General features: G+C 37.4%; 18 protein-coding genes and 1 long non-coding RNA gene across 37 annotated transcripts; 9 read left to right on the forward strand and 10 right to left on the reverse strand.

The window, feature by feature from the left end:
• Positions 1–25,920: 25,920 nt before the first annotated feature.
• Positions 25,921–40,783, reverse strand: keap1a (kelch-like ECH-associated protein 1a). Its single transcript, XM_079875367.1, has 7 exons — positions 40,516–40,783; positions 34,052–34,686; positions 32,174–32,530; positions 30,243–30,919; positions 28,293–28,498; positions 27,189–27,365; positions 25,921–27,068 (listed from the first exon to the last, which is right to left on the reverse strand). The coding sequence occupies exons 2-7, from the start codon at positions 34,259–34,261 to the stop codon at positions 26,893–26,895; spliced, it is 1,803 nt and encodes a 600-aa protein (XP_079731493.1). The 5' UTR covers positions 34,262–34,686; positions 40,516–40,783; the 3' UTR covers positions 25,921–26,892.
• On the forward strand, positions 29,537–32,748 carry LOC307161011. Its single transcript, XR_013821662.1, has 3 exons — positions 29,537–29,645; positions 31,672–31,739; positions 32,213–32,748. It is a non-coding gene; the product is annotated as an uncharacterized lncRNA (long non-coding RNA).
• Positions 40,784–46,040: 5,257 nt separating the features above from the next.
• Positions 46,041–62,684, forward strand: crlf1a (cytokine receptor-like factor 1a). Of its 2 annotated transcripts, none has more exons than XM_079875406.1 (8): positions 46,041–46,470; positions 49,087–49,365; positions 52,205–52,334; positions 52,908–53,077; positions 54,613–54,770; positions 56,113–56,281; positions 59,127–59,308; positions 60,116–62,684. In XM_079875406.1, the coding sequence occupies exons 1-8, from the start codon at positions 46,413–46,415 to the stop codon at positions 60,137–60,139; spliced, it is 1,170 nt and encodes a 389-aa protein (XP_079731532.1). In that variant the 5' UTR covers positions 46,041–46,412; the 3' UTR covers positions 60,140–62,684. The 2 variants fall into 2 exon arrangements, with proteins under 2 accessions (XP_079731532.1, XP_079731533.1); XM_079875407.1 differs by having other exon boundaries at positions 46,042–46,470; positions 59,127–59,312; positions 60,116–61,380.
• Positions 62,685–63,969: 1,285 nt separating this feature from the next.
• On the forward strand, positions 63,970–68,032 carry odf3l2a (outer dense fiber of sperm tails 3-like 2a; the record flags this gene model as incomplete). Its single annotated transcript, XM_079875434.1, has 4 exons — positions 63,970–64,018; positions 65,026–65,136; positions 65,742–65,855; positions 67,545–68,032. 4 exons carry the CDS (start codon positions 63,970–63,972, stop codon positions 68,030–68,032), a joined length of 762 nt encoding a protein of 253 aa, XP_079731560.1.
• A 935-nt stretch (positions 68,033–68,967) lies between these two features.
• Positions 68,968–73,799, reverse strand: ebi3 (Epstein-Barr virus induced 3). Its single transcript, XM_079875429.1, has 6 exons — positions 72,365–73,799; positions 72,054–72,257; positions 71,814–71,931; positions 70,037–70,215; positions 69,611–69,768; positions 68,968–69,463 (listed from the first exon to the last, which is right to left on the reverse strand). Exons 1-6 carry the CDS (start codon positions 72,495–72,497, stop codon positions 69,314–69,316), a joined length of 942 nt encoding a protein of 313 aa, XP_079731555.1. The 5' UTR covers positions 72,498–73,799; the 3' UTR covers positions 68,968–69,313.
• Positions 73,800–74,273: 474 nt separating this feature from the next.
• Positions 74,274–102,722, reverse strand: helz2b (helicase with zinc finger 2b). Of its 2 annotated transcripts, XM_079875290.1 has the most exons (20): positions 102,600–102,722; positions 100,025–100,613; positions 99,048–99,155; positions 98,417–98,940; positions 94,450–95,100; positions 92,523–93,315; positions 91,023–91,098; positions 86,746–90,829; positions 86,425–86,510; positions 85,960–86,097; positions 85,024–85,179; positions 84,795–84,939; positions 84,573–84,695; positions 84,171–84,363; positions 80,907–81,041; positions 80,600–80,827; positions 80,081–80,240; positions 79,089–79,262; positions 78,863–78,966; positions 74,274–75,300 (listed from the first exon to the last, which is right to left on the reverse strand). In XM_079875290.1, the coding sequence occupies exons 2-20, from the start codon at positions 100,544–100,546 to the stop codon at positions 75,268–75,270; spliced, it is 8,433 nt and encodes a 2,810-aa protein (XP_079731416.1). In that variant the 5' UTR covers positions 100,547–100,613; positions 102,600–102,722; the 3' UTR covers positions 74,274–75,267. The 2 variants fall into 2 exon arrangements, with proteins under 2 accessions (XP_079731416.1, XP_079731417.1); XM_079875291.1 differs by lacking the exons at positions 74,274–75,300; positions 78,863–78,966; positions 79,089–79,262; ... (1 more) ...; positions 80,600–80,827; positions 80,907–81,041 and having other exon boundaries at positions 84,205–84,263.
• Positions 102,723–103,743: 1,021 nt separating this feature from the next.
• Positions 103,744–118,599, reverse strand: LOC307160962 (guanylate-binding protein 1-like). 2 transcript variants are annotated; one of them, XM_079875364.1, is made up of 11 exons: positions 118,215–118,599; positions 113,511–113,707; positions 113,237–113,364; positions 113,010–113,119; positions 112,737–112,927; positions 112,204–112,449; positions 111,967–112,115; positions 111,614–111,745; positions 107,326–107,538; positions 105,487–105,589; positions 103,744–105,380 (listed from the first exon to the last, which is right to left on the reverse strand). In XM_079875364.1, the coding sequence occupies exons 2-11, from the start codon at positions 113,701–113,703 to the stop codon at positions 104,971–104,973; spliced, it is 1,875 nt and encodes a 624-aa protein (XP_079731490.1). In that variant the 5' UTR covers positions 113,704–113,707; positions 118,215–118,599; the 3' UTR covers positions 103,744–104,970. The 2 variants fall into 2 exon arrangements, with proteins under 2 accessions (XP_079731490.1, XP_079731491.1); XM_079875365.1 differs by lacking the exon at positions 118,215–118,599 and adding an exon at positions 113,874–113,906.
• Positions 118,600–121,481: 2,882 nt separating this feature from the next.
• On the forward strand, positions 121,482–130,182 carry gbp2 (guanylate binding protein 2). Its single transcript, XM_079875363.1, has 11 exons — positions 121,482–121,705; positions 121,810–122,006; positions 122,982–123,109; positions 123,327–123,436; positions 123,547–123,740; positions 125,187–125,429; positions 125,567–125,844; positions 126,305–126,517; positions 128,307–128,409; positions 128,621–128,814; positions 129,475–130,182. Exons 2-11 carry the CDS (start codon positions 121,814–121,816, stop codon positions 129,697–129,699), a joined length of 1,881 nt encoding a protein of 626 aa, XP_079731489.1. The 5' UTR covers positions 121,482–121,705; positions 121,810–121,813; the 3' UTR covers positions 129,700–130,182.
• Positions 130,183–130,219: 37 nt separating this feature from the next.
• LOC307160963 (guanylate-binding protein 3-like) lies at positions 130,220–136,719 on the reverse strand. The gene is made up of 11 exons (XM_079875366.1): positions 136,402–136,719; positions 135,136–135,353; positions 134,919–135,046; positions 134,729–134,838; positions 134,436–134,635; positions 134,049–134,291; positions 133,785–133,933; positions 132,953–133,084; positions 132,458–132,670; positions 132,282–132,384; positions 130,220–131,783 (listed from the first exon to the last, which is right to left on the reverse strand). Exons 2-11 carry the CDS (start codon positions 135,323–135,325, stop codon positions 131,383–131,385), a joined length of 1,869 nt encoding a protein of 622 aa, XP_079731492.1. The 5' UTR covers positions 135,326–135,353; positions 136,402–136,719; the 3' UTR covers positions 130,220–131,382.
• Positions 136,720–140,304: 3,585 nt separating this feature from the next.
• On the reverse strand, positions 140,305–156,784 carry cspp1b (centrosome and spindle pole associated protein 1b). 7 transcript variants are annotated; one of them, XM_079875333.1, is made up of 29 exons: positions 156,427–156,711; positions 156,255–156,345; positions 155,290–155,388; positions 155,151–155,208; positions 154,968–155,062; positions 154,086–154,145; positions 153,321–153,472; positions 153,135–153,194; positions 152,927–153,015; positions 152,480–152,573; positions 152,202–152,253; positions 151,999–152,123; positions 151,821–151,915; positions 151,417–151,510; positions 148,374–148,479; positions 147,506–147,653; positions 147,357–147,416; positions 147,140–147,252; positions 146,299–146,448; positions 145,335–145,475; positions 144,718–144,786; positions 144,558–144,618; positions 144,086–144,212; positions 143,213–143,325; positions 142,926–142,960; positions 142,703–142,763; positions 142,316–142,410; positions 141,138–141,252; positions 140,305–141,066 (listed from the first exon to the last, which is right to left on the reverse strand). In XM_079875333.1, the coding sequence occupies exons 3-29, from the start codon at positions 155,386–155,388 to the stop codon at positions 140,897–140,899; spliced, it is 2,637 nt and encodes an 878-aa protein (XP_079731459.1). In that variant the 5' UTR covers positions 156,255–156,345; positions 156,427–156,711; the 3' UTR covers positions 140,305–140,896. The 7 variants fall into 7 exon arrangements, with proteins under 7 accessions (XP_079731459.1, XP_079731464.1, XP_079731461.1 ...); XM_079875338.1 differs by having other exon boundaries at positions 151,999–152,120; positions 153,135–153,191; positions 156,427–156,707; XM_079875335.1 differs by having other exon boundaries at positions 153,135–153,191; positions 156,427–156,683.
• A 1,517-nt stretch (positions 156,785–158,301) lies between these two features.
• Positions 158,302–165,930, forward strand: vcpip1 (valosin containing protein (p97)/p47 complex interacting protein 1). Of its 4 annotated transcripts, none has more exons than XM_079875306.1 (4): positions 158,309–161,061; positions 161,355–161,444; positions 162,608–163,280; positions 164,751–165,339. In XM_079875306.1, exons 1-3 carry the CDS (start codon positions 158,466–158,468, stop codon positions 163,255–163,257), a joined length of 3,336 nt encoding a protein of 1,111 aa, XP_079731432.1. In that variant the 5' UTR covers positions 158,309–158,465; the 3' UTR covers positions 163,258–163,280; positions 164,751–165,339. The 4 variants fall into 4 exon arrangements, with proteins under 4 accessions (XP_079731433.1, XP_079731432.1, XP_079731434.1 ...); XM_079875308.1 differs by having other exon boundaries at positions 158,332–161,061; positions 161,355–161,441; positions 164,751–165,930; XM_079875307.1 differs by lacking the exon at positions 164,751–165,339 and having other exon boundaries at positions 158,302–161,061; positions 161,355–161,441; positions 162,608–163,604.
• A 663-nt stretch (positions 165,931–166,593) lies between these two features.
• LOC307161006 (uncharacterized protein) lies at positions 166,594–172,921 on the reverse strand. The gene is made up of 5 exons (XM_079875440.1): positions 172,663–172,921; positions 172,538–172,578; positions 172,275–172,433; positions 168,313–168,398; positions 166,594–168,237 (listed from the first exon to the last, which is right to left on the reverse strand). The coding sequence occupies exons 1-5, from the start codon at positions 172,727–172,729 to the stop codon at positions 168,087–168,089; spliced, it is 504 nt and encodes a 167-aa protein (XP_079731566.1). The 5' UTR covers positions 172,730–172,921; the 3' UTR covers positions 166,594–168,086.
• A 1,204-nt stretch (positions 172,922–174,125) lies between these two features.
• adhfe1 (alcohol dehydrogenase iron containing 1) lies at positions 174,126–180,649 on the reverse strand. 2 transcript variants are annotated; one of them, XM_079875396.1, is made up of 14 exons: positions 180,509–180,649; positions 180,032–180,081; positions 179,908–179,951; positions 179,555–179,608; positions 179,174–179,328; positions 178,853–179,049; positions 178,536–178,613; positions 178,246–178,351; positions 177,531–177,683; positions 177,299–177,397; positions 176,910–176,988; positions 176,204–176,300; positions 175,749–175,906; positions 174,126–174,717 (listed from the first exon to the last, which is right to left on the reverse strand). In XM_079875396.1, exons 1-14 carry the CDS (start codon positions 180,559–180,561, stop codon positions 174,634–174,636), a joined length of 1,407 nt encoding a protein of 468 aa, XP_079731522.1. In that variant the 5' UTR covers positions 180,562–180,649; the 3' UTR covers positions 174,126–174,633. The 2 variants fall into 2 exon arrangements, with proteins under 2 accessions (XP_079731522.1, XP_079731521.1); XM_079875395.1 differs by having other exon boundaries at positions 179,908–179,960.
• A 3,903-nt stretch (positions 180,650–184,552) lies between these two features.
• Positions 184,553–185,718, forward strand: crha (corticotropin releasing hormone a). 2 transcript variants are annotated; one of them, XM_079875444.1, is made up of 2 exons: positions 184,553–184,633; positions 185,246–185,718. In XM_079875444.1, the coding sequence occupies exon 2, from the start codon at positions 185,290–185,292 to the stop codon at positions 185,704–185,706; it is 417 nt and encodes a 138-aa protein (XP_079731570.1). In that variant the 5' UTR covers positions 184,553–184,633; positions 185,246–185,289; the 3' UTR covers positions 185,707–185,718. The 2 variants fall into 2 exon arrangements, with proteins under 2 accessions (XP_079731570.1, XP_079731569.1); XM_079875443.1 differs by having other exon boundaries at positions 184,560–184,633; positions 185,270–185,718.
• Positions 185,719–185,794: 76 nt separating this feature from the next.
• On the reverse strand, positions 185,795–193,786 carry trim55a (tripartite motif containing 55a). Of its 4 annotated transcripts, none has more exons than XM_079875392.1 (11): positions 193,288–193,694; positions 192,407–192,579; positions 191,454–191,634; positions 191,245–191,340; positions 190,976–191,121; positions 190,232–190,319; positions 188,468–188,490; positions 188,241–188,365; positions 187,922–188,154; positions 187,321–187,377; positions 185,908–186,208 (listed from the first exon to the last, which is right to left on the reverse strand). In XM_079875392.1, exons 1-10 carry the CDS (start codon positions 193,615–193,617, stop codon positions 187,369–187,371), a joined length of 1,404 nt encoding a protein of 467 aa, XP_079731518.1. In that variant the 5' UTR covers positions 193,618–193,694; the 3' UTR covers positions 185,908–186,208; positions 187,321–187,368. The 4 variants fall into 4 exon arrangements, with proteins under 4 accessions (XP_079731520.1, XP_079731517.1, XP_079731518.1 ...); XM_079875393.1 differs by having other exon boundaries at positions 185,910–186,208; positions 191,454–191,631; positions 193,288–193,744; XM_079875394.1 differs by lacking the exon at positions 187,321–187,377 and having other exon boundaries at positions 185,795–186,208; positions 193,288–193,786.
• A 2,378-nt stretch (positions 193,787–196,164) lies between these two features.
• Positions 196,165–208,051, forward strand: cyp7b1 (cytochrome P450, family 7, subfamily B, polypeptide 1). Its single transcript, XM_079875384.1, has 6 exons — positions 196,165–196,419; positions 199,742–199,878; positions 201,407–202,009; positions 203,528–203,734; positions 203,965–204,143; positions 205,423–208,051. The coding sequence occupies exons 1-6, from the start codon at positions 196,343–196,345 to the stop codon at positions 205,741–205,743; spliced, it is 1,524 nt and encodes a 507-aa protein (XP_079731510.1). The 5' UTR covers positions 196,165–196,342; the 3' UTR covers positions 205,744–208,051.
• Positions 208,024–218,149, reverse strand: slc39a6 (solute carrier family 39 member 6). Of its 2 annotated transcripts, none has more exons than XM_079875360.1 (11): positions 218,047–218,149; positions 214,800–215,485; positions 214,416–214,560; positions 214,227–214,319; positions 211,314–211,483; positions 210,812–210,988; positions 210,544–210,631; positions 210,114–210,455; positions 209,750–209,830; positions 209,400–209,590; positions 208,024–208,459 (listed from the first exon to the last, which is right to left on the reverse strand). In XM_079875360.1, exons 2-11 carry the CDS (start codon positions 215,475–215,477, stop codon positions 208,307–208,309), a joined length of 2,118 nt encoding a protein of 705 aa, XP_079731486.1. In that variant the 5' UTR covers positions 215,478–215,485; positions 218,047–218,149; the 3' UTR covers positions 208,024–208,306. The 2 variants fall into 2 exon arrangements, with proteins under 2 accessions (XP_079731486.1, XP_079731485.1); XM_079875359.1 differs by lacking the exon at positions 218,047–218,149 and adding an exon at positions 217,811–217,947.
• Positions 218,150–220,157: 2,008 nt separating this feature from the next.
• On the forward strand, positions 220,158–226,285 carry tmeff1a (transmembrane protein with EGF-like and two follistatin-like domains 1a). Its single transcript, XM_079875424.1, has 9 exons — positions 220,158–220,630; positions 222,341–222,450; positions 222,607–222,736; positions 222,926–222,952; positions 223,134–223,227; positions 223,966–224,114; positions 224,219–224,336; positions 224,461–224,619; positions 224,724–226,285. The coding sequence occupies exons 1-9, from the start codon at positions 220,492–220,494 to the stop codon at positions 224,806–224,808; spliced, it is 1,011 nt and encodes a 336-aa protein (XP_079731550.1). The 5' UTR covers positions 220,158–220,491; the 3' UTR covers positions 224,809–226,285.
• Positions 226,286–227,046: 761 nt separating this feature from the next.
• Positions 227,047–231,288, forward strand: cavin4a (caveolae associated protein 4a). The gene is made up of 3 exons (XM_079875425.1): positions 227,047–227,116; positions 227,369–227,891; positions 230,431–231,288. Exons 2-3 carry the CDS (start codon positions 227,511–227,513, stop codon positions 231,037–231,039), a joined length of 990 nt encoding a protein of 329 aa, XP_079731551.1. The 5' UTR covers positions 227,047–227,116; positions 227,369–227,510; the 3' UTR covers positions 231,040–231,288.
• Positions 231,289–233,307: the final 2,019 nt, after the last annotated feature.

Genomic DNA, 233,307 nt, shown 5'->3' on the forward strand with positions numbered 1-233,307 from the left:
GTAGGTAAAAAGTACCCGGATGACCTACTACTTCCGGCAAGATTCTGAAGTGTGAATAGACACTTTACTATCCCATGAGGCCATGGGAGAGGATTTATGAACGGAATTGAAGCTGAGGCTGGTAGGTCACATGATTATGACAACATGGCGAATGTAGTACATCCGGATTACATTCATACTACAATCATACTATAGAACATACTTTTTTAGAAGTCATTAAGTAATTACATATTCAAAATAAATACCTACTCAAGAGAGTACGCGATTTTGGACACAGTGATTTGTTTTCCAGGGTCTTTATTTTTTAATGCTCACTCATGGTAGGCAAGTTTATAATATATTTCTTCTTTATTTTTTATTTTATGTTTTTTTGTTTCACTGAAATTCATTGTGACTTAATTCTAAAGACCCGAAAATATCAAAAATCCCAGGCAACAACATAGTGTCGTCCCAGATCCGGCCCACATCTGAGCCGTGTGGAATCCATGTGTACCAGATGTGGGCCGGATCTGGGACTACACTATGTTGCTGCCTGGGTTAGAGTTTAGCTGTGTAATTGAGTAGCTTTTAGTCCAGAAATACACATTTAAAATAAAATATGAAATAAAATATGTTTGGCAGAAATACACATTTAAAATTGTATTATTTGTTTATTTATTTATTCCAGGAAAAATCAACCAACATTTTCATTATTCATTTTGCACTATAAAGATTTCTGATTTAAAAAATTTACAGAAAGTAGCAAATCATGGTTCATGATGCAACTAAAGCCTATTGGCCCTTAAAAAGGGGGGCACAAGCCCTTTAAAGTCTGCATGGAATGAATATCTAGTTGTGAATGCATTTTATATTATGTAACCCTGGACCAGGGATGGGCAGCTTCGGTCCTGGAGGGCCACTGTCCTACAGAGTTTAGCTTCAACCCTAATCAAACACACCTGAACAAGCTAATCAAGGTCCTCAGGATTACTAGAAAATTGCAGGCAGGTGATTTTTTTCAGGGTTGGAGCTAAACTCTGTAGGACAGTGGCCCTCCAGGACCGAAGTTGCCCATCCCTGCCCTGGACCATAAAACCAGTCACAAGGGTAATTTTTTTTTAATTGAGATTTATACATAATCTGAAAGCGGAATAAATAAGCTTTCAGTTGATGTATGGTTTGTTAGGATAGGACAATATTTGGCCGATATACAACTATTTGAAAATCTGGAATCTGAGGATGCAAAAAAATCGAAACATTGAGAAAATCGCCTCTAAAGTTGTGCATTTATGTTCGCGATTGTGCTGCATTCACTCACAATTTAAAAATATATATATATTTATGGTAGGAAATTTACAAAATATCTTCATGGAACAAGATCTTTATTTAATATCCTAATGATTTTTGGCAGTCCAGGGTCACATATCTTATTGTGAATGATTCATCCATATCATCCATGTTTCTTCTTTTTTATTTGATTTATTTTTTGACCTCGTAATGTTTAATCAAGACGTCATAACTTGATCTTCCGGTGAAAGATGGACATCTGTAATCATTTTGTCCACTTAAAGGAATAGTTCACCTAACATAGGACTTAGCTCCTCTTCTCTTATATTGAAATCCTGTTTCAATAGGAAATACATAAAAAATGCTCTCATCAAGCTAATGGCGAATATTAACCAATCACTCCCCACCTGTGTTGTGTTTAGACATTGTAAGACAGAGTTCATTCTGTGGCTTTCGACCACCATTTAAGGTGTAATTAAGCATTAAACATGTACTTAGTTAATATTCCACTTCATAAATAGCAGCCATTTTTGAGTAATATGCTGAGTGAGTAATATGCTGCAGATTTTGTCAGCATGAACACTAAACAAAAAACTAATTAAATGAATCAATAAAGTAAAAATTAATCAATTAAATTAAGCATTTCCTCCTATCTACACACAAAAGACATGTAGCTCATCCTGTTATTTTAAACTCTGTTTCATTGTGTAATCTTATTTGAACTTCCAAAAAGTGACTTGTATTATGAAAAATGCATTTGTCAGGTTCTTGATTTACAGCATGTACTGTATAGGGCACATATCAATACTAGGTCAACAAGGACACCATAGGCTTGTGTAGGACAACTAACCACATCATCTCCATTACACAAGTGATGTTTATCCGGAATGTTCTTCCACGCTCTCCGGCCTCCTTCTGTGGTTCATGAGGCATGGCTGAGTCATGTTTGTGGCAATAGCTCTGGCAACATCTTTTAAATACCAATACATCTGCTTGGCGACATGTTGGATAATATCTATCTACCTGTTAGAAATGAATCACTTGCTGCATTTAAATATAAGTATTGTCGTGAGTGGCTGTTAAATGTTCCTTTAAGATTTTGAAGAGTGGATTGCCAAAGCTGAGGTGATGTTTTCATGCTGTTTTTTTATTGTGGGAAAGACAGAGCCACTGCACAGCTGACTACATGTTTGTTAGGGTTTGCCTCTTCCAGAGAGTGGAAAAAAATTCATGCTGATGACTATATTCCACAGGCGTCTCCCAATGAGAGCGAGGGTAAGAGAGAGAGAGAGAGAGAGAGAGAGAGAGGGCAAGGGAGAGAGACGGAGGGGGAAAGAAAGAGAAAGGAAACGATATAAAGAGAGAGAGATGGAGGGTAAGGTGGAGATAGAGAGAACGCAAAAGATGGAGGGTGAGGGAGATGGAGAGAGCGACTTGGCGAGACACTCTGAGAATAGCAAATACCTGCATTCTCCACCTCTGCAGCAGTACCACAACAATCTGTACTAACAGACCCAAAGCAGCCAACATTTCAAAACGACAATCTTCATCTATCCTTGGATGTTTTCATTTAAAAAAATGTTTTGAAATTTAAATAAGCGTCTACATGAGGATGGGTAGTGCTGCTTGAAATGGCATGTAAAATTGACTTCTGTTCCTAATCATGCAATGTAATGAAAAGTATAAACAGACACACCCGCTTAAATGGCAACCAGGGGTGCAATTGCATTTTTGATGCAACATTCATTGTTGACCACCGAGAAACTGTAATGAATTGCCTGGGGAGTAAAGGCAGATCGTGCAGAAGAGCCTGTGGAAAAACGCTGCGCTGTGAACAAGTGTGGTGAATGGCATCATTGCATGGAAACGCACCAAACCTCAAAACTCAGTATTTCAGTATGTTAGACCATGGCAAAAGCAATGGGAATGAGAGTTTTAAAAACAGCCTTATAGTAATCCCAACTCCCCATTCTATCACATTCTTTCTCTCTAGCATTCCTTGTAAAGGGTTAAAGTTTGGCTAGTTAGTGTCATGTTCAGTTTAGTTTTGTTCATGGACTTTGAGTGTTTTCTTCTGTCACATGTTTCTTTGTTCACTCATCCGTCTCCTTGGTTACCGTCATTATTAGTTCATGTGCATCAACTGTGTTTAGTAGTTATCCTTGTTATGTTCACTAAGTTGCTCCTTCTCCTGCACTCCTGGTCACCCTACACTATGTTAAAGTGAGTTTCCCTGCCTGTTACCTGATTCTTGAGTGTTACTATTAAAGTGCTGTTTGGATTTCATCTTCTGAGTCTTCAGCCTGTTCCTGAGTACACCACAGCGTTACAGTTAGCATGGGAAAGTTAGCCCTTGCTAGTAGATGCAGAATATAGCCTACTTTTATATACCAGCCAAACAAAATAATAACTCGCCATTTGGATTTGAACAGGCAAATGCTTATCAGTCTATTTGTATAATTATTGCAGTGATTAATGTGTTTCTTGCATGTTAAATGTTTGGCAACAGTTCTTCTAACCCTAATTGATGGAGTGTGTAGCTTTTCCTTTCTTAAACAACCATGTAGGAAGACTTATCATGGCCATATTCCAGGATGACAATGTCAAGATTCATCAGGCTCAAACTGTGAAAGAATGGTTTCACACATGAATTGGCAGCTCTGAATCCAGACCTTAAATTCATGGAAAGCCTTTGGGATTTGCTGGAGTAGACTTTACAGAGTGCTTGACTCTTGCATTGTCAATACAAGATCTTGACCAAAAATTGATGCAGCTCTTGATGGAAATAAATGTTGTGATTTTATTTCCATCAAGAGGTACATACATTTTGGTCAAGATCTATATAATGTAATTAATTCCTGTGATGGAAAAGCTTAATTACTCCAGTTTTCAGTGTCACATGATCATTCAGAAATCATTCTGCTAATTTGAAGAAACACTGAACACAGTTGTGGCACTTAATATTTTGTTGAAATGTAATTTTTATGACTTTCAAAAAGAAAGAGAAAGAAAAGAAAGAAAGCTGTTTTGTCATCACAGTTCATGATAGTTGCTAATGAAATGCTTGGTACTGTGTGCGCTCTTATGGCGCCATCCGCCAATCAATGTCTCCTGAGTAATTAGTCACATGGCATTTATGGCTCAGGTGATTGGCTCAGAACTAAATGCCCATGAGCAAAATGGTCACGCATCAGTGAGCAACTGCCGATGAGATGACTGGGAATGCTTTCTCCAGGTGTTAATAGACATTCATATTTTCATACTCATAAGGAAAGCATAATACTTCATAAACAAGCAGACCTCATATCTGTCATCAATCATCACCCAATTCACACCATTCTCCCTCCAGCACCATTTCTCGATCAAAGTGAAAAAATTATTCGATATGAATATAATGATCTAAGTTTAAAAATTTTTAAAAGTTTTTGAGCATCATTTGCTGATAGTCCCTTCCTCAGATGATGTTACAGTATGAGTCTGTTAACATCCCTCCAGTAAGATCCTGAGATACATGCAGTGAGGTGGGCATGCAGGCACACACACTTCAATGTAAGCAGCAGCTGAACCCTGCAAGTGTTCATTGAGCTAAACACGAAAACTCCAGAGAGAGGCTTACGTAAATATTATTTTGGTCAGTCTAACTGTCTTCCAGCCTGATGTGTAAAGTAACTAATGACTCTGACGTAAATGCCACATTTTCCACTCCAATTATTATTATGAACATTCCCCTAAATCTCCACCATAGTGATTAAACTAGTATTTTTCTAAAGGAAATAGCTAGTGTTGATAGTTTTAAAGTCTGACCATGTAAAGAGACAATAGTATGTGTGGAAAAATGTCTCTGAGGTAATGAGCTGTATGTGTGACAATTAATATTATGTGTATTATTGGACCCAGGTAGCTTAGCAGTGACAAGTTTGCCTCATTATCTGGTACAGCGAATGGTGATATGCAGCAATAAAAGTCAGGGGCAGTGTGAATTGAACGTACTACAAATAGTTAAATATATGCATCATTGCAAGACCAATCAAAAGTTAGTATGCAAATACTAGTACAGCTCTAACCTGCAAAATGCAACTAAGATATACAGATCTCATAATCATTAACATAATGATTTTCTTAGCTGCATTGTGAATTGTGAAAAGTGCTATACAAATAAAAAACTCATTTGAGAAAAAAGACCAATAACAGTGAAGTATGCATGTATTATAAAGTATAATTTTTACATTTCAATTCAGTAATGCAGTAAAATCAGTGTAAGCAAATGTGAGATTACAATTTAAAATCTTACATTTATTTTAAAAGGTTTCCAAAACCCCAAACTTGATAGCAAACTTAAAGCTACACTGTGTAATATTTTAAGTTGATTTTTTTAGCAAAAAACATGTTGTTATTTCAAAATTATACGTTCTCATTAATGTGTAATCACTTCAACCAACTAATTAAGTATTCTCATAAGTGTATAATCTGCCATTTAGAATACATACGAGCGAGTCGCTCGAATGGCAGAAGCCATGTTGTGCATCCATCTTGAAAATACATTAGACAAAGAGGGACGTACAAGCTTCGCCTTTCGCGTTTTTACATGCAGTGGCACCGTGACGAATGCGAGGGGGAGATTACTCGTGACTGCCGGCAGATTTGAAATAATACGGCCACCGTAAGAGTTAAAACGCCTTCGGAATGGGAGGGGCTAGAAAGTAATATTCAGTTGGTAGTCATATACAATTTCACCGCTAGATGGGAGTAAATCCTACACAGTGTAGCTTTAAAGGTGCTCTAAGCGATGTCACGCTTTTTTTAGGCCAAAACATTTTTTGTCACATCCAGCAAACATCTCCTCACTATCCGCTAGCTGCCTATCCCCTGAACACACTGTAAAAAACCGCGGTCTCTGTAGACACCCCAGGCTCCACTAACGGCAACCAAAACAAACTGGCCCAGCCTTGGCCACGAAACATAACAAAAAGTGTTCCAGCCAATAACTGAGAAGAATGATTTGGGGGTGGGGGTTGGGGGGTTAGTGCGCCTACACATGAAGGGGGGTGTGTAGGGAGTGGAGGAGAGAGAAGCATGAAGAGGGAAGTTGGCTAGAGGAGAGATGTCCTAACAACGACTAACGTTAAAATTGTATATTCTTGAGAATTTTGATATGGGCGACACACGACCAAAGAGACGACGTTCCGATGAACAAATAACAAAGAATAGGGAAAAGGAGAAGGAACGCGAAGTCCCGAATTTACATCGGAAAAGCGTTCAAAAGGTGGCGAGAACTCCGCCGGCAGAATGGCTTTCAATCCGACATTCAGGTGGCTCTGTTTTTGCTGGACAGGTGGGTAAATCCAGTTTGTTTTCTAAATGGTTCATGACTGTTTCAGGAAGCACGGAAGGGAGGGGGAGGGGACGGGATGAGAAGGAGGGAGGGTCGAGCTAGCCTCCGTTTTGTTTGACAATACTTCGAACGTCAACAAGAAGTGACATCACCCAACATCGCTTAGAGCACCTTTAAAGGGATAGTTCACCAAAAAAAAAAAAAAGTTGTCATCATTTACTCAACTTCATATTGTTTCAAAACGGTACAGTTTCCAAAAGGGGGTTTTCGCATCTGTGCCATTAGAAAACCTTTCAGTAAACATTCTTTAAAGAAACTTTTTGTGTGTGTGTGAAGAACATTTTAATGATCTATATCCTTTTTCTACTTTAAAGAACCTTTAGTGCAATGGATATTAAAGGTTTTCATGGAACCATAGATGCCAATAAAGAACCTTTATTTTCAAGAGGGTATGATTTTCTTTATTTTATTTTATTTTATGAACTATCCGTTTAAGACTGAAACTATAAGTTTGTAATGTTAAGCAGTTCGGGATGAATTAATCACACAAGTTCACTTAGGGTTAACGATTCAGAATAACCCCCAACAAGAAAGTTTGAGAATTATCAATCCACTGCCTTTGAAGAACTGATGAAGAAAACCAAGCATTAAAACAAAATGTACCCTGAAGTATTAATGCTATAAGCTGCACAAAGTAGTTTCAGTGCTCTGTGAAACGTGCCTTATTTCTGACATCCGCAGTGTGGGCACTGCAGCCAGATTCTTGTCACGACAGTTGTGCATAATGTGTTTGTGGTTTCCATATTGAATTGGATTGGTAGGGGTTGCTTTCAAGAAAAGGATCTCATTATTAGTGCCAGTGAGAAATCTTCCTTGCTCTCGGTTGCGTGTTGTGGGTGGTGGAGGAGTGGGGGTGTGGGGGGGGGGGGTTGTGTGTGAGTGTGTAAGTGGTTGAGAAAGAAAAAGCGGGAGGAAGAGAGTTTAAGTAAGTTGGACAAGTAAGTTAATGTATAAAAATGGAAAGCATACCTTTTCTGACATACCTTAAAATGGCATAAATAATGCTGCGTCGGAAATCGCATACTGTATAGTACATTTGGTTTGAAACTTACTTCGCAAACATTATAAAGTTCTGTACAGTATGAAAGAAATTCTGAAGTACTACATCCGCCATGTTGTCATTATCATGTGACCTACCAGCGTCAGTTGAGTCGCTTCACCATCAGTCACAAATCATCTCCTGTGGCTTCATGGGATGGTAAAGTGTCCAGTGAATGCACACTTCAGAATCTCATCAGAAGTAGTAGGTCATCCGGGTACTCTTCACCTATTGAATTCGGACATATACTACTCATCTCACATACTGTTTTTCGCTTATGGAAGTTGTCATATTCGGACTCAGCGTAGTAGAAGCCTATACTAGTATGCGATTTAGCAAATATTTCTCTCACTTCATTGAAATGCATTATGGGACTGAATTCACCATGTGGATATATGTGGCCAAAATTAGATTTTCATAGTACAGGCTGAAAAACTAAAGGGATAGTACCTAAAAATGCAGACTCTATCATTTAATCACCCTCATGTCATTCCAAAACCCATGAATGTCTTTCTGTGGAACACAAAAAATATTTTTCTTTTATGTTGTTTGTTGTTGTTGTTTTGGACCCCATTGACTTTCACTGTATATGAACAAAAATGGTTGATTCACAAAAGAAAGAAAGTAATAGGCCTACTAGTTTGAAACAACATGAGGGTGAGTAAATGATGACAGAATATACACTTTGGGGTAAACGATCCTTTTAAAATTCTGCTTCAGGCAGAGCACTGCAGGGAGTTTGAGTGAGTGTTATTTTAGTATCATTGAGACACTAAAATAGTTTTTATTTTGAATATAATTTTAAAAATAAAAATTATAATATATTTTGAATTAGTTTTTAGTTTTATATTTTCCATTTTCATTTTAGTTCAAGCTTTAGTCATTTTGCTGGGGGTTTTCTTTTTTGATATATATCGGTTTTATTAATGTCCAATTTGAAAAATTTCAGATTTTGTTTAGTACATTAAAAATGAGAAATGTTGCCTGGGCAAGCTGACATAAAATAAGTTTAAAAAAAATTATATATAATTTAAAGTTTATTTTATTTCACATAAAAAAATGTTTTTAGTTAGTTTCTTAATTTTTGTTAACTCTGATAACACTGAAGTGAGCTAGACAAGAATGCTAGGGTGCCGTATTGCAGCATACTGTATGTGAATATATTATAAGGATTTTGATAAATGATGCCAGAAATAGTTTAAGTGTGTGCATGAATGCATGCAAATGTGAGCTTATTTGCATGTGTATGTACCTGCATTATAACAAACAGCCAACGTCCAATAAGTATCATTTGTGTACGTCTGGTGAGGGCAATCCAGATCATAACAACCCCAACGAGGTTGTGAGAGGTGGGGGGTATAACAGGGAAACGTGACCTACATCCCCCATATGCAAACACACTGACACACACTCCCAGTATCTCATTAACATAACTCACATATGGTTGTACAACAAATAAGCGACACTGACTTGAGACGGGGTGAGGATGGAGAGCTATTTACGTCACTCTCTTTGTTTATTTTAATCTGCTGCACTCATCCCGTACTGCCTATTCAGCGAGTCTGTTTTCATTTGCCTATCAGCAGATGCCCTTTTCTTGATTTATAATGCTCACGGCATCACCTCGCCGACTCAGGAGGGAAATATTTAATTAAACTGGAGATGGGTGGGCCTCTTGTGCCGCTCTCAGGGGCCAAGAGCAGCAGGGCCACTCGCATGGCTTTTCTCACTGATGGTGCTATAAGCAGGTAACAGAGAACCTGAGAAACTAGCTTAATGTGACAGAGACCAATTGATAAGGATCTCTAAGGATATATAATGACGCCTAAACTACATCTCTCTGCTTTTTATTCCGTGGCAGAGTTTTCGCTGTCTGGAAAACCTGATTAAAATATGCAGAATTTCATGGTTCCAATGAATTATTATTGTTCTCAAAGTCTACAAAAAAGTGAGTTCCCAGAATGTGGTCTCAAAGAGTGAATGTGTGTGTATGTGTGTTATGCAGCTGGTGTTTTTTCTCTCCGTCATTTCCCTCTCAGTGCATTTGCGTTAGTAGCAGCCGGGCTCAGGACAGCCATTAATCACAGGATAAAATGATAGATGTTCTTCACAGAATAAGTGGATGCACCGTGCATGCAGAAATAACCTGCTGTGCTGGCTCAAGGAGGACACACAAACACTTTATCTATCTCCAGCTTTCTTGGTGTAGTACACACACAATACAATAATACACTGATTTTGCACAAAACATCTTAAGCACGCACATGTTGGGTTTCCATGTTTAATGGGGACTTTCTATAGACATAATGCTGTACAAACAGTGTCCTCTAACTCTAAACCTACCCATCACAGAAAACTTTTTTTTTTTTGCAAAAATGCAAAAACTGCATTTTTGCATTTTCAAAAAAACATTTAATATTATTTATAAGCTGTTTACCTCATGGGGACCAAAACATTTTGTCTCCACAATGTAGGAAATGACTGAACCACACACACACACACACATAGACAGTTGAGCTCTTTGCAGAGTCTATTTAGCATTGTTTTTAAAGCTATACTGTGTAGGATTTTCTCCCATCTAGCGGTGAAATTGTTTATGACTACCAACTGAATATTACTTTCTAGCCCCTCCCATTCCAAGGGCGTTTTAACTCCTACGGTGGCCGTATTATTTCAAATCTGCCGGCAGTCGCGAGTAATCTCCCCCCATCGCATTCGTCACGGTGCCACTGAGTGTAAAAACGCGAAAGGCGAAGCTTGAATTGCCAGGTATGTCCCTCTTTGGCTAATGTATTTTCAAGATGGAGGCGCAACATGGCTGCCGCCATTCGAGAGACTCGCTCGTATGTATTCTAAATGGCAGATTCTACGCTTACGAGAATACGTGATTAGTTGGTAGAAGTAATTACACATTAATGAGCACATATCATTTTGAAAGAACAAAGTGTTTTTTGCTAAGAATCAACTTAAAAAATTACACAGTGTAGCTTTAAGAAAAGAAAAGTTAGTAAAAAAAAAAAAAATCAGCATTGGCAAAAAAAGAGATATTTAAATACATTCCACAAATGAATGCAAAATAATAAGCAACTGGATCACTGACTTTTTCTGACTGAAATTGATCAGTTTAGAAACTCAAGAAATGTATCAGTTCAGTTTGTGAATTAATCATTTAAACCAGAATTGTAAACTAGATGATCTGATTCGCTAAAAATAATTGACTCAAAATTAAAACAAAAAAACAAAAAAATTCAAATAAAACAATTAAAACAATGATTAATTTACAAATCAATTGTTTAAAAATGTATGCAAATATATAAAATAGCTGCATCAGGACAGCAAATGAACAAGTGTGAACTAAAACCTTTCAAAATCATCATAAAAACTGCATTATTTTTAATTTGGTCTGATCAAGTTGTGTCTATATTTATAATAAATAAACAAATTAATAATAAAAAAGAATGATGTCAAATCGATTAATTGTGATTAATCGCATCTAACATAAAAGTTTGTGTTTATATAATATATGTATGTAAACACAGAGAAATATATGTAATATATATAAATATAATAATATATACACTCAAATATATTATGTAAACACAAACTTTTATTTTAGATGTGATTAATCGATTTGACAGCACTAATAAATAATGAACAACAAACAATATACTAAAAAATGTTCTCATTTCTAAGACCCAAGTGTGCTGTATACTCATAAACTAGGGTCAGTGATGTACTTTACCAGTTTTTCATTAAAAAAAACTAGTGAATTACAATTGAAAATCAGCATTGTATTCTAAAATTGTGTGAATGTCAGAGCTCAGTAATCAGAACGTCATCCAGCCATTATACGTGAATAAACTCTGATTTACTAGGATGTATAACTAGGTGGAATCGATTGCTACACACAATCAGCGATGTTTGTTTTTTTCCATTTCAAAGGACGCATCAAGGAGTCTATCACTTTTAACTTCGGATATTCAGGCCCCAATAACACCCATCACCAGTGCACTAACACTCTGAAACTTCTGTTAATCTAAACTCAACGCAGCAGACGCAAGCTGCAATCACCCCCATCTCCCAAGTTCATTTTAATTGAATGTGGTCCCCGGCACCTAGTAGAATAATGACACCCTTTCCGAGCGAAAGCACTGTTGCGTGCAATTGCTAATGGGGGGCAGGGCTGCGAGAGCTTGGGTGTAACAGCAGTCATGGCAGAGATCAGGGAGGGTTTATGACCCTTACACTTCCTGGGCTACTTATGGCCTGTGAGATAAACAGACAATCATAATGGACATGTATCATCAGGGATGGGAAAATTGAAATCAATGCTCAATGAAAAAAAACAAAAGCAAAAGGAAAGCAACTTTTCAATCCTTAAGTGACAGGTTAATGCAATGCAAAAGTAATGAGGATAGACTGAGTTGTCACAGCATACAATACAGATGATCTTTATAAAGAGTATTATTAAATTATATAATAAAAATATATTAACAATTTATAATAAAGTAATTTAGTAATTAAATTGAAAAAATAATAAAGTATTAAATGAATCTATTATTAATCTGTATCCATCTATCTATAATTCTGAATGATGAGATTCTTTCAGTAGGAGATTTTTGAGTGCTTGGTAGGAGTATCATTAGGAACCGGTTCATTTGCATAGCTAACTGGGGCCTGTATTCTGAAGGAGGAGCCTATGTAATTAAGCATTAAACGGAGGTTGATCTGTTGATCTCTTTAGAGTGATTTATTTAAATGGCAAAAGCTGTAATTGCTCCTGCCCAGATGCCAGAAAAAAAAAGCCTTAAAGCAGCATTAGGGCGAGACCCTCTTCAGCACTTCCTCGTAGGTCATGCTCAATTACAGACCTGCATCTCTCATCAGCCCCAATACTGCACTTTGAAAGGGGTTTTATTCAGATTTCATGCTAATTGAATAGACTTGTTTGCATGTCAATCAGTTTATTTGTGAGTTGTGTGTATTTGCATTAATGAATATCCAGAGGATGCAATCACAGTGGCACAGAGAATCAGTGCATCGCTGCTGACCTTCACAGCAGTTTGAAGAAGAACAGTGCTGTGTCTGAGTGAGGGGGGAAGAGAAAATCACTTATAATAAAATAAATGAATTAAAAAGAAAATAAATCACACTCCATATCATTATAGCTACTTAAATCTGTATTATAGACCTAATAGATAATAAAAAATAAACAAGATGTCATGTGGAGATGTTGTGATGTTGTGTTTTTTGGGTCAAAAGACCACAAATGTGTATTTCCTCTAGTTGATTTCAAGCAGCTAAAAAATTCTGACATCCTATACTAAAATTACGATATTGTGATATTTTTAATAATATCATAAAGATTAAACTGTGATCTCGGGATTCTTTTTTTTACATAGATATCATGTTGAGACAAGTTGTCATATTTTTTGTTTTAGGAATTGCTTTTTACTGCTTAAACTTAGCTGAAAAACATAAAAATGGTAATTTAATGGCATGGCTTACATTGTGACAACTTACCCCATATAATATGACAATATGCACACTAGGTCACTGTGATTTTGTCAAGTTTTGTTGATCATGGAACAAAAATTCCTGTCAGAAAATGTAGTCCGAAACCTATCCCTATACCCCTAAACCTAACCCGTAAGTTATTCCTAAAATCAGAAGGAAATGATACTGAATAACACTGATGTTGAAGCACCAAACCCTGGTTAAAAGCTTAAACCTGACATTAACTGTAAACTTGTCCCTCAAATCTGATTGGTTGTCTGGAATGTTGTTCCAGGATCAGCAAAGATGTTGATCCAGGAACATGTTGTACTTGGTGAAATCACATTCACCATGCGCATAAGCTCTATGTTGTATGTATGTTTACAGATATTTTTCTCCTCTCCTCTACACTACATGAACATGTTTGCACTACCAGTCTTTCATGTTGGCTCATCTTGACTTTCACACTTGCCAAATCTGAGGACCTCATAAAAATTGTAGGCCTGCAACAGACAGAATTTGGATGCTGACATCCATAAAATGGCTCTTGTCAGACTAGACCCATAAAAAGCTAATATAAATTTTTACAGAGGTTATGGGCTGTGCATCAGTGGACAATCCAACTCACAATTTCATGCATCTACTATACTAACTCTCCATGAGATCAGTGAATCTGTATGGTGACTAGCTGGCCAGAAAATGCCTTGCATCTTAGTTATCAGTACCAGGAGTCTTCGAAGGAGGGACCTGATATGGCTGAGGGAAACACGGGCCTGGTTTTGTGCATTTAATATGAAAAACACAATTTTTTGCACATAAATTCATCTAAAACAGCCTTTTAGAGGCGGTGGAGAGAGCCGAGAGGGGGAGATGGTGGAAGAGGAAAAGAGAATTAGAGGGAAAGAGAGAGTTGGGGGTTGGAAGGAGAGATTGAAAGAGAGAGAGAGTACTGAGTAAAGAGGTCAGTGTGAGATTATAAAACAAAGCCTGACCTAACCTGGCCTATTTCTGACTGCAGCTTTCTCTCCACTCAGACCTAGAAATGACAGATTTAAAAGAGTCACTGCTTTTTAAAGGAGATGACAGTCCTAGTCATTATATTTACCTACGTTTCAGCTCTACAAATGCACAAATATCATTTGATTAGCTTTTAATTTGACTATTTCATTTGGTTTTCATGCTGTATTTTGTACCCTGTTGTAATATTATTGATATTTTTTCCTGCATGAAATTGCAATTTACATTTAAAACCGATTAAATCCATTTAAATATCATTTTGTATTTTTTCCTGAATATTTCTTACATTAACATAAAATATATAACACAATAACAAAATATCCTATCATCAAAAACACAATAATAGGCCTATGACAAATTCAAACCAACTTTGATCATATCTTAAGGAAACATTACTTTAGGAAGTCCTTGACCATGACATTTTCACACACTGACAAACATTACGAGCAGATGTTTCTGAAGTGATCTCAATGAAGTTCCCTGCTGTAGGAATGTGTGTTTCGTCTCAATGGGGTGAAATACACATTTGCCCTGAGCCAGTGCTGTAGAGTTTCTTATCCACCCTTTTCAGGGCCTCCGTGATCCCCCGCCCCCATTCCCTTACACACACACAGCATGTGTACAAACTACAGACAGCGAGAGGTACAAAGGGCCAGGTCTCTTCTCTTCAGCCATTAGCAATGGAGTATTCCTTGTGACAGCACTTCACAAAAACCCAACAATATGCTCTTTCCTCGACACGGGAGTCTTTAACGTTCACACATAAAGCCGTATGTTAAAACAAACAGTGGCGTAAGAGAAATAATGAGAGAAATAATGTCTGTGTGCCTGAGTGGTTTAAACTTACAAACACTCTGTACAAATGTGATCTCTTTATTTTCTCAATTGCTTCCCCAAGATAGCAATGAGATTAAAGAGAGATTAAATCTTGATTTTCATATTTTTCGCCTGAGAAAAAGACCCAAGAAGTTTATGAGATGTAAAGCCACAGTTGTGAGATAAAAAGTCGCAAATGTGAGACATAAAATCACAATTGCAAGAAGTCAAGACACCAAAGACTATAATTTATTGTCACAAATTTAAATATGAACTTAAAGGGATAGTTCACCCAAAAATGACAATTGTGCCATCATTTACTCACGCTCAAGTTATATATATATATATATATATATATATATATATATATATATATATTATGGAAGTCAATAGGGCCCGTCGACTGATTGCTTACCAACAAAATATCTTCTTTTGTGTTCAGCAGAAGAAAGAAATATATACAGGCTTGGAACAACGGAAGGGTGAGTAAATGATGACAGAATATTTTTGGGTGAACAATCTCTTTAAAACATTTAGGCTATCTCAATTAATTCATTCAAAACCAAATTGTATGGACTATGCTATTCACATAAATTTTACAGCTGTATACCAAATGTCAAAAAAGTCTAATTGTTGCATTTTTTTTTTCTCTAAAGAATCTTCAAAGTTATATTAAAATGATAAGATACTTAAATAAGAACTATATCATGAACTTTAAAAGAGGAAAATGTTTTAAAATGACAGCTATGGTAAAAGCAAATGGGTTTTCCTTCATTATGGTCCACAAAAACATCTGCACTGTAAAAAAATTATACATATATTTTACATTGCTTTAACTCATCAAAATAAGTTAAGTTTCTACTTTTTATGTTATACAAGATTCAACTCATTTTTAAGTCAGTTTAATGTAATTTAAGTTTAAATGACTTAAACATCCAAGTTGATTGTACAAAAAACATGTTTTACAGTGTGAAAATCTCTAGCAGAACATAAAACTTGCTGACTGTAAGTTCCCTACACCGCTGCTGCACTACACCAGTGAGTTTTGGAACTTCTTTTGTGCTGCAGCTGTGGATCTTGTCCACTCTAGCAGAATGCCAAAACTTAACACAGAACTATGCAAACAAATTCAACATGTGTGCATCCCAAAGGCTCGTTTTACCATGCAGGGGTGGCATTTCATTCACAGATTTCTCTGGAAAACATTCACATATTTAGAGTGTTTCTAGTGTGTGTTCAAGACACACTCGAGGACACATTCTCAATGGAATGTTGAGGGGAGAGGGGTCTGGGAGAAGTAAAGGAAGCACTCTCAGCGGAGTAACCAATCCCTCTCTTCTTTCAACCGACAGGCAGAGTGCTAACCACAGTGGCAAGTAAGGGTGATCTGTTTTGAGACATTCGGATGCATGCGGTGTCAGCCCCAAAGCCGGGCATGAATAATGAGATTTAACGCAATTAGAAATGTCATGAGGTGCCGAGAGAGCAGAGGAGAGATACAGAGAGGGAAAGAGAGAAAGTAATCCACACATGTCCTACTCTTTCGACACTAGATTATAGCCTCAGCCACTGTTTATCCTTTCTGTAAACATTCTGCCCTGGTAGAGACACCCATCATCTCAATGGCATCCATTTGGGAAGATTTGACTTACAACAGGTCTTATTAAAGTCGACGTGAAACGGAAGTTAAGATAGTCTTTTCTTCCCCATTGTGACATATTTCTGAGTAAAATGGCTTCTCAAACGAGAAAAAATGTAGAGCGGGTGTTTTTTTGTCCACAGGGGATTGATTGGATCATTGAATGGTCGTGGTTTGCTATGAAGTGGTGCAGTTGAGTATGACATCAGAACCCGGAAGACTGATTCTCCGTTTTTCGATTTATGTGTAAAATAAAGCCAGTGGAAAACATAACTTGTTCTACAGTGTAAATTACACACACCCATAGTGAAAACACAAATTTTTAAGCAGTTATGTTTAAAAATGTACGTTTTTAATAAGTAACTAGATAAGACAGCATGGGGTGTAAGGCTGTGGTAGTAAGATGCGCTTTGGTCGTTTGGATCACAAGTAGACAGGGGGAGACACATACAAATTTACACCTGGTGTTTTAATCCGTCTCTTTTGTCCACTTTCGACCACTTCTGTCCTGATTTCTTCGAGAGGAGGGTCTATGGGTGGGTAAATGTTAGGGTTTTTTAAGATCTTTCGATCAGATGGACAAAATAAGCTTGTGCAATTTACATATGAACATGGCCGGAGATGATGGAAAAACACGGAGAGCATCAACTTCCGTTTCTGCTCTGATAGCCTCAAGACTACGCCGAACACAGCGAGTACATGTTAGAAATCAGGAATGGTGAGAGAACATCGTGCTTGGTACATTTTTCGTCTTCAAACCAAACTTGGGTCTTTAGTCGACAAAGTTTAAATCCCATCTGGCTAGCGCACTTCCCAAAAGTAGGCGGTCTTTTGTGGCTGTTCGAACACATTTGACCACATGAGCGTCTACACATACATGCTGATTAGCTTCATCATTCTGTCTCCTCTCCACCAATAAGCTGGTGTGTGGTGGGCGTTCTGGCGCAATATGGCTGCCGTCGTATCATCTAGGTGGATGCTGTACATTGGTGGTGGTTGAGGAGATCCCCCCCCCCCCCCCCCGTTCTATGTAAAGCGCTATATAAATTACACTATTATTACACTATGAAAGCAATCTGGTCGAATGCGTTTGCGGCTACCTCTGGAAGTGGTCGAAAGTAGACAAGCTCAATACGTTTTAGACACCTGTATTTAGCGTTGTCCACTTGTGATCCAATAGACCAAAATGCATCTTAATACCAGGTGTAAACAGGGCCTGACTGTGTGCAGTGTAGAACAAATAGTCAAAGTATCATCAAGTTATGTTTACCACAGGCTTTATTTTACTCATAATTTGAAAAAACCCATTATGAAACCCCATAGGAAAATCTCAAAGGAACCAGCATCAAATTAGACTTCCAGGTTCTGATGTAAAACCGCGGACTTGGCAACCCTGCATGTAAAAGACATTCTGGATTCAAATAGTTTGTTTCGCCAAAGGCGATGCATTTGCATATTTATTATTTTAACTACAATATACATGGAACTTAATTATCAAAAGTAAATATTTTGGAAGTTGCATTAAAAATTCACAAAATTCAGGGTGCTTACATGAGGCGATCTGCTTCATGTAAAGTAACAGACCTGGATGTCGTTCATCTTCGGAACACAAATTAAAATATTTTTGATGAAATCCGAGAGCTTTCTGACCAACACATAGACTGCATGTTATTACCACTTTCAAGGCCCAGAAAGGTAGTTAAGACATCGTTAAAATAGTCCATGTGACTACGGGTCAACCTTAATTTTATGAAGTGATGAGAATACTTTGTGTGTGCTTTATACAAAACTTTTTTAATAATAATAATAAATACTCTACAGGCATCTGTCATGTTTAATAGTGTAACCACACAGAAAAGCAACATTATCTGTTAGAATTGGGCTTTTCAGAGCACTGCAAAACACTAAAACAAAGATGTTGGTGAACACGTGTCTGTATGTATTGATTTATACATTCTGAATCTCAACAACAGCCTTTAAAATGTCTATTAAGACACAATATTGGCAATGTGCTTTAACAAGAGCAACCAATCATAAACAAGAAAAGTAAGTTAGTTGAGCAGTTTTAAAACAATATGTGAAGCTGAACCTTGTGTCGCACGCACCTTGAGTGTTTTGTCTCTATGCAAGGGGCCTGGACACATAATGTGGACATTCAAAACCAATTCTGTCTCTTATAGCCTCCTCGTTCGAGCACTCAACATTACCGTATCTCACTGGCCGTTACAGAGAAACCAAAGACTGCGGTTGATTTGGTGAGAAGCAATAATTATATTAGATTAGGACCCTGCAGCAGACAGCTCATCTTCGACCACCTTGGCACCACAGGTTAGACAACAGAGGAGAAAAAAAGATTAAGTGCAAAGAGGAGGTAGAGGTGCAAAGTCATCAAATCAAATCTCAGCCTTTTAGCCGTTTGGCTGGCCGGGATCCGCTGCTGACAGGGTTTTTCTGTGCGGCCAGAGGTCTTGGATTCTGTCTACATGCTGACTCCACATATGATCCCTATTAGGGCCTCACGGGACCCCGCGCCCCATCACTGTCTAACAGAGCAGGTTTGCACAGACTGAGTGCGATGTAAGTGTTAACAGGTACTGTTCTGGAGACAGTGTTTAGGCGCACACATATCTATCTGTGAAATGACCACGGTGGGTATACATTAGTCAAGGCCATTTCTGATGCACTTTAATTCATGTCAAATTTGATCAGTATTGTTGATGATCAGCATCCAGCAGCATCTGCAAAATTGTGTTTAGCAGGGATGACGTATTTTTGTAGGCTAACCCGGAAGTTAGCATCACCCTGGTTCCCCGAACAAAAAACCCAATAGGATTTTTCCTTTGGCTTTTGGATTATTGCAGAAAATAAGGTCTGTGACAAACAAAAGCTTATGATTCTTTCACGTTTTGTTCATCGTGATAAGCTTAAGATAACTTTTATGAATATATGATGCGTAAATACTGTACAAACAGCAGAAGTAAAAGCTAAATTTAGGCTATAAATGAACTACACCACGGTCGCTTCACCTCAATTTCACCATCACTAAGCTTCCGTCAACTCTTTCAGTCTTTGTTTAAAAATATTTTCCCTGAAAGCTCAAGTTATAATGGTTTGCAAGAGCGTGATTATAAACACAATGAGGCTGTGAAAGTGGAATAGTGAGAGTTTACCTGTTCGGATGATGATGTTTAATGTCTCCGACAACCTTTGTAGTCCCATTTAGTCACATTTTAGCATCCACCTTATACAAGACAAGTAAAAGCTTTAGGGTATTAGTGTTGTATTTTATGTTGTAGAATAAAACGTAAAAATATCTTGTGAGCCTGTATTCACCACAGAATGTATTTCAAGCATTTAACCAAAAACCCATTCAAAAAACCCACTGACTTCCGGACGATGGAACCAGAGGTGCTAAAATGCTAACTCATTTCTAGGTTTTGGCCTACAAAAATATGTCATCCCTGCACCAGTCTATTAAAGGTATAGCGGAGGATTTTCTTTTCCGGGTGGATCATCAAAACTATTGGTCCTCCTAAGTGTCAATCATTCTGGTGATATGTTTACGTAAGGCCGTTGTACGTGCTCGTGCACACGATTCACACGATGGCGTGCGCTCAAAACACAGGTTGGGCTTCCCACTGATGCCTCAGTCGCGAAGTTTCTACTTGACAGGTAAAGTTTGGCATGCTATTTGGAGAAATCCATTTAAAATCACTGCTAGTAAAAGTTAATGTAAGCTATGATTAGCTCGTGCACACGTTTAATAGGCGCTCCCTCTCGGGAGCAGGTAGAGTGTTGCGCATGTGCATTTTTTCAAAAAGTGGAGAGGGCGGTTCTTTTCTAAAATTCGGGAAAATCCTCCGCTATACCTTTAAGTCTGTTTTGTAGTTGCTTACTGCTTTTCATTGGGACTTGTTTCTGGTGAAGTGGCTGGTCAAAAACAAAAGACTAAAAGATAAAGAGACAGAGATGAGGATTAATTAAAAGATCTCTAAAAAGAACATTTTATTATTAGCATCTTTTTCTACTTGTAAGCATGTTAGATGTTAGATCAGAGGTGTCCAATCCTGCTCCTGGAGGATTACTATCCTGGGCTGCATTTCCCAAAAGCATCGATTCGTGAGCTAAGTTGATCATAGAGAACATTGCTGGCAATGGTCTCCACGATCAACCTGGGCTTACAATTTTGGGAAACGCAGCCCTGCATAGTTTAGCTCCTACCCCAATTAAACACAACTAGCCAATCAAGGTCTTAGGCATACTATAAACTTCCAAGGCAGGTGTGTTGAAGCAAGTTGGAGCTAAACTCTGCAGGACAGTGGCCCTCCAGGACAGAGTTTGGACACCCAAGTGTTAGATGATGTGGTTAAATGAAAATGCATCTGCTTTCTCTGTTCTGATATTTCTAACTGAATAGATCACTTGTAAACTGCAAACTGAGAGCGCAGGAGAGAAGACATCAACAGGGACAGCAGCAGTTATTATCCAGGTTAAATCTTTATCTAAACTAACTCCAATTGACCAATGTCCTTTTGTCTCTAGAGATTGCATTATAGTTTTTATCCACTTACGCAGAGTGGGCATCTGCAGCTGTTCTCATGCAGAGACAGGGAATGAGAGCGAGCGAGAGGGAATTAGGCAGGACTCCTAATTTATTTAGCATTTGTTTCAATGTGACTCATAATGTTGCTGTATTTTTTAATGTATATAATATAAAAAATAAATGCCTTGGTTTTGCATATGAATTTGTAAAGTTTTTCTCACATTCATATACATCTTTATCCCTCATCATTTTCTAATAATATGCACTATTCATTCATTCTCATAGATGCCAAACTCTCAGTATCAGCGTGCAACAGTGCCTTACAATTCTCACCGCCAAGTACTAACTGCACAGATATATAATATGCATAAAAATATGTCATCATCTTGACTGAAATATGCATATCTTCTGGTTGGTACTCGCTGCAAGTCCCAGCGGCAAAAGAACTGTAATCTTGCAAGCGGAAGTCATTCCCATGAATAATTGATGAGAAATGATTGGCATAAGAGGTGGCATGTGCCCATGGTCATTTCAGCTGAGACATTCAGCAGTGGTCACTGCATCATAAATGACAAAATAGTTTTGGCCATGAAATATAAACAGTGGCCATGCAATAGCCTATAATCAGTCCCCCTTAAGTTGTATGTTTTTCAAATGAATTACAAATTATGGCTTTATAAAATATTTTTGTATTAATGTTAATTTACAAATATTGACCAAACAATGAATTCAGGTTAAAAATTGTCAATATTGTTAATTTGCAATAGTGACAATTAATAAAATATAATTAAACAATCGCTTTATATATGCAAAATAACCCTTATTATAATAATAATTTTTTAGTAGTTGAAGTAAAATCTTCTTCTTCCTATGCTGCATTCCGAAATTTGTATTTACTTTCGCTCCGTAAATTTAAATCTTGGTTATCTAATTTCAAATGTACTAATTTCTTATTCCCGCGGAGGGAGGATGAGACGCTGACTTGAACAGCTGCTTCATGACCCAAAAAACTGTCAGTCTTTCCCTGGAATAAATTGTGGAATGTTCCATTTTTTCAGGCAGGGACGCTTACGGTTCTGTATTCCATAAATAAGAATGTAAAGTTCTGAAATTTTTAAGATTGAAGACTAAACTTAACCAAAATACCTATTTAGTGATCAAACCAAGTATTTATCAATAGATTTTGAATATTTGAAAGTGTCAATAGGAATGATGTCTACATTTTTCCCCGGCTCCGGAAACCCTCTTTCAGGCAGACCCATAGTAGAATCAATTCACACAGTGGGGAGCTTGAAACCGTTCACTCGTGCTTCTCAGCTTAGTTTGGAAAAATAAGTCTTGAACACAGTTTGGATTTTAAAGTTGTACGATGTGGTTTGTGAGAGAAGGTTGCGACGTTCTTGCAGCACTCCAGTCATTCGTTATTTCACACGACATTCACAATATAACCGTTAAGGGATGATATCGTGCATGATGAAACGAGACTTACCTACTAGACCGAGTTGACTTGACGCTGTTCTTGAATCACGTATCGCACGTTGGCAGCAAGATATCCATCTTCCTATATGGGCTTATGCATCAGGTTTAAATTATTGGCATTATGTGACAGGGACAGGCGTTTGTATTACTTGTATTCAAATCCATAACTTAGAGTTAATGATGATGTTAGTAAAATATACAATATTTTCTGGTCTGATATAATAATTGATATGCTAAAGAAAAAAGGTTGACTTCTTACATAAAACCTCATCCAAGAACATCCTTTAAAAAGACCCAGTAGATTTGATCCTCAAGTCAGGGGTCTTCAACCTATTTCAGGCCAAGGGCACACAGACGGAGCTCTTGTTACATCGTATACAATCGAGTGTTGCTTAGATTAAGTGTGCGAGTTATTCAGTGACTTTCAGTGAGCAACTTTTTATAGGAATGTCTTGTCAGTCATTTTCTGAGTGAACCCAACTATCTTAAACATATGTTAAACGATTTTGTGATATATACAAAAAATAAAAGGGTGAAAAATTGCCCTCCGACTCCGAAATGGACTGCGATCGAGCAGTAGTTGCTATGGTTACCTTTGCAGAGCGATTTCTGTTCGATACATTTAACTTGTAAATAACCAATCCCCCCCAACCAACCTTAAAGGCGTAGTTCACCCAAATATTTTGTGATCTTGATGAATTAAAGTTCTGTCATCATTTAGCCTACTCAGTTGTTCCAAACCTGTATGAATTTCTTTCTTCTGCTGAACACAAGAGAATATATTTCGAAGAATTTTGGTTATTAAACAGTTGACGGTAGCCATTGACTTCCTATTTGTTTTCCTACTATGGAAGTCAATGTCTGGTTACCAACATTCTTAAAATATCTTATTTTATGTACAGCAGAAGAAAGAAATTCATACAGGTTTGGAACAACTTGAGGGTTAATCTCTTTAAACCCCCATTATTCTTTGTACTCTGCTTACATTGCAAAACTGTTGCAATAGGACAATATGAATATCAAGAAAAGAGTGAAGAATTACTGAATTACTCAGTGTAAACATCACACCAAGTAACAGATGTCACCTCTGCAATGTGCAGAAATATTATTTTACACTTATGATTGCCATCTGTCAATGTCATTTGGATTTGTAATCAACATCTAAAGATGACTTAAATGTCAAGCCATCAACAAAGTACACATTGATAAGGCTTAAAAAAATAAGTCCAGAACCTAAATGTAATATGCCGTTTTATGACAATCTAAAAAAAGATGTATTGGGCCCCGGCCATTTGAGATTTTGAAACAGGTCTGATGCATGTTTTCTCTAGGAAACTAAGAGTTGACATTAATAGCAGGACACTAAGAAACCAAACCACAATCATTTTGCTTTTGCTGTCAGTTCAAGAAAGCAAATGTGTGGATGTGAATATTAACACATTACTGGACAATATCATTTGCAATACCTTTAGTACAGGTAAACTGATGCATTTTATATGGAGTGTTGTATATTTTGAATTAGATTACTAATATAAAAGTGTCATTTGTTTGGTTAACCATTTTTACGTGACTCTTTCAGATTTGACATCTGACAATAACTTGCTCAACCAGAGGCATTAAATTTGGCATGAAATAGTTGTTTCTTCCCTATTGTGAGGCATGTCCAAGTGGCTTGACTGCAGGCACTATAAGCTTCCTTTGCTTTGACCAGTCAGTATATTCACGTGTTAAGCACTGTGATGCTGTCTCAAGTTAGTACCTTACACACTATGGAAGGCAGCTGTGTGTCAACTCATATCATTCAGGCACTGAGGTTTGCTGAACACATACACTCCTGAGTATGTGTGTGTGTACTGGAGAGTGCGTCATACTTTGCCATGTGAGTCATCAGATATATTGTTAGGTTCGGGGAAGAGACAGCTCCAGCTCACCATCCAATCAGAGTTCAGGATTAGCCAAAACAAGGCCTTGGGTCCTTACACTCTAATGTGTCTCTCAGCATGTGTTTGTGTGTGACAGATCCACTGCCCGCTGATCACACATCTCACATCCTGCCACACGGTGAGGATTTGCCAGCGAGCCGCCCAAGGACTGGAATCTGTTTGCCCAGTATGCCAGTGTTGACATGGCACCTCATGCTTTGATATGGATAAAGCCAGGAACCTGCAGAAAAGAAGTGGAGCCCCTGTGTTTGTGGATTAAACAGTTATCACTGGGTAAACAAACCATCGAGTCTCACCGTGGAAATGTAACGAGCCACTCTGTGTAAACTATAACATGGAGACAGTGAGTATTAAACAAAAAGCTTGCTCTAACACGGCAACAAACCTATATCCTGACCTATCCATAACATTTTAACACATTATGAATATTAAAGTTTCTTGTGACTAATGGGCCTGTTAAACATGCAGCCGCTCTGATTCTGTTGGCTTTCCTGAGACCAATCCAGCAAAAATGCACTGAAACATGTGGAAGAGGCAAAGAAAAAAAGAGGCTCTGCCAGTTTCTATAAACAAGCCTATGACACATGATGGATGATTAATATTGTGACATCACAAAAGCAATTGTGTCTTTATAAGTGAAAAAAATAGCAGACAAACTGCATTGCCAAGCATAAAATAACTATCCAAAATTTAATTTTTGTTCTAAATTCATCTGTGAAAGATTTAATGGCCAGAGTTTAGATAAGGGAAAATTCTGACTATTAACTATGACTTTTGTCTCAATAAACTCTTAATTACTGCTTATGGATGTAGAAAATGGTCATGCAGAATAAGGCATTATTATGTGCCTTATAAGTACTAATAAAAAGCCAATATCCTAGTAATAAGCATGCTAATAAGCAACTAGTTATTGGACCCTAAACTAAAGCCTTACCGATTTAATCAACATACTTTTTTTTTGAATGATTAAATTACTAATAAAAAGTTGATATAGGATGCTTGCAGAAAATTCATGTCAATTTCTTTTGAATCTACATCCTGTCCCGATACTCACACTTGTGGTCTTGACTTGCATGCAAGACACAGGAAGGGAGCAAGACTGTCCCAAGTCTGAATAATGCCAAAGCTCAGTCCACTTATTGCACACCAAATCCACACTAATACTAACACTGCTTCGGAGCTATGTTTGAGGTTAACCGTATCCCAGCATCATTCATCATGTTCAAATCACCAGATTCCTAGGAAAACATTCCAGTGCAAGTTAAATTAATTAGATATTACATATAATTTGGTAGTAAAAATGTAAAGTTGCACATTTTATTGAGTATGTGCATTATGTAAGAAGCACCACAATTACATTTGATTGACACTATGTACAGAAAGTGTCCCATTGGGTGATCTAAAGTTCTTACACACAGTTCACACTCACTTGAACACCTGGGCCAAATACAGGAAATACATCATGGAAGCAGACAAGTGGTCAAGTCCAAAGACTGCAAGAGCCAGGATTGGGACAGGCTCTGAGTTCTCTCTGGAAGTAGAAGTCCTCCACCTAGTGGTAAAAAGCAAACACGGTAACCTTTTTTTATTAAGCCTGTCCCCTACATATAAGATATTTCTAATGCTTAATTGCTATCTATGATATCTTTAAATATCATATTTACCTGTTTGTGGTTAAACCCTATGAAGAATATAAAGCATTATAACATGAAATCATAATTATACTAATTATTTAGGAGAACATTCAACTGATTTAAAGGTGTTTTAGAAGACATTACAAATTATTTTAAGAACTGTAAGAATAGCCTTTTAATGCATTATATATCCTGACTTTCTGCAAACGCTCCCGAAAAAAAGGAAAGCTATCAGAAACATGTTCAAAGCAAAATCAAACCCCAAGCCAAACGTTCATCAGATTTCAGTGTTTTATAAGGTGTGCACATTAAACAGTGCATTTACAGACATGAAAAGCATTTTAGAACAAGCTCACAAAATTACGTGTTCAGCAGTTCGGCAAAAAATTGTGCGTGTCTCAGTCATATTCATTTAGTCCTGATACAGCGATCAGCCCAGTGATTAGCAACGTTTCTCTCTCTAAATCACACACACTTTGTAGTGAATAGAGATTTATCAAATTTAACTTAATTAACCTAAAATGACATAGAAATGTTCTTATTGGCATCACATGCAAAAGGAAATTTGAAGGAAATCCAGCATGTGCTGTCTTCAACATGGCACATGTTCACAGGTCAAATTTCCACATTACATATCTTCCTCATCCTCCTCATCCTCTGCCAGGATTCCAGGACACGGTTCCATGGTCACAGCAACACCCATTCCACTGCGCCCAACAGGCATATCTGTTACAAACGTCCATACATTACTGCCTGGACAGTAGCACTCCACACTGGACAAGAAACCCCCTTGATTGAATCCACCTGTTATGGAATAAAATGAAAGATTATTTACATTTATGCATTAAGCAGATGCTTTTAGCCACTGCATTCAAGGTATACATTTGATCAGTTCATGCATTCCTTTCCACCAATCCAGCTTACCTAACACATAAATCTTGCATTGGTAGACCGTGACTCCATGTGCACTGCGGCAGTGGTTCATAGAGGCCATGGGTTCCCACACATCTCGAGCTATGTTATATCTCTCCATCGTTTTGAGTTGGGTTTGACCATCGTAGCCACCAACTGCATAGAGGTAGTTATCCATACACACCACACCTACAAACAGAACACAAATCAAACAGCTTAGTCTTTTTTTATTCTTGAGAACTGTATTTTCTGGTATGGAGCTTCCAGCCATACAATGAAAGTGAATGGTGACCAAGTCTGTCAAGGTTATTTTCTTTGTATAACTTAAATATATGCACTACTTTTATGATGGTTTTTTGAAGAGTGACTGTTCCTGGTCCCCATCTACATTCATTGAGTGGAAGAAAGCAGTGTGAACATTCTTTAAAATGTCTCCTTTATTTATTACGCAGAAGAAAGAAACATACAAGTTAGGAACAACATAAGGGTGCATAAATGATGAAAGAATTTTCATTCCTAAATGAATTATCCCTTTAAATCGTACATGTCTTTATGTCGACTGCACAGGTAATTAGGTAAAACTCTTCTGAAATTAATTATTGATGACTATGCCATAGATTTAGATTGTTGTGCAAGGCTGCAGGGACAAGCAACTCTGGGAACTAGGAATTCCTAGAAGTCCAGTCACCTTCATGGACATTTTTAAAATAGTTTGATCTTTTTTATTTATTAACTTATGAACGAAAACATAGTGTATTAATTGTTTACTTAGAAAGTTGCATGTTATTTAGCTTATGTTTGATTCAGGTTTATTATTACATTTATTCATTTAGCGGATAGTTTTATCAAAGGCCCCTTACAAAAAGCGATTCATCTTAAGGAGGCAATAACATGACAACTGCTAACAATACAAAGTTTCAAACACTGAATATTATGTTTTATGTTGTTGATTAGATTTGATGTAGTCATTTGTTCTCTTATTTTCCTATTGTTGCCTTTAGTCACTTTTATATAATGGCATGATTCATGCAGTACATCACATGACTGCGGTTAACATGTCAAATAAAAGAAAACAGTTCCAATCCATTAATTTGATAAATGGCGCAGGATATTTACCAAGGCCGCTCCGAACTGTGTTCATAGGTGCCACTTGCTGCCAGGTGTTCGTGTCTGGTTGATAGCGCTCCACCGTGTTCCATCGGTTGTCCCCGTCGAACCCCCCCACCACATACAGACTCCCCCCACACATGGCGACACCGGCCCCCAGTCGTGCTACTGACATAGGGGCCACAAACGTCCAGCGGTTTGTCTCTGGGTCATACCTGTGAAAACAATAAGCAAGAAATCCTTACAAACCAATTTAGATAATGTATGAATATATGATTTCCTAGACATGGCAATGTTGAGGTCAATATAAAAGATCTTCTGTATCTCAGCCTCATCATTCCATTGTTTTTTACAATGATATCCAGAGCCAAATACCAATCATAACTGCAAGCAATTCCCATGAGCTGTTATATCACCAACAGAATGTCACAAATTAAAAATCAGCCTTCAGCAAGAGGAGGTTGTATTTAACCTGCCAACAATGCAAAATCTCCATTTAAAAGCTTGTGAAGACAGCTACTGTTACTGACCCAAGAGTTTCTGTCTCACAGCACAACAGAGGCACATATATTACTGAGTCTTGAATTTCACACATCTTTGAAATTGTAGATGATCTATCGACATTTATTGTTTGAATTTGTGTCTAGCTCTAATTCTTAAATAGAATACACGCACTTTCTATCCCCGCATTCCTGGACAGATTAACTTTCCGCTTTGAGCTGCTCGCTCAGATATAAATTATCCTCAATAGGACTCACATGCCTCTGTTATGAATCTATACTTGAGCTGTTGTCTACAAGAAATAGCAAAAATAAGAAATAAAGACAAAGTTAATGAGGTTTATCCCACTTATTGTACATTCTCTGCTTGTGGCTTAATGTATCTTGTTTAAGGATGTTTATTTACTGTATACACATTACAGTTTGGGGTCAGTATGATTTGTTTTAAAGAAATTGTATTCAGCAAAGATGCATCGAATTGATCAGAAAGTGTATGGTGTAATATTTGTAATATTACCCAAAAAAAAGAAATTAATTTCAAATGTGTGCTCAGTATTAATCAAAGAAGCCTGAAAAAGAAAATGTATAATGGTTTCCACAGGACTATTAAGCAGCACAACCGTTTTTAACACTGATAATAAGAAATGTTTCTTGAGCATCACATCAGCATTTTAGAATGATTTCTAATTATGAATTAACAATTATTTTAAATTGTACAATATTTGCACAATTTCACTTTTGATTACATAAATGTCGCCTTGGTGAGCATAAGAGACTTCTGTCCAATTCCTTATCTCTCTCTCTCTCTCTGTTCTCACAGTACATTGGAGTCCTTCCTTTCAGATTCACTAGTGACATTGAGGTACAGTACTCAACAAACAACATGGCACATACGTTTCAGGTTGCTGATGAATCTCTCTTACCTGATCTGTCACCATTGGCTAATAAATATAAAATATTCATATCATTACACTTATTGAGAAGATGAGTTTCTTCTGAAAGGCCTAACCTGACTCTGTGCCGTGGAATGTACGTTATGAAACAGATTTGCCTGAAGCTTGTTAGTCAAGAGTGACTGCTCTGAAAAGAACAGAGCAAACTGATCTCTACACCCTGATGGAAGGAGATTGTTCTTGAAGTCAAAACACTTTCTGTAGCCGATGAGCGACGCGTCACAAGTGTAGCGTGTATTGTAACCTTTCTGGGAAGATTTCATTTTTATCACGTTCTGTGTGAATGTTCTTCTGTCGGACAGGTGCGCGACTCAGTCTTTGGTGTAATAAGAACTTTGTCAACCAAGTTTAAATCTGTCATTCTGCACTGTGCTAATGTTTTGATTCCGCTAGCGTTGGTATAATAGAAAGGAAATATAATATAAAGGGGAAAAACCCCACTGCGTAAAACAAACCTTGACAACACAAAACCTTTTTGAATTGTTTTCTTCCTGTCCCAGCCTTACCTCTCAACGCTGTTATGATGTGTAGAGGCATGTGAACCCCCTACGGCATAAATGCTTCCGTCAATGACCCCGACGCCCACTCGGTTTCTGGGCGTGTTGAGCGGAGCCAGCTGGGTCCACTGGTTAGTCATGGGGTTGTAGCAGGACAGAAATCCAGACTCCGTGTTGTTCTGCAGAGAGAGATTCCGTCCCCCGACCGTATAAATGAGCCCGAACAACACGCAAGCCCCTAGCCCGCTACAGGGAGATCCCATGTCGGATAGCTTTAGCCAGACATTCTTCCGTGGGTCGAAGGCTTCCAGAGAGTCCAGAGAGTGTTGCCTGTAACCTCCCGCTATGTAGATGAGTTGCGTCCCACGATGAGGAGGGGGCGGCAATGATTTTCGAAGAGCCATGTCCTGGAAGATCTTGGACAGGAAGTCTTTGCAGGAATTGGCCTTGCTGAGGATGGGGCAGGACTGCAGTTGCCTTTTGAGGAATGTGGGCGGCAGGGCATAGATGTGGACAGCGTTGAGGAGGGCATGAAAGTACTGTGCCCGGCCCTCCGCATCCCAGCGGACCCAGTCAATGCAGGCCTTGTAGACCTCGGATTCGCAGAGCACCTTTAGGCTGTCCTGACTGATCAGCTCTAGCAGCTGGCAATGGGACAAACTGAAGAACTCCTCCTCTTTGGTTACCTGTGACATGAGCATGGAGGATAGTTAGATCTGAAAAGTATACTGAACAAGTCCTGACTTATTGAATTTGTATTTATGGACTTTGTAACTATTTTTAAATATCAATAACAAACTTGAAAATATGTAAACATATGAGGAACAAAAAATTAAAAAAGAAGAAATTAAAGGAATGTTCACCTTTTTCCATAAAGGGGCAGTCACATTTATCATTGTTCTGTGAATTTTTGAGGGCTAAATGCAGTCATTTCAATAGGAATCCACATGATTGAGAATTTAACCTGAGTGCCAAAGATTTCCCCACATAGATTTCGCAACGGGTTCAAGTTGGTCACGTAGATTTGCCAAGTTGACCAACAGAAAGCTGTTTGGTTTAGAAGTAACTACTGTAAGAACTGTGCTTCATACATCGCTACACTATTGGCGACAGACAATGGAGCTTTTTTGCCAGCAAAATTTCAAAGAAATTTCGCTAATGTGACTGCACCAAAATGAATATTATTTGATCATTAGGGAGCTCACAAATCTCATTCATGCTTATTTTTAATTAAAAAAAATGGTGACTTTAGACACATTGTGCAAGGTTTGACATCGTTGACACCAAACGTCCTTTTTTATGCCACCAAAAGCCATTTTCATGGCAAGAACAGGACGGTTTAAAAAACAATATATAAACTCTTATCAGTTCTTTGAATAGATGTGAATTGGATAATCAGTAAACAATGACTTTAATTTCATGCTTTTTCTATTTGTAGCTATTGCTTGGCTTCAGAAGATGAGCAGCATGGGTCGTGTGGACAACTTTTATGGTACTTTAGTTATGGTAAATACATTTATGCTTTACGTTCCACTTTCCATTGGAAATCCACATCCACTTTCATTGTATGGAAAAGTGCAGCTTGCACATCTCTTTTCGAGTTGAAGAACAAAGTAATAAAGAAAGAAAAATAATACAGGTTGGAGTGACATGAGCATTTTTGGGTTAATTATAGTTTTTGGGTTAACTATTGCTTTATTGCATGATTCATTTGACAGCTGGATAATTTATACGAATCAATATCCATCTGCAAGGCAGACCTGAGTTCCATTGACAAATCAATTAGCTACACAGCGCTGTTCTCTACAGCCTTCATTCATTCACAGACTAACTGTTACAGGTCAATGGCTCAGTACAGTTACTTAAGAGAGCACAGCAGGTGGAAACTATCGATTGCTGCTAACTGACACTTCGGTGAACGGAGTCTACAGGGCACGCACCTCATTGAAGTGAGTGTTGATATACTCTCTTGTGCGAAGGTGCAGCTCGGTGCAGCCGATCTCCTCTGCAAACCTCGAGATGCCTATGACGTTAGACGGCTCCAGGTTCTTCGTGAGGAAATCGCAACATGCTTTGGCCACTTCTTCCATCTGATAGCGCATTGCTGTCAAGAGGAGGTGAAGAACGCACTTCTCGCCCACTGTGATCCGCGAGGTGTAGGCATAGTCAATGAGCCGGCTGATGACCTGAGGACAAGCGTCTCGCAGGGTGACCTCCGAAGCGTGGCATTCCTTGAAGTTACTGGTGAACATGGCTTTGAAGTAAGGACTGCAGGCAGCCAGCACCAGTTTATGCACCTGGGGAATGTAGACACTTGTTCATGGCTGGCGTAAAAAAAACAAAAAAAAACAGGAAGGACACACCTCAAACTAAATTATAAGAGCTGTACAGTATGTGCCATGTACTTGTAATTACAATTAAATGCCTTAACATGTACTAACATAATTCTTCACTTGTGATGAGAACAATTTATCTTCATGCTCTGTAATTTGCAGTGTCAGAGACATACCCTATTAAAAAGAAACTAAAACAAACCTGTTTCTCTGAGATTTGCTAGTTGGAATATAATTTTGGGGTTCCAAGAAGAGTTATCAATGTAGTTTACTATACAAAGTACTAGAGAACAACTAATATATACAAGGGATGCATTGATATTGAAATTCTGAGCGATGCAATAAGTCAATTTTTTTTTATTATTATTATTTTTTATTATATGTTAAGGCCAATAGTCAATACATGGCTATTGACATTCTATATTATTTGTCTACATAAATTAAAAACAAAACACTAAAAACTAAAACCAATTCTGCAAGTACATTTAGGCATAAAAACATGTTAAGAATGCACAAATATATTTTTGAAGCAAATAATTACATAAATACACAAAGGCCCTTTTATAACAATAATGTAATGTAAATATTTGTTGCAATAGATACTGCTGATGTATACGAGCACTGTATATGGTATGGAAAAAGTCCTGTGATGTTCACTTAAAAACCAGGAAACCAAAATAGCCCAAAATAAAATCCTGAAATACTTAAAACTACTATATGCTAACACTGTCTTCTATCATGCAATTGTTAATTGTGTGAACCTCAACTCCTTTAAAGCAAAAAACAAACAAAAAACCTATGGTTAGAACAGACTGTGCTGCAATGGGAGATCTCATGACACTTTAAGTAGAATAAGGGTGCGCCTCAATCAGCTCCCTTGCTTCCTACGTCGTGAATCAGTATATTGTGTACACAAATTCGGGCGCTGGAAAGGATAGGACCCTGGCCCACTAGACATTGGGACACATGACTCTATTTCCGTCAATATAACATCCTCATAATCCTCACAAGTATTTATGAACAACAGCAGCAGAACTGGTATCTTTCTGGCATTAATGTTATTTAAAGTACATTATGATAAATACTTTGCTTGTTACATATACATGCAACATTTCAGCCGTAAATAAATCATAAATGTTAGCTAGTTTATGTTCATAACCTGTCTAACAATGTAATGCCAAAATATAATTAAATAACGGTTTTAAAAAAACATCTGAGTTGGCTCACATGATTTATGTTTCGCACATCAGAACTTTCGTTAAGGGAACAAAGTAAGCATCGATGCTCCTTGGTTTTCACAGTGCATTGTGAGACTTTTAAGGGAGCAAAAGTTTGAGTGCATTGGTAGGATTTTGGGATTGAGACAGCCCTTAAAATGGCCGACTCCTTGATCAGTGCCCTGACTACTGAACTAGGGAGATGACTGAGACTAAGACACCTTATTCATCTAGTGCACCTTTAAGGACTGACCACTGTAAATCTCACCTTAAAATCCACTATCTTGTCCTTGTACATCACATGTAGAACCAGATCACAGAGCAATTCATGATGCCGGAACTCATCCATGATCTGCATGGCTTTAGAGGGATGACTTTCAACCGTGTAATCCAAGTAACCATGACCCCTCATGGAGGGCACCACGATGGCAGAGAAATCCTCATCTTTAATGGGCCTCTTCTTTCTTGGACAGTTCATTCTCTGAGACCTAGAATGTCACTGATATATATTCAGGAAACGGATGGTGACTGCAGCGACAAAATATCTATATCCATCCACGTGTCATGAAGAAAAATAGGCACAACTGATGATCGCTTAGCGATAGAGATCCATGTTTCTTCTGCCTGGTTAGAAGTCCACCATACAAAGATTCTGTATCAAGCCAAGTTGGCATTTTTGAAATATTCACAGTATATAATAAAAAGATATTATACCATCACCTCCTTTAAATCAGACAAATGCTGCTTTTCGTCTTTATTGACGAGGTAAAAAGTCATTTATAACCTCTAGAGGATATACACGCAAAGTTATCTTAAATTATGTGAAGCATACGCATTAAAAATGCAATATTCTTTTCTTCCAAAAGGTTATTGTCCTCCGTGATGGATTGTGCTCTTTTCACCCTGTAAAAAAAAACACACAAAAAAAACAGATAAAACACTGAGAAATGTTTTGTTAATCCCTCCCCCCACCCCCCAGTGCTTTCATTGTTTATCAAATGCATAATTTAATATAGCCAAAGATGATTAAGGAAGATATCTTGGATATAAAACTAAACAAACACAACATGCAATAGGCAAAGGAATACAATGGCAGCTTTACGCAAATCCTGCAGAGGCCATTTCTATCATAACAATATGTACAAGAAACTGTCTTTAATTACAGTCTATGTTGACAGTTGCATAGACTTGGCTGAATCATGTTTTACTTCCCTATTTCTTGACGGATGTCAAGTAGACTACAAAAAAAAAAAAAAAGTCAACAGCAAAGCCTTGTTCACAGACGAAACATGTGATTTCCTGCATAATACAGACAGTACTTCCAAAACCATGCTTCAATGGTAATAAGTAATAACCATGTATCAACCATGTATCAAAAGACCTTTGTGGACACTAACATGGTTTTCGAGTGAAGGCCAAAGTCAAAGATAAAGTGTTGTTTATCAGTCTTGGTGGTGTTCATCAGAAACAAATTTTTTCATGGGTTATGTAACGTCCAACACTTGCAGGTCATTTCTGTTGCTGTTATTGCACAACTCAGTGTTGAAGACACTTATTTGTCTTAAAGCACAGTTTATCACAAGACAACGCTGCCAGCCACGGCTTCTTTTGGAATTAAGAGAGCTCCTTCAGTCGTGGCCTCCATTGCTCATTGTGTCATGCTCCCACATGCCATACTGGAAAGAAGGACTTTAAAGAGAACTTTAAAATGCTGAGCCATGCACATTAGCTCCATGGCTCTGGTGGGATTAACCATTGACTCGCTGAGTGTCTGGTTATTTGAAAAATAATAGAACAGAAAGTGAAAAGCTCTGGAACTTTCCTGGTAGGTGCTGCCAAGTGAACTCTTGTCCTGGTTAACTACCATGATGTGCTGTGGAAGATGATGCAATGTCATTCAAAACCAATATGCTGTGTCTGTGGAATATTTATGAAGAACCTTTACAAAGCACTTTCCATTCAATGGCTTTGATTATTCGCTATAGATATACCATGGTTTTTTTCCATTGAAGGGGTGGTTGTGATTTCACTTTTCTAACTTTAGTTAGTGTGTAATGTTGCTGTTTGAGCATAAACAACGTCTGCAAAGTTACAACGCTCAAAGTTCAAAGAAAAGGAAGATATTTGCTTTTAAAGAAATTGTTTTTTAAGGACTACAACAAATGGCTGGTAGGGACTACACGACATTCCTCCCGGGTTAGTGACATCACTAACCCTAAAATTTACATAAACCCCGCCCCCGGGAACGAGCAGTCCATGTTGAGAAGAGGAAGAGCTGTTGTAGTAGAGCACATTTGTGAGTCTACTCAAGCTGTCGCATCCGTGTTTTCACATGCACAGTGCGTAACACAAATGCAATAGCATGTCACTGTAGGCATCTTACAACAGTTCCTACATGAGCGATTTTATAGATTATCATGACATAATTAAAGATAATTAACTCCACATCAGCAACATAAATTCATCAACTAACCATTCAGAAACGTCCTGTTGCATTCTACATGTTGTCACTTCTTTTTAAATCTCTCCATCATTGTCCAACTCCAGTTTAAACATAAAAGGCAGAACAGTTTCTGACATTTTTAGTGCTTGTCTAATCGGAGCTGCTAATACACACAAGAGCTCTTGAAGCTCCACCCTCTGTGCCGGGAGCAGCGGCTCATTTGCATTTAAAGGGGTCATATGATGGGATTTCTCATTTTCCTTTTTCTTTAGTGTGTTATGTAGCTGTTAGTGCAAGTATAAGATCTGCAGAGTTACAAAGCAGTAAAAAGTGTCAAACCTAAAGAGATATTCTTTGTAAAAGTTAAGACTCAGCCACACCTTCCTAAAACACAAAAAAAGAAGGCGTAATTTTTATTCTCTCTGTATTATTGTTGCCTCCGGCACCGCCATGTCGTGGAGACGCTGTGTTTTCAATTGCGAAAGCCAAACTACTTTGTCTGATACTTTGTCTGATCTCAAACTACCAATCTGATACGATCTGGTCCAGTTGCGCTGGCAAAGTTGATCGATTAGCTTAGTCATCTGCATTTTCCGGTTTAGATTCGGGCTCGAATTGATAAGGTAGTACCCGACATTATCACCTGTCATTATTGCTTTGGGAGCTGATGTTCCAAATATGGTAAGGGACGTGACATTTCCATCACACGCTTAAGGTTTTTGGGCCAATCACAATGAATGCACTGGATCGCTGGCCAATCAGAGCATTCCGTGCTTTTCAGAACGATGAGCTTTGTAAGAGCAACAATAAGGTACAGTGTGTGTAAAATAATGACTTTTTTAACCTAAAACTGCGTAAACACATTGCATTAAACCAAATCCAAAAAATAATTTTCTTTTTAGAACCATCATATGACCCCTTTAAAGGGACACACACGAAACGACGCGTTTTTACTGACCCTCAAAAAGGGACAATTTTAACATGCTGTAAAAAAAAAATATCTGTGGGGTATTTTAAACTAAAACTTCACATCCACACTCTAGGGACAACAGAGACTTATTTTACATATTGTAAAAAGGGGCATTATTCCACCCCTTTATCCGATGTTATGCGACTAAAATGCATTTTTTCCTCTTGCGATAAGTCACTCCAAAAATCATGGTGACGGATATTGGTATAGGTGTATGTATATCGCAACCACCACACTTGCCATTATTTTTAATCGCAGGAGACGTAGGTGTGTTATCCAAGCATTAATGGCAAGGAAAGCCCCTTATACTTGGGAGTGGCAACATAGACCATATATACACTTACATGGTACAATTAAAACATGCATTTTACTGCAGTTATGGCTCAGATTATATGAATAATCACATTATCATAATTGAACTATCCCTCTAAAGGTCATAAAAGTCATAGAACCCTAAAACTAATTTTTTGAGATATCAACAGATGTACTGGTTACACATCCATAAAAACAACAATAACACTCATTATCTTTATTATTAAGGGGGAAGTGTTTCATTTTCTTAGCTATTTCGTTCTTTCGGTTTAAAAAGAAAAGTTGAACCAACGTCACAAAAAGTAAGGTATAGGCCTATGCGTTAATTCGTAGTGGTGATTGGCCGCCGTGGCTGGAGAGTATGTCAACATCATCATTTTGTGAGCTTTTCTCCGCATTATTCATGACAATAAACACTCTTAATCCAATCACTACTCAGTATTATGAATGAGATTGCGTTACAGTGAAGAATTCAGATGTCACAAAAGACCATTTCAGTGTCGGTGCTGTTCGTTCACCTCTGCCTGTTCAGCTTTGCGTCCGGACACGAGCCGTGATCAGAGCTGGAGTGTGACTACCAACAAATGGAAACACGTGGAGCGCACATAAGAGCGGTTTCTGCACGGAATGCCACAATGAGTTTAACAACAACACAAAGTGCTCATCACTTGGAGAGAGAGAGAGAGAGAGGCAGAGAGGGAGGGAGGGAGGGAGAGAGAGAGAGAGAGAGAGAGAGAGAGAGAGAGAGAGAGAGAGGCAGAGAGGGAGGGAGGGAGGGAGGGAGAGAGAGAGAGAGAGAGAGAGAGAGAGAGAGGGAGAGAGGGAGGGAGAGAGGGAGGGAGGGAGGGAGGGAGGGAGGGAGGGAGAGAGAGAGAGAGAGAGAGGGAGAGCGAAGTTCCACTGTGTCACAGTTATATAGCTGAGGTTATTGAGTGCACAAAACACTTCATTAATAACTGCACCATAACACATCTCCATTGCTCTGTTAAAGAGACAGTCAGTCTATGAGCAGTCTGATACGTGTTCATGACTACGAAGGAAAACTGTGAATCATAAAGACACATGGTGCATAGTAGGGTGTTGATAACTGACATAGAACGATAACTGACCGATGAAGTTTCTAAGTACACTACATACACTGAACTTTTTGCATAATGATTGTGATCTATAAGTTAACTCGGAAAGAGAAGGATATGTTCACACACAAACACACACAGAATGCAGTGCAGTGTGATTCACAGAGATGACTAATGATAATTGAATTAGTTCAGGGCTCAACAATAAGGATCGCCTGATGGTGTTTCGGGATAGTCTTATGAAGTCCTGATCACCCTGTCAGAGGTTTATTTATTTATTTATTTTTTGCAATAATGACCAGCTAACTGTACAGTACTTTACCCCTAACAGAACTTCTAGCTATTATTTGTAAATAAATAATATATAAAAACTAAATTACTACAGAGGCATAAAAATATGATGCTAAAAATAAAATGTATGAGTGCTGTTGTTATTAAATATGTTTTAAACGAATTTGTGAAATGAACAATTTAATGATTCGGTCATAAATACAGGTAGGGCTTCATGTCAACACCTACTAGCATTATGGTGTGTTGATGTTTTCTTTCACAAATGGAAATAGAGTTATAATAATGGTGAAACATTTTTATAAAGGCTTTTCTCTCAACTGTCTCGTAAGAAGGTTTATTAATAGTCAACACCAAGTTGCTTGCCACTGTCACATTTTGGCTTGCTGAGATGGGGCCACTTTATATTTTCCATTATTTTCCTGTTTAACTATATGTATTGTAAAAAAAATCACTAATAAGTTACAACATTAGACTGCATCTCTCTTGTCTCCCCTGAGCCCCTTGAGTTTTAACAGATTCCCAAAGCATGGGGTGAATTTGATGGGGGGGTTAACAGAGAATGAATAGGGGAAAGGCACGTTATAGTATGCAATTCCATCGCGCTATGATTGGATACGATCGGTTATAATTGGATGTGAGTAAATCCCACCTCTTGTTTTGGTGCGCGTTCTCTAATCGGCCTGAATGAAGACAATGATGGCTAATGAGAAGACTAATTAAAAAGTAAGTAAACAACTCAGCCACTAAGATATCACTGCTTTACCTCATGTCAAAATCAAACTGGAAATGGCCTGAAAACATGATGACTGTGGGTGGGGTGGTTTTAGTGAGCAATCTGCTTGCTGAAGTTAAAGGTACATCTTTGTCTGTGACCAGTACAAGAATGATGACTGCTGAAAATAAGTTTTGACTATTAAAAAGAAAAGCTGAAAATTAGTTCACAAATAATATTGTTAATTGTTATTGCCATCATAAATGTAAAAATGCGTAAAAACACTAACTGAAATGAAACTGATACTCCACAACCGCTTGGAATGGGTTTCTCGTGCACGAAGCATGACATTAAATAGAAAACCCGGAATTGCCTCCAAGCCCAATGATTACAAAACGCTTCGAGTGTGGGAGGGGTCGCCCCTCTTTTACTCATAAACGCTGCTCCAGTCCAGGTTTTAGCATGTTCGTTGCTTGTTGAGACCCAAAGCTTGACGCTTTGGCTTATTTCGGAACTATTTTATTTTGGCTGAAAAGAAATGCACGAACTAACTCGCCAAACTTTGCGTGAAACGTAAGTTACTCGATATTTTTAACTACTATATAATACACTATGACTATCAATCATGCAGTAGTAGTAAATATCAGCACCGCAGTCTCGTGCCAACAGCTGGATCAGTACAATGCTACTACAGTAACATGCTCGTGTGATATTGCATTATTAAGAACAAAACTACTGTCAGCACTTTCCTTTGGGGAAAAACATGAAGCAGTAATCCGAGATATTAATAAATGTGACATCAAAATCGTGCTGATACAACGAGAAGCAAAAAAAATGACTTTTAGTTAGTTAGCCCCGTGTCAAGTGCGTGCAGGTCTCCATCGACACCAAACGCAATTATCTATCTACACCCGCTAAAAACACTCACCTTGAATCAGGAACCGGCGACAGTTCTCCACTTACGTACTGTCAGTATAGATGATTTATTTAAAGAATGATGCAGATAAAACACAAATAAAAATTAATAAATGAAGAGTTGAATGCCCTTTGCGCGCATTCACGAACAGAATGTTCCTGTAACTGGGCGCGTAAAACGTCAAAGCAAAGCACACACGAAAAAAACGAAAGTTTGCTGTGCCGCGAAGCTCCACCGCCTTCCAGCTGTCAACTGCCTTGTGTGTGAGAAACGCGCGTACACTGTAACACACGCTCGCGCGGCGCACGCCCGCCAGCAGAGCGAACTGGTGAAGGAGGCCCGTGCACACTCTCTAGCGCGCTCCCGCTCCCGCTGGCAGCGCTCCAAACACACAGAGTGCCTGCCATTGACATCAGCATGACTGTGCAACTCCTCATTCAGCTGAACGAGATCTAATACAGGTTGAATGACAAACCGAAAGCAAATATATCAAGGACTGTCAGTTGATCTCATTTGTCATTTGAATACTCGTCTCAGGTAATCCATCTCTGAGACTGAGTGCTTCACGGTCTGGAAAAATTGACAAGTTCGTTGCCAAGAATTCTTAACGTTGTTATGTAAAAAGCAAACAGACACCCACTGGGAAACCCTCTTCCTAATCCTAGATGAAATTTGTGTTTGCTGTGTATTTGTTTGGGCTTGTTGGGATTTTAATTGTCCCTGTAGCTTTAGTGAGTCAGGCTATATGGTGAGTGGCATTCCACAATAATGAACAAGCTAATCCACATTTTAACCAGGGAACTTAAGCCTCCTCAGAAAGTTGACTGAAAGCTGTGCAGTAAAATGCCAATATTATTGGAAAATGTTTAACAGAAATGACTGTTAACTTAATTAAATCGTTGCTTATAGGCTATGCACGACAAATTTACTTAACTTTACATTAGCTATGGATAATAGTCCTGCGTGTGAGATTCTATGTATAAAGTAATTTTTTTTTTTACATCCTTCATATTAAGAGTGTTGTTTTTATATATAAATGACATAGGCCTATATCAGATTTTATGGATCTCTGGCAGATAGCAGATTGTTTTACAGTATTCCTGAAAGGATTCCCGAAAATCTTATTCCTTGTTGGGTTACACCCAGGCCTTTGACCTTAGCAGAATTTGTGAGGTTTGTTTTGCTGATTCTTGCCTTGTCATAGTATTAAGGAAGTCATTGAAGCAGGAACATGCAAATTCCACCAAGAGCAGGAGGTGCAAGAGCAAATAATATTCCAACAAAGGACAGCAAAGTTTACTGTTAGAAACTCAGGAACATATGCAAAGCATTATATGGCAGCGATAGTATCTAATTCTTTTTTATCAGTTCCTTGAAAGTATTTTTAACATTTAATCAGTGTATTATGATAATTATATGATTGCTATGATAATTATAATAAGTAATCCACTCATCTGCCACCTTTTACTGTTTAGAAACACAATGAAATATCAACATTTGGTATTGAGGAAAGGTGCAATTGTTATTTTTTGTGTTCTTTCATACTGCACAAGATACTAGACTTTGTCTTGCAATAATATGTAAACCACTTGTCATGCGTGCAAGACCTCAGGTGTGCTCTTTTACTGCCAAGAGAATAAAGAAAATGCCGAACAGCACAATGACACAGCAGTTCAGAAGAACATGAGATAGACAGATGACCCTGCATGCACAGCACTTTGTCAGCCCCCATCCCATTATGCAACCCGCTCTACTTGTTTCTCTATTTAATGACATCTATCATATATTAATATAATATAATTATATTTATCACATAAAAAACCCCATTGTGTCTGATTGCTTCAAAGATTCATTGGTAATGTGTATTAAAGCAATTTGTAGATTGATTATTCAACACAAAAAAACAGTAACAATGAACTGAAATGCAATGGCTCATTAAAAAAAAAAATGCAAGTGAAAATTGGTTAAATAACCATTTTTTACATGTTTTATGGGCTTGTTAAGATGATCTGACTGCTTGCATACAACTATGGAGATTTCATTATAAATTTTGTATAATTCTCAATCCTGGAATCAATTGTCAAACTGAGTTAAACACACTGTGTTTGTGCTCCCTCTAATGGTTGCCTCTGAATGACACGCAGCTCAATTGCCTGGAGATTTGCTTTAAGCGACTCGTGTTCTTTGTATGTTGTTAGACAGTACAAAACAAAAGCATCATCATGTATAAATAAAAAATTTGAACAGGATCTTTTGGCAGAACAATTAGAGCATGTAAATGATCACAGAATAGTTTTTATCTATTAATTTGCCTACATATGCATTGACTTTAAAATGTTCAAATAGCTCTATTTTCTTAATCAAATCAAAAGCCCTATGTGTGTTGAGATATTTTAGGGCTTTGAGTCATGTATTTGAATTGAACAACAAAACATTCCCCAAATAGTTTTACTTGAGAGTGCAGAACCCGTTTGAGTTAGAGGTTATAGGGAGTAATGGTTTGTGGGGAATTAATAAAAAATTGGCAAAAAAAGAGAATGAAGGGTGAAATATTGTATTCTTTTTTGATTGTCGATGCATTTCACCCAGCACATTGAATCCAGATGGAATGAGGAGAAGGAGCAAGTTAACAACTCCGTGTTCCATGGGATTTTCGGCTACACGTTTGCTAGGTCTTGCCATCACCGAGTGTATGGTTGATATACATCTGTCATGCATTATTCGGGGGGGGGGGGGACTGCGAAAGGTGCTTCTCTGGCTTTAGAAACTATTTCAGGGGTATCTGTCAGAAATGATGGTCTGATTTGTATTTCTTTGACTGTTCATCCCATGTTAATTCACATTTATCTGTTCTTTAGAAAAATAATAATACATTATAACATGCATTACAATGTAAACAAAGCTTAGCCGAGTCTGGAAAGGCTTTGACCCTACTTCAAACAAACATTTTCTCCCAATCAGTGAGGATTGGACCGCTGGGGTCAGTGACTGTCTCTGTGTATTAAGAGGAAATTGCTTGATTTACAGTGATTTCAGCACATGTTTCGCAGAGCTGGAGCCTCTCCCAGCTTTCCAGACATTTTTAAGAGGGTTTCTGTGTCGGCCAAGTTGATTGGACATAAAATGCTGAGGTGTGTTGGACTAAGGTTTACCCCTCATTGGATAATCATCATTATATTACTGCATGTCCAATTTGGGTTCCTCGGAGGGCTTCAAAACAAAGCAGCCAATACTTTCACACTCGGCTTGAATGCCGCGAGTCAAAGCCTGTGTCCCGAAGAGAATTCCCACTGAAATCTTTATGGTGGGATAATTTGTTCCACATGCCAGAGCTCACCCACTAAATCACAGGGTCCCGGTAATCAATGCTTCCCTGTCTCATTATGGTGTGTTTTGCTGTCTCGGAGCAGGCTTCTGGAGGATAAATGTCCTCTTAGATACAGACAATTCCTTGAAGCGTAAGTCATGTTCTGGTCTGGCATCACCTAGCCGGGTATGTGTCCAATCAGATGCAGTCGGTGAATTGGCCGAGAGATTTCTGTTGGAACTCATTTGCTTGGAGGAAGTTCTTGTTTGCTTTTCTGTTTCTAACTATCTTTGTTGTTCTGTCTCCAAAGCAGAACTCTTTTAACACATCCCTCAATTACTCCTTTTCTTTCTCTCCTGTAGTTGATTTGCATAGCTAATGTTTTGGATTATTTTCCCATCTTTTAGGATTTAGTGAAAAGTATAATCACTCTCGCCCTTCAACTTGATCCAAAGTCGTTTAATGGACTGGATTATATTCCTAAAGACTCAAAGATCTGAGGCAGATGATAGTAAGACAATTTCCTTTGAAATCTGGAGCTTATTTCTGTGTAAAATGACCACATGCAATAGTCACGTATTTCCCAGCAACAGCTACTTCATTCATGGATAATTATATCTTGTTAATCTGTTTGTAAGGTTGTTACATCATCATGCTTTGTAAATGTACATTTCCTTGAGGTGCTCTATTTATATGACATAACATTCTTAAGCATGCATTGACTCTTATGCATTACTCATAGGCATGATGCATGAGTAAACTGTTTGGAAGTTTAGTTTATAGATTTTATTTAACATGGTGTTTAGAAGTGCAGATCTTTTGAATAACTGTTTAGAAGACATAAGCATGAAGTTATAGGATAAGGGCAGAATTAATGAATGTGGTGGGAGCTCTCTCGAGACTCCAGCTCTGTTAGATGAATGGTCTTTGTCCCCATTCATTCATAGACTTTGGATGACATCCCTCTTGTTATAGCATTGTATGGTGATAACTGGAAAGGAAGTCCACTCACTCATTTACGAGACAGAACCAGTGTGGAACTAACGGTAAACCAGGCTTTAACAAGCGTTTTTTCGACAATACAATAAAGCACTTCATTGTGGCTTGCTGACCCACGGGCGAACTTACTGTCATGGTTATTGTTTCAAAATATACATTGTCACCGAATGAGTGACTCAATGACTAGGACCACATCTCCAACTGCTCATAACCACCATTACTCAAACATTAGTCATGACAACGTTGAGGCGTTGGTATTGAATTGACATGCATTTTCCATTGATTTGAACTTTGTACAGACAAAAAAAAAGGGAGAGAAATGCAGTTTTATCACATTTTTTATGTTTTTGGAAACTTATTGTCTGAAATAATTCTATTTAATTCAGTTTATTTCACATTTTCATAGAAGAACGATTGCCCAGATTTTAATGAAATATTCTTTTAATTGCTGTTTCTCTATATAATTATATTTAATTTAGTGCTCTCAAATTGATTAATCGTGATTAATTGTATTTAACATAAACGTGTTTTATATATGTGTGTGTGTGTGTGTGTGTGTGTGTGTGTGTGTGTGTGTGTATGTATATATATATATATATATATATTATGTATGTGTGTGTGTGTGTGTGTGTGTGTGTGTGTATATGTATATTTATACACACACACACACACACATATATATATATATATATATATATATATATATATATATATATGCACATATATAATATAAACAAACTTATGGATGTGATTAATCGATTTGACAGCACTAATTTAATTATAATTTCATTACATTTATACGTGTATTGCATTTTTCCCCATATCAGAACAATTGGCAAAACTATATAAAATGTAGCCTATTCAAAAACAGTTTTTCTTTTTATATTCAGAACATTTGAGCATATGAATGGAATATAGCAACGAATATTATTTTTCTCTCGTTTTAGGGTCATATTATCTACCTTTATTCAGTTCTGTTCAAATTAAAATATAATATTCATATTACAGATAGTATGTCAGTCAAACATGCATGATCTGAGACCAGGTGTAGGGCAAGTTAAACTTTTACTCCTTCCAGTCAATTAACAAAGAATGTAATTACTCGGCTTTAAGTGAATATCCATAAAAGGACTGAACTGGAAAGACTTCCCATTAAGAGATTGTTCTGACCCACAGGTAGGCTGAAGCTTCGGGATTCACGAGGAAAGGGAAACAAGAGGAGGGCACAGACAGAAGGAAGGGAGGAATAAAACGAAAGAGGCAAAAATGACTTGGAACTGTGTGGGAAGACATGGGAGGAGCTTGCAAAGTATAAACTTGGATGTTTCCTAGCAGTGGAGAGCCTCAGCACGGTAAACGATGCCAAAAGTAAATGAAGAGGACGAATGCACCGTCGCATTAACAGAACATTTAGCGGATATTCTTTAAAGTTCACTCTTCTGGAATATCCGCGAGACGCCCGCAGCTCAGGAACTGACGCTGGGATCAACTGTTCGGGTGCACTGGAGCTGGACTCGGTGTGGCATGCGTGGATCAAATATTCCTGCATAGACCAATAAGACTCTCTTGTCCTAAAAGAAAGAAAGCGAACATTTGTCATAAGATGATCTGGCTATTGTTTTTGCTGCTCTGTGCTGCCGGCGTGTTGTCGTCTTCCACCCGTGAGTACATTTATTACAGCTCTCTGTGTGTGTGTTACATGTGTTCTTACGTACCTTTTTCATCGAATGGGATTTTGGGGACTTGGCGCGTTCAGTATTGAATTTATATAAGTAAATATAATAGTTTGAATAGAATAGTAACTTACTTTTAAGTTTTTTAATGTTAAGGTATTTTTAATGTTACGTACAATGATAATAAAAAAAGAAAAGAAAAAGTTGGTATCCAGCATCTGCGAATTAAGCACAGTATATTTTTGTGTATAGATAAAATAACAAATGAAGATGTACCAGGTTCTTGTAATGAACTTTTTAGAACTTTTTATTGTATCGATGCATTTAAAAATAATAATGATAATAATAATTTTTTAACAAAACATTGTTTTATTGTCACATGATCACAACAAAACTGGGTATTTAAATATTGGTTAAAATGTTTTACAATATTTAAAAAAAATTTTTTTTTACAGCCCTTAGTGTAGAAAGTTACACTACCTTAACTACGTTAAGCCCTAGAAAAATGTCAAAATTATCTTAATTAATGAGTTAATTTGTAACCCTTAAACTGGAAACATGTTTAATATGATGTGTATACAGGTCATTTTTTGCATTTTTAACATATTTTAATTAATGTCATAGTTTTAGAGAACAGCATTAAATGTTTTATTTACATTGGAAAGCTGTTGTTTTAAACTGCTTGGTTTACAAATTGGCCAACTGATGGTATCTATATCGGTGCAAAATATTGCACTATATTGAAAAAGTCTACTAGGGATTACAATTTCAAAAGGTCAGAGCATACTTATTTAATTTAACACATGGATGGTTCAGCCTTATGAACCACAATAAAACCCTGACATCATGTTTCTTAAGCTTGTTTTTGTAAAACATATGTGACTGCAAGAAAAGTTTCACCTCAAATCAACACAGAGATGATTAGTTCTGTTCATAGCTATTTTCGTTGTTGGTGAAGTATAGGTGCTTGTGAAAATTTAATTTGCTTTTAATGAATCGCAGAGAACAATGTATCAGGATCAAAGGGCATAATTGCGTTGTAAATAACAAAGGGCTAAATTATTAATAGCTATTGAGAAATACATTTACAATGCAAGCACATTCCCCTTACGTGACATTCGCAGGTGTTGGTGGAGGGGAAGCTTGAGAGTAATTACATCTAATGAAGTATTGCCTCATTCACACCTTCACTGCCAGGCAGGGAATTAAGAAAGTGAAGTGCGTTACAGCCACTGATGATGGTAGACTACACTTCCCTCTCCTCTAGTTATACAGTTTAACATTAAACGCGAAAACGTCAGGCTGACTTTTTCTGGGCCTCAGTGAAATATAAACAGAGTTAAAAGGGAAAAAAAAATGTGTAGACAGAAGTAACCTTTTAAAAGATCATTGCGGTTTGACAACACGGGCAGGAATGTCCAAAGGGTGGTCCCGCTGTTCACCGTCTCAGCGGTAAGATGTGCATCCAAGCTTTACTGAGTTTCCCTCACCATTACATTAGTGATGACAGGACTACAGGCTTACCTCATGAGATCTTCTGATCTGAAACCAAATATCTTACTGCTCATTTCCTATTCAGACACCTGCAATAAATACTTGTAATTGCTACTGTCATTAAACAGTTTGAAGTGGAATGTTTTCGAGTCTGAATTTTGTAATCTACAAAATCCCTTTTGAAGACTATTCAACAGTGATACATTCCCTATAAAGGTCCTTTTTCATTAGTGTTATTAGATAAAATAAATGATTTGCATCTTTCCTCTTTGATACGGAGAGAAGATTTCACTCTGAATGTGTAATCTCTCTTTTAAGGTTAGTCTATCTATCCATCTTGATGTAATTACATGTAATCACACGGCAGTTCACTCATCACATCCATTACCCAATTATGTTGAATTAACACTTTTTTTTTTGAGGGATTCCACTGTCACATTACAAGGGTGATAATGAATTCCAGCAGGGTTTACAAAATTAGAATTGTGTGTGAGTTTTTATTATGCTGATTGTTTGGGATCATTCAGCGCAGTGATAGATGTCTTCTGAAACATGAAAAAAATGCACAAAATGTACAATTATGCAGCTATCGGGAATACATGATTGTTATTGGTCAATCGCCGCTTTCTATGGCCAAATCATTTTTTAATGATCGCTAAACTGTATTATTTAAACACTGAATCGTGCAAGCACTATTTTTAACGCTTTTCTCACATAATAAAAAAATCTCAAACCAATATTTCATGTGCAAATTATATAATTAATGTTCATTATTTTATTTTAAGTGCATTTATTTATTTATTCATTCAGTTAGTTAGTCAATCTAATAGGTTAGATAAATGTACAGTCAGATGAAGACGGACCATCTGACTGCAAGTATTCCCTTTCATAGTAAATGGATATCATCTCCTTTTGTGATCATCTTGCATATCCCACATTGCTCTGATTTAGGCTGTCACTATCAACCTTTTTGATGTGTTAGTCATGAGGTCGGTCGGTCGGTCTCCTCCTTCAACATCATATAATTTGAACTCACCCATAACCAGACAGCCTATAATAACCATGCTGCCTCTTTCCAGCTCTAACCTGCTATATCTCGCCCTCCCTCAGAGGTGGCTACAATCTACCCTCAAGACCCTGCCCTTCCCATCGGCTCCAGCCTGACAGCCACATGCTCAGTGAATCCAGACCACGGCGTTCATGCAGGCTCACTCTACTGGACACTAAACGGGAAGCGTCTTCCCAGCAGCACCTACAGCGTTTTGAGCCCCTCCGTGCTCAGTGTCACCCTCCCGCGGCTCTCCGGGTCCCGCCAACGCTCCGGAGACAACCTTGTGTGCCATAACAGCGGGGGTCATGTGCTGGCCGGCTCCTGCATCTATGTTGGCAGTGAGTCTTGTCTACCATATTGTTCGCATTTACTGCGGTGTGCGTTTAATTGGCGATTGTGAGCGCAGTCCAACTTAAATACAATTAAATGGATTTTGTGGGTAAGCTTGGAGCCTTGGGGAATATAGGTCAGACCTAGAAGTATTAGACAGTCTTTATGATTTGACCCCCTGCCACTGGGCCACAGTTGTTGCAGTATTTAATGTTTTCTGCCTATCCGCCAATGAACTCGAGAGTTGTTTAAGCCCCTTAAGATAGCTATCTGTTCCACTGTTATGCTTTTAGCACCTGTGTGGTCCATTATAGGCGCTTTCCTCGACTGACGCGTATGACTGAACAAATGTACCGCATTTGTCAAGTTACGTGGAATGGTGGCAGTATGGAAAATTGCAAACACAGACACACACACACACACACATACACACAAATGCAGAAATTGAGAGAGCGAGACAAAGTCAAGGAAGCGAGTGTCTGGTCATTTGGAAAAAAGATTGAAAGCAAGAAATGGAGAGACGTGTGTGTGTGTGTGTGAAGTACTGTGTTGACTCAAGCTCTCTATGTCTCTGAGGTCTCCACTGTAAGGTTTGGTTCATATAATCACAGTCTTACACTTAGACGCAGTGTCTTTTGTTCTCAGCTGAATGGAATCTTGGCCCCATTCCTGAACTTAAATGAGGATGACAGCTGAAGACACTCATCCATTATTGAAAATATTTAAAGTCAACACAAAGTCAAAATTGACCCTATTTGCTTTCTTAATACACGTTTCTGATCTTATTTTGAATGATTCATCTGTGCACATTATTCCAAAAAAGGCAGTATTTATAAACGTTCATTAAACTTCTTTTCTTTTGAAATGACTTATTTTTTAAGAGACGTTTCAAATCTCTTATGCTCACCAAGACAGAGTTATTTGATAAAAAATAGAGTAAAAAAACAGTAATATTGTGAAATATTATTACAATTTAAAATAAGTCAAGTCAAGTTTATTTATATAGCGCTTTTCACAATACAGATTGTATCAAAGCAGCTTCACAGTATTAAATTAAAATAATACATCAATGTTTGTTTCTAGTGTAAAACGTCCACATTTGGTAATGCTGATCAATAGTATTGTTGATTGATTAATTAAATTAAGTATCCCCAAATATCCCCAACTGAGCAAGCCAAAGGCAACAGTGGCAAGGAACTGAAAAACTCAATCAGGTGACCTAATGGAGAAAAAAAAACCTTGGGAGAACCCAGGCTCAGTTGGGGGCCAGTTCTCCTCTGGCGTCTATGAACTAGAGGTCGGATTTAACTGTAAGATTAAAAGTATTATATGAATGCCTGGCTGAAGAGATGCGTCTTTAATCTAGTTTTAAACTGGGAGAGCGAGTCTGAGCAACGAACAGTATCAGGAAGACTATTCCAGAGTTTTGGAGCTAAATGTGAAAATGCTCTCCCTCCTTTGGTGGACCTAGATATCCTAGGTATGACCAAAAGCCTCGAATTTAGTGATCTTAAAGAGCGCGATGGATTATAGGGCGATAGAAGATCCGTTAAATAGACTGGAGTTAAGCCGTTTAGGGCTTTATAAGTCAGTAGCAATACCTTGTAGTTAATACGGGACTTTATATGTAACCAATGTAGTGATGATAAAATTGGTGTTATATGATCATATTTTCTTGATCTAGTAAGTACTCTAGCGGCGGCATTTTGGACTAACTGTAGCTTGTTTATTGAGGATGCAGGACAACCGGCTAATAAAGCATTACAGTAATCTAGTCTCGATGTCATGAATGCATGAACTAACTTTTCTGCATCAGAAACTGATAGCATGTTACGTAGCTTAGCAATGTTTCTAAGGTGGAAAAAGGCTGTTCTTGTAACATATGAAATATGATTTTCAAAAGACAGGTTGCAGTCTAGTATAACACCCAGGTCTTTTACTGTAGAGGATAAAGTAACAGGACATCCTACTATGTTAAAGTTGTAGTGTGAGAGGTTTTGTTGGCGGTGATTAGTACCTCTGTCTTGTCTGGATTTAATAAAAGAAAATTGCGCGTCATCCAATCTTTTATATCTTTAACACACTCTGTCAATTTGGATAATTTAGCGTTTTCATCTGGCCGTGATGAAATATAGATTTGAGTGTCATCAGCATAACAATGGAAACTAATTCCATTCTAAAATAGGCTATCTCTTTTATTTTGATGGATTTTAAAATGTAATTTATTCCTGTGATGCAAAGGTGAATTTTCAGCATCATTACTCCAGTCTTTAGTGTTACACAATCCTTCAGAAATCATTCTAATATGCTAATGATGTGGTCGAGACACATTTCTTGTTTTTACAGTTGAAAAACTGACTGCTTAATATATTTGTAAAAATCGTGATTTTTTTCACGATTCTTTGATGAATATTGTACATATTTAAAATATGATCTATGTTTAAAATAATATATAGGATAGATAAAATATATAATATAAAATATAATTTTTTTTATAGAAAAAATACAAAATACAATGTAAAATATTTATATTAAATATAAATTTATATCTTTACCAACTGAATAAAATCAAGTTTCGTCCTTCAAAAGTAAAATGGGTTGCAAACACTGTTCATGTTGACTTTAAACCAACTGATTATTTTCTGAAATTCTGAACATCAAGCTTTTAAGTGATTTTCCATACTATCTACAGTACAGAATTTGGTGTTGTATGTAGTGGAAATCATCAAGTATAATTAGTGCATATTTAATTAGGTGTTATGAGAGGCATGAGTCACTTTCCACTTACTCACTTTGACAGCTCAGTGAAAACTCTTTTTTTTTCTGTGTCTTTCTTTTTGTTTTTAGTGCCTCCTGAGAAACCTGTGAATCTTACCTGCTGGTCCAGGAACACTAAAGACCTCACCTGTAGATGGGCCCCCGGGGGCCAGGGAGAAACCTTCATCAAGACAAAATACACACTCAAATATAAGCTCAGGTCAGTGCCACAGGTCATTCACACTCATGTTAATGCCTCTTCTCAAATTCACGCCTTATCTTGTTTGTATATTTCATGTTCCCACATGCCTATTCACTGGAGGACAGTGGATAATTCCTAATTCCTTCTGATGGGCACATGCCATATATTGTACTTTTCTTTTCTTTTTTCTTTTTTAGTCAGGGTGAAAGACTGATGAAAACAATTACTTCTAATATTACTTAACATTAGTATCATTTTTGTTAGTATTTTCTTTTTCTTTTTTTATATTTATTTTTCTTTTTTGTTTTTTTTTAATTAACATTGGCTTTCATGCTCAGTGAGCAGATGGAATGCAGATTCCAGACACAGCAATTTTCATTTCCCCATTCCCTAACCTGAAGTAATAATCCATAATTAAGGAACCATTCCCACATTTGACACTATGATTGGCTCTTCCATTGGCTTTAAAAAAAAAAAAAAGCCGTCACATAGGGATCCCACAATAGATCACATCCGTATCACTACGAATGTACAGTGTCCAAAAAGTTATCGGAACCTTTTCGAAAATAAACCGTGTTTGCTCACCTGTAGGTGGTATGGACGAGAAAAGGAGTGTGAGGACTACAATGCGGGAGAGCCGTACACATGCTACATCCCCCGCGACCTCGCCCTCTTCACGCCCTACGAGATATGGGTGGAGGCCTCTAACCAACTCGGAACTGCAACATCTGATGTCATCTACTTGGATATCTTAGACGTGGGTGAGTGTGCCTGACCTTTGACCCCGTTTCAGACACAAGCCCCAGGTGTTCTCCTCATGGGCAGCATGCAATACGAGAGGACCACGTGCAACGTGAGAGCGCCACTCCTTGTAAAAGTGGGTGGAGGCATGACAAATTGCAGCGGTCCATCACAGCGTCATCCGTAACCCTTTGCCTCACAGTATCTACCCACCTACTCACACATACCTGAAAAACCTTGCAGCCCCCTCCTGTACCGACGAGTGGAATTTTTATAAAGTTTTGCACTAATCCTAGTACCGTGACCTGCCTGGAGCTACTGGTTAGCAATGTGACTGGAATAGGGTGAAGTCTGTTTTGTTGAATCCTTAAGATCTTATGTGCTTTGAGTGCAGGCCAAGCTTGCACATAATCTCTTCAAACAGACATTTTAAACTACAAACATGTTAATAAAAATGGAATTAGTATTGTTAGGACTTAAGTTGAGGGGCATTGTGTCTTGGCAAGACATTAGAAAGTATTTGAAATGAAACTGAAATAGCCTTAACATTGAACTAAAGCCCCGCGTCCTTAAAAAGGAGATGAGAAAAGTTATAAACTTTTACATCCTGCTTGTATAAATCAGTGTAACTGCTCCTGAAGGGGGAGGCAGGGCAATTTTAAATGGAAAGTGCAGTAAGAGGAAGGTGGGTGCTCCTCGAAACATGCCATAGTCATGACACAGCCACCACACCTAGTGCCTCCACCTCCTTAGCAATAGAGACAATGCTCATTTATGTTACCAGTTAATTAAACAACAGCTTTGAGATCCAAGCAAACTACAATTACTTGGAATGTGAAGCATTATCTATGCAATGTGATTTTATAGCAGCTACACCAAAATGCAAAGTGGAAAAATACTGAGCGGCTAGTTAACTAGAATAGAATAGAATAGATTATTGGTATATTTAATCTCAGGTGAATCACATGAACAAAAGTCTCAGCCTGCAGACTAAAGTTCATTCATTGGCCAGTTTGCCCATGCAAATTGCACACAAAAAGTTGATATAGCTTCCTGACATCACCAATTCCAAAATGATGGGCTTGTTTTGCAAACTGGAAGTAAGGCAGGCACACATTGTTTTACATTTTTTAATCACAAGGCAAAATTTTTAAGGTTTGTGGCATCTTTTTTTCTTTTTCTTTTTTGAGCCTTAAGTAGCAAGTAAACTAGATATCCATGAGACCAGATCTATATATTACAATAATCGGTAGTTATGTATAGATAGAAATTGTGATCACAAAATCTATATACTCTCTGTGTTTCTGTGTTTTCTGTACAATTTAGACTGCTGTGACACTATATGAATAAATTTTTTCTGTGCCAGTCTATTAGTATGTTATTTATTTCATACAGTTCATAAACAGGATGCAGAATTGTAATTTGAATGTAAAGAAGTAGACTTAATTCAACTTAATTACAATACGATGGATGGATGGATGGATGGATAGAATAAGGTGCTTTTTGTCGCAGCGTTTGTCGCAACCTTATGATTTTCTCTCTTTTCCTCTCCCAGTGACAACAGACCCACCGACTGGCGTGACAGTGAGCCGAGTGGGCGACCTGGAAGACCAGCTGACCGTGCGTTGGGGGACACCGCCTGCACTAAAAGACTTCCTCTTTCAGGCCAAATACCAGATCAGATACAGACTGGAGGAAAGCAGCGACTGGAAGGTACAGTAGCACTCTCGATCAGTGAGCACAGTTCGTCAGCGTCCACCATACGCACTGCAATGCCCATTATCCTCATTACTATTACCATATTCCCACTACCACACCCACTTGTTTTTGTAGTGCAAATTGTGCATGCATGGGAGCCAAGTCAGCTACGTTTCTCAATGTTAAAGCATTTGCAGAGTGGCGCAATGATTAATTATAGCGGTTCAAAAGATAACAGCCATGTTTCAGTAGAATTTGGGGTGTTTGTATTACTTGTCTGAAACGTCATTTCCAGCTGTAGCAAAACAGCACATGGTTTCCAGTCCTCTGGCCACGGAAGAGTCCGGTTAAACTTTAGGGCTTCAAATAAACTTAAGCTTTCGCTGTCCCCATTTCGCTCATATGGATCCAATCAGTTGGCAGGTTTCCTTCTGAAGCTGGGCAGAGTTGGGTTACATAATGTTTTCCCCCCTTACCCATCACTGTGCTGTCAGTTGCACAGTCCTACATAGTTAACAAAGTCAAAATATGACAGTGACCATCAAAAGCACATCATAGCAGATGATCTGTTGTTTTCAAAGCGCTTTAGAAAGCTGCATTATCACCCAGGCCGTTCTCAACCCCACAGATTGCTTACATAGTCTGTACGAAGGGAAATAATTACCCAGCATGCCTGTTACACGGCAACCTGATGATGTTAACATTCTGCCACTCATCACGTTCCAATAGTAATGATGGTCCTCGGATTACGGAGCTGTGCATATTAACCGTGTTTGTAGCTTTTGAAATGTGAGTCTGGAAATGGACCGCGGAGAGGGACTGATTCAGGGGTACCGGGATTGTAAATAATTACAGGGGGCCCAGGCTGTTTCGACATTCCTGCATTTGAATCCCGAGTATACCTCTGCTTTAGCACACAGGAAAGAGGAAGCATTGGGCCTGGCATGGCCCTGTCTACATCTCGTTGATGCCGTCTGCGCCCGTGCAATTACTCAATCTGTAATAAGTAATAGATAACAGATTTTCTCTCAGGGTAGTGTTGATGCTCGCTGTGTATATGTAGAGCCAGGAGGCAGGCCAATTATTTATGTGTGTGTCCCTGTCATTTACCTCCTGTCTTTTGCTCTGATATACGTTGGTATATTCCCCAGAAGCACAAAAAGGGGGAAATTTCTTTGTTCTCCTTCTTTGTAAATGGGCTTGTGTGAACTTGCTTAAGGATTTGAAAGTGAATGGCTTTTTTTTCTTCTTATAGAGAACATTAAATATGCCCGTTAGGGTAACGGTGTGTGTGTGTGGTATGCGGCCGCTGTAGGTGTTTGATGTAACAGACTGTTTTGGGTGTCTTTCTCTGCAGGTGGTGGATGATGTTGGGAACCAGACTTCCTGCAGACTGGCAGGGTTGCGGCCAGGCACAGTGTATTTTGTGCAGGTGCGCTGTAATCCGGTAGGGATTCTGGGATCTAGGAAAGCAGGCATTTGGAGTGACTGGAGTCACCCAACTGCAGCCTCAACACCACACAGTGGTAAGAGAAATATCATTTACGCTATCCTTGCAAAAGCGGTTAGTTAGCGGAACCTATTTTATTGGGAAGTTTACAGTGCTAATATCATGGTATATCTTAAAGTACCAGGTAAATACCATGGTAAATATCAAAGTACAGAGGTATCACTTTGCTCTTTTGTAAAAAAAAAAAAAAAAACATTTTAAATTGTCGTTGCACTTTATTTTACAGTATGTGCACTTTCAATGTACTTACCAAGAAAGTGCTGAGTAATATAAGGTAACTACATGGGTTAAGATTAGGTTCAGGACAAGTACCTAGCTATTACCCAGCTATTGTAATTACTACAATAAGTATAGTATATGCACATGTGAAACAGGACTGTAACATAAAGTGCAACCAAAATTGTTTTATTGATTGAAATTATAAAACAGGTCTTGATTGAATGAGCCACATTTAAAAAAAAAAAAAGCATTGTAAATGCACACATATGATCACACATTCCATGTTAATGTGTCATTTTTGTGTTGCTTGGCAATGTTTAATGAACCATATTACTTGGCGAAAGTATTGTTTATTTATATGTAATTTTCACACTTTTTTATTGCCAATGTGTGAACAGCTTGTAACAAAACTTAAAAAACGAGACCTTCCTCGACCTCCTAGGATGTCCATGAAAGCCTGTATACTGATTTTTATGTGAAGGATGTTTTTTCCAGGAAAATCAAAAGGATGTGACTTTTATGCACGCTCCCGAGAGCCTCTTATCCGTTCTATGACACACGAAACAAATGTTTTTGTTCAGGATAGTGCTGAAAGAGCTATTCTGTACTGTAATGTCAATGTGGCATGCAAAGAAAAGAGATTAATTCAAACTATAGTCTCACATAGCCAGATCTATATAGGCTATAGTCTCAAATATAGGCCTACTTTATAATCAAACTATTATAACAATGTAATTTTAATGACCTCATCTGTCTCATCTGTCCAATTGGAGAGAACATATCCACATCGCTATGATCAGATGCTTTCTTAACTGCTGCTTTCTCACCGCTGTTGTGTGTTTAAAAAGCGTGCAGTACATATATATACATAATCATCTAAATGTCTATGTGTGGACACCGTCGGTCTGTTCGTTAACAGTATATCGCTGCAAAGGTATTTTTTAACCTCTTTTTACTTTTAAGCAAAGAACGAAAAAGAGCTTTGCCATGACTCGTGCGTATATCAGGACCTTGAATCACGTTCAGTCTCTCCTGTCTCCAGTGCATGCGAGCAAGTTGCTGGCTGCAGTTCACTTAATGACCACCGGTGTCGCTAAAACAAGGGTTTCTGAATTCTACATAATAGAATAAAAACTTGGTTAACTACATTAGTTAGCAATGAAAAATAATAAACAAAGATAAATAAATTTAGTAGCAAATATATCGCTCATTATTAGTTGATGTTAGTTACTAACCGTTAACTAATGGGACCTTATTGCAAAGTCATTTCATTTAACTTGTTTATAAAGCACAAATAAACACAACAATAGTTGACTGTGCAGTACAGAGAACAAGTCTAAAATATATATAAAAAACACATCATTAAAATAAGCACATAGTTTATGATGATTTAAATGCTATGACTTTTTTTTTGCTATGATGATTTGATGCTGAACTTCTATTTAAACTTATACCCGGAGGGTACGGATCTCAAAGATAAAGGAAACTGTTTCATCCATAGCCTAGGTCCAGAAACTGCAAACACACAGTCACCTCTCAACTTCAGTCTTGTTCTCGGATGAGATCACAAGCATCTGACCAGCTTATTTAGGTTTAGTTCACACAAATAAGAAGGCGCCAGACCATTTAGGGATTTAAAAACAAACAGCAGTACTTTAAATTCAACTCTATAATCCACTGGCAACCAACTGAGAGTCATTAAAATTGGATATGTTCTCGTTTACGGACCCAAGTTAAAAATCTGGCTGAAGCATTTTGAACCATTTGAAGCTGTGACATAGAGGACTGGGATATTCCAACGCACAAGTTTTACCAACTAATTCTATAAAAGTTCTCAAAGTGCACCAGATTGATGAATTTAAATGTAAATGTACCTATAGTAAAAAGCCACATTTTACAACAGGTAAGGGGTTTAGGCACTTATCAATTGTAAAATCACTGTTAACATATTATACATAACATTTAAAAATAATAACATCATGCATTTGAATTTCCATTCATGTAGATCATGAAATTATAAATGATTTTCAACAGGTCTAAAGTCATGACCAAGCAGTCTTGTAGTGCAATGGGCCTCATGTGGGAAACATGAGTTTGATTCTAGCTCAACTTATATACAAATCCCAAAAGCAACATAGAAAATAAATAAATATAGCCAGCGCCTCTAGTTAAATGGTAGCAACGAGAGTCAGATTGAGATGTTGTCTTCGCTGGCCTTCGTCAGATTTTCACATTTTGGATGTGTCGTGCAGTCCATCCTATAATCAGATAAACATTTCCGAGACGATGCTCGGTCCAGCAGACACCAACTAGCACATGCAACGCATTACTTTAGTCATACATCTCCCCATTTTGTGGCTTGCCAGAGAGCCACGGGGGAGTGTTGGATTATGTTTTCAGAGGATTGTTTCTGAAGATTAACAGATTAACTCCTCTGCACATTAACTCTTCTGGAGCGGCCCACATCTGGAGCTCAGAAACCTGCTGTTTATTTAAAATGGAAAAGGATTTATTTTTATCCCAACTTGTGTTTGGTTGGCTGTGTAAACTGTGGCCTGTATCTGTGATAAGCTTGATGCATGCACGATAGGCGCTTGTCTCCCCGGATGGACATGTGTTGATTTTTGTCTTTCGCCCTGCAGAGCGGCTGCTGACAGGGTCATGTGACTCAAAGGCAGGGCAGCAGAACTCCACGTTGCGGCGGGACTTGAAGCAGTTCTTTGGCTGGGTGCGCAAACACGCCTACGGTTGCAGCGGGATGAGCATCAAACTTTATGATCAGTGGCGGGTCTGGCTGCAGAAATCTCACAAAACACGCAACCAGGTTGGTAAGGAGATTTTCATTCGCATTCTACTTGTTTTTTAACCACAAACCCCATTAATCACGGTTTAAGTGTCTGGTTTTCTTCAGCTTTAGTTTCTTTGACTGTGTTATGCCAGGAATATTTGCTCTCATAACACTGTGAGACTGGATCCATTGCCTTGAGTTATTGGAGTTACCCGAGTTAATTGAATTAAAGTGCTTCTTGTGTTATTGCACTGAGTTTCCTGTGTTTTGCTCGGCAACCACAGAAGTAAATAACATGAGGCGACTCATATGATTTCAGGTAACTTCTCATAAACCGTTGAAGTAAACCGGACTATTTAAATAAACTTGAGTAATGAAGTTCTGCACGTCGAGTATCATTCAACATATGTATTTAGTTCTGAGTTCACATCTGTCAGATTCCACAGTAATCTTGTTTTGGAAATGGCAGGGATTGTCCTTCACTCGAGAATATACCCAGCAGAGACTATTTGCTCCTTTCATGTGTCCCTAGTGTGTTGTGGTCTGTGTTATACGAGAAAACATGACCCAAATGCTTGTCAGCATCACAGAAGAGTGTATGGAAAGATCTGACTGCACCGTATTGGATGATCCGACGTTGCCAACAAGAGATAAACCCCCTAGCAATTATACTAAGAATATCGAAATCTCTAAACCGCAAATATGCAAAGACTTTTCTTAACTACTTTTTTGCCATCTCAAGCCGTGCAGAAACCATGATCTCGGGTTGTTTTTGAATGGCTATTTGAAGCCTTTCATGTTCTGGGGCGTTTATCTGATTACTGTAATATTGTCTGCTTTCAGGTTCTTCAAGGAGATAAATCATAGCACGTCGCTCCTGGCAGGCAGAACATTTAACAACAACAGCACACTGTGGAAGAATTCACATTTTCCAGACCGCTGCTTGGCTCAGTGCAAGAAAGTTAAAGTACAGCTGGTTAAAGTACAAAGGTGACGGGCATTTGGTCCCTTGGACACAGATTGAATTGTGCAGTTCTCTACAATGCCTTATTATACAGGAAAACAAACTGTTAAACGTCTTTCTTTGATAATAGCCATGAAGATCATGTGGATTATATCCTCGCATCTCGCTATCCGTGGAGACAAGTTCTTGATCGTGTCGGGGAGCAATTAATTACAGGTCATAATTTGCACATTTACTTAGAGGATGGCTATGCTCGAGCAACGCTTAGCTGATGTGACACATGGTCTATATGTGGACCCATGACGTTTTCAGATCTTGCTAACTTTAGCTGACCTGTATGTTAAAGAGGTTCCTCATGGACAAATGAAAAAATGTCTGGATGTTTTTCATCCAATGGTTTGTGTAACTTCAAGACAACTGGAAGAATTGTAAGACCATCCAGTTTTACCAAAGGTACCTTTCATGAATGTTTGAGTGTGACAGTTGTGACTATACGACAGCATTTTACCTAAAAAATTTGACAGGTATACCTCACAGAACATCTTGCCACTTTTAGTCTCCTGTTTCTTTTAGTAACCGGCACGTGGCCTATCAAGAGTTGCAATGCAATGCAATACTGAACATATCAATACATCGAAATAGACCCGTTGCGTTTGAATCTCAGTTATAAAGTTGGACCCGCTGACATTCACTATATTCAGGATCTACACTACCACAAAATTAACATGTTGGAAACTCCATTTAATGAATGGAGAGGAAAGTTATGGCCAGCCAATGTTCTCTCTCGTGTTTATATATGTGTTGCAGTTACAAAACTGTAACTGTGTTTGTAGCATTGAACTGTTTGAAAATAATTTTATGTATTGAGACATTTTACTGCTTTTATTTTTGTACTGAATTGTATCCGCATATTTAAATTTAAAGTTATGTTTTGACTCTTTAAGTTATGTGTAGGTAGATTATATTATTATTGACTGAATTGTTAAACCCTAATATTGTTCATAAAATCATTCTTTAAGATAAAACGTATGAACTTTTGAACTTTTTGACAGAAAAAAAAAATCAGTATTTTTGTCTTATAAACTTGTCTAGGAATCATATAAAGCAAGATAATTCTGCTTCAGAAATAAATGTGTTTTCAGAGAATAAGTTCTTACCACATTGGAATCTTTTTTTTTTTTTTTTTCAGCTTTAACATCATTACATTTTGTTAGATGTATGCTAAAACAATTAGGGTAAGAATGTTTTGTAACTTAACTTTTTATACATTACAACTTTTTGGTATATACTCTGAAAGCAAGACACTATTTTTTTCCCCTCAAGGTTATTTATCTTTATGGATGTTTAGATTTTTTTACTTAGAAATCAAGACAACAGTACTGATTTTGAAATAATGTTTGATTTAACTTTATAGGAAGTACAATACAAGAGAAAAAAAGCACAAATCACAACTGCACAAAGCAGAAGTGTTTTGCCAGAGCATGATTCTCTACAGGGAAAGAGATTAATGTGTGTACGAGCAGTTGTCTGGTTAAATTAGTGCTCTTACACTGGCCTCTTCCACGGTCAGTATTTCACTTTTCCCTAAGTGACACCCACAAAGAACAAAAAATAAAACGCTTTAGGCCATTGGGTTTAGAGTCCTCCTTTAACAGCTATGTGACTTCAAATAAATACGGTTCATAAAATAAAAGACGCTCTATGCTCTTCTAACAATGACCCTGACTGTAACCATAATCTCTGTACTTGTTATTAGAGTATTATTTCACAAATAAGTGTTTGTAAAGTGAGTCCTCAAGCACTTTCATGGTACAGAGATCAATAATATGCTCGGTATCAAGTTGCAGAATGACATACCCTGATTTTTATTTAAACAACTCTTGGAATGTATGTTGATGATGAGTTAATGCAAACCAGGTGACCGATCTGTTTTAGATGCAAATTCATTGAGCTTAATTTTCCCAGCTCTAAGGTAACTTAACCTGCGCCTCTCGGCTGCATGCCAGAGGTCAGCTGTAGTGTTACCTGCTTCTACATGTATCACCGAGTCTGAAGATAGAGCAGGTTAATGTTTAATGTCCGCTCACTGGTCAGGGATGACATCTCTCCTTTCACCAGACACACTTTCTTAGCTTGATATTACATTTTACACAGCATCAGTTCATCATCAGTTTAGAGTTCCCAAAGAGGAACAGACTGTTTTAAAGCAATGAAGTACTGTAGCTTCACACTGTTAAATCAGAGTAACGTGATATGGGACTTCATACTGTAAAACTATGCCACAGAAACAAGAGTAGGTTTCCAGAAGTTTCATTTGTTTTGAGTACTAGTTGAAGGTGTCCATGGGAACAGCGAGTTTGATCAATGTAAAATCAATTGTATGTTTTCTATATCGGGATTCACCCACTTTCAACCACTAACCTACTGAACTGTCATTAATGTTTAATTAAAAAAAGAAAAATTTGATAGCACCCTTTAAAATATGAATGTGGTGAAAACTTTTCACTAACACTTTACAGTGCTCATTTATTAACATTGGTTAACTACATTTTAAGTGGTTAACACTTTAGTTTAGGGTCCAATTCTCACTGTTAACTAGTTGCTTATTACCATGCATATATTGACTGTTTATTAGTACTTATAAAGGACATATTAATTCCTTATTCTGCATAACCATATTCTACATCCCTAATACTCAATACCTAAACTACATTACTAACTATTAATAAGCAGTTATTAGGATTTTATTCAGGCAAAAGGCGTAGATAATAGTAGTTAATAGTGAGAATTGAGCCCTAATCTAAAGTGTGACACATTTTGAAGATCAAAAGTTGCATGAACTAACATGAACAGGAATATTTGGTAACACTTTATTTTACAGTGTCCTTGTTAAACGTGTTACATGTAGTTACTGTAACTATAAATTGTGCATAATTACATGCAACTAACCCTAAACCAAACCTCAATCCTAACCCTATCCCTACAGTACGTACATATAGTTAATTAGGTTACACTTTACTTTTAAGGTGTCATTGTTACAGTGTGTTTATATAATTAAGTACTGAGTAATATTAATTAACATGTACTTACTATAGGGTTAGGGTATGATTAGGTTTTGGTTGAGAGTTAATTGCATGTAATTATGCATAATTGTACAACATGTAACATATGTAACAAAGACACTGTAAAATAAAGTGTTACCATTTTTTTTTTTTAATCGAACGTTAATAAATGCTGTAAAAAATATATTGCTAATTGTTAACAAATCAAACCTTATTGTAAAGTGCTACCAATATTTTTATATCACAAGTTGATGGAAATATCTCTTAGTGTTTACTTTTCAGGCAGCTATTAATATATAATCTTGTTACCTCGAAAGAATAAAGTGGATCTATTAGTAATTTCACACAGTTGTTGGCCGTCTCACATTGTGTAATTAGTTCATTAGCTGTCGTTTACACATAAGTTGCCAAGGTGTAACTGTAGGTGTCCTTTGTAGTCAGTGATGGATGTTTGGAAATCTGTTATGCGTAAAGATATTGAGATGGAAGTTCTTGAAGCCTGGACAAGGGTAAGGTTTCTTGTGCTTGTAAGATTCATTTATAATTCAGGCCGCAGTTGTATTTCTCCAGTGTGTCTAAACTGAAACTTCAACCTTTACTGGACCTCCTTGAGCACTCTTGCTGCCGAATTTGCTGTCAGCTCTTTAAGCTAGGCAGAAAATATACGCGGCATGGGGGAAGTGGTGAGACGGCGGCCCATCATTGCTGGCAGGGAACGAGGTAAGTGTGTGACCGCTCTTTTCAGTAGATTCATTTGTACAAATGATTGTGTCGAAAGAATTATTCAGCAAAGCGAGGAGATCTGACAATTTATTTTAGCGCAAGGGCTCTGTAAGTAGTTCAAACATGCTTCTATTTGGCCCTTGAGAGTGGATTGGCAGTTTGATGAAAGAAACTGTCAGTTAGGTCTTTTATTGCAACACCTGCTTGTATCATTCTGAGAATAAAACCTCTTTTGTCTGTTCTTCCTTTTTTTTTTTTGGCCAAAGCTTTGAAAAGCTTGTGTGACATTTAACTGTGTAAAAAAATCATACGATTTCAAATGAAAGTTTACAGCCAAGGTTCTCCTGGACTTTAGAAATGTGCACAGCATGTGTGACCTTTTATGTCTCGCATGAATCACATTCCATAGTTTTATTTTAGATTTAATAAAAAAAGGAAGTGACTATGAGGAACATATAGCTAGCAGATGTATAACTTATATTGACTAACAAAATTAATCAGCCTGTAGCAGACATATTTTTACCTGTAATAAGTTATTACAATGTTATTTTAGTATAATTTACAAACTATTAGTTTTTTTATTCATATTTTGAATTTGCTTTTATTTTTATATTTTGGGTTTTCATTTAAATTTTAGTACTTTTATTATGCACCTTTCTCAATTATTTATTTCAGTTTTAGTTTTTATTTATTTCCAGTTAGTAGTTTTTGTTACAACATTTCTAATTTTCATTTAGTTTGTTTTTAATCTTTATCTCATTTAATAATTTTTTTTTTTTATCGTTCTAGAGTAGTGATAATAACCCTGCTTATAAATACAACCATCATTTATTTATTATTTACCTTTATTTTACCAGGAAGCCCCAGTAGTAACACGACAAGTTTTCTCTTTTAACCCCATATAATGTTCACTAATACGCATTCATTTCCATTCATTACCCAACACAATTCCAGTAATAAATGCTAAAAGGCTCTGCACACCTTGTTTTTGTTTATGCCTGCAGGACCCGGGCCTGGGCGTTATGCTCTTCCGCCCACTATCGGTTACATAAACCATGACTACACCAAACCCAGCAGCCCGGCCTATTCCTTCCACAGCCGCATGAGCAGCAACAGTGAGTGACACGACATGAAATCAAACACTTCTCACACTGACAGACGACATGATCCACTGAACTAATGCTGGGTTTAATCACTTGAGAATGCTTTTAACATGCTTGTTCATGTAGAAAGTACACATATATCAACATGGCATTTATACGGACTGATAATTTTATAGATTAATTAGTGTCTACATTGTAGCACTGAAATAGTAGGTGGATTTACACACACAGGCACACACTTACACGCCTAATTAGTGACATGTAACACTTGTTTGGAAGGAATTGGAGGGGATTGAGAACACCCAGTTTGATCAAAGTATTATTACAAAAAAGCGTCTCACGCATCTGGAATTTATATCACAAACAACGGCGTGCAATAAAATGATAAATGTGATTTCTCTGGCATATTAAGCTAATAAAATCCACATGCTTGATTTTGATCCATATGTTGGATTTTAATTAATGTTAAATAGCATTTCTGTTGCTCAAACAGTAGAGCACAGCACTAGTCACTGCAGGGAATGCTTGAGCCTTATAAATTCGTGTTGCTTTGCATGTCTACCAAATGTAATTCAGGAAATTCTGGTGTGTTTTCCCGTAATGTTGCTTTTGAATAGTGGTGTCTGTGGATTCCAGTCCAGGGCCGCAGTATCATGTAGATGGAAAAATGACACGCTTTGGCAGAGACGGTACCCCGTCTTATTCCATGCTGGGTAGAAAGAAGAAGACAGGTGGGTTTTCGTCTCATCTGATCATGTTTTCACCTTTTTTATTAAACATATCTGTTTCTTATTTTATCCAGGACCTTTTCATAAATGAAAGTTAAAAACAAGTCCAGGTCTGGTTATATTCATCTAAAAAGAACATTCTGTAATGTTACATATTTCTGAATGAAACAGGATATTCAATAGTCCATCCGTCGGATTGCGGAAAGTAAAAATCACATTCGTTTTCTCCATACACGCTCAGAAAATAAAGTACATAATTGTACCTTTAGGGGTACAATGGCTTGTCACTGGGGCTGTACCCTCAAGGGTACAATATTGTACCGTAACCTTTAAAAGAAACGGTACATATATGTACCTTTTAATGCTTTTTGACCCTCAAAAAGGTACATATATGTACCTTGAAGTCCAATAATAAGCCCTATGGGGTACGTTAGTGTAGATTGTACCTTAGGGGACAGAAATGGACTCCTACTGTACCCCTATTTCTGACAGTGTAAGGGAATCAAATTTTCTTTGATTTTTACAATTAAACTCACCTTTACGGTGAGCTATTAGGTTGTTAATGTATGATATATATGTTTTTGGTGAAGCCAACAGCCGACATTAATTCAACTTGTTAAATAATCATGTTAAACAGCAGATTCTCTCACATGAAGGACGACTGCGAATGACATAAGAGTCAGTGTCCCTATATGCTCTCAAACTACTTAAATATTTGTATGTATTTGTCTTTTAGTCCAATTTTCAAATACTTTTTTCTTTAATTCAAAGTTTGTAATGTTGATTCACCCTGTAGCTGGTCGGTGTGGTTCATAACTCTTTAATAAAGACTTTTTAAAAAAATGAATGGGAAAAATTCTTTATTTGATTAATGTGTGATTGGTTGCATCAAAACAACGGGCATTGCCAGTAGGGGTTGAAAAAGAGGAATTGTTCATGTTTTTTTTCCTTTTGCAATAATTTCCACTGATGAATCTTGCACAATACGAATGGTAATGTGTATTTAGAAAGTAAACAGCATTATTTTCATGTCATGTTCACTTAACACTGTTTTCCAAATTATTATACAAGTGACATATCAGTAGGATTTCAGTACAATAAACATTCAGATTTGAGTTTTTTAGAGCACAGAACTCAGTCAGAGAAAGGCTTATTAGGGTTTTCTGTGCTCTAAATCACTCGCAAATCTTTTAATAGTTCGATAATCTCTATGCAGTTTTTGCTCAGTATTAGTTGTTTTCATGCCTTTTGCAAGACATTGCACCATTTGATGCTTTTCATCTTCAGAAAGATCTTTCTTCCTCCCCATATTGCATGAGAACTGACTTGCTTAATAATGTGGAACAACCTCTTTCAGTAGGTTTTCCATTTACCTAAAAAGACCTGGCAGACTACTTAACAAACCTGTCTGAGATTGAAACCAGTTATCTAAAAATATAAGATAGAAATAAAACAAACTGACACTTTCTTTGAAAAACTAAAATATAGACAATATATAGCATTCAATAGATTTGTAACATATTTGCAGAGGTGTAAAGAGTATACCTAATAACCATACTTGAGTAAAAGTACAGATACTTTCTTTGAAATCTGTCACTATGTCACTTGCATAATAATTTGTAACACAGTCAAACTGCATCGAGAAGGCATACACAATCATAAAGCAGTTGTTGATTCTCTGTTTCTGATCAGCTGATACATTCCAGACTCCTGGACCAGGAGCCTACAGTCCTGAGAAAGCTCCACCTTTGAGCTTTCACCACAGACCTCCGTCTTACACCATGGCTTTCCGCACACGCTACCGCGGTGTGGATCCTGTGCCCGCGCCCAACAGCTACACCTTACCCAACCTCTTCGGCTCCCACGTCCCCCATAAATCCTCCAGCGCCAGCTTCAGCATGTCATCACGTAGGAAAGCAGGCGGTCCATCGGAGGATATGTCCATGACCCCGGGACCCTGCCGGTACAACAGCACTGAACCGAGTGTTTACCTGAACAGACAGCCTTCTTTCTCCATGCAAAGCCGTCATAATAATCCCACCGATGCCACGAGGAAGCCTGGCCCAGGCACGCACAGCCCAGAGAAGGTGACGGCACACCTGCCTCGTGCACCCTCTTTCTCCATGGGTGTTCGTCATTCCGAGTTTGTAACACCACTGATTGTTGACGTATTAGACTGAATTCATGCAATGCTTTGTTGGCAGCCATTAAAACAAGATTTGGCTGTTTACATCAAGAAATTATGTTAAAAGGGAAACGCTTAAGTGAAGTATCTGGAACAGTCACAATCTTCACTACCTGGCATCTGATTTTGTGCAAAGAGATGTATGAGTATAAGTATCTTTCAGTTTCATTTACATCGATTGTTTTCTTTAAAAGGAATATTTCAGCCACAAAAAAAAGTCTGTCATCCTTCACTCACTCTCATTCAAAACTTGACCTTCATTCTTTCTATCATGACAAGTTTTGAACTGGTCAAATCAGTCATTTATAATTTCAATTAATGTGCATTGGATTTTTTTTTTTTTTGGGGGGGGCGGGGGGATGGGTTTATAATAATTGTTATTGTTAACAAAAAAATATATATAACAATTGAAAATCATTTTTGTTAATTGAAATAAAGCTGAAATTAATTAAAAAAAAAAAAAAAAAAAAAATATATATATATATATATATATATATATATATATATATATATATATATATATATATATATATATAAATATTAAATGAAAAACCATAACCTTAACAAACTTAAACAAAAATTAGAAATGTTGTGTTGGCAACTAACTGAAATAATTTCAATAATATATATAATATTTCAATAAAATAAATTCAATAATATGTTGAAGTTGTTGCTGAAAGTTGTGAAGTGCTTAAAAGACTAAAACTTAAAATGAAAATGAATTAAAGCTAAAAAAAAAAAAAAAATGAACTAAAATAAAAACGACATAAGTACATAGCAAACTGACAATTAGACAAATGAAAAAAACTTAAACTTTAACCTTAAAATGAAAATATAAAAATTAAACCTAATTAAAGAATTTACTAAATACTATAATAGTGTATATAAATAAAGGATTAGATTGGTAAAACACCAGTATCAAATGATTTTCAAAGGAAACCAGTATAATTCAACTTTTCTGTACAGATTTGTTACTAAACACTGGCATTCATTTTTGTTCTTTATTCGCTGCTTGAAAAGTGTGATTTTCTTATTTTACAAACCAGTTCAAATCAGTTAGATAAAGTTTAGATGAGAACACTTTTGAAATGCTTACAAGCTTTGTGATTATTTGCAAGTGGAGCTATACTGGGTGTTGATCATTTTTTAAATTAAGAAAATTCTGCACATTGAGCTTGCATATTGGTTATCATTGCCTTTATAAACAAAGTCACACTTCGGTGACATAATAAACATTGAAACATAACACTTCTGGTTAATGTAGTGATTCATCATATCAGTTGATGGGTATAGTGGCACTTATGGGTGCACTCCAGTCACTGTTCCGCCCATCATCAAGGAAGTCCTTTGCAGATATTTGGATGTAATAAGTCCTTCCTGCCACCAGTCCCCTCAAAACCATTTTGTTAGACTCATACGGGCCAAGCTAGAAGACAAAAAATGTTAAAGAATGAAATATTTCCCTCCTGTATGAGGTAACTTTGCAAATACTGCTTTAATTGTTCTGTTTGGTGATTTTTTAAGTACTTTACAGCTTTAACACTGTAGAACACTGTCTACACAGGAAACTCACAGTTCTAGCCGTCTCAGGTTTGCCCCAGTGGTATTTCACTGTGTATTTAAGGAGAAAGTTGACAGGATCCGGCCACGTGGGTGGTGGACCCCACTGAACAGACAACTTCTTGCCTGGCATTACCATCACACTCACATTCACCGGAGGATCAGGTTTCACTACAACACAACCATGGACAGAGATTAAAACACTCAATAGAAAATCATGGCATATGCATCAAGATGTGAACATTGATAAGACCTTGAAAATATTCCAAAAGCAGCCGTTTCATTTTCTGTAGTGACAGACTAAAGTAAATATTTATGTGAATATTTGTTTATTTTTCCAGATATTTTTTCCTGTACTGATTATATAATGTTTAAAAATAAAAATACAGACTGTTTGTGGAACAAATGGAATGGTAGAAGAGACCAATGAAAAGCTCACCTATCTGCTCAAAAATGAATGGCCATATGCGTGTTGTGCTTCCCAGAGCATTAATAGCTGTGATGTTGATAAGAGTTGGTTCTCTTGCAAAGATCTCCAGTTCCTCTAGCGCACATTGCCTGTCTTGTTCTTCCCATTTCTGGCAGTGACGGGCACTTGAGAGTGGTTCTGAAAAGCTCCTAAATTTAAATTCAGAAGCAAATATTCTGAACTATTATTCTACATTTTAATATGTATAGTAAATCATATAGATATAAGGTGAATTATAAACCAGGTACAATATTAATTGCAGCACAATATTCAAAATAAAGCAATAGTTCACATTCATCATTTATTTACTCACTAATGATCATGGTAATCCAAACCCATGAAGAATTATGTCTGATTCGTGAACAAATCATTCTTTTGAATTGGATCTTTTCAGTTAATCAGTTTATTTGGTTCACAAAACCAATCTGAATGATTCGCTCATGAATCAGAAGCTATTACAGATTCTTCAGAAGACTTGGAATAGAGCACAAATCATAAATACAATGTTTTTATGCAGCTTTTACGTCCTTTTTGAAGCTTCAAACGATAATTCATATAGACAATATATAGCATTAAATAGATTTGTAACAGATTTGCAGAGGAGTAAACCTAAAAACCATACTTGAGTAAAAGTACAGATACCTTGCAGCGAAAATTATTAATTGTAACAATTTACAAGTCACCAATACCAATACGACTTGAGTAAAAGTCTTGGTTTCACAGACACGGTTTAGATTAAGCGGGACTAGGCCTTAGTTCGATTAGGAGGACATTTAAGTAGCTTTTATAAATGTGCCTTAAAAATATTACTGGTGTGCATTTTGAGACAAAACAACGACAGTGACATATTTAAGATATGCCAGTGCAAGTTGCTTTCAGTTAAAACAGCTCAATCATTCATTTTAATCTGGGACTAGGCTAAAAACTTGTCTGTGAAACCGGGGGGATAGAGCATCTGATTTTAACAGTAGGCTTAGGCTTACTCGTACTAAATGTAGGCTCAAAGATGCACTAGTCCTCAACATCTAAGAGACATGCCAGTGAAAAACAAGAAACCGGTGAATTGTGAGGAGAGCAATCACGTTAATTTTCTAAAATCAAAATAAAACTGAGCAATAAAATCAAGGTCGCCACAACAGCCTCTTAAAAAGTCTACAAAACACTCAAGTCTCAGTTAAGCTCCAGTTTTCAAAAAGGGCATTAGAAAAAAAACAATCTCCTTCAAAAAGGTCTCTTCAATATAATGGTTAGATAAAATAATATTAAGTAAAATTAATTAGTCAAAGCCTACTTGCACTAGACATGCTGGTTATGGCTATAGCCATGTCCTCATCTCATATGAAACGATTCAGAAACTTCTAACTAATCCGTGTAAAGTAGCCTTGTTGACAAGTTTGGGTTCGTAAGGGAAAAACACATAATATATAGTACCTTCAATGCCCTGTAGATGGCAATATCCCTTCTTTTGTAGCAGAAATAAACTGCTGCAGAAAAAAATGAGGTGCTGTGCAAAATGTAAGGAGTAATTTCATAACTAATCACAAGTGTATTTGAGTAAAGAGTACATGAACTTTTTCAAAAATGTAGTCAAGTATAGAGCAAAAGTTGCTAATATCTTTGATACTTAGTCAAACTACAAAGTAGCCAAAAAGATTAAGTGCAGTAACTAATTACATTTACTCAAATACTTTACACCACTACGGATTTGCCAATTTTACAACTCATCTGGTATTATACCAATGCATACCTGTATGTAGCAATATAGTGTGTTGGAAGTATTGGGTCTGGAGTCAGTGTCCAAGAGCATATGGCCCTTTTAGGGTAAGTTGGAGACCAACAATGCACATCCGGAGGAGAAGGGGGATCTAAATAGTGCAAACAGAACAGAATTTCAATTGAATTCTTAATTTAAGCTCTCTGGGATAGTGAGATAATTCTTTTACCAGACTACACAGCTTTAAATAAAGGAAAATATGCATAAACCTACACCCCAGGTGTAGAGACACTGTTAGTATCAGGTTTCCGTTTGGTTGGTGGCAGGTGTAGACGCCTTGGTTCTTCAAACTAGTGTTCTGTATGAAGAGAACGGGGCTTGAGACGAGCACTGAGCTGTTCAATCTCCACTCCACCTCTTTTTCCTCTCCGTCAGTGCACGGTATCTTCACAGATGAACCCACTGCTACAAACACTTCTATTGAGGGAGGTGAGGAGGAAAAGAGACAGGCTTGGACAGATCCAACACGCTGTGTTTGTATGTAGGAGTTAAAAGAGTGTGTTTTCTGAACAAATAAAGCTTACCTCGAACCTCTGGCGGTACGGTTGTTGGGTCTTGGCTAAAAACTCCGCTTGTTATGACCAGCACTCCAAAAACATACATCAAGCACATTTTTTGGTGTTTTATACTCACAAAACATAAAAGCTGTGCTTTCATAAAAACACAGACTAAGTGAGTAGTCACACACTCGGATTTAGAGGAATTTTGTTAATCATTAGTTGATAAGTTGATAGCCTATGTTTGCGAAAGAAGGCAGGCTACTGTTGGGCTGCGGTGTGAATATAAATAGGCTACATGAAATTTTCAAAATTTATGAATAGGCTACTGTATGTTCATTTGGATCATTCATACATTAGGAACAGCACTTTTTTAGTGTTTAACAATTTGGTTTTAAATGCATGTGAAAAATTCAAATGTAATCTATTCATGTTGGTTTCAAATATTTTTAAATGAATATTTATACCATTTCCAACTAAATTTTTGATTTAATGACTTGAATGATGTGGAGTAGCCTAGGCTACCCATGTGGAGCTCTAAATGTTGTGTTACCATCAAGTAAAAAGTATTAATATGTATATCTGAATACATGCTGGTGTACACATTCACTAGTTTCATAAATATTTCCATAAGTATGAATAATTTCTTTTTTAAGTGTATTCAAGCCTGTATGATTTGCATTTTGTATGTATAGAGCTCAACATAAAAAATGAGTAGGTTCAAAAACTAATTGCTTACTAAATGAGCATGAGTTCAACAATCCTCTGTGTTTAACATGATAAATTGATATTAAAATTGTTTACTACTAATACTGTGCCGGTGCAAATAACCACGGATCATTAAAGGGTTAGGAAATATTCAAATCAGTCACAATTTCCTCAGACACTATGAACAACTAATGTGTCAACAGGTCATTAATTATATGCTTGCACAGCAGAAAAAGGGCACGCTTGTGGTTAATAAAATAGATACAATCATTGTGACATCAATGCGGAATCCTAAGCACATGGTTGATGACATCAACACCCATCCGTCCAATCACTGCATTACCTTAAGGTTCAACTTTGGAAAGTGTGTTAAACAGTGTCTTATAATTCATAAAATCTTGATCTAGCCCATCAATTATAATTTAAATGGAGAAAAAAAGTCACAGTTTACATACTGCAGGATTCAGTGAGCGGTTTTCGGCTACCATGTGGACTGTGATATAATGAGGTCAGAATCCTTCTGTAAACAGCACAATGTGCTTGTTTATCGAGTGTGTGGGACTGTTCTCATTCTTCCATGTATTTTCACAATCCTGAGTGAAGACTTAATTCACATGAGCCTTGAAAATGCAACAACTTTAAATGAAAACATGTTTTGCGTTTGAGCTCTTTGGCTGAGAGTTAATGGAGACTGAGATCGGTATCAATGAGAACCAAAGACTCAAGTGCACTGACAGATGTTATTAGGGGCATCCTTTAATGTTTTAAGGATTCATTCGGTACACAGAATGGAGTTGTTTCACAGCTTTAACACTTTCTGATGTGTTTTACCATTCTGTTCAAGAGTGAGGCCTGCTGTATGTCCTTATGCATTTTGGTGGCTAAATGGTGAAAACTTGTGTTTGACAAATTACAAAGTCTAATTCTTGCTGCCCCAACTGACACCAAAATCTGTTAAGAAAACAAATTTTATTGATTGGACGTTGAGCTTTCATAATTCAAGAGTTGAGTTCTCAGATATGTTTCATTATATAATCATCTTTTATGTGGCTGTTTCTACCTAAAAATTGCTTAGGAGAAATAAACAGAAACAACTGACGACTAAAAAAAAAGGGTAAGGGATAGCATGGAGCAGATCATTTGTTCTGGTAAGAATTGAATGAGTGTTCTGAGATCAAACTCCACTGGCCCAGGTTGAGCTTTAAATCAGTGGAAACTTTTAAAGAGTTTTATGTATGTTAGGCTTCTTGATGTGTCTTTCTTGTGTCAGAAGCCGAGATGAGGTAAGAAGCATCGACTGCCAGCAAACAAACAAATTCATTTTGATTACTATTGTTGTAAAATATAAGATTTGATCTAAAGCCTTATGAAATCACGATAGTACTTTAAAATGATTAAAAACAGAAGCTTCTGACTGGCTCTCCTGAGGAGGAGCGTTTGATTTAATGACAGCAGCTCTCTAGCTGCATGAACTCCAGAAGTCTGTGTAAAACCTGATGATCATGTCCTCCAGCATGATATGAGTATGGTTTAAATTACATTTTGAATCCCAGATTTTCAAAGTCGGATGAGAAAGAACGAACAAATAAACTGGTGTCATTAGGCACCATCTAGTGGTTATTGGGCGTTAACGCAAATGTATTGCTTACTTTTTCAGTAGCCCTCCAGATAGTCAATTAAAATCATAAAGGTAGTCCACACGATGTGAGCAATTCTTCTTAAGGTATATAAAAGGTTTGTATGAGGAACACTCTGAAATTTAAGGCATTATTTACTCATGATATTAAGTCAACTTGGGTCGATCTCAAGTAGGCTAACATTCGCAGTCTCGTCTTTTTCATAGTTCTTGTCTTTGGTTACACGCGACAACTGTATCCGGCTGTATCCGAAATCGCATCTCTTGAGTAGGTACTTATTTCTGATAAATAATTACTTCATGACATCTAAAAAAAAAAGTGCGTTCTGTATTAATGTGTGTAGTGTAGTATGTGATCTGGACATAGGTACTACATTCGCCATGTTGTCATTATCATGTGACCTACCAGCTCTGTTGTTTTGCTTCACTGCCATTTACAAATCCTCTCCCGTGGCCTCATGGGATAGTAAAGTGTCTATCCATCGTATGCACACTTCAGAATCTCGCCGAAAATAGGTCATCAGGTGCGTTGAAGAGATGAGTCCCACCTTAGGACCCAATTAAGCAATCCGATTGGTTCCTTGGTTCAAGCACGTTTTATGGGTAATCGCTTTAGTGCCTGGTTACAAATCAGACAAAATCACTTTATGATATAAGTCGTTTGAACTACGTTATAACGACCATTTTAACTTATATGTTTCATATACTAGTAACCGATTAAATTACTATACAATATCAGCCTTTCTGTAAAGCTGTGTGTACTGTGAAAAGCGCTATTTATTAGGCCTACTTGATGGCAGAAAACTCCAGTAGCACCTCACTGCAGTACATGAGATCCAGGGGGCGGAGTTGGATCCAGATCTAAGGGGTGGAGATTGGTAGGTTTAGGGGTGGGTTTAGGGATCAGGGGGTGGAGATGGGTAGGTTTAAGTTAAACCTACCCATCTCCACCCCCTGATCCCTAAACCCACCCCTAGTATATGTAAGGTGGGAGGAGTTGGATCCGGATCCCTGGATTTCGTGTTCTGCAGTGAGGACCATCTCGGAGATTGGTAGGTTTAGGGGTGGGTTTAGGGATCAGGGGGTGGAGATGGGTAGGATTAGGTATATGTAAGGTAGGAGGAGTTGGATCTGGATCCCCCTGGATTTCGTGTTCTGCAGTGAGGACCATCTCGAAAACTCCTATAGTGGGACTCATCTGAATGGTGAAATAGGCAAGGCAAGGCAAGTTTATTTATATAGCACATTTCATACACTATGGCAATTCAAAGTGCTTTACATAGAGAGGAATAAAAATAATCACACTATAGCAATTCACAGAGATTCATAGAGACAAAATAAAAGCAGCAAAATACCTGAATTACATTTCAATTTGTTTCTCAGAATCTTAACACAAAGCTACTGTGTGTCCTGAGAAGACTACTTTTTGATATTTTAGTCTTTTTTAGCTTGACATATGAAGTTATGTTCTTTAATTATATTGAAATCTGCCACAGGACATTCTGATTAATCTGCCAGAGGACATTGTGTTCCACTGAAGAACGTCATGGGGACAGGGTAAGTAATTTTAATTTCGCTGTGAACAACCCTTTTATGTTGTTGCTCTAATGACAGGAGTTCCAGTTTTAAAATGCTCAGTGGCTATAGGCTACAACTGCTCTTCAAAAAAGAGTGGGATTCCCTTTTCTATATGCTGTGACTGATTAGATATCAGATCAAATGCTTTTTAAAATACAGAAGAGAGAAGTTTATACATCGTCAGAGTGTATTTGAGAGCATTACAGACAGTCTGTCCGTAATAATAATACATCTTAATTAAATCAGTTAAATCTTAATAGTTATGTGGAAATGTTAAAAGTAATGTACCCACTAAAACGCCTCATAGCAGGCGCAAGTGTTTTTTTCCTTTCTTAAAGGGATCGTTCACCCAAAAGTGAAAATTCTGTCATCATTTACTCAACCTCAAGTTGATGAATCAGGAAAAAAAAAAAAAAATTATATCTCTTATTTGATTTATCATTTTTCCTATTTTAAATATCATTTAATCACGTCAATCATATTTTTAGAAATCATATAGTTTGCAGTGTTTATCATTATTATCATTTGAAATGTATGTTTAATGCTTTTCTTTGATTAATCTTTATGCCTCAATGTAGCTGACTGACTTGGGGTGAAATTTTGTAAGTGTAAGATGTGGGCGAAAGTCTAGAAGCTTCCGATTGACAGACCACAAGTAGCTCGAATGTCACAGTTAATGTGATCTTTTTTTTTATCTTGGTTAAACATCTTGCAGAAGGGACACGTTGTATAGCAGTTTCTCTCTTTTGCATTGTATTGAGACCCATGACTTCCTGACTCATATGGTGGTACAGAACGATATGTGTATGTACCCACACCACAGGGTGTGAAACTATGAAAGCTAGATATGTTTGTGTCTTGTGCGTCTGGTTCGATGCGAAATACTATGAAAAGAGGAACTTAACTCTGTTCCGATAAGCAACTGCATAAGAGTGAGATCAATTTCTGTACAGGTCAGTCTATTCTTGGACTCCAACCTGGCTCTTTTGCAATTTGTCTTTTCAAAGAGAGCTCTCTCAACAACTTGACTATTCTTTAGGCAAGAATATTATATTCAGAGTGTGACTTATATTTTACTTAGTAATATTAGAAATGATTTTAACTGTTCATGTTATGTTTCTTTATTAAACTTTTAATCCTGATTATGGATGAAATATTATTATTTCTCATTTATTATTGGATTGTCTGCTGCTACGAAATAAAAATTAGATTTAATCATCTAACTGGATCTCCTCGCATCATGTTTGAATTTATTTCTTCTGCTGAACACAAAAAAAGACAAATAATTGTCTCATAAATGTATAAAATACAAGCTGTTAATTTATATATAAGCCAAATTCTGTGTACAAGTCAAAGTGAATGTGATACGCTAGTGCTACGCTTATTGTTACAACAATTGTTACTATAAAATGACTGTGGTAAATTGACTTTAGCCACCACTGTCATAAAAAATTAAATAAAGTTACAGAAAGATTTAGAAAATATTTTAACTGTTTGATAATTGTTTAACTTGGTTTTCTTCCAAGTTAAGGACAACACAGACAAGGGCAATGATGGCTCAGTACATCAAGAATTACACAGGTCTTTGAGGCAATGTATTCAAAGTAAATTTGAATACATTGAAATGTATTCATTTCAATGTATACATTGTATACCCCCCCCCCTCCCCTTTTTTTTATTTTTTTTTTTTACAATTGATTAACAAGAGTTTGTATAATTATATATAGTAAATATATATGTAAAAAATTCATCTTAAGCTGCCATAGTTTTAAATTAATAGAATATTTCAGGAATGGCTAGATTTTCAAATTGGTTAGTTCATTAATGTAATCGTAACCATGTTAAAATGGTTTGGAATGATACAAGAAATTTGGAATGTATAATTAAAAATAGAATCTCAAAGGCCCACTGAAATGCCTTGGAACACACAGCTTTGTATGATGTGTTGACATAATTTCCACTAAACAGGAAGCTAAGGTGGGACATATTGAATGGCCCCTCCCCCTTAGCAAATAGCCAATAGCGTTTAGTTTACCTCACAGACTGCAATTCGTACTTGACAGCACCATGGAAGCGAATCCGAGCACTGATGATATGTTGGATTCAATAGTAGAGGTATGAATAAATTCTAGCCATTTCATTCTTAACCAACGTACAGTTAGAAAACGGAATAAAACTAGAGCGTTTGAGCAACCGAACACACACCTCCAACCCATATTGCTCCGTGACATGCCAACGGTCACTTTGGCCAGGTGGTATTTATAGCATAGGTTGCGGGACGCTTTAGATTCTAGAGAGCATTTGATTGGACAGAAGATGTAATGAGAAGTTGAAGTCCGCGGTGATGTCATAAAAATCCGTGATCCATTTTAGCGGAATTGAGAGACTGCAAGTTTTGAATGCTTAAAGCTCCTAAATGCAAATTTTGTCATTGTTTTAGAAAACACCAGCACCATTCACCATTCATAACCTTAAGGCTAACATATTCATACTAAAAGCTAAAAAACTTAAATTTTGATTTCAGGGGGGCTTTAAAAAATAAAGGGGGTTTGTAAAATGATTCAAGATCAATCCAACTTCATATAAAATCTGATTTAACGTACACTGCGTACTGTTATCTGGTCTGCAGAGACCACACAGCCGCGACTTGAATAATGTTTCAGTAGTTTCTTCCATGCTGGGCTGCAGTTCAGTACCTCCTGATTGCCTAAAGCACAACATTTAAAAATATATATTAGAAATGATTTTGTATAAAACATTGTGATTTAATACACTGGGATATGTATTTAGTAATTTGTTAGGAATATATGAATGCAATGTAGGGATTACCCAAAATGCATAGCCCATTCTGTGCTCTTGTGATGCCAACATTGATTTGGTTTTCATCACCCACAAAGCCAATGTGTTTGGAGAGCCATTCCCTTGAGATTGAATGCAGAGATTCAATCTCGTCGCTGGGGCAGGAGCGAACCATCGAAAGAATCACATACTGCCACTCACTACCTGCAGTCACATCATTATAATGCTCTTTGTTATCAGGTTTTTGTATACATGAGAACACAAGAATCTTTTAGGAAAAAAACGGAAACACTTTACAATAAAGTTTCATTAGTTAACTACTTTAGTTAACAATACCTCTACAGCCTTTATTAATCTTAGTTAATGTTAATTTCAACATTTACTAATACATTATTAAAATTAAGTTGTATTTGTTAACATGCACTGTGAACTAACATTAACAAACAATTAACGACTGTATTTTTTTTTAACTAACATTAACAAAGATTAATAAATACTATTGTATACAACAAATATATTGCTTATTGTTAGTTCATGTTAGTTAACTAATGTTTACAAATGAGACCTTATTGTAAAGTGAAACAGTCCCAAACATTTGATAAATCAAAACTATTCAACAGCATTAATGGGATAGTTCACCCAAAAATCATTTTCTCACCCTCAAGTTGTTCCAAACCTGTATAAATGTCTTTGTTCTGCTGTAAACAAAGGAAGATATTTACAAGAATGTTTGTAACCAAGCAGATCTTGCCCCCCATTGACTACCATAGTATGAAAAAAATGGGGCGCGAGATCTGCTTGGTTACAAACATTCTTTTAAATATCTTCCTTTGTGTACAGCAGAACACAGAAATTTATACAGGTTTGGAACAACTTGAGGGTGAGTAAATGATGACAGAATTTTCACTTTTGGGTGAACGATCCCTTTAACCTAAGAACTGTCATTAGCATTATCAAGTAAAGGAAACAAAAAAAACAAAAATACAGAGATCTAAAGAGAGGAAATGATTTTAGAGTATTACCTTGGCTTTTTGTAATGGTGGTGACAGTGATTCTCTTCATTTGGGAGTCATTGGACAGTCTTTCTCTGATCTGGGCCACCTGTGCGTTATATGGTGACAGAATGGCAATGTCTTCCTGCTTCACACGACCCACTGATACCAGCTGACTGCAAATCTTAACCTGCATAAAAACACATCTAGGTTTGATTTGTGTAGGTGCAAGCTTATTAGCACCAGAACCTGACAATAACGTGTTATTTGGGTGACAATTTATAGATCAGTGGACAAATTACTGGTGGACTACAGGAGAAGCAATACAGGCTTGAATCTAATTTTTTATCCGGTACAAAATTAGGGAATATGTGATATGTAGAACAGGAAGGGGTACTTTTTTCAATAATAGTGCCATATTTTGTTAAATTAAAAATTGTATGTTTACGGTGAGTTCAGTAATTGCAAACATGCAGTTTGAACATAGTTTAAAAATAATTGGGTGTAAATCGAGTCTTTTTTTGTTTGTTTGCATCATCTTTTACTCACAGCTTTCTTAACCTCTTCAAGGTTGGCTTTTGAGTTCTCATTTCCCCGTGCAGTTGAAACAACCAAACTGATCTCTTTTCCACGTATATCTCCAAACAGAATGTGTTTGCTTGCAGAATGTCTTGTTGTCTCGGTCTCAGCATGAAGCATGCTGATTCGTTCAGGCACAATAGTTATCAGCATATCATTGTAGTATGTTTCGGATGGAAATTTGCAGATTTCTTCATGCTAAAGAAAGAGTAATAAATGTAATAAACAGTAATAAATCTGTGTAAGCGTATACCGTGTGTGAAGCACATATATGTACCATTCTGTACTGGGTGTCAAGCAGTAGTGCTCTATCCATGTAACGTTCAAACAGAGAGCGTGTCATGCCCAGTCTCCGCACATGCTCATTCTTCACGATCGGACGCAACTGCTTGTGATCCCCCAACAGCACAACCTGCAAGATGAGTATATGAGACTGTGTGACAAGGATCAGAAAACCCACACAGAAGATTGCGAATGAAAATGTTCGTAAGGTCAGAGTACTGTAGCAAGAAGTAGGTCTCTTATTTAGATTAGTTAACCGTTCATGGTTGAAAAGGTTATGGATTGTTGCATGGAGAAAAGCTTGAGTCACTATTTGCCCTCACATTTCATCCATTTTAATTATTATATTACACTATACTATATTATATAATATATATTTTGTCTTTAAATGCTTTAGGGTCAAAGACGAGACGTCACCATTTTGGTGACTGCATCAAATTAAATTTACTAAAGTGATTTTATATACATAAAAATATGGGTGAAATAATGTTCCAAAGTGTAAAATTGTCATTTAGCATAGTGGTCGGACTTTGCTATTTTACCATTACATCTTTAAATATACACAAAATTCCAAGCATTTTTAAATAAGTGTTGGCTGCGTTATATTAAAAGGACTATAGCTATGTCCGAAACCGCTCCCTACCCACTATATAGTGCACTACATTCATTCACTACTTTACACATTCCATGTACACACTCACTGAAACACTATTTTCCAAAATCCAATGCGGAGAGGACTGAGTGAACTATCGAGTTTAAACCAGAGATTACTTTACATCTTTCTTAATTTCTGCTTTAACATTTATTTCATGTTAGTTCTAGGTTTTTTTTACCTTTTTTTATTAATCATTACTTGATTTAAACATATTAAAATATAGAGACAATATTATATAGATGAATTTTAAAATTATATTAATAAGGTAAAGAAATATATTTTATTTTTATTGTTAAAAAATAAATTATTTAGGCATTAACTCAATTTAATGTGTTTTACTAACAGCCAGGTGTTTTAATAATGTGTGGCATTGTTGTTAACTTATTAAACTGTATTGAAGAGATGATAATTTGGTGGATGATTTAAAAATATTCGTTAATTATTTGCGTATTCATTCTAATGTAATCAAACCGGTCTCCTGAGGGCACTCAACAACCACGTCATCTGTGAGTGTGAGAGTTTTTAACAAATTAAAAAAAACTTTACTAAAAATAATAAATACATGAATAATGTACACTTTTACTCTTTCAGCAGTCTTTGACATCACCAAAAAGCACCCTGAAGATCATGTGGTGCTGCAGCAAAGTGAGTTTATTGCTCTTAAATATTTGATAATTTCACCTTTTCATGGTGTGGTGACTTAAATTACAAAAACACATGTCATTCAGTGAAATGCCAAAAACACTTATTGTTAGATTATTTGAAAAATATTTTGTAAATAATTGTGATTAACTTTACTGGTCAGCTCACTATTTGACATAGGTGGCCAGTTGATAGCCTGCAATATAAGCTGAAGTAGAAGTTTCTTCATTCAAAGTAATGCTTTTTTCATTCAGTGTAATGCAAATTCTCTGTGAATGACAGTTTCACTGTATAGATAACAATTTTAGCATCTTATTTATATTACAGATAAATGAGGAATGTTTAGCACTGACATATGTCTTCAACTTTTATTATTATTATTATTATTATTATTATTATAGTAACTTTTATATTACTATTTTATTGCATTTTTGTATTGGTTGATTTGTATTTTAGATGCCCTTAGTTGCTAGGCACTGTAAAAAGCCAAAAAGCTGAAAAGTAAATGCAGACACAATGTAGCACTCTTAAGGCCCGTTCACACCAAGAACGATAACTATAAAGATAATCATAACGATAACTATATTAGCATCCAATGAACAATAACGCTGTTTATTCCAAGCATGTGCTGCAGGTTTGTCGTCTGCTGCTTTAAATGAGGATGGATTCTGATTGGCTGTCAATGTTTTTAGTGTTCATCTGCTGAAAAAAATGGCTCTGAAAGCGATTCCAAATATATTGTTTCTCTGTGCCAGTGTGCCATTATCGTTAGAGTTGTGATGTGGACTTTGCTATTCTTTTATATTTAGAACAGTTTTTAGAACTATATCCTTCTCATTATTATAGTTTACTTGGTGTGTGAACGGGCCTTTAGCAAGGAAACAAGAAAGGTACTGAGGATTGCAATTGTTAATGCTTACCAATATTTCTGAACAGAGAGTCCCCTCTCGCTATGTCACAAGTTCAAAAGAGGCCATTGAGGGGATTCGCCACCCCAAATACCCATCCTGATAACGTCATTTATGTTGGCAAACAGAAAGTATTCATAAATATAGCTGCAAGCAGTAATTGTTAGGGCAGAGCAAGTCAGAAACAAAGTGAAGAGCTAAGCAAGCATGGCAGGGAGCATGAGAACAGTAGAATGTAAATGCTTATTATTTTTTCAACATCTGATTCTGCCATCATTTACTCAGGAATATTATTAAATCTAATTTAATGATACAGACTACTACTAAAAACATTGCGATTGTGGGAACAATGACAATATTCTCTCCCTTTTTGGCAAAATTTCATTCAGAGTAACAAACCATGGTCAGTCAGCGTAATGGATATATTTATGTAAAAATGAAACAATCGACTTATTCTGACCTGTACTTATTAAATATGGAACTTCTTGCTGACAAATGGGTAAAACCTAGTGGTTTGGAGGATAGTGGCAAAGTACCACGATCCTTAAATGGAGTCTTTTAATGTGTCATCAAATGATTCTTGTTTTAAATATGATTTTTTGGTATATAAAGTATTGTTACACTAAATGACATTATAGTAGTGGGTGTCTTCTGTAAATCATGATAAAAATGTTATATTGTCATTCTTTTTTGCTTAGAAAAATTCTTATTATGTGTATTCTGCTTCTACATTTCTTTCTGCTGAATTGAATTCAAAGGTGAGTTAGTAAGGAGTTCAATATACTTATTCTTTGTGTCCAGCTTCCTATTTGTTTAGTCTACTATAAAGAGTGTCTTAATTTAAGCTTTCTTCCAAAACCTAGTTTCAGTGCTTTAATTATTTAGGCTGTGCAGGCTCTTGGTTATTTGGAAGTCTTGTCTAGGTTATGTGTTGGTATTTTACAGCAAGTTTTGCTTAACATTTCTGTACAATTTATGTCCATTTTATTTGTGTATATGTTTATATGTTATTGACAGACTTGTTTGTTATAGATGTGTCAAGAGTCACTCTGACCTTCTCCGGTTTGAAGCTGACCAATGGGACAAGCGTCTGGGGTTCTGTAGCCATGGCGCACTCATCGATGAGGATCTGTCGTGCACTTAGTGTCTTGGTGAGGTTGGGTGAGGCGGCAGCCGTGCAGGTGCATAGAATAATATCATGATTTTCCAGTTCATACAAACGTGCAGAATTAAGCAGCTTCTTATATCTGAGGACACACAATTTAGTGTCATGCAGACATGCATTCACATATAATCACACACTTGTAGACACACTCTTAGATGCAGAGATGTGTTTTAGGCAGATTTAGATGATGATGGTGATGGAAATTAAGCCACGAGTATTTAAAGTTGTTTATGCCAATTTAGTATTTTCAAATGGAAGCAAATAGCAAATACAACAGAAACATCTACGTACTCCTCTACGTCCTCATCTGTCAGTGAATGGGGGTTACAGCCAATTTTTTGATCAAAGTCCTTTATTGCTTGGGAATGAGGGTTGTGAGAGTTGTCTCGGATTCTATGATGAAGTGTTATGTTCCTAGACACAGGAATGTGATGAGTTTGAGTATTGTAATGATAAAATGATCTGTGATTATTAATATTATTTTTTTGCAATAGCATTATTCATTGGCAGTACCTGAGCTCAGATTTAGACCGCTCTTGGCGCAGTGATTTGTGTGATAACTGGATGTTGCTGCCAGGGTAGGGATACTCCTGCATTTCCATCTGTCTGCTGTACACACGTAATGGCTTCAGCTGATCTCCAAACTTGAGCAGGTATTCTGTACACCCAACACAAGCACATAAATACATTAATTTCTTCTTCACACAAATACTAGTTCCCTAGAACACAAACCTCGACGTACCTGCAACTACATCCACAGACTTGTTTGAGGGTCCACAGTAAAGAATAACCTCTCTTTTCTCTTTGTCTTTCAGCTCCTTCAGCTTCCAAGGATTCTTGGAGTTCAGCTGAGAAAACCAGTACACTATATACGCTCCTACAACAGTTTTTCCTGTTCCTATACAAGATGAACATACAAAATATTCTTTTCAGTCTGAGAACTGAGAAAGGTAAAATTCCTGAGACTGTGACAAACTTAACTAAGTTTTTCTGTGATTTAAGGCCAATTAACACTGCACCAACAGATGCCGATTAAAGAAGACAATCACCAAATTACAGTACGTCAATTCTCAGACATTCCATGACCTGGCAAATGGTGATTGAACGTTCAATCTGCACAACAACAAAAAACGCTGACCAACACCAGCATACAGGGGAAACGCACTCATCCGACAAAACCCCAAAAACGTGTCTTTTGCCGTTGGTCTGCATCTGTCTGTGCAGTGTATATTAGCCTTTAAAGGCACACTATGCAAGATTTGTACCTTAACATAACAGCTTCGAATAATTTCGATGGTAAACAAACTCGTAGTAGGGCGAATCATCCCGATAGCAAAGCAGGGGGGGGGAGCAATGCAGGTTTGAGAGGTGGCGCCCCGACAAATCTAGCGAGATTCCTAGACTTGCTTTACGGCACGACGTCACATACATCAACAACATATGAAGCAGCCTCAGTGGAAGACACTAGCACGCATTTCAGACGTGAATCATGGCAGAGTCGACGAAGAAAACGAAGAAAGCGCGGTCGGAAGAGTGCAGAGACGGCTCTGCGTGAGTGGTATTTACGACAGTGACGTTAAATACAAGTACTCCACAGCGACTCCGTTTGAGAAAACGGAAACTGCATAGTGTGCCTTTAATGCTAAACTAAAAACTGTAAATGCTCAGAAAGTTTAACCTGGAGGCCCTTGAATGAGAGTGAATTTGCCATTCAGAGCTTGTTCCAAAGCTTTAAACTGGCTTTCATTCAGTTGAGGCAGACCTGCTGGTGGTACCTCTCTCATAAGCACATATAGGTATACAGCTGGTCCGGAGCCTGTGGGTTGATACAATCAAAAGTACTTTAAAAACCAATGAACTAAAGTATATGTCATTAAATTATACTGTAAACACATAATTTTAAGCTCACATAATGACTTGTTAAATGGTGTTAAATGAAGATAAATCAGAAAATAAAAAAATAAAAAAATAAACAAGACCCTAATAAGTCACTAACACCCAGTGTAGGTATATTATAAATAAAGAAAACAAAACAAATGCATAGTTGCATAGGAAACTGCATAGATTCTCAGAACCAAATTTTCTGTATTTAAAAAAACATTCTCTCACTCAACATATGACATACTATGAATTTAATGCATACTTTCTTTTCCAATCCGGTGTCTGAGTGCAATGTTCTGAACGAGTTCATTAGCTGCTGTTAAATTATTCACTGCACTTTCCTTCCGTCTGGATAAATCAAGCAGAAAAAAAAGATCACACATCATTGCAAGTGGTTGTCATGACTTTGCCTCTATACATTGAACAAAATATATTTATGAACTGATTAATGAATATATAAAATGTAAGTAATGTAATGAGACTGGTGTAATGCAGTATCTTGCAGCATAATGGTTTTAGTTGTAGTGTACTGGATTATAATATGGTTGTGATGAAATGTGTATTGAGTCTGTTGTATTCTTACATGTCTGGAATGAGTTTTGGGATCATCTCCACTGTGAATGTGTCATCCCGCTTGAATTTTTGGGTGTTCATGTGTGCACATTTTATGCTAAAGTGAATAATTTTGGACTTATTCACACTGTTCTCAGGAGGATCGAAATACTGAGTTGTCACACCATGGGCCACCCAAGTAAAGTATCCTGGATCCAGCTCTGACTGATCTGCTTGGATTTTTTTAACTCTCTTTCGGATACAGAGCAAACACTTGGCCAGGTCAAATTCAATTGCCCATTTTTTGACACATTCTACAGGCAGAGAGAAAGTTCCAGAGAGTCTGGAATTATCAAAGGATGGCATCCAAGTTATTTGCACATTCTGTATCACTACACAATCACTGTCATCCACAGCAGTTGCAGCAGACTCCATTTCACAGAGGGGCTTCCATATCTGCACATACTCCTCTACATCCTTATAGTGACCTTTGGATGGGCGGTTTGCAAGTTTGGAAAAGCAATTAATAGGATTGCCAGTGTGTTCCACACAGATCTCAAAGCTTGAAGTCACGCTCAATAACTGTACAGTTGGCGCCCAGTAGCCCCTGTCCCTTTCTGAGGTCAGCTGGACCTGGACAGTGTCTCCAGCTTTCAGATAGAGTGTGAAGTCAGTGTAATGATCATCTTCTGACATAAAAGTGCGATCAGGATCCAATCGAGATGTATCCTGCACTTCGCTGATTTCACTATGATCACTCACATCTGCTGCCAATATGAGGGACTTCGCCTCTTTCCACTGTTCATCTCTCACTGCCTCAACAATGGCGTGCCAGGTGTTTTGAGGTATCTTTGAACAGAATCTTAAGTTCTGCAGTGGGCTCTGGGTCATGCTCAGTGAATACATCCGTTTTTTCCAAGTCAGTGTCACTTGCTTTTTGTTAAATAACGGTTGATCCTCAAGCTGTAAATTTCTGTACTTAACAGGAAGTCTGTCCGGGAAAGTTCCTTTATCAAACGGAAATGATAATTTGAAACTTTCGCTGTCACGTTGGACACCAGTGACAAAAGTCATTTTGTATGTGCTTTGTTTTTGTAGACTGACTGCCAGATGAAGTGACTCTGCTTTACTCTCATACTCCTTTGCCCTCATTTCTCCTCTTTTACACTTGTCACACAACAGATCAATGTCTGTCTGTGAATACTCAACAGGACGATCACTGAGAACTGCATGCATGAGCCTCTGAAGAATCACATCTATGTAACGGCGAATGGGTGAGGATGCATGTGTGTATGTGTCCAGATTCAACGAATAGTGCCCAAGTAAAGCATCTGTGCATGAGAGAGAACGAATGAACGAAGCTTTTTTGATATAGGCCTTAAACTGATCAACTGCTGGAACCAACTGTGGATGAATGTCATCTGTGGAAATAAGGTCAGCCATTTTGTAAAAGTTACATGTCAAAGCTGCTAATTCAATCTTTTTCCACACAGATGTCAGAATGATAAAACTGCCATTATTCTGCCCACTGTTTGAATCCAGTTGTTTCTCCAGTGCTTGTAGGGACTCACATTCCTCCTTGACTTTCTTTAGTCTACTCACCAGTTCAGGTGAAGCAGTCACTGTGTTCGGAAACAGGGTTTCTTGATCAGTCAGCTGATCACTAGCTCTTTTAAACATCAACTTCAGCTCCTCCATCATTAACCTGCACTTGCTGTCTTGTGATGATCCAAGATCAGCAGGATTGGAACTGTCCACTTGTCCAGAGAGTCTTTGTGTCCTGTGATTAAGTGCAAAACGACAAGCCACAAGGATGCAGCCTTCTAGAGAATCCAACTTCATCTCATTTTCACCTGGCTGGTTGATGATGCTGTCAGTCTCACTGTAGGACAATGCCCTGTTTGACTTTATGCAGGAAAGCACCAACTTTTGCTCTACAAGTTTGCCTTTTGTCTTTTCCACTTTCAGAATTAAAGAGATTGCACGACGATTTTTGCCTGGCGTCAGACTCCACATGTATGATTGTGCACCCAAGTCCTGAATATCGTCCCCAGACACATAGCTAAAAAAATCTGCTTTGTGAACTCCAATTTCAAAATGATATTCAGAGTCACTGACAGAGATGGCATCTTGTAGGTGGCTTGATAAAGGGCTGTGGTTATCATCAGGGTTAGGATTATTGTTAGGGTGGACATCTCTAGACCCTAGAGAATAAACAGTGAAGGTGATTCTGTTATTCAGGTTCAATCGATTTCTGTCGATATGAAATGTCAGGTGTGAGGAGAAAGGAATGAGTTCCATATGTCGATTACTGATGTACTCTAATAGGTCTGCTGTTGGAGGAGCCTGACACCTCAGAGGAGTGCAGAGTTTAGTGTTTGTGTTCTCTGTCAGAACTTTTGACACTTCATGGCTAAACATTATGTTTAACTCTTCAATCATTAGATTTGCTTCTCTCTTCCCTGGCTTCCGGTGTTTATCAGGTTGGGCATAGTTCCAGTCTTCTTTAAGCCGTGCTTTGCGTTGGCTTCTGGCAAAATGGTAAGCCACCCTGACAAGGTCCTCCAAAGTATCAAATCTCTGCTCACCATCACACTGACTTATTATATCCTCAGCCTCCTTGTAGGTCAGCTTCTTTTTAGAATTGATCACAGAGAGGTAAAAGTTCCTTTCTGTGATAATGCCTGATTGCTTTTCCACTTTGACAATTAATGAAATGGCTTTACGATCTTTGCCTGGGAGAAGACTCCAAAAGGTGGTGGAAAGATGTTTTGGGAACATGAAAGTAGGTTCGTTTCCAGGGACATAAAAAGTTGCTCCCCTTTCTTTTGCAAAGCTATCAAGTGAACTGTCCTTAGGCACGTATCTAGCCACATCTGCAACATGAACCCCAATTTCATAGCAGCTTCCCAGATCTTTAACACTAATGGCATCATCCAAATCTTCAGCATTGGGTGGATCAACAGTGAAGGTTTGTAAAGCACTGAAATCTTTTCTTTTCTTGTCATCAATTCCATCAGTTTTCATCTCTGAAAAGGTATCCTCTTGCATCAGAGGAAGAGACATTAGTTTGAACTCTGATTTTAAAATCTCAAGTCCCTCCTCAAAAGATGTCCCAATTGGTAGAATATCTGTAACTTTGCCTAGCGGAAAGGAACAGTGTTCTTTCCAGCCCAAAATCTGAACAACAAAAACATAGTTCTGTTTTGTTTGTTCATCCAGAAAAAAATTTCTTGTTATTGTCCAAATGCCATTGACAAACTTGTATACTGGAATACAATTGCGAGTCTCTTTTTTTACCAAGATACGTATTTTGGTGGTGTTGCGGTTGAGGGGTATCATCATTTTTGGAACCAAATATTTGTCAGTGTTTTGTGTTCGTCTTTGGTAATTTTCAGCCTCTAATAAACACACAAATTCAGAGGATGTTGGTAGTCTGTTTGTACAACCTAAAACTCTCCCAGTAAGAGAGCCAGCATTATGTCTGGTCTCAACCACAACTTCATCACCAGGGAAAGACATGCCAATGTTTTTCCTCCCTTCAATATGAATGATTTCAGATGGGTTATCGTAAGGTAATACGTAACCTGATTGGTATCCTTTCATTACCAATTCCCCATGCCTGTAGATACCAGGCTGTTTCCTGACCAACTCCAAGAGATTTTCCTTTTCAGAGGAAAAGAATAAAGGCCTCTTTTGTTCATTCTCTTCATCTGAGTCCTGTACATCACTTTCATAGTCTTCCATCTCTTTCAATATAGTATCAGTTTCGGCCTGGGGAGGTACATCATTCTCAGAAATTTCTAACTTTTCTGTCTTCTGAAATTTAGAAATTTCCAATACTTCCTGTTGTAGAACATCTCTGGTAAAATCATCTGGTTTAGCACTGCCCTTGCTGATGCAACTTTCTATGTAGGACCTCCAGATTTTTGAACACTTTCCAAAACAACAAAGAGCACCAGCATCTCCAACTACAACCACCAGCGATTGGGCTCTGGTCAAGGCAGTGTTTAGTGCTCGAATGTCATCAAAAAACTCAGGGCAGCTTGACTCTGATTGAAGAAGTCTGTCTCTTGTCTGAACTGTTGTTATGATGATGACCCTGAACTGATTCCCTAAGGACACAGAATTTGAATGGGGAGGTTGTAATTTAAAAATAATAATAAATAATTTTAAAATGGATATACATATTGACACATTGTGACTGAAATAAAAATGTAACCCATTTTCTTTTCTTTCTTTTTTCTTGATAAATCAAACATGTTCCTTGAGCTCCAGTAGACAATGATATTCTGAACCCCACAGTACCTTGAACATTTGCTAAATTCTGAACAGACACTCCATGAACTCCATTCTGACGGAGATGAAGTCTGATGATCTCAACCTGAAGAATCGAAGGGGAAAAAAAGGAAAAATTTGTGGAACAGGATGTGGATTGTATTTTTGTAACTTTACCATTTGTTATGGTAATTGAATTCAAGCCCTTTAAAACTATGTATTATCAATAACTTTTTTTTAAATAGTTCTTCCTCAAAATTACAAAATCTTTGATCAAACAGTTAAAGAACCAGAATCATTAAGAGGAATCACAATTGTTAAATTCTTTACAATTCTCATCCCTAATGCTTGAATAATATAAAAAATATATATTTAAAGGGATACTTCAGGATTTAGCATTAAGCTTTGTATTAGTAGAAAACCTGTAGTATTTTCGAATTATTCGAATTATCATGCTTTCCACCCTCATATCCCCCTGAGAGGAGAGATTTATGCATTTTTTGTCTGGAAAAAATCCTCCGATGACGCAAAAATCGTCATTTTGCGTCATCGGAGGATTTTCTGGCCAGAGGCTAAAGACTACAGCCAGTAGATGGCGTTGTTCCGCATGTTTTCAGCCCGCCCATAGAGGGTTGGATCTCACTCACAGAATGTACACAGTGTCAGCCGTCTTTCTTTGGAAGCTAAGCTAGCAGGCTCTTGTTCTGTGGAGAAAGCTGAATAGTAGGAGAAAGCTGAATAGTAGGAGAAAGCTGAATAGTAGGAGAAAGCTGAGTAAGTAGGGGTTACATCCTCCTTTTCCCGGACTTGTCCGGCGGGCGAGATCGTTCAAAATGTCCGGGATTCGGCTTTTGCTTTCTGCGGTCGCCATTCATTGTTTACATGCACACCTCTTGTTTCAATCTAACTGAATTCATTCCAATTGGTGAATCTGAATGTAGTGTTTACATGAACGCTAAACAAGTGATCGGTTGATGTGCGTTTTACCATTGCTAAGAAAATTCCTGCTCCTCCGTGAGCGATGCGAGACCCGGCGCGTCTCAGTATGTATTGACGCCACCGGCCTCGCGCCGTTCTCCCGCGGCCGTCAGCCTCGTCCTGCTCGCCACAGTAAACATAATGGCGACTGTAGAACGCAAAAGCCGAATCCCGGACATTTTGGGCGAACTCTAAATCCCTGGCAAACTCATCACGTAGGCTAGCCTTGTTGTTTTCAACTGCGCACTCTTACCGGTAGGCGTGGCCTCCTAAGGCAGCAAAGCAAGTGCATTCTGGGAGTTGTCTTTTATCCACATAAGCCAAAAATACATTTTCTGGCTTTTCTCAGTCTAGAAAGCTCCAAATTCAAACATTTCTTCTACTTAAATGACCTATTTTAAATACACATTCATCTTCCCAGAGGTGAAGTATCCCTTTAATTATTCATTTATCAAGTCACCATGCATACTTATATGGTATAGCATAATTAAGTTTTAGTCATAACATATTTGTCATATGTCAATGCTGTTTATCACAACAACAAAAAAATACCTGTCGGCCTTCACTAAGAACACAGATCTGCTTTGGCTCTCTTTCACCCCATTCACTTGGCCAATCAGTCAGAAGCCCTTGCACCATGTTTACCACACTGTTGACCTCAGCAAGATTGAACCAGGACATGGAGGTGGAATTCAGACGGCATTCTCCTCTGACATGCTGAAAGATTAGAGGGTGTAGCCTCGGGTGGGGTGGGACATCTCCTTTGGCCTTGATGCCATCACTTACATAGAAGTAAGTGGATACAAAGTCCACTATTTCTGTGGTGGAACGGTAGTTCTCATTAAAGATGACTCTGCTTTTCTTGGCAATGTTGCTGCTCTCATCCTGGTAGTAGTGGAAGAGACGATTGAGCAGATTGTGTTCTGATCGTTTGTCATCAGTTACAGAGAAAAGTTTTGGAGCCATCTGCATGTGGTCTCCTGCTAAAACCACTCGAGTGTGTTTGTCTGCTAAACCCAGAGCCATGAGCGCTTCAGCCTCCAGCATCTGAGATGCTTCATCAATCAGGATATGACTGAAGAAACCTTTAGGAAGCTTCAGCTCACGGAGATGCCGTGCCATCGATGTGGTGGTAATAATGATGCGGTGTGACTCTAGATCAGAGCGTGCTGGGAAGATGAAGGACTGTCTGTCTGGAGAGCAGAGACAGTATTTCAGAGTGATGTCATCGGTTGCCGCGATGGAGGCCCCACCCTTGTTTGCCTTTATCCTGAGTAGTTTGAGGTTTGGGTGTCCATTTGTAATGTATGAATGGAAGTGCTCTCTGACATATAAATCTGCAGAGCTATAAGGAACAAAACTCAAAGTTAGATTTCTTAAATGGACGGGAGCTTTTATTTTCACAGGAGAAGTATTGCAAGGCATCTTAAAGGGTTAGTTCACCCAAAAATGAAAAATTCTGTCAGTAATTACTCACCCTCATGCCCCTAAGACTTTCGTTCATCTTTGGAACACAAATTAAGATATTTTTGATGAAATCTGAGAGCTGGCTCACTCCTTCAGAGGCTGCTAGGTAATCAATATCTGCCAGCCCAGAAAAGTTAGTAAAGACATCGTTAAAATAGTCCAAGTGAAGACTCATTTTCTTCTGTGTGGGCCTCTGAGTGAGTTCAAGTAGTGTAACAGCGCAGCGCTTTTGGGTTGTACGTCAGAATGTAAGCTCACTATTGGCCGATGCTGGTCATGTGTGTAATGCTAGCCAATAGTGAGCCTACGTTCTGACGTACAACCCAGAAGCGTTGCGCTGTTACACTACTTGAACTCATTCAGAGGCCCACACAGAAGAAAATGAATAGTTGAATACAGTCGTTATTTAAAAAATGTTTGCGCACAAAAAGTATTCTCGTCACTTGATAAACTTAAGGTTGAGCCATTGTAGTCACTTGGACTATTTTAACGATGTCTTTACTTACTTTTCTGGGATGGCAGATATCGATTACCTAGCAGCCTATGAAGGAGTGAGCCAACTCTCAGATTTCATCAAAAATATCTTAATTTGTGTTCCGAAGATGAACGAAAGTCTTAGGGGCATAAGTGTGAGTAATTACTGACAGAATTTTCATTTCTGGGTGAACTAACCCTTTAATACAAATTAAATTTCCATCTGTTCTTGTTTCAAATAACTGGTAATAACAATTGATAATATTGCATTTTGTGGTCAAATATTTGTATATAATGACCACTAAACTATATTTTTTTTATAATGTCTAATATTACTTCTCAATTTCTTTTTGAAGAAATTTATTTTTCAATTTATTTTAAAACAAATATATAATATTAATAACTCAAACTTTAATGTCTCAAATACTTCATCGCAAAACAAAAAAACATTGGTTGATGCATGATCCTGATCCCTTTGTAGGGTTTATTTTGTGGTAATGATTGGTTAAAACTACATTATCATTTATTTATAACTTACCTGTTAGTATGTGTACAGATGAGCACTTTGTTTTGAGAACGAAAGGCCAGCTTTTTGGCTGCTGAGGCGAGACAGAGTGTCTTCCCGGTGCCAAATGGTCCGTATATTAGCAAGGGAGGAGCCACTTTGTTGCTCTCGCACTTGCCAAGGATGAAGTTCAAGGCAATTTGCTGTTTGTTGTTCAATTCAGACTGTTTGGTTATGTCCACAGGGACACAACATTTACTAAGGTCAGGTAGAACAATGTGCAAGTCTGGTAGGTGATCAATAGCCTGGTGCATCTGACAAAATGACAGTCTGTTCAGCTGAAACTGAACCTCCATTTCACACCTGTTTTTTTTCCTCAGCTGTAGCTCAGACACACACTGTGCAGACAGCTGAAGACCGATGTGACCCTCGCCAGCAGCCTGTTTGAGCACCAATGCCTCATACGTGTGGTTTCTGTGCTCTACTGACACACTGGCTTTTGCTGGTATGCAATTCACCAAAGCCATCTGCACTCCTCGTTTAAGAATCTGCCCTTCAGGCGAGTCTAGTGTGAGCGAGCAGGACACCTTCAGAGTGGCAAAGAGCTTCCCTGGAGCAGCAAAAAAACGTGATATGCCATCACTCAACTGGTCAGAGAGAGACACACTCCCACTAACATTTAATCTGCAAGTTTGGGGAAAAAAAGAAAACATTTGCAACTGTAAATATATGGCAAAGGTAATCTAACTGTAAAAAGAGGGAAAATAGCATTGTCAATACTGATTAATTAAAAGAATCTCTAATATCGACCACAACTCAATATGCTACAGATGTACGGTGTATTTCATTAAACCATTTGTTTACTTTTATTTGGTTTGTGATCTGATGATTATATAGCACCAACTTGAGTGAAGATTGGACCATTTGTAGAAGGACTATGTGAAGGAAATTTTTAATTAAACATAACATACATTTCTTTTTCTTGCAGTGTTAACATTTATACACTTTTGAATACTAAATGTCCCTAACACTTGGGCCAAAGTTAGTGCATCTGAATCTAACAAAAGAGGAAACAAAACTAGACAGCTGTGCATTTTATTATATATACATTTAACCTCATGACCCTAGCAACAAGCTGAAGTATCAAGGAATCCATATTTGCTTCCATATTTGGAAAAAATTATAATGAATCATGTCACCTTTGCCTACTCTTTTTGTCAGGGGGAATTCTCTGAAATTGATCCGAGATCCTCCCGGCTGTGATTGAAGCATATTCAAAGGCTGGTTATTGATGTGCAACAGGTTAGTGGAACACTGGAGACCTTTATTCCCATGTGATAGTATTCATAAGGTGCGAGACATCATCTCAGAGTGAGGCTCTTAGGCGTCCAGGGTTACCGATGGGGTCAGGTAGCTATAATTCTTAGGCATCTTGTGTTATAAGAATAGAATTCTTAGGCATCCGGGTTTTTCTAATGCGTTCAAAGAAACTATACTTAGGCGCGAGGGGTTACCAACGTGGTTAGAGTGGGGGTCACCTGAGGATAATTTTGGAGGTGTCGTGGACACCTGGTTTAACTTAAGTCATGTGCGTAGGGGAATTTCTACCACAACTATTTGTCTTTTCAGACCGACTAGTATGCCAAATTTTACTTGTTTTTACCATACAATAATGTGGCCAGCTATAGACATCTATGTAAAAAAATTAATAAATCATAAAACAATTACAATAACAGTGTAATGTAATAGTGGCTACACACACCCAATATGTGTGCCACCTTATTATTTAAAGGGATAGTTCACTTTGAAATTAAATTTTGGTATGTTTTAGCTTACCTCAAGCGCATCCAAGATGTAGGTGTCTTTTTTTCCGCAGTAGTTTCAATTTTGATATTTTTAGGTCAAACCGTTCTTGTCTGTCAGTCATATAATGCAGGTCTATGGTCACCACCTCAAAGAGCATGCACAGAGTCCAAATTAAAACAATTCCCCATCGTCCAAATTAAACAATTCCCCATCGTAAGTACACATTGATGGCCTAAGACACGAAACGAGCGGTTTGTGTGAGAAAACGAACAGTATTTATATCGTTTTTAGCTCTTATACACAGCCACGTCCAAGTGATCTGAGGGCGCGCGCGCTTCCTGCTGTGTGACGTGTACGCAGACTGGTGCATAGATATATACACTAGATGTCGCCTTGTCTACGGCAGTTCATTGGAACAAATGTCTTTAAGGTGACATCTAGTGTATATATCTATGCACCAGTCTGCGTACACGTCACACAGCAGGATGCGCGCGCGCCCTCAGATCACTTGGACGTGGCTGTGTATAAGAGCTAAAAACGATATAAATACTGTTCGTTTTCTCACACAAACCACTCGTTTCGTGTCTTAGGCCATCAATGTGTACTTACGATGGGGAATTGTTTAATTTGGACGATGGGGAATTGTTTTAATTTGGACTCTGTGCATGCTCTTTGAGACCGTGACCATAGACCTGCATTTAAAGACTGACAGACAAGAACGGTTTGACCTAAAAATATCAAAATTGAAACTACTGCGGAAAAAAAGACACCTACATCTTGGATGCGCTTGAGGTAAGCTAAAACATACCAAAATTTAATTTCAAAGTGAACTATCCCTTTAACAGACGGTAACAAGTGTCCTGTCTGGATCAATCACACCGTGTTTTGGCTGTTCTTTGAGTTCAAAACAGTGAAAACAGTATTGTAATCATAATACATTCCACCTATTCAGTTTGAACCTTAACACCAACCCATTCATCCACTTTTCCTTTCAGCCATATTTTCATCTTTTACTACGACACCATCTTAGCTATGCATAACAACAGAGGTGATTTTTAAACTGCCCTGCCCATGTTTCATCCACTCATTGAAAATTAACAATTAACTTGTTAGAAAAGAATGCCTTTAATCTTTGCATTGTCTGCTTTCAGTTACATTTAAATATTCAATTCAGTGATTATACCTGCCTAGTACTATCAGACTCAGAGGCCATTAAATGCTATGATAACATGGAATGCCTCTGATCCCAGTATAAGTTCAAATTCCAGAGTTAGAGTGCATGTGATGAGAAATAAGTAACGTTAAAATACACTATTTTAGTAGTAGAAATTATATTCAAAAAGTAAAATCTCTAACTTATTTATTTAGGTGATAAAACACTGTTGCCATGGGACCCACACTAAGCCAGTCTGTGACAATCAGTATGCAGACCATATAATAACCTAGGGAGAGAAACTTATCTGCAAGGGAAAATATGTCTATGGGTGTGGCTGATACTATGACATTACATAAATTATATCTCTTAATGATGGTGTGGCCTGTAGACATCAAAAAACGATTCTTGGACTTAGATCAGCACTTAACACTGTTTACAATTACATACTGGATCTCTACCATATAATGATATAACCTCCCTTAGAACTAAAAAAAAATCATAATAATAGAATCCACCTGTTCAGTGTGAACCTAAAACAGTTTATCCACTTCTTTATTCATTTTATCTGTGTATTACATAAAGATTCATTGACTTTGACAACTTTGCCCATGTTTCATGCTATCATGAGAACAGCTATTGGCTTGAATTTACATTTAAAAACAAGTGAATATGGTAATGGATAGCTAAAACATAATGTGTCCATAGTCGATAATTATAAAAGAATTAGCCTACACTTTTGCCGAGCCTGCACTGGTGCGAGCTCAGCAATAGACTTCTTACCGACAGTCAAAGAGGCATTACGTCACAAAAGTGAGGACTTGTAGGAAGACCGCAAGTGTTTAGGGCACCATTTGGGACAGGGCCTGTGATGGTTGACCAATGAAATCAGCTGTGGGGTGGGATGGGGTTTGCGCTTAACTGGTTTGGGGGGGCACTATATTTATATGAATCACACATTCATATAAATATAGTAAATTTGAAGATTTACACCTTAGCATACATTTCAAGTGGTGTATTATTTCTATAAGATATTTGTACCTGCTAATGAGCTTCTCCTCTGCAATTTCCTCTCTGAACAGAAAGTGGTGAGCTCTCTCTCTGTAGTTGTCTTGGTGAAGTGGGGAACTGTTATCTGCATGGGGATTGAACTGTAGGTTCATCTGGGGTGATTTGTATTTACTAAGCAACTGCTCGTCCTCCTCCTTTCTGGCAAAGAAGGGCACAATGACCCTGTTTCCTCTGTTCCAGCGCTCATCCGAAAGAATCTCGGCACATTCACTCTCTTCTGCCTCATCTGGCTGGACATGGAACTGCTGACCGACTCTCACCTTCAGCTTCCGGAGAAGAACTGGTCGAATGTCGAAGTCAAACACCAACCACTGCTCGTACACTCCAGGGCGGAACGGCAGAAAAGACACACTCAGCTGGTAAGTGGAGTTAGAGGAGCGAAGGTGGTGGCCTGCAGTGTGTGTGACTGGGGGAAAGGTGTTCTGTAAACTGTCACTCAAAGAGAAAACAGCACCATTTTCCACTTTCAGTAGAGCCACATGAGCCAAGGACCTCTACACAAACACACATGCACACACACAAAAGAAACAAGGAGGTTATCAATAACTAGTGTGCAATTAGGCTGAATGTAAAATGATCCAGGTTAGTGTGTATTTCTGACCTCAGTGGTGATTGTGAATTTCCATCTGATTTCATTGTCTTCTTGTAAACAGTCTACACAAAGATTCTCATCGTGTGTAACACACACATCGTCCACCTGCTCAGAGATCTGTAAAATACACACACGTGTCCATATTTGTGGATTTTGTTACTTTTTATGCTAGTATTTAATTAAATTATTAACTACTAACTTAAAAGTTACCATAAATACACAAACAACTTTTTCATTTCTCTATAATATGGCTCTCATATGCTTGACTGGTATATTGTGATTTTCTTTATAATCATTTCAAGAACAAACATCATCAATGTCAGCATATTTAGCAACTAAAAGAGGAATACACTAAACAACTTTTAAAATCAGATTTGAAAAATCTAGGCACCGTACACTTGCAGACTTTGTAAATGGTTCCAAAGAAATACATCATACACTAAATGATTGTGGATCACACACTACCAGACTTTCAAGTCTGACCACAAACGTATGCAGAAACATGCACCTCATTGCTAGGGGATGCATGACAAATGAAAACAACATGTGTTCTAAAATCAGCTCAAAATAACAAACATGTTTGATACCCTCTGACTGGATGGAATCAAAAATTGGAGTCTGTGACCATGATACACTACACAATTTTCTGTGTAACCTGTCAGCTCCAACTGCCCAAAATCTAGAGACTGGCTATGATTTTCGGCAACTAGCATGGACTCATCCAGACTGTAAATTGAATAAAAAATCTGTGCAAAAGTTGTGCAGTGTATTACATCCTTAAAATTAAACATATTTAAATATATTTGTGTGATGAAAAATCTTTTTTTGTGTGTGTGTGTGTGTGTATGTGTGTGTGTGTGTGTGTCCCTTTAATCTACATGGTTTCAAATACTCATAAAGATAGATATCATGTCTTAAAAACATTAAAGTTACATGGACGGAATTGGGCAGGGTTGCAATCTTGTGCAGGATTTCATTGTACTCACGATACGAATCTCATTGCTGCTGGTTCTGTACTCTTCCAGAAGTTTTTCCTGGTATGAGGAAAGCTCATGAGAGCTTGACTGACCATCTCCTGGTCTGCTCTGTTCAGCCAGTCGTTCTCTTTGCGTGATCAGATGAATTAAACTCTTGTGGTCTAGGTTTGTGTTTTTTTGCAAGTTCCACACCGCAGCTTCTTCTGGACTGCTGGCAAACGTGCAACGGTCATGATGCACATAGCACCCGACATCCTCCTTGAAATACCAACACACTTCATATCGAGCAGGTCGTGGGTGAGAGGGCCGAGAGAACACAGGTCTCCATTTGTGACCTCTGACCTTTGCTCTGACAAGCAGCAGATTGTGAGAGCAACGGTGAGGCGTTGCAATGATGGAGTAGGAAATGCGAGAGTATTCATGAGTGCAGACATTACAAGCAGCTCTCAGCTCGTACATCTGCATGAACTCCTGCAGCTGAGCATCTCTAGCCTGTACCGTAGACATTTCTACAGATTCAAGCCATAACATCCATGAAGTCTGACATGAACACCATCTGCTGGGCACCCACAGCTTCAAATACTGCAGTAAATTCAACCTAATGTGAGGAAAGAGAAGAACACAGCTCATCAGATGACTTGTTTACATAAGGGAGAATGCAAATACTAGCCTATTTAAAAGAGCATAAACCTCAACTGAAAACAGAATCACATTACTACTCTACTTAGACCTTTGAACAGCTATAGGGAAGTATAAAGGATGATTTATGACCATGAAGGGAAATAACAATTAACTTTCTACATGACATAGGCCTACTGCTCAAATGGTGCAGTATCTCATGTTTTATAAAAGATAGAGATCCAGATGTTGCTTCTTAAAATGATATTGCTGGTAACTGTCAAATAGGCTTTTGAACTATTTAGATATAAGTTTTCATTTTATTTTATAAATGTCAAATTTACATGCTTTTTGAAAATTTTGTTAAATAACCTTAAAGCAGTCTGATAATAACTGCTGAGCTGTCGGATCACATTAAAATACTGTATGCAAATGTGCTGGGGTCTAGTCACATATCAGCTTTTTTTGTGTGTGTGAATACAGCACATTTTAAAGAATAGAATAAAACATTTCTGCTAATTTGCCTGTTGTACTTTATTTGAATTTACTGGTGGTAAGCAAAGATTACACTGCAGAAAGACAATGTAATAGTTGGCCAGAGCTGTTGTTCTTGAGGTTATGTGAGAAAGAAAATCTGGGGTGTACAATACAAGGTCAAGCTTATCATGAACAGAAGACAAAACAAAAGACTTATTTTCCTATTTGACAAGTGCAACCTAGCAACCAGAGTGTGTGAAAACCACAAAAACAAGGGATATTAACTCCATGTGAAATGCCACAGAACAGGTTTTGGGTCAAGTGGCTTTCAGACTGATTAGTGTTGTTAGTCAACCACAAACCTCTTTAACCTGAAGCCTGGCTTCAGATCATGTAAGGATTATTTTAGATCAACATGTAATGAAAAAGGTCTATGAAAAGTATGTAAACTGCCTTTGTAAATATTACACAAATGCATTACACAAAACGTGCATATATACATAAGGATTAATTTCATTGCATATTTATCTTCTGGTACACAAAGAGAGGTCAGGTATCAAAGCAATGAGGCTGTTGCTGGGCAGCCCTGCCGTATATTGAGGTGGTTGCTTCAGGCTAGTTGCCTAGAGTAAAAACGGAATTATTATTATAATTATTGTAACAGTGCTCAACGGTACCATTGTATGCCCTCATGTCATAAGTATGCAGACGTTTTGTGGTGGCAGCAGGAAATCTGACCAGTTTGACAGCTTTTGAGCTCTCATTTTCCATTTAAATTAACAGTTTATTACTTTAAACACTACTAATGGCCCCGTATCTTCCCATGCATCACATTACACACATTCATACCATTTAGAGTTTATGGGTGAATAGTCATTCATTATTCCCTATGTGTGTTTACCCAGGTTTGTACAAAGAAAAGAAAAAAAGTGCAGTTAAATTTTGAAATGTTCTGTCTGAGACATTTTTTGTTCTTTAATTCTGGTGTTTTAAATGTTAATCTTACAAGTAGACCGCAGATGCAGATTAATTTTCGTCTTAGATGCTATCCTCCCTCAGCTGTCAAACGTCAGGTGGGAAATGCTTGTATGACCGTTACGACAAAATGGCAAAAAGAGTAAATGTTTTATTATTATGAATATGGCAAAGGGCATTGTTGTAAATTTCTGTTGTAGATTATAGTTTACACTTACAGTTGCACCGTCGCACCCAACGGCCAATGCAAGAACACGACAGTATTGCACTAGGCAACAATAATATTGAAAATTGGCTTTGAAATAAACCACGGTAAATGAAAAGAATCTTAAACCTAGCTTACATAGTTTTAAAGAAGTAATTAAAGACGGTGATATCTTTGAGAACACTAAAATACTAATGTATAATTCTCTAATGAAAAAAAAAGAACAGCGCGCGCCTGACGTAGCAGAAGCGTAAAGCGGAACAACACCCATATTTTCCACACAAATAAAACATTTACTTTTGAACCCACCTTTACATCTCTGAGGAGGGAAATGTGCGGCCACCTGCACTCGAAACCATCTCAATCAAGTGCATACAACGCAAACCAAACTTCATGATAGTAAACTCTACTTGAGTTTCGATTTCCTGGGCTGGCTGGCTGGGAGCCAGTGGTGAGTGATGAGTGACGATGTCGTTGGTCACGCGTCCCTTTTTTTTTTTTTTTTTTTTTTTCACAACGACAGACTGCACGTAAAAATAGTTGTCTAGCAATATGTCTGTATGGGTCTCTCATTCACTAATAATTGCATAATTTATTTAAACATAAATTTGCACACTGAATCAAAAGGTTTTTGGTACGAGATTATCCTCCCAGAAAGTGTTGCTCTCTTTTAAAATAAATTTAAATCTCTCACGTCAGCGAGTTCCAGATGCCAGATGACTTTATTGAGTTATTAAGATGACTTTACATCTACCAATCCCAATCGCTTCTTCCGTTTTAATACAACAATGACCTCATCTCCTCATCTTTTTTTGGATCATCTCCAAACTCGTCACAATTAGGCTATTTTTATATACTGTCTATGCCATTTCATTATCATCTTGCTTTCTTTTTAATGGTGGTGCATGTACAATTAGGTTTTTTTTATATATATATATATATATATATATATATATATATATATTTATTTATTATTTCTCTTTATAACATTATACTTCAAAGGTTTCTAATATTGACAGAAAATACAAGTTGAATATTATGCAGACAGGATTTTCCCATAGAATGGATAAACTGGTACATACCATACCACAAAAGATACTGTATTTCTAATTAAAAAATACTATATCAGATGACGAGTCAAAGATGATTTCAAATGCATAATTATTTTGACTCAAAACACTGAACCCCTTAGACTAGAAAAGATCCCTTTTGAAAACTCAAGCTGTCAATCTCAAGGTCACTTCATCATTATGTTTCTCTCAACAACCTTCTGCAAATCTGGTTTAGAGTCTGAACAAATTCCTTTCCCAGTTTAAGCACCAGTTAGATTCATTTGCAGGCAGACTATCTGCAGCCTTGATTCTATCAGTTATTAGTTGGAAACAGATGCCTCAAATCTTGTGATGTGTGGCAGCAGTGCAAGTTCACGGGAGAATGATCAAGCAGACTCAGAGACATAACATTCTCAAGTTTATTAAGGAAGAAGGATCATATTTATACACAAAATAAAGCAGAACCATCCACGATGTACAGGCAATCCAATCATAGTACTCAAAGATCAACCCCTACCATATGTGGCATATTAAGAAATACAAAGTTCTGTCATGAAACTACGACGCAGGCTGATAGGTCCTTAACTCAATTTGTTAGCAATCACATCTTATCTGCATAGCGCAGCTGATTGGTTGCTGTGGCATCAGCAGCCAATGAGTTTGCTGCTCAACATTCAAATACTTGGCATTGTTTGCCATTAGCTCTCTGCAGTGCTCTTTCAGAAATCCTCCTTCCCCAGCGCCACCTGTATAGATCTGCTACTGGGTTATTCATGCATGTTATACTCTGAACGTGAAATATCAGCAATGTCTGTGAACGTATTGGCAGTAGCAAGTCTCTGTATTTGCTCAGCAGCAAAAATCAATAGCAGCATAGCAGATCTATTCTGCCAAGACCAAATAAATTAACATTGCCATATTACCATGCCAACCTCTCTGAGAGATGTCATACTCATGACAGAAATCTAATAAGTAAGAGAGGTCAGAGATGTTCAAATGTATGTACGTGTCTTGAGTCCGATTGTGCATGAATGTATAAGTGTGTCCAAGGCCTAGTTCTTGTTTTGTCTGGGTGTGTCCATGATGTGCACATAACGTAATGGAAAGTTACACAAGGTCAGTCTTACAAGAACAGTCAAAAGTGGAGCCTAAAAAATAAGAACATATCAACAGCACCCTAACCATTTTCTCCAGAACTGACAGCTGTTTCTTAAACCCGAGCAAACGGCATTTTCACATTATACTAAAAAAAAAAAATTCCGATCAATGGCAGATAAAGCAGATATTTTGGATTCAAACCACCAACTCCAGTGAATGCTTTTTTTGTGTGAATGTAATGCATATTTTCTACACCACTAAATTGTGTAAGTTTGAGTCGGGAGGAACTACCTGTTTGTCCAAATGATGGAAGGTTAATTGAATAACATGCTCTTCACATTTTGTTAATTCAAAGTGTCGCTAATGCTGTAGAAATTACACACTGCACTTTCAAGGGTGCATATGTTCAGAATTATCAGCTCATTTACTACCTGCCCTATAAAGCTTATGCTTTTGTTAGTCTTTGAAGGTTAGAATGGAGATTTGTCAGTGAATGGAAAATGAGTCAGACATTGTTTTGTATCAGGTTTTTAACGTTTAGCTTTGAGGCATTTAATCATTGATCTATGCATAAGGAGGTTGGGAACCATTTCTACAAGAGGAGCGAGAAATGGCATCACATAATCCTTAAAAATGCCGCCGCCACCATCACGCAAGCGTTCCTTTTCATCATTTAACTTCTTAATTTCTTCTTCAAGATTTGTAGCTCTCTCCTTAAAGCCTTTGTTTAGCATCTTCTCCTGCTCCTTCAGTTTGCTCTCAATGGCTCTGTCCATCTCCTGCTGCTGCTGCTCCAGCTCCTTCTTGAACTTCTCCTCCATCTGCTTTGCCCTATCCTCATGTCGCTCATTCTCTGCCGCAAACATTCGTTCACTCTCAATTCGTTTCTCCTCTTCCTCTTTACATTTCTGTTTCAACAAAGCCGCAGTCTCCTTCTCCTCTGAACATTCAACAGAGACAGAGAGGATGTGATAAATTAACCTCAACCACAAATCTCATTTTCCTCAAAAAGCCACTGATGTGGTGTTGTACTTAAAATAAATTACCTTTAATTTGTCTCTCATTTTCAGTGAGTTTTGTGTCGGTGTAGAGGATGCTGCTTGCTTCAGATCCCCGCTCTTTCAGAAACTCATTCAGCACAGCCTCAGCCTACATATAAACATACATATTTTAGATCCAGTCCTGGGAACCCACTGGATTGGATCATGAATACATTTAATGAATATTCAAATGCAAATGTGTTTTTATTAAAGGGACACTTCACCCATTTGCATTAAGCTTTGTATTGTTAGAAACCCAGTCATACTATTGAATGGTCGTGCAACACTCTCTCATTTTCCCCTGAGACGGGAGAAATCTGTTATTTACCTCTTACACTTCCTCCTACAATGACGCAAAAATCGTCATTTTGCGTCATTGTAGGAGGAAGTGTAAAAGGGGGGGATTTCTGTTAAGACTACAGACACTAGTTTCTCATCTTTCCCAGGGTGGAGCGCGCTCACGCTACAGACCTATTACAGATCAGTGGGTGGGACTTTACTCTCTGAAACTGAAAGCAATATCCTCCATCTTGTTTGAAGCTAAGCTAACAGGCGCTGTGGAGACAGATGTAAAGTTATGACGGAGGAGAGTGCTCAATATGATATAGAAGAAGAGGATTTCGGAAGTCTGATGCTTGAATCAGGTGTTTGTGGCTACCTTTACAAGCCGCATTATAGCGAAGAGCAGCCGAGGCAGAAGACCTGCCTGCCGCGGACGAGGAGCCCGGACTGGCTCGAGTTAGGGCGGACTGGTGGCGCCGGTGATCTCACAATGCAGCTACGAACCGCTACGAACACAGAGATAAGAGTCCGTCTGCGGCAAAGAATTTCAACGATGACAATTTCTCCTGGACGAAATCTCTGAATCAGACGAGGACACGGACGTTTGTGTTGAGAACTATCCTAGTTTCGCACCGCATATGTTCTGACTGAACATCCAGGTACCATGCAATAATTCACCTTTTCGAAAGAAATACAAACGAGGAGTAATGCACTATATGAGTTCGCCAACTAACTAGACATTTTGTGTGAATGTGAAATGAATTTCAAGCTCTGGTAGTAGCTAGCCTTGTAGACGGAAGAGTGATTTCTCTTATAGGCAGATAGGCGCTTTCTGGATTAGTGGGAGTGGCTTGCGGAGCTGTGCAATGTGGTGCATTGTGGGAGTTGTTGTCTTTCATACAAATGCGTTCTGAAGTTATTTTTTGTCTTTTCTCGGTCATGAAGGCACCAAATTCAAAAATTATTTTACATTTCGACTACATATATGACCCACTTTAAATAAAAAACAATGTTCAAATGGGTGAAATGACCCTTTAACTACATTTCAGTTGTACAAGTAATATTTAGTGAGGTTACACTGCTAATAATCATATCCATCACGATTGAGTCTGTATGTTTTTTCTGATTTCACAACAGACACTGCACTTGTTTAGCAATTTAATCAGAAAAATGTGATTACGATTAGATACTTGGGATCTCGTTTTTCCTCACATTTTCTTTACTTTTGCATCCTTTACTGAAGGGTTCATAAAGAAAAGAAATGCAAGAAAAAAGGAAAGCACTTTGAATTATCTGTTGATGTTTTTAAAATTTGGTAAATGTCATGAAATACATAATACTGATTTGCATTTTGCTTATAAAGCATAATCAGATTTCCATCCATCCATAATGGAGAATAATTGGAATGACAGTGTAAACAGAATACAGAGATTATGAGGATACAAAACATGTTAATGCCCGGTGTAAAGAGAGCCCTATTATACAAATACATTCACTCAATGGCACTAAGGTGTAGATACACAAATGCCTACACTCACAAATACACACTGAAAGTGTTCTCACCCTTACACCTTTGTTGGGTTCTCTGCGGTACTGTTCAACGATGGCGTCTCTGTCTCTGCAGTAGAGTTCATATCCTCCAGACTGACTGTACTCCCCATTCTGCAGCCGGTTATTCATGTCAGAGAACAGATTATTCAGCAGATCTCTGCACTTTCTTTCCGATGTCATCATATTTTCTTCCAGCAAGTCTACATAGTACATGCTTACAGCTTCCTATAAACATAAAAACAGAAATAAAATCTCAAACATGCATAAATACACTAGTACAAAGACTGAATGTATTGGACACTGTGTTTGTGTGTTGTTGTGTGAATTAGCTGTGTGGTCACCAAATATTAACAAAACAATCTCCAACCTGACAGTCTATAGTACTTGGAAAAAGCTAGCATTACCATTCATTTGAATGCCACATGAATTTTCCAGATACACTGATGAGCCAAAACATTATGACCAGTCACAGGTGAAGCGAATATCGTTGATCATCTCCTAACAAGGCCACATATTAAGGTCTGGGTAGATTATTAGATTAATGCTGTTCGGGGTCTTTTTTGGAGCCCAAATGACGTTTGCTGAATTAAAAAAAAAAAAAAAAAAAAAAAAGGCATTTTTCCAAATGGCATGAAACTTTGTACAGTTGTCAACGCTTTCTAGATCTACAAATTTATGTTAGTGTGGGAAGAAAGTCACACTTGTGCTGTTTGGGGTCTTCAGAGACCCCAGGCAACAAAATCTAATTTTATAACAAAATAATTGTTGTTTTTTAAACAAATGTAATTTTACTCGACACATTTGTGCATTTTTTGGAGTATTTAATATATTTTTAAAATTTATATAAATAAATGTAAAAAATATTTGTTTACGCAAAAACAGCTTTTTATGTAAAATTCACTTTATAAAGACCCACATTTTTATTCATGGGGATAACATGGATAATTTGACATGGTATAGTGTAAGATTTTTGCCCATCCTTTGGAAAATGCAGTTTTAAAAGTTTTTCACTTTAACCAGTTGATGGCTGCAGAGCTCCACTATTTGCTATTTGACTGACTGAAAGACATCTTTTCACAAGTTTTTCCAGTTGTATTCATAGTTACATATTATGAAATCAAAATAACAATAAAAATGACTTTTAATCAAGGTTTAGCTTGGCAAAGACCCGCGCGGTCAGACACGCTTAGAAAATGGACACAATTAATCTTCAAAATCAGAAACACAGAACACAGAGACAGAAATGAAGTGGCACACTTTAAATTCTTAGAATTATATGAAAAAACTGTTTGAAATAAATGATAAACTCTAAAGACTCCAACTTTTCTCTTTGTAACATCTTGTTCAGGTTTGATTCTAATCATAATGTAACATTGAAAAAGTTTTTTTTTTCTCCAGTATAAAAAAAATGCTAAACTTTGACAAAAAGTGTCAATTTGTGGAAAGATGTCTTACTCAAATAGCGGACCTTTTTTTTTTTTAAAGATAGGTAAAAAGAAAATATTTTATAAAGTTAGAAAATATTTTATAAAGTGAACTGTACATAATTTTATTTAATAAAAACCCATTTAAAAATATGTATTTATTCATATAAATTTAAAATATATAATAAATAAAAATACACAAATGTGGAGTAAAAACATTAATAAACTGAGTAAAAAAAGTTTTGTTGTTACAAAATTCCATTTTGTTGCCTGGGGTCTCTGGAGACCCCAAACAGCCCGGGTGTAAACCACAAACGAACATCCCACAAGGGTTAAGCAAACAATCAGTTCTCGTAATCTATGTATTGGATGCAGAAATGGGCAGGAATAAAGATCTGTGCGACTTTGACAAGGGTTATGGCAAGGTGACTGGGTCAGAGTATCTCTGAAAGGCAAGGCTTGTGGTTTGCTTGCAGTCAGCAGTGCTAAGGATTGATCAACAGTGGTCTGGGGAGGGACAAACCACAAACCGGTGACAGGGTGTTGGGCACCCAAGGTACATCGATGCACGAGTGCAAAAAAAAGCTCTGGTCTGAGCCAACAGAAGGTCTTCTGTGGCACAAGTCACAAAAAAAAATGATAGTTATGGGAGGCATGTGTCACAACACACAGTGCAGTGCACTCTGCTGTGTATGGGCCCGTGTAGACGCAGACCAATCAGAGTGCCTATGATGACCCCTGTCCATCGTCGAAATCGCCCTACAATGGGTACACAGGCGTCAGACCTGGCCTGGGTCGACGAATCCCTTTTTGTTTTATATCACATTGACGGATGCATAAGTTTGCACAGTTTACCTGGGGAAGTGATGCACCAGGATGTGCTGTGGGACGACGACAAGCCAGTGGAGGGAGTGTGATGCTCTTTAGGCAATATTCTGCTGGGAAACCCCGGGTCTGGCCATTCATGTGGACGTAAATTTGACACATGCCACCAAAACAATGTTGCACACCAGGTACCCCTTCATGACAATGGTGTTCAATCTTTCAGCAGGATAATGCACTGTGTCAAACAGCACACATTGCTCAGGAATGGTTTGAGGAACATGATGAAAAGTTCAAGGTGTTGCCCTGCCCTCTAAATTCCATAGATTTATTTATTTATTTTTTTTAAGTTTATTTATATAGTGCTTTTCACAATACAGATTGTATCAAAGCAGCTTCACAGTATTAAATTAAAATAATACATCAATGTTTGTTTCTAGTGGAAAACGTCCACGTTTGGTAATGCTGATCAATAGTATTGTTGATTGATTAATTAAATTAAATATCCCCAACTGAGCAAGCCAAAGGCAACAGTGGCAAGGAACCGAAAAAACTCCATCAGGTGACCTAATGGAGAAAAATAAACCTTGGGAGAACCCAGGCTCAGTCGGGGGCCAGTTCTCCTCTGGCGTCTATGAACTAGAGGTCGGATTTAACTGTAAGATTAAAAGTATTATATGAATGCCTGGCTGAAGAGATGAGTCTTTAATCTAGTTTTAAACTGGGAGAGCGAGTCTGAGCAACGAACAGTATCTGGAAGACTATTCCAGAGTTTTGGAGCTAAATGTGAAAATGCTCTCCCTCCTTTGGTGGACCTAGATATCCTAGGTATGACCAAAAGGCTCGAATTTAGTGATCTTAAAGAGCGCGATGGATTATAGGGCGATAGAAGATCCGTTAAATAGACTGGAGCTAAGCCGTTTAGGGCTTTATAAGTCAGTAGCAATACCTTGTAGTTAATACGGGACTTTATAGGTAACCAATGTAGTGATGATAAAATTGGTGTTATATGATCATATTTTCTTGATCTAGTAAGAACTCTAGCGGCGGCATTTTGGACTAACTGTAGCTTGTTTGTTAAGGATGCAGGACAACCGGCTAATAAAGCATTACAGTAATCTAGTCTCGATGTCATGAATGCATGAACTAACTTTTCTGCATCAGAAACTGATAGCATGTTACGTAGCTTAGCAATGTTTCTAAGGTGGAAAAAGGCTGTTCTTGTAACATATGAAATATGATTTTCAAAAGACAGCTTGCAGTCTAATATAACACCCAGGTCTTTTACTGTAGCGGATAAAGTAACAGGACATCCTACTATGTTAAAGTTGTAGTGTGAGAGGTTTTGTGGGCGGTTTTTTGAACCGATGATTAGTACCTCTGTCTTGTCTGGATTTAATAAAAGAAAATTGCACGTCATCCAATCTTTTATATCTTTAACACACTCTGTCAATTTGGATAATTTAGCGTTTTCATCTGGCCGTGATGAAATATAGATTTGAGTGTCATCAGCATAACAATGGAAACTAATTCCATGTTTCCTTATAACATTTCCAAGTGGCAGTATATATATTGAGAATAACAGAGGGCCTAACACAGATCCCTGCGGCACTCCATAGTTTACTGGAGTTATGATCGTTATGAAGCTTAATGCTTGTCCTTGAACACCAGTATAATTTTGTAGTCGATCTAAGAGTATTGTGTGATCTATAGTATCGAACGCAGCACTAAGATCAAGTAAAACTAGTATTGAGATACAGCCTTGGTCTAAATCAGATTGAGTATCTGTGTGCTGCTGCACCAACAAGTTCGATCTACGCCAGATTCACCTCGCAACCTACAGGACGTGAAGGACCTGCTGCAAACGTTGTGGTGCCAGATAGCACAAGACACCTTCAGGGGTCATGTAGAGTCCATGAGTTGGTGGGTCAGTGCTGTTTTGGCAGCATGGAGGAACATATTAGGCAGGTGGTCATAAAGTTTTAGCTCATCGGTGTATATGCTAGTATGCATAGTGTGCAAGTATGAGTGTGTCTTCCATATTTAAAGCTCACCTCCAGTTTTTCCAGGTATTCCCCCTTTTCATCTTTGAATGAGCATTTCATGAACTCAGAAGTGGCCAGACTGCTGAATTTCTGATGCTCACAGCTAAGATCATCTATACTGATTGGGAATGTATTCTTCACCTGTAAAAACATAATGTTTGTTTACTTGAATGTACACTGCATTCAGTGAAGTTTCGAGCCTAAATCGGTGGTTCAGCTTTCAAAGACATTTAAAATGTATACAAAGTTTGGTGTTCTGACTTTGGATAGGATTATTAATCTGTATAAAAACACAGATATGTACAGTGAAGGATAAAACAAGAGTGATTTTGAACAACTCAAATACAATGTGCATGGCTTACCTCTTCCATCCCACTCTGATAGACTTTCAAAGCTTCTTGAACAGCTGCCTGGTTCTCTAGATTTGCGAGAGCAACCACCGCATTGTCCAGACAGGGCACCCTCCCACTGCTGATTGTATCCACATAAATCTCAACCAGGTGCCCGAGCACTGACAACACACACAAACAATTATAGAGAACAGCATTTTAATAGTAAATGCTCCATAGTTTTTGATGATCATTTGGTAATACACTCACATTTGCCAGTAACTCTGTGCCCTCCTTTCAGTGTTTTCACAGCACTATTGAAAAAAATGTGGTCACAGAAATGACCTGTGACCTCCAGAAATGCTTGAGCAAGGTCCTGCTCTTGTAAGCTCTCTAGGTGTGTCATGTCTTTCTGCGAGGTAACAGGAAGTGGGAACACAAAACACTTCCGGCTAGGGAAATAACGCCGGATACATTCACGAGGCAGATTGTAGTCACTCGTTTTCTTACCTACACCTAAAAAGGTAATTTGTGAGAAATAAACATTTTCCCAAATCAGTGGCATTTCAAGTTTTTCAGGCATTGATAATTTAAACAAAAATTTAAAAAAATAATACGAATGTATTACAGTATCGGTAACAATTATTCAACATTCGGCCGTGTGTGCAGACAAATATGTAGTCAAGTCAGAAAATGAATTGTACCAGTTTAGAAAATAGTCTAGATGGCATTCATCAATGGTTATTTCAATGACCTCCCAGAATAAGTGTCAATGGTTGTAAATGTAATTCTGTCTAAAATACCTTTCTTCAGCTGAAGGGCAAACTCAAGGTACTCGTCCTGAGTCACTTTCTTTCCCTCAATTACCAGTTCCAAGGTGAAATCTCTAACCACCCAGATGAATGATGGGAAAAACTGCACAAACTGAGAATCCTCATCTTCCTCCTCTTCTGCCGATCTGATCTTGATCTGCTCGGTGAGCTCAGTAACGTAGCTGCAGCACATTGAGAAATAACAGCATCCTGCAAAGGTTGTATTAATGAAAGAGGGTCTTATATGTGGAAGTTAAAGGATACTGCAGATTTTCCACTGCACCGTTATCGATGGTGCCGCGGCTGTTGTACACTAAAGTGCTGCTGAGCAGAACAGCCAGAGAAAAAATCCAGCCGTCATTCTTAGAGTCTCCCTGAAACACACGGATCAGTGTTTTTAGATCAAAACAAAATGCATTACTGTAGCTTCTCAGGAAACAAATGGCAACTGATACAGGGAAATTAGTATTAGTAGTTAGTGATGTGCTCACCTTGTCCACATCACCCAGTCCCTCTGTGTCCAGCAGCACCAGAACGTGTCCTTCTTTATAGGGGTGAGGAACACACCACATCCAGATGCCTTTGGTCTTTGACTCAACCGTGTTGCCGAGAGCAAAGCCTGAGTCAATCATATTATTATTAAAATAATTCAAAGACTTGATGCAGTTACTGTTTTCAGATATTAACTTACACACATTCAGATTCTGTACTCATTATCATATCAATATGTACTGCACTTGAGAGACTTTCAGCAGTTTCTCTCACCTGACTGTTGTCTTGCCAGGCGGTTCATAAGGTAGGACTTCCCCGTACGGTAGAGTCCCACCACAGACACCACCACCACCGGCTCATTTATCCCATCCAGAATGTCTTTGGCATCTTTCCTAACACACAGCTTCCCATTTTCATCATTTTCGATGAGACACGCTGGAGCTGGCATATACTTACTACAAGACATGATCCTATAAGTAAAAAACCATATACACAATTGAAAAAAGACCCACACTTACCATACAGTGCACCACTGTCCGAATTTAAGCATAGCTGTGTGATAAACTGTGGCCAGGCCCGGGCTGCATCATGGTATTGCATCTCTGGCTCATGTTATATTGCTTTATTATTGATTACCTTATTGACAGGCAAGTGAAATCACAAATCCCTTTGAGTTTAAAGTCTGTGTTGGATGTCCATAAATTTGCTGCTATATTGAAGAGAAATAAGATATTTCTAGGCCTGCATAAACTTTAAAAACAACTGCAACTATTGGATGTTTTATTAACAAAGTTCGGGAGGAGCACGTTCATATAATTAAACCTAATTAAACACGAGTGGACCACACTCTGTTAATCAACCCAATCAACGAGGTAAGAGGTGTAGGCCTATATATATACTGCAAACTTACCTCCGTTCGTTGACAGTTTAACAGCATCCCGCCACCACCCCATCTCCTCACTTCTAGTCCTAAATACTCTTACAACAACGGGGGAGTACTCTCGGGCAAAATTTCAGAGCTCGGAGCCCTCCCCCGGACAGCACGCCAAATACGCATAATCTTTACTCTGTTTAATTGATGTAAGGGTGAACTCGTGAAACAATTAACGAGACACAGGCTCTGTAGAATAATTAAACACGTGCATGATTATTAATTTATTTAGACAGATTTTTTTTTTTTTTTTTTTTTCCACAGTCATAGTTATTAATTTGTTTTTTGTTATGGAAGTCTTTTCCATCACTAAGTTACATTTCAGATCTAATAGTGTCATTTTTCTGCAGTGGAATAACTGGAGAATATGTGCAGTTGCTGCAGTGCTGGGAAGCAGTTAAAGCAACTCTGTGCTGCTCCCTGGCTACCAGTAAGGGTAAAATCTTTCCGTGGGGGAGGCTGCAGACCTGGAGCCGGTAGATATCTATTTTTTACAGTCTATGGTAGATCTAGGGCTACGCCCCAGGCAGTTTTACGCCCCTGCTGTTCCAGATGCGTCCAGTAGGGGGAGGCTGTACAGCGACAAGAATTGAGGTATTAAATAATCTGCTAAAGTTATTGTTGTTTAGCAATGATGCAACATTTATTATTTATAAACGATTAGCTTGATAGAGCTAGGTAGATATCAATTCATTTCTATATATCAATGGATAGGTCTATAATTTATTTCGAGAGACAAAAAGTTCTGGACGGTCAGGTTGATGTTCTGTCTGGCTTAAACTTAGCTAACCATGTGTAAGTTTAGCTGCCCCTAGTCTTCCCTACTCACTTTCAAAATTAATTTTCTTTTGAATTTTCTTTTGTTGCCTGTCTTTATCTTGCGTGAGATGGCATCTTCTGACGAGACTCTGTTTACTCCTTTCTGGTTTGAGTTGTTTCTTATAAATGGGATGATCTAACTATCTAATTTATATCTAAATATACATTTTTTCTTAAAATAGCTTACTGATCTGGACGCACTTAATGTGGGATTTATCATACTCTGTCTTTACCAAGTTCTCTTTAACTTGCATTCCATAAAGGTGTGTGTTTGCTTTAGCTATTTACTGAAACTCTCTCTCTCTCTCTCTCTCTCTCTCTCTCTCTCTCTCTCTCTCTCTCTCTCTCTCTCTCTCTAAACTTGTATAAACTATAAACACCCATCTCTTTTTTTAACTGCTTTCCAAACCAATAGCTTCTCTAGTAAATAAATGACTTACAGAGACATACATGGACATGTTTTTAATGTCATTTTCAATTTTCTCTACACAGTCCATCATCAGTGGCCAAAAGAAATCAAAGTGTCTTGACACTTTTTCCAACAGTGTTCCACCAACAAGGGCCTGTGCCGTTGTACTTTGAAGATCAGGAGCAAATTGATGCAAACCACACTCACCTGACATAAATTCTGGGCAGCACACCCACACACACTGTGACAAGATCAAATTCACCATGGATGTCCTTTTTACATTTTTTTTTAATGTTTAATTTTTTTTAATGAAATACCCACAGATATGAAACTCAAATTAAAAAGGCAGTTTGTGTTCTCGTAACACTTTCTTTTATGTGGTCTGTGACTCTTAGGGGGTCTACAGTGATTCTGCAGGGTCTCCAATAAGTCTTAGTTGATCTCAGTTGCTTTGGTGCATTTCTCAGATCACAACTGAAATCACATCATCTTGTCACTTGTGCACACCATAAAAGCAATTTCTCATTCTTTTATACAAATTGCAAATGCTTCGGTATTCATGCAATTGATAATGTATAACTGTCTGCTGTTTCCTACATTATCAACTCTTTATGTCATGTTGATCAAAATATAGGCCTATTATACTATTTCTCTGTTGAATTGTCATACTCATCCTTGCATAAGTCATTAAATGCAAAATGGTTGACTAGTTGTCATAAACTGTCAAGCATGTTTTCAATACATTTCTATTAGACTTTATTTTGTAAATGTGTCCTGAATTGATGAATTGCGGAGGTGTATTTAGAATTTCACTAATGAAGGAAATAATGAATTGATAAATTAGGAAGCAGCAAGGCAATTCATAATCAATTACATGAATTTACCAAAGCATTGGCAATTTGTTCAAAAGTAGTTATGAGAATTTCAGTAGTGATCTGAGAAATGTACCAAAGCAACTGTGATAAAAAATTAAGGATTCAGGAATTTTATACAAAATTTAACAGTGAGTCCTGCTGCTTGTGAATTTGACAAGATCAAATTCACCATGGATGTCCTTTTTACATTTTTTTTAATGTTTAATTTTTTTTTATTAGTGAGCAGAAGCACTTTGGAGGATAGAAAAACAGTTAAAGAAGAGTGGCAAGCCATAGGGGAGTCATCATAATTAATAAATGGTGTTGATAAATAAGGTTTTTGTGAACAACAATATTGTCTCTTTCTTCTAAATGGCCCTTGGAATTTTAGAAAAGGGATAAATTGTGTTTGTCTTCATAAAATGCTATGTAGGACACTGTTTTGTAGCTGTAGGATGACCAATAGTGAATAGTACAGCAGATATTTAATCGAGGATCCGATTACATGGTGCTGTATGTCTAATGGGCTAAATATGGTTAATATCTAAATGTAACTTTAGATAAATTCACAACAACATAGGCTATTTCACTCAGTCTCCTGTATATAAAAACATACAGTGAATATTCTATATTCAATATTCAATGAACTATTCTACAGTAGTAGGTCATATATAAACTATTCTACAGTAGGTCATATATCATTACTTGTCATCTGATCCAACTATGTGCATTATTAATTTTTTAATTCACGAAAACAAATAGTCTTCTGTAGGCTGAGTGAAGAGAGTGAAGTCCAACTGAATATCTACAGATATTTTAATGCATAGTGCAGATCTACACTGTAACGTATTTAAGTTAACAAAAAACACAAAATTGGCAGTAGCAGTTTGCCTCTCAAAATTGGGCAAAGTCTATGGACGTGACGGTTATTAATTTGTAAGTTTTGAGCGTCGATTTAATGGCGTTATTTCGCAGTATATCCCCCTACTGGACGCATCTGGAACAGCAGCCCCCCATATAGGCCACGGGCGACTGTCACTCGACCTGTCACCACTATTATATATATATATATTACAGCCTATATGCGCCAGCACTTTTTGTTTTCAAAACAGAGACATACATAGGCTATAGTTTTCATTAGAGTTTGGTCTGAAATACCAGAGAGATGTTATTTACGGAGCCCCTAAATTTAAGGACGTGGTGGAACAGGAAGTGTCCGTCCGAGCTCACAACAGTTTTTGCGTATATCTTAAAAAAAAAAAAAAAAAAAAAAAAAATATATATATATATATATATATATATATATATATATATATATATATATATATATATATATATATATCTTTTGCTATAGGGAACGCAAAAGTTTTGCGTGAGAATGCAAATATCTTTGCGAGGTAACGCAAAGTTTCTCGGGGGAAGAAACTTTTTTTTCTCCCATCCCAAATTTTTCCACCACCCTTTAGGGGCTCCGTAGTTAGGCTACTGGCTTATTCTAAAAAAAAAAAATATTTCTAAAAGAGAATTTTACAACAACAACAACAACAAAAAAATATTTGGTGTTTCTTCAGTTTTTTGGCTCTATGTCCCAGTGACTGTATTTTATTAAAACTGATTGCAGTTTTTTTTTTTTCTCCTTTTTGTTAGGCTATATAAAATAATTTTAAAACGTCCCCTATAAACTTTTCTTTTTTTTCTTTTTTTTTTTTTTTTTTTTTTTGTATGAATAGATTTTAATGGCTAAGCCCGTGCACTTTCAGTCTTAAAATAAATCAATCAATCTTGAAATATGAAGAGCATTTTACAAACATATAAATTACAAAAAATAGATTAGGCCTATACGTTTATGTGAGTTAGAAAGCCAGACGTTTATGCAGTAGCCAAGTTGAAGAAACACCCTGTGTCTGCTAAAGTAAATTAAAGAAAAAAGAAAAGAAAAAAAAAGAATAAAAATTAGAACTTACCGCTGCTTTCTTTGTGTCTCAGATGGTTCTGACTGAACTTCAAGCAGTGTGCATAATATTTAAGGGTGGTGATTGTAGTGGTCATCTCCGTCTCAAAAGTACAATGTCTCACAGATCTGAGGGGAATTTCCAGGAAATCATGTTGCTGCATTCCTGCGGCGTGCAGGAGACTTTGAGGCTATTAAGTTGGTCGTATATTGATTTAAATATGGATATAATTAACGTTTTGTCTAACTAATTGTAACAATGAATTATACTAAGTAAGATTATTTAACGTTTGTTAACATGTTTATACATTGTATTTTATATTATAGCCTACAGCGGAAGATAGGAGGCGGGATTGTGAGCTCATGATCAGTAGGCCTATTGCAGCGCCACGAAGTCTGGACTTTTCCCAATGATTCTGCCTGTTTTTCCACGTCTTTTGATTTCAATTTCACTTTCATTTGTTTGCAGTCACGTGATTTACTACAATAGAAACAATATATTATACAGTTATTTATTTTGTAGGACCATATACATAAAAAGAAGTGGGCTCAATGCAACCCAAATTTATCACATTTTAAAAATGACTTTAAATTATATGTAAATATTTTGGAACAAACAAAAAAGAAAAACACCTGTGATTCTTATGTTCCAACAGAATATTGTAAGGGACATGCTGCAAAACCACATATATAAATAGCATAATATTAGCATATGTATAATTAATTAAAAATAGCAATGTGTTTTTAATCATATACATAAATGTCCTTCATACAACTAAAGCCATATAGATTTTCATGATGTAAAACAGGAAAATAATGCTTATTTAATATGAATGTCCAGCATATCTCTTAAGACGTGTATAAAACACAGTGCAGTTTACCAATCATATAAGGCTGTACTTCACTCATGCTCTTGCTTTTATCTTGTCCTACGTGGAGCCCTATGCCTATAGTCAATCATGCTTATATACTGTATAATCAACCTTAGATGAAACACAACATTTAAATTACACACACAAGCACACATTTTAATTACAAAATTATTTATTAGTATATTCTACAAGATACAGTTGCATATTTCACATATTTTCATTTTAAATCCTGCATCACCAGATTTCATTTTCATTTGTTACAATTTTTCTAAACTTTATCACAGTACTAAGTTTAGTTCTATTCTTAACCTACAAACATAAAACTTTCCTAAATGACGAAGTGATTCTTATGCATATCACCACCAGAGTTCATGTCACATATACAAAAATATATTCCAGCCAATATTAACATTTTAATCATGTTCTAGAAACATATTGACTCAACTTTGTTCATTTGCAATAATGTGTTATGATTTGTTCACCAACAACAGGCCCAGACAGTCCCACAATGTCATTGCTGTCAACTGCTCTTTCAAATCCTCTAAATGAACAGTCCTTATAAGGTCAGGTTTGACAGACATCCTCAAACCAGCTTCTGCAATGTACAATTTCCAAATGCCAACTGCATATAAGTGATGTTGGTCATCAAAACATGAAATCTGTATGAAACACAAACAAATGACAAAATGTGTATAAATCCTATATGACTTTAATTTGACTAGCATATTATTCAATATAAGAACTTTAAATGATTTGTATATTAATATCAGTTATTTTCTACTAATACCATACACCATTGCATACTTTTGTCCTGTAAAACTCATATAAGACTTTTTACAGTATTCATATGTAATGCAAAAATCGCCTACAAGTTGTTTGTGTGCTATTTAGTATGAAAGTGGCCATAATCTGTCTGATTTTGTATAGGACATGTATTGGGCTTACATGAAACACAGAAGGTAATTCTGGATGATTTAAGTAAGGAAAATATATGGTTGCTGTATATGAATCATGCAGTTTTTTTTTTGTTTTTTTTCATATGGTAAGAAATCAAATTGTATCTTTTTGGCTGAGCCCTGGCTTGAGCTTGGTCTACCAGAATAAGAAAATATTTGGCTGAGATCTGGTTGGATTTTGGTAGAAGAGTAAATAAAAGATCTCTGGCATGAATGTGCTCTGTAAAATGGCCATGTGTAAGATGTGGTGTTAATTGGTTCATATTTTATAATTATAAGGTTAATTTTGTCAAAAAAGAATAAAATGAAACCTGTTTATTGTAGGCCTAGTTAAAAAATACCTATTATTCAAATAGTACACTTTTACACATAAGGAGGCAGGTTTTAAAGGAAAGAAGACTTGATTATTCTTTTGGCAAGATTATTTTAATGGGCAGTTAAGGAGGTGACAATGTGCACAATGAAAAAAAAACAAAAAAACAAAAAAAAAACAATGAGATGTTTGCAAAATGATTGAAGACAAAGACAAATGGTTCAGTCTGCAGCATCATAAAAGACAAAAGATTGAATGGGACTGAATGACTACTTTGTGGTTATCCAAATGGCCATTTGTATAACGACAGTTTTACTACAAAAAAAACCATGGTTAAACTTATTAAAATAAAAATATTAAATAAATATTTAAAGTAGTATTAGGTTAAAATATTTTTCTTACACGAACGCATCGCTTCAGAAGGCCTTTATTAACCCCCCGGAGCCTTGTGGAGTACTTTTATTATGGATGGATGCACTTTTATGGACTTCAAAACAGAAACAGCCATTCACTGCCATTATAAAGCTTGGAAGAGCCAGGACATTTTTTAATATTACTCCGATTGTATTCGTCTGAAAGTAGAATGGCATATACACCTAGGATATTTCATTTTAGGGTGAACTATCCCTTTAAGACAGGCTACAATATTTTTTTTTTTTGCAAAGTATAAAATAGGTCTAAGACTTTTTCCTGCAGGCTACTAAAAAAAGCGAATGGTATCAGGTTCCTTTTCAGTGCCCGACATGGTAAAGAGTTGTAATGTCTCAGCATTTCTGCCGTGTTAATTGCACCCATTACATAAAATATTTCTATCACATTAGTAACAGAAAACTGTACAGATGTGCGATTAACACGGCAGAAATGCTGAGACATCACTTTACCATGTCTTTACCATACCTATTTTATACTTTGCAAAAAAAAAAATATTGTAGCCTGTCTTAAAGGGATAGTTCACCCTAAAATGAAATATCATGGGTTTTCGACCCTCTGAAACGGTTTGGCATCGTAATAGTAATTAGTGCAATACAGTTCCTTTTTTTGTAGCCAGTAACCCAGAGTCTATGTTTAGCAGGTTAAGTAAAATGGATGATTTCTGAGAAACCCCTGCCTCGACTGAGCGAACTCACCCCCCTATGCTCACCCCACCCAAGTGGTGCATAGCTAAACGTACTTTCACTTTCACTCGTTTCAGCGTGTCTGGTAATGTCTCCGAATAACAAATGTAATGACGGGAGGAGCCTCAACCTAACGGGTTCGTGCAGTCTAGAAGTAAAGAACCGTGCAGTCGCATTCTGCTGTTAAAACAACAAAAATCTTCGCTAACGCCAGACAGTCTCCTTTGCTCCATCGCACTTTCAATAAGGTATTAAACATTCAGATTTAGCCTAATCTTTTATGTGTTGTATGAAATCGCGGGAATGGCTTTGTTTTAATTTGGTTTTTATCTTGCGTTTTGTTTTTTCGCAGAGTCATGGCGTGTGGCGGTCCCATGTCCGCTCCGGTGTGTCTCATTGAAAATGATGAAAATGGGAAGCTGTGTGTTAGGAAACAGGCCAAAGACATTCTGGATGGGATAAATGAGCCGGTGGTGGTGGTGTCTGTGGTCGGACTCTACCGTACGGGGAAGTCCTACCTTATGAACCGCCTGGCAGGACAACAGTCAGGTGAGAGAAACTGCTGAAAGACTCAAGTTGTGCAGTAGTAGGCTACATATGGACGCACGGTAGGCTAAATGAGTATGTGTAAAACAGTAGGCTAACTGCATTAAGATGGGAACATTTATACATGCAAACAATTATATATATATATATATATATATATATATATATATATATATATATATATATATATATATAAGGGTCTTTATAAATTTGTGCCCTGGACAATTCATTCAGATTAATTCAAATGAATTTCATACACCTTAAATTAAAATGTATTCACAAAATATTTTGTGGGGCATAAAGTAAACAATTTTACAGTGAAACAACCGTCCTGAGATTGTAATGATGAAAAAGTATAAAAGGTGCACTCAGTAAAACCTCCCTGACACTGTTGCTCACAGAATAAATTGATCATAACTGACTGAATAAAGCATTTCAACAATGGCATCTGCAACTAAAAACTGTGACTATACTTTTTAATAGTTAACAATATTATAGGTCAATCTGTAATGATTATTTTGGTTTCTCCTATTTCTACTGAGTAACTATTTACATCTTCACCTGTGACTCATTTTGTACCTGACACTCTGAGGAATGGTGAATGGCCGAAATGCATCAGTGTGTAGTGTTTTAGTAATTTTCTAATGTTTCTAGAGTGAAGCCATGATGTGAATAAAGGCTTTTTAACTTTTTGGATCTTTTTTCAAAAAATATTATTGATATTCAGAAAACTTTTGTCAGGTTGTGTTACCAACATGCAGGAAACCATTTTGTGACAATCATAAAACTGGAAATGGTATCACAAACGATGGATATCATCTAAAGCTTTTTTTTTTTTTTTAATATGATGTTTTTGAGAAACGTATCAAACCAACGCGAATACAAATATTATATTTCTTGAGTTCTGGATTGGCGAGTAGATTTAAAAATGTGTTTTTCATCTTGGACATCCTTAAATGTCATTGTGTTTTGCCTCAGGCTTTGCTCTTGGCAGCACTATTGAATCAAAGACCAAAGGCATCTGGATGTGGTGTGTCCCTCACCCCTATAAAGAAGGACACACCCTGGTGCTGCTGGACACAGAGGGACTGGGTGACGTGGAGAAGGTGAGGAGGAAAACTGCATCCATAGCAACATTATCTATCTCTATAGTCTACCATCACCTATAGTCTTGTGCTCTTACTTTCCATTTAATAGATGAGAAAATTCACTGCACAGAATTATTTAGACATTACACATCAGTTTTAAACTGAATGGTCTTTTGCTACTAAAGGTAAATAAGTGGCCTCTTATTCTGTAGCTGACGGACTGTTTATGTTTCAGGGGGATGAGAAACATGACACGTGGATCTTCTGTCTGGCTGTTCTTCTCAGCAGCACTCTAGTGTACAACAGCTTAGGGGTCATTGACAACATGGCACTGGAAAAGCTGCAGTATCCTTCCATCCTCCATACACAATAAACATGCACATTCACTGTAACAAAATAATTGAAAACACTCTCATAGCATTAGTGTAATTCTTCCTGAACAGAGCTTAATATAGCTACGTTACAGAGCTGACGGAGAACATTCGTGTGAAGGCAGAAGTGAGTCGAGACGAGGACAAGTCAGAAGATTTCATGCGTGTTTTCCCATCGTTTGTCTGGGCTGTTCGTGACTTCACTCTGGAACTGAAAAAGGGGGATGACCTAATAACATCGGATGAGTATCTGGAGAGCTCACTGAAACTCAAACCAGGTGAGACAAAAACATACTCTTTTAGCTACAGCCAAAAATGCCATCACAGTCAAGTTTTGTCCTGTTGAAAACCATTATTATAGACCAATTTGAACTAGATAACAGGAAATTCTACGATGGTCTTAAAGTTACAGTGTGCAGCTAGTGACACGTTAGTCATAATTGCAGAAATAATGACTGTCTCCAAACAAACAAGTTTTCCCTAAAAAAAAATCCCCAAACTCATTCCTCTGGCTTAGCTTAAATTGGCTCTCGTAATATAATAGTGTTTTCCAACCCTGTTTCTGGAGGCACACCAACAGTGCACATTTTGGATGTCTCCCTTATCTGACCCATATATTACTGATCTTGAAGTCTCTACTAATGAGTTGGTGAGTCAAATCAGATGTGTGTGATTAGGAGGATTTGAAAATGTGTAGTGTTGGGGTGCGTCTCAATCAGATCCTGAGCTAGTAAATCAGTATATCCTGTTCATGAATTCAAGCATTGGTCAGGACGGTAAGGATCCTGGCTCACTACACATTGGGACACTGATGACTCTATTTCCAGCGACATGACAACGTCTTTTAATAACTATTGGTATTTATGAACAACAGCAGAACTGACATCTTTCTGGCATTATGTTTAATGTTGTTTTCATTTCCCTGGAAGGATTTTGCAATTGAGACAGGCTTTTAAATGGCCGACTCCCTGATCAGTACCCTGATTACTGAACTAGGGAGCTGATTGAGACGCACCCTTCCTGTGCCTCCAGGAACAGGGTTAAGAAAGACTGATCACTGATATAGGGTGCTTCTCGAACAGAAGGCTTTATCCTATTCCTAGTGATGCTGTGTCCTTCCTAGTCCAGTCCTTCACAGGCTTAAAGACTCCTCCTCAGCATTAAACGCTAGAATGAAACGGTCTAGTAAGTGTGCATGGCTACTTCAAACATATTCCCACCCCCACGGTCAAGGCACGAAAACACGGTTAAACCTTAATTTTGGAAAAATACTTTGTATCAAAAATCTTTGTATTAACTGGCTTTCTATTAATGCAATACGGTTGTAACAATGGTTTGTTTAATGACATCCGTCTTTGGTCTCCCAGTGGCTTATATTATTGACTGTTTATTGTCAGGTGATCAATTTACACCAAAACTAAAGATAACATGCCTTTATCTCTGAAAACATTATTTTTGTCTTGCATTTCATAATGAACTCTTAGGATTGTGGGTAATTGAAGGATGTGAAGGATACACTTGATGCATCCTTCAAAATGAACTGAATGAAGGATGCGAAATGAAGGCTGCCTTCTAAGGATCCTTCAAATTGAGATGTAATGATGACATGGCAGCTGAGAAATGCAACTTTACCAGGACAGCCGTCCATTTGAGAAGCACCCATAATGTATACAGTATATATTATGATTTCATAATTATGTTATTAATAATTATATATTTTTTAGGGAACTCACCTCAGATTGAGAGTTTTAACCTGCCCCGTCGCTGTCTGCGTCAATTCTTTGCGGTGAGAAAGTGCTTTGTGTTCCCTCGGCCGGCTAGTACGCAAAACATGAGGAGAATGGAGGATCTGGCCGAGGAAGATCTGGATTCAGAGTTCCTTGAGCAGGCAAAAACTTTTTGCTGCTACATTTACAACAACGCAGAACCAAAAGTCGTCTGCGGAGGCCGTACAATTACTGGAACAGGTGTGTGCCATCTTAGAAACCCTTACAGAAAAACTAATTTATAAAAGTTTTTAATCTCTTTTGAGAACCAATAATCAATGGACTGTGTATAAAAACAAAAAGGGTTGGCTGAACTATCGAGTTGTGTTTCCTGACAGCTCTGGGGAATCTTGCTGAGGTTTACGTAGAGGCGATCCGCAGCGGGAAGGTTCCATGTCTGGAGAACGCAGTCGTGTCTCTGTCTAAGATCCAGAACGTCCGTGCAGTGGATCAGGCCCTGGTGTCCTACATGACCGAGATGCTCAGCATGGCTCAGCTTCCTATGGACCCTGCAGATCTGTCCAACATCCACACAGTCGCAGAGAAGAAAGCCATTGAAGGTTTCATCACCATGTCCTTCAATGACAATGACCAGATCTACCAACAAGAGCTCATGGTAAAATTGAATTCTTGTTGTGTTTTATTTTGTATTTGCATAGAGACGATAAGATTTAGCTAACTTTTTATACATTTAGAGAAAAATTCCATGTTTAATAGAAATGAAGCTTTATAATGATGTCAACAAATGATGTTAAAACGTAACTTGCATTAGTATTGAACCCGACATATTCATTTACAAACTTCTAAGCACTTATGAACAGAAAGGTCAAAAGAGAACCATCACAAACTCCTCCTTTTCTTTTGCTAAAGTTGCTATATTATCTGAAAAATGCATGCACAATTGCACCTATTAAAATTCTGGGCCAACACTATGTTGCTGTCTGGGAATCCATGTGCATTATTCCCTTTATCTCGAATAAAAGTATAAAACAGTTTCTCTCTCTCTCTCTCTCTCTCTCTCTCTCTCTCTCTCTCTCTCTCTCTCTCTCTCTCTCTCTCTGCTTCTCACAATTTAGAGGAAGATTCATAATGAATATGAAGACATGTGCCTGCAGAATCATCAAGCGTCTCAAATGCAGTGTGAGGCGGTTCTGCTTGAGGTGTTTGATACACTGGAAAAAGGCATTTCTGACGGATTATACCTGAAACCTGGAGGACATCGACAGTACAGAGGCATGCTCGCACAGCTGGCTGAAGAGTACAGGGCAAGGACACAGTCACAAATAATGGTACAGAACACACATGCTTTGCTTGCATTTTATTGTTCTGGATGGCCACAACAGCATGAAACAGCACTGATAAACATCCGTAATGCTGATAAAGATTAAAGATAACATGACAACAGCTAACAGCGATGAAACTGAAATATGAAAAATTCTATCATTTACTAAATCTGTGCTATCTATCTTGTTTTTTTCCTTAAAGCATAAAATTAGAAATTTTGAAGAATGTATTTTTTATTCAAACAGTAATGATCAGGGGCCTCATTTATAAAACTGTGCGTAGGAACCTTACTAAAAGTGTACGTGCGCCCGAAAGCCAAAAATGGCGTACGCAAAAAAATATTCAGACTTATAAAACCGTGCGTACGCCAGAACCTGCGCAGAATTCACTTTATAAATCCCAGTCAGCGGAAGATTGTGCGTACATGCGTCTCCACCCGAAATAACCATATATGGAGCTTACAACGCCTAGTTTTACTATGCAGATCCTCATCTACATATCATTTGCATATGACTATTCATCCACGTGATAACTTAAACGTTATCACGTGGATGAATAATCATATGCAAATGATATAAACGGTACAAGAAACATTACATTAATACAAATCAAGTAGTTGTCTATCCTTGCCTTGTTTTTGAATAGCCTACATAAATCAAATAGTGTAAAATACATTTCAGAGAAAGTTTTTCTCAATCTTTTCCACTTTGCCGAATTGTATTTTTTATTGATTTATATTTTTAATGGAAACAGATAGGCCTTGGGCATTATTTGCACAAAACTATTTTCTCAGACAATCTGGTATTATCATGATAAGCAATTATCTCTGTGGTTAAAACATTAAAGCACAGCATGCCAGAGGAAAAATGTTCAAAAACAATCGCATCCACAACAAATATTTCTAATGATTGAATTTAAAAAAATGTTGTAACTTCAGTAATGATTTCATGTTTAAGTGTTTAACTCCATTAATTTGAATGGCATATTTAATATAAATGTTTATATCAGAAGTATTTTATTTGTTTAAACTGTTATTTGCGTCAGTTTCACTAAACGGCTCAACACGCACGCCGCGGACATTTAAGAAGGAATGGATATTTGCTTCAAGTGACAGGCTTGGTGATTGAAATTGTATTTGTATAATCTTTCTATATATGTTTAATTTTCTTTAGATTTTCTGTATAAAAGTGACCAAAAATACATTTAACTCCAGCTCACCATCGGTGTCGCCAAAGTGCTCCATCTCCAAAACGTTCGTACGCATGGGTCAGAGTTTGCGTGCAGGTGCGCAAATTTTCCCGTCAAGTTTTTCTTTATAAATCCCACCTTTTGCGCAGGAACTGGCGTACGCATGTTTTCAGCCCCGTTTTGTGCGTACGCAAGCTTTATAAATGAGGCCCCAGGACTGTCAAACTTGAAATAGGGCAAAAAGCAAACAAACTCCATGACTTATGTGTTTGACTCAATATTCCAAGTTATGCAATATGCGGCTTCACGGGTAATTTGGGCAACTTTTATGATTCTTTAATTATTGTTTTCATTTTGAAGCTCGAAAGCCATGGTAACTAAGAACTTTGTATAAAAAAATAACTTTTCCTCTTGAAAAAATTGACACCATGTTGGTTTGTAAGAACATGAGGGTTAGTAAATTATATATATATATATATATATATATATATAAATACTTTTATATATTTGGGTAAACTATTCTTTTAAATATGATTTGTTGCTATCAAAACAACACTCCCATTTTTAAGAAACAGATTTTTTGATTTATTTTTTTTTTTTTCACAGTGTGAGGAAGTGTTGAGTATGCATTTAAAAGCAAAGGAAGAGGTTGGAAAAATGATTCTACAAGCCGACGAATCTCTCAGTGAGGCGGAACAGGAAAAAGAGGGTACAATTCAAATCATCTGCACTTTTCTGTCAATCAAGGCTCTCGGTGATAGACTGTACAATGACTAATTGCACGGAACAGAAACAAACAGATTTTGTGATTAACTTATAGTTGCAGTAGCTCACACTTTCATTACTATATACTTCTCGTGTATATGTGTATTGTCTGGCTATTGAGTCAGAATGAGTAATCTTTCTCTTTCTCTATACAGTGCAGAGATTAAAGAATGAGATCTTAGAGCAGCGGCAAAGAGGCCTAGAGGAACAGAACCGGTTACAAGAGCAGGCGTTTAAAGACATGCAGAGAACCCATGATGAGCATTTGAATCAGATCATTCATCAGATGGAGAGAGAGCAAGAGAGAATGAGGAGAGACAATGAACAAGTCCTGGAAGCCAAACTGAGGGTAAGAACAGTACACTCACTCTAAAAATTCTCACATGTTTAATGTTGTGCTTAAAGGAGAAAATTTTGTCAGTAGAATTAAGAAAAGACCAGTCACAATTAGGTATGCAAATCGATGTAGGAAACGCATGAATTTCATCACAAACTCAGATGAAACTCTGTAAATTGAAGTAATTGCTGTTGGTAGGCTATTTTTGAATAGGTGAACATTCTTTCAATGGAATATGGGATCATTTTTTTTTTTATAATAAAATTTACTAAAGGTTTGAATAGAGTCTGTACATTAAGCTGTTTGGTCTGAATTAACTGCAAGGTGTAATGCTCAAAGTTAGAGGGATATTCAATGTAATGTTTTTGGAATCCCAATATATTAATGCTTGCAAGCACCATTATGAATAAGAGGAAGAAATTATTTAATTAAGCAGCATTTCAGCAAATGTATAATTTAAGTCATTAAATGCATATATACAGAATAAACAAAAGTAAGAAGTAATGTAGAACATATAAATGTGTATATGCTAAGTTGCTAACTATATAGAATATAGGTGATTTTTGACATGCTTGATTAAATGTATTGTCTGAGTTTTTGAGGTTTACTGAATGTGCTTATGGTCAAGATTAGGAATAGACATTCTTTATTCAGATACTGTTTGTTTTGCAGGAGAAGGAAACTCTTCTACAGCAGGGCTTTCAGCGGGAAGCTGCTCGGATGCAGAGTGAGATTGACAGGCTGAAAGCTGACATGAATCAACAGGAGACGTCCCAACCCTCCACAGTGAGCAAGGTTATGGATGGTATCGGCACTGCGGCGGCTTTGTTCTTGCCAGGCTTCGTCCCTAAAGCAGCTGGGATTGTTCTATCCTCGATCTCAAAATGGTTTCGATAATGAATATACATTATTCACACACACTCACCTAAACATAGGCTATATGTATTATTCTCCAACACAGCTTGAATTGTCCTGCAGTTACTTGTCATTGCTTGTGAAATTGGGTTGCTGTTCTCCTAGATGACATTCATGTTTAAAGCCCAGCTTATTAACTGCCAAGCTTGCACCACCAACATGTTATGAACTATAAGCTGTGCTATCAGAGTGATGTGAACTTTTCCATATAACTTTAAACTGATTCCCATAATCTGTGAATCTTGATGTAAATCTTCCTGGGAACCTTCAAATGTAGTTTGATATTTGGCCATATTGAGATTATAACATTGGCCAATATCTGTGTCCAGTTGGCAGATTAAGAAAAGCCTTGTCAGTGGAGTTAACAGATTTATACCACTTTTTTATTGTTTTTGTTTGCCTGTAATCCCTATATGCTTAACGTGGTCTGTGAAATATAATAAAATATTTTATTTGATTCAGACTAATTGTGTTTGCACAAAATAACACATTATGACAAATTAGTTAAATCATTTATATTGTAGCACATAACTGTATTGCACCCAATAGAGCTTAAAAGTAAGCGAGAGTTACTAAGAGATTTCAGTGTAACAGATTTTGTAACAGAAAACTTCCATAACTGAAGTCCAAACATTTTTAAAGGATGACTTTTGGTTGCAGTTAGGTTCAGTGTAAGAATTTACAACCATAAATTAAACTCAATTAAAATGTATTAGAAATTATGCAAATAAAACAAAACCCTACTTGTTATTCTTTAGGCAGTCTCAAAATATTTTGACTTCTACAAAACAAAACAGGCTAAACTATAACTTATGTGGAATATTTTATTTAGGTTTTAAAATATCAATTTGTATGTTTAAATGAAATGTTTAAAAAAATTCCACATCTGTGAAATGGTACTCACAGTAGTATGCTTTGTTTTAATAATCTGTCTAATCTGTGCCAACAACATAAGGACAACAACTACAACCATTCAGAAGTTGAATTTGTTATATAGCAACTTAATAAGCATGTTGCGTTTTAAAAAGGCTTAAAAATTCATTTTTAGGTATGACTGTGTTTTTATGGAAGGGTCTCTCCAAGTAAAGTTCATCACAGACCTTATTTTACACATCAGCTATTCTAAAAATCACTAGGAAATTCCTGAGAACCCATGAAAAATTAGCCTTCCGGTTTGGCCTACAAATTGATGTCATGATGGTGCGGTTCAAACTTTACATGCGACCGTTTACATCAGCTTCTAAAGCTGAGGTCGGGAGTCAAATTGACTCCAAAAAATGGGAAAAGGAGTTTGTGACGACAACAGCTTCAAGGTTTATGAACATACAAGTTAAACAATGATGAATTTTAATCTGATGAATTTAATGATTGTAACATTGTTCGAAGAATGCAGTGGTTACATCCAAACACAAACAGTAGGCTATGTGAAATGAAGGTCTACTAAATACAGGCAAACTTGTATGTCTTACTACATGCTTAAAACTATGGATTTTCCCATAACCAGCAACACAGTACACAATGTTTGTGCACAGTACAATAAGTGACTCTACTCAATAAACTAAATATAATCTTACTAAATAAAACCTACGCATGATTGAGTTTTATAAGCTAAAACTATAAATGAATCAATTTGTAATTCAACAGTGATTTTCATTGAAGGGGTATTTATTTCCTTTTGAGTCCTTTCATCAGCACCTTGTAGTGGAGTATGGAAGGAAGGATTTCTGTTGCAGTTTCAACAAGAGGCATCACATAATCCTTCATAAAACCGCCAGAACTTTTCTCTTCCTTTTCTTTTTTAAGATTCTTTATCTCTTCATCCAGAAAATCAGCTTTCTCCCTAAAGCCTTTGTTTAGCATCTCCGCCTGCTCCTTCAGTTTGCTCTCAATGGCTCTGTCCATCTCCTGCTGCCGCTGCTCCATCTCCTGTTTGAACTTCTCCTCCATCTGCCTCTTTTGGTCCTCCTGTCGCTCTTTTTCTGCCCGCATCATTCGTTCACTCTCAATGCGCTTCTCCTCTTCTTCTTTACACTTCTGTTCCAGTAGAGCATTCTTCTCCTTTTCTTCTGTCAGTCACAATAAAAAAGGAGAGAAATGATGTGAAACATGATGCTAAGTGAAAGTGGAGGGTGAAATGGTGAAAGTGACGGCCAAGTATGGTCATCCATACTCGGAATATGTCCACTGCATTTAACCCATCTAAGTTAGTGCACACATTAGGAGAAGTGAGTAGTGAACACACATACGCACATTGCAAACCATGGACACACACACCCAGAGCAGTGGGCAGCCATTTAGATGCCTTGCTCAAGGGAACCTCAGTCATTTCCTGCTGGTATTGAGAATCAAACCCACAACCTTTGGGTTACCAGTGTGACTCTCTAACCATTAGGCTACAACTGTCCCTGTGTTAAACTGATACTAAACCTCCTGAATCTGAACTTCAAGATGCTTGAAGAATTTGGGTTTGGTTTCCATTTCATATTCATTTTTTCAATTACAAATGCTGCAGGATGAAACCACCTGATGAATTACAAATATTCATACGGTTGGTAAAGACTTACCTTGAATCTTTCTGTCGTTTTCAGTGAGTTTTGTATCGGTGTAGAGGATACTGTTTGCTTCAGCTCCTCGCTCATTCAGAAACTCGTTCAGCACGGCCTCAGCCTGCACATAAACATATATATTTAGAGCACATCTATAGACATTTTGTAAAAACACACAGTGAAAGTGTCCTCACCGATACACCTTTGTTGGGTTCTCTGCGGTACTTCTCAACGATGGCGTCTCTGTCTCTGCAGTAGAGTTCATATCCTCCAGACTGACTGTACGCCCCATTCTGCAGCCGGTTATTCATGTCAGCGAACAGATTCTTCAGCAGATCTTGGCACTTTCTCTCTGACGCCATCTCATTCTCTTTCAGCAGGCCTATATAGTGTACATCTATGTTTTCCTAAACATACATACACACATATACAATACATATATCACATATACACACTGGAAAAAGTCTGTTGTACTAGCTGAGTTATTGGTTAAGAATAAATAACCATCTATGCCCCCCTCCAACTTCCCTAAAATACAAATATTTTCTTTTCACAAGGATAATATTTAAATACTTCCACTAAATATAATTCAAAATAAAGCATAATGATTCAATTAACAAACATTTGCATATTTAAGAACATAGCTGCATTATAATGAGTGTGCGTATAATTGTGCATTTGAAACTCACCACTAGTTTTATTAGGTGTTCTCCTTTTTCATCTTTAAAGGAGCGTTTCATAAACTCAGAGGTGGCCAGACTGCTGAACTTCTGGTGCTCTGTGGAAATATCATCCACATTTACTGGGAACTTGTTCTTCACCTGCAAAGAACAGCAAGCTTTGTCACTGAATGGCTGTAACAATTAAATTCAAGTATTTAAATAAAAAAGAATAACTCTGTGAATTTGACAAAGGCAGAGCTTTATTTATTTACTGAATATTAACATGTTAAATGGATAACATGATGATTTAAACTATTGCCTGCTGTAAGTGACAAATGTATATTTATGTGTGATTTTATTTAACATTATATCAAATCAGCTTTAGATATGTAAAGTACAGTTTGCTGAGTAACAGTGCTAACTAAATATGTGACCCTAGATCACAAAACCAGTCATAAGTCGCACGGGTATATTTGTGGCAATAGTATGGGTCAAAATTATTGCTTTTTCTTTTATGCAAAAAATCATTAGGCTATTAAGTAAAGATCATGTTCCATGAAGATATTTTGTAAATTTCCTACCGTAAATATATAAAACATTTATTTTTATGAGTGAATGCATCACTATCACGAACATAAATGGGCAACTTTAAAGGCGATTTTCTCAATGTTTAGATTTTTTTGCATCTTCTGATTACAGATTTTCAAAAAATTGTATCTTGGCCAAATATTGTCCTATCCTAACAAACCATACATCAATGGAAAGCTTATTGATTCAGCTTGAAGCATACATCCCAATTAAACAAATTGACCCATGTGACTGGTTTTGTGGTCCAGGGTCACATGAAATTGTGTCTTACCTCTTCCATCCCACTCTGATAGACTTTCAAAGCTTCTTGAACAGCTGCCTGGTTCTCTAGATTTGCGAGAGCAACCACTGCATTGTCCAGACAGGGCACCTTCCCACTGCTGATTGTATCCACATAAATCTCAACCAGGTGCCCGAGCACTGACAACACACACAAACACATTTTACCTTTTCAGAAATATAAAGGCTTATGGGTCTGAAGTTCACACTCTGAACACTGAAAATTTCCAATAACTTAAATTGGTAAAACACTCACATTGGCCAGTAACTCTGTGTCCTCCTTTCAGTGTTTTCACAAAACTCTTGTGAAAGATGTGGTCACAAAAATGACCCGTGACCTCCCGAAAATCTGCTACAAGGTCCGTTTCTTGCAAGCTTTCTAAGCGTTTCATGTTTTCAGGCGAGGCAGGAGATGGGAACACAAAACAGTTCCGGGATGGGAAATAGTTTCGGATGCATTGACGGGGCAGGTTGTAGTCGCTGATTTTCTTACTCGAACCTAAATTAGGTTTTTAGGAGAAAATAACACATTTTACCAAAGAAGATTGTGTCAACATTTTTTTATTGTTGTTAATATTTAGTGACTAATTATTTAAATTCACATACTGGTGCTTGATGTTTATAGAATGTCTGTCTAAAATACCTTTCTTCAGCTGGAGGGCAAACTCAAGGTACTCGTCCTGAGTCACTTTCTTTCCCTCAATTACCAGTTCCAAGGTGAAATCTCTAACCACCCAGATGAATGATGGGAAAAAAAGCACAAATTTGGAATCCTCTTCTTCCTCCTCTTCTGCTGCTTCTGTCGATCTGATCTTGATCTGCTCGGCGAGCTCACTAACGTAGCTGCAGCACATTGAGAAATAACTTTATCTTGCAAAGTGTATGTTTGTATATTTGAAAGAGGATGTGGGCTATATGTGGCCGATTAAAGGATACTGCAGTTTTTCCACTGCATCGTTATCAATTGTGCCACGGCTGTTGTACACTAAAGTGCTGCTGAGCAGAACAGCCAGAGAAAAAATCCAGCCGTCATTCTTAGAGTCTCCCTGAAACACAGAGTCTTCAAAATCAAAGTATCGACCATTTAACAATATTAACAAATCTACAGCTCAATCCTTGTCCTCACCTTGTCCACATCACCCAGTCCCTCTGTGTCCAGCAGCACCAGAACGTGTCCTTCTTTTTTGGGGTGAGGGACGCACCACATCCAGATGCCTTTGGTTTTCGACTCAATAGTGTTGCCAAGAGCAAAGCCTGAGACAATTCGAGTTTTTATTATTATTATTAGCACGATGTAGCTAATATTCACACATTAAGTTAGCGTGTCTAGACAGTTCTCTCACCTGACTGTTGTCCTGCCAGGCGGTTCATAAGGTAGGACTTCCCCGTACGGTAGAGTCCCACCACAGACACCACCACCACCGGCTCCTTGATTCTACTCAGGAGCTCAATGGCATCCTTACAGACGCGGAGAGATCCGTTCACATTCTCCACCAAACAAATGGGCGAAGACATAGGTCTGGCATTAGACATGCTGGCTCTCTCTAGCTCTTCCTGTTTGCTAAAGGGGAAAATAGTCATTTGGTTAATGTAATACTGTACAGAATACTGTAAACAAAATGTATAAAACCTGTAGACACAAAATACTTCAAAACAATGAATTCTTCATGGACTTTCAAATATAATGTACCATTTACATTCTGTGTTAGCCATTAAAAACCTATTTTTTATTCATTCTTATGTAGTTAATTCTGTTCTTAAAACTCACATGCTTTATTATGCTACAAGAATTATGATTTCAGTATTGTCTTTCTGATTTTCAACGCTGCTAAGTTGGAGAATGAATGGATAATAATAGGTGTCATTTATATGGTTTATTAAAATTGTATATTTTATTTATAAAATAATATTATAAACATATTTATCAACAAATAAAGCTTGCACTTTTATGACTTGTGGCAACAAATGCTGCCCACTTTCATTTAGCCATTTGACATCGCCACACCCCAAAAGGCCTACAAGTAAAAGACAGTGTTATTATTATAAATAATGTATTAAAATAATTATATAACAGCAATAATACATTAAAACAGGTAAATATTATATTAAAAATGTATCTACATTTTTGTTTGGGACTGCGAGTCAGGAGCACAAAGGAAAGAAACAACAAACGTCGTGAGATTTGAATGTAATTCTATTATGTTTTCCGAGACCTCGTGCGCCGCCTAAAGGAAACATAGGAGCAGTTATTTATCTGCCGCAGTCATTTCAAAGCCAAAAGGGATGTATTTATCAAAAAGAAAAAAAAAAAAAAAAAAGATATTCACATATTTAGATAATTAATAGCGTTAAATAATAATTATTTAAATAATAACGTTATATAATAAATACATTAAAATATACGTAAGAATATATGACAATAAAAATCAAATTGTTAATAAAATGTGTAACTGCACAATTAAAAGTCTTGAAAGGACATTACCGATTATATTAGCAGTATAGCCTACTGATTACATTGGTAGCCTAAAATGTTTGCACTGATTTACAATTATACAGCCTATTTTGAATAAATGCAAAATAAATAAAGAAAGAAAAGAAAGTTCACTTACATGACCCTAAATATAAAATGTGTCTCGACTCTGTATGATGAGATAAGATACCGATGCTTTCTCTTTCGTCCACGATGCTTCTCAGTCACAGCGCAGTGCGCATTCGCAGGTCTTATTTAATATAAGTTGTTTTTCAGTATCCGCCTATATGGATTTATAGCGGAGTTGACGTTAAACGGTCGATTTCTGGGAAACCTTGTCCAGTGACCAATCCCAAACCGAACTAGCGGTGCTTCGCTTTTAGTTTCACTTTCGTGTTAGCATCACTGATTCGCCAATGAGAGAACACGCCTCGACTCTGTCTGTACCATTTAGGGTGGAATTAAAGGTGCTCTAAGCCAGTGATTCCCAACCCCCGGTCCCCGGACCGGTGCCGGTCCGTGGACCCGTTAGTACCGGGCCTTGAAATATTCCCAGAATAATGTTTCTTTTTTTCTTTTTTCTTTTTTTATAATAATAATAATTTTCTTTTTTATATGCTTTTTTAAGTGCTATGACGTCATGTTATTTAATCCAAAACCTAAACAATAAATAGATTAAAATGTGTTTCTTTGAGCGCCTTGCGATTGCTTAGCAACGCGTCATATCTGGACGGACTGCAAAAAAGCGCGCTGCACCTGAAGTGACAGGGAAGTGGAGAGATGAGCGGGCCGCGATATTTTTTTCAATGGCTAATTTCATTGCGGACAGTTCTGGTAAAAGGAAAGGCGATGACCAACTCGAAAATAGCGAGAGAGAAAAAGTCACGCTTCATAAATACGATACCTCATACATTAGGTATGGATTTATGACAACAGGCGATTCCGTGGCGCCAAATCCGTTGTGTATTATTTGTGGTGAAAAACTGTAAGCTGGTTTTCGTTCATATTTGTAAAGCAGACCTTTTTAAATTTCGTTTTATTGTATCCTGGAATTTGTGTGCATTGTTTTGGATGCATATGTTTTTTATGGATGCTCAGGAAGAACAGCTTGTCTTGTGCACAGCTACAAATATAGTAATATCAATAAGCAGTTCATGCTCACATTAAAATAGTTTTGTTCTCATTGGTCTGATTTGGTATTTTTTGTTAAAGGTTAAAGTTTAATCTCTAATTTTATACTTTAAAAATGATTGGCTGAAATCACTAAGTTATGTGTTTGCTATTGTATTCTGAAACTGTCTGATTGTTGAAACTGGCACTTATTTTCATACAATTAGCCTTTGTTATCACCTGTTGGTGTGTGAAAACACTAAGTTGCTGTTGAAGTGATTGTCTTTAGTGGTTCTGGAGAGATTTGACAGGTGAAATGGACTGGTATTTTCATACAATTTGCCATTACTGCCACCTGCTAGTGAGTGAGTGCTGTGTGAGTTGCTTTTGAAGTAGACCTAATTGTATGGCAGTAAAGGGAAATATTTTGTGAACCAGTCTGAAAGTTTAAAAAGATTGGTATATTCATACAAGTAGCCTTTGTTGCCATAGTTCATTATGCAAATAAATGATAGGCTGTTACTGTTTTACACAGTGATATGTTCCAAACGGTGCATCTTAAAATTGACAACTGGTCCCTGGAATTTTTTTTATGAATATGCTGGTCCCTGGCACAAAAAAGGTTGGGAACCCCTGCTCTAAGCGATGTCACACGTTTTTTAGGCCAAATTTTTTTTTTTTTTTTTTTGGATAAATACATCCCTTTTGGCTTTGAAATATCTGCGGCAGATAAATAACTGTTCCTATGAGACTTATTTTCCTATATATATATATACACACATGCCATTGAGCTCCTGAGTAGAATCATATATAGGCCTATATATGTGCATTTGTCACAGGCTTTGCTCTTGGCCGCACTATTGAATCAAAGACCAAAGGCATCTGGATGTGGTGTGTCCCTCACCCCTATAAAGGAGGACACACTCTGGTTTTGCTGGGCACAGAGGGACTGGGTGATGTAAAGAAGGTGAGGAGGAAGTCCATACAGCATTCACAGTGATGTTTCTGTAGCAAAAACCTCCACTGCAACAAAATTAACCATAATTTCAGCATGACTAATTTTATCTTTCATAGTGATTGTAAGACAGCCATATTGCATTAAAACTCTGTTCCCCACATTGTGTGATGTAGTAAAACTGTCGTGGAAATACTTAATACAAACTTCTTTACCACGGACAATTTAAACAACTTGCAGTTGTTAAAAATACAATACAATACTATACTTCCCTCAAATAAGGTGACGGCGTCCCGTCGATGAAGCTACTATTACTACCTCAATCACACTTTGATGTTCTTTTGAGCGTAGAATCTGTTTCTCAGCTGTGCAGCGTATACCTGACACGACTCCCAAGTTGCTCTTTGTAGAAATTAAGTTTTATTCACGGCCGGGAGATCACTGGTCACAACAACCAAGTGAGTCTCCTGAATAAAATGGTACATGCACATTTATATCAAACAGTTGAGTAAAAATCAATGTCACTCAAGTCTTCTTCACTATGAACGTTCTGGTGATTGGTTTGTAATGATCTGAGCTAATCATATGACTGTTAGTTCTACTGTGTTGAGCACTTTTTGGTTAAGTATATATGACCTTTGACCTGAGCATCCTTAGTCTGCGTTTCTCTGTACATTTAATGTTGAAAATACCCGTTACATAAAATATTTCTATCACAGGTAAATAAGTGGCCTCTTATTCTGTAGCTGACGGACTGTTTATGTTTCAGGGGGATGAGAAACATGACACGTGGATCTTCTGTCTGGCTGTTCTTCTCAGCAGCACTCTAGTGTACAACAGCTTAGGGACCATTGACAACATGGCACTGGAAAAGCTGCAGTATCCTTCCATCCTCCATACACAATAAACATGCACATTCACTGTAACAAAAGAATTGAAAACACTCTCATATACTTTCTCAATACCAGCAGGAAATTACTGAGGTTCCCTTGAGCAAGGCATCTAACCCCCAATCGCTCCCTGGGGACCACAGCAAAAATGGCTGCCCACTGCTCTGGGTATGTGTGTTCACTATTCGTAATATGTGTGCACTCTCTTTAAGGGTTAAATGCAGTGGACATCTTCCGTGTATGGGTTGCCATTCTTGGCCTTAACATATCACTTTAACTTTCACATCATGGCCATATTCCAGGATGGCAACAGTTCACTTCAAAGGTGTTTGAAGGCGTTCACGCACAGCTTGACGAAGGCTGTCCCAATTCAGAGGCTCCTTCTAATGCGGCCTGGAAATTTGCCCTTTGTTTCGCGGGCAATGAAGGATACAACAGATGGACCCTTCGCAGACCCTTCATAATAAATGTTGAGATGGAATATATATCCCATGTTTTCTGGAAATGGAGTTGTATATTAGCATCCACACCAACAGTAGATAACGTTCTTTTTGTTATAAGCACACGCTGCCGCTTTAAATGCGCAAGCTTTTTAAAATTTAGGTGGATTCTGATTGGCTGTCAATGTTTTTAGCAGCTGAAAAAAAAAATTCTGAAAGTGATTTCAACAATATTGTTCCTCTGAGCCATTAACATTATAGTTGTGGTGTGAACCCCACTATTCCTTTAAATTTACGATTTTCAAAACTCTTTTTTTATTATTATTATAGTTATCGTTCTTGGTATGAACAGGCCTTAAGCCTCCAAACAATCAGTGCTGCGTTCCAGTCCACTTTTAGACATGCACTTGCGAACTTCCCTAAGCACTTCCCCTCGGGGGAATCCTCGCCGCCATTTTGAAGTGCGTTCCACTTTGTGAAGTGGACGAGGGAAGTTTAAATGGACAGACCCTCGTTCCCTCGATTTTGACCGAGGGAGCAAGTCTACTTCATATGTACACTTCAGGCACCTATATGTCCCACAATGCAGTACGATTGTGACGTCACCACATATCTCGTCTAATCACCACCACAACAAACAACTCTATGATATATTAATTCAATTTTTTTTTTATTGAAAACAACCCAAACACCATATATACATTTGGATGCTGCATTAAACAAATTCTTAAAGGGAAGCCAAATGTAAATAATAAATCAACTCCATAGCTGATTCCAAGTGATCAAGTGCTTAGGACGTTCCAGTTCAGCCCATTGCAGTTTCCGCCAGTAGTGGGCACTCGCAATGACGTACATCCGAGTGAACGAGACGGAGGGAAGTTAGCAAGTGAAGGGCATGACAATTTTGGACTGGAACGCAGCACCGGAATACAGTGCTTTCAATAAGTGCTATTTATTCTGGTGTAATCCTGATGTAAAAAAAAAACTTAGGATTTGGTTCATTACAAATATACTTTTAAAAGCTGCCATTTATTAAGCATACATTCCTTCTGTTTTGTTAAAAAAAAACTCTTCACTTGATACGAATCCACCAATCAGCTACAGAAGGGATTTTGTTATGCAGTCAAACAGCTGATCTCAGAGATTCTGTTGATCAGTCTTTTATTTGCTCAAGAGATCTAATTACATAAAATGTCCTATATATGCAGTCGTGTATGTTATAGTCCGTCCTACATCCGTCTAGAGTTCAGAGCCAGACATCAGTCTCCTAAGAGTGTCTGACGACTCCGCTCGAATCCAGGGCTCTGTAGTAGCTGTATCAATGGAACCGGGCCAGCCAGGAGACGTCAGGGTAAAACGTTCATCGTGACGACCAGCTTCATCTTCATCATCATCATCAGAGCAGCCACCTAAACACATCATTGAAATAAGTTCTGGATCTTAAAAGAATCACAGAACATTCACTGAGACAAACACACACCTGCTGTGGTGTTGTGATGACCGAAGGCTTGTAGTCTCTTCATCCTGAGAGTGTTTGTGTCTCTGATTTTCCTCAAACTGAGGGACTGCTGCTGCACCGGCTGCTTTCCTGCAGCCTAAACACATATACACTTTATTTTAGAGTTATATGGATGTCATCATATGTAAATCATATGCAAAACAAAAGATTAGGAATTATGTAGTGACAAAATCAAAACCCAAGTATGTTAGTTCCTCGACATTCTCGAGTAGGTATTTATTTTGAGTAATCACTTCAAATGTTTAATACTGTAGTATGAATGTATTCTGGGCATACTACATTCGCCATGTTGTCATTATCCTGTGCCCTACAGTACCAGTGTCATTCACAAATCCTCTCCTGTGGCCTTATGGGATAGTAAAGTGTCCATATGCACACTTCAGAATCTCGGCAGAAGTTGTAGGTCATCCAGATATTTTTTATTTATTCTTTTATGAGTACTGTGAATTTGAACATACTTGTTCTTTTGTCACATACTGTTTTCCGCTTACTAACCAGCCCCTCATCTGACTTTATCAGGTGCGTCCTGGAATGCTATCAGTATTCAAACAGTACTCAAACAAATGTATTTATAAACAAACACTACTTTTAAAAGCAAAACTAGGCAAATATAAATTGTGAACAATATTTTTGTATATAATTTCCACGAGATTAAAACTGCCCTGAACCAGAGACAGTCTCAAAAACATGGTTTGAAATCGCTGGTGTTTCTGACGTCACAAACTACCTGTGTGATCATCAATGAGTGGATCTCTGAGCTGGTGTGAGTGATTGGAGGCGGGGCTAATTTGCATATTCATAGAATGACATACTAAATGAGGCAAGGGTGTGGTTATTTTAAGGCATGAAGAATTTCGTTGTTTAAATATATCATTTTGGTTATCAAAGATGAGTTTTAAGGGATACAATTATTGACTACAGTGGGACTTTAACATTTGCATATCATGAATTGTGTGAAATGTAGTTGAGTTCTTTTTAGCATCAGACAATTGTCCATAATATCTGTAATAATTAATCAACTGACACATGAAGAAAAAACAACTGACAATAAAATGCATGCAATTTTGTCAGTATAAATTGTACTTTAGTCTATAAGAATTTGAAGTCACTGTACATACATATGTTTAGATGTAAATTACCTGAAGGTTTGCTAGTCTGCGTCGTTCTCGTGCAGATGGCTTAGGAGATTTCCTCTCAACATCTGGAGGAAGCGGGAAAGCAACTCCATTCTGATCTAATGTTATATAATAAATCAACAGCATGAATTAAAAAAATAAAAAAGAATATGCATGAGAAAGTGAAATTTAACTATCAAAAACATCTTGTAAAATGTTTGAAAAGTAATTTATTTTAAAGAAAAATATTAACACCCATTTGGTTTGATATTTTGTTATATAATGCAAAAACATGCATACATTTTTAAGTGTGCCCTAAGTATATAAATACATTTTGGGGCCACTGTACATAATAAAAAAAAAAAAAAATGTATACTTATCAAACAATTAAAGAAACGTGTGTGATCCCACCGATAAATTCACTCTCTGACAGAAGCACAGATCCTCGTCCCCCCTCAAGTTCTCTGTTCCTCTGTGTGACAGGAAAAACAGAACTGCCATGTTACACATCATTCAGTCTTAATGATCACATGTGCTGCTTGAGCTGCTTGAGCTGCTTGAGCAGAACACAACGGAAATAGCAAGCACAGGAAATAACAACCACGTCTTACATTCATAAAACAGGAAGACTTACAGACTGCCTTGTTCTAGGAAGCGGCATAAAGGCATCTGAGAAATATGAAAAAAAGTGTTAGTTTCTGCATGAAAGATGAATTTACATAAAACCAAACATTAAAGTGAGCTCTCATTTCAGTCACAATATTTAATTGTAGCCAACTACATATTACTTTAGTATGATTTGAACTGTTTCATAGTGAAAGAAATACCAAAAGACACATACAAACACTCAAATTAATATTCATTTTAGTCATTTTAATCCTCATAGCTCAGATTTATATTAGTATAACAGCCAATTCTTACCCCTGTACATGATGTCATAGGATTTCTTTGAGCTGATTGGCTCAGTGCCACGGGAGGAGGGGCCTCGAACAGGCATATGCATACGTGCCATGTCAAACACATCCACCCTGGGCCTACAAACACACACACAATGCTATATAATGAAAGTAATACAAATATTATAGACATAATTTATGAAAGAGTTGTGTTATTTATGTGTTATTTATAAGTGTTGCAGAGTGACAATGTATTAAAGAGTTTTACTAGGCTGGAACGTCGTATTGTATTAATGTAGCCATACTAACCAATCAGCATCCAGGACCAGAACTATTGTTTAAAGTCATATACATTTTGTGAATAATGATACTGCTGGATACTTAAAGCAATTCTGATTTACAACCTTACCTTGGCTAAGACCAGAATACATGAACTACAAGTCTGAAAAACATGTAGCCTATTTCTGTCAGCTAAGCTGCCATTTGAGTTATATTTTATTTGCGTATCTCTTTTAGATCAGTTCTGTACGCATGCAAACCTAGAAATCATTGGGCGTATTTTATGCATCATACTTCCTAAGTATCTTTCCTTCCCGACAGGAAAATTATAAACCATTAGTTTAAAAGATCACAGACAATTACTGATACTCATTAACTATAAAAAAAACACAGCTCATTTAGTAGAACCAGTCAAAACCAGCACAAACCAGCCAAGACTGGAAAAGGCTGATGCTTAAGCCTCTAAAACAGTACAACTGTAGTAATTTGTGAATGAGCTGTATTCATTCACAGTAGGTTGACGAACAGGTCAAGTGTGGCAAATGATTAACACATTCCTTCAGTGTCAGACTTAAATATGAAACAAACATTATAAAACACTAATAACAACACACTGTACCTGTCAGTGAAGGGGGAGGGGAGAGGCTCCCACTCTGTCTGCAAGAGCTGCTCCTCCAGACGCTGTTGTTCACTGCGTAGACGTCTTCTTAACACACTCAGCTCATTAACAACCTCACTTCTGTCTTCTGAAGAGAAGACAAACAAATACAGTAAACCCTCAAAAATGGACTTGTAAGGATGGTATTAGCTAATTTATAAGCAGACCAAACAAATAAATTAAAAGGTTCATAACCAGAACAAAAATGAAACGTACGTAACTTAGTCTATAAACTAAATTCAATACTAAAAATCACCTACACTGTAGGGACTTCACATAATTAATAATGGCTTGACGATGGACTAGATAATTCAAATCTAAAATTTACATATGATTTCTGTAAGGGTCAGGTTTAGGGTTATGGTATAGCAAATATTATTAGCTTAAAATAAAAACAATAAAAGTCAATAGAACATTCTCATCATGATATTACTCTCTGTTCTCTGATGGTTTCTGTGTTCTGGAGATGTAGGAGCCTGAAACAGAGAGAAATCCTGAAGAATATACAGAAACAAGTGAGTGAGAGGTAAACATGAGTCATGCAATGTTTGTTTGTTCAAATAAATGTCTGAGTTTAATGAAGTGTTTGTTACTGTAGCGTTTGAAGGGTTGCGGTGTTTATTCTGTAAGGTGGGGATAGGAGGGGATGGTGCACGTTGAACCTATAAAAACATCAGATTTAGTGATGACAAAACAGTCGCACACAATCACTACTTCTATGGACAGCAATTTTTTGTTCTGTCATGACAACTCTCCGAGTGTTTAGCATGGTAATGGATATGATCTGCTGCACAGCTGCTGCAGAGTAAGTAAGGGACTTGCTACTGCCAATACATACACAACACGCTGCTGTGAGCAAGTAAGACAAGCTGCTGGTGTACAATATAGCATACCTAAATTACCCGTAGTAGATCTATACAGGTGGAGCTGGGGAAGGAGGAGAAATTCTGAAAGTGTGCAGCAACTGCTTTTTGAAGTATTTGAAGGTTGAGCAACGAGCTCATTGGCTACTGACACAGCAGGAGCCAATCAGCTGTGCCCTATAGAGAATGATGTGATTGCAGCAGATTGAGTCAAGGACCTATCAGCCTGTGCCATCTAGAGTTTCACGACAGAAATTTGTATCTATGCTAAAACACACATATATACAGCTTATGTGAATTATAGCTCAATGCAGTAAATTCACATCCACACTCAGAGAACCACACACCTGTTGCAGCCGTATTTGTCTCTTTTGTTGTTCCTGTTTTCGGAAAGCTGCTCTCTCTTTTTCTTCCTCTTTCTTCTTTTTCTCTGCATCCCTCCGTCTCTCCTCCGCCAGACGAACAAGTTCTTCATTCTTCAGTTTTTGCTACAAAAAATGTCATAAGTTTGCTTAAAGTCAGCGGTGATGGTCACTGAGACGGTGTAAGATCATTAGGAGTGCTTATGCACTGGAAAATGAGAGACAACAACATTTGATGCCATTTCTTTAAGCACTTACATGATGGCAAAATGTGATTTAAAGTGAACACATTTCTGTTAAATCATTAATATTTAATTAATTGTTTAGATTAGACCACGACTAGGAGATTTTTAATAATTGCTTTAGGCCACTGATATTGAAAAATTCTGTTGATAATCATTTTCTTGTTATGAAATCTATATTGAAAAACCAACAGAGGAATCCACACATCAAAACAATTCAGTGTTCAAGGTCCATTGAAAAGTAGTATTTTACGCACCCGTAACATACTTTTCATGTATAAATTGGCACAAAACTTTTTGATATTTTTTGTAATGAAATATATATTAAAATTCTATAATAAACTACATTAAAACATCTAAATTCTAAATTTATTCAAATTAAACACTAAAAACTAAAATCATTCATGTTTAATTTACATCAAATTTAAGCATCACAACATTATAATACACAGAATGAAGATGGACATTCAGTTTGAGAATTGCATTTAGTCGTACATTTAACTGTGTTATTAAATTATTAGTGTTATTTTAAACATCAACTTTAAGTGAGCATTACAAATGGTAATCTAAGTATAAAAAAACATGAAAAAATGAGCATGCACAATTTAATATCCAATACTGACTAATACTGAAATTGACTCTTAGCTGATATGGGAATGATGCATCCCTAAAAATATGACAGGCAGGAGCGCATGCGTCTGTCTGACCTCCATCTCCCTGCATTTCCTGCTCTCCTGCTCCTCTTCATACTCTCTCCTGATTTTCTCTCTCTGTTCTGTCAGTCGTCTTTCCTCCCTCTCCTCCTCAGCCCTCATCCGCTCTCTCTCCTCCGCTTGCTTCCTTCGCTTCTCTTCCATCTAATGCCACAGACATATAAAGGAAAAAAAAACATACAAAGATCATTATATTTATGGTGTTTAATTACAGGTACAGTTGGGGTCCAAACGTTTTAAAATTGAATCACACTGAAAATCTGTGATTCAATATCTAATTTAATCCTGAATATTACACTTTAGAATTGAATGAATATGAGTGTGAAGAGTCTGTATGTATATACACTACCATTCAAAATTTTGGGTTGGTAAGATTTATTTTGTTTTTGAAACAAGTCTCTTATGTTCACCAAGGCTGCATTTACTTTATCAAAACTGAAAAAACTGTAATAGTGTGAAATATCATTACAATTAAATAAATCATGTATTTTAAAATGTAACTTATTCCTGTGATGCAAAGCTGAATTGTCAGCTTCTTTACTCCAGTCCTCAGAGTCACATGATCCTTCAGAAATCATTCTAATACGCTGATTTGGTGCTCAATTCTTAATATGATCAAAATTGAAAACATTTGTGCTGCTTAATATTTTTGTGGAATTTGTTTTCAAGATTCTTTGATGAATAGTAACTTCAAAAGAAAAGCATTTATGTGAAAAAGAATGTTTGGTAAAATGGCAAATTAATTCCATGTGTCCTGGCTGGATGAAAGTATTAATTTCTTCTTTAAAAAAATCCTAACGACCCCAAACTTTTGAACAGCAGTGCATGTGTGTACCTGCTGTTTCAGGTATGCTTTGTACTGGTCTTGCTCCTGTAGTTGCTGGGGTGACGGCATCTGATTGAACACATTTCCTCTTGCAAACTGTGGAGTGTGTGTCTCAACAAAACCTTCAGATACAAACACATACAACTTAGTTGAGAATGTAAACATTCGCTAAAAACACGTCATACATGTTTGTATTTGAGCTAAAACATGTGTGCTAGCATGTTACCTGGCCTCTCCGGTATTTGTGCTGCTGCTGCATTCAAAAGGTGCATCTGCTTCAGATCAGCTACACACACAAACACATCATTTCTATAGCCAAAAGTTCCATTACTAACAGATTAGCTGGAGATCTAAGTCATAGTAAATAAGTCATACTGATTAGATTTCCAGTGCTGTCTCTGAGTGGTGCACCACCTCCGCCCCTTCCCCAGGGTTCATATGCTCTCATATCAGCATCAAGTTCCGCATCCAGTCTTCTCTTCTCCTCTCTGTCCACCCTCCTCTGTGCGGCCCGCTCCTCTATCTACCCACGGGACACACACACACAAATAAACAAACTAATAAGCTGGAAGTCTTCATTAAGAAGCATTCTATTGTACTTTTCCAAGTTAGACTAAATAGATTAATGCAAAACCATATTTAAAGGGATAGTTCACTCAAAAATGAAAATTGTGTCATCATTTACTCACACTCAAGTTGTTCCAAACCTGTTTGAATTTCTTTCTTCTGCTGAACATAAAAGATATTTTGAAGAAAACGGGTAACCAAACAGATGATGGACCCCATAGTATGGAAAAAAAAATACTATGGAAGACAATGGGGCCCATCGAGTGTTTGGTTACTGACATTCTTCAAAATATCTTCTTTTGGGTTCCACTTTATTTTAAGGTGTAATTTTTACAGTGATTTGAGTAATATTAAGCAGCTACATGTACTTACTATAGGGTTAGGGTAGGATTAGGATTTGGTTGAGGGTTAGTTGCATGTAATTATGCATGATTTACTGTTAATACTATGGTAAGTACATGTAACATATGTACTGTAACAAGGACATTGTAAAATAAAGTGTTACTTCTTTTGTGTTCAGCAGAAGAAAGAAATTCATACAGGTTTGGAACAACTTGAAGGTGAGTAAATGATGACAGAATTTTCATTTTTTGGGTGAAATATCCCTTTAACAAAGACAAACCCACTGTTGACTATGTCAAAGACATACTGTTTAATATGCAATAAGGACACACACCTGCTGTCTGAGCTCCTCTTTATAGCTGAGTCTGTTCTTCTGCGCTTGATGTGCAGGAAACACTGAAAGACCTGAACCCACACCTTCATTCTCGCCCAGAAACATCCTGAAACACACAAATAAAGTGCAAATACTCCTCAAATTAAAATGTGTATTAGATGTCTGCATACAGGCATATGGTTTAAAAGTGTATCTTTGATGGTGAGAAAAAAAAGGCTGAAGAAAGTACCATAGAAAGAACAAGTTTTTGGTAATTAGGCTGAGAGTCTGGTCTGAATTGGTGGTAAATGATTTTCAATTAAGGTTACAAGTTGTTGAGATAATGGTGGCACTAATGACCTCTCCTTTCATAGTGATAGTTCACCCACAAATAGAAATGATGTCATAATTTACTCATTCTGATGTCATTCCAAACAACTTTCTTTCTGCTGTGAATCACAAAAGAAGATATTTTTAAGAATGTTGGTAACCCACAGTTTTTGTGCCCATTGACTTTCATTGTCAGGACAAGAGAACTTTTTTTTTTTTTACTTTCACAGAAGAAAACATTTTTGGGGTGAACTACCCCTTTAAGTCGGTATGTTTTGATGTACACAACTAACTAACTCGTTCCTAATTTGTTTGTATCAGCTGGTTCTAACACAAGATCTTCATAAAGAAAGTAGAGGAGTTGTTGCCATTGGTTTGCTGTCCTTGTTGTCAGCTGGAAATGTAATTGTCAATTCTTTTAATACGTCACAAAGTGACTCTGGAGAAACTGGATATTGTTTGTGTCTAATGCTGCGTTCCAGACAACTCGGAATTGAGATTTTTCCCACCACCTACTTGTAAATAACATCTGGAATGCCGCACAAAGTCGGACATCCGACCTGTGAACTTGGGTCAGATTAATCAACCCCGACCTCAGCGAGACAAGTCAGTTGAAAATAAACTTTATCATTAGACATTATGCTTATACAATACTTTAATCATTGCTTTTTCGTCAGCTGTCAAAGCGAATGGCAGCATTTTCTTTTTTTGCCATTTAATTGACACAAAAACATAAAATGCTCTCCTTGTGTCATGGCGACATCATGTGGTCAACATGTGAGCATGACATTTGACTAACTGGAACTCACTGATGTCAGAAGTAGGACATTTCAACTTGGACCTCGACGTGAACGTGGCATTAAAGTACATGACAGATAGAAGAAATTATTTAAAAATATATATTTGTCAGAAACAGGACAATCAGAAACTAACTAGCTCGCGCGGTTTTTACTGGCTCTAATAGTCGACCAATTAGTTTGTTACCTGTTATAAGTAAACTTTTAGAAAAAATAGTATTTAACCAGATACAAGGTTATTTCACTATGAATGAATTGTTAAGCAAATACCAGCATGCTTATAGAGAAGGACATTCAACTTGTACAGCTCTTACACAAATGACAGATGATTGGTTACATTATATTGATCACCAAAATATTGTCGGAGCAGTATTATTAGATTTTAGTGCTGCTTTTGACATAATCGACCATAGTTTGTTATTAGGGAAACTCAAATGTTATGGTTTTACACCATCTGCATTAGCATGGGTAGAGAGCTACTTGACAGATAGAACACAGAAGGTGTATTTCAATGGAAGCTTCTCTGAGGTGAGGTCTGTAGCATGTGGGATTCCACAAGGGTCTTCATTAGGACCATTGCTTTTTTCTATCTTTACGAATGATCTCCCACTGGTCTGTAAAAGAGCTTCTGTGTCTATGTATGCGGATGATGTAACGCTTTATATGCCTGCACCAGCTTTAGAAAATATTACTGCAGCTCTCAACAATGAGTTGCAGATGGTATTTAATTGGGTTATTGATAATAAACTTGTTTTAAATTTAGCTAAGACTAAAAGTATCTTATTTGGAACTAAATGTTCATTAAAAACAAGGCCCATGTTGGATTTAGCACTAAATAATGTTGCTGTTGAGCAGGTACATGAAATAAAGCTTCTTGGGGTAACCTTAGACTGTACCTTGTCGTGGTCAAGACATATAGAAGAAGTGGTGAAAAAGATCGGGAGAAATATATCTGTAGTTAAAAGGTGTTATTCGTTTTTAAATCCATATTTAACTAAACATGTTTTGCAGACCCTAGTGTTATCACACTTAGATTATTGCTCTGTGGTTTGGTCAGGAACTACAAAGAAGAATTTAGGGAAACTACAGAGGGTTCAGAATAGAGCTGCCCGTTTAGCCCTTTGTTGTACAATAAGGGCTAATGTTAACAAAATGCACGGCAAACTTTTCTGGTTAACGGTTGATGGGAGGTTAAAAGCATCACTTCTTGGCTTTATAAATAAAATTAATGTATGGAAAACTCCTGATTGTCTGTATAGGCAACTTACTCTGAGTTCTAATGTACATACATATCCCACGAGGCATGCCGTCATTGGTAAATATATTATTCCAAAATCCAGAACAAACTCAAAACAACGTACAGTGTTGTATAGAGCTATGGTTGAATGGAACTCTCTTCCAGGTCATATTGTTAAAACTCAAAATAATATTGGTTTTAAAAAACAAATAAAGGAATTTTTTATGTTAGCTTATATTAGTAGATAGAGTATATTGTATGAGTTTGTGTGTATGTATATGTATATGTGTATGTGTAAGTGTATATGTATATACAGTATGTGTGTGTATGTATGTATATATGTATTTCATGAGAATTTGTTGTTTCAGTGGATGATTGTGCATTGGTTGTGTATGTTGGTAATATGTTCAATTGTGTATTGATTATGTAGTGCGTTTTTTTTTTTGTTTTTTTTATTTGTGTTATGTGTTGTATGTGGACCCCAGGAAGAGTAGCAGATGCATTTTGTTGCATCAGCTAATGGGGATCCTAATAAAATAAAATAAAAAAATAAAAAAGAAAGCTGGAAAGTTAGCAGATCCAACACTCAGACTGATGCTGGACAACTGGTGTTAATGCCTGCTTCTAAACACAAATTACAATCAGAAATGTGTCTGGAAAATTGCATTTGTGTGAGTGTGTGTGTCGGCTGCACTCTTACTGTCTGTGAGTGCTTCTGCTGTGCTCGTTGTGAGGACTGAGTGGGTGTGGCTCTCCTGATGATGTTGGAAAAGAAACTCCCACTATTGGGCCATCTGTGGAAACACACATACTCATGATGTAGCAGTGGGAATCATATGCTGAACGCGTTTAAAAACTGGTTTTCATGCTGAATGTATTCAACTGGTTTTGCTGCAGGATCCAGAATACACAACACAGTGCCAACATTGTTTACAGCACCAAGGTAAACTAAAATGTCCTTAAAAATCATGTACACTGAAATGCATTAATGTTGATGGTTTCATGCTCTCATCAGCCAATAATTTATTGCACAAAACCATGTTCATCTTCATTGCAAGTAAACTTATATTTAATGTAGTCTGTTGGGTCATAAGTGTGTCTTACAGGCTCTGCTGGGGCTCAGCAAACTCTCAGAATCATTATTTGGAGTCTTATAGGCATCTGCAAGGAATGGGAGGTGAGTGGGGATAAACGGCATCCTGTAGAAAGAAAAAATGTTTGTGAGTTTAAAGTACAGCATGTGTGAATATGTGTGTTTGTACTTGTGTATATCAATGCATACCTGCATGGAGACAGAGGGTCTGTCCTGTATTGCAGAAGACCCTCAGGAGGCTCGGCAGTGTCCAGACGGAAGATGTCATCCCTAGGTTGCTTTCTGTATGCGGGCGCCTCACTCACATAGAGCTGCTTTAAAGGAACAGACCAGAAAATCAACACAAGAACATCACCAAATATGTGCACATTCACAAACACACACCTTGTTACCTTTTTCTCAGCATCTGTTACTCTCGCAACTCTCAGGTCCAGTTCCTTTTCCCTAAAAACAGTTGAATTACAGGTTGTTCATGAAAGCTGCATAAACATTCAGCCTACCATTTCTTTTATGATCCATGAAGAAAGAAGTCAGGTTTGTAACGTCATGAGGGTGAGTAAACGATGTCAGAACTGTAATTTTTGGGCGAATTATCCATCAAACATTATTTCTTTCGAGGTAATGACGTCAACCAAATACACCAGTAAGACAATTTTGCATGAACACACACCTCCTGCGACTCTGTTTCTCTGCAATTTGTTCTTGTAGTTCACGTCTATAATGCTCCTTTCTCCTCTTCAGTGCGGACTCCAGATCTGTTGCACCTGTCAATCAAATTCAGCCATGTCAATCAGTTAATGTCAGATAAAGGGATAGTTCACTCAGAAATAAAAATTCGGTCATCATTTACTCACATTCATGTCGTTCCAAACCTGTATGACTTTCTATCTTCTGCGGAACACAAAAGAAGATATTTGAAGAACATTAGAAACCAAACAGTTTTGGGAACGACATGAGGATGAGTAAGTAAGTGATGATTCGTTTTTTGGGCGAACTATCCCTTTAAAATCAAGTCAGAATCATTCTCCACTGAATGAAGTATCACTTCTCCAATTATTGAGCCAATCAAAAGAGTAACAAGGACCTCGAACCAATCAGAATCGAAATACTGAATTACCTATTAGGATTCCAGTGGTGAAAACTGTGTCCTGACTGGCCCCAGATACAGATCTTTCATTGGCTTGGGTCGCAACGGATGCCGACATTCTACAGTGAAAGAGCAGAGATAAATGTGGGTCCAAACCATTCTGCCATTCAAAGTACTAATAAATAAAAGTGGCCAGCTTGCCAATACTGTAAAAGAAGAAATTTAAGTCATATTTTACCTGTTTCTGTGCTGTAGTTTGCTCGTGTGATGCCCTGTCTCTGTGTACAATTCTTCTCTTCTTATGAGAAAGACAGAGATAAAGATAATACCATTACTATATACAATCAAAACAAAATACAAAAAAATCAGTCCATAGAGAACACGAAATGAGTCACCAATTCTAAACATCTCTCCCTCTCCTCACCTGTTTGCTGTCCTGGTGTCTCTCTCTTTCTGATGTCGTCTCCCTTGTAAAAGTATGAGTTCTTCATCACTGCAGTCTTCCTCAGAGCTACACACACCCCATCCCAGACCACACACCTCTGTAAGGGTCGCCACATTCCGCACACGGACCGTCTGAAAAAGCGTGCAAGCTTTTTGTGAGTGAGAGACTTGCCCATACAAAACAGAACTCTGGGAGAATCATGGTACAGATATCAGAAAGATGGGACAGTGGGGAGTTGGGTACACAGTATTACCATTTTAAATTTACAGTATTTACCGTTTATGTACAAAAACATGGTAATCCCATAGTACTTTTTAGTAGATGTGAGAAATATTGCGTTAAATAAAATCAAAATACATTTAGCTTTACTGTGAATTAGCTTTACTGTGAGTCAGCTGTCCTGCATGACAGCACTGATCTCAGCGATAGGCGAGAGCAACAGATTTAGAAGGGAACTCTCAACCCCACAGAACAGTAACTGTGCAGTACATTGTGAAAAAGAAGTACACTTTAGCATACTTGTTAAAAATTTACTTATTGTGGAAATAATATCCCTAAAAAGACTATTAAGTGTGAAACTGAATGTAATATTTTCTAAAACTTAATTGCATGTGTTATAGTTTAAATGTATATTAAATGTAATTAGTTGAACTTAAAAGAGCTTTTTTGGATCATAACCCTAAACTGATAAGGCATATACAAGGAGGGAAACACAAACAATCAGGTTCTGATCAAGTACTGTACCCTGGGTATTCTTCTTCTCTCTGGAGCTGTGTGAACGTCACCAGCATCCCAGTGATCTTTCTGCAAGAGACACAAAGACAGTGAGAAATGAAGATTGGGTCTCATTCACTAAGTGTGCGTACACACAAATGTGTGTGTATAATCTACGTACAAGCGTTTTTACAAACAAATCATGATTCACCACTATCATTTGTACTAAATATTCTACATTTATAAAAAATTTAGGAACAACTGAAACCACACATACGTGAAAATCACATACTCTAGGTGGCTTCATAATCGTGTTAAGATGAAATTTTATACATAGATAAGATATTTCATCTTAAATATATTCCATCATATACAGTGAAGTCAAAAAAAATGTGTTACAGCTTGAGCTGTGAGGTTTCTCTGTATAACAATGCAGATGCGTGTATATGCAGCTAACTAATGAGACATCTATAATCTGGGTCTGAATAAAAGGTGTTCAATGTGTATGAACTGATTTTGAGGCACGCTTGGCACTGCTTGAGGATCTTTCTGCGTGTGCTCTCAGACAGGAGCGCATATTTAGAGAGCGTGCTGAGAGTGACGAAAGGCTAGTGCAGAAAGCCCTTATATGGAAATGGTTTGGGCATGTTTTATACAACTGACTAACCTCAAACATGCAGCTGCTCATTTAGAATACTCCAAATCTATTAATATTAAAACGAGGTTCAGAATAAATTCATGTGCTTAAATACGTTTCAAGAGAAGTTCTCCTGTGTGAACAAATACGAAATTATCCATGCAATTATTTTGAATAAGACTCACTGTCTTTGAATATTGACATTTTAAGATCTTAATGGTCTTGAAGACATTTGGGACAGGGCGCAAGTGTGCATGTATGTAAGTGTGTCACACCTCTGCCATGTATTTCCTGTAATCTTTCCTGAGCTCTTCTTGCAGTTTGTGTTTCTTTCTCTCATATTCATCTCCGAGCGGCAGACTCAATCCATCTACACGTTGAAATTACACAAACACACCTTCAAAACCAGGTATGTATATAACAGAAATTAAATTACAACCTTATTGACTGAGCTGTACCTTGCTGACTTGTGCATGGAGAGATGTTCTCTTTCTGGAGAACATGGCCTGTCCGCCTCTGATACATCAAACAAATGAAACAACATTACAATGATGACCAATCAAACATGCTTTCATTATCCCCATCACCAACTCTCACCCTCATCTCCATGTAAGGGGGCTCCCGTTCCAGACAGGCCTTCTCTTCTGCTATCTTCGTCTTCTGATCTTCAAGAAACTTCTCCAATACCTCATCCATCTGGAATACATACAAATATTAAAGCAAAGCATATCAAACATAAACAGCGCCACTTGCAGATGCATATAGCTTATTATTCATAAACAATATGTGCAACAATTTACAATAAGGTCCCACTAGTTTATGATAATGCATTAACAAACATCAACTAACAGTGAGCAATACATCTGTTACAGTATTTATTAATCTTTGTCAATGTTACTTAGTAAATAAAAGTACTGTTCATTGTTAGATAATAAGATAATATTAACATATAACTTTTGATTTTACTTAGTCTGACGTATTAGTAAATGTTGAAAATGAAACTTTAACTAAGATTAATAAATGCTTCAGAAGTATTTTCTATTTTAAGTTCATGTTAACTAATGTGGTTAACTAATGTTAACAAATGGAACATTACAGTAAAGCGTTACTACAATATCTATAAAAAATAACTATAGTAACAGTAAGTAAAGCTTTATTTATAACATTGTTTACAAAATGCTTTACAGAAGGCATATTGTATACACACATGATATGATAGTAGATACAAGAAAATAAAATTATTATTAACTATGAAAAAAGAAATTAAAAACAATAAGCAAGCAAACAATTAAATAGCCTAAAGAAATGCATATAAAATGCAAAGTATAGATCATATAGTTGGTGTTATGACTGCAAATCCATAATAGATTTATACTGGGTAGAATTTCATTGAATCTAATTCAATGACATTGAGACATCTTTAGGTAAGGAATGGGTGTGCAAATACTTATGAACCAGCCTTACAAACTATTTCTATAGGAACCATGTATGCCTCGCATAACCTCTGATGCATGCATACATATTAACTTACACACCGAGAGACAAAGTGCAATCACACACACCTCTCTGAAGAACTCCTGGTGCTGAAACTCTGAAGTTTAATCCTCGGTTGGCACGACTCTGAATCTGAATCTGAATACATCTGTTCTTCCACTCCACAAAAGAACCATTTGATCAGATCACACCGATATCAGACATGTTAATAACGTGACTTAAAGTGTGTTGTTTATTTACCTTGAATCTAAGGTATTAGCTGATGCAAACTCTATAGCGAACTATTAATCTCAACAGAAAATGTACTGTCCTCGTTTCATTGGGGAAAGGGAATAAATATGTCATCTGATATTTGGATCTGTTCATCAAATGTTTTAAATAAACGGTATATTTATCGTATGCGATTGCCCTGATCTCTGGCCACCGGTCACATTGGAAAGACATAAACAACAGAGCGCCGTTTTCCTGTCTTTCACTTCCTCTCTTCCGCTATTCCTGTTTCCTCTCGCTGCTGCTGACTTATATAACTCTCGGATGGGCAGAAGCGGAAAAACGCTGTTCGGTCGTGACATTCTCTGGTCGTGACGTTTTCTAGGCCAACCCGGAAAAGGCCTTGAAATTAGAATAAAGGTTTTGAATTTATGAGAAAAATAATTTTTATTTCCTTCCTTCATACTCTCTCTCTGTGTTCATTGCACACACGTATCGTTTCGTGTGTGTGTGTGTGTGTGTGTGTGTGTGTGTCATTTCCATGGTCATTTCTGTAAAAATAAACAAAATCTCACGTATACTTTATATTAACTATGTGGATTTCTAATAAACTCACTCTTCTTTTTTTTTTCTTCTTTTTTTCTTTTTTTTTTTTTTTTATTATTATTGCTCAAGAACAAAATAACTTTATCAAGGAATTACATATACATACATAAAAACAAGACATTACAAAATAAAATAAAAAAAATACAAGGATGGCATGGCAGAAATATTTCTTCATAATATTGTATAAATCGTAGGGATTTTTTATTATTTATATAACGAAGAGAATGACGAAGTGAGCTTAATTCAGAGTCAAAACAAGGATAAGACAGAATATTAACTCACTCTTCATGGATGGTTCATTTAATGTTTAAAATACATCACATGAGGGTTTTTTTTTTCTTTCTAAAAGTAATTAACATTTCCTCCACTTTATGTATTATGATTTATTATTATGTTATGGCTTTCTGTAGCATAATGAAAATTACATTTTAAACTTTTGAATTGATGATAAACTGACCAACTCATATTGAAGACTAATTTTATAGCTTGCTCTTTATTGTACTGTTTTGTTTAGACTACTTAATATGAACACTTTTTGCATAATTCCTACGAAGTACTGATTGATTGAAAATTACGTACAACATAATTATATTCAAAGGGGACATTCTGTAATTTTTTCCTGAGAGTTATGAACATTCCTCCGCATGGCAAATTATGTATTAGGTTAATAGCGTTCTGTAATGAAAATTACAATTTCAAACTGCCAACTTCTTTAAAGCTATTTATTACTAGAATTTTTACTATTTTCTTTGGTTTCTCATTACTGTTGTTACAAAATAACGGACTGTGAAAATGATTTAGCAGCTAATCGATAAATATTCGATCACATCATAATAAATTATTATTATTTGACATGGCCTATATATCTCAACATTATTTTTAATTCTTCTGCCAGTGAAATTTAAGCATTCTTCTGTTACAGAGAAAGAGAAATAAACAATCTATGATTATTACATTGATCCTGTGTTATTTCTAAAACAACTGCAGTTTATTCTCACGCCCATATAAAGACTGCTGAACTCAGTAAACACAACACAACCTTTGGCCTTCTTTGTATTGTGGATATTGTAGTTTTGTTAAAGTCACTTTTACAATATCTTCGTCGTATCCGTCTATGGTCGTAGATCGTATGCTACGTCCCAGCCAGTAGTAAATAAATAGGGCACTTAATAAATAAAAGACAACTCAATAATTTTTGAATAATATTAGAATGCCTTTTACTTATTACTTTTTAAAATAATGTCGTTGCAAGACCTCTAGACCTGTGACGATTGTGAACAACAATTCCCAGCATGCTTTGTGCTCCACACAGGGTCACGCTGTGTTACAGATCTGCTTCCGTGTTGTGTTTGTTACTGGAAAACAGAAACTGCGTGAGGTGACATAATTTTCTATTGACCGTCACTGATTAGACAGCGATGCTTTTGTAAACCGCTGCGTCAGAAGAGATATCAGATTGGACTATGTCGTTGATTCCGGGCTCAAAGCAGAAGGACAGGCGCATTTTATGCGGGATGTGCCCGGACCCGCAGTGCCAGGCGAAGCTCTTCTTCCCTGCACACACCTCCATGAGCATCGAGTGCACTGAGTGCGGCCAAAGACACGAGCAGAAGAATCTCGCGAATGTGGAGGAAGTGACTGACCCAGATGTAGTGCTTCATAATTTACTGAGAAATGCTTTGCTGGGTGTGCCAGGCCCTCCCAAAAAGGGCTCAGAGCTGGTGAAAGTGATGGGACTGTCCAACTATCACTGCAAGCTGCTGTCACCCATCCTCACCCGCTATGGCATGGACAAACAGACGGGCACTGCCAAACTCTTGAAGGAAATGAACCAGGGAGACATCTTTGACTGCTCACTTCTTGGGGACCGTGCATTTCTCATCGAGCAAGAGCATGTGTCCACTGTTGGGTATGGACGGGATCGGTCAGGGAGCCTGATCTACCTGCATGACACTTTGGAGGAAATCAAGAAAGCAAACTTGAATAGAGAGTGTCTTATTCCCGTGCATGTGGATGGAGACGGACACTGCCTGGTCCACGCCGTGTCCAGGGCGTTAGTTGGACGTGAGCTGTTCTGGCATGCCCTTCGAGAGAACCTAAAACTCAATTTCAGTCAATATCTTGGTCGCTACAAAGCTCTTTTCCAGGACTTTATAGATGCAGCAGAATGGGAAGACATCATTAACGAGTGTGACCCGTTGTTTATCCCTCCAGAAGGCGTTCCTTTGGGGCTGCGGAACATCCACATATTCGGCCTGGCGAATGTACTGCACAGACCCATAATCCTATTGGACTCACTGAGTGGCATGCGCAGCTCGGGCGATTACTCCGCCACCTTCTTGCCGGGCTTGGTTCCAGAGGAGCATTGCAGAGGAAAAGATGGCACTCTGAACAAACCCATCTGCATCGCCTGGAGCAGCTCTGGCAGAAATCACTATCTGCCCCTAGTGGGCATCAAGGGCGTAGCTTTGCCCCGTTTACCTGCTGCGCTGCTCCCGAAAGCTTGGGGTGTTCCTCAAGAGCTGATTCGCAAATACGTGAGCTTGGACTCCAGTGGGAGCTGTGTGATTGGGGGAGACCGGAGCCTGCAGGATAAGTACCTGCTGCGGCTCGTAGGCGCAATGGAGGACGTCTTCATGGACAAGCATGGTATCCACCCCGCTCTTGTCGCCGACGTCCACCAGTACATATATCGACGCACTGGAGTGATCGGCGTGCAGCCGGAGGAGGTCACAGAAGCGGCGAAGAAATCCGTTCAGGAGGGCCGTCTCCACCGCTGCCTTGTCTGCAATGCCCTTTCTGAACTCCACGTGCCAGCGGAGTGGCTCATCCCGGGAGGGAAACTCTATAACTTGGCCAAGTCGACTCATGGGACGCTGCGAGCGGACAAGAACTACAGCTTTCCTTTGAATAGTTTGGTCTGTTCCTATAACCCAGAAAAAGATGTGCTCGTGCCTGACTACAAACTCAGTTCGCTCGCGGCCTGCACCTGGTGTCACGGGACCTCGGTGCGACGCGTTCTTGGCGACGGCTCTGTAGTCTATTTGGATGGAGACCGTACCAACACTCGCTCGCAGGGTGGGAAGTGCGGCTGTGGGTTCAAGCACTTCTGGGAGGGGAAGGAGTATGAAAATCTTCCCGAAGCCTTCCCCATCACTCTGGAGTGGGCCGGCCGTGTGGTGCGAGAGACCGTTTACTGGTTCCAGTACGAAACGGATCAGACGCTCAACAGCAACGTTTACGACGTGACAATGCGACTCGTCACAAAGCACTTCCCCGGTGAGTTTGGCAGCGAGATCCTAGTCCAAAAAGTTGTGAACACCATTTTGCATCACACCGCCAAGAGGAGCCAAGACGAGTACAATCCAGTTGCTATCGAAGGTGCTCACACGCAGGACGGGGAACACGGGAGTGAATCTGCCTCACGCCCTCCAACTAAAATCATCCTGACGGGACAGAAGGGCAAAACCCTGCATAAAGAGGAGCTGGTGATGAGCAAAACTGAGAGGGTCTTGCAGCACAGCATCAGCGAGCAGGCAGCCCTCTCCCAGCGCCGCAGCACAGACCGCGTGCGCCAGCAGGATCCTCGCCCGTCATCTCCTTCATCTTCATCATCCTCTGCTCCACCCACGCCCACCAAAGTGCCACCCACCAGCGGAGAGAAGAAGATACGTGTAACAACCAGCGATGGCCGGCAAGCCATGCTCACGCTGCAACCGCACACCACCTACAGTGATCTCCAGAACTCCATCATCCAGGTCTTCAACTTGTCGTCCGGACAGTTGTGCATCCGACACGGCTTCCCCCCTAGAGAGCTGCCCCCACCCCGTCCTGAGGACCAGAACCAGCCAGTGGCACTCCAGCATGGCGACCGCATCTCTGTGGAAGCGCTGAAAGAGAGCTCATCCGATACTCACATGACCCAGACCCAGACCCACACTCACGCACCACAAACGCAAACTCACTCTGACACACACCTCAGTCGCACCAGTAGCAGGGAACTTCAGGACAACATTGACCTTGAGATGTCATCACTCTGTCTCCTGGCAGCACTCATGGGTAAGAAACACCCTTCTGTAAGTGATATGCTTTATGAAATTACAGTAAGACTGACTGTCTCATACTAGAATCAGCGTCTACATAAACTCTTTTATGTACTTAAGTATGTGTGCTCTTTTTGTCTCTTTGACTCTGGATTTTATGAGACAAAGTTATCGCTGTAATATCAGAATTCTTCTTCTGTAATTTGAGATTCTGCTCTCTTTCATCAGTTCTGCCTAAACCTTGTATGTGAGACCTGAATCTGTTGATTTGATGTCTTGTCTCTTCCTCTTTCTTTCTGTTTCTTTCAGGTGAAGATGTCTGGTCTTATGCTAAGAAACTGCCTCACCTGTTCCAGCAAGGAGGAGTCTTCTACAATATTGTGAAGAAAGACATGGGTAGTCTGTTATTTTTCCTCTTTCTCACACACAGTTTCAGTTCAGTTTATAAAATTCCAAATTGTGCTTTATTGGCATGAGACAGAATATTACCACAAGTATTTGCAAAAGCAATATTGTCAATAGGATGGGATTTGAGAAATGGTTCTTATTAAAACTGGTTCTATTTTTCTAAATATACAGAATCATTTTCATGGTTTGCGATGTGGAACTTGTCCCTCTGTTTACTCAAATTCTTGTTTTTCTGCCTCTGTCTGAGAGATGCAATGCAAAAAAATACAATTTTGATTAAACCAGAATTTCTATATATAATAATAATATATACATTAGGACTCTATGGTCAGAGAACAGTAGTGAAAAGCTAATGCATTTTTCTAATTTAATAAAAAAAATTCAAATTATATTATCAGCATAACAATTTGTGAACAAAAGTGAAAAGTTTAATTGAGAAATTAAAATAAATTAAGAATGTCTTAGTATTTGGTCTGTCTCTTTTATATTTACTTTCATGACAGCAGGACTCGAGCTGCATGAAAGCCACAAGTTTGTGTAAAACCTGATAGCCATGTTTTCGAGCATGATTCAAGAATGATCCAAAGTGCATATTGTGCTTCATCAGATTCAAGAACATCTAACCGTTCACATGATCATAGTCACAAATTTATTTAATTTGATTAGTGACCTAGAAATAGCTCAGAATCTGAAATATTTCTTATTAAAAAAAAAATACTAATAAAAAAAATATATAATTATTATTATTATTTATTTTTTTATTATTATTTTTATTTTGTACAAATGTGTGATAGGCCTACTAAGTCAAAAACATATTTCAATACATTTTATAATTTTTTTGGGTTGTTGTGTTTTATTATATTGTTCCACAAAAATGTGTATTTTGTGATACATATTGTTATCGTATCTAAAGATATGGCAAACATTTGTCAAATTAAACTGACTATACAAAAAATATATTCTTAAATTATTTGTAATTGTGTAAATAAATAACATTTGTGCAAAAATTGCAATATAATATTTATAGTATAAAAAAGCGAGTATCAATGAAGCAATCATGTAACAAAAGTAGCTATCAATAGAGAAGGTGTGTAATATCATAATGTATGTTTTTTTTGTATGAATATACTAATATTCTCAATTTCTGTGTTAAGGTCTGTTGGACGGGAAGCACTGCACACTGCCCCACTTGTCGGGCAAGACGTTTGTGTTCAATTCATCAGAGGAGCGTTTGGAGCTGTGTGTGGACACAGCCGGTCATTTTCCAGTGGGCCCTGACGTGGAGGAGCTCGTCCAGGAGGCCCTTTCCCAACTCCGCTCAGACGCAGCCTCCCGTAGCCACGAGGGAAGCCCCGCCCACAGCCTGCGATTGGGCGCCGGTGGTGCGGTGCGCAAGAAAGAGCAGAACGTCACTGCCTTCCAGGGCAAAGGTCACTCCTTGGGTTCCGCCCCTCCTGAACACCCACCAATCAGGCGGCAACACAGCAGTGGTGTGGATCTCAGCAGCAGCGTTCGCGACGAAGGGTTAACGTTGTCAGGGGAGGATTTGGTGCGCGTGGCCCCGGGCATGCTCACTTTACGTGAGGGCCGCGGCATGGGGCTGGAGCCCGCCGTGATCGAGGCCCAGCGGCAGCGCCTGCAGGAGATGGTCTCAAACATACAGGCGTCCATGGACAAACACTTGCGCCAGCATGCAACAGCTAGGCATGATGGGGAGGAAGAAGAGACTCCTGACAAACAGGAGGAGATGGAGAGTCATGGGGCGGAGCCTCCCAGCACCTTTGAGCCCATGGACCAATCCTGATGCTTCATTACCCTTACAGCAGAGTGAGCTTCCTGGCATAACACACATACACACACACACACTGTGATCCGACTAATATAAGGGTGCAGCCGATTTACTAACGTAAGTGTCTTTTTAGTGCAAAACGCATTCCTTATATTCTCAAAGTCTTAAGATGTGAAATTTGAAGTGATTATTTAGGGTAGTGAGTGTTGGCTTTCATCCACTTAAAATATATACATGGTGCACACACTAATTTATTGCAAGAGATAGTTCAACTAAAAGTGAAAATTCTGTTAATCCGTTACTCATCCTCATGTCGTTCCAAACCTGTAAAACTTTCTTTCTTCTGTGGAACACAAAATAAATTATTTTGAACCGTTTTAGTCCATATAATGAACATTGGACCCTATTGGCTTTCTTAGTATGGACAAAAAAAAAAAAAAAACATTCACAGAAGAAAGTATGTCAGAATGGCATGAGGGTGAGTAAATTATGACCGGATTTGAATTTTTGGGTGAATTATCCGATCACCCTTGAGCTTTGCTTGTATGCAGATGCATAGTACTTATATAATCAAAGTGCACTTTGACCCTCATTGCTGGATTCACGGCTCTGTTATCAACATAATTCCAACCTAATTCTTCACAATCAAATTTGAAACTTTGACTGTCTCACTGAGTCTAAACTTCAGCCCTGTGTGCACTTAGTAGTGGCCGGTGGAACAAACCAGGTGCCAGCTCAGTGATGTAGTCATCTTTTGCACTTCTCTACCCTGTATTACCCATAATGCAATTGCTGTCTATCCAAAGAACACTACATGGGTAAAAGCCTGGAAAAGAGTTCTAGCAGCATTTCACATTCACTTAAACGTCCCACTACAAACTCAGAAACCTCTCTCAGCAGGGCAGCATGGAGTATCCGTAGATCTGAGAGCAAGTTTCTGTTCTGAAACCTCCGATTGGCTTTTGAACTCTTGACAATGTTGCTTTTAATGCGGCCCAGAGTCGTTCAGGCTTATTATTTGATTTTGTTGTGCCCTTTTGCATGTCCTTTCTTCTTTGAACACTGTTCAGTACAAGACAATTCCAACAGGTTTACTTAGTATCGGAATGTAAAGTAGATTTCGGCTAAATCCAAATGGAAAGTAGCAGAGTTGGTGATACTTTCATGTTAGCTGAGTTAGGCCATAATAAATTGCTGAAGTATAGGGCAAGCAATGTGTGTCAAGGACGGTTTGAGTTCAGAAAAAATTTTTAAACAGATTTTCTTGTCACCTTGGCAACTGATTCATATGAACCAAAAACAAAAACTGATTACTAGAGCTCTTGATCTTTGTGCTTCGGTCACTGGGTAGAACATAAAAACAGATGGAAAATCCTAGAGATTGTTGAACTCCGTTTATATCTATTGAAACTTTGCTGAGCTGTTGCATTTAACACGATGTTGCCAAAAAACAAACAGGTGATCAAACCTGTCATTAACAGCCTTAACGAGTCTTCTACCCTCCCCAGCTCTGATCTGCAGTGTTTGTGCGTGACACTTCTCCCAATGGTGCCGTATGACAGAGGATCCGAGAAGGATAAACTGGAGTATTGGAACGAGGCCTGACTTTGGTCAAAGGCCAAGTGAAGCATGATGTTGTTAGAGGCCCTGATGAGCTTTTGCTTTTTAAAAGATTTTTTTTTTTTTGCTGTTGATGTTTTTTTTTTTTTTTTTTTTAATGTCGGCAGCATTTATACCAGAGCACTTTTCTGTGTGGGCGTGTTTATTAGCTCTTGAAAATAATTGATATTGTTGGTGTAAAGAAGAGCAGCACAAAGAGATGTTTTACTGCTTCACGTAACAGACTCAAGCGCAGGTTGTTTCTCTGTGACTGCTGCCCTCCTGATATATTGTATTCCAGTGTACAATAGTGGTATATATTGTATTATACTTTCATCTGTACAGATATTGAATCTGTTTTGTTTTTTCCTTCTGGATTGTTTCTCCTCTGTTTTTCAATAAAACAGTTGGACGTTTCTACACAGCTGAATCTGCTGTTTGCATGCTTGATTACTTTTCAGCTTAACAACAATAAAGTTATTCCATCTGTATGAAACGATGTGGTCACTGTTTCTGAATCACTTTCTCACACAAAGCTAGTGGTGTTTTTAGTTATCTCTAATAGGTCACAAATGGACCACATCTATTTTAATTAGTGGTAACACTTAACTATTAGGTTTCTGTATGTTAACACTGAATTTTACTATATACTAACATAAAATAAAAATGAACGATACTTTTCATCTTCACTCAAAAAATGAACAAGGAAGGTTGTGCACTTGACATAATATATTTATATTCAGTTTACTTATAATAATTGTGTTTGTTGACTTTAAATGTTTTTTCTATTGAGGTCCACGTAATTATGTCTCAACTTAACTCTACAAAATCCTAACGTGTTGTCTAAACACAAACCATTTATGTTAAGTAAAAAATTCTTACATCCAGAGGGTGGCAGTATAGTGCAACGCCAACTGCCATTTTGCCCTAACTTAATTTGATTGTGTTCAATCTGCTTAAATATACATACAATTTAAGTTTACTTAATCCGTTTGTGTTGCATTAACTGAAACTGGACAGTGCTTGTTAGTTCCCAGCATGCTTTGCAAATGGTTGAATTAAGAGAGAATAAATGTTAAAATTAAGTGTTATTTTATGTTTTTTTGAGAAAATGAGAAAAGGGGAAGACTTAGTGTGTAATTGTGTTTAATGGTCAATTACATTGGAATTATTAGAACCATTTAAATTACAGTGTGTTACCATTGAGGAGAAGAGTGGAGCATTTTGTTTGGCTGCGGACTGATTTTGTTACTTACAACTGCTTTGGTTGAAGGAGCATGTAAATCATAGCATTAAAGATGATAATATGTGCTACTGCTAGCAAATAGCTAGCTGTAATCTATCAATTTAATTATGTGTCATACAAATAAATGAAATATTAATGGATGAATGAATATGAAAAACACCTGAATCATGCCAGGAAGCCTTTAAAAATTCTCTTTGAGACTACTTAAATTGGGTTGTTTAAAATGACTTAATTCCATGATGTTGAAGTTACATGAACAAATTATGTTAGTTTAACTTAACCCAGTTATGTGGAACCTGTTGACATAAAAAAAATTAATTAAAGCCAACATATAATTTTTTTGAGTGTTAGTATATTTTAAATTCTACACACTGCTGTTCAAATAATATTATGAAATTATTACAAATTAAAATATAGTTTAAAATGTCATTTATTTATTGCTGAATTTTCAGCATCACTCTTCAGTGTCGCATGACCCTTCAGAAATCATTCTAATATGCTGATTTGGTGCTCAAGAAACATTTATTTTTATATATTTTTACATTTATATTTATTTTATAATGCAGAAAACAGTTAACATTTTTGTGGAAACTGATCATTTTTTTCATTTCAGGATTCTTTGATGAACAGAAAGTTCAAAAGAACAGCATTTATTTGACATTATAAATCTTTTGTAACATGTTTTTACCAGTTATGATTATTTAATGAATCCTGCTTGCTGGATAAAAGTATTAATTTCTTACTGATCCCAAACGTTTGAAGTTGAACAGTAGTGTATACTAATACATTTTTAAGGTTGTAAAAATTAACATTAATGTACTGTGAACAAAGTTGAACAAGAGTACATTTAGTCAAATTAACCTAGATTTATAAATGCTGTAAAAAAATTGTTTGTTCATAGTCCTCATACCTAATGCATTCACAAATTGAGCCTAAGTGTAACGCATTACCTAATTAGTGTTGATATACTTTTGTCCTCGTTATGTCTGAAGTGATAATGATTATAGTCAGACTGTGACTTACAAAATGACTTTTCATTTCAGGAAATTTTGCAGCAATCAGAGCTGTGCGCCAACGTCCTACACACACAAAAAAATGCTAAATAGCCCATAAGAATTCAACAGCACCAAGGGTAAACTTCATCATTTAACAATAATCATACCAGGGTAAAATAAAACTGTAGTGACCATTTCATAACTTTTAGTTGTTCCTCAATTAAGATGTCATTGCAGGGAAATCAATAGTGCTCCAGTGGTTATAAGATGATTATTTTATTCCAAGTGAATTCTCCAAAATTAAAGCAGGGAAGCAATCCATTATTACAAACAACAAAACTTGTTGAACTTGAGGTTTTTTTTTGTATTATCCATATGAAGAACACAATCAGTCAGTGTGTTGACCCCTACCCACATTAAATTGAATGACAAAAAAAAGTGTTTAAATGAAAATCAAAATGCTGTACATTCGCCCTATAATACCTCTATCGCAAGTAGATTCCTGTTGATGCATTTTTTATAGATAATGTGATAGGCCTACATCTGCAGTAGCATTTTAATATACTGTATATTATACATAGACACATTTCACATTTAAACACTGTAACTATCTAAATCATTGTAATCTTTGTGCATTATTAGACAAACCAAATACATATATTCAAACAAATATATATCTTAGGCGAAGGGTGTGATTTTTCCATTGAAACTGCAGTGTAATGACATTCAAATGTCTTTTTACTCAAAACCACAATATTTACATAGTATTTATTTACATGTGGGGTAGTAACCTAATAAGACTCCTGATACCAGAAGCAGATTCAATTCCACAAGTTGGCAAGTTACTGAGGCCCCAACCCCTAACCAGGACACCGAACTTCCGTTTTTCTCCTCCACAAAGGAGGAGCTGAGTACGGACTGAACTTTTAGTGTCATGCTGTCCTAGTTTCTGCTGCTCTGTGACCCATTTAAAAGGGAAAAGTGGAGCTATGAGGGTGGATACATCAGTCAGGATTAAAGGCTGGATTTATGGAGCCGATCGAACGAATTGCATGTCCGTCACTACGTCGACGAGAGAGCAGCCTCTGAAGTAATCGAGGTGAACCCGGCACTCCTGACAGAGACGCCCGCCGCAGCAGTTTCAGAGAGCGCCCTCTAGGGATACAAACACCAATGATCTCACAGTACAACAAAAACAAATCAGAGTTACAAAACATCACAAGCTCTCACCCTGCACAGCCATTACGATTATTAGACGACTCCTGCACGGAGCTCTGCGGCTCCTGAGTCACGATGGGCCTCAGCGGCTCCTGCTTCTGCACACACATAAACATACAGTACTGTTCAAACATCTTAGGCACATTAGATGCTTTTATATGATAACTTAAGTGTGCCAATAGGAAATTTTAGGTTACTAGTTTGTTTTTATCATTGCTTCAAGCATCAAGCATCACAGTTCTTTTTTGAAGGCCATCTCAGTTTGCAAAAGTAATTTCTGGAAATAGAAATCCTTTCTAGAAGAAGCTTTTATAGCAAAAATGGGAGCATCTCCCTATTAACCACTGTGAAAATGAATTGAATGAATGTACTTGTAGTGTACAAGTAGTGTACAAACTGTACTTGCATATAATATATTAATGAAGTAAAAGGCCACTTAAGCGTACACTTTGGTGACTGTTTCTACACACTTAAAGGGTTAGTTCAGGCAAAAATGAAAACTCTGTCATTAAAGGAGAACTCCGGTCAATTTTAACATTGAGCTCATTTTTTTGTAAATTTGGAGTGCTGTCAGTACAGAGAACAACGACAAAAATCGGTGTTGCCTACACCGTGTTATCCTCTTTTTAAAATTTGCACCCTGTTGACTTAAATGGGGCAAGTTTTAAACCTGCTTTTAGCCTCTTAACATCCTTGATGTGTCATTACAAGTGCACAGGTCATGTGAGTGATTCCTTCAGAGTGAACACGAGTGAATCTGACTGCAGTAGATGTGAAAGATATAAATAAAAATGATGTTATTTCAGCCAGCGCACATACCTGTATTTACATCCTGTTTTCGGTCGAAGCCCACAGTAATCGATTGTCGAGTTCACGCGCATAGGTTTAGTACGTACGATCATGCGCCCGAACTCGACAATTGACTACTGTGGACTTCAACCGAAAACAGGATGTAAATACAGGTATGTGCGCTGGCTGAAATAACATCATTTTTATTCAGATCTTTCACATCTACTGCAGTCAGACTCACCGCGTGTTGACTCTGAAGGAATCACTCACATGGCTGGGCACTTGTATTGACACATCAAGGATGTTAAGAGGCTAAAAGCAGGTTTAAAGGTCCCGTTCTTCGTGATCCCATGTTTCAAACTTTAGTTAGTGTGTAATGTTGTTGTTAGAGTATAAATAATATCTGTAAAATTATAAAGCTCAAAGTTCAATGCCAAGCGAGATATTTTATTTAACAGAAGTTGACTACATCGAACGGCCCGTTTGGACTACATCCCTCTACTTCCTTCTTTAATGACGTCAGTAGAACAGTTTTTTGACTAACCTCCGCCCACAGGAATGCTCCCTCAACTCTACCGAAATTCGTTTACGCACTTCTAATAACTTACTGTGTTTACTCCGCTCTTACGGTGATTTTCTGAAGTAAAACTGACGCTTCATCTTTTGTGTGATGTACAATAAACTTTATTAAACTCATCAGTATATGTTTGATCATCATTCAGACAGCAGACTTGTAGGCTATTAATAAATAATGGATACATACAAGCAGATGACAAATACGTTATAATAACCGTAATTAAACTACTAAACTATACCTGTTTCATCTCTATACAGCACTCTGACTCTGTAGGCATTATTGTCCGACTCGAAATGAACACCGTTACTGAGAGTTTCTGATATTATCATCATTCCGTGAGATGAAATTGTCCTGAGAGACTGAGCACGAGCTCATGAAGCTCCGCCCCCTGGGTCGTCCAGCAGCAGCTTATTTGCATTTAAAGGGCACACACTAAAACAGCGCGTTTTTCTGAGCCCCAAAAAATGACAATTTAAACATGCTGTAAAAAATGATCTGATGGGTATTTTGAGCTGAAACTTCACATACACACTCTGGGGACATCAGAGACTTATTTTACATCTTGTGAAAAGGGGCATAATACGGGACCTTTAAAACTTGCCCCATTTAAGTCAACAGGGTGCAAATTTTAAAAAGAGGATAACACGGTGTAGGCAACACCGATTTTTGTCGTTGTTCTCTGTACTGACAGCACTCCAAATTTACAAAAAAATGAGCTCAATGTTAACATTGACCGGAGTTCTCCTTTAATTACTCACCCTAATGTTGTTCCAAACCCGTAAGACCTTCGATCATCTTTGGAACACAAATGAAGATCTTTTTAATAAATTTCTTTCCATCCATAGACAGCTACACAACTACCACTTTGACGCTTCAAAAAGTTCATAAGGAGATCGTTTAGTCCGAATGAATTGAGTGGTTTAGTCCGTTACGCAACACGTTAAAGCTTCTGCATGAGGTTTGTTTTTGTGCATCAAGCATACAGTTGAGCTTCTGTTTATGTTCATTCATAAATGTTTATATGTGAATAAAAGCCTAAATTCAATCTGTTCATCATATAAAGTGATCGAGTCTCTTCAGAATATTTGGACTAAACCGCTCAATTCATAAGGATTAGTTTTACAATCTCTTTATGAACTTTTTGAAGCGTTAAAGTATCAGTTGCGTGGCTGTCAACTGAGGGACAGAAAGCTCTCAGATTTCATCACAAATATCTTAATGTGTGTTCCAAACAAGCGTGCCGCACAAGCCCTGAAAAGTGAAGCCAAAACGTCTCGATCGCCCCCCGGTGGCTGGTCCTAGTATAGGTCATAAGCCCCGCCTCCCCGTGTTATTCAACGGGACGCGAGACCAACTAAACAATTAAATTACCTTTCTAATATCTTTTTCCAAAGGTGGTTTCTTTCATTTGCTGTCGTTTTTTATCACGCTGATGTAAGTTCAAGTGTCTGTTTCAAAAATAAGTTGGTTTTTAGTTAGTTACGTGATGCGGTGGTGTAACGTCATGATTGACAGCTGTGATTGACAGATTCTCCGAGCGAAGTAGTCACTGAAGCACCAACGGACATTTTTTTCGGGATCTTCGGAGGACTGAGGAGATTGTATTTACTTTATTTTAATAAGCCTCTTGTCGTACTGCAATCAATTTTTAAAAAAGTGTGCAAAATGCACTTTCCCTGCGAGAGTGAGGGCGGAGCGTTGATTTCGCGGCTTTACTTCCTGCTCACTACTGCGCAGGTCTGGTCCCGAAATCGCTACTGCGCAGACTCAAGTTCCAATATGTCAGCGCCATATCGGGACTCTGGCGGCTTCAGTTCTCATCAATGGAAGAGAGCGAAGGGGCGTCGTCCATCTTTTTTTACAGTCTATGGTTCCAAAGATCAACGAAAGTCTTGCAGGTTTGGAACAACATGAGGATGAGTAATTAATGATTTTTGGGCGAACTATCCCTTTAAGAACACATTTAAAAAGTGCCCTTTGTGATCATTCCAAAATAAGTTTTACTTTAAAATACATGTTAAATTATTGCATTTTCAAATATTCAAAAAAGCACACTTATGTTGACTAACATAATAAAGCACTGTAGCATTATTCTATATCATATTAAAAAATAATTTATTTTAAATGTACTGAATTGCAACTTCATCATTACAAAAGCACAAATATATTTAAATGCATGATATACAAAACTGACATTAAAGTATATTTTAGTGTACCATAAATGCTTGTCATTACATGTGGCAGTAAACCTAAAGCATATTTCCAAGACAATAAAATAACTATGAAATTACATATAAAGATGTACTTAAGTCCTACTTAAGAGGATCAAAAAGGCACTCTTAAATTCAACTAAATGCATTTAATATAAATTAATATAAATGTAAGTTATAATACATTTTAATTTAATTGCAAATAACATGCAATTAAGTGTCCTAAAACACTACATCCAGTTTGCGCTTTTAATCAGTGAACTCTTTTAAAAAGTACTTCTTTTTCACAAGGAACACCCATGGTTTTGAAATGAAATGCTCAACTAGCACACACAGGTGTACTGAAGGCCATGTAGTGCATAATTTGTGCACTGAATGTGTTTTGTGTGCATGAATACCGGAGTAAAGCAGGCTGTAGGCAGGTATCCCTCCTTTCCGTTCTGAAGTCGGATGTAACACCAGTCAGCGTTCTCTTGATACAGCAGCAACACGACCTCACCAGCACGGACACACACCTCTTCATCACAGTCTGCACTGTAGTCTGCTGCCACAACCATCTAACACAAAAAACATCATTTGATTTCACAATCACCATCTTAAAAACTGCTGTATCAAATCAGCATGAGAAAACTGAAAAGCTGCTCAGATGAGAAAAGTGTACCATTTCTCCTTCGTGCCTGAATATCACTCTCTTTCGACAAACTGTAAGATTGAATAATTTTGCTGTAATTATAATTGTACATTTAACAGAAATTATAAAAAAGTGAGCATGAAAAGATGACTAACCTTGAGGAGACAGCACAGTTGTGAACACTTCAAACTCCTCATGGCTCTGCGTGTAGATTTGCTGCATGATGAAGTCAGACAACACACAAACTCTGAATGTACCTACAGTGTAAGAAGAGCTGAGATACTTTATCGATTCATTCAGAATCACTGCTATTGCTAAACCTTCTCCTCTCTTTAAATACTCTCTTAAAGACGCACACACATTAGGAGATCTTGGTTAGGTGCTTTTCTAGGAAGCTTTAGCACTCTTAAATCTATTTAAATCTGTTCCACTTCAGTTGATTAAATGCTGCAAGTCACGGCTTTGATCAGCCAATCACACGCTTCTAAAAGTCAGCTCTCTGCACTTACAGTAACCAACTCAAACCTTTAACACATGACACCACAGTTCACATTCTATGCCCAGTCATTCAACAAAACAAATAACTTTCAATGCTATTAGCCTGTAATGCAGTAAGAAATATTTGAGCATGTATTCTAATTTCAATATCTTTCAAGCAATAATCTGTACACTGCATTAAATACAGTTTTGGGGGATTTTTTTTTAGCTCAGTTTCAAATAAAATCAGTTGCGTGGAGATCAGTGGCATAATATTAGTGAAATACTGAGTTCTAGGCCCACATTCATCAGCTGGGCTATTTCTGACCATTTTGGATCCCCAGAGGAGATCTGAGATGACTGGGAAAATGTGTCCCAATCAACCGGAATTCACCCTATATATAGAGCGTGGTTAGATAGCAATACATTTTCACAGGTTTCGAGTGCACAGTATCCACATCTAAACTGGTTGTAAATTTCCCAGTTTACTTAGAGACTTCAAGTTGCAATTCCTCACTAAGAAATTCATTGCTGTAATCTAATAACTTTTTCCTTGAAATGGTGACTGATGCAGTCGAAAATGATGTAGGTTTTCTGGACAGGTTTTTTTAAAATGTTTAAAATGTTTTTCAACACTTGTGTTATTTCACTGTTGCCTCCATTAATTTTTTTAATAGGCCTATACCATCTTAATATACACAAAATATTTGGATATCTGATCACTGACTTTCTAATAACATTTTAAAAACTATTTCTTTTTTATGCTAATATTCAGCTGCTTAAATGGTGAATTTAATCACGTGGTGAATTTAGGCTAAAAAGTAGTTAAGTTAACACACTGTTTCTTTTGTTTTTTTACTTTAAAAAAATGTTGTTCTATCTTAAACATTTAAATTCATTCAACTCAAATATCCAAGTTGTCACTTAGTACAATTTTCACATTTCAAGTTGACTAAACTTAAAATTTTAAGGCAGCACAAATACTTCCTTAAAACTAAAAACTATTAAAACTATATTTTTTTAATAAAATTTACAGTGCACGTTACTGGGGTGTTGAGGCCATTTGAGGTGCTAACTGGTGGCCCCTGGGCAACTGCCTAGTTTGCATATATGCCAAGAAACAGTCCTGATCATCAAAAAGTATTAATGCATTTGCATTTTATTGCATGCATTGATATTTCAGAATTTCATTTTCAGAATTTCTGTGAATTCTTTCAGATTTGCTGCATGGCCATTCAGGAAAACAAAAACAAACAAAAAACAACTCAACCAAAAAAAACAAATGCAATTGAAAGTCTAATCCTGATTCTTAGATTAGACTTATTTAAATCCAACCATCCTAAATCACTCTGAATAACAAATCAGCCTTAAGAGTTACAGTGAATGGAGTGTCTCAGTACTGTGTGTGTATACAGGGTGGTTTAAATATGATTACTATGATGATTATGTTTAAATAAGTTGACAACATATGGAACACACTTTAAATCCTTCTTGCTCAAGACAGTGACATTTCTGTGAAAGGATTAAAGTTCAAAGAGAGGTCAATTTGTTCAGATCAGTGTCCCTGCTTACATAATGAAATCAGCACAGCTAATCTGAGGCTGTGCTTCTGCGAACACCATCAACGTGTTAAAATGTCCTTCATGAGCTCAGTAGAGCTTCATGGATGCAGCAAACAGACCGGTCAGATCTTCTTCAGTGTGAGCTCGAGGAGACAGTTTAGTTACCCGCTCCTGTGAAAAATACACAAAAACAAGCTCAGTAAATTACTCATGAGATAGATTTAACTCATAAAATAATATAATTATTTGATTTACTTAATTATGAAAATAACTAGCATAATGTTATATGCCTTGGAGTGTGGCAATTTAAGACAGGGCTAGAAAACATGTATAAAGTACCATATAATTTATTTAAAATACTTTGTTATGATGCTAAAATTGCAAGGCCATTGAAATAGGCATTAATGATGCAGTTGTACATTGCATAATTTAGCTGCATACAATTTAATGTGGGAGAGACAATTGGTGGACTTCCTGTTGATCTCATATTAATGTTATGTACTGTATATGAAGACTTTAGATGCAAAAGCCTATAAGTCCGTCTAACGTTTTTCTTTAATATTAACATTTTTATCAGGCTCCTATGTATAGGTTTCTACCCAAGTACCAGCATTTCTGAATAAGATGAGGCTGGGATTTAGTGAGTCTGAAATGAAAGTATTTGATGAACGTATACTATGTGCGGAGAGCATTCACTCAATATTGTTATCTCATTTTTGACAGAGGTGGCTTTTAGAGGCTTTTGCATCAGAGGTCTTCATATATTATATAATATATATATATATATATATATATATATATATATAGATAGATAGATAGATAGATAGATAGATATACTGTATATATGTGTGTGAGTGTGGGTAACTTTTACAGTGTCCTTGTTACACGTTACATGTAGTTACTGAAGTAATAATTATAAATGATGCATAATTCCATGCAACTAACCCTAAACCAACTCCTAATCCTAATCCTACAGGAAGTACATGTAGTAGTTAATTATTATTACTCAATACTTAAATGTATAATTACACTATAACACGAACACCTTAAAATAAAGTGTAACCTAATAATAATAATGAACAGTCGCTTTAGCTGAAGGAGCTCAGCCCTTTAAGATGCCATATTTCTCTCTTATTCTCAGGTGTTGGGGGATTTTTGGTGTAGTGGCACTTTAGTACAGGGACGTGACATGATTTCTTGACCTGAGGGATGGTGCCCTTCACCAAAGATGGAATGTCTTCTTTAGTGTAGCCAATTGCAGACAACCCGTCCTCCACTTCTAGGTCATACAGAAACGACCTGAGAGTGTCCGCCAACACGAGGCCAGCATCCTCTTTTTTGATGTTACTCAAATCAGTACCTTATGAAACACATACACAATCTGTAATACAAACCTCCATCCATCGTCAATTAAATCTTACAGTGCTCTCAAAAGCAGCATTTTCTCTACAATCATAAACAAATTACAGTGAATTACACATAATCAATGCACCTCACATCTGTTTTACACAATAAACATTTCACTTTCCAATACAGCAACCCAAATGAATACACTTTTGAACTTTTCTGAAAGTTACATTTTTAATCTTCATAAGCTACTGTCAATTTACAGTGTTAATATTTAAAAATGTTGAGATTGGCCTTCAATATGTGATACCTAGTATTTGTGCTGCCTCCAGGTGGCGCTCAGGACACATTTTTCCAGTGAAGGCAAAAACAGCAGGTGAAGTAAGAACTACAGAGAGTCCGTGAGGCTGAAAGAGAAAGGCACAGTTAAACTATAGCATGAAAAACACTGGGAATCCGCCACGAACAAAAACACAACAAAAAACTTACTAGTGTTAGCACTAGAATTAGTACTATTATGTATTACAAAAAATATAATTGTGATATTGCATGTATTAGGCTAGAAACACACTATCATTAAAAAGTTTGGAGTCAATAAGATTTTTTTATGTTTTTTTAAGTCTCTTATGCTCACCAAGGCAGCACTTATTTTATCAAAAATACAGTAATATTAAAATATTATTACAAATTAAACGTTTTCCGTTTTAATATATTTAAAAATTCTTATGATGGCAATACTGAATTTTCAGCAGCCATAACTTCAGAAATCATTCTGATTTGGTGCACAAGAAACATTTATTATTATTACCTAATTGTATTGTATCTTATTTCCTTTTATTTTGGAAATAGCCATACACATTTTCAGCATTATTTAAATAGAAAATTCAAAAGAATAACATCTATTTGAAATAGAAATAGTTTGTAACATTACAAATGTCTTTACTGTCACTTTATCAATGTATTTAAAAGAATCGTACTGACCCCAAACTTTTGAATGTAGAGCAGTTTATATTTACCACTATAGGATGTTCCACATTGTAGCCTTTAGCCCTGTGAGTTTTAACATTCCCAGCAATGGGATATGACATTCCATGACTTGAACATAGAAAAAGAACAATCAAAAAGAAGGCATTATCAGATAATTTCCACAAATAATATCAATAGAAAAATAGAACTATTGGAAGCACATCAATGTACAGCTGCAAAATCTCTATGCCTTTCCTTAAACTCTCACAGCAATACATTCAGTCCACCTGTGCTCTCTGTACTGATATGTGCAAATATGGAAAATTATGGCAGTGCAGCACTAGCAATTCCATTAGCAGTCTTTTAATTGTGTTGTGATTCGATGCTGCCAGAATCAACACTTTTTGATGTTAATTTAATGTTAGTTCTATTTAATTACCATAAATGGACTCCAGCATTGCCAAAGCCAATTCCGGCAAACACACTGGCCAGGTGCATACTGGTGCGAGCCTCCACATCTCCCGCATCACACACCGCCCTACAACACACAAACGTATTCACATCTTACCAATATTACATTTAAATATAATCTTTTTAAAATGTATAAAAATAAAAGATGTACCCAAATGTTCAATAAACCACAAATAATCACATGACCTCACTCAACATACCGTTTCAAGTATTTGGCAACGATCATGAGAGCGTGTCTTGCCCAGACATCACTGATTGGATTGCTGCCCTGGTAAGCGGGGCGATTTATGGGGTTGGGTGGGCAGGGACTTCTCAGGTTATACGGCAATGCAGTGAATGACTCTAATGCATGACTAAAAAGAGAAAGATTTCAACCAAACACAATAAATATCATAATCTAAACATAAGATTTTTTGACACAAGAAAATAATGATTTTATTCAGCAAGGATGCATTAAACTAATCAAGTGACAGTAAAGACCTTTTTAAAGTTAAAAAGATTTCTAAAAAAAAATGTAGCATTGTTTCCACAGAAACTGTTTTTTATATTGATAATAATATATATTATCTTATTATAATATATGATAATAAATGTTTCTTGAGCACCAAATCAGCATATTAGAATGATTTCTGAAGGATCATGTGACACTGAAGACTGAAGTAATGATGCTTTGTCAGCTTTGTCATCACATGAATTAATTATGTTAATATATAAAAAAGTTATTTCCTTTTATTCAAAATATTAAGCATATAATAAAGCAAGATCACACAAAATGAGCACAACCAGAAACTATCAAATCAGTGCTTTTTGTCAGTATACTTAAATTTTCTTGCTGTACACTAAAGGAATTTATCTTTAAGTTATTGCCTTGGTTTGATTATGGTAAATAAATAAAGTGTACATGTAAACACACACCAGAGCACGTCAAACCCACTGTTAGCTGCCACTCTGGATGGCATGTGAAGAGTATGTAGGGGATCCACCATCCCTAAAGTAGGCTTTAATGCTCGATTTGCAATACCTGAAAAGACACACACATTAAAGTGTTAAACTCACACAACAAACACAGTACAAAGAACTCAACCTCTATCATTACACCTATTTAACCAATATCTCATCTTAAACCTCGATACTCAACCTTTCAGAATTATGTAGTATACCGAGAACAGAGATGAAAGGTTAATGAGTAAAATGTTTCTGCGAACCAGTTTTGGCCTTCATGTCCTCAAAGTCAAAGATCGCCACTCCTGTGGTTTCACTCCCCGTTCCAGCCGTAGTAGGAACTAACACATGCACAGACATACAGACACACAAAATGTAAATAAAAAAACAAAACAATGTAATGTATCAGCACATCAGTGCTACTTTAAAATAAATAGAAGGTTGGTCTGTGGTCAATGTTTGGTCTCTTCAGCTGTGGTCTGTAGTTATATGCACATGCTAAATGGTCACCATTAACGAGAGAGAGACAGAAAGGAAGAAAAAAGTAATATTAAGTTTGGCTCTGTGTATGTCTTTGTACCAGCGATTAATGGCTTCAGTGTGGCTGTGATGGGTTTTCCTTTTCCAATTGGGGCATTGACAAAGTCTAGAAATTCTGCCTCTGGATGAGAAGCATAAAGATTGGCTGCTTTACAGGTGTCAATCACAGAGCCCCCGCCCACAGCAACATACACATCAAAATGTCCTTTTTTGGCAAAATCAATCGCTGCTTTAAAGCTGAAAAGAGAAAGAGAAGTTGCTTTCACTCACTTCTGTGTTCTGTTTATAATCAGAAACACTTATAACGTCATCAGCAAAAACGGAAAAAAATCAGCACATTTTCTTTCACTTTTTTTTTAACCTTTTGTCGGTTGGTTCTACTCGCACATCCTCATAGATCTTGTATTTGACTCCATGTTTTGTCAATGAGTCCAGCACTGCTGCAACCGGCGGCAGCTGAGACAGGGTTTTGTCTGTCATCAGACACACATTATGTGCTCCCATGTTCTGCAAATCCTGATTAAATCAGCCAAAACAGCACAACCAATGACTGACAAATCCAAAACAGAACTGACATGAAGTGAAGAGAGAGAGCAATAAGATGAGCTATAATAAAACCTAATCAGTTCAATGCTTACAAATGGTGTTCATAAAAATACATTAGCAACTTGAGTGTGAGTAAATGATGATACAACTGTAATTTTTGGGTAAAAAAATAAAAATAAAATAACAAGTCCTTTACCATGCCAATTTCTCTGGTAACTCCAGCTCCAAATCTGATATTTGAACAAGCCATCTGAAACAGAACAACAAAAAATGAAATGAAGAACCACAATAACTATAAAAAAATTATATTATTATCGTTATTATTTTTATAGACCTATGATGTTACGATTTTATTCCTGGATATTCAAAGGCTCGCAATTATAATCTGACATATCTTCACTTGCCTGACTGACATTCATTAAGAGAAAAGTATTTCACTATAAATAAGTGCAAATTATTTAACACAGTATTAAAAAAAACTATACGATAAGTGGTAAAACTATATTCCACAATGCATAAATAATAAATGCATGCATGTTGTGCGCTTACTTCAAATGCGTAGTCTGTTTTGCGTTCACATATATGAGCCTCACCTGCAGAAACTACACATGAAACACACTCACATATTATATAGTTCATTTATTCAGGGAAAAAAATCTCTGAAATATCTTACCTCGGTTATAAGTGTGGGAATACGCTTGAGAATGAGCGGGACATCTGCACCTATAAAACATATGGCATGCAAAAAATACTACTGATAATAGATACTAATATTACTTTATTCTGTGTAAAACAAAAAGGAGGTGCTTGCCAGGACAACTCAGTAACCATTCTGGCGAGAGAGAGAAAATGCAATAAAAGTAGGCCTAAATGGAGACTAATGCTGTCATTCTGCCTAATATCTTCTTATTTTCCAAATAAGTAAAAAGTCATGCAGCTCTGTAACAACTTGAGTGTGTCAGACTAAATTATGGTGGGGGGGCGGGTGAACTATCACTTGAAGGGTTTGTTTACAACTCTCAGGGCATTGAGTACAGACAACATGCTTAGCCTATACACAAATAGAAATATGAAAGTGCACAGACTAAAAACACACTTTAATACTTTAACGATGAAATGAAATGAAATGAATTGAAATACTGAAACTTACGCCGCGCTCGCGAGCTGGCGCATCAGATGAGCGACTCTCTCACTGCCTGCCATGATTTCTGCTCGTGCCCTCTAGCGCGCGCGCCCACAGACACGTCCGCCACCTGCTGACAGGTATGCGCTCGAGGCGGAAACATGACTGTGTGTGTTAAAGGGATACTCCACTTTTTTTGGAAATATACTCATTTTACAACTCCCCCAGAGTTAAACAGTTGAGTTTTACCGTTTTAGAATCCATTCAGCCAAACTCCGGTTCTGACGGTACCACTTTTAGCATAGCTTAGCATAGTTCATTGATTCTGATGAGTCCAATAGCATTTCTTTCAAAATGACCAAAGAGTTTCAATATTTTTCCTATTTAAAACTTGACTCCTCTGTAGTTAAACCGTGTACTAAGATCGACGGAAAATGAAAAGTTGCGATTTTCTAAGCCTATATGGCTAGGAACTACTCTCATTCCGGCGTAATAATCAAGGAACTTTGCTGCCGTACCATGGGTGCAGCAGGCGTAATGATATGACGCAGCGCCTGAAAATAGTCCCCAGCTCGGTAACTTCTTCCAACGTGACCGGGACTAAGTTTGTCTAACCTATTAGAACTATTTTCAGGCGCTGCGTCATATCATTACGCCTGCTGCACCCATGGTACGGCAGCAAAGTTCCTTGATTATTACGCCGGAATGAGAGTAGTTCCTAGCCATATAGGCTTAGAAAATCGCAACTTTTCATTTTCCGTCGATCTTAGTACACGGTTTAACTACAGAGGAGTCAAGTTTTAAATAGGAAAAATATTGAAACTCTTTGGTCATTTTGAAAGAAATGCTATTGGACTCATCAGAATCAATGAACTATGCTAAGCTATGCTAAAAGTGGTACCGTCAGAACCGGAGTTCGGCTGAATGGATTCTAAAACGGTAAAACTCAACTGTTTAACTCTGGGGGAGTTGTAAAATGAGTATATTTCCGAAAAAAGTGGAGTATCCCTTTAACAAGTGTCTGAAATAGTATTTGTGGATTAAAAGTCATAGCTTTTATTTTGAAGTAAAAAGATAAAATTAGACCCTTGGCCTTGGTTAAGATGACCCTCCCCCAGAATTGGCACAGAAGGACCCAAGTGGTTAGCTGTTGCTAGTGTTGTTATTTTAAAATGTAATACTTATTGTAATTAATGGGGTTATTATTCAGTATTTCCATGAATTATATGTAGCCTACATTTCAGACATCTTTGCTTTCATTAAAACCTATAGGTTAGTTGAGTGAAATCATTAAATTGCATTCATAGTGTTGCTATTATGACATATCTTCAATTAAAATATGGGCAATTAAATAAGTAAATACTCATATTCCTGTATATAATTTGTAGAATAATTTTACCTTTCAGATAAATGTCTTTTACTGTAATTATGCTTTGTCTGTCATCCATTATTCAATTATTATCAACCAATAATAGTTTTAGTATTTTACATAAATTACACTTTAAACATAGGCTATATAAATATTAATAATAATGATACCAAAAGTCATTTGTACATTCTGTAAAAGTTTATCCAGGGGGCTTCTTACCCCAGGGCCATCTTAACCCTTAATCTATATTTTAATATGTTGTGCTACAACTAAATTGGCAAATGTTTCTATTTATTTCCTATAATAACACATTGGCTGATGCATCCATCATCCTGCACATGCTAAACTTATATCTAAATATGTTACAATTTAAAAGTAAATCCACATTGTTCTTAAGGGGGGCATCTTCCCCCATCCAACCGCTATATAATATCAGGGCATATTGTCACTGTATGAATTAAATTGTCACAATGGGAGCTTAAACTGCCTAATATAGACTTTTCTGCTAAATTTGCTTTAAAACATTAAAAATAACAACAACAACAACAAAATGAATTATGAACTTTATGAAGTAGTAGGCTATTATTAAGTACTTTTTCGTCAGTCTCCCTTTAGGCTATATAGCCTATAATTGCCAGTGTTTTATACAACAATTACTTGTAATTAATTTTGTTGAACTGTACGATGTGGAGCAGCTGTTTGTGTTTTACTGACTTTATCAGAACACTTTTTCTAACAAATGAACCACTTTGAGATAGGCTAATTAATCCGTCAGTATATATACATATACTGTGGTGGTCAAAATTGATGGCACCCCTGATAAATATGATAAAAAATGGCTGTAAAAAATAAATCTGCATTGTTTATCCTTTTGATCTTTCCTTCAATAAATTCGCAAAAATCTAACCTTTCATTGAAGTAAAAGAATTTAAATTGGGGGGTAAATCACATTATGAAATAAATGTTTTTCTCCAAAACACGCTGGCCATAATTGTTGGCACCCCTAGAATTTTTTATGAGAAAAATATCTCTGAAGTATATTCCCATTAATATTTACCTTTTTTAGCACACAAGGGTGACTAGGAACATGAAATTGTCCAGCTATGACTTCTCGTTTCACAGGAGTTTATATAAGAGGAAACACAAAGGCCAAATTCCCTTAATCATCCGTCACAATGAGTAAAACCAAAGAATATAGTTCTGATGTGCAGATTATTGAGCTTCACAAAATAGAAAGTGGCTGTAAGAATATCTAAAGAATTGAAAATCCCCATTTTGACCATCAGGGCAATAATTAAGAAGTTATAATCAACTAAAGATGTTACGAATCTGCCAGGAAGAGGACGTGTGTTTATATTGTCTTAATGGACGGTGAGGAGGAAAGTTTGAGTGGCCAAAGACTCTTCAAGGATCACAGATGGAGAATTGCAGAGATTAGTTGAGTCTTGGGGGTCAGAAAGCCTAAAAAAAAATTATCAAACAGCCCCACATGTTGTTTGGGAGGGTTTCAAGAAAAATCCTCCTCACTCCTCCAAAAATAAACTCCAGCATATTCAGTTGTCAGACATGACTGGGACTTCAAAAGGGACCAGGTTCTGTGGTCAGATGAAACTAAAAAAAGAGCTTTTTGGCAGCAAACACGCTAGATGGGTTTGGTGCACACAAGGATAAAAAGTACCCCATGTGTACAATTTAATATAGCATTGGATCTTTAATGTTGTGGGCATATTTTTCTGCTGGAGGTCCTTCTTATTCAGATACATGGCATTGTGGATTCTATCAAATATCAACAGATAAAAAAATCAAAACCTGACAGCCTCTGCTAGAAATCTTATAATGGGCCGTGGTTAGATCTTCATTCAGGACAATGATCCAAAACAAACATCAAAATCAACACAAAAATGGGTAACTGAGCACAAAATGAAGCTTCTGCTGACCTGATGAGTGGAGTGAACTGAAGAGAAGAAGCACCAACATGAACTTGTGAATCTGAAGGATCTGGAGAGATTCTGTGTGGAGGAATGGTCTCTGATCTCTTGTCAGGTGTTCTCCAAACTCATCAGGCATTATAGGAGAAGACTCAGAGCTGTTATCTTGGCAAAAGGAGGTTGCAAAAAGTATTTAATAACAGGGTGCCAACAATTATGGCCAGCGTGTTTTGGAGAAAAAACATTTATTTTATAATGTGATTTACCCCCACTTTCAATTCTTTTACTTCAATGAAAGGTTAGATTTTTGTGAATTTTTTGAATGAAAGATCAAAAGGATAAACAATGCAGATTTATTTTTTTACAGCCATTTTTTATCATATTTATCAGGGGTGCCATCAATTTTGACCACCACTGTACATACATATTAAACACTAAAAAAAGCAGTTATTAAACACTACACTAATCTAATCCAAAAACACTTGTCAAATTTCTGAGAATGACGTAAGCGTAAACTGCCCCCCCTCCCCCTCCCCCTCCCCCTCCCCCTCGGCGTCATCAGCAGAGTCTCTCAATTACCTGCGGTTGAATCTGATTGATTCATTAACACGAATTAAGAAAGCCCCGGTAAATTCAGAGGAGACTGCCTCTTCAGTCAATCTACAGTGTAGTAAACACAGGACAGAATCCAAGAGCATTTTAATTTTTTACTTACTTGAACCGCAGCCAATTATTCCGGTACTCATTCTGGTGACTGCCATCTCCGAAATAATCTCTCGTCATATAAATAAACTCCCAGCGATGCTCGCGCTACACCGATAGCAGACTCTCTCAAACATCCGGAGAACACCTGAGGTGAGCATGAACTCAACACACGCCTACAAAAGACATGCATGATAACTCTAATAAGTGTAGGCTATGTAGGCTATGTGCTATAGGCTATTTGTTTAATCCGTTTTTTTCAAAGCAGTTTTTCATCTTAAGTGATGCTGTCATTAAAGAAAAACACTAAATAAATAACAAATATATTCTCAAACTTAACTTCTTGTAATAAAAGCTTTGTATGAAATAGAAAAATGTGCATCAATAGCAATAGCCATACATGGGTAGGCCATTGTAAAGTCTTAGGTTTTTATTTACATTAGGGATGTGTGTGTGTGTGTGTGTGTGTGTGTGTGTGTGTGTGTGAAGAGTTCAGATGCAAAAGCCTCTAAGTGCCATCTGAAATTTTCTTCTAGAATGATCATTTTTATCAAGCTTGTATATTTAAGTTAAGTAATTTCAATTAAATTGCAATTAATAGGTAATTTGCATTGCAATTTAAGTGAAATTATTGAACTTAAATATACAAGCTTGATAAAAATGATCATTCTAGAAGAAAATTTCAGATGGCACTTAGAGGCTTTTGCATCTGAACTCTTCATATATTATATCTCAAATCCTGGACGTTTGTATCGCCTATTGTAGCCCACTGCCTGCTGTATTATTCAGATTCCTGGGAATTTCCCTCAATGAAGCTGCACGTACTACTCGCTGCGGTGTCTCTCTGGGTCTTCGTCTCGCTGTCCGAGTCCGCTCCCGGACACACTGATACGCAGCTGCCGGTTCTGATGCGTTTGGGAGAGGAGTACTTCACTAGTCTGGATAACGCCGCTCACAGCCCGCGCGCGCCCGACCGGAGAACCCCGTCCCGCACCGAGGCTCTTCAGCTGCAGCTCACGCAGCGGCTGTTAGGAGGTAAGGTCGGTAGTGTCGGTAACGGGATCATGAACAGCTTCGTGGAACGCGAGCGCCGGTCTGAGGATCCACCAATCTCGCTGGATCTGACTTTTCACCTGTTGCGCGAGGTGCTGCAGATGGCGCGAGCCGAACAACTGGCTCAGCGCGCGAGCAACAACCGCAAAATCATGGACGATTTAGGAAAATAAATGAACTACAAAAAAATGTTTTTAATTAAATTTCTAAAGTAATATAACACATGATTATGGTTTACCCCTGTGAAAACTTTGTGTTTTGTATCTTTTTATCCCGTTTGGCCTTTTCCTAACTTTTAATGTATAAATTTTTTTTTATCTTTTAATGTATTCCCTCAGAAACAGCATTATTAACATATACAAAAGAGAATGTTTATACACTTATTTGTAATCCTTTATTTAGCATTTTAGTCAGCTACTTCAGTAAAGATTGTCATTTAATATTTAACAGTTGTGGTTTTTACCTTTTCAAATTCTTATCTAGCTATTCAATGTAGTCAATATTTATGATCCTCAAAGTAACAAAATATTAGTTATGAAGAACAACAGGTTTTTCTGGAAGGTCACTGGGATGTTGCAGGGTTACCAGCTGATTTTATTTTGGCACATTTAACCAGGAAAAAGAGAAAACATGGCGTGGTTCATCCTCAGATGTCTGGCTGGGATCGGCAGTTACCTAAATGTATGGGAAAGACAGAGAAAGAGAGATGGAGAGACAGATGGAGATGGATAGACAGATAAATAGAGACAGGCAGAACAAAAGTGGTTTGATAGTGATTTGTGGTAAGAAAAAAAATCTACAGTGGTCACATGAAATAATGTCGAAATGACTGGAAGGGTCATGAATGGGCAGGTCAGAGTTCGGCATTTAGGCGTTTTGCAGTTGTCACTCGTAACTTAGGAACAGGCTGTTTTCATCTTCAAGGCTCAGATGACTAGCAGCTCAGATTTGGAAGATACCAGCCTGTTTCTTATATGTTTTAATCACAGGGACATTCTAATGATGGACAGCCCCAAGTGGACAGTGTTTGTATTCTGTACACAACAAATGTGCTTTATAAACACAGAATTGGAACAGCTAGAGAAAAACTAATATTAAATAGTAAAGGGTCATGAGCCCAATTAAAGCAAATACTGATCACCATAATGGTGACATGAAACGAAACATTCCATAAAACATTACCATGTAAACTTCTGTTAAATCTAAATAAGAACGTGTGTAGATGTATGACAGAAATAAAGTCCAACTGGTAATAATAAGTGCAATAATGTGTAATGGCTCGAAGTCAGTAGTTCTTGTGTTTCTCTTTTTTCTGTTCTTGTTGTTTCTCTTTCCTTCAATGCTTCTTATTAACATTAGGTGTCACCACTAGTGGTCAATTATCACTTAATCAATCACTTAATTATCTCATTAACTTCAACACTGCTTCAGTGTTAATTTTTAACACCCTGTAGTTGGACCTATATGTACACCGAGGAGTGTTAATTTAACACTGGGGATTTTGCTGTGGGTTTTCTTTAATTCTGTATTTCTGAGGGCAATTACTGTTACAGCCAAACCTCTTTCTGATTCTAAAAGCAACTGAATTTAGCAAAGGACATGAGAATGATATTGTGCAATAAGGCCATGCTGCGTCCGAAAACTTAGGCAGCTGACTTGTCTAATGATATACAGCAAAATAGTTTAGGTTTGGTGATAACTAAGCAAATATTGAATTACTATAATAGTAATTTCTTGCTAGAAATGACATCAGAAGTTGACAACGTTGGTTAAAAATGTACACTTACACACAAACTGACCACCAACCACAACTTTCAGATGCCATCTTTCTTTTTCTAGCTCAACTGTAACAAAATGGAAAGCACAGGATTGTGGGATATAAGGATACATCTATGCTGCCTTCAAAAATCAATCAGATGAAGGTATTTCAGGAGACAGGAAGTGAAGCTATAACATTATATTCGGACGTGCATTGATGCCTTCCTTCCTTGGAATACAGCCTTTTTTTAATGTTCGGACACAGATATGAAATCAATGCATGTTCAAAATTATAATTTTACAATATAATTCACTGAATTTTACTTTATTTGACAAAGTTAAATATCACTCATTTTAAATCCCATTATATATTAAAAATGAAGAATAAATGAGAAAAGTGTCCATATTTTGGTGTCTGGGGTCATGTGTTTGAATCATAAGGTATCTCAAAATGTAAGCTGATCCCAACACAGCAGCCACTGCTTTATGATCCATAATGTCCTCAGATTCCAATTGTGTCTTTCACAATGACTTAACCTTACAAACATTACTGATCAATCCTAAAAAATATTATTAAATAATCAAAGCATCACAAATATGGATGAGATTAAAAGAGGGAGAAACCCTTACCTGAGCTGGTGCATCTGTAGAAGGGTTGTGACTGGAGTCTGGAGTGGGCGTTAACAAGGGCGTGTTCTCTGCCGGGTTGATTTTCACTGATTGGTTGGGTTTTGATGACATTTGTGAGGAGTCTGTTGTCATTGGTGGGGGGTTCAGTACAGGTGTTTGCCTCTGTGGGGTCTCAGGACCAACAGTACCTGCTAATTCTTCATCATCATCATTCTCTTCATTGTCGTCACCATCTAAGTAAGAGAAAAATATCTTATAAAGAGACAGATTCCAATTAAACCTTACCTGACACCTTAGGTTGGGATTAGAGTTAGTTTACCCCTGATAAAGTCTATGCTGAGTATTGCTCTTCGTTCAGGCTGGAAGTTTGCAGTGAAATGATCCATATTCTCATATCCACGCTCTACCTTTTCTAAATGAGACACATTCCTGCCTTCTGCAATTCTGGCATGAAAGAGACAGAATGAATTAGATGGCATAAAACAGGAGTGTCTGACAGTTTAAATGTTTTTAGAATCAGAATAATGGTGATTATTTGAATCTTACTTCTGTAGTAGAGGCTTTGTATTCTGTTAGAGAGACATTTAGATTAGAGACTTCATACTCCATTGCTTAGGAAAAAATATGCTTTTTTCTAATGTGTGAAATCCCCAGTGTTAAATTAAGGCTACGTTTACACGGAAACGATCTGAAGAGAAAACGCAAAAGTGATCACTTTTTATTCTGCGTTTAGACGAGCGTTATGGGGGGGAAATCTGCGTGCATACGGTGACGCAAAAGTGTGTGAAATTCAATGTAGTATGCACTCCAGGCGGCTAGGTGGCAATGTGAAGCACTGATCGGTGCCTTCACTGTCTAGCAGACTTTTGCGTTTTTACCGTTTAGACGGAAACGCGACGGTGGAGCGTTTTTAAGATTTCCACTCTGGAGGGTGGTTTCACTTTTTTGCGTTTTTAAGCCCCAAAAACGCCGTCGCCGTCTAAACGAAAGGCACATCTGATAAAATATTTTTACGTTTTCACCCGCGAGCGTTCTCGTGTAAACAGGGCCTAACACTGCTCAGAGCACATATGGTCCCACTCTACATGGTGTTAAAGTAACACTGAAGCAGTGTTAAAGTTAATGAGACAATTAAGTGATTAATTGAGTGATGATTGACCATTATTGAAGACACCTGATGTTAACAAGCAGAATCACTGAAGGAGAAAATCACAAATTGTAAGCCACCGTTATGGTGATGGGTGTTTGCTTTAGTTGGGCTCTTGACTCTTAAATTATTAACTTTAATTTTTGTTTGATTGCTGTATCTGACTTACAACTAGCCTGGTAATACCAGACTCTGCTACTTCACCTTGCTTCGTAGACAGAGTCTGGAATGGCATAATAGAGAAGTGTTTCCTCTCTCGCGGGGGGGCGCTTGTCTGAAGTTTAAAATCATTGGTTACCCGTAAGCCAATCACATAACGTTTGGTTATGGCATGTGTTATGCGCATGCTCAGCCGCATCTAACTTCCACTGTAAACGCATGTATGATGCAAAAACTAAACCATCGAGCGAAATACCGGAGTGAACATGGCTGTGAACGACTTTTGCAGATTATGTGAAGTAAATCTACGCATCCACCACGGTACAATCAGCGTCTACGTCACGGCTCTCAGCCCGCCCTCTGTTCGTTGATTGGCCCGGCTGTTTTCAGGCCGGTGGAAAACTGAAAGATAGGCTGCTATCTCAGACTGACTACAGGAGTGTGTTTTGTGTTTTGATCAGAACAATGTTTATTAAATATATTGGATTATAAGAAAAATGCTGATAATCATATGCTGTAGAATCACAGAGCTGCTGCTAACAAGTTACACCAAACTATCTCAATAAGTTTCATTTTCAGATCACAGCATGATTATGTCAAAACATAACCAACACTATCAGATCACACTTTTTCTTTGTTCATTTGACTGTTATAAATCAATAACAGCAGACAAACAAAGTCTAAAGTTAATAATATACAGTAAGGGTCAAGAGCCCAACTAAAGCAAACACTGATCGCTATAACAGTGGCTTACAATTTGAGATTTTCTCCTTCAGTGATTCTGCTTGTTATCATCAGGTGTCTTCAATAATGCTCAATCATCACTCAATTGATCACCTTATTGTCTCATTAACTTTAACACTGCTTCAGTGTTACTTTAACACTATGTAGAGTGGGACCATATGTGCTCTGAGCAGTGTTAATTTAACACTGGGGAATTTACTGTGTACCAAATTATAAAAAAGAAAAGAAAAAAAAAGCATGTAATAAAGAACTTTGTAGACCTGCAGGAAAATGGCCATCTCAGATTCCTCCATTGTCTGAACTCCTGTCTCCACTAGTTTGGCTGCGTTATCCAAGTGCTCTCTGTACCTGCACAGGTGATTACTGTGATTAGCAGATTGTGTAAACATACACACGCATAAACATACTTAGTATGGGAAAATAGAGGAATTATAAGTTAAGAAGATAAACTTGAACAAAATAATTATGGATATTTGATGAGCATCTATTATATATCTACCATTCAAAATTTTGGGGTTGTTTTTAAAATAAATATTTTATGCTCACCAAGGCTGCATTTATTTGATCAAAAATACAGAAAAAGGTAAAATGGCAAAGTAGCCATTACTCCAGTCACAGTGTCACATGATCCTTCAGAAATCATTCTCTCATTTTCGTGGAAACTGATAAAAAAATGTCAGGATGCTTTGATGACCAGAAAGTTCAAAAGAACTGCATTTATTTGAAATAGAAATCTTTTGTAACATAAAGGTCTTTTATGTTACTTTTGATCAAATTTTATGTATCCTTGCTGAATAAAAGTATTAATTTTTTTACTCACTCCATACTTTTGAATGGTATATAATGTTATACATATATATAATACAGTACATTTTTCCATCAGAATAGCTGCTATTCTTCATAATCATTTGTCACCTTTTAGACAATTAGATTACCTATCATCACAAATGTGAACTTCTATATTACTCTTTATTTGTGTGTAGTGTGTATATATGTGCATGTACTTGCGCTGTAGGCTACTGATGTAATCGAGTTTCTCCTGCTGTTCTGCAGTGATCTTCAGCGCGAGTTCTCCTCTGCGCTCTTCCAAAAGAGCGTACAGACGATCAAACCACTCACATACACGAGACTTCTGCCTACGCCCATTTTCCTACACACAAACACATATGCACTGGCATCATTACTAGGACCGTAATGTAAGAAATCATAGTTTTCATAGTCACAACAAAAAAAGGATCAGTCATTGATAATTATAATACACACAGACACTGACCTCCACAGATCTGCAGCTTTCCTCTAGCTGACTGATGATGCCCTGAATTCTGTCATTGTTGCCAACCAACAAAGCAACACCATCAGACAACTCTGTCTGCACACACAATCACAGAAATATAAACGCATCAATCGTCATGAGATAAAGAATACAGAGGTGCAGAGCGATGATAATAAGAAAAGCAGAAAAATAGACTAAAAAAGTCTCACTTTTTGGGTCTCGTAGACAGATTTGAGTGGAGCAACCTCACAGGACTGATGACTCCCAAACACTTTACATAATGAACAAGTGGGAACAGAGCAGGTCACACAGTATATATTAATCTTCTCTTCTTGATGCTCCTCACACATCAACTCATCATTCTTCACATCTGGCTCAGGCTTACTGCTGCTGACAGAGAATCAGAGAGATTTTACTTCAATTGTCTATCTTTATACCTATGTTTAAATGTATATAAATGACTATAGAGCAGTGTTTTCCATCACTGTTCCGGGAGGCAGGCCAACACTAAACATTTTCGCACTCTTCTTAATCAAACACACCTGAATCAACTCGTTAGTAAAGACTCCGAGACCAGAAATATATGGGTCAGATAAGGGAGACATCCAAAATGTGTACTGTTGGTGTGCCTCCAGGAACAGGGTTGGGAAACACTGGTATAGATTACAGAACAAGAATCTTATGAAAATTAAAAAACAAAGAGAAACACATTTCCAAGCAGTGAAATACTCCCCTCCCTATAAAAGTAACACGATTACTGCTGTGATGATATAGTTTTTGTTTAGTTTAATTTCTATTAGTTTGCATCCCCTACTGAGTAAAACTAAAATGTGAAGTGCTAGAGAAGTGCACTGACAGAGAAAGTAAAAGTCTAACTGCTGTTGCTCATGTTGATGTGTTTCCAAGTGTGTGTGTGTGTGTGTGTGTGTGTGTGTGTGTGTGTGTGTTGGGGGTTGGAGGGGACTGATAAACACAGAAGGTGTGTCTGAAATAGCTCCTGTCACATTGGCCTACTTATAAATATAGGCCAGCACACACACAATTGACCATGTGCTGGAATAGAATAGAATAGAATAGAGAGGAAAGTCTGAGTTGCAACAGGATTCCAAATGATTAGACAACATAAATGATTAGAGAAGGTGAAATGAAGCTGCAAGAGTACCTGCTGGATTCCTGTTTGTACATATCTATGATGTTCTCCACCAGCAGGTTCCTCTGCAGGCCATACACCCCGTGTCTATCCAGAACCACTTCATGCCTACAGGATGGGCAGCGGAACCGGCCGCCTGAGCCCAATGATGAACCTCCGCGTGTGGGCAAGTAGGGGTTTGAGGCCTGAAACATACACACAAATATTTTTGTTATATATATTTTAGATTTTACTTATATTATTGAAATTCTTCCTTACAGGGGATTACATGTAAATTAAAAATACATCTAAATATGTTGATAGAAGAAATATTATGAAGGTAATGATAAAAAAAACAAATAATAATAGCTGTTGTGATTCAATAATAATTTCAGTTGTGCACTTACTCAAAAGTATTTTGTCTAGCTTAGTACCAAATCCAGCTTGTTTCTTATTACACTCTTCTTTTAACTATAATTATACAGAGAATTTGAGGATGTTACATTTGTTCCCAATCCTGATATTTGTATGACTCTTCAAAATGTTACCACATTATCAATTTTCTTGTCATAACCCTAATTCTTGAACAAAATTTCCCGCTCTCTTTTGTAGTTATTTAGAAATGTATGTAGGCTATTATAAAAGTAAAATCGACCCATTTTGCCAATAACTTATAGTCTAGAAATCTAGCTTAAACTCAGCTGGTAGTTTTGGAAAATGTTAGGGAGGATTCTATTAGCTAGTCTTTCTAGCTGTTTCAAGCTAGCCATTCCAAGCAATAGACAATCTATGACCAGTAATATAGGCCTACCAGCTGGACACACTCAAGTTTGTTTTTGAATTGTGTTATGAAATATCATGTTCCAAAACACTATAGTTTAAAAAAACTGTTTAATTTTGCGTATTGGTGGTACCTGAAAGATGTCATTGGCACATTTGCGGCAGAGGTTGTGTTGGCACGGTAAGATTACCACCGGCTTGGTGAAGATCTCAAGGCAAATGGGGCATATCAGCTGCCTCTCCAAACTCTCCATGGTCTCGCGCGTTCTAGGGCACCAATAATCCAAACCCACGCTCATCACGCGGAACGCACGCGCTTGGCGAACACACTCCGGTGTGTGTTGTTCTGTTTCTTTTTTATTTCCTTTCAAAAGAAATCCAGTTGTTATACTGTCTCTCCGTGTGACACTCGTAGGCCGCTCCGTCACCTTCCTCCACGCGCTTGTCTGGTCTGTTTTTAGCATGAGTACGTAAAGGTTGCCATGATTACGTGACCATATATGAAAACGGCACTGCGCGAGACCGGGCAGCTGTCTACCCCCACCACTGACCACAAGCTCGCAAACCTCCCTTATCACACTCGCATCCCTGGAAACCAGCCTGCGGCGTGAGAATACCACCACACCATGGTCATCCAGACTACTTTCATATTTTCCCTTAAAAGTTTAAATGTTAAGTCCAATTTTAACAAGAAAAACTCTTCAGTCTTTCTTTAGATTTTCTTGTTAAAATTGGAGTTAAGTCTACTATGATGATGTGAAGAAGATCCACTGACATAAAGTAGTACCCTGGCACTTTCATTGTAGCATGTTACATTGGAGTGGCATGTAAATACCATAGTAGGCTAGTCTACATAAATATGATAATAATTGGAACACCATAATTTAAATCTATGGGGAGACTTGAGTGACATTCTGTTCTTATGGTCTCACAAACTCTTATGCTTAATTTGATTGTTTTTGTAGACAAATAAGAATTTTGGCAGAATAGTGTTTCTTTGGCTCAGGATCAGTTCTGTCTGGATCGGATCTACTGAAGGATCCAGTGACCATTCCCTGTGGACACAGTTACTGTATGATCTGTATCACAGGCTGCTGGGATCAGGATGATCAGAAGGGAGTCTACAGCTGCCCTCAGTGCAGACAGAGCTTCACTACAAGACCTGCGGCCGGTTGCATATAACATAGCCATAATGTTAAGACAGTGTCTTAAGTTCTAGTATGACCTAGTCAGGGTCAGTCAGTCTTAGTTTTCGTTATCAAAGTAGGCTTATCTACGTTTTTATGTAACTGATTTAAAAAAGCTATGAACCATCTTAAAGAAAATAAATTGATGTCTAACTTGTAAGACTAGTCTTAGAGGTTTATGCAACCGGCCCCTGTTTTACACCATGCTGGCTGAAGTGGTGGAGAAACTCAAGAAGACAAAACTACAAGCTCGTCCTGCTCAGTGTTACACTGAATCTGGAGATGTGGGGTGTGACGTCTGTACTGGGAGAAAATATAAAGCTATCAAGTCCTGGAGAACTAAAATAGATGATCTGCCCTCAATATGATAAACTGAAGGAAATGTTTCAATTTGATTTAAGTGAGTTAATGGCTCATTGTGCTGTCATAGTGGTCACAAGCAGCAGCAACAGTCAAGGAGTGTTACTGTTGGGAATGGTGAAAGCCAGTTTTTTTTTTTTGTTTGTTTTTTCAGGCAGCATTGAAAAATGAGCCACAGAACAGGCAAACAGAGAGACCTTTATGTGTGGAGCAGTAGGGCTTACTGCTGGCATTCATACACACTGAGTCACAGACCGAGAGAAGAAAGAGTACATTTGAAAGAAGAAAAATATTTATTTTGTATGGAGAGAATCCATCTGTTTTCAGGAACCATTGGAATTGCACCTGGTGATTTATCCTTCTCCCCAACACACATACACTAATATAAATGTCTGTGTGTGATCTCTCACATGCTGCTGGAGTGTGGTGAAGCGATTATAAAAAGGTTATAGGTTCAAACTCTGCAAAGGTGTTTTTTTCCCCCATTAACATAGAACAAAAATGTTTCAAAGGGGTTGTCCCTGTGATAATGTAGCCCACTGTAAAAGTGTTTCTCATCCCTGCTCCTGGAGGCCAGCAGATACCCACTAGAGGGCCTCAGCAAACTTTTTGAAGATGACTAACAATTATTTTACTGTTACAATATTTTTTATTAATGATTTAAATATATACAAATAAATAAGCCATTCAAAATCTAGTTTATATTTTCATCTTGTCCTAGAAGAACATTTTGTTTATTAAAGAGCATTCAGCTCTTCTTGAATCATGAAATTAATTATAGGTAAGCTCATTAAAATATTTGAATCACTCCAGATTTCGGTTGATAGGAAAGTTTGAAAACAAGTTAGTTATGATTGCAGCAGAAGCACCAGAGTAATCATCTTAAACATGTAAATATCTTCAACATTGTCTTGGAAAATGGAGGGCATTGAAGTCAATATTTCGTCTATTTATACACATACAAATCGCTTTATTTCCATGTTAAAAGAATGTATATTACCACAGCATTAATGCACACACACTACATACAGTATCATATAAATGAGTCTTTATTTATTGTTTATAATATACACATTTATTGTCATCTTGCAAACTGAGCATATCACTGTTTGTTTATCCAACTTGTTGCACTATTTTTATTTATGTATTCATTAATTCAGTCATTCATATTGTGTGTGTGTGTGTGTGTGTGTGTGTGTGTGTGTGTGTGTGTTAGCAGGACTGAGTCAAATAGATTATGTCTTGATTTTGTCTGAAAAAATATGTCAATGCAATGAATATATTAGGCCTATATAAATGCTGCTGTATCGATAACCATGGCTCTGTGTGTGTTTAAGGCTTAAATTGCCCAAGCTTTGTAAAGCAAACATGCAGACTGTTGCTTAATTTTCTTTTGAGCGACCTCCACTGGGCGTGACTTTCTGAAAATCTTGAACACTCGCCGTGTTCGCGTGTTATCTCTTCATTACATGTCATATCTCTCATTGGACTCTGATGTTTATTGTGGGATGATGATAAGCACGCTTTCACTTTTAAAGTGACCGTCGCAAAACCTGGACGTATTATAAATCGCGTATATTCTAGTGCTTTGTAAACCGGACCTCTCTTATATTTTTTTCTTCTTCACTCAGTGGCTTTGATCATGTTGGATTATTTATTGACGATCTTTCTGGGCTTTATCTCCGTGCTTCTGTTTTGCGTGTTCTGTGGACGGAGGCGGTGAGTTTTCTGACTGTGTTTTGCTGCTGGTTGAGAATGTAACATGTATCCGATTTTAATTCATTGTAATACAGATACATACGTTGTTTAAATGGATCGTTGTGTTCAGTTGTGATTATGTTGCATATTTGGAGTGTGTTTTTATCATTAGGCAGACTTCTTTTGATCAAAGTGACTCTTATTTAATAAATCAGCACATCCCTGATTAGTCTGGACTGAAGGCAGATGAAACTGAACGTTACAATCGTCATTAATTCAATTCATTTTGGCAAAGAAATGTCTGCTAAGACCATATGAATAATTAACAACAGGCTGGTCTCTTGTTTACTCCGTTTACCTCAGTTTGAAATTGAACCTTCCAGTAATGGGTTGTTCTAATCATCGTCGAGAATCGGTTCTTTCGAACGATTCGAGCCGATTCAGTGATTCTATTTCGTCATCGTTGTTCCTGACGTGCCGATATGGCCACTGGTCGGTTGAGGTGCTGATGCAGTGCTGTTTTCTTTTATTGAAATAAAAAAGGCCACTGTTTTTAGACCTGTAGGTGTAGCATATGTACATACATTCTCTAAAATATTCCAATAGGCCTAAAGACATATGTTGTAGAGAGAGACATACATTTTCTTACATTGTATTTATAAAGGTGTATGTAATTTGTTCCAATTCAGATTGTTGTAGTAGCCATGATTCAGTTTATAAAAACATGAAGTAATGAAAAAACACCTGTTTTGTGAACTGGTTTAAATGATTCATTGAAAAGATTCGACTCGATGAACGATTCATTCTTGATTCGGAAATTGCTATTTTGTAACCCAAACCCTAGGGTTAAACCCCCTTTTCTACTGTTAAAGAGCCCCTATTATCCTATTTTAAAGGTTCCTAACTTTGTTTAGGAGGTCTCCTAAATCAGGTTTACATGCATTAAAGGTCAAAAAACACTTTAATTTTCTCATAATATACTTTGCACATCACCACATTTTGCACATGATTCTCAAACGACTCGTCGGATGAATCAGTCTCTCTAAATCCCTCCTTTCCGCATGCTCTGCTTGGCCAGACGGCCCAGTATGTAAGCTGCTTGTCGGAAGCTAAACGCACATTACCATAACTGAACATCAGCTCAGGAGGCTTCCACAGTCCTCGTAATTGCACACAGTAAAGACAGTAATGATGGCGTCGATTTTTACCATATAAATCCGAGCGCGAGTCTGATGATGAAACATTTGAGGAACTAGTTTTTCAACCGGAACCTCGATGTGCTACTCAGTTTGAGGTACATGAGATGTTTAAATACTGTCTATGGATGTTGCAGCTGTAATTCCACACCATCAGCATTAACAAGTGTATGTTCAATTGTTCATCAACAAACCGATTTGTATATATATATATATTTTTTTTTTTGAACATTCTCTTTATTACATTTTCTACATTGGCACAAAGAAAAACTCACTTTGCGGATTCAGTGTGCAGTAATATTCTTACATATTTAAACAATTTATATTTGAACACAGGTGATCATATAAGATATATTTCCATACTACATAAAAATGATCAGTCATCTTTTTTAAGGAAAATCTAATCTTTTCGAGTTGAAGGTGGTGCATAACATCTCTAATCAGGGCAGAGCAGTGAGATGGATTTTTTGTTTCCAGTTGAGATAAATCAATCTACGTGCTAAGAGTGTGACAACTCCAGGCACAATACACTGTTTTTTAGACAGCTCCACATTGTCACTACTGACACCAAAAATAGCCATAACTGGGTCTGGATCTAGTGGTTTTCCCAACACCTTTGACAGTAATTGAAAAACTGAAATCCAATAACTGAATATTAGGACACTTCCAAAACATATGCCCTAGTGATGCTGCCGTTTGGACTGCATCTATTGCATAATGGGTCCACAGAAGAGAACATCCTAGAGAGCTTTAGTTTAGACAAATGAAGTCTATGTAAGATCTTGAATTGTATTAAACCATGTCTAATACTCAAAGAAGAAGAAGAGTGAACCGATTCTTGTGCTTCTTCCCATTGCCAGTCTGCAGTATCTATTCCCAGGTCTTCCTGCCATGCTGCTCTTACATGCTCTAATGAAACATCACATTCCAACTGTGATAATTTATTATATATAATGGAACTGCATTAACTGTATGAAACGGTGCATTCATTAGCCGAGCACTAACGTGAATGACTGATGTAACATTAAAGTCTGCAAAACAAATCTTGTTCCATCCTTTATCTGAACTCAGAGTAGTTAGAACGACAGACAATCTGCATTAATAGACATCATTTTAGATACTAGTGAGCCCACAACTGATTTGCAGAACTATTTCAGTAAGACAGTAATACTGTAATGTGAGTTAGCTGGTTTGCCAGAAACTTACACCATATAAAACATAAAAATATGTATTTGGAACACTCTGTAGAAAACCTATACAGTCGTCAGTAAAATGACGTGTTTGAAGGCAGGACAAGTTGTTCGCGGGCGGACAATGTACAACATAGGCGGGTATTATGCAAATGTGTTATCTAGTGACAGAACCGTAACGCAGTGGAATTCGAATTACAGACGACTTGTTTAGGCCATCCTGACTGAGTCAATTCATTCTTTTGGGAGACAATAACTTTATTCCGCACTTTTGACTTTACAACTTTGCAGAATGTTTACATTCACAAGCAGCTATATTACACAATGCATGAAAGGGAATATATATATATATATATATATATATATATATATATATATATATATATATATATATATATATATATATATATATATATATATATATATATATATATATAAACACTAATGGGGGCATTTTAAAACCCTTTGAACCTGAACTCTGCGGAAAATTACTCCTTTATGGGCTGCAATGTGGCTTCTTGGTCAGTTTGTCAGTTGCAACCTCAGGAGGAAGTTTGGAGAATGAATTCCCAAAGGGCTAAGGGCAATCCCTCCACATCCTTTTCTGGTCAGCCTTGAAAAGTAGGCCATGGGAGATATACATCAGCAGTAGATCCCTGTGGTCATTCAACAGTATTCTCAGTTAATGAATCCTTGATGAATCCTTAATTCTCATCCTAATAATGGCTTTGTCATTTAAAAGAATACTAGCAGAAAAACAAACTGATAAACAAACTGATAAGATTTTGTTCAGCACAATTATGTCACAGCTTTACCACAGAGACATTATCAAGAGAACAGAGTTGAAGAGTTTGTTTGAGTTTGTATGTTTGTCTAAGATAGTATTTTATGTTGAATGGCAGTCTCTCAGGCATTGTTGAAAGAACTCAACTGTTACATTGGGTGTGCATGTTACAGGAAGGACGGTGAGCCCCCGCTGATTAAAGGCTGGATTCCATTCCTTGGGAAAGCTCTAGAATTCAGGAAAAACTCCCTACAGTTTCTTACACAACTACAACAGGAACATGGAGATGTTTTCACTGTACTTATTGCAGGTATAGTTGACACACACGTTTACCTAACATTACTTATACAAATTAGGTCATTTTTTCAAATGACAACGTTTTCTGATGTTAACAAAATGAAGATTTTGTCATATTTTGCTAACATTTAGTTACAGTTTTCCTTTTGCTCTTTCTCTCAGACACACTGTCATTGCGCAACACATGCTCGCACATAGTTATGGTAATAAAAAAGATATGGTCATTAAAGATGTTGTCAGAATAGCATTTGGATAGCTGGCAAATAACATGGACTTATTTAAAATAAACATTTTTAGGTTACATTTTTTATAAATGTGAAAGGCAAAGTGTATATTTTAGATTCTGCAATTCATCACCATTTTAGTTTTTTAATTACTGTTTTTTTCATTTTTTTTTTCATTTCAGTGGTCCAGTAGTTTCTCAATTAAAAGGATAGTTCACCCCAAAATTAAAATGCGGTTATTAATTACTCACCCTCATGTCGTTCCAAACACGTAAGACCAATGTTTATCTTCGGAACTCAGATTAAATGGGATGTTTAATGCTATTTCATGCATTCTGACTTATTTACACTGTTAAAGATTTGGATTGTCATGCTAAACATGGGCAAAGTAAAAAAAAAAAATGAGTTGGACGTATATGATGGAGTATTTCTGTGCCAAATACACTCCTTCAAGATTCCTATAAGTTTCAGAAAGTTTTTTTTAGAGTACGGCCCTGAATGACATCATAAAGGGCTGAATTCCTTGTATGGGGACTTCTCACGGAAGAGCAACGCCCATCAACGTGCTTTGTTCAGGTAACGGAAGCCGTCGGCTGTTTTCGTGAAGACAGCATATCTGTCTTTTATAAATCTGATAAAACTATAGAGTCTTTGGGGATATGAAGGATACATTACTCTATAGGTACTCAAGATTAACATGAGATTGGCAAAACCTGCGTGTTTTATGTCCCCTTTAAGATATTTTTGATGAAATCTGAGAGCTGAGACCCCACACCCCCCACATCCCATAGACTGCAACGTAATTGCCACTTTCAAGGCCCAGAAAGGTAGTAAAGAAAGACATCGTTAAATTAGTCATGTGACTACAGTGGGTCAGCCTTAATTATATGAAGCTAATGACTTAATTCAACAATTTCTTCTCTTCCGTGTCAGTCTCTGAGCAGCACCATGTGAGCACCACGACGCATGCATTCTGACGTAGAACCCGGAAGAGCCCGGAACTGTTTACAACGTGAACAGCATCAGAGACTGACATGGAAGAGAAGAAATTGTTGAATTAAACGCAAATTTGAAATTGAAAAAAAAAAACTTGAAATTACGCAATTACGTTGCAGTCTATGGGGGGGGGGGGGGGGGGGGGGGGGTTACTTACGGGTTTGGAACCACATGAGGGTGAGTAATTAATGACAGAATTTTCATTTTTGGGTGAACTTTGTGATTAAAAAATTTGATTTTTTCTTTGCTCTGGGTAGATGTTTTCTGATCCAAATCAGTCGTGATGTAATGGCATCTACCTATGTTTGTGTGTTTCTTTAGGGAGATACATAACATTCATAATGAACCCTCTCCTGTACTCGTCTGTGATCAAACACGGGAAACAGTTGGATTTCCACACATTTTCAGACAGCGCAGCATCCAGGACGTTTGGTTTCCCAGCGGTACGGAGTGGCCACTTTCCTGGAATGAGTGACAGCCTCCAGAGGAGCTACACCCTGCTGCAGGGGCCTGCTCTCGACCTGCTCACGTTCAGCATGATGGGAAACCTGCAGCAGGTCCTGCGACATCGTTTTCTGCCCAGTGAAGAGTCTGGGCCTGATGGCGATTGGAAAGAGGTGGAACTATATGAGTTCTGTAAATGCGTAATGTTTCAGACCACGTTTAACACGCTATACGGACATTCGTCACATCTGCGTCTGGATCAGCTGCGAGAGGACTTTGAGAAGTTTGATGCCATTTTCCCTTTACTAATGGCCCGTGTGCCCATTGGCTTGCTGGGAAAAACCAAAGAAATTCGAGAGAAGCTGACAAGATTTTTCTACCCTCATAAAATGGCAGAATGGAAAGCTCCATGCGAGTTCATACAGACCCGAATTGCCCTTTTCCAGCAGTATGATACTCTTCAGGACAAGGATAAAGCAGGTGACTCTCTCACATGCACTCACACAAGCAAACGTACAGTACACACACACACAGAGAAAGTCTGAGATCCTTCTTGTGGGGCCCATATATGACTGTGCCGTGTTTTGTTGATGATAAATGTCTCGCCTACAAAAGGATATTAATATTCCCATGATGATGACATGCAGAACCCTAGTCTTTGGTTTTTGCACTGAAGTTTAATGCACCAAAAGAGATTATTGAAATACTAAATAAATGGAAAACAATTCTCACAAAAGGCGTGTTTACACAGACTTTTTAATGACTCTTTATCAGAGGCAACTTAAAATATGTATCTAAAATATATATTTTATTTCAGCTTTAATATTTATTTCATTTTTAATAGTTTTCGTTTTAACAGTGTTACAGTTGAAAATGTTTCAAAACCATGGTTTGAAACAGTGGGAAGTAGCGATATACATGCCAAACCACTTATTTCAAACAAAATTTCAAAAGGTTTTGAAGCTTCATGAAACAGTGTTTCGAGAGTGCCCATCACTAGAACTATCAGTGTTGTTAAAGTGGTTATCTGTGAATGCAGTGAAGGTTAGTTGGGGTTTTAGCATAATTTGAGCTGTGGATGAAAAAATTAGGATGTTTTTGTCAGATTTTATTGCTGAGTAACAAACTGTTTTGGAGATTTTGGTGTTTCCCCATTCAAGTAGAAAGGTCTTATACTTATACAAAGAAATTTCCTTCCCCTGGGGTTTTGCCAAGATGACTGCTGACTGAACTGACTTGTCTTAAAGGGATAGTTCACCCAAAAATGAAAATTCTGTTCCAAAGTTATTCCAAACTTGTATGAACTTTTTTTCTTGTGCTGAACACAAAATAAGGTATTTTGAAGAATGTCTGTAACTAAATTAAGTTTATTTAACACAGTCCGGGAGGAGCACGATCAGGTAATCCAACCAATCAGAGCAAAAGAAAGCCGGTATATAGCCCTCCCTCACCTCTGTCCCGCGACAGCTTCACATCCTCGCCTCGGAGCCCTCCCATATAGCATGCCAAATAAGCATACTTTACTATATCTGATTTCATGTATGTGTGATCTCGTGAAACAGTTGATGGGCCCCATTGACTTCCATAGTATTTTTTTTCTATACAATGGAAGTCAGTGTGACCCATCAACTGTTTGGTTACCCACATTCTTCAAAATGTCTTCTTTTGTGTTCAGCAGAACAAAGAAATTCATACAACTTGAGGGTGAGTAAATGATGACAGAATTTATATTTTTGGGTGAACTATCCCTTTAAAGGGGCTGTTTACCACAGCTTCTTTTCAGTATGCTGGAATGCTGGAAGCAGGATGTGACTGTACAAATAAAGAATTGACACAGAGTGAAAGTTCTTTATGACTGTGCTGTTTTACACACACACACACACACACACACACACACACACACACACACACACAAACAAACAAACAAACAAACACAAAAACAAACAAACAAACTCACACACACACACACTCATATCATCTTACTTTCTCTGTCCATAGCACATCATTTTGCCATGCTGTGGGCATCAGTGGGAAACACCATCCCAGCAGCCTTCTGGTGTCTTTACCACCTCATCACCTGCCCAGAAGCCCTTGCTGCAGTACGAGCAGAGATTGTGAATGTGGTTGGAGAGAAGGACATGCAGTTGATCTTCAAAGAGGACATCACAATTACACGACAACAGCTAGAACAAATGGTTTACCTGGGTAACAAACACATTTTTACACAGTAACCCATCACGCATAGTTATACTGTAACCTGAATGTTTCAGAGAAAGCATACATTTTTTGTAACTTTGCATTGTTTTCAGGAGTGAATTCAGTGGTTGTCACTTAAATGAATAACTCTTGCGTAGATAAAGAAATAAATAGTGCTATAATTTTGGAGTTACTATGCCAGCTTTCAGTGACTCAGACTGTTTTTTTTCTCTGTGCAGAGAGTTCAGTAAATGAGAGTTTACGTCTCTCCTCTGTATCGATGAACATCCGTGTTGTTCAGGAAGATTTCTGCTTGCGTCTGGATGCCCAGAATTCAATCAGCCTGCGGAAAGATGACATCATTGCTCTTTACCCACAAAGCACACACCTTGACCCGGAAATATATGAACAGCCTCAGGTAATACTTACAGCTCTCTAGATTAGTGATTCTCAACCAAGATGACTTAAAATGTTATAAGACATAGCATACATTAAAATTAGTCAAAACAACAAAAATATTTCATATTTTAACCAAGCTTTTTAAACCCTTTCTCAAGCCAACATAAGGTTTGTCTATAAACGACCTACCTAGTTTTAATTTAACCAGTGGCGTGCAGTGGTGTTTTAAAAGTTCTCACAGTTTTTCTTAACATTATTATATATATCAAATATTAATTTATGTAATAAGTAACATTGTATATATTTATATAAAATTGTAAAACTCCAGGGGGTACACACACACATGCACACAGTCAAACCAAAAATTATTCAGACACCAGATATAATTTTTTAGATTTTTTTACTAGTGGGTGCAAGACAATATTGTTCATTTATGTAAGTGAGGATAGCAAAATAAAGTAAACTGTGACATATTATACCTTAAAACTCTTCATACAGTGTCACACATACCAGTAAAATTGATAACATTTTGGGACCAAAAATCTAGACATTTTGACCTGAACGTGTTTTGCTTAAGTGTTTTTTCTTTAATTGCTAATGCGAACTTTTTACACCACAGACTGAACAAAATTAAGCATTGCTTGGTAATTGGTTGACCTAAATTGGTATTATCTAATTGTGTAATTAAATTTAACAGCTGACAGCTATTCAACCTAATTAATTTGTGAGACAGTCTAACAGAAGGATGGCCAAAACCAGTGAAATATCAACTGATTTGATAACCCTGAGTTCTTGTCATATTTTATTACCATTTTCTAAACTATAGCGAATAAACTGTGATAATGTGAGAAATGTTGAAGGTGTCTGAATAAATTGATCTGACTGTACATATACAGTATATATATATATATATATATATATATATAAAATTGTAAAACTCCAGGGGGTACACACACACACATACATACGTATATACATACATGCAGTCAGAACAAAAATGATTCATATATATATTATATATATATATATATAACCCAAAAATATTAGAAAAATACAAATATTAATAATTAGAAATTATGAGAAAACCTATTTTTAAAAATCCTTATCCTTAATTAAACAAACAACTGGAAGTCACAGGGCCTTTGAATATCGTTGTGGCCAATGAGAGTTATTGGAGTCAAAAAGGTTGAGAACCACTGCGCTAGATCCACCTAGCAGACGCACATTTTAAACATATTACTCTTTATTGTTAGAAAACTCATTTACTGCGATGTCTTGTGTCTGTGGGTTTCTTGTAGCGCTTCCAATTTGACCGTTTCGTGGAGGACGGGAAGGAGAAAACGGATTTTTATAAATGTGGCCAGAAGGTTCGGTACTATCGAATGCCTTTCGGCTCGGGAGCCACACAGTGTCCGGGACGCTTTTTTGCGATGAATGAGCTGAAGCAGTTTTTGTGTGTCACTCTACTCATGTGTGAAATGCAGTTGCTGGACAACGAGCAGGAGGCGATGCTAGACAACAGCCGTGCTGGTCTGGGCATCATGCCACCGGCCAATCAAATCACTTTCAGATTCAGAACCAGAAAACCACAAGACAGCAAGGCGGAGAGGGAGGAATGAACTAAATGAATAGAGAGGGACTGTAGTCTGTACTTTTCATGGGTATTTTACCTTCATTTTCCAAAGGGTAATTCAAAGATTTTGTAAATAATGCAAGCTGCAGTATTTACACATAACACTGCCATGGAAAAATCTCACCTTTAAATTAGCTAAGCACGCAGTATACAGTGCACTTTGAATCAGGGTCTGATGCACTTCAGTGAACAGCCTTCTATGTATAGGCTACTATTGCATGAAATAAGGGCAGCTTTTCAAACATCTTACCTCTCATAATTGAGTGTTATCTTGTCACTTGGTGTAAATAACATCATAAACTCATAGAGTTGCAAAGGAGTCACATGGCAGTCGACTGGATTTCATGGACTGCAGCTCATTATCCAGACTAACAGAGTTGAACATTAAAAGGTAAATGTTTTTGTTGTTTTACTTTAAATAAAAGGATTAATTGAGTCATAAACTGTATGATTGTGGAATAAACAAATTGACATTCAAAAGTTTGGGGTTGGTAAGATTTTTTAAACATTTCTTTTGCTCACCAAGGCTGCTTTTTTAATTTTTTTTTATCAAAAGTGAAATATTACTGTTTTCTATTTAAATGCATTTTAAAATGTAAAGAATTTTCAGCATAATTACATCTGTCTTCAGTGTCACATGATCCTTCAGAAATAATTCGAATATGCTGATTTGCTGCTCCAGAAACATTTGAGCAAATATTTTTGTGGAAACCACAATAAATGTTTTCAGGATTCATTTATTTGAAATAGAAATCTTTTGTAACATTATGAATGCCTTTACGGTCACTTTTGATGCATCCTATGTAATTTAAAATGTACATTTCTTAATTTTTTTTTATAAAATCTTACTGACCCCAAACATTTGAATGATAATGTACACAAGTTTTTTATTTTATTTATCAGTATTGGTCATTATTGGATATTTAATTCTGCATGCTCATTTACCTTATTTTTACATTTATATCACAAAGTACATCTTTAAAAACAACTAATCATTTAATAACACTAAATTATGTTTTATTAAAGTTCGGGAGGAGCACGTTCAAATGATCTCCACGAGAGGAGGTCTATAAATACGTAGCCGACTCATATGTTCATCGACATTTTTTTCTGCATCCCTCCGCTCCACTACCCCGTCTCCTCACACTCGCCTGGTTCCTATCCTATCCAGAGATATACGGAGTTACGGACAGCACGCGAAATACACATAGCCTACTCTTTTATTCTATTCAGCTGGGTTCGTCAACCATAACTCCTTCCAGGACAGCCAGGAATCTTGGAGTTGTGATTGATGATCAGCTAAGCTTCACAGACCATATTATTACAACGGCCTGGTCCTGCAGATTTGCTTTATACAACATCAGGAAGATCAGACCCTTCCTGTCAGAGCAGGTCACACAACTCCTTGTCCAAGCTCTTGTTCTATCCAGACTGGAGTATTGTAATGCTCTCTAAGCGGGCCTTCGGGCTACTACTACCACAAAGCCTTTGCAACTGACCCAGAATGCAGCAGCGAGGGTGGTCTTCAACGAGCCAAAGAAAGCCCACGTCACTCCTCTCTTCATCAGTTTGCACTGGCTGCCAATAGCCGCTCGCATCAAATTCAAGGCACTGATGTTTGCCTGCAAGATAACCACTGGGTCTGCACCAATATACCTTAACTCACTAGTTGAGACTTATACGCCCTCCAGAAGCTTGTGTTCTGCAAGTGAACAACGCCTCGTGGTGCCATCCCAAAGAGGCACAAAATCACATTGCGGACCTTTTCCTGTTGGTGGAATGACCTGCCTATCTCAATTCGTGCAGCTGATTCTCTAACCATTTTCAACAAATGTCTAAAGACATCTTTTTCGCCAGCACCTGGCCAATTAACACTAGCACTTGCCTATTCTAGATTTATATCTATACTGTTGCCCTCTTGCTGGTCTGATTGCTTCTATTGTTCTCCTCAGTTGCAAGTCGCTTTGGATAAAAGCGTCTGCGAAATGATTCAATGTAAATGTAAATCTAATCATTTGTAAGTGTGAACTCGTGAAATATAGTCTCATTCATAGGAATGATTTCTCAGTAACCCAACCCAATAATATCAATAGATTCTATACTATAAACTCCACTGATACACACATTAAGATCAAATACAGTTTAGACAGAAATCAGACAAAGGCATAATGGGACACTTAATACTTTACTGGAATGTTGGAGGGACAGCATGTGCAAAATTAACAATGTAACTTGCTTCAACAGCTACTGAACAACACTGTGTAACAAACAAATAAAAAAATCTCCACATTCTCAATGTGGCTCAAGTTTCTCTTTTATACTGAAATTGTAACAGTCAACATTTATATTTTTTTTCTCCCACAAGCAACAAAGACGACGACAATTATTCTTGCATATTAAGATGCCACTTTTCCACAGACTAAATTATATCTAAGGCATGTCAAGAGGTAGACACCAGGAAGGTGAACAAGATTGAGGGTCATCGGTCAAAGAGCAATGTTAGCAGATGTTTTTGTGGAGTGGCATTCTTTAGATTATTATTACATAGGTCAGAAGCCAAAGTCAAGTTGTATCTTGTGCTCAAAAACAGCGATGATAAGCATGATGCCAAAGCCCAGGAGTATCCCAGCATTCTGCAGGAGGAAGAAGCCATAGTGACTGAAGCCTGCTTCACTAGCATCATTGTGTAACATCTCAGGAACCTACAAAACACACACAAAAAGAACAATTTTAGAGATCACAGTTTCAGTTAGATAAACACAATCACAAAGCATATGGTGGAAATAACCATGTTTTTATCCGAACTGACATTATTCTTTTCTTAGAAATGCATATAGTTAGCTAAACTGTATATGTTGAAGATACCAAGGATCAGTGTTATTTTAGTATTTATAACTACAATAGTATTTCATTCATATTTTGAATTGGCTTTTGTTATATTTCTGTTTCCATTTTAATATTACTTCAGGTTTAAAAGATCCTTGTTCACACGGATCCACAAAAACGACTGAAAAAAATTTCATGCCAGGCCAGTAGTTGGCGATGTCACTTTTTAAAGAAACACTTCGTGCCTATACACCTTATTCTCCAGAGAAACAAGCACAAAACCATCTTTAGAATCCGTTTTTGCGGTAGACCTGTATATTTCTATGATTTCATTGTCGAAGCGTAATTAGCTGGTGAAGTGGATTTACTTATTGTAGAGTTAACAGAAGTTATCATGAGCAGTGAGCATTGATTCGTACTCGGAATTAAGCGTTTTTTTTATTTTACACAAGTGGAAAAATACACAAACGTTTTGGCTCCACTATATCATGTCTCCACCCACTATTTAAACAATTACTTTTATATTGACGTCACCGTCTATCAGCAAGTTAAATCGATGCTAAATATTAAACATGTTTAAAATCTAAAATCACAAAGCATCAACATACAATTATAATTCCTCAACAATTAACCATTTACAATACAATCTTTCCAGACACATTAACCAATATTTAGTTATTTCAGCTTTATTTAAATTAACAAAAAGGTTTTTCTTTTTAGTTAATGATAACCCTGCTGAGGATGTAGTATTTCTAGTAGACAGCCTTTTGAATCGGCCCTCCTCAATCACAGCATTTATTTTTCTGTGTTACTCACCATGTCCACGAGAGCGACGTACATGAATAACCCAGCTGTGAGAGCAAAGATCCACATGGCAACATTCTCGGCATAATGTCCGATCAGAATGCCTGTGATCATTCCCAAATATCCCATCAGGGCCGACAACAGATTGTATAAAATGGCCTGTCGTACTGACATACCCGCCTTCAGCAAGACCGCAAAATCTCCTGCAAGAAGATAAGAAGATAAGACAGGGGAGTGAGAACAGAAAAAAACATTTCATAGTGATGGAATAGACAACAACCTTATTTCCGGTTCCTTCCTTATTCTGACACATTTCTAATGTCAAAAAAACTGTAGGCATGATGACAGAAACAATGTCTTACCCAGCTCGTGAGGAAGCTCGTGGCAGAACACAGCAACTGAGGTACTAAGACCACTGGACAAACCTTCAGTGAATGCTGCCCCTGAAATACAAAATGGCACATAATCTGTAAATGCTGTTCCTAAAACACGGATGCTAAAAGCCTTAGTATGCAATGTTGATCACAAAAGAAAATGTTTTATATGCACTGTAAGATACATTCATATTTATGGATCTCTATTGCAAAAATAGATGGTTTCAAAATTGCAACAAGTTTATCCCAAGACTGTCTAATAGAGACTGTAGTATGCATAAACTTTTGTACACTTTTATTGTAAGTCCAAGGTTTAATTTGTTATGTGTGTGTGTGTGTGTGTAAAACTTACCTATGGCAAGACCGTCACTGAAGTTGTGAAGTCCGTCTCCCATGATGACCATCCAGGCGAGTGTGGCCACGCCAGCCTGCTGGAAGTGCTGTAGCGAATAGGAGTTTGTGTGTCTGTGTGAGTGTGTGTGTGGGTGGTGGTTCTGGGAGTGGTGGTGATGCAGTATGTGGTGGTAGTCATGGTGATGATGATGCTGCTCATCTGACTGGCCAACAGTGTCATGGAAGTGGGAGTGGCATTTGTTCTCACAGTCCACATCGGAGTAGAGCTCCGCCCCCAACATCACCTCTTCTTCCTCTGCCACGCCACGCCCACATGCACTTCCACCATTCGTTTCAACAGCTGATGTTATAGAAATACCATGTAAGAGCTTCATTTTGACCTCATAAACATTAACAAGCATCAAAAAGAGTTGCATATAGTTACATACAATCAAGTGTTTTGACATCATTGTCTTGTAATGACGGCATTTTCTCAGATTCCAAAACTTCTGTGGTGAGATCAACCCTTTTCTGCACCTACAAACAGAGATAATACTCAAAGAACAACTCCGTGCAACATCCATGTTATGTCACAATGTTCAGGGAATTAATACTATGACTTTTAGCAAAATGGCTAAAAGAATGTGTAGCACATGACTTTAACATGAAATATGAGATCTTAACCTTGTATTTTGTGTGTTTGTACATTTTGCTGACCTTCTGTTTTTTGTCTTTGTACATTTTGCCAAGGGTCAAGAAGTGTTCAATGAGAAACATGATGTAGACTCCACTCAGAGCCGTGAGCCCTGTCCACACAGGCCGAAGGGAATCCTCTTCCATCTCTTCACCGTGGTGATGGTGCTCCGAGTGCCTATGCTGGTGATGACCCAGAGACTGACAGACACCAATCAGAAGTCAATGAGAAATCTCACAAAATATAGAAAAACTGTGTATATACTTTCAAATAAATGCAGTCTTGTAGTGTAATGAGCATAAAATACTTATTTTAAGATCTTACAGACCATAAACTTTTAAGTGGTAGTGTACGTGGCAGTGTATTTGTAAATATGTAAGCACCGGTGATGATTATATCATATCAGTATCAAGTAAAACCATAGACCAAAAAATAAAATAAAAATACAAAATAAGAGCTTAAAAACAACAGTACTAAATTCAAATGCCAGTTGTGCATTGATGACAGTATTTGTCTTTGTCTTACATGTGGAATGAGGTGAAGGAAAGCGTCTCCGCTGAGAGTTCCCACTGCAAGGGCCACCAGGAAGCTCAGCAGGAAGTTGAAGCAAACTCTGTTCATGAGTGGGATCAAAACCACACCAACTAATGCCAGTAAACTGATCAAAGTGATGGAGAGAAACCCTCCTACCCATGCTGTAACACAAACATACACACTTATTAGATGTTTTTTTTTGTTCTGTTTTTCCTTGATTTGACATTTAGATTACTTCTGCCGCCATCTAAAGCTCACTTAAAGTCAACACTTATTTAACAACACTAGCAAATCTCCATAATTAATTATGTTGTGAATTCATTTGCAATATTTAATACTAATTTTTTTTTTTGTGTTTAGTTTTTTATTTTTATTTTTTATTTAGTCAGTCAAATAGTAAATCGAATTTTAATATGGGCCATGTGGAGGTTATCAACCACAAAATGAAAATGATCAGCTTATCACTCCCTCAGTTTAAGTATTATAAACCAAAAGGACCTCCACAGATACAGGTGAAACTCGAAAAATTTGAATATCGTGCAAAAGTTATCATTTTTATGATTATGGCTTACAGCTTATGAAAACCCCCAAATCTTCTAAATGTCAGAAAATTTGAATATTACATGAAATCAATAAAAATGTATGTATATAGTTATCTATACTAAATATATTAGTTTCACCTTTTAATTTGAATTACTGAAATACACAAACTTTTGCACGATATTCAAATTTTTCGAGTTTCACCTGTATAACACAATGGTTTCATTGGTTGAACTTACTCAGGAGGCTGGCCGTTTATCTAATGTAACATGTAATTTGTATAAATGGACCATAACAAATATAATGAACATGCAACTTAGCCTTGTTATTTATTTATATATATATCAGGGTTTCCGTTGTCCGGTAATTACCGGACATTGGCCGGAAAAAAAATGAAATGTCCGACAAAAATAAATCTCTCCGGTCAAATTGTCAGATTAAAATTGCCTAATAATCCCGCCCCCCTAACACAATCTGAATTTGAGAATAAGCCTAAAATGTATAAAGCAAAAATACACCGACATTTGGCAATGTTATAAAGGAACAGGCTCTACCGTTTGAAAGTTATTAAACATTATTACATGGCTTGGTTGAATTCCAATGTGGAATGCGGTCTGTTATTTCTTGATATCAGACGATGTGAAGCACTAGCGGCGCCAGGATTTTGATTGTAGGTGGGCCTCCAGAAAACTGGATGGGCCAGTTAAAATAAGCCAAAAAATAAATAAAAACGGGTTGCCCTTCATCTCCGTTTCAGCGCTTTTCTGGGCACTGAGGACAGCGACTCAGTAGCCTACCTGAATTTAATGCGTAAAAAAAAAAAAAACACTTGAACAGGATTTTTTTTTTAATACAATTACAATTTCATTGAATATATTTTTTAATAAAATTATAGGCCTATTATTTTTAGTTTATTAACAGCAACAACAGCTGTAAAGATGAAGTTGACGATCGCCATCTCCATAGTGAACGCGCCTATAGAGAGAAATGCACATCATGGATTACATAATCAGAGAGTAGCCTATTTCTTTTCGTTTTAAATTGTTAAAAAGACGTTTCAAGCTTTCTTAAGATATATTTCATGTCTGTGAGGCCTACGCTGAGTTTCGTTAAGTTAGGATGAGATGCGCTCCTGTTCACGAGCAATGCAGTGACCGCGCGGGCGCCTCCATGATTAGGCCTATCGTCTGCTATATTTGCTGCTTAGCTATATATTAAATACAGGCAATTGGTTGATAAAAAAATTATTAAAATTAAGATACAATTTATACAAAACGAAATTCACTTCAAAAAAGTCTTTCTACAAAACCAAACTTAATCAAGTGGTCAAAATCATGTCTGACCCGCTCCATGTCTCTCGATATTGCGCATCCATCCTACTCGTGCTGTTCACTTTTCATAATCAACATAAATTAAAAAATAACATTATAATATTTTAACAAATATTAAACTAAATGAGCTCATTTAATGGCTACAACACGTATAGTAGACATAGACTCTCTATTTGTACAAATTGCTGCACATTCATTTTATTCTGAATTTTGCACACATAAGTTGAAAGGCATTTGTTTGTGCATGCATAGCAAAACATATCTGCAACATTTATCAAGTTCACTGATAATTATGCGTGCATTTATTAGGCTAATTATTATCTTAATGAATAATGAAACAAGGACGAAGCATATAAACTGTGTTGTTTGTTTAGAATGGAATGGATCGCAAATAGATCCGAATGAAGAAACGTACATAACCATAGTAGAAAATGGGTCTCGAGTGTTCCTGCAGAGAGCTGTGTTCTCGCTGCAGAATCGGATCAAGACGAAGCAGTAAAGTCGCCTTGCGGAGAACAAGGTTACGCGGCTTATGCGCACTGCAAGTTGTAGAGAGACACTGGGAAGTTCGCTTGAGTAAAAACAATAGGCTTCAGATATTTTATGTGGAGAAGGGGGATTGGTTTGTTAAACTATGAATGTGAAACCCTAACAATTGGCGTTGATTGACGCCAAACGGACGTTCATGTGTGTTTTTTTTCCGTTTTTTTTATTTGAAAGTTAGGCTTATAAACATGTTGCATTCGGCCTGATTATGTCATTTTTAAGTTACATAGCCTGCCTCCAGTTTTCCTCAACTTGACTAATTAAGAGGCGATATTTGACCGGCATAACATTGAAATGTCCGGAAAACGAAACCTCTGCCAGTCACTTTGACCGGCACCATTTTTTTCTAGCGGAAACTCTGATATATATATATATATATATATATATATATATATATATATATATATATATATATATATATATATATATATATATATATACACATACACCATAAGTATATACAATAACCATAAGGAACAATACTTACCAATGGTAATTGAAGCATTCCTTGGGCTTCTGCCATCGGTGTGATTATGCAAATGATGGTGATGATGATGGTGGTTGTGATGATGGGAATGATCTGGCGGGGGGAGGGAGCGAATTGTTAAACAGATTCTGCAAATCAACTGTGACTCAAAAATACAACTGTATGTAAATTACAGGCACAAAAGCTCACCTGGATGCTCATCCTTGTGCACGAGGCAAGACTTGGAATCAATCTGCATGAGAAGGGCAGGGCACAGGTAACTGAAGTCCTTGACAGAGAGACCCATTTCCTTTGTCATGCCATGTGACTGCAGGATTGTGGAGGCATTTTGACACTGAAAGAGAAAAGGCAGGACTTAAGTGAGTGGGATATGTCAGGGATTTTCAAGGGAGCACTATCGGATCCATGGAAAAGTTTAGAGAAAAACAGTGTAACAAATGTAAAAAATAAATAAATAAAAAAGGTTCAATAAAAATACTGATAAAAATAAAATTCAATAAATACAATTTAAAATACATAGATTAAAATATATAATAAAAATTAAACAAGTAAATAATGTAACTGTTTGTGTACCTCTAGACTGGTATGGCTGTGTCCATGCTCATGGTCATCGTGCACATGGGTGGCCGTGTCCTCAGGATGGTGGGTGTGGTTAGAGTGTGTTAAATTGGGCTGGGCGTGGTTATAGGAGTCATGGTCTTGCGTTAAATCATAGTCAGCGCTACGATTCGTCCGCCGTGATTTTGTGACGTAGGACGGAGTAGTCAAATGTGTGGTCGGTTCCTGATTCATCTTCATGTAGAGATTGTGGTGAGCATCCGACTGGCTTTTCTTCCCAGAGGCAGGATCAGGCTGCACTTTTGGGATGGGGTCAGTCTTCTCCACAATATGATCAATACCCCCCTTCTTGGTGACAGGATGTGTGTGTGTGGTGAGTTTGTCCACATGAGCGTGCTCATGAGTATGCGAGTGTGTATGATTATGTTCGTTTTCACGATGATGCACCATCACTTTCTGGATGCGGTCTAGCCCCACCCCCTTTAGTAGGTTGAACAGGCCTTCTAAGGAGATACTCCCGTTCTGACCGTACTTGTCAAACAGAGCATGTAGGTGGCGCTGCTGTGCCTGTTCTGCTACTCGACCGTCAGTCTCAATGGGCATAGATGTGCAGTCTGAACCTGCCCCAACTAAACACGCCCACAGTAATGTCAGTGATACCACTGGAAAGAGGCGTGGACACCAGTCAATCATTCTGGCATCTTAAAACAGAAAAATAATCTGGTTATTGTCACAATGCTGTAACATTACAATTCTGAAACAGAGAATGAAAACAAAAGCAAAACATAAACTTATATTCTTAACTTCCATTTACAGTGTGGGAAAATGGAAAGACTCATTTTAAGGACCAAAAAACAAGTAGTTAAAAATAATTCATTTTTGAACTGCAATTAATTGAAAACAAATTCAATAGATTTCCAAACTAATGAATCTCACTCACTAAGAATGCACAAACAAATCATGAGTCATCAATAACATCTGTACCAAAATGTATTCTAAATTTACAGGAAAAATATAGAAACAACTGATATCACACATATGCAAAACCCACACTTTGGGTGGCCATGTAAACGTGTTAAGAATAATTTTGCATAGATAATTTCATCTTAAATGCATATTTCGTCAAAGGAAGGAGGACTGTAAAAGAAAGGTTGCATAGAAGACCCTTATATGGATATAGTTGGGCGTGTTTATGCAAATTACTAAACTTGGTAGGGTAGGCATCTTATGTAAAAACATACGCGTAATTTACGGGTGGGACATGTCCCCACCACTTTTTGCTAAGGTCGATATTGTCCCCGCCACTTTTGAAACATCTCGCGGCACTAATATACCAATACAAATAAATAAAACATCTCCAGTTAACTAGCAGAGTATTAATTTAGTTCGTTTGTTCGTTTGTCGTTGATCTAGCGCTGAAATGTGATGTTTTTTAAATAATGTTCTCGTGGCTCGCACACAGTCGTCACTCGGACGCGCGCTTCAATCCGTTGTGGAGACTCTCTATTCGTTCCGGTGAAATTACAAAACAAAATGCACACAAACGTGTCCCTGCCTGATATACAACCACTGATAAACATAATCGGTTTTGATGAGAAAAAAAATAAAACCTATACGAGTGCGGATTAGAACCCAGAACCTCTGACACGCTTGGCAAAAGTTCTGCCACTGGACCATTTAAATACGCGGGCAATTCCGCGCGCTTAAAATTGTCGGATCACGTGGCAAGTCTCACCACTAACAACATATATTAGGACAAATGAAAAAAAATGTACTATTTAAAGTGAATTGTGTTAGCAACGCTTTTTTATTAAACATTTTTCTTAATTTACATTCAGCTACAGGACATTGTCTTTCAAAACATAACCTGTGCGAACATGGGCGTGAATTAAATTAAATAAATAAATGTGAACATAAATTAAAATGATTGTTGACTCTTGGTTTTGGACACAGTTGGTTTGAAATGTGCTGGGACAGAGACACCTTCGGAAGTGCATTTGCAGAAGTGCTGGGTACAATGACCCATTTTTTTTCTCTTTCGCACAGGTTATGTTTTGAAAGACGATGTCCTTAATGTAAATTAATAAAAATGTTTAATAAAAAAGCGTTGCTAACACAATTCACTTTAAATAGTACATTTGTTTAATTTGTCCTAACCCTCTGAGGTGAACACTATGCATATGGAGTCACATATGGAACACTATGCATATGCACTTTACACTAAGCATATGGAGTCGTTTGCTATGGCGTATTTTATGCGGTGTCCCACTATCACTCGTTTTGTTTTTGTTTTTTTACTTTGCAATATTACAGTCACAAATACAATGTTTTTTATGTGAGACCTGTTTGATGTTTTTGTAGCTAGTTTTAAATCTATATGTATTTTCCCTTAAAATGATTTTGGACTCTTCTACCTCAGAGACACCTGGAGTGCCACACAACACCTAGAGTGTCTTGACCTTCTGTATCTAACAAAAGTCATTTATCAATAATTGCGTGTTTTGTTTTTGTTTTGAATTTGTTCTTAATCTCGTTATAATGTTAATGAATATGGAGTTTTTAAACGACTCCATATGCTTAGTGCAAAGTGCATATGCATAGTGTTCCATATGTGACTCCATATGCACTCCATAGGCTATGCATAGTGTTTACCTGTAAGACCTCTAAGAAAAAGTAACACACATAAGAATCTGGTGAATTTTGCACTAATGCATTTCATCCCTGTTTTTTCTGTTTCTAAACAGGCATCACTAACACCTGTTTACACACACTGCGACAACAATAATTACAATGTCAATGGTTTCGACAATAACAATGGCGTTTCTTTACTGGATTGCATTTCGTTTATATTTTCAGATCTATGATCTATGAAAATTTAGCAGAAATAACACTGATGTGGAAGAACAACAGGCGTCACGCGGCCTAGTTGGTACTTTCCTGCAACGTGCACAACGGATTTCTCCCGTCCTAACTGTATTTTTCACGCGTAACGCACTGACCATACATCAACACTATTTACTGCTTACCGGGAGTCCACACGTGCACTACGCTCGAATGTAAGCGCGTTCTAGGCGGCGATTCTGCACACAACACCACGAACACCTCAACCAGACCGTGTGCAAAAAAACGTCATCGTAAAACCGGAAACAGTATCTTTTGTTTCAAGAGGGGAGCGCGCGGCGCGGCCACATCTCTTCCCTGCCATTCCCGATCTAACGGCGAGTCGGCGACTATAACAATACAAAACAAACAGCAGTCTTACCGATTCGATGTGATTGTAGACCTCTTTATGCGGAAAAAATGGGACGCTCCGTAGAGCCTGATGATTTTAGAGAAGAGTCAGAAGCGATGTCATTGGTTTAGGTGTAGTCACATGACCAGGCTTTTGTCTGATTCATCCCTAGTCATACATCCACATTCCGCACAAACATTTATGGTAAATATTTGTAAAGGGATGACTTCATACTTTAACCATGTGAATTATTCTGAAAACATGACCCTAGGCTACTTTTGTGACCTAGACTAGTAGTTTAAAAGGCCACATTACAACAGCCCGCCTATACATCCAGATGCAGATAAAGTTTTTATGTGTTGTACGGTACAAATGGACTTATAATGTGGCTAAACATAACCCCTTTACACACACACGCCCAGCAACAAATCTCAAACACACAGACGTGTTTATTTAACTATAAGACATAGGCCTAGGCCTACACACTAGCCCAAAAAGAAAAACTTGTGCATTTTTAGAGTTAAAAAGGGCAAGAGATGTGCTCTCTGCTCTGTCATGGAGTTTTCTATAGGGGCACTAAGAGGTAGGGGAGACCGGGGACAGTTGCAACACTTTTTGCATTTCTCTCAGTTACTCAGAGACTATTTGGACTAGACCAACCAAATTTGTATATTAAACTTGCATCTGTCTGCTAATTACCCATTTAATGATGATTATATATGACATATCGTTCACAGTATTTATTTGAATGGAAGAAGTCAGATGTTGCAACTGACCGCAACCCAGGGACGGTTGCAACATGTTAAAAATACCTTAAATTTCATTAATTAACTTAAGCTTTTTGTCTCAATGAGCACAGAATTCTGAAAATATTAACTGTTTTAGGCCTATAATATTATAGTATTATTTATTTCAATAATATTATTGTAGCCAATAATTTATTTATTTAGTCATATTTATCAAATAACAGTTATTGAGTTTTGTTTGTTTATGTGTAGAACATAGGCCTACATAGATTCAGTGTGCAGGTGTTACAGATGCTATTCAATCCCTCCATATTTCAGTGTCAGACAGGAAGAATTGAGCAATTTGCAATGTAACAAACTTTTATTAAACATGCAATTTATAACAATTTATAAGCAATTTATATATTGTTGCAGCCGTCCCCAACCCTATCAGCCATGACAGAACATCATGTGCCTGCTAGACACACTGACTTTGACACATGCTAACCATGTCACTTAGAAGTCAACAACACAATAATTCAAATTAAGTAAGTTTTGATTACTTCATACAAAATATCTGGACAGTATGACAAAAAATATATCTCATGAAAAGATTTACTTTCATACCTCCAAAACAAGTTTTTTTGTTCAATAGCCTAAATGCAGCAGCAGATGTTGAATATGTCTACTGTCTTCTTGGTGGGGGAAGGGTCTAACTGTGCATGTTCAGTATGAGTGTCATTATAGCCTGTTTCTGATTAGAGAAAAATGACATTTTGCAATCATCCCCTGTTGCAACTGTCCCTGTCTCCCCTACTTTGAGAGATATAAATGCTTTTTTATATATATTATGAATTTTTAGGGCTGTCAAGGTCTTGAATATTACAGTGAATATTTCGAATTTAAAATTGTATAGTTACATAAATAATACCATAGTGTTAAGAGAAAATATAGCCTATCTTAAAACTATGAAGACTGCATCATAGGCCTATCTTTATAATATTTTTGTTACACTGTGTAAATTTTATCTTTATATTTAAGGAAGGGGGTCTCACGAAAGGAATCATCATATTTGTGATGGATTTATAAAATAGAGTAAGAAAAAATAGCTCGTTATTTCTGAAATGTTCTAACGTTTTAATGGAACTCACATATATGATGATCTCCTCGCGAGGGATCTCTTTCCTAAAAGTAAATATAAAATATAAATAGGCTAATTATGTAGCCTATAAATAGCCTACTGTGTAAGAAAAAGTATATGATGAAAAGTAGGCTATATGAACCTATATGATGTTAAAGACTTTTTATAGCCTATTATATTGTAGGAAGCAAAGCTAATTTTCACAATAGGTTTTAACCTGAAAAATGTTGACTTTATTAATAGTTTTCCCCCCCCCTCTAACCATTAAGGGTTTCACGTGACCATATTCAGGTCCGTCTCATGTTGTTGCTGTGGAGTCTATCTCTTCCCTGTATTCCCTGTTCTGTGTCCGTCTAGCGCAAATGAAGGGAAGTGAAGGAAACTGATGCCGTCTCTGCGCGCGCGACACGATAATTAGAGCGCGTGAGCTGGTGTGATGCGTCTAAAGGTATCGGGTCACTGGCCCTTCTTTCATCCCGGCCGATGACAAGAAGAAATGAGCCATAGTAAGTGCAGCATCAGCTTTCATGTGAACCAACATTTCCGCGTCACCTGGCTCACACAGCCGTAGGCTATCAGTCGCGCGGAATCGTCGTGTTCAGCCGCATTATGTCCGGTGGCTCGTGCGCTGCAGGTGCTGGACGCTGTCTCGCGATGTTCGGGCTGCTGGTCCTCGTGCAGACGCCCGGGGCCCTGACGTCCAACACGGAGAGCGACTGTTTGACTGAAGATGACAAAGGATGTGAAGGTGCGCACACACACACACACACACACACACACATTTCTTTATTTTACTGATGGTGCGGACCCTCCATTGACAACTGTTTTTAAAATGAAGTGCATTGGCATTTTCTTTTTTTTAAACGTAGTCTCTTTATGTTAGGAAGCTTTTAGATTTAGCAGTTTGTGAAAATGTCCTGCTGAAAAAAATAAATACGACAAAATAAAATATTAAAAACATAATGAGTTTAGGAAAACATTAGAAATTGTCCTAGTAGGAAAATAAAAAAATAAACATCAACAACAAAAAAGTTCTGTAGGAGATTTACAGTCAACGACCCAGAACCAGATATGATGAATGAAGACCCGGAGTCAGAATTATAATAAATCGAAGAAAAGTTTTACTGAAGATAGTTTGCAGTTTCATCAGCAGAAGTCAGCTTCAAGACTCACAAGGAGTTCGTAGGCCGCCCCGCTTACAAAGATCACAGCAATAATACCCTTCACAAGGTCTAAGCTACATCCTTGCTTGAGGTTGAATTATTCTAATTGGCTAAGAAATAGATAAACATAGTAATTTCCCACACATAGATAGACTGAAGATACATATCCTGTATCTCCATCGATTATGCAGCTGAGCTGACACTTGGACCCTGAATTTAGGCACGTTGTGACCCTCCAGTTTGCGGATCTGGGTTGCTGGGTGCCAGCCTGTCTCGAACAACAAGTCAGTCAATCTCCAATAATGCCAGTGGTTCCTTAACCTGCAACCAAAAAGACTAACACACACCCCGACACACAGCTTTTACAAGGTTGGATTTGGCCAGGCTCTAACTATAAACTGGAGAGTCTTCAAAACATCAAGATATAACATTCATTCTCTCAAAGAGAGGACACTTTAATATAACACAATAAAGTAAAGCTTTAACAAAGAAACGGTCCCTCAACTATAGGTTCCAATGACCCTTGTGACCTATAGTCGTCATGGTGAGCTAGAAGAACAGATATGTTTTTTAACACAATGTTGAAGACCTTTCTCAAACAAAACATCTTTCCATTTTTCATTTCTGGAAGCCAGGCTAAATGAGCAAGCACTGTTACTGCATTTCTGGCATGGGCTAGACCCTTCAGTCACCTCTCACGCTCTCAGATATTTAATACAAACATTAAAGAATACATGAAAAGAACATTTCAGTAATCACACTGGTAACTTCTATAACAAAGTAAAATCTCATAAGCCCAGAGAAGTCATTCAACTCATTTGATATTTCAAAGGAAAACTATTGATTAATACCTTGATTATAATCACTCATCAGATATACATTGAAGCAGCAGTGGATTCCAGAATCTACCCGTTCAGTTCAAGCCAACCTTAGATAGTTAGTTTTAGTTGCTTTCAATTGGTTCCCCAGTTTAAGCAGTTTACAGTTTCCAAAAGGCGCTCTAAAACCAACATGACCAGTCTGAGACACCAGGTAAGGCCATCAAACCGGCTATTTTTTTGTTTTTTTTTCAGCAGGGTTTAGTTTTTTCAGGTTTTACTATCTTTGTGGTGACATTTGTACGTCATGGTCCCTCATACAATTTTGCATGTGTATACTTGTCAGAACAGATGGTTTAATCCCTTTCTAAGGCTTCTTCCTGCTGAGCTAGGTTTTGTACTATCTTTGTGTGGACAAACACATACATGCATACACTTACACGTGATGCCTTTGACAAAGGTGTGTGTTGGTTTTAGGTATGTCCGAGAAGAAAAGTGACCATCATGTTTGTGATGAATATAGTTGTTCTTTCGGAGGAATCTGCAGGGACAACGGATCACACCTGGAGTGTCTTTGTCAGTTTCAGGTTTGTTTTTGTCCTGCCACAATAAGCTCCGCACATTATGAAATTAAACATGGCTTATTACAGCTAATGATGCTGAGAACAGTGTCTAGATTATTGCCCTGTGACATAATTAATGTCTGAGGCTGGTTTCAGGACTCAGGCGTTTGTTTCTTTCAGTGTCCACAGATGTTTGCTCCAGTATGTGGGTCTGATGGTGACACATATCATAGTGAATGTTTCCTAAGACAAGCTGCCTGTGAACAGCAGACCAGAATCACTGTAATTACGGAAGGACACTGTCATCCCGGTTAGTAAAAACAGTAAAAGCCTTTTCAAAGCACTTAGCAATTAAATGCAAAATCAGTGCTATACACTTAATAATATACAATATTTTTTGCTGTATGTATAATATGTAATATGTAAAACTATGTAATACTTATATTTAAAACTATTAAGCAGACATGGCGTTTTACATGATATTTATCCTTTTTCTCAGATGCTGAATCGGCATCAGGAGATACAGGTATTTTTATTTTATTTTTTTGCTGTCAGAGCCAACATCTAAAGTTTTGAGCAGTTTAATGGTCTAGAGAATGTGAAATGTGATCTTCATTGCTGTATGATATTAAGGCAACCAAAATAAAAAATGATATGTGACTTTCAATGCAATATTACGTAAACCATGTGTGTATGTTTGTGTGTAGATCTGGAGAGTTCAGGACTAGAGCCCAGCAGATACTCTAAGTGTTCTAGCTGCAAGTTTGGAGCGGAGTGTGATGAAGACTCTGAAGGCATTTGGTTGGTCAACGTGTGTGTGTGTGTGTGTGTGTGTGTGTGCTTGTTTATATGATTTATGAGGATACATATTTTTATAATGACATGGGTATTACACCGGTATTACAATGTAAACATGGTTTATAAGGACATTTATTGAGTCCTAGTAATTAAAATGGCTTTAAAAACATACTAAATAAACAATGTTTTATTAAAAATGTAAAGATGCAGAAAGTTTTCTGTGATGGGTGGGTTTAGGGGTATGGTTAGTGTAATGGGATAGAATATACAGTTTGTTCAGTATAAAAACCATTATGCCTATGGAATGTCCCCATAATTATAGGTGCACCGACGTGTGTGTGTGTGTGTGTGTGTGTGTGTGTGTGTGTGTGTGTGTGTGTGTGTGTGTGTGCGCGTTTTATAGAGCAGGAGTTTACAAACTTTTTTTCAGCCGAACCCATTAAAGTAAAATATTTGCTTGATATTTACCCTGAGATTTTAAATTAATAATTCAGTAATTTAACGTCAAATTTGCATGTTCATAGTTCTCCTATTATTATAATTATTATTAAATATTGTAGTAATGTTAACTTGTAAAAATTGAAGGCATATATATATATATATATATATATGTTGCAAATTACAATTGTACCGTAAAATAAAATATAAAAATATTTGATAATAATAATATTTTTACAAAACTAATATTTGTCTTAAATTGTCTTAAGGTGAACATGCAAGTAACATGCATTTTCTGTGCAGGTGTGTATGTAATATAGACTGCAGTGGATTTAATATGAATCCAGTTTGTGGATCAGATGGCCAGTCTTACAGTAATCCATGTCAGGTCAGAGAAGCTTCCTGCTTGAAACAAGCTCAGATTAATGTCAAACACCTTGGGCAATGTCCAGGTAAACACACACACACATAAATCACACAATCAGCAAACAGATGTAGAGACAAATATGTAAAAACATTCTGTAATCATATATGACATGTTTGATTCATCCTATAGATTCAGTGGTATTAGTGGGCGGAGTCAGTGTGGGCGGAGCAATTCCCTGTGCTGAAATCAACAGCAGCTTTTGTGTGCATGGAACCTGTGAGATGAAAAATGATCTTGCAACATGCAGGTATGATCCGCAACATATGCACAAGTCATCTATTGTAGTAAATTTCAATTGGATGTAAAAATGAAGAGGATTTTAGGCATATGTGGTTGATGTGTTTCGGTCAATCATGGTCGTAATTGTTTAGGTGTGATGTGGGGTTCTCCGGTGTGCACTGTGAGCAGAGAGACTTCAGTGAGTTGTACGTGGTGCCCAATGGACAGAAGCTACAATACGTCCTGATTGCTGTGATTATTGCTGCTGTACAGATCAGCATAATTATCGCTATCATAATATGCATCACAAGGTAAAACTCTTCTCATGCACAGTAGTATGCACCAAATAAATTCTAATATATAAAAAAAGCACAAATATCACACACTCACCAAATCTCAAAACTGTTGCCTTTAGGATTCATCCAAAAAACCCACGAGCCCATCTTCAGAAACAGAGCCTAGGTCACTCACCCAAAGATGGAGGACGCAGGATTGTATAGCTGCTGATAACTTAAACAGAAACGCACAAACTGTTCTCTCTTAAAACTCTTGTTTTGTCACTAACCACACATACTACTCATCTACTCACATACATCACATACACCCCATACCCCAACATACTACTCATCTACTCACATACATCACATACACCCCATACCCCAATAGCTTCTTCACACTCAAACACTATTACACTCTCACTGAAGCGTTTTGGAAAGAATTCTATCTTTCAACATTGATATTTCAGTGGCCTTATTCCACCTTGTCACCAGGAGTTTTTTTTATTTTTAAATCTCTACATTCCCAGTGTTCTCTCCCCTTCACAGTTTTGCCTTTTTCATCTCTCTCCCTCACTTTCTTTCTAGTCTAAATGCAGTAAATCCACATGGTGAAATGTTTACATTAAGTCGATTTTTACATTTTCTGAACAATATTGAAGTGACGCTTGCCACGCAAAACGTGCTAGCATGATTCAAGAGTGATGGCATATTGTCAAGGAGAATGTGTGCTATTACTTTCAAAAGCTATAAGATGATTTTAACTTGGAGGAAAATATAACGGACATACAAATCGCATATTTATATTTATACTGAGTTACTGACTAAGATAGGGTGGCCGAAAGAGCTCAATGAACTGCAACTGAAGAAAACACACAAATAGAAAAAACACCAGCAAATTTGAAAACATCTTCATCAGTTTGACAACAGATGTGCTGCAAATACTCACAACACAACCAAATATAGAAACGGACTGCAAATACTCACAACACAACCAAATATAGAAACGCGCTGCAAATACTCACAACACAACCAAATATAGAAACGCGCTGCAAATACTCAGTATTGTGAGTATTTGCAGAGTGGTTGTATTGTGAGTATTTGCAGCACGTTTCTGTATTTGGTTCTATTGTGAGTACTTGCAGTGCGTTTCTGTATTTGGTTGCATTGTGAGTATTTGCAGTGCTTTTCTGTATTTGGTTGCGTTGCAAGTATTTGCAGTGCATTTCTGTATTTGGTTGCGTTGTAAATGTTTGCAGTGCATTTCCTACATATGCTTGTATTATGAGTACTTGCAGTGCCTTTCTCTATTTGGTTGCATTGCGAGTATTTGCAGTGTGTTTCTGTATTTGGTTGCGTTGCGAGTATATGCAGTGCATTTCTGTATTTGGTTGTGTTGTGAGGATTTGCAGCACATGTTGTCAAACAAAAGATGTTTTCTTAATTTGTTGGTGTTTTTTCTATTTGCATGCGTTTTCTTCAGTTGCAGAACATTACCCAAGCCATTTATTGGGACCAGAATATTACTGACACTCTTTTATCTTTGGCCAGTAAGCAACCGCTCAGAACACCCTAGCAACCACATAGAAACATGCAAAAAAAACTCCCAGAAAGCCTTAGCAACTACATAGCAATGCCATGGCAACCACCGACAGCACAATAGCTTCGTGACTTTGGCATGGATCACTCAGATATTCTTTTTAAAAAAAAGAAAAGAAAAGGAAAAATATAGTTGTTTTTAGTGTCCAAACTCTCCATAAGAGATTTACAGTGTGGGCCACAGGTTAAAGATATATATCAGAGAATGTTTGTAAAGCCTACTCCTGCCAGAATCTGTTGTTTTCTCTTTATATTTTACCTTCTATCCTCCTCATTTTTAATGTAAGAGAAGGTGTAATCATTTTGTGTGAGACTTCCGGTGTCAATTATTTTAGCTGTACAAAAAAGTCTGTTATGCTGCTTGATGTTGCAAACCGGTATTTGCTATTATTTTCTATTTGTTTACCTACAGTACAGTACCTAATGAATCCAAAGTCTCACACATCCACAGGAAATAATTTACTTCCACATAGAAAAATACGGTGGATATAGCTGACAAAAAGGAGATAATAGCAGCTGTGTTTTAGCACAATTCAAAACCAAGCAATCCAAACCTCTTACAACTGAATTTTCATAAAGAAGTTTATCAGTCTTATAAATCAGTTTGTGAATCAGTGACTTGATATTATGTGAAGGCCTGTGAAAATTTGCATGTCAAATCTGTTTAAACTCAGTAAATATGTATAAAGTGAGTTTTAAGGAAAATGTCATGTCTTTAGTGTTTTTCTTAAAGTTCTAGTGTATTTTCCTCAGTGACTCAAAGTGCATGCTGGGAGATGCAGTTTTCGTATGCCTTAATGTGAGGTCAGAGGTCAAAACGCCAATGTGAAACCCCTCCAAGGTCAGTTTACACTGTGTGTGTGTGTGTGTGCGTTCCTCAGCTGTTGGCTTCAGTTGAGTTGACGGTATGCCACAGGGGGGCAGATTTATAAAAGTAAGTCTACCTCACCACACAAACACACACATTTGCGCTCTAGATCAATGCCACTGTCATTTTAGATATTTCAGAGCTGAGAAAGCAACACATATTATGCATATCACAAGCCACCATGACACATGCACACAATACTGGAATGTATGAATTAATGGGGCTTTCCAACGCTTCTGTGATACAGCTTCCAAAACTGTCTTAGTGTCCTCTTACAGTTGTATTTATATCCATGCATTTATATCTTTGTGTGAACAGGGGTGGAGTTTGTCAGATTCCATTGGAGTCTCTCTCTTGGAGTGTCAGTTTCTCTCTACTGTGTGTTTGATTCCGCCTGGCCCCTTACCCATCTCTGGCCCGGTAGCTTTACTTTCAGGGACGGTGAAAAGGAGAATCAGAGATGGAAAAGAGAGGAGATGTCATGTTGGGGGTCGAGGATGAATCCGGGCAGCCCATCTCGGCCCTGTCGATTCTCTCTCTGCTGGAACGCGTGTCTACGATCATCGATGGCGTCCAGGCGAGCCAGCAGCGCATGGAGGAGCGACAGCAGCAGCTCGAAAGCTCTGTAAACGCTGTCCAATCCGAGCTTATTAAACTGGCTCGTGACCATGGCGCCACAGCAACAACCGTTGACAAACTGCTGCAGAAAGCCCGTCGCGTGAGCACGCACGTTAAAGAAGTACGTTCACGTGTGGAGAAACAGAACGTGCGTGTGAAGAAGGTGGAAACTACACAGGATGAGCTTCTCACACGCAACAAGTTCAGGGTTGTTATCTACCAGGTAAACCCATTGCTAACCACTGCATGCGTGTTAAGGTGCGGTCACATTGGCGACATTTTGGTGAGATTCCACAGGCAAAAAAGGTCCATTGTCTATTGTCAATAATTTAGCACTTTATGAAGTCACTTTCAAACAAAGCAGCTTTTTGTTGGTCAACAACTTGAAGCTGTTGTGAATTCTTTCGTCTTCACACAAAATTTCTAATTGCGTGAATTCCTATTGAAGTGATTGGATTTCACTCGTGAAAATTCACCAAACTGTAAATGTGATAAAACTAGATTGATGGTGAAGCTCTATCCTTTTGGCATTTAACAGCAAGTTGGCTCTGTAATCTCACAATGACACCTGCTGTATGCACACTTGAGAATTTCCTTTCTAGAGCTGATTGGCTACCTATTTATGTTTGTGTGTCAGATGACAATAAAGATATTTTTAATATGTTCATTCAAGAGTGACACTGGACCTCAGCCACCACAGATACAGATTAGTAGTTGTAGTCCAATGTGGTTCATCAATGATCTATTCTTAAACTATTACATTTGGTGGCCCCAATACTAAACGTGCTGTTAGGGATGGACACAAACTATGTTCAATTCTTCTTACTGGCATAGCACAAATGCTGGCAAATTGTCTATTCGACTCCTCACTCCTCCTTCAATATACAGAATAAATAATTAGAGAAAATGTGTTACAAATTAGTCTAAATTAGGGCATGAGTGTGTGTGTGTGTGTGTGTGTGTGTGTTTGTGTGTGTATGAGAGTGTGTTTGTGAGTAGTTATTCTGGGCTTTCCTAATATAGAGCTGCTGAACACAGCTGAAGAGACTCTTTAAGGCTATTCCCTGAGTAGGGAGTTTATTCATACACATACTGTACATAGACATCCATTCTTACAGACTGAAAAAATGTCCTCAAGGGAAGGGTAGTCTCAAGTAACCAGACTTTAGACTGACATAAAATCTAGTCCACTTTGCTTGTGATTGCCAAGAACCACCCACTTAAACAGGATCAGATTGTCTGACTGACATTGAAGTGGTTTACAGTGAATTTAGAACAGCTAAGTGATGTTGTTAGGCACGATGTGGAGTGGAGGTGTATGTTTGTAATTTACAACAGATTTAAATGCAGCTTAACTAATCAGAATCAAGGACCGGAACTATGCGTTTTATAAAAAGTGACCAACAGCTTTGTTTTAATATTATGGTGATTTTAACTAGTTTTCAACTTTTCATGTTCAATGTGCATCAGACATATCATCTTATTTGCATCATCATAATTTTTTTTTTTTTTAAACTAACCCAAAAAAAAACAGCTGAAACTATATCAGTAAATTTTACCTAACGAGATAGTTCAGACAAAATTTTTTAAATCTGTCATCATTTACTCATGTCGTTCCAAGAAGATTTTTTTTCTCCTTGCAATGAAAGTCATTGGGGTCTAATGTTGTTTTGGACTACACTGACTTTCATTATATGGACAAAACAGTTAAAAATATTCTTCACACTAAAATATTCTCTACATTTTTAAGTGAACAATCCCTTTAAGTATATGAGTTGTATTCTGTAACTGAACCAACATTTTACACCCAACACAGCACCTGAAATGTAGGCTGTCTGTTTTTGTTTTGGTAAGAGCAAGAGCTAAAGCTCAACATTCATATTTATGCTTTAATGTAATACATCTAAATAGAAATTTGCATTTAAATCTTAAAGGGTTTACCAAAAAATGCAAATTCTGTCATTAATTACGCACCCTCATGTCGTTCCAAAACCGTAAGACTTTCGTTCGTCTTCAGAACGCAAATGGACACAAAATGAAATCTGAGAGCTTTCTGTCCCTCCATTGACAGCCTACGCATCTACCACGTTCAAGCCCCAGAAAGGTAGTAAAGACATCATTAAAGTAATCCATGTTCAGTGGTTTAACCTCAATTTATGAAGCGAAACGAGTGCTTTGCTTGCGCTAAAAAACACTTGTTTACCACTTTATGAATCCACACAACATGCATGCGTCACGGTGCTCTTATGAACATATGTTAGATATTAATACTTTGTAAATAAAGAGGTCAATTATGTTTTTTTTTTTTTGCACAAACAAAGCACTTGCATCACTTCATAAAACTGAGGTTAAACCACTTGGGTCACATGGAATACTTTTATGATGCCTTATCTTTCTGGGGCTTGAAAGTGGTAGTTGCAAAGGCTGTCAATGGAGGGACAGAAAGGTCTCAGATTTCATTTTGTGTTAATTTGTGTTCCAGAGATGAACGAAAGACTTAAGGGTTTGGAATGACATAAGGGTGAGTAATTCATGACAGAATTTGCATTTTTGGGTGAACTAACTCTTTAATAAATAATTAAATCTAAATATGTTAATATTGAAATTGATGTTTGGTAATCAGCACAATGACTCTTGCATCTTGTTGAGTTTGACATTGTTGCAAGAAAGCATAACACATCTGAGTTCTTCTCCGTGACCTTCTGGGAGTGGGTAAAGTCAGAGTGTGTTTTCCAGTGAATAATAGTCTCTCCTGTGTGCAGGGTGAAACTGAAGTTCCCTCTGTTGCTGTCACCAAGACTCCCAAGGGGGCAGGGCTTGCTAACTTGGAGGTGGAGCCAGATGAGTATGACATCCCTGCTGACCTATCATCTGATGAGGAGTACATGGTGGTAGAGGAGGCGGAGTCATCCCGGGGCGCACGTCTGAAACAGAGCGGCTTAAAAGGCATTGAGAACATCAAAGCTGCATTCTCCAAAGAGAACATGAGCAAGACCCGTGATAAGACGCGGGAAAACCTAAGCAAGACCAAGGAGAGCCTGAGTAAGACGGGCCAAACGCTTGGAACCAAATTCAACACCTTGGGTGAGAAGATCGTGCCCCCCGAGCAGCGAGAGAAGATGCGTCAGAGCAGCGAGAGGCTGAAGGAAAACATTTCTAAGAAAGCACCCTCTAAAGAATCGTTCAAAATCAAACTGAAGAAGGAACGCACTGTCGCTGAGGGCCAGGAAGGTGCAGAGGGGGAGCCAGCTGTGACCCCTCCCAAAGGCAGGAAGCCCAGCCCAGATGTGACATACACAGAGGTGGTTACCGAGATCAAGAGGGAGGGTCCAGTATCAGAAGAGGGGGCGACTCGTATTCAAGAGGACTGAAAAAGGAAATTCACCACAGAAACTGTGGAGAAATGGATGGAACAAAACATGTAAAATGCAGAGGAAGTAATTGGAAGTGGAAGAAAGAGGAGAATTGTTCATAAAATGTGCTCTAAAATGTGAGAGTGTATATGAGTATGTGTGTTGGGTAGCCAAATGAATTAATAGTGCTAGCACTATTAATGTTTGTGTCATTTCTGTTACAATAAACCACATGTGAAATGTATTAAAATGTGAAAACATATCCTGTCTAATGTGTCCTTTTACTCTGCATTTGTGTTTTGATTACCATGTAAAGAGCAGATGACTCTGTCCAAAACACTGGTAGTCACGCTGGGGACTGAACCTCAGAAGGCCAGAGAACATTTGATTCTCCACACATTCATGTTCAAACACACACCAACATCACAGAGACAGAGACTGGCAGAGTGAAAGAAAGATTGACCCATCAGCCAAAAAAAGATCTCTTGGAATTAATCTCAACAGCTGAGCGGCTCTGCCCAGCTCATAGTAACCCAACATAATAAAACATACTCTGACTCACGGTTTATCTCGGGAACAGAACACAAGCATTCAAATTTCTCAGTTCAGCTTTTCACTCAAATAGTTTTTCTGATGTAAATATATATATATAGGTCAATATATGTCTTTACATACATACATATATATATATATATATATAGTGTGTGTGTGTGTGTGTGTGAAGTAGTAATATACACTACTTTTCAAAAGTTTAGGGTAAATAAGATTTTTTTTTTTTCATCTTTATTTAGCAATGAAGCATTAAATTAATCAGAAGTGACAGTAAAGACTTTAATAATATATAGAAAAAAACGATTTTCAAACTTTCTATTCATCAAAGAAACCTTGAAAAAAATGCATCACGGTTTTCAGAAAAATATTACACAACCATTTTCAACACTGATAATGAAAACAGAAATGTTTGAGCACCAAATCAGCATATTATAATGATTTCTGTAGGACCATGTGACACTGAAACCTGCATAATGGCTGCTGAAAATTCAGCTTTGCATAGGAATAAATTACATTTTTAACTATATTAAAATATAAAGTTATTTGAAATTCCAATAATAATTCACAGTATTACTATTTTTACTGTCTTTTTTTAATAAATACAGCCCTCGTGAATATAAGAGACTTTTTTCAAAAACCTTACTGAGCCCAAACTTTTGAAAAGAATGAAGCTATTCATTTTTATTCTTCATAATAAATATATATTCTACACTACTGTTCCAAAGTTTTACATTATTAAGATTTATTCATGTTTTTTTTTTTAAAGAGGTCTCTTTGCTCACCAAGGCTGCATTTATTTGATCAAAAATACAGCAAAAACAGTGATATTGACCTTTTTTTACTTTAATATATTTGAATGAAGCCTTCATTGCAAGGCAAGTCTATTTATATAGCCTACCAAAATACCAAATTAAGTGCTTTACATAAAAATGTGAAAGAAAATACAAGGTATTCAAAAAATCTGAAATATGAGGCAAATGTTGGATCACAATAATCACGAACCACAGTTTCCACAAATCCCTTCATTCGATTGGGATGTTCTTTTTTATTCTGGACGGCAAGGGCAGTGAGTGACTAACATCGAGCGTATTTTGCAGTATTAATAAACACGTATTTATACCGATTTCATCAGGCTCCGAAAATTCTTCAAAAAGAACACAAAGAATGGCCCTCTCAGCTGCCATAGTTGCAACTCTTGCGTCATCAGAACAGGGTGTTCCACGCATAGACATAATAAATACATCTGGATGTTTTACTAGTTGCCATATCAACACTCTATAGAGAAAAAATTGCGCCAAAATTCAGAAATCTTTGGAAGATATCACTGAACATTTATCTAACCATTGCAAAAGTAAATTTCTTACTTATGTTAATTTTTCATCTCTATTTTTAGTGTTTATTTTAAATTAGACAAATCTGATATTATTTGAATCTCCAATATGTTATTTAACAGTTGATATGGTTCTTTAATGCTTACTAGCAAGAAGACACTAGCAGCGTTTAAATCTCAGTTGTGCAGATGGAGCATGTTGTAACAATGCACAAAGTGCCCCTATTAGAACTATGCTATTCTATTCCATACTTTTATGAATTCTATTGAGAAAACATGAGAAAAGGGTGAATAAAGACTGAGAAACACCACCGTCACTGGCAGGGACACCACCGTCTCCGGCATGGACACCACTGTGACCACCGTCTCCGGAACGGACACCACCGTCTCCGGCACAGACACCA

Source organism: Squalius cephalus, assembly GCF_949319135.1.
Source record: "Squalius cephalus genome assembly, chromosome: 7".
In the NCBI taxonomy this organism is placed as follows: Eukaryota; Metazoa; Chordata; class Actinopteri; order Cypriniformes; family Leuciscidae; genus Squalius; species Squalius cephalus.

Bases quoted from the DNA above. Each gene is read 5' to 3' on its own strand.
- keap1a (XM_079875367.1), bottom strand. From the start codon at position 34,261: ATGAACTGTCCAAGAAAGAAGAGGCCCATTAAAGATGAGGATTTCTCT. The intron at 30,920-32,173 runs GTGCGTGCCCTG...CTCATGTCACAG, and splicing joins TCAACACTCACTTCAATGAG to GTAACCAAAGAGGAGGAGTT. The intron at 27,069-27,188 runs GTAAGCTGGATT...ATTCCATAACAG, and splicing joins ATGCAAGATTTATGTGTTAG to GTGGATTCAATCAAGGGGGT.
- crlf1a (XM_079875406.1), top strand. From the start codon at position 46,413: ATGATCTGGCTATTGTTTTTGCTGCTCTGTGCTGCCGGCGTGTTGTCG. The intron at 46,471-49,086 runs GTGAGTACATTT...GCCCTCCCTCAG, and splicing joins CGTGTTGTCGTCTTCCACCC to AGGTGGCTACAATCTACCCT. The intron at 52,335-52,907 runs GTCAGTGCCACA...GCTCACCTGTAG, and splicing joins ACACTCAAATATAAGCTCAG to GTGGTATGGACGAGAAAAGG.
- ebi3 (XM_079875429.1), bottom strand. From the start codon at position 72,497: ATGAAAGCACAGCTTTTATGTTTTGTGAGTATAAAACACCAAAAAATG. The intron at 72,258-72,364 runs GTAAGCTTTATT...CTCCCTCAATAG, and splicing joins CGTACCGCCAGAGGTTCGAG to AAGTGTTTGTAGCAGTGGGT. The intron at 71,932-72,053 runs GTAGGTTTATGC...TGCACTATTTAG, and splicing joins AGTGTCTCTACACCTGGGGT to ATCCCCCTTCTCCTCCGGAT.
- helz2b (XM_079875290.1), bottom strand. From the start codon at position 100,546: ATGTTATGGCTTGAATCTGTAGAAATGTCTACGGTACAGGCTAGAGAT. The intron at 93,316-94,449 runs GTAAGTTATAAA...TGTTCCTTATAG, and splicing joins ATCTGTACACATACTAACAG to CTCTGCAGATTTATATGTCA. The intron at 79,263-80,080 runs GTAATACTCTAA...ATGTGACTGCAG, and splicing joins CACCATTACAAAAAGCCAAG to GTAGTGAGTGGCAGTATGTG.
- LOC307160962 (XM_079875364.1), bottom strand. From the start codon at position 113,703: ATGTCTTGTAGTAAGTATATGCCAGCTCCAGCGTGTCTCATCGAAAAT. The intron at 113,120-113,236 runs GTGAGCACATCA...CGTGTGTTTCAG, and splicing joins GACTGGGTGATGTGGACAAG to GGAGACTCTAAGAATGACGG. The intron at 112,450-112,736 runs GTATTTTAGACA...TTACCTTTTTAG, and splicing joins TGCCCTTCAGCTGAAGAAAG to GTGTAGGTAAGAAAACGAGT.
- gbp2 (XM_079875363.1), top strand. From the start codon at position 121,814: ATGGCGTGTGGCGGTCCCATGTCCGCTCCGGTGTGTCTCATTGAAAAT. The intron at 123,741-125,186 runs GTGAGACAAAAA...TATATTTTTTAG, and splicing joins CTCACTGAAACTCAAACCAG to GGAACTCACCTCAGATTGAG. The intron at 125,430-125,566 runs GTGTGTGCCATC...GTTTCCTGACAG, and splicing joins CCGTACAATTACTGGAACAG to CTCTGGGGAATCTTGCTGAG.
- LOC307160963 (XM_079875366.1), bottom strand. From the start codon at position 135,325: ATGTCTAATGCCAGACCTATGTCTTCGCCCATTTGTTTGGTGGAGAAT. The intron at 134,292-134,435 runs GTATTTTAGACA...AACCTAATTTAG, and splicing joins TGCCCTCCAGCTGAAGAAAG to GTTCGAGTAAGAAAATCAGC. The intron at 133,934-134,048 runs GTGAGTGTTTTA...GTGTGTTGTCAG, and splicing joins ACACAGAGTTACTGGCCAAT to TGCTCGGGCACCTGGTTGAG.
- cspp1b (XM_079875332.1), bottom strand. From the start codon at position 155,388: ATGGATGAGGTATTGGAGAAGTTTCTTGAAGATCAGAAGACGAAGATA. The intron at 147,654-148,373 runs GTGTGTGTCCTT...TCCCGTGGGTAG, and splicing joins AAGAGGAGCTCAGACAGCAG to ATAGAGGAGCGGGCCGCACA. The intron at 147,253-147,356 runs GTAACATGCTAG...TTGTATCTGAAG, and splicing joins ACAAATACCGGAGAGGCCAG to GTTTTGTTGAGACACACACT.
- vcpip1 (XM_079875306.1), top strand. From the start codon at position 158,466: ATGTCGTTGATTCCGGGCTCAAAGCAGAAGGACAGGCGCATTTTATGC. The intron at 161,062-161,354 runs GTAAGAAACACC...TGTTTCTTTCAG, and splicing joins TCTCCTGGCAGCACTCATGG to GTGAAGATGTCTGGTCTTAT. The intron at 161,445-162,607 runs GTCTGTTATTTT...TTCTGTGTTAAG, and splicing joins TGTGAAGAAAGACATGGGTA to GTCTGTTGGACGGGAAGCAC.
- LOC307161006 (XM_079875440.1), bottom strand. From the start codon at position 172,729: ATGCAGCAAATCTACACGCAGAGCCATGAGGAGTTTGAAGTGTTCACA. The intron at 172,434-172,537 runs GTACACTTTTCT...TTTTTGTGTTAG, and splicing joins TCAGGCACGAAGGAGAAATG to ATGGTTGTGGCAGCAGACTA. The intron at 168,238-168,312 runs GTGAGAGCTTGT...TTGTATCCCTAG, and splicing joins AATCGTAATGGCTGTGCAGG to AGGGCGCTCTCTGAAACTGC.
- adhfe1 (XM_079875395.1), bottom strand. From the start codon at position 180,561: ATGGCAGGCAGTGAGAGAGTCGCTCATCTGATGCGCCAGCTCGCGAGC. The intron at 178,614-178,852 runs GTACAAAGACAT...TGCATGTGTTAG, and splicing joins ACTGAAGCCATTAATCGCTG to TTCCTACTACGGCTGGAACG. The intron at 176,301-176,909 runs GTAAATATAAAC...TTTCTCTTTCAG, and splicing joins ATGTGGAACATCCTATAGTG to CCTCACGGACTCTCTGTAGT.
- crha (XM_079875444.1), top strand. From the start codon at position 185,290: ATGAAGCTGCACGTACTACTCGCTGCGGTGTCTCTCTGGGTCTTCGTC.
- trim55a (XM_079875394.1), bottom strand. From the start codon at position 193,617: ATGCTAAAAACAGACCAGACAAGCGCGTGGAGGAAGGTGACGGAGCGG. The intron at 192,580-193,287 runs GTACCACCAATA...TGTATGTTTCAG, and splicing joins GTGCCAATGACATCTTTCAG to GCCTCAAACCCCTACTTGCC. The intron at 188,491-190,231 runs GTCTACAAAGTT...TCTCTCTAACAG, and splicing joins AGATGGCCATTTTCCTGCAG to AATACAAAGCCTCTACTACA.
- cyp7b1 (XM_079875384.1), top strand. From the start codon at position 196,343: ATGTTGGATTATTTATTGACGATCTTTCTGGGCTTTATCTCCGTGCTT. The intron at 196,420-199,741 runs GTGAGTTTTCTG...TGCATGTTACAG, and splicing joins GTGTTCTGTGGACGGAGGCG to GAAGGACGGTGAGCCCCCGC. The intron at 199,879-201,406 runs GTATAGTTGACA...GTGTTTCTTTAG, and splicing joins TTTCACTGTACTTATTGCAG to GGAGATACATAACATTCATA.
- slc39a6 (XM_079875360.1), bottom strand. From the start codon at position 215,477: ATGATTGACTGGTGTCCACGCCTCTTTCCAGTGGTATCACTGACATTA. The intron at 210,456-210,543 runs GTATGTAACTAT...CTATAACATCAG, and splicing joins TGATGTCAAAACACTTGATT to CTGTTGAAACGAATGGTGGA. The intron at 208,460-209,399 runs GTGAGTAACACA...TGTGTTTTGTAG, and splicing joins ACGTCGCTCTCGTGGACATG to GTTCCTGAGATGTTACACAA.
- tmeff1a (XM_079875424.1), top strand. From the start codon at position 220,492: ATGTCCGGTGGCTCGTGCGCTGCAGGTGCTGGACGCTGTCTCGCGATG. The intron at 220,631-222,340 runs GTGCGCACACAC...TGTTGGTTTTAG, and splicing joins AGATGACAAAGGATGTGAAG to GTATGTCCGAGAAGAAAAGT. The intron at 223,228-223,965 runs GTTGGTCAACGT...TTTTCTGTGCAG, and splicing joins GAAGACTCTGAAGGCATTTG to GTGTGTATGTAATATAGACT.
- cavin4a (XM_079875425.1), top strand. From the start codon at position 227,511: ATGGAAAAGAGAGGAGATGTCATGTTGGGGGTCGAGGATGAATCCGGG. The intron at 227,892-230,430 runs GTAAACCCATTG...TCCTGTGTGCAG, and splicing joins TCAGGGTTGTTATCTACCAG to GGTGAAACTGAAGTTCCCTC.